The 255,637-nt window shown below is 38.3% G+C and overlaps 3 protein-coding genes across 14 annotated transcripts; 1 reads left to right on the top strand and 2 right to left on the bottom strand.

The window, feature by feature from the left end:
* Positions 1-20,068: 20,068 nt before the first annotated feature.
* LOC131678958 (ejaculatory bulb-specific protein 3-like) lies at positions 20,069-71,712 on the bottom strand. Its single transcript, XM_058959416.1, has 3 exons — positions 71,560-71,712; positions 28,648-28,930; positions 20,069-20,499 (listed from the first exon to the last, which is right to left on the bottom strand). The coding sequence occupies exons 2-3, from the start codon at positions 28,844-28,846 to the stop codon at positions 20,315-20,317; spliced, it is 384 nt and encodes a 127-aa protein (XP_058815399.1). The 5' UTR covers positions 28,847-28,930; positions 71,560-71,712; the 3' UTR covers positions 20,069-20,314.
* A 26,494-nt stretch (positions 71,713-98,206) lies between these two features.
* On the bottom strand, positions 98,207-245,363 carry LOC131683395 (uncharacterized protein DDB_G0290587-like). Of its 11 annotated transcripts, none has more exons than XM_058965334.1 (9): positions 244,975-245,117; positions 244,395-244,556; positions 181,793-182,004; positions 181,570-181,726; positions 164,398-164,510; positions 134,503-135,188; positions 123,664-123,975; positions 123,277-123,474; positions 98,207-99,074 (listed from the first exon to the last, which is right to left on the bottom strand). In XM_058965334.1, the coding sequence occupies exons 4-9, from the start codon at positions 181,662-181,664 to the stop codon at positions 98,670-98,672; spliced, it is 1,809 nt and encodes a 602-aa protein (XP_058821317.1). In that variant the 5' UTR covers positions 181,665-181,726; positions 181,793-182,004; positions 244,395-244,556; positions 244,975-245,117; the 3' UTR covers positions 98,207-98,669. The 11 variants fall into 11 exon arrangements, with proteins under 11 accessions (XP_058821317.1, XP_058821318.1, XP_058821312.1 ...); XM_058965335.1 differs by having other exon boundaries at positions 181,570-181,723; XM_058965329.1 differs by lacking the exon at positions 244,975-245,117 and adding an exon at positions 245,241-245,363 and having other exon boundaries at positions 181,570-182,004.
* LOC131683397 (angiopoietin-related protein 1-like) lies at positions 166,284-167,499 on the top strand. 2 transcript variants are annotated; one of them, XM_058965341.1, is made up of 3 exons: positions 166,284-166,467; positions 166,525-167,047; positions 167,109-167,499. In XM_058965341.1, the coding sequence occupies exons 1-3, from the start codon at positions 166,293-166,295 to the stop codon at positions 167,221-167,223; spliced, it is 813 nt and encodes a 270-aa protein (XP_058821324.1). In that variant the 5' UTR covers positions 166,284-166,292; the 3' UTR covers positions 167,224-167,499. The 2 variants fall into 2 exon arrangements, with proteins under 2 accessions (XP_058821324.1, XP_058821325.1); XM_058965342.1 differs by having other exon boundaries at positions 166,285-166,377.
* Positions 245,364-255,637: the final 10,274 nt, after the last annotated feature.

Genomic DNA, 255,637 nt, shown 5'->3' with positions numbered 1-255,637 from the left:
GTATTGAACACTCTGTTTTGGGTTGGTTTGCCGTAGATGAGTTGGCAATCGGCTGAGATGCGTCTTCCTCTGCATCTTCCGCGCAAGGTTGTCCATGATGAGCTGTCTGATTACAAGACTTGCACGTAGGATTTTGCCCCTCATGGGTGCATAGCGTAGTTTGCATAATTGTAGTTCCGTGAGTTTTGAGTTTTATTGTCAAGTAGGAGGGTATAGGCCTTTCAACCCGCATCCTTACTACAAAAACGCCGTTAGGAGTACCCGGGAAGAAGTTTCTCCAAGTATCAGGTGTAACGGATTCTACTTCTTCGTATTGCGACATGCATTTTGCAATTGGCTCAGGAGGGGTACGAGGCGATAGGTCATATAACCTTACATCTATATAATCATTCTCAATATATACGGGATTCTTAATTCCAACGTTGTCACTTTCAACCACGTGTTTTAAGTTGTTCTTCAAAACGAAACGCTCGGCTTGTGCTAACGTGTTGAATGATATTAACACTGCACTGCGAAGATGATGATACTGAAGGTACAACACTTCCGTAAGTCTAAGTTGCATTTTTATCTTCAGAAGGTATTCCACTTCACTAAAACTCTGTCGTTTTAAACAAAAAAGTCAACGACCGCCGCGTTGGGTCGGAGTAGAGCTTTTTCTTCAACTTTACTCATGATGACAAGAATAGTCCGATGTTTCCTTTGTTCTCGAGACAATGCACACTAGATCGAGAGGCCTATTGTTCACTTGGCTCGATTGTACGTCTGACTGCGGCAGAAGTAGAAAGTAGACTGAATTTGATTTATATTAATCACTGTACTCATTTTATGAATTTGAAAACCTTTTGTTTTTCATTTTTTGCTTTATTTTTTTATTTTGTTCGTTATATTGATTTTCTATATTTTATTCAGTTTATTCGAGGTTTTATTCGTACAGGACTAGAAACTGCAAACTAATGAACGAGTTCTGCAAACCAATGGATGATCCAACAGTGATATGTGTAAGAAACGTCTCATCTCACTGCTAGGTGGATTAAGTTGGTTTTTTTTTTTAAATTTGGAGTTGAGCAGACTTTGACATTTCATACTTAAAATCATATTGGGCACAACTGCATGAACCATACCCCTACAGAATTCGGAAGACACATATATGTTCACATTGATGCGTGCCTCTGGGTTTCTGAGACAATTTCACTAGAATTTCTAAATGCGGTGCAATCAGTACAGTACGTGGTTACCGGAGTGATAAGCATCCTCTTCGTCTGTCAGCAGCTACTAAAGCAATTAAACTATTACTGTTGGAACCCTTGGATGTAGTAATTGAAGTCTCTTACAGTAAACACGTTCCGTTTTTGTAGGTATTTTGCTTCCTACAGCGGGAAAGAGTAGGCACTGTGAGTGTCATATATTTTTTCGTTTGTACATGACGTTACATCGGTAAAGTGCAAAAAAGAAACTAACTTACCACATCTCAGTCTGAATGAGTGTAGTTGGTGTTAAGTACAAAACGAAAATGCCATAGTCGTGTCTTCCTTTCGCTATTGAAAATAGTTCCAACCGGAGCTCATCTCTACCGGAAATCGAACCCGCTACTTATCAGTGTATAGCAATTCCATTTACCGCTACCCAAGTACCAAGAACCACCAGCAGAAGCCAGTACTCTGAGGCACATTGAAAATGTAATAATTCCCGCAACTAAATTCATTCGGTTTGTCTATAAGTTGTATTACATGGCAAACATTTTTTCCCTTGCACATGAAGATTCTAGTCTTGTTCATAGGCAAGATATAGGTTGCCGTACAGCACCGGCTTGAAGTTGAAGTGAAGATGCACTTGAACCTGGTACTGGAGAGAGGGCAATTTATGCTTCTACAAGCACGAGGAAGACTCTTGCCGGCGGGCGGCTGCTGCAACAGGAGATGATCCCAATCATGGGTAGATGCGAGAGATGGGATGGGGTTCAACCTTAGTCATGAAAGGATGAAAACGAAATTTTTGTTACACTTTGAATTGGTTGTAACTTTTTCAAGTTTTAAATAGCTTCACTTTAAAGTGTACTGTTTACATCCGGGTAATTTCGTGATCAGGTGTTTAATTTAATAATGGATGTGAGTTAATTAGAAACATACACCGGAAAAGGTAAGTTCAAAGTGGATGATCATTTCAATACGAAGACTGCCGAATTTAAATCGAAATACTCTATTTAGCAGGCGATCTGCACTAGTGGACAACGAAATGAAATTTTCATCACACCAGACACCATCAATACTGTGGACTTTGGGAAACTGGATGGCTTCAAATACATCGTTCGCCATTTTTAAAGTAACATTATGTGATGTGATGTGATGTGATATGGAGCCACCATTAGTTTAAGGGTTTCCTAGTGTATGCGGGTAGATTTATCGTAGCTCCTAAATAGTTTATCGCGTAACCTTCACATAGATGTTGTTTTTCTGAAGAAAGTTAAAAAAGGGTTGAGCGGACCCGTAAGCAAACACACTCACGCGCATTCTACGGGTATAAAAGAGTAAAGAAATGGTTCACAACCTGATGGTTTGTTTTGAGAAGGGAGCGCCATTCTCTTATCAGACCTTCTGAAGTTTCCTTCGAGTGACTCAAGCTGGCTACGTACGTTCACTCGTCCAACCATCAATGCTTGTGATACCCTGATGCCCCAGCCCCCTCTCAGATGTCATTAGTGATACAATGTTTGAAATGTCTGATAAGTACATAGTATATGTATAGGGTGTAATGCACAGTATTATAATTCTGATTTTAAGAAATTAAGGTTAAATTTTTTGGGTTTCGAATTCATCTCGTCAGTAACAAGTACCATCTTGGTGTCTAGTTAGACGATATATCTAAACTAGTACCCAAATTAGCACTAGTTAGACTGATTTTAAGGTCTATAACTATAATGCAAAACTACAATTTTCGTTGGGTATAACTTCATTCCACTATTCTAAGAGCGTGCTGAAAGAGTGTGATGCTAATTCAATGTATTTTATCTTCAAGAAACTTCTTCGAACGTCGCGAGAACGTAGAATGACCAAGATGCAATTAATAGGTCCAAATGACACGTTCAGAAGACGAAATTCTGTATAAAATTGCCGTACAAAATGGGATTTATTACGTTGTAATAATTTCCAACTCACCCTTTATCTTCAGAGAGCAACAAGCACACCGGAAATGGTACACCATCCTCTTTGCTAACCCTGACAGTATTAGCTTTGTCTACGAAGCGTAATGCGTGAAATTGCTTGGTGCATTCAAGCTTTTCAAACGAACTTTAAACTTGCGGCGAATAACTCAGTTCAAGCTCATCAAATTGCACAAAGTTTCAAATGAATACATTCCCTTTTAAATCATGTTACCGAAAACGAATAATTAATTGAAGTAATTGTATAAAAAACTAAGGTAATTTTTGTTAGTGTTACAAAACGATGACTTCTAGTTTTTAACGTCTACATGCTTTTCATCCATGCATGTTAAACTCTTTCGTTTCATCTGGATCGCACGAATGCCTCTCAATATTTAGACGAATAATGAATTTTGTTTTTTAGTCGAAACTCACTGATTTATAGGAAAAAACGAGTTACGTTAACTAATGATTTCCAAGCAGTTATCTATCGGCAGTAAAATCGAGCCCATGTTCCAATTTTTTTTTATTGCATGCTAGTAATACCCTACGTAGATACCGAAACCCTATAATGTTCCAAACGCTCCTCTGGGCACTGCTATCTAGTGCTACGTCGAAAACAATCAACAACAGAATTGTAGCAGAAATAGGCCACCACGCACGAACTTCAACTGCATGGCGCAATCATTGCATTCAGTCAGTATTAAAGAGACTAGAACAGTAAAGAGTCGTCGTGTTTCATTTGTAATTCAGAATCAGTTGGGAATGTTTACCACTGCACTTTAATTACAACTGAAACATGTCTTCTTACCAGGGATGAAATATGCATATGCACATCCACATTAGAACAGGCAAACGACCGATTCCCCATTTCACAATAATACGCGCTGGAGCGCTCCACCACAATTGCCTACATAGGAGCAGTGCATCATTTCCCTGCCATATTTTTGCCTGCGGCTTGTTGTCTGGGTGGGCCACTTAACAACAGGAAAGAGATGAAATAGGAAATGTCGATGCAAATGAACAGGGGCGCTTCAAGGATTGTACGTATGTTTCTCTACTTTGATAGTATGTAATAACATCTTTTTATTTTTAAAAGGAATAACTGTGCTGATCAGATTTAGATATATTTCGAAAACTGTCGTTCTTAAACATGACATAAAATGTAATGTCTACACTGCACGGAAAGATCTGTTCATGGGTTCATGAAACCAATCACGATACCGTGAAAATAACCGAATAATCGATTATGAAAATCGTGACTAAGCTCTTGCATTAATTAATAATGAACCTCGAATTTCCACGAATCTAGTTAACGCCAAAAAGACACATGGCGTTCCATTCGAATGCTTTGATGTAATCATGGCTATCTAGTTATTGTTTGTTTTGTTTGTTGATTTAATTAATGACTTCAACCAGAATAGTCATTTACCATTCATAGTTCAATATAAAATGAACAGAGAATTTGACTAATACTGAGTACGTTCTGTCGCGTAGGTGTTATTCGGTTTTAGCTGAATTATTGCAATCACTCCAAAAATCGATTTTTCAACCGAGGGAGCCGTGTGTCATATACCATTCCATTCAGTTCATCGAGATCACAAAATGTCTGTGTGTGTGCGTATGTATGTGTGTGTCAAATAATGTCTTTCAATTTTCTCAGAGATGGCTGGACCGATTTGAACAAACTTAGTTTCAAATGAACGGTGTAACGCTCCTATAAGATGCTATTGAATTTTTAGTTGATCAGACTTCCGGCTCCGGAGTTACGGGTTGAAGAGTGCGGTCACACAGCAAGTTCCCTTGTAAACTTTCGGATAAACTAAAACCCGCTACAAACGGTATAAATTGGCAAATACGCAAGTAATATCCATAGATTCAAATTAAAAATTCTAACGCATAAGGGATACATAACGGTTCACCATTTATATTTTCTAAAGCAGCAGCCCAGTATGACGATAATACCTGTAAACAAAGGTGTCCTTGACGATAACGCGGTAACAAACTTGGTAAGTGTTGAAGCAAATAAGTGTATCTTGTATCGTTAATGTGACTAAGTGTTATTGTTTGTAGATTCTTTGAAAAAGGCGCAATATATGTCGCCGAAACGTCGGATATAAAGTACATAAACCGTGTTTGACATTTTCTTCAGACTGAAAGCCGATATATAACCTTAAACTGGTAACCCTATCATGTCCGAATGATGTAATACATTTTCAAATACGTTGAAAATTACTTGCATTTGCGGGGCTAGATCACTAATGACCAATCAAAGTAGCTTTGACCACATTGGCCACCTATGGCGGATCTTGATGCCCTCGGGGAACTCGCTAAGCTCACGAGCTAATGTCACACCTATTTCCCAGCAAACTCTTAACCGATTTTCACAAATTTGATATCAAACGAAAGATCATATACTGCCATGGACCACTAATAAATTTTATTCAGTTCAGACTTTTGGTTCCGGAGTCACAGGTTAGTTATTACGGTCACATAGAAATTTCTCATATAAGCCGGTACAATCGTAATACCTCATAGGTTAAAAATCTATTGAAAAGAACTTTAAATTATTTCGATTCTCAGGCTTAGATCACTGATGGCAATTCCAGACAGTACCGTCTTTACGCATGGGCACACTGGGCCAGGGCCAGGGCCCCCCAACTGAGAATGAATATAGAATCATTTTAAAGGCTATATTCCAAAAAATAGTAGCACTCAATTGTTAATAACTCTTTAGCATGTGAGTAACAATGGATCAGTCGCTCGGATTCGTACATTGCACTTTATCTCATGTGACCAGTGATGTACCAAATCGGGTTTTTATAATTTTAGGGAAAAACCCCAAGGTTTTTTTTCTCGGTTAAAATGGTTTTTTATGGGAAGTTTGAGATTTTTAAAAGTTTTTGATGTTTTAATAATTAAACATTAATGTACTGCCATCTAAACATTTTTTTTTATTTATGGGCATTATTGTCATTAAGATTGGCTTGAATCTGAAAATTCTGATCAGTCTTTCTCGATTTAATCATTGTCTGATCGCTGATTCCAGACTTCTTCACCAATTTTGTATTTAAATAGCTTTCCAACACGAGCTAAGCTAAGTCTATTGCGTTTCCACCACCAGCCGAAAGAATTCGGATTGGAATTTGTGTGAGTTCTGACTGCGGTGCGGTCTCTTTCTGCATATTACTCTTTTTACTTTTTACCTAATGAAATAGGTATTTACTAAATTTTGAGTGTAAAATTATCTTACTTCGTTAAAAGTGAAACAACTTCTAAAATGAGTAACAAGCAGGACAAAAGTGGCTTGGGCATCACATGATTATTCTGATTTTGATTAGTCAGGGTAACTATGACTATTGTTCGATGTATTATATACAACGAGCTGAAATTGTTGACTGCGGACTAAAGGAGTGACAGGAAATAAATGCCGCAAGAACAGAACATGCTTCATAAAACCCGTTTTAAATATATTAGAATACACAGGACAGGAGCTCTTCCATGTAATAGTCGATTAACCGCATAAAACCGTAAAAATATATTCGGTTCTTACAACGGACTCTTCTTTATCCGACTTTCAATCTTGAATGAAATGTTATAAGGATTTTCCTGCCATCCAATTATGCTGGAGATTCCTTGCCGAATTTTTCGAGAACTTTCTAAGCGATTCTCATGCTGAAGGATCTCTGTCTGATTTTTGCGTTTACATTCGATTTTCACATTTTAAGATATTTAAAATGGGTTTTGCAAAGCATATTCTATCAAGAATGCATGCAAGATGTAAGATTCTTTAAAAACGCTAAACAAACATTCTAAATCCGATAAAACGAAAAAACCCAGGTTTCGAAGGTTTAAATGATTTGGGAAAATACCCGGTTAAAACCCACTTCATGTGACGTTTAAAGAGCATCAGACAATCAAGCGGAATGATGGTAGCGGTAAGAAACGAGGCACTGCACGACCAGAATGGTATTGGACCAATTCTAACGTCAATCCAACATTTCGATTAGGGATGTTCGTTTACTTTTCGATTAATCGATGAATGGGTATGGAAATCGAATAATGTTACTTAAAATGTTTACTTTCAAAATACCTTAGGAGAATATAGCTCAATGCGTTAGCTCAACGGAGTCGCGGGTCTTCTCCATATTTCCAGGTATAGACAATAAAAATAACGAAAAACGAATCTTAGTGGCTGGTCGTCTGATTTAAGTTGTTGTGCTATATGAACCATTGGCAGACCGTATTTGGCTGGAGCTCCACTTCTTGCTTCTGCGACTCGCTCATTTCGATAGTCCACCAGTAATCAGTAATTGTAAACCATTTAGTTTATGAAGAGCTCTATATCTAACATTGGTAAGTTTACGTTTCAATTTCCTCTCATCAGTATTTGACACTGATTTAACTTCAGATTGTTTAGACCCTGCTTAGGCTAAGCTTTTTATTTAAATTGGTGAAAGTTCGTGATAAACTTATACCACTATTCGTATTCGTTTCGAAAGGCACCAAGCAAGAACGGCAACCAACAAGGGGGTAAAATTTGCGCAAGGAAGCTGTGCAGAAAGTGGAAGAGAAAGATTTCGAAATTCGGTACACAATCCTTGTTTGGCAAGCGATCCGCGCTTGGGGCAATTTTCATTCCTTCGTCACATCAAAAATTGTGAATGCAAAAATCTACATGAAAACCTCTAAAATGACTCCTGGACTTCTTGAGGTTTCACGATACTTTTGCAGCCAGAATAGGCATTTTTCACTATGACTTCGTATTCTGGTACAGAACCAATTATTTTATTTTTGTTTGATACTCCGCCTTATCAAAAATATTTAAGGCCGCCAGAATCAGGAATCAGAATATACTGCCTCAAATGGAACGTATCCCGTTGGTAGTCGAGGGTTTGTGCCTCACGGCAGCGTGCATTAGATGTGTTTCCTATTTCGACTGTTTTACATGACTGGCATTAAAATTATTTTTTTAAACTTAAATTTTTATTCATTTATATTTGGGTTTACATTTAGTATAATATTGCACTCTAAGTGATATAGCATTTGCTTTTCGTCTTTGATGAGCTTCGTTGGATGGTTGCAGATCTGTTTGCGGCTGATTATGAATGAACTGTTAACAGTTGTGGTAATGAATTATTGAAATGAATTGTGTTGCTCATATAAATAGCATCGAGTAATGTTGATGTTTCGCTATGTTTATTTGTTTACGTAACAATGAAGGTATTGAACATATGTACTTTCGAAAGGTGAAAAGACTAATTATTGTTATTATTTAATTTTTTTTCTTCGGTCTCTTGCTGAACTGAGTGCCTATCACCAACATCAGATAGGCGGCTCTACCATCAAAATCCTAGACATGCCACTCCACCGGCGCCGTCGTTGAGATACTAATTCGTTGAATATGAAACTATTAATATTACTTATAAAGTACTTGTTTGCTATCTACACCTCTCCGAATCATTCACTACAAAAGAAAGCACGAAACTTCTGTCAGATTATATAACAAAAATTTACCTCACCAATAATATGTGCATGAAGAGACACTATTTCAAAGAATTGTTCTATTCCTGCAGCGAAAAATGCGAATATCTAAAATGAATGAACCTCGAATCGCTCACTTAGATTCGACATAATAACGATTGTTTTCAATGGCTGCAATATTTAATATTATTATCTCTAAATGTAGTTGAATTTTGATTGAAAAAATGTGGCTTTTTTAAAAGCTGGTGCATCCAGGTTTTTTACGCAGGGGATACGTACCGCGTAAAAAAACCTCGTTAATTGGAAAATCCGCGTAAAAAACCGCGCTAATTGGAAAATCCGCGCAAAAAAAACCGCGTTAATTGAAAAATCAGCGTAAAAAAACAGCCGTAATTGGAAAATCCGCGTACAAAAACCTCGTAAAAACCGCGTAAAAAACCTGGGTGTAATTGACTTTTTCCAGCTGCATGTTATCAAGAACAGTAAGAAATTGAGAACAACATTGAATGAAGTTACTTTCGTAACTTTTGTGAATCACTTAGTCGTCATCTATAAACAAGTTGAATTTTATTAGCATATAGCTAAATATTTTTCCTTGATTGTTATAGTGTAAGGAAAATTATTGAATGAATACTCCATCATTCCTCCTTCCGCCTTACTCCATCATTCCTCATTATTAAAGGAGGCACTCTTCAGTCTCAAACAACGTCTTACAACTATGAAGATCAGATTATATCATATGGGGAGGGAATAGCGCAGCTGATAAGTCCGTGACACTGTACGAAGCTCATCTGAGATCGGGAGTTAAACCGCATAATCATTTAAAAAATAAATCTCAAGGTGGCATCATTTTTTAACCACCATATTCTACAGCAGTGTATACCTGTTCAATTTTAGGGCCCCCTCAGCTCAGTTGTGCCCAGGGGCCCCGAGTAGTCTTAAGGCGGCCCTGATTCCAGAACAAAAGCCACTTCGGTGATGACTGAATCCATTTTCACTAATCTAGTCTCAAATGGAAGGTATAATATGCAATTCGGTGTTGGGCCCCTATTTACTCCACCCCCTCTCAACCTTCCCCACCACGCACTTTCTCACCCCCTCCATCTCACTCAAGCCAACCTCACATTTGCATATCCACCCGGATACCAAAATAAGTTAGGTGGTTCCCGACGCATCGTCCCCCTCCCACTAATTATAAACCTTCCCTTCCCCCCGTCCCGCATTTCAAAATATGACAACATTGAACTCACGCTGATTAAGCTAAATAAATATTATGTTTTTGTTTGTATCAAGTGGGTCAGTGTCGACATGTATTTTATCAGGTTCGTGACAGTCGAGAAGTTATGTATGCTTTAGTGTAATAAGAATGTTATAGACATTTCCACAATGTTATATTGAACGTAGTCAGGTATTAAATCATAGTTAGGATAAATGAGAAAGGCACAATTTTACCACTAGGTGGATTAAAACAGGTTTTTTTTACAATGGAGAATGCATTTACGCACTGACCAAGTACACGTGCTTAGTAGTTGCCAAGCTACCACACGGAAGTGTACTGGAGTGTCGGGCTCGACCAGGACTAAACTAACTAACGGGTAATACCGACTAAACTCCATTGGGCTCCGCTAACTTCCGGCATTACTTTTGGGGATATGGCAGTACTTTATGTACTCACTGACTCTCGCTCACGCACGCACACATCCAGTATGAGGCTTACTTGTGTGCTCACCTCTAGCATACCATGTGAGACTGACTTGGACGCTCACCCTACACTACTCTGCCACGCCACGAGGTATCAATAGCGATAGGTACCAACATTCTACGCTACGACCCCCCCATCTTGGCATGAGGCAGTCCATACATACGTCTATTCACTCACTCTTCTGCCATGCTTCGGTGTGACTACCGCGATTGCCACCCGCTGCGCCACACTTGCCACAACATGATCAGACCATTCGCTCATTTCTCCGCGATCGGCCCTTTCCACTATAACTAACTCATCACAAGTTAGTCATGCTTGTCGTCTGCTGCTCGGCGCGGCAGATTCTCGGCAATCTGAGTGGTGGCAGTCGAGACTCCGTTCCACTTCTCCACCGCTTGATACATCCTCTGGAAAGAGTATCAGGGGTTGTGTCCCGGCCGAAGACGTTTAGCATTGCTCTTCTTTCGACATCAAAACGAGAACATACGAACAGTATGTGCTCTGTAGTTTCCTCAACACCTGGGCATACAGGGCAGGAGTTATCCCACTCGCGCTGCCATCGGGTGACCGAAGCCACCCTGGTACCCTCACGGACTCCTCTAGTGCCACGCAGTTCAAAACACTCCTCGTCTTTCCGGATGACCAGCCCGCCTGGCATCATGCTCGCTATCACGCAGGATGCATCGTGTGATACCGTGCGGTAGGATATCACTCTGAGATAACTGGTTACTCCCAGTGCTCTCGCCCAGGACGGGCCACCGTACCTAAGGATAGATACGGCAACGCCTGCCAGTAACCTACGTCTACTGGCTCACAGCTGTTGGACATCATCCTCGCTAATGCCGCAACAGCCGTCGAAGCCCTCTTGCATGCATAGTCGACATGGCTGCCGAAGGTCAGCTTGTCATCTGATTGACTCCCCGTAGACCATCAAGGCAGACTAAGCCGGCGTAACGAGAGCGCGATGGCATCCCACTTGCGCTGTTGAATGCGTTTTTCACTTCAAAAATCACTAACGCACAGTATCGAATACCTCGCCTTTTCCGTTGGATCGCTATCTCGGCGAGCTTTACCACTCAGTTGATAGCGTTCACCGTGGACTTACCCTTTCGAAAACCAAACTGATTTCTTAACAGACCGTCCGTGCCTTCTGGGTACGGGGTTAGGATGTTGAGGATGATCCTCTCAAGCAGTTTGCCCGTCGTGTCGATCAGGCAGATTGGTCTGTACGTCAATGGGTCGCCCGGCGGCTTCCCGGTCTCCGGCAACAATACCAACTTCTGCCGTTTCCATCTATCGGGAAAACGGCACTCGTCAAGACATCTATGCATAGCTAGCCTGAACATGTTTGGGTTCGCTATGATTGCTGCGAATAACTCTTCATTTGTCACCGGGGCGACCATTTCGGTCGCACCCACAATGCCTTGCGGCGCAGGAGGCCAGGGTCTTGTGGCTCGAGACCGGAAAAGTACTTCGATAATCCTCGCCAACCGATCTGGTGACCGTTCGGGTGGTGAAGAGCCCCCTTTGGTCTTAGCCATCACGATCCTGTAGACGTCACTCTACAGATTCGCGCTGGCACCCTCGCACAGGTTGTCGAAACACGCTCTTTTGCTGCTCTTAATGGCCTTATTAAAGGCCAATTTCATAGCTCGAAACACTTCACGGCGGTCCGAATTGCTAGGTGGTCACTATGGGTGTAGCCTTCGTCTTCCCTCAAGTCCCTGTCTGTAACCAGACCCGGGCTGGCAAACGTTAAGTCAATCCATGACTCAACCCCATTTCTACGGAATGTGCTAGTGGAATCATCATTGACTAGCACTGCGTCGTGGTTCGCAAGCGCCTTCAGTAGCGCTTGGCCCCTGCTATTTGTACAGCGGCTGCCCCACTCCACTGCCCAAGCGTTGAAATCTCCCGCTATGACGATCGGCTTTCGACCCACTAGGTCGGACGAGAGGTGGTGGGGCATAGCAGCTACAATTGAACACACCATTGATCTTGGCAATTGCGACACCCTCTGCAGAGAAATGTACTACCTTTTGGACCGGGAACCGTCCCATTGTACAAATTGCAACTATTCTAGACCTGTACGCCACCCAATTGCCGTTATCGGCAGGGACGTTGTACGGGTCGGATAGAAGGGTGACATCTGTCTTCGACTCCGAGACCAACTGCCACAGTAGCTGCTGGGCAAATGCACAGTGGTTAAGATTCAGCTGTGTTACTTGCACGGCTTCTTCTTACTGGCCTCACCGAAGGAACACGAAGGTCCACCCATAACGTGGTTACGGTCTTGCTTCTTACTGGCGTAGATTAAACATTTTGGTACCCTATCGCATTTCCGCGCCTTGTGCCCCTCCTCACACACAGCGACGAAACAACTTACTTCTGTCTGGACCCTTGCAGTCGCAGGACTTATGGCCGGACTCTAGGCACCGATAGTAGGGTTCGCAGTACCGACCCTTTCTGGCGAGACCCGGTACTACGGTACTGAAGCCCTCAGTACCGGTAGTGCCGGTAAAGTACCAGTACTCGAATATTTTTTTAAAAAAATTGGAAAAAAGCTTCAAAGTGAAATTGAATGCTCAAACTTATTCTCAGATGATTGATTTGTGCTGATCTAAAACATGTTTATTGTTTTAATTGATTCGGAATGGCGTGACTCATTTCAGCAGAAAATATTTTTCTCATGCGGCACCTTCTTTTATTCCGAAATCTAGGCCACTTTGATATCAATAACTGCTAAGCGGTGCGACTTTTGTCGACTTCAACAGATGGTAAATGTAAGAAACACTATTAACAACAGTAAATCAAAGCGAGAATGGCAGTAAATCCGAGCAGGTTCCTGGCATTTCCTCTCTTGATTTTCTGTAAATTGGTTTCGACCTGCATACCAAGGCTCCTTGCTTTCCTGTAAACTATAGAGTTTTGCTGAATTCCGATCACCAATAATTACAAACCGCCCCATTTGGAGTAGTTCACCAAGTCTAAAATTGATAGCTACTAAATTGCTTCCAGGGCTGCCAGTTTTTTCTTCTTGAACACCCGACACACGCGCATCTCCGTCGTACCGTATCCAATCGATTTCTACCTCGGAACCAACTCCGTTCATCTAGTGTGGATTGATACATTGCTAGGCCGCTCAAAAGCCACTCCTGTACAAGCCGTCAACAGATTCTGGTACTGGTCGCGAAATGGTGACCGGAACCAGGCCCGTGCGCAAGGAGAGGGGGGTTTTGGGGGGTTCAACCCCCCCCCCCCATGAAGGTTTTGAATTACTTCTAAAAATTTATTAACTTCCTATTCAGGAAAAAATATAGTGCTAACCGTTTTGACAAATAAAATGTCATTCGAGTTCGGTCACACTAGAAACAAATCAATGAAAGCGATGTATGTCAAGTTGGACGGCTGCGTACGTTTCGACAAGCTTCGATATTAGCAAAAGTAGTGAGTAGACAGCAGATGTCGGTCAGCGGGCTAACAACGGCAGCTAAGAAGGAAAAAACACGAAGTTGGAGAAAATCGGGATATCGTTGTCTAGAGAAATTTTACCGCCGATGATTATTCCGTTGGAATGGCAGCGAAATGGAACGCGAAAATAGGCATCGGTATAGGGTGAAATACCGCCGCCGAGAAGTTCTCAGCACCAGCTAGCAGATAAATAGGAACGACTAGCACCAAGAAGGGTGAGAAGCCCGGCGAAGGTGGCTGTAAACAGATCTAAATCCTTTTGGTCGACACCTATGGATCGGTTCGTGTCTCAAAAAGTGACGATATTTACAGCAGACCTGAGCAGGTCAGATGTATCGCCAAGGTTGGACAGCAAGTAAGGAAAAGTAGCTATGGATAAAAACATGACGATTAACACAAAACAAATTAAGTAAGAACACAAAACAGTACTTAACGGTTGCCCCGGATGGATGAGGTTTGCGAGATACAAGAGGTTTAAGTTTAGTCGGTTGGCTTAACAACTACTACAAACCAATCCAAAGCCACCACAAGTCAGCAGGCAGCGCACAGTGGTCGGAAATACCAAAAACGTTCACTGGAGGCCAAACCATCTAATATATTCACAGGGTGTCTTTGGAGGAATTGTTCGTATGAATATTCTCCTTATTCTGATAAAAATTGAATTGAGCCATGGCATACTATGATTTTACGCATAAAAAAAAAATACTTTTTACACTGACGAGGTAGAAAGTTGGTGTCTTCGACAAAGTTGTCGAAATGCTCGTAATGAAGAATTTTATTGAACAACTTGAGCTTATAGGTTTTAATGTTACCGATTTATAAAGCGTTTTCTAAGGCCCTCCACATTTGTTTGGAACATGGCTTGACCGAAAAGTCACAGTGGAAAAAGTTATATTAAAAAAATAAATTTAAGGGTGTTATAGAAAACGCTTTATAAATCGATAACTTTAAGTACTAGAAGTTCAAGTTGATCAACAAAATTTTTCATTACGAGCTTGTCGAAGACACCAACTTTCTACCCCGTCAGTATAAAAAGTTTTTTTTTTAGTTTGATCGTAGTAAGCCAGGCCTAATTTTGATTTTTATCAGTTTGTGGGGAATATTCTGACAAACAATTCGTCCAAAGATACCCTACACTCAGGCAAAAAATACAGCGAATTTCATAAGAATATCGTATAATTTTTAGCCACAAGTAGCACGTAGGGGAACTGTGGGAAAGACGGACACATGGTTATTTTTGGGATATAACATAAAAATGCAATTGTATTATATCTGTATCCTCTCATTATGAATATCCTTGAATTATGAAACATTCAGTAGGCCTTGGATTCTGTTAAACGTGTACAATTTAAGCAAACACTGATAATCAGTAGTGCGGATGTAATTTTCAAGCCTCTGATTTTAAGGTTTATCGAGGAAAAAATATTTTTTTTCGCTGATTTTTTCTCTTATTTCGATTATGTAACTCTTAAATGACATCCTCGTGGAATATAAATAGTACATTGATGTTTAAATGGAAAAGAGCAAACGTTTAAAAAATATGTGTACTGGTGGGGAAAGACGGACAATCTTGATTTGTTCGATTGATGTATCCTTATAGGCGTATCTCATATATAAAAACGAAAATCTAATCCCTCAAACGTGTAGAACCGTCTAACTAGCTGAAGTTTGACATGTAGTAGACTGTAGGATGTATGTTGATACGACCGAGGTTAAATACGTAATTCCTAGAACCTGAAAAGGTTGACGACTGCGTGCAGGTCCCATATTCTGGCTGTGTGCAATCGAGGAACTGATTTTTCTCGCACATTTAATACATAGCTTCTTAGTTTTGAATAAGTGATCATTGTAAGCGATTGTACAGCTCTCTTTATGACAACGATAAAAACGATATTAGAAAATACATCATATACTTTCACTCTAGATTGAATCCCAAAGCGTAATTTTCGCCTCTAATTGAACATAGTTATTAAGGAGAACCACAATCTATTCAAAAAAATCAATTAGAAACAGTAAATTGTGATACTTTGTTTTGTGATAATCGTATTCCCAACATGTCCGTCTTACCCCCACCATATGTCCGTTTCACCCGCACTCTGAAAAAAGTGCAAATATTTGTTCGTTTTCTATTTCTTTGAAAAAAAAAGATACTTTTTGATTTTTGTAACCCAATCCCTCTGTACACTCGAAAACCAACATATGGAACTACAAAATAGAGTATTACATGTTGACAAAAACATGCTTTTTCTATGTTATATTTGAGTATATCCTTAACATGTCCGTCTTACCCCCAGTTCCCCTATGTAAATCATAAGATTATCTTATGAAACAGCATTTATTTGGTCAAATCGGTTTGCTATGATTTCATGTTTCATAAGGCATCTTTGAATTATCATGAGACATTATTATACATTTCTCTTATGTTTATGAGAAACATAAGATGCTCGTATGAAACTTGAACGACTGGCATATGCAATAACTTATAAAATGTTAAGGTAATTATACAAGTCGTGTGTTTTTCATATTAATCTTATGAAAACATAGTTTTGTTACTTTTCTTGTCATCATAAGATGAATCTTATGAAATTCGCTATGCATTTTGCCTTAGTGTATGAATATATTTGATGGTTTGACCTTGTAAGTAGCGGTTTGCCCTCTACTCGGGTTCTGATTGCCCGGCGAATCCTTCTTTTCAGGGCGGCCTAGGTGCCTCTACAGAATTTCGGAGTTTCGTAACAACAAAAAAAAGTGAACAAATAAATAAATTACTTTTACCGTGTATTCTTCCTCAACACTTCACTGGTCGTTTCTTATGATCCACTGCTGCTGACAATGGCGGGAAGGCGGGCGGTTACTTCTGATCGGCCGGGACTACAACGGCTGCGTTCTCCTTTGGTCGTTGGCTGCTCTGGTAGCGGTCCTTAACAATTAGCCAGGTGGGCTTTGCTCCTTTGTCGGAACCTCCCTAGCGACGGTGGTGACGAATCACCGGATTTTTTGCTCCCCACAAAGAATCCTGGAAGACACCGCAGTGTTCTTCCCAGGGGGAGCCGCTGTCCACCCTGCTTCGCCCTCCTTGGCTATTAGCTGGGAAGGATAGCAAGGATCGTTCAGCTTATGATGCGTCCGGATCCTTTGCGGTTAGCCGGGGAAGCGAAAACTCCTTTATAATTAGGTTCCCCCGCCGGCGATCCAGCACCACAGACAATATGCGTGCCCAAACCACGGGCCGGCACTTTCCGACGGATATCTTCCGACACACACGCGCACTTCACACAATTGCTGTTGTGCCTGGTAACTGTCCTGGAACGGTTTATCGAGGACGTCTTGCATATACCGTGGTCTGTGACTAACTAAACTATCACCGCGATGGCCGCCTTCCACCCGACCAAAACAAAACCGACAAACCGCTTCGGTGCATAACTGTCATCGCCCTTGCAGTATATCCAGCAACCAATTGAACAGCAAAGGGAGAACGGTGATCTAACTAACGAACAAAACCGTTCGAAATGAACAAAATTTACATGAAAAAGTGAACGGTATCGAACAGCGGTGAGCATAATTTTACATGTCAACAAATACACTCTACGGAATGTATACCCACAAATAGGTATATTTGCACCCAGTGCTAAATTGTTACCCTGACGGATTACAACCTCTAGTGAATTAAGTTCACGTTTTTGGGGCTTCCGACTATGCAGCGGTGTCTTTTGATGACTCCTTCTCGATAACAAACATTAACCCAATTTGTTGAGCTGAGTCGTTTGGTTCACAAGACTAGGTCCAGGCCTCTGGAAAAATCTTCAAAATTTGAGGGTTTCTGTACGTTTATTTTAAAATAAACGTTAAAAAAATCAAAACCCCCCCTTGAGAATTTTCTGTGCCCTACCGGAAGCATCTCGCCTTCACTGGTCTTGTTGTTTCTCAATTCATAAAACTGTCCTGCGTTGTTCCTGACAAAGCTTCCCACTACCTCAACAAGCATCTTTTCGTCGTGCCCACTTACAAGTAGCTTACGATTTCCGAGCTAACCACAACGGATACAGAGTCTCCAGTCCCGTTCTCGCTGCTGATGATAAGCCGAACGAACCTTACTCTCCTCCTTAATTAACAACCAAAAAGAGTTAAACGGGGTAGATAGCGGGTCCCACTGGAAGGAAAGTGCAGAGTTTTCCGAAGTCCGAGGAGCAAATAAGTCAGTGACTCGTCACCATCGTCGCTAGGGAGATTCCTGTCAAAGAGCAAAGCTTAGGTAAAATCCAAGAATGAGCAAGCGAACGCGACCGTTGGCGTCTCGGCCGGTTAAAAGGATAACCAGAGGCCATCCGCATTGACGCCAGTTGCAGTAAAGCGCCAAGTAGTAGCAGCATTAGGATAGAATGAATGTAATAAAACACGGTTCCATTTTTTCGGTAAAGTTTCCAATGGAAAATGTACAGAGAAAGAATGACCGGAACAGTGAGAATAAAGATACGGTGGAAATATGCCTTTTATTGGACACACTGAGAAGAGATATGTTCTCAAGCAGGAATCGAACCTGCGATCTCCCAGCCTCTAGTTGGGTGCGTTAACCACTTCGCCAACGAGGAACTGTGATGACGTCATCACAAGTTCGCAACAGTTTCGTGATCACCGCTACAGCCCCAATACCTACTAATGGATCCATCGACCCTCAATATCTCCTATTAGCAAATCGGCCAAATCTCTTTTGTTATCTTCTTTTAGCTCCAGTAGCTGCGTTCAGGCCTGAGAAATTATTATCACTGTTTGCGTTCCATTAGCTAGTTCAGACATCGGCAGACTTTGGTGGTAAATAGAGCTCTGGAGAAGCACATTGAAGTCTTCCCTCTAAAGCACCCTGGAAGATCGCAGGTTCGATTACTGCTTGAGGGAATATCTTTTCACAGTGTGCCCAATAAAAGGTGAATTGTCACCGTATTTTCATTCTCACTGTTCCAGTCATTCTTTCTCTGTTTATTTTCCATTGGACACGTTCCTAAAACATTGAAAAAAGGATAAATACATGACTGAAGTCAAAACAAGGAATATATGAAAATTATTGCTTTAATTTATTAATTTACGACGATCCAAAATTCTGGTAGACCGCCCTGTCATTAAGCGTCTGCTGGGCTTACACCGTCGCTTACACCGCTGTTATTGGGATTATTCTTCTGATTATCGGAATGCTCATTAAGTCTAGTTTTGCCATAGTACTCAAGGGAGAGCAAGGAGTTGAAGGGAGAAAGTTTAGAAAAGCATGGAAGGATCATATATGCAAACTTAGAGCTCACCGGCGACTTAACTTTTTGTCTTCTACCGTAGGAGTCAAGATCTTTCTACCGTAGGAGTCAAGAAGTTTACCGTGTCTTAACTTTTTGTCGGTTCCGACAGCATAAAGTAACAAGTCACTTTACGCTTGTCCGGACATCCGTAGACTCAGGTGATTCGCATTTCTAATGCCAAAAGATCTTGACACCTACGGTAGAAGACAAAAAGTGAAGTCGCCGGTGAGCTCTAAGTTTGCATATATGATCCTTTCACGCTTTTCTAAACTTTCTCCCTTCAACTCCTTGCTCTTCCTTGAGTGCTATGGCTCTTAATATTGAAAAATATACTTCACCTTCCAGTCCCTTGCTAATTAAATGCCGTTAGAACTGTTGACAGTTGTGATATAAATTATAAATAATTTATATCATCATGAATTTAGAAAAAAAAAAAGAAACAACTTCTGAATAGAACAAATTGGTTTGAATTTGAGAAAATAAAAACCTTTCAAAAAAGCCGAGGTTTGTAGATCAACTTCTACTAAAAGTGCTCCACCATATCCCCAAAGTCCAACTCTGCAAATATGGAAACATCACCATTTCAACCCACAGCGACATGCACAAAGTGTGGTTGCAACGAGAACAAAATATGAAACAAGCCTCCAATTCAAGTGTCTGCATTCATTCGCCAGAAACCCGCAATGTGCTTGTGGAATATGCTCTCCATCAGAATGTGTCGTACGGCTGGGATTCGCTTATCCTAGAAATATAGATTCACCCAGAAGAGTATATATGTGAATATCAGAATGTGCCGCTGTTTTCCACTGTTGCATCTCGCTCTCGTCGTGTGTTTCTCTTGTCTGGGAAAATGAAAACCTCCGAGGAATGCTTTTGAGTGCAGCAAAAATAGTATTGTGTCATATATCTCCTCTGCGGCTGTCGCTTTAGAGAAAGAATGTGTCGTGAGGTTTCATTATTTAGCCAGAATTTCACAGCAAAATGACAAATGCATTGTTTGTTTCACTTTAATTGTTTTTTAAATAGATTCCTGTCTGTTACATGAATGATCTTTATGGCTTCACAAATATAAATTCGCATTTTTCACCGACACTTGGTCAAACTTGTACAATAATTTAACTCGTCATTTAAAAAAAAAAAAAGATTTGTTGCGTTCAAAATACTGTTACGACGTGTTTTCTGCTCCAACTTAAAGCTGAAATCATATTGAATCACAAATTTTCACAGAGGCTCCGTTCTTCAGGCACCTCGGCCCAGCTTCTCGACCTTGCTCTTGTAGATACCCTCCGGGTCGTATTTGTCCAAAAGTTTCTTCCATTCGGCCGGTTTCTTCGTCTCCAGGTGGTTGATGACCTTGCGGGAGCTGGTCCGCTGCTTCTCGCTGCACTTCTCGCAGCTGGTTTTCAGCGCGTCCGGGAGCAGTCCTGCGGGGGAGAAAAAAGAAATAATATATTAAAATATTCCTGCTTGATGGATGTAGTATGCTTTGGACTACATTATGAATGGGAATTGGGGTGGAAATGGACTGTAGATATTTTGATTGAATGAAGCGCGCACTTTAATTTTACGTGATCCAACATTTCCCGTACTTTTCAATATAAGCACAAAACATGGACCGATAGTAGTTGTAGTGGTCCAACAGTTTAACCTTTAAATGTGCAAAGTTGATTTAAAGCGACGCCATTTAAAACGATAGACCTTATTTCTCTTGAAAAAGAAACCAAAGGCCGGTACGTCGCAACAAGGAACAAAATTTCGTTTTGCTTGAACAAAACTGAGACAGCCGTTCAATAACCTCCATGGAACAGATATAACATTATTATTATAAAACTTTTTGCAGGATCATAGATCAATTTGCAATCAATTGACAATAGGTATTTGACATGAAATTGTAAACCTAGAATGCCCAACATCACGGAAAACAGGAAAAAGCTTCCATGAAAGATCCTGAAAGTGAATGTTTACTCTTCCACTGTAGGACACGTTCACCACATACAAAAAATATACAAAAAAGAGAATGCAATCGAACAAATGTATATTACAAAATAATTTCCCCAAAGAACTGCCCCTATTGAATGGAAACTTTTTCTCGCATAAATCAACCCTTCCTCGTTAGTGTAGTATTTTCACTCCCGAATACAGGAGCGGGAGTAAGTGGTAAAAATAAACTTCTATACACCCGGTACACAAAAATTCCACTTCATTCAAGCTTTGGCGAGGATTTGCGGTGGTGCAGGATAATATAATGGAATTCAGCGAACGTCGCGAGTTTGTGGCTGAAAAGAATTTCTACGGCATACAATAAACATAAAGAGTCTGTGCGAAGAACAGCAATTTTAGTATGTTATAACTAGGTACAAATACGGACGGCGGGGTGCCCTGACGCGGCTCATGGGTGGCACGTATTTTAAAGAAATGTGTTTCAGTCTTTCACCTTTTGTGCTTGTTAAACGCTATCATTACTGATAAACATCGACAGATGGCATGCCGGGCTTAAAGGGTGCAAGGAATCAAATTGCATCACTTTCAAATTGCTGAACATTTTTTTTTCTATTGGATATTTTCTATCGAAGTTTAGAATGAAACTAGTTCAATATGTATTGTATACGTTGTGTAAGTATTCACCAGCAATTGTGCAATAGTTGCGAAAATTGAGTCGGGAGAAGATCAACGGCGTAACCAAATTGTGCGCACGTACCTAGAAAATCCGGATCTTTTTCACCGTGCCACTAGCAAGAAGCGGGAAACGGTCCAAGCTACGGTGTGTCGTGTTTAGTGAATGTTTAACCGTAGATAAGGTGGAAAAAGTAACCCAAAGGATCTCCTTATAGTGAGAAGCGGATAGTCGAAGTTGTTAAGGTTAAGTTGTTAGTTCGGTGAGAGATGTGGCGAAAAAATTGAGTTGAAGCTAAGATTTAGTGCAAAATGCACAAATGTTAAAGGCTACAAACACACAAGGGGAGCAGCAGGGACAGGGAAGACAGGAGTCTAGCGGCATAACGAAGACCCCCCGCATTTCATTGAGTATCATTCGATTTGAATTACAAGTCAAACGAGTAGTCACGACACTCCGATTATGTCCTAGACATTACCCACCCATCTTTTTCTATTATATATTCATCCTAAGGACGGTTTGCATACAACTATGACACAAATTTATCTACAATTAACAGCGCTAACGGAAAATAAGCACCACTAATTCTTTACAAGTATTTTGTTAGTCCTGAAAAGGACTGTTGGCAACATTAGAGACACGTGAATTTACTTATCTTCTTCGGGCAGCTTTCTTGGCAGGTTTGGCGGCCTTCTTTGGCTTGTTCGCTGCAGCCTTCGATGTTTTGGTGGCATTTTAGTGGCAGTTACTACCGCCTTTTCAGTGACTGCGTTTCTTAGCTTTTGGCTTTTTGGCCTTCTCACCGCCACCACCTCCACCAACATTTTTCTTCTCTCCGGCGGTAGCCGGTTTGATTGGTCGTCCGATGCAGCTTCTCACGTCCACGCACGTCTGTTATGCACTGCGTCTTACACACGTCTGGCTTTGAGAAAAGCTGCGACACCCCTATTTATAGGTTTTATCATTAATGTTGACTCTCATTTAAAGTAGGTTTTGAACCATTTAAACAAATTTTATATAGCAAACAACGTATCGGTAGCAAGCGTTGAACGTTTTCCTTCCGATTTATGAAACAAGATTAGCAATCCGTTTAGTAGAAGAAAAGTTATTAAGGTTCAAAATGTACGTAACGCTTTCGCTAATATGCAGTACTATCGCTTTCTCGCTCGTTCTCGTGGCGTGCATGAGTCTTTCCTTTCCGTTCGGCTTCTAATGGCATGACCAAAACTAATATGCCGGCTTTCCCCCACCAACTGCTCTCGTCAAGCAACCCAATACGAATAATCATAGGAACAAACATGTAGTGGACCTATGTATAAACTTTTCATTATTTTATTGTTCGGTTGCTGCACCATATTGACGGCTCTGTTACTACAAAAGAAATTGCTGAAGCCATCATATATCTAGCTTTGATAGTTTGCAATTTATTGAACATATTATATGTAAAGTATCTTCGATAAAATTCGATAAAACCCCTTAAAATTAGTTTTTTATGTTCACTTTTTAGACATTCTCCTATCTTCTTGGAATCTTCCACAAATTATTTGTGGTATCGAAACACATATTTTTGCCGAACATAGTTACCTCCAATCTATTTATTTATTACATCTTCGATATATATATATATATATATATATATATATATATATATATATATATATATATATATATATATATATATATATATATATATATATATATATATATATATATATATATATATATATATATATATATATATATATATATATATATATATATATATATATATATATATATATATATATATATATATATATATATATATATATATATATATATATATATATATATATATATATACATCGTACAGATTACACTTAATGCTATTGCTAGTGTCAATGTTAAAAATTTCTAATTGCTAACTTATAATTAGATTTAGTGGTATGGAAGTCATAAACTAAAACAGTTTCGTTGAATCTGCTACAACATCTGTCTAACGGATTGTTCTGGCCATATGCTGTGCGGTGCCTGGGAATCCACAGAAGCGGACGATTCCTTATATCACGAGGGGGGGAACAAACAAATGAATCCTTCAGAGAATGTTGGGACAGTCAATATTGTTCGACAACATATCGAAAATGAACATTCTTTGCAAGAACGTGCGGTGAGACTCCAGCGTTGGCAAATCTATTATTATACGGCGGAAGACGGATAGGGTCGTTCCAAGGCAATTTTCTGAGAGCAAATCGTACAAAACTTCTCTGAACGCGCTCCAGTCGGCTACTTTGAACGGCGTTGTATGGCGCCCATACTTGTACAGCATACTCCAAAGTGCTCCGGACCAGTGCGCAGTATAAAGATTTCAGTGCGTAGAAATCCACAAAATCGACAGCGTTCCGTTTTAGAAAACCCAATGTTGCAAAAGCCTTCGCCGTTGTTGCAGTGATGTGGTCGGCGAAACGAAGTTTTCTGTCGAATAACACTCCCAGGTCACGGATAGAATCCACCCGCTCGATGACACAGGTTTGAAGAGTATATTAGCAAAGCCTTATATTTGCCGAGCGTCCGAAACTTATCATCTTACATTTATTGGCTATATCGCCTTGGAGCACAGCAGAATCGAGTGCTGAAGCAATTGAACGAAAGATTTTCAGATCATCAGCATAGAGCAGTTTTTCAGAGTTGATGCGGGTGCAGAAGTCGTTGATGAATAAGAGAACGATCAGTGGCTCTAGGTGACTTCCTTGAGGCACACCGGTTGGCGTTACGAATGCGCTTGAGCATGTATTGCCAATTCTAACGAAGGCAGATCGTTGTGAGAGGTAAGAATGCAGCCATCTGGTAACCCACTTAGGAAAGCCTAGTCGCTCCAGCTTCAAAACAGCAATGTTGTGGGGCACCTTGTCGAATGCCTTTGCGAAATCAAAATATATAGCGTCCACTTGTTGACGCTTCTCTACAGCTGGAACTAGAAAGCTCGTGTACGTCATCAAGTTCGAAGTGGCGGAGCGTTTTTTCATAAATCCGTGTTTTCGTTCGTCGATTATGTTGGAAGAAGCAGCGTACATCGCATTGTACACAAACTTTTCCAGAACGTTAGCTAGACAGTTCAGCAGCGAGATTCCTCTGTAGTTTTCAACATTGTGCCTATCTCCAGCCTTATGAATAGGAACTATAGCAGCTTCTTTTCATGCCATTGGGAAAATATTTTCCGAGATTGAACGCTGAAAAATAACACTTATTGGTGCAGAAAGTGCTCGGGCACAATGCTTTATAAACACAGGAGGCAAGCAATCCGGACCAGGCCCTTTCAAAGGATCAACGCTGGACAGAGCGCTCGCTACATCAGACTCATTTACGTTAGGAAGAGGAAGGTTGATATCATGCGTTGGCAATGTTTCAAGGTACTGTTGCGATGGATAGACAGGAGGGCTGGAAAATACATCTCGGAAGTGATCTGCAAAAAGGTTCGCCGACACGGCAGCGAACTGTGAATTTTTGTCTCGAAGATAGACATTTTCTGGTACACCTACGGAACGTTTTCTGCTGTTTATAAATCTCCAGAATGTCGAAGGATTATTTCGAAGGCTGCGCTGAACTTGGTTCAGATATTCACCGAATGCACTGTTCCCGGCTGTTTCATATTGCAGTTCAGTTCGACGAAGAATAGTTTTATTGTCGTCGGTCCTATGATGTAAATATCGCTTTCGGTGTTTCCGGTGTACGGTGCGTAGGCGACCAAGCTTAGCGTTCCACCACGGAAATTTATATTCTGCTTTTCTGCTGACACGTTTTTTAGGAACATTACAGCGAACAATCTCCTATATGGCATTATAAAATGCCACAACTGCCTGATCTAAGTCATTTCCAACCAGCATCTCACGTCAATTGAGTGCACCAATGGCCATTGAGACTTCATCGAAGTTGCATCGAGTAAAGTCAAAGTTAAAGTCGTCGTTAATTGTATCAAAAGCTTTACCGTCATCAGAACGCATATCAAGTCTTAAAACGAAGGGTTTATGGTGAGGGTCAACCTTCAGTATAGATGTGGGAGGCTCAATCAGTTCGAACACGTCCGTGTCATTGACGAAAGCTAAATCGAGGGTCCGTCCATTCACGTTGCTAACGGAGCAGATTTGATACAAGCCACCAGCGACCAAAGTTTCTGTGATGGCCGTCTCTTGTTCCGTGGTTGCATTTTCAGGGAGGTAGCACTTATAATCGTCATCAAAAATCCACCGAAGATTAGGAAGATTATAATCACCTACAACAAGTACATTGTCGCGCCTATTACATTTGTCCAGGATGCTTTGGACTGCAGAAGAGTGAACGTTGTACAAGTCAGGATCACTGTTCGGCCTTAGATAAATGCAACAAATATATAACGATCGACCTGGCAGTGAAACGCGTACGACAACTTGCTCCAAACATTCACATCCAGGCATTTTTAGTATAGTCCCAGTTAGATGTTTCTTTATCGCTATGAGAACACCACCTCCGCGACGTAGATGACTGGTAGAAGAGTTGCGATCGCATCGGTAGATTGCGTAGTTCGTTGTTAGCTCGGTGTTTAATATATCATCACGTAACCAGGTTTCGGTGAAAACGATAATGTCATAGTCGCAGGAAGTGAGCGCAAGCAAGAAAGCCTGCGTTTTTGTTCTCATGCCACGAACGTTCTGGTAGTAGACGGACAGGAAATCTGGGGTTGTACGCAACGGCATGCTATGAATCTAGAAGTTTTCAGAAAGCGAACTGTCATGTAAAGCAAAATACTCGCCTGAGAAGGGAGTTCGGAAGACCCCCTCACGACCTCCGACCGCAGGACCGGGACGACTAAGCGGGTCGCTGGCTGATAGCGCGACTGCGTCGGAGCGCTCGGGGGCTTCCGTAGTGCTGTATAACGGGCGTCCCGGCGATGGCAGGGACAAATAAAGTGCACCTTCATTTAGTTGGTTCAAATCGTTAGAGAGCACGACCGAGTCAGAAGGGTGAAATTCCAGTCGACTTCTGTGCAGATAATCTTCGGTGACAGCGTCTAAACTGTTGTGTTCAGCAGCAGTCTGTAGTGGGAGGGGTTCTGAGCAAGCAGAAGCGATGCGATCTAACTTTCCACTTAGACATTGAAGTTGTTTGCCAGGGAGGTTTGCAATGATGGTAGAATCAAACGAATTGTTTGTCGACAGACTGCAATTGAGATTTGTTTTGAGGGTGTGCAGAATCTATAATTGCTTCGGAAGGCCATTTACCCTCCTTGACTTTACCTGACACAGAAGGAGTCTCCGATTCGTCAGGTATGTTGATTGCCGAGGAAAATAAAGTTAGAAAGAGATTTTCCGGTATAGCGTTGAATTAAAAAAAATATTCCAAATTTTACTATATTTTTGGGGTAACTTCCAACAAGAGTGTCTGCTGAGTTGTCAAACAAGTCAGCTATCGGACCAACCAACCGAACCATTTCTACCGCTAAACAAATTGTGGATAATTTTTCTGAAGAATTCAAAAACGATAGAATTTTGAATGCAACTGAAATTTATTATCATGTTCCTTTTTTGTTGGCATCTGATCGCACTGAGTGCCTATTACCGACGTCAAAGAGATGACTCCACCACCTGGACCCTAGAGGCCAGCTCATCAACGGATGGACCGGGACCAACGGTTTTACTTGTTTTACTTTCCTACCGAGGGAAGATGGAACATATTCACCTCAGAAAATCTGAACGACCTCGGATTGAATTGAACCCAGATCTACTGAAGCCCATAGCTTAACATAAGACTCTTCTATATGAAACTATTCACAATTCTGTTGTTGCTAAGAACTATAACACTCTTACCATATTTTCATTGTAGCATTCGAGTTTTCCTCAGTGTGTTGATTTTAAATCGAATTAGTATACATTATTTGGAATCCCTCCCACTGTCTTCTCAGAAAAATTGAGCGAAATCGAATTTCATCACGTATGCTCAGAATTAGTTTAAAATTCTATTTTTTTAAATGTCGACCAATTTCATCAGGTAACAAAGCCCATCTTACGTATGTACAAATATACCACCGCAAACGCTGATATTCATCGAAATCGATGAACATCAATACAAGCGCTGTAATTTTTGGGCATGATGCCAACATCGAACGGGAAATGAAAAAGAAATAATCATGACTCTATCTTTTCATTGCAGTAAGCAGCTTACTACATATTCCAGAAGGAATCATGGGTATAAAGAAAAATCCGGGATCACGTAGTAGTAAATATGGTACTGTATTATTCACGCCACTGCTCAACGTGATTCTCAGCACTCCGTTGAAATTGATTTTCCAATTTTCGGAAGCTACACGACATTTATTTTTCACAAAATCACTTTTCAATGTTCAAATCAGACACCACACAAAGGACACGCCAATCCCACCCTTCACCAGAGGAGTCAACGAGTAAAATGTAAAACCCATCCCCATAGTCTCGCGTCCGCTAAAATGTGCTTTCCAATTTTATCATCACGCCAGTGGCAGTTTTCCCCCAATTTTCGCATCCCTGCTGGGACACAGCACTCGCTCAACGATGCACAGCAATTTTCTCTGCACGACGATAAATTGTTCAAGTAGCTTCTCCACTCCATACACCACGTGTCCCTGTTTGTCCCAATGTTTGTCGTGACGACATGTCAGTACAGCAAAAGCTTCAGTTAATGGAATTTACGCTAGTGGGATGCGACGTGGTAAGAAGCTTTTCCCTTCCACGGTTTGATATTCGCATAGCATCATGGAACCAGAAGTTAATTGCGATAATATGTTTCTCGGTCGTACCGACCCCTTAATCAGACAACTAATGATGACAACTAATTGCACCAACGCCGTTACCAGCGCACACAAAACAAGAAGTCGAAAATTAATCATAACCATAATCTCTGCCCAAGCAGATGCCGCTGGCAGTGTTCCAAACTAATGAAAAGGCTCTACCCCTCGCCCCAGTCCGGTACTTACTCTTCAGCTCGCGTCCTTCCTGGGTGCAAGGACCCTTATCCAGCAGGCACTTGAGATAGTTGCTCAGGATGCGATCATTACCGAGAACTTGGTCCACGTTGATGTTGTCAAATTTGTCGGTGTATTTTTGCTGCTGGCCGGTTACGACTACGGCCAACACGAGAACCAGCAGGGTCACGGCTAGAGACAGAGACTGCATCGTATGTCCAGGTGCGGTTTTTGTGGCGGTGTTTTTTGTGCTCTAGGCTGCGGTGACTTTTCCAGAAAATTCAAGCGATTGTGGCTGTAAATGAAAAGCAAAGGAGCACCTTTATTACACTATGAATAGACACATTCTGAAAACATGTTTTAATTATGCCTCTTAGTTACGTCTAAATCGATTATTTCAGGCAGGCACCTAACCTGTATCCTTTACTATACTTTACTATCAATCATCTAGCAGACAAGCGCTGCTAGAGCAATTTTCAATTAGGTACGTATCTATTCTAGAATCTAACGTGACTTTCCGGTACTATGCAAATATAGTCTATTTCCAAGCTTTCCAGAAGGAGTGCTTTTACTGATGATAAAACTCGTTTGCCTTAAGAACACCTAGACACTCTTCTCAAGCAATTTTCACGTGATGTGTGCATGCATGTGTGGCAAGAAAATGGATCCATTTCAACATGCAAAGAGAAAACGTTGTAACGCCAATTGCCATTATCGCTTTCCTCGGTGAATAAGGAAGAACCATGGTGCGCCGAAAACAATCACACTAATGGTAGCCAATAGATTGGCCTCGAAGCATATTCCGTTACACAACCGTGTGTTTTCAGCGCAGATTATCTACTTTTTTCTAACCTGATTAGCGGTCATAAAAATATACGAACATTTGGAACCTACTGGCACTTTTCTAGATTTTTTTGCTTAGGAAAATGATATTGGAGCAATGAAGCGAACAGGTGAAAATACAATCGACTGGACGCCCTCCATAGTGATCATAACCTTTTTTCGCTGTACAGTATTCGTAAGGGATAACATGCAGCTTAATAAAAGTTTAATGATTAGTTATGGAATTTGCGTTTCGACTTCATCTCATCAGAATTCGACACTAACTTAGTGGCAGGACTAAGCTAGCGCCGGATGTTTTTCATATCTTCGAACTTCTACTGACAATATCTCAAAAACTACACGGCCGATCGTAGTAGTTTTGAGATTTTTGGAAAGAAAAATGATTGTTTTGAACTATAGATTTAAACTCCTTGTGCAGAAGTCATTTACGTTAGTTCTGCATCAAGAAACAGCACTTGAAGAATTGAATTTTATTTCAGTCATTGATCTTTATACGCCTTATAATTTTTGGGATGCATAGGAATTTGTATGGGAAAACCTTTTGCATTTCTAGAGACCACACTTTTTCCGGCAGTATGCAACAAATTGAACAGAAGTATAGTCCATGATTTACCCAACAACTTTCTAGAAGGAAGCAGGGTGATAGAATGTTTCTTAACCCTCCGGAAGTGGCGCAAATGGCCCACTGAACGACCAGCCGCTGGTGTGCTTAGACGATTTCGCTAGATCTTCAGAGCAGCGTGCACTCAGTGCACTAGCGCGACTTCCGGAAGGTAAACAAAGTTATAGCTGTTCAAATTTCGATGGTTCGATTTAAGTGACAGAACTCAGACAATTTAACAACACTGCCAGTGCACCACTGGTAGTCAGACTTCAAGCTGAAATATCCTCGTAGTTTTTTTACGTTATTGAATTAGTATGTTCGGATAAATGATTCGAAAGCATTACCTTTTTTTATTACACGTATTTAGATAATAAAAGGGGCGGAGGGAGTGGGAGGTGAAAAATAACTTAAATATTGAGTTGGTTTATTCAGAATTATGTATATCTTCTGGTCTCACGTAGATCAATGGCAGTAAAGTCAAGAATGATGTCGATGTCTAGGATGCTCTTTTCAATGCAGTTGGATCACCTTGATGTGGCTGAACGATGCGAGAAGCTAAGTTTCGATTCCAATAAAGAAAACCCAATTTAACAGCAATATCTGCTTCGGTTGATCGAACAGCATCGAACAGATTTCATCATTTCATCTCAAATCATAATAGCAAACGTTTTTGAATAATCCACCTAAACATACCCACTCGATCATATTTCATACGAAGGTCTACTAAGGTTTATGTGTATATACCTCCCACCGCACCTCTCCCTCCGATCCTTCCGTTATCTAACTACGTCTATATGAAATTGGGCAAATTATTTTGAAGAATTCATCTGAACGCAGGGCCGTCGAGAGGCGCGTCGGGCTCCAAGACTTGTATTACTGCCGGGCCCTTTTAAACCTAAGCCCTCTAGTTCAGTATGTAAGTCCGTGGTTCCTATTAGTCTCCAGTTGACTCATATTGCCACGTCTACAGATAGCGTACCAGACATGTGAAATTCGATAGATTCTTATTCCGTGGTATCCAAATCGGGCAAAATTACCATAGCTACGAGTGAATTTGTGGGTACTCAGGAATCTAGAATCAGTAACATCTAGATCAAATGGTACGTTCCCCATGTTGATCGGAGATTAGGGAAGTGGTAAGGTTAGGGGTAAGGAATATACCCAAGAGACCACGAAGCATTATTTAATGGTAAAGCCATAAAACATGTTCTATATTCATATACTAAACATTCTTTACGGCTTCATAGTTCTATAGAGATCATTAAATCACACTTAGTGATGAAAAAGGCGAATCAGTGTGCCAGAATAGAGCTAGTTCAGAAGCACCTGGCTGTCAGCAATGTTAACATAGAGCCGTGTTTAAAAAAAACTCTTCCCTTCTTTATCGATACAGCCAAAGAAAAAATTAACTTTAATTGATGATTTAGTGCCTTAGAAATGGGATTCGATCCGCAGTTGAAAACCTCGTCTCAATTTGGTATACGCGTTTGATCACTGATCTGTGAGAAGATTTACATGTATACTTGGTTTAATCCAAACTCTACCTAAATCATTAGTTGAAATTACGCAAACGTCTATTGTGGATTATATTCGCGATCGCCTTATTTTCGAAAAATCGTGCAGAATTTGCATTTTAATTTTAAGTTTATTACATCATCATTTATTACATGAAGGCATACGAGTTTAGGAAACTATTGGAATGCATACGTATATTTGGACGGCGCCGGTGGTTGAGTGGTAAGCGTGACCGCCACTCATTCTAGTTGGACTGGGTTCAAGCTCAGCCGAGGTCATTGAGATTTTTTTGAGGGGAAAAATCTGTGGTCACGTCTTCCTTCAGCAGGGAAGTAAAGCTGCTGGTCTCCGGTCCATGAATTGATGGATCGATATCTAATCCAGATAAAGTAGTCACCTCTCTGGCGTCGATAACGAAGAGGTAGAATACAACTTTTATACTTACTAACAAATATCATCTCCCGTGCTACTTGTGGAGTGCGCAGTAGTATATACGGCCTCTAGCAAAAGCAAGTATCGGACTAACAATTTCTTACCTTTCCTTTCGCAATCTACGTTCGGGCCTGGCCAGCGCCGGTATTGATCAATAAACACTTTTGAATTTCCAGGAGTTGCACATTGAAAGATGTTTCGCTACTCCCAGGCATTATTTATCTACTGATTCCCTGTGCAACTTCAGCTAGTCCAGATCGATAACGGAGTAGCAGCCAGGGGTGGTCGCACAAGCTCAAGCTCAAGTTATTGGAACGCATACGTATATTTGTTATTGTTCGTTGTCTCAAAGCACTATAAAAAGATTCTATATTAGCACTTAGAGTTTTCTATAAAAGCTTCATAGTATATATTTTCAAAAGCTTTGTCTGTTTTCTATATGTCGGTATAGTGCTAGATTTAATGCTTTACATTTTAGATGCATTGCTGCTTTCCAAATACTTCTATACGGCTAGTAACCAATGGAAATGCTAACTTATAGCTTATCTAGTTTTAATTTTAGAGCTTATGGTTAGTTGGGTAACGACACAAAACAATTAAAACAGAGCGTTCTGCACCCTCGGAAGGAAGCTGAACGATCTGCAGGTGATACAATAGCTGGAATAATAGCTCCAACCCCAGGAGTGATTTAGAATTTTTATTTTAACAGTGAGCGGATATATTCCGTTTTCTGCTTGATTGATGGTCTGGAACATAATCAGCACGCTAAGTCTAACATGGTGAAATTGTAGGGTTAAACATTGGCCATCTTTAGCTACTTTTCCCAATAGATCTTCAGGAACGTCTCGAATAGTAAACAGGAATACAGTTTGACTACAATAGGCCACTTTCTGCGTGTAATCGCCACTCATTTTTTTGGACATGAAACACGATACGATGCTTCTACTGTGCAGACAAAACGACACACGGATTGATTTATTTGCTGGTAGCAATGGAGTAGTTTTAAGCTTTTGTTGTAAGCAAATGAGAAGGTAGAAGATGATTCTCGTTTAAAATTATGAAATCAAAAATATTGAGTTTATCTCATATTGAATCCAAAAAATTCGTTTCTATTCGTAGATTTGATGTAGGTTTAATTAATAAACAATGTGATATGTCTACCATAGGAGCCGGATTTGCTATGCTGTGAGAATATGTATGTAGGACCCGACAGCAATATAGACACAGAACGCAATAATAAGACGCAACAACTTAAACAACTGCGAGTGCAGTGGGCAACCGAGTACTGCTGCTGTTGGATGAACTGACCTGATTTGATTTCTTTATTTCGCACATTGTAATTAGGTTCTTATAGACACGCATCTTTGGCGAGGCCCAAAATCACCGTTCTATCTCAACACAATGCACTTTTAGAAGAAAAATTCCTTGAACGTGATATAAAAATTAAAAAAAATACAAAAAATACCCATTTTAATCGCCGGTTAATTAAGGTCAGTCTACTTTCTCATCTCGCTCGGAGTAGAAACTAAAAATCGTTCCGCTATAGATTCACGGCAAAAACGACTGCAGGCGACTTGTGTTGCTATTGATTTTTGGAAATGTGCTGTAGCTGGTCAGCTCGGGAAGTGAATCAATTACGAAATGTGCAGACTGTGCTCAATCTGGGAAAAGTTAACGCCCTGCAAATGCACCATATCAAACATTAAGAAGCACAGTCGTTTGTTTCGCGGAACAACGTGTAGAACACCAACGAAAGCTGCCACGTTAACAACATCATCTCCGCAGGGCTCTGGAGAGATGTGCTTACATGAATTATCTACCCACGCCCCTGACGTCGTGATCAACAAATTTATGTTTATAGAATCTTATTTCTAGTCTTAAGATAGCTGTAAAATTTTTCTCTTTCATAAAAAAAATATTTTAACATTGTAACCTCCTAGTTTTAAAATATCCAAAATGTAAAAACAAAAGAATTTGGCACCGCCAAGCTAACGCATTTGTGCCTATCAAATAAACAAAATGAATAAAAAAAAACAAATTTATGTCAAGATACGGAGATGTGGCCTCCATAAGAGCTATAAATCCGTATTTTCCCGGGTGTCCCTAACGTTGTTATTGTGGTGAGAATACTTCCGTACAAACCAACTTTTTCATACGCAACCATTTTATGCGGATCGACCGAAAATGGGATGTTTCATCAGACAATACCATGGTTATGCAACCATGGTAGATTCCTATTCTACAAAAAGACACTGCATAACGGAAAACTTTATGCAAAAGCAGCTTAGAAAAGCCCACCTACTATAACAGTAAATAGCACACCGTTCTCTTATGGCAAACCACAAACGGCTACAAAATCAATATCTACGGATCTAATTGGAACAAATATTCACTAAGCAACAATCACGCCCAATATCTCCAAGCCAACAACCGGCACCATCAGCAAAAAAGCGAACGTAGAAGAGGACGGATGCTTCGAAAATACTTTGAATTGGCTTCTCAATATTTTGTGATATATTCCGTCGATTCAAGCAATAAAAGTCGTTTTATAAACTTGTACACCCAAAACAATTTCCCAATGCAAAAAGGCATTACATCCTTTCGTGCATATTCCGAATTGGAATCATGCCTTCTTCGCATTGTAGACCAAGCATAGTTACTGCATTATACCAACACAGCTTGATTCATGATGAAATAAATCGATTGAGAATACACGCTACCATATTGACCTTTCTATTCCCGTTGAAAAAGAAAAGGCGCTGAATTATTTCGTGATGAAAACAAAATATTTTGCCGTGCAAAAATCGATTGAGGTTAGGTATTTCCTGATGAAAACAAACCAATTTCCTTTGACTTAGGTTTGCATCTGTGGTTGTAAATGAGCTGTCAGAAATCTTAATTATCTGCCCGCATGTAAAAGTATTAGTTGGTTTTGCTTTCTGAGTCTCCAAAAAAGGTGGTGTATTCTATACATGAATACCTCTGTGGTGTTTCTAAGACGTTCTTCATACACAGTTACGCTTTTTTGTCTGCAAACAGCTCAATTCCAATCACACTAAACGCGTGAACAGTTTGCGTTTATGAGAGTGTGTGATATACGCGTTATTTTCCCATAGCGAATGGCTTTTGCCATAAAATCATCGCTCTCTCATTCTATGCTTCAGAGAAGAGTGGAAGAAAATGATTTGTGCTCAGATTGATTTGCGATGATCGTTGACCAGGGCGATGGTGTACGCTCGATGGATGACATGGCGTCATATTGGCGTAGTCAACATAAAAAACTTTGTTTATAACAAAATTAACGAAATTTGTCTAAATATAAACGAGAAGCACGAGTTTCGATCAAATTAGAGAAAGTGTGCATTGTTTTCTATTGCCTACTGCTACTGCTATTTGTTGATGACATTTCAAGCGATTTTGACGTTGTCAAACTGACCCTCATTGATCGGTTGAAAAACGATGTTACCTATTGAGTTCTACAATGAACTTATGATGAATGAAGTTCATGTTTGACAATTCTCAGTGGTTTGTTTACTTTGTCAATTGCGCGAGTGCGAGTGCAACGGGTGCTCATCTGTTACATTCGAACTCATGTAACTCCCATGTAAACAAACCACCGAGAATTGTCAAACAAAGTTCATCCGGCTCATTTTGTGGGGTTATGTCGGTTGATGTAAAATCTAATTGTCAAACTCTGTATGTAGAGATAGGGATGCCAGTTACCTGTGTGCGCTGGATTCGCATGTTCGGGAAATAATACAAACTGAAATGAGTAACTGCCACTGCTGCTCAAAAGTGCAAAACCATGTCATCACTGCCCTTATAGTTTATGATACTTTAAACTTAAATACTTTTACTGCGAAATACTGATATGATATCACCTGAAAGTACTATTGATATGAGGAATGCAAGAAATGATTGGCGGACGGCTTCTATCAGACAAAAATTTGTTAGCCCAATGTTCCCGTATAGGTAACTTTCTCCTGCGTATAGTGCGCTTAAATAATCATTAATCATTATTAACATTTATGAACCTATCTAGTGGCTAGAACTCGCATATCGCTGGTAAATTTAGGGTTGAGAGAACGCCGAAAGCTCAATATAAAATCAACACATAATCATCACCCACACCCCTTCAATTTGATGATGCTATAAACTGTTCTCTCCAATATGCAGCATGTGATCAGTAGAAAGACGAAATGGAAACTGGTCCTTGAGCGTGTATTAGTATTTTCAGAGCGCACATGTATCCGAGTGGAGATGTCCTTTACATGTGTATTAGTGAGGAGTCATTTCAATACCAATACTCCGATATCGTTAAATTCACTAATACATTCCCAACTGTGGGTTTGTGTAAGTTTCAGTGGTGTAATCGCCATTTATTGCGTTTTTGTCCCGGACCAATATCGCTTTCTATGCATTTTACCAGTTACAATGCAAAATTCTCATTAGAATCATGCTTATTGGCATGTAATTCATACGGCTCGCGTTTTGGGTGTACACAAAATAGACAACTCCCTTGAGAAAGTTTTGTTTTAACAAATGTCAACTATTAAATAAAGTTTTCATTTTTTACGCTTTCATCATATAACAATTTAATAAGATAATTATAAAGAAATCGGGCCTGTCTGAACGTACAAATATGATTGAACAAAAAACTAGTATGTTATTTCAATATGAAATCTATCTACTATTGGCAGTATTGTCAAAAACACTGATATTTTGCATTCCATTGGACTTTGAACAGCTATAACATTTTTCAGGAACATTTTAGCATCATTCTTTCTTTCGCAAAGTTGCTGGGCTTAGGCTGGACTATGTATACACATAAATCTGGAGACCCTAGATATGAAAATGCTGAAGAGTAAATTTCCCACGCGAATTCCCATACATATTTCAAATGTAATGAGCTACGCCGGGTCATAACCAATCGATCCCAAATCTTGCACAGCTGTTTGAGACCCTAAATGGAACGAAAAATATATTGGTGCTGGCTTGATGCGGTCAGGTTTACATTTTACCGTACAACTGGGCGCCAACCTAGTATACATATGGACAATGAGGAAATCAATGATCGGTTACAAGACCCCTTTTAAATACATGGATTCATGTCACATTTGGAAAAAAATGGAATCCATTACGAAGAACACATACAGGGATTTGGACAGTTGTTTCATGGTGAGAATCAGGGTGAATCGATCCCATTCCTCCTACCTGACCCTACAGTACAAAACATGAGACAATTGTCCGATTCCATAGAGAGTTCTTTACACATACATTTTTGGCAACACTGCTGTAGTTGTTTATATTGCGCTTTTGCTATGACCTTTTAATTTTTGATATTATCGCTGTTTTATTCGTTCTCACTGAAATTTTATTTGAGTTTGTGCTTCCGTAAAGTCGTTGTTATTACATGCAACTGAAGGTTTTAGTGTTTATTTGCTGTGTCTTGTGTATCAAGTGAAAATTATCCCTACGTGCTTTGTTATTGTCTGCAGATAGTTGCTTCATAGGAGTGTCATACGATCGCCACTGATCAGTTGTTGTTTTTTGCCAATCCTTTTTTGACGAGCCGGTCCCGCAAATGCGAGCGAACATGAAATGTGACCGCTGCCAGAAAAAGGTGATCGAAGCTGAGCGCATTACGTGCGGAGGTTTTTGCGGCGCTTCGTTCCATACGATTTGCGTCGAAGTGGATCAACTCAGGCAGCATAATAAAAACGCCTTTTGGATGTGCGATAAGTGCGCTCAATTATTTTCAAACAGTCATTTCCGAGGCATGGCTAATCGTTGATACACGCTCTGCGTGTAACAATTAATGACATGAAGGCCGATATCGCAAAACTTAATTCTGCTATTGGCATGCTGACGGCTAAAGTCGATGAAAATCCTGCTACATCGCTACTTTCCCCTGCTAATTCATGGAAATTTGGTAACATTCAGGTAACATTAGCAGCAGTATATGTCCTGCTGAAGCTTCGATTGGAACTGCTTGTCTCTCAAAGAATGACAACTTTCAGGCGTATGGGTTATCTTTGGAATGGTGTGCAGGAATTTCAGGAATCGACTCTTGACGCAGACTTAAATGGTAAACTGACAATTTATTACCAGAACGTCCAAAGCATACGCACAAAAATCGATAAAGTTTTACTAGCAATATCTTCTTCTCATTACGACGTAATTGTTCTCACCGAGACTTGGCTAGATGTTAGGATTCATTCTCGTCAGCTTTTTGGCGATACATATGTTGTTTATCGAAACGATAGCAGTTTTGAGAACAGTCGTAAATCACGCGGAGGGGCGTACTCATCGCCGTGTCTACTGCATTGAATAGTTTCGTCGATCCAACACCTGTTGACGTTTTACTTGAACAGATATTCGTTAAACTGAAGCTACCTGATCGTTTTGTCAGCATCGGTGTAATTTACTTAGCACCAGATCATAAGAGTGATCTAATCAGTGCAAAAAACCATGTCCGATAGATTGATGCTGTTTATTCTTGCCTTGGAAGTAATGATTGCGCATTATTGTTTGGAGGCTACAATCAGTCTGGCCTCATTTGTGATACACATGACAATGTCGCACCTGCAGTCAACGTTCTTCGCTCTTATATCTCTACCGCTTGCGCTGCGCTATTGGATGGATTCAGCATCAACTGTATCACATAAATTAATAGCATTGAAAATCGTTACGGTCGTATCCTGGACTTTGTCTTATTGAATGAGACAGCACTAGCCGACTGTCAGATCCACGAACCTGCTGAATCTATTTCTGTGATTGATGCAAATCATCCTCCCGTAGAAGTTATTATCAGTCTGCCTAAACCTGTTATTTGTGAGGATATCCCTGATGATCTTGGCCTTGACTTTCACCGAGCTGATTTTTTGGGACTTGCATCAGAACTACTTCATATCGATTGGCATTCACTTGAGGATACGGAAGACATTGACTCTGCCGTTGAACATTTCACTGCTGTGATTAATGCCGTCATGGCTGATTATGTTCCTCTGCGTAGGCCAGCTCGTAAGCCACCGTGTGGTAATGTACATCTACGACATCTCAAACGACTCAAATCTAAAGCACTACAATTGTATTGCCGTACACGCTGTCGTTTCGCCAAATATCGTTTTGCGCTAGCGAGTAATAATTATCGATCCTATAACCTTTTATTGTACAGTTTTTGAAATTCGTGGACTCCAAGCGGAAAGAAAACGGATTACCTACTGATATGTTTTTGAAGGAGCAGAGTGCTAGTCTGGCTTCGGAGAGGTGTCGGGCCATTAGGCCGAAAGCCGTTAGGTCGAATGCTGCAAGGCCGAACGCCATTAGGCCGAATGGGTCATAAAGCCGAATGTCATTAGGCCGAATGGGTCATTAGGCCGAATGGGTCATTAGGCCGAATGGGTCATTAGGCCGAATGGGTCATTAGGCCGAATGGGTCATTAGGCCGAATGGGTCATTAGGCCGAATGGGTCATTAGGCCGAATGGATCATTAGGCCGAATGGGTCATTAGGCCGAATGGGTCATTAGGCCGAATGGGTCATTAGGCCGAATGGGTCATTAGGCCGAATGAATCAGTAGGGCCGAATGGCTCATTAGACCTATGTACCATTGCGCTGAATGTCATTTGATTAAAGGCATCGTTTCAGAGACTAATTGAGACGACGGGTTCACGAGTTTCGCATGGCTAAAAAGTCATGCTGTACTAGAGGGTCCCACGAAATGTCAAACAGAAAACGCGTTGATAATCGAAGGTGCTTGGCTTTTCTTTGGAGAATGCTGTATATTCCTTAACATCGGTTGTGATGGGTTTATTTATATGTATTTTATTTAAAGACATTTTTTTTAAATTTGCTGATTGCGGATACCAATAGGTATTCATTAGCATTGCATGTATCATCCGGAACATTAAGATGCACAAGCCGTATGTCATAAGATCAAAAATTGAGAGTGTGTCATAACATCCGAAAAATTAAAGTTTCAACCCAAATTGTTTCCGATTTTTGCAACGTACCCCTAGTGCGTCATAAGGTCTCTCTGGCACAATGACGCATATTCGCTGTCAGTTTTAATGTTAGCATGCGCCTCAAAACATCTCGTCATAAAATTTCTTTACGAGTACAAGTGGAACCTCCCTTTGAGTACTTAATTTCCACACGCTTCACCAATCTTTTGACGATTTTCCTAGTCCATTTAACGAGCTTCCCAATCTCGGTGGAGTTGCATGATTTAAATTTTTTTACGCATTTTTCCTCGTAAAAAATAACAGATGCATGCAGCAACGATCCTAGAAACGAACTTAGCAGCGAACAATAAACAATTGCTACCAGCTTTACGAGCCTGATGGAAAATTCGATCATCAAATTTGTTTGTCAATGTCGCAAAAACTGAAGGGACCATTCTTTCTTCTTTACTTCAAAAGATCTAGTATACGATGTGCCATGGAATTTGGAGTACTTCTTTGTGAATTGGTAGTCTCGATTAACGATCGTTAGCTAGTTAGTATCCGTAGCGCTGTCTTCCTATATACCCTCTGTCTTTTTGATCTGTATATTCCAATGTATTACCAAGAACAACAAACCAGGTCGAAACGTGGCATAACCAGTCGAAACTTGTTGAAGCACCTCTCGTGGGAACATGGAAGACAATTGACGAACTTCGTTTGGACAGAAATCTGATAGTGTGTCGGCGAATGTGTTGATTCCTTTTTGGAGGAAGAACCGCACAGAGGAATGAATACGCTCAGACGAATGAACGACTCCGCAAAGTCGTTTAAAATTTTAATACCTAATTGCATAGGAATATATTATTGCTTTTGTAGCGATAATTTCCGAAATAAAATATGCGATGTTAACTGCAATCAGATGGAGTCCAACGTGGTTGTATAAGTTTTAGCTAAACATTCCCTAGAAAATATAACGTCGAAGAGTTTTCCCTAGAAAATGCAATTACCAAGCAAAACCATTCTGATTATAATATCAATATCCGGAAATAATTTCTCAGAATGTACCGTTAACCAGAAAAGCAACCCCAAAGTATATTGCCAATGATTGATATTTCAAAATAAAATCCCATTTATAAAAAGCATAGGTAATAAAAGAAAATTAAAATAAAAAAGTCAGCTTGACTTAATATAACCACTAGCCACAACTATTTTTCGGTTGTTACACTGCTCTAGCGCATGCGGCCTAGCCGCATAACCGAGGCCAAGGATCCGAAGCGGCGCAAAGCCACTAAGGATCCGCCGGACGAGGTGGCCGCCGACCCGCCGTCGGAAGCGGCGGCCTCTCGCAAGCAAACCTGTGATCCACTCGTTTGCCCGGATTACTCAAACATAGGGGCTTTTTTTAGTTTAAGTCCGACGGAGCGGAGCGATGTCGGATAGCACTTGACATAAAGCGATGTGGCGTAGCCACATTATGCGTCGCTTTCATTTATTTGTTCCATTACAGCAACGAGAAAGGTGTTGTAAATATTCTAAACATTATTATTGTAAGTTTTAAAAAATCGTAAAAAGTCACCCTTCATTGAAAGTTTTCAGCTACAACCGCAATGCATATTTATCATTCTCTTTGGTCCATTCGGCCTAATGACCCATTCAGCCTAATGACTCATTCGTCCCAATGACTCATTCGGCCTAATGACCCATTCGGCCTACTGACCCATTCGGCCTTATGACCCATTCGGCCTTATGACCCATTCGGCCTAATGACCCGTTCGGCAAAATGGCCTTCGGCCTAATGACCCTTTCGGCCTAATGGCAGTCGGCCTAACGGCATTCGGTCGAACGACATTCGGCCTACCGGCTTTCGGCCTAATGACCCAGCACCCTTCGGAGGATTGTGACCTATTCGCCACCCACTTTAAAAGCGCAATAAAACTATTTTATCTGCTGATCAAATTGCGCGTGCTTGTAGAGACACTCCATTGAATATTTGTCCTTTGTTACAGCTAAAATATTCAGTCACTCCTGGTCTTGATGACATACCTTCATGTGTTCTCAAGAAATGCACGGATGCATTAATTTTGCCGTTGACAACTCTATTCAACAATTCCTTTGGGCAGTGTTGTTATCCTTTCAGCTGGAAAAGGTCAGTTATGTTTCCTGTATTCAAAAAAGGAGATCGGCGAAATGTTGAAAATTGCAGAGGAATTACATCGTTGTATACCTGCTCCAAAGCTTTTGAGATCATAATGAACGATGTGCTCTCTGCATCCAGTCAAAGCTACATTTCTTCTGATCAACATGGATTCATCCCAAAAAGATCAACCTCCACGAATCTCGCTCAGTTTGCTTCATTCTGCTGGCGTAACTTGACTTGAAATCAGCCTTTGACAGAGTTGATCACACAATACTTCTGGAACGGTTGAAATTAATAGGAGTGTCTTTTGATCTGATTCGTTGGCTCGAATCATATCTGAGAGATCGAACACTTGTAGTAAAAATTGGATGTGTGTTCTCTGCCCCATTTTCGAACAACTCGGGTGTTCCTCAAGGAAGTAATTTGGGCCCAGTGTTATGATGTTAAATTGTACATGATCGTCAAGTGCATCAAGGATTGTTTAGCTTTACAACAGCTCTTGGACACTTTCAATGACTGGTGCTCCTTAAACTTGCTTACAATTAGTATTCATAAGTGCAGTTTAATATCGTATCATCGCAAGCACAAACCAATTTCATACGACTACTGTATTGGAGAACAGCATCTTGAGCGTGTACTACAAGTGTGTTACCTTGAAATCACTTTAGATTCTGCACTCACTTTCCGACCTCATTTCAACTATATTATTAACAAGGCAAACCGCCAGATGGGATTCATGTTTAAAATTTCTAATGAATTTAATGGCCCTCTCTGTCTCCGTTCACTTTACTGCGCATTGGTACGGTCAATATTGGAATTTAACTCCGTAATATGGTGTCCGTATCAAGCAACACGGATAGCAAGAATTGAAGCAATTCAAAGAAAATTCGTTCGTTATGCACTAAGACGCCGTCCGTGGCAGGACCCTATTAATCTTCCACCATACGAAGACCGCTGTAGATTATTAGGTCTACATACGCTTGAAGCGAGAATGAGAGTAGCCCAGGCTGTTTTCGTCGCTAAGATTCTTCTAGGAGAGTTAGATACGCCGGAATTGTTGGGTCAACTCCACATCTATGCATCGGAACGTGTACTCCGTCAACGAAGCTTTTTGCTGTTGGAACACAGGAACTCCCTGTATGGTAGCCATGATCCAATTCGCTTCATGTCTGCCACATTCAACGAAGTGTTTGCGGATTTCGATTTCAACGTGTCATCTACTACCTTCAAAAACCGGCTATTATGTAGTTTCTGACTTACCAGATATTTCCTAACGACATTTTAATCTGCATTTTTATTTGCTGCTTTTGTTTATATATTTTTTACATTGTTTATTTTATTGTATTAGTTTGTTTTTGTTATATTTATTTCTGTATTTATTGTTAAGTTCTGTATTGTGTATTCATTTGAAAAGATATGGGGTTTTTATGCCAATTTGAGTATAGTTAATGTTTCACTCAAGTTGGTTTTTCCCCATCCCTTCATATTCATTAATACCAACTGGGTCAGATGAAAAAATAAATAAATAAATAGATATGCAGTCCCTAATACATAGTATGAATCACAAACCATGTCCAAATTTGTGGCTTGCTAAGCTAAATCAAAGTTTCAATTCCATTATAAGCTCTCAGAATCAAAACAGCCGTTAGCAGTCGTTTTATGCGATCATAAGTAATGTTTGCTTAACTTAACGTCTGTATGGTGGTCACGACGGCGGTCATGTGCTGAAGAGCGGAACGCGAAACGTCAAAAACAATTGACACATTCTTTCGTGACGTTACAACGATTTGACGATTCTATAAATCATTCTATAAATATGATATAATTTTATCAAATGAACGCCTACATCAAAACTTATTACAGATACGGAAAGCAGACAAATTTCACTAAAGATTTAATAAACATAAACTGAATATGCTGGAAGAGAATAGTTTTATGATCGATAATGTAACGTGACGTTACAACACGTCACAAATTAGAACTTGCAATGTATTTATAAAAAAGTCAAAATATCTGCTCTATAAGATTTTTTATCAAGAACAAATCTTCTATGACGTATTTCTAAATAGCATACGAATAACTAGGTGTTATTAAATATATTGTTTATTGTTTTGTTTCTTATAAAGCATCTTTTAACTTTCGTGACGTTACAACGCTCCTTTCTCGGAAAAGCGATATCTCATTGCGTTGTAACGTCACGAAAATCTTCAACTTTTCTAAAACTCTGTAAGTTACGCTGGTGCTATTGTTTTGAGTAAAATTTCAAATATTTATCACATTTAGCCATGATTTAAATATAATTAACTCGAATAACAATATGGGGTTGTTGAAAAATCACGATACAGTTTATTTTTTTATTGTAGCTGAAATAATTAATCAAACCAAGAAAATTTGTGGATAGATTTGAGCCATTTGACACATTTATTTATTTGACACGGCTCAATATGGTAGTTTAACGGAGCCAAAGTAACAGCTTTTATCACATATTTCACAAACAAAAATAAATTGGCAGTACTGTTTTCTTCAATTTGGTAAGGAATCAGGTTCCCGGTTCGAGTTTATAGCATGATATTTGTATTGTTGGGCTTAAGCAAGTGGATTTAAATGCCAGCGAGCACAATTTAAGCGCCAGACAATCGACAATGCTAAATACTCTTAAATATTGTATATATTATAGTTACAAAGATTCAGAGAAAAAGAACACGTCACATCGCCGTGATGTTACTAAAGAATGTGTTACATCCAATCGTCAATTCGACGGAATTTTAAATGTCTGCAAACACCAATAAACACTCCCTCATGTATCTTTTTTGTGCTCATTTGAGACGAGCCAAAGCCTTTGATCCGACTCTAAGCAATTGAGACGATTTAGTGCGGTCACCCAGATAGGTCTCTGTAGACGCAATTATGTTATTACAACCTCCCGTAAATTCGAATAGATACCCGTCTATATTGGGTTTAATATGTCAGGTATTTCGATTATGTAGCTGCTTCGACGATGTATTTCGGCTTGTAACGGAAGAATTGGTCAGTTACTAACTGACGGCACGTGCGACTACAACAGAGGTTGCGGACAACCTTATAACGGGCTGATGTTTGATTACTGTGAGGAAAGATATATTCAGGTAACGCATTATTATTCATGGCTAAATACTAACTCGAGAACAAAGTTCAAAAATTCCATCCCATGTCCTGGACTACGTTGCTGTTAGCGTAATTGCATCGGAACGTGCCATATGACCGGCGCCGAGGAGAGTACAGCGTAGGTGGACTTTTAAATGAAATATAATGTGACGTTGCTCAATCGTTTATTAAAAATACCTTCTCTAGTGCATTCAAGTGTTGTAGATCAAATATTACATAAAATTTCGTTTATTTGCTGAATCTATAATTAGGTTTGATGAAGGAGTTCATTTGAAAAAGTTATAAGAGATTTATAGAATGAAGGTTGGTCAAATCGTTGTAACGTCAAGAAAGAATGTGTCCATGGTGTATAACCCCTTAAGCGCTTAAGGATATACATTATGAAGTTATGAATATCCCGCTAGTATAATTTCCTGTTTACGAAACAACTTGAAAGCGTTTCAATAAACCATACGAAGTAAAATTTGACACTATATCTGATAAATCATTCAAGCGGCTGATAAAAGTTGAATTACGTTACAACGCAAAGTGTATTCTGTTGTAACTTTAGTACCGCACATCCAATAAAAGAAATTGTAGGCTTTTTAGAAAAGTATTTTTGAATACAAAGAAAATCCAGAATAAAAATTTGAACAGAATTTTAGTTTTTCAATAAAATTAAAACAGGCATTTTTCGTGACGTTACAACGCAGAAACAATCAAAACTTCTACTAGTTCAAAAAGTATTAGTGGTCAAATCAAGGAAAAAATCTTTCTAGTTTTATTGTTCTACACTTAATAACGAACAAATTCCTTTAAACAGATAAAAATTTCAATAATAGTTTCATGAAATAGAGCTTTTTTTAGAAGTCAATAATTCAGGAACCATTTTCCGTGAAATTCAACTTCATTCTCTATATATTTTTCAACTATTTGTCGAAATGCTAATAGTTGGATTACATAACATTTCAATGGTTTAAACACTACCGAATCGAGGAAAAATATTGTGATACCAAAATAAGACAAAACAAAAACGTCCTTCTGGTGTACAATCTCGCGGAATGTGTCAATTTCATTTGTGGCAGCTGTTCTCGTAATATTCAAAACGGAAAAAGCTGCACCAGGTACCTCAAAATGAAAAGCCAGCACCATTATTGCGGAAGCTCACACCTGTTATCCGTAAGAGCAAGAAACAATAAAAAAAATCATATGTTCGCGAACATGAAGGTAGCAACCTGGAATATGGCACGGAAGAGTACGAGATAGGCATGAATAACCCTCAAGGCACAGTTACTGAGAAAATTCATTCGTCAAATCACTAAGCGACGAAGTCGATCACCTGTCGGTATGCTTTGTTGACCAGACGAATGTTATACCAGTTCGTTCTACCGATCAAACGGATACGCCTGTAAGGCCTAGACTGGGAGTGAAGCGCGGCCGTGCGAATCAAGGATAACCTATTCGTGCAACTGTTAACAGTGATGCAAACGATATTGTACTCAATGACCTACTTCAATTGTCCCTGTAGGCCCTCCAACCAAGCTCTGGCAATACTTGTACGGCTTCCTTGCACCGTTTGAACGTTAAAGTGTCAACAGACATCATTTGATTGGTTAGGGGAAGGACACTATAAATCTATTCTGCTTCGACAAATTCACGCTGCACCGTCATCACCCATACCCCCGTACAATTACGAATTATCAACTTCACTATCCGTTTTTGGAGATAGCATCGATCCGGTGCTAGCTTAGTCAGTTAACTAAGTTAGTGTCGGATTCTCATGAAATGAAGTCGAAACGCAAATTCCATAACTAATTTCACTATGCCTGTCTCTTCTTGGAAGAATTTGAAATACTGAATTTGAACCACGTTTCGATGGCTTTTCCAACGCGGCCCAATTTGAGCCAACACCACAGAAATTATTGTAATGTGATTAAATACACTTGAATGTATCAAATACACCCATATTAAGTGATACAACTCCCTTATGCAATGATTTTTCTATGTGGCCCAAAGCCGGTTCCAAAAAGTGGCCACCAACCGGAAATGATGACACTTTTCCAATGACATCGCATGTTTCTTTCACTCAATGATTTCACGAAAAAATTGTTTGTGTGACAAACTACACATCTAACATTTAGTTTACGCACTTCCTACTCGCGGTGTTTCAATGCTTTTACGGAAGAAAATCAATAACTTTAATTTTTAAAATTACTTTTCGGCTGATCTCTCGACATTGTTCTCAGCACAGAAAATGCTAGAAAAATACCTAATGATTCCCGACATGATCACGTAACACACAATTGCTTTGGGTATTGTTGGGATGAGAAAGTTGGCATTCCTAGCATATGGTGGAGTATTTTTATTTGTGGAACACTAATAAACCCAGTATTGTCCGCAAGGGACGATCAATGATGGTCTCCAAAGAAGGGGTCTTATTCCAATATCTACGAAGCAAAGAAATATTGCGGCACCAAATTGAATATCGAAGCTAGTCTTCGGTTTTATCCGCTGCTCTGGAGCTTTCCTTCATTAGTCAGTCAGTTAATGTTTGAAGATACACCCTCAATAAATCTATTCTTATAGCAGAAAGGACCGTCACTGTCAGACTGGGCGACGTTCGAAAGAAGATTACAGATTTTCTTTACGTCAGTGTACAGGATATACAGGGTGGCGTATTATTGCTATTGGGAAAGAATCTTCTTTGTGTCGTTGTTGGAATGCATTCCTGGAACCGGACCGGACGGATCGAAATAAACAAGCGGAATTTTATTATTGAAGCTATAGACAAACAATAACATCGGCGCGTTGCTTCTACGAAATCAGTGTTGTTTTTAAAGAAGGCGAACACCGTGCATGCGGTGAACGGTTTTGATCCCTTTTCCCTTGATTGATGGCATCAATATATTTTTCTTTAGCTAAATGGTGTGCTCGGTCACTCGGAACGAGATTCTTAATGAAGGTCTAGGGTTAGTTTAGTGAAAAGTCATTTTTTAAAGATTTTTTTAAGATTCGATGAATCTCCATATACTAAGTAATTATACGGACCAGATTTCCCCCAATGAACAATACAACAACAACAAATTGAACAAATAGGAGTGAATCCCTGGAGGCGTCTCGTTTTGAGGTATACATCATAACTCGTAACAGACTCATTTGAAACAAAATCAATTCAAAATGCAATCGGATAATCACAGTAATTGAAAGACATGGAAATACTATAAACAAACTTCTGCGGGTGTGATTGTCCTTCCGATACTGTCCACGATAAGGTTCAATGAGAAACGGGTTAATAATAGGTTCGATAAAAGCGAATGGGCAGGTATCTATTTCCGAAGGCGAAATAATTTGCATAATGAATACAGGTCAACATTGATTGACAGCGTTCCTAAATTGCATGTACATAGAGAGGGCGTGCGGGGTCAGACGCATCCCCCAAATAAATATCATATCTTAGCACAAAAATGTTATTCGCGAGACTTGTGTAAATTGGCGCCAAACTTTCAAATGGCATCATATACTAGAACAGTGCATATCTCGCTGTACCTAGCTTAAAATTTCCTGTAATCTTGGATGGCAACCTTCCAGACTTATCTGGATGCTTCCAAATTATTATACGTTGTCTAGACGTGCAGATAAATATTTATCTAATCCAAATTTTAGAGCATTTGTCCAGTTTTGACCAGACAATTTAAAAATAACTTGCCACGAATAATCGTTTCGACTTCTTTGCATCAATATCTCGCAGTGACTTGGTCACACAGATAGGCTACAAAATCAACAAGAAACATTACTTAGGTTTACAAGCAAACGACTTGTCATGGATAATGTTACGAAGGTCTTTTTTATATTTTAACAACATTCGATTAGCTAGAAATTACTTAGTACACGGAAAAAAAATTGTTCCCAAAATCGTGAATGAATTGAGTGCCATGAATTCTGGAACAATCACGTTTTTACGTTACGAAAACCATGAACAAAAGTCATGGCTTTTATAATTATGTTCAATTTCCCTTCAGTAACGCCCGCATAACGCTTTCGTTAGTGAAAATATAGGTTTTTGCCTTTCTCATATAAAGAAAGGCTATGCAATCACTGTAAAAATCGACTTTTTAACCGAGGCCCGGAGGGCCGAGTGTCATACACCATTCGATTTAGTTCGTCGAAATCGGCAAATGTCTGTGTGTGTATGTATGTGGGTATGTGTGTGTGTATGTGTGTGTCATTTAAACTCACACAATTTTCTCAGAGATGGCTGAACCGATTTTCGCAAGCTTAGTTTCATCTGAAAGGTATAACGCTCCCATAAGCTGCTATTGAATTTTTAGTTGATCCGACTTCCGGTTCCGGAGTTACGGGTTGAAGAGTGCGGTCACACAGCAAATTCCCATATAAACTGGTACCACCATGATGTTCAAATGATGTAAAACATATTAAAATTTATGTAACATTACTCTAGTTTGCGGGTCTGGATCACTAATGATCAATCAAAGCAGTTTTGACCACATTGGCCACCTATGACGGATCATGACACCCCCGGGGAACCCGCCAAGTTCCTAAGCTAATATCACACCCATTCCCCAACGAATTATCTACCGATTTTCACAAACTTGATTTCAAATGAAAGATACAGTAATACCATTAACTTCTGCTGAATTTCATTCGGTTCTGACTCTTGCTTCCGGAGTTACAGGGGTGTTAGTAAGGATACACTGGAATTTCCCATATAAATCGGTACAATCATAATACCTCAGAGGCTAAAAACTATTGAAATGGTCACCAAATTACTTCTAATCGCAGATCTAGATCACTGATTGCCAATCAAACATTCTTTGAATATATTGTCCACTATCGACGATTCCGGAAGTCCGGAATTCCGGGCATATTGTACAATTAAAGTCACATCGGTTCTTCGGTGATGACTGAACCGATTTTCTCAAACCAAGTCTCAAATGGAAGGCAAAATATGCAGTTGAGTATTACGTCGCCGCCCCTCCTCTCCCCGCCTTGCCCTTACACCTCCCTCCTTCATCACTCCCCTCCCCTTGGACCACCCTCATGCCCGCATTTCCTTCATCCACCCCGTATACCGAAATAAGATGAAGGATTTCTGACGCATCCTCCACTCTCACTCTACTAACCCCTCATTCCCTCCACTTTCAAACCCATTCCACCAACATTTCAAAATATAATCACATGAAGATAACATTGAACTCATGCTGATTAAGCTAATTAAATATTATTCTTTTGCCTTTCTCATATAGAAAGGTTATGCAATTGCTCCAAAAACCGACTTTCTAACCGAGGCTTGGAGGACCGAGTCTCATATAAAATTCGACTCAGTTCGCCAATATATCTGTGTGTATGTGTGTAATCTGTGTGTATGTATGTATGTGTGTATGTATGTATGTATGTATGTATGTATGTATGTATGTATGTATGTATGTATGTATGTATGTATGTATGTATGTATGTATGTATGTATGTATGTATGTATGTATGTATGTATATGTGTGTGTATGTGCGGATTTTTTAACAAAAGGTCCACATCGGTTTCTCGGAGATGGCTGAACCGATTTTACAAACTAAGATTCAAATGAAAGGTATAATATTCCTATAGGTTGCTATTGAGTTTCATTTTCAACCGACATCTTGTTCCGGAGTTTAGCAAATGTTTGTGTGTATGTATGTATATGCGTGTATGTGACCAAAAATGTCACTCATTTTTCTCAGAGATGGCTGAACCGATTTTGACAAACTTAGTCTCAAATGAAAGGTGCAACGTTCCCATGGGCTGCTATTGAATTTCTAATGGATACGACTTCCGGTTCCGGAATTACAGGGTGATGAGTACGAACACGCAGAAAATGTCGATTTTAATAAATTCTGCAATGAATGCATAAAGGTGAAATTTTTTCCCAAATATGACCACAACTGCTTCGATTTGTAGTACTAGGTCACTAACATCCCTTCAAAGTCTATTTGGCCACATTGGCCACCATCATCGGTTCCGGAAGCCCCGGCGGAAGTATCTAAATTCAGAATAACAGTCACATCGGTTTCTCGGAGATGGCTAGACCGATTCAACTAAACTTGATCTCAAATGAAAGGTATTGCGTCCCCGTAAATGGCTATTTAATTTCATCCCGATCCGAATTCCGGTTCCGGAGTTACAGGTTGTGGCGTGCGATCACATAGCAAATTGTGATTCAAACCGATACTCCGATGAAAGCAAAAAAGGTAAACATTTCGCTAAAATGTCTCTCAAACAACTTAAATTTGCTGTTCTAGGTCACCGACGGTCAACCAAACTTTCGTTGACTACATTGACCACCATAGACGGTTCCGGAAGTGCCCGGGAAAAGCGGCCATCTTTCAAAATTGATGAACTCACATCAGTTTCCCGGAAATGGTTGGGCCGATTTTCACAATGATAGCTATAATATCCCCACAGATGTCTACAAAATTTTGCACGGATCGCTTATATGGTTCCGGAAATATAGACTGAACCGTCCGGTCACATATGAAATTCCCATATAAGCCGGAGCTCAAAATTTTTTTCAAAGGGGGGACCCCATGAAATTTCAAAAATCAAATTCGTATTTTTGATGTCAAACATCTTTAAAATGTATGAAACGTCGAGATTTTATGTTATCACGAAAAAAAAATTTTTTGTGAATATTTTTTGGACTTTGCCGATTTCGCACCTTTTTTCAGTTCAATATTACCGTGGCTCTTTCTTTCTTTTACAAAATTTTAGAACTCGAATAATGATTTCTTTTCTTGTATATTTTGTCATGTCATGTATAATAATAAAATGTAATATTTGCATTTGAAAGTTTTTAATGAATATAAACAACGCACACATTCTCGTGATTCATGATTGAGAAAGGCACAATTGCACAGCTAGGTGGATTAAAATAGGTTTTTTTTAACTTCAGTCACAGTTTCAGCCAAGTTATTTCTAATTCGATTCTCAGTACGCGAACTAGTTCATAACTTTATGAACATTATTCATAAAACCAAAGGTTGACTCATAATTTTTTCATAGATATAGGAGCATTAATTCACAAAATCAAAATATTCTAGCTATTTTTTTGTGAACTATTTCGCGAAATTCGAAATTTTATTCATGAATCAATTCAATACTCGTGAACTAATTCATGATCCCTGATGTATTAGATCCAATATCCGTGCTCGTGAAATAGTTCAAGAAATCATGAAATAGTATTCATGTATTCGTGAACCGGTTCATGATACCTAGTAAAATACTCACAACTTATCATTCGTTTTCGTGAAAAAGTTCACGAAATCATGAAATATTATTCATGTTTTCGTGAACGGGTTCATTTACATTTACAATTTCTACAACATGGTAATGTATTTACGTGACCTCGTTTACAAAATTTGGAGTATTATTCGTGGAATCATTTTTGTTCCATGCACTATTTCATGAAATACCAAGTTGCTAGTGACCAGTAATAGGTACGAGCAGTAGATATAAAAAACTATTAGGACCTCGAACACCGTTATTCATTTGATAAGGTTCGGCAGCCCTTAGTTTGTGCCGTTAAAACAACAAAAATGATCCATAAAAAATTGTTAAACGATCCATAAAAAAGTGCTCCATGTTCCATAAAATAGATTTGAAAATCCCTAAAACAGTCTAAATGATCCATACAAAAGGGTGATTTGATCCATAGATTATGCAAAATTGAACAATAAAATGATCGCTTATGTCCACTAAAAGAATAGTATAAGAGCATTAAAAATCAATCAATTTTCCATAAAACTATTCGAAATGATCCATAAAATGTTACATTATGTGACATAAATTAGCTGACATTGATCCATAGAAAATTAACAATGTATATTAAAACGCGTTTATATGTTCCATAATATCGACAAAAATGTTCCATTATATTACAAAAAATGAGCAATAAAATTATAGAAAAAGATCCACGAATTTGATGAAAATGTCTGCTAATTAATTTTCTTTGCTACATAGAAAATATAAAAATAGCCACTAGAAATGCAATTTATTGATCCATTAAATATATGCTAATGTACCAACAAAATTAAACTTAATCAGTTTATAAGAAAATGTAGATATTTTTTAGAGTTAGTGAATTGGTGTATGCTTGAAAAATATGATAAATTGTCACCATTCCATACAAATATTATTGTCATTGTTACCATGGCAGACATGCATTTACCCAACCAGAACTTGTGCAGATAAGAAGCCACTATACCCCAACTGTCAATATGTTTCAGACAAACATTGGGCTCCCACTCAAGCAGTCAACAGTAGGGCATTGCAAAAAAAAATTTCTGGATTCTCGAAGGCCCCTCCTCTCATATTGTGACAAATGTCACAGTAAGCTCAGATGCCAAATATCACATCATTTGGACAATTTTAGACCCCCGCCTACTTCGCTTGAATTTTTTGAAATTGGTACTATGGGAAAATATGGAGAAAAAATACATTAAATGCTATAACTTTTGAAATAGCAATCAGAAAATTACAATTTATACCTTTTTTGAAAGGAAATAATCTTAGTATTTGAATGGAAATATTTTTGTTTTTGGGAAAACACGAGAAAGTGGGGTACTGGGTCATTTTGGCCCCAAAATCCCATATATTTGATGATTTTTCTGCTCCGTGATGCAAATCATACATATATTGTAGTTTTTCTAATGTGAAAAAATCTCAGAAATCGAACGGAATCCTTTTGACCTTAGTCCGAATACGAGAAGTTGGGGTTATAGGGCTTTTTGTCATTCATATTAAATTTTATCATTTCCTCATGCATATATCTCTATTATTCTTCAATCAATTTTCATAAAATGTAACTTGTTGAACGTGGAAAATTCTGAGCAACAAAACATCACGGAGCAGAAAAATCATTAAAAATAGGGGATTTTGGGGCCAAAATGACCCAGTACCCAACTTTCCCGTATTTTCCTAGAAACAAATATATCTACATTCAAATACTAAGATTATTTTCTTTCAAAAAAGGTATAAATTGTAATTTTCTGATTGCTATTTCAAAAGTTATAGCATTTAATGTATTTTTCCTCCATATTTTCCCATAGTACCAATTTCAAAAAAATTCAAGCGAAGTGGGCGGGGGTCTAAAATTGTCCAAATGATGTGAAATTTGGCATCTGAGCTTACTTTGACATTTGTCACAATATGAGAGGGGGGCCTTCGAGAATTCAAAAAAAAAATTTTTGCAGTGCCCTAGTCAACAGCTATCAGCGTACAAAGGGGGGCAGACTACGTACAAAATAGAAGGTTGAAAGTGATGTAGCGTCCCCTCGCTATCGTTGAACGTTTCCCACACGGGAGCCGCTAGTATTGTGAAATCATTTGCTGGTTCTCCAAAAAGAATTTGTCCAAAAAAGCAGTAAAAACACCAACCACCAAATCCAAAAACGACAAGTATTCCGAACGAACACCATCCACTAGACTCACACATCCATTTAGGTGAACAAGACACACAACTGGAACAAACGACACCGACCCGGGGAAGCAACCCATCATTTAAGGTGATTGTTCCAAATCGAGGCTTTTTCGAAAAATCGTTGAATTTTTGTAATGATTATAAATAACCCATTTGACAACTAAAGAAACATCGGAGGTAAAGTTTTAAAGCAGTTTACACTGAAAAAAGTTTAGTCTACTGACCTTATCAACAATATTCTTGCGCATGAAAAAGTGACATTTAAATCGAAGGTCAAGTTCATGGACTCGAAGCGCCCAAAGCAAACCTGTGAGCCACTCGTTTCCCTGGTATGTTCAAACATAAGATCTATGTCTAGGTGAAGTTCACTGCCGCTCAGTCGAACAATACACGAAAAGCGACATTTGGCATTGACAATGTTTCATTTAGTAACAATAGAATAGTATTTAAGAACAAAAATAAAATATTGTCGTTGCCTAATGTGCAAACTAGTCATACTTTCTATGTTTGAGCACACCGGGCAAACGAGAGAAACAGGTGTGTTTGCACTTTCGTAGGTGAGTTAAAAACCACTTCGTCCTACGGATCCTTAGACACGACTATGCGGCCAAATCGCATCACAAAACTAACCTCGTTTAAGAAAAACGCGCTTTCGAACATTGTGAACTCCGCACTTCACCTCTGAACGGGTATTTGGACTCGGAGCGGGCATAGTCGCTGAGGATCCGCCGGACGAGGTGGTCTTCATCTCGCCGTCAAAAGTGCAAACAAACCCACAGAATTCACATGTACTCCAGTCAAATGAATCGATCTAATTACCTGCACACTGCAACAGCACACTTCCACCAACCAACCACAAAGACATTCGAACCGACGAGAACGGAGCATGCCAGTCAAAGGCTACAGATCCAGCACCGAACTGCACTACCAACTTAGCGATGTACCCCAGCTGATCCGGTCATCGGGAGCAAACCAAAGCAAATCGCATATAGGTCCCTCAGGTGCTACTTTCTGCAATCTATGTAGAATGTACAGCATATCGATCGAGCGGGCGATAGCGTCATGCAAGGTCTTCCGTGAAATATTTCTGGACATTCGCCTGCCTTTCCTAAAAAAAAGTTACGGACACAAGTTTGGTCTCGACAGCTCCGGTCACGACAAATATGACAGTACACGACTAAAATGACCGCGTTTACCTGTGAATTTGACTCCTTCGCCAGTAATTCATTGGGTGGTCCATTTTCTTTGTCCTGATTTAAGGTGTATACTGACAAAAAAGATTATAACTACTAGAGAGAGCAAAGCGCTACTGTCTCCATGCATTCATGGACTGAAACATTACAATAATAGTTATAATCTCTTTTATACTGACAGAATTAGGTATTCAATCAATTAAATTACAATCACTTTCAAATTGCAAATAAACATACAAAAGACAAACCTTAACAAAACGAATCGCACAAGAAACGACGCATTTGGTTTGTAGACAAAAGTTTACTTGACGTTTCGCCGGGCACTGTCAATCTAACTTCGGTAATGCAGATGTGCCTTCGCTCAAAGACGATGCTTGCGGAGAGACAAACCGTAAATGTGGCTGCAGTAGATACAGAACACTAGATAACGATTGTCGCTGATGTTCCCATTGTTTTCGCCTCGGAACATGTTTGTTTTGCTTTCGGTATATATCTGTCAAGTTATCGAGTCTCTCTAGCAAAAGTCTTTGGTCCGCACTTTTGGTACACGCAGAAAAATATGGCCTGCTTGTAACCACAAACCGTTTAGTTGAACTTCGAATTAGTAAAATGCAGAGTTTGCCTTTCTTCAATTCAGTCTCGTTTATTCTGCTTTATTCTGCGAGAGCAAACAGAAAAATTACGTGATATCTGCTATGAAACAAATTTCTATGTGGCATACTATTATAATTTCATTAGTTTTCACATGATATCTATGAGTGACAGATAATTTTTATGTGCTACTACAAGTTGCAAAAAAATATGTGTGATATCAATATATACAATATAACGCAGTTTCTCGGTGTACATTTTCGACTGTTATTGTTATGAAATGGAAGAGTGTGTATATACCGCACAAGGAAATGAAAATTCATTAAAATTCAGTACAGATTTAGACAATTTGTACATTCTAATTAGTGAAAATACATCAACCAAGAATGGCCATTGTTTTGCTGGCTAAAAGAAACAAAAATGATTAGTCGCTATGAAACAACGACAGAGGATTATTTTTTTTTTTGCTTTTTTTATTTGGCCCATTTGACAGGTATATCCCGGAATCAAAACAATGATGTTCGAACCACTGCAGTGCACTGATGCCAGCGACAATCCTAATCTAGTGTTTTGTATCTACTGTGGCTGCACGGTTTACCCAAAGACAATGCTTTAATAATAAAGACACGCGGAGATAAAAATCGTAGATGTGGCTGCACGGTCGGATCAGACCGTCGGCAGTTTTCAAGCGCGAAATAGTTTCTACTGTTTATCGACCCACAAACATACATGGGCCTTGTTCTGGGCCACAAATGCTGTACATAATTTCACCTAATGTAAGGTTTGTTTTCAATTGAAACTGTACAGGTAAATGGACTAAAATGAGCAAAAGTTATGATCCAATTTACAGTGAAATCTGAGCAGTTCAAAAGAAAACGGACGCAGAAGTCAAATGATTCATTGGAGGCATTTTTAGGGCGAATGGATCGCTTTCCCGCACTACAATTGACAACATCTTTTCAAACTAGTGCTATGTAATTCGAAATGTTGTCTTGGCAGCCTTGCCTCATTCTATTCCACGAATTCAATGCATATATAACCACAGCTCGAGACTATTCTCTACCGACTTGTCATACGAAAGTCGGACTTGGTGAAAATAACTTTAAACCCATTGACATCAATAGCTACTCCGTAAAAAAAAAACAATTTTCCATTTATGTATCTCATAGCGCTTCCTCCCCCATCAGAACGACGGGAAAGAGTCCAACATTTACAGCCATTCTCACACGGTCGAACTACGGGGAATACGTACACGTACTATAATGGCTACATAGGGGGATGGGTCTATGTTAGTTCCATTAGGGAAGGACCCGCAAAGTTTCATAAATTACTCCACCTGCCATCGAAATAATGTTTATAAAAAGCTTTTCTTCATTCCAAAATTGGCTAGTAAACTTTATGTATTTTTTCGCATCCAGAGAAGTCTGCTGATTTCGCTTCAAACATCAACATATGTCTCAGAAACTCGCTGGACATTTCACAAATATCTATTAAAATTTACTTTACCATTACTAAAGACTTTAGAAATAGTCTAATAATAAAAGTAGCCTGAAAAGCGTGAAATATTCGTGTCTAGTGAATTCAATTCGAGTCAAGGCAAGACGTTCAACAAAAATGACAGACGGTACTCCAACGAACGTTTTCAAATGAGTTGCGTCATAATAGGAGTAGTACGAAAATAGGCTCCACACCTCAGGTTTGTATAGTTGCTGCAAGATTCTCCTGCTAAGCGCGCTTCGTACCAGAGGGACTTCAGAATCGATTCGGAATGCTGATGAAGCTTATTCCCTGGTTCGTTATTGTGCTGTCGCTTCCAATGAACGTCAGGATAAACTCCTTCCTGGCTTTGGCATCAGCACCGTTCGCTGGAGGCTGGGGAATTCGTAGTATATTGCTTTTATAGTTGTAGTCAAATGTAATAATCGGAACACTTTTTCTACCGTTTACTGGTGCACTGTTGAACTCCGATTGAAACCATAATTTCGAGGAATAATAGTAAATCGATGAACTTTTATATTGGATCAAGTTGTTTTTTTAATTTTTTTAGAAATTTTAACCTTTACATTGACCTCCTATTGCACCACCAAATGATATTTATTGATATTGTACCGAGCGTAAACTTCATTTATGAGGTTGATGGGCAATTTGCCCAAATGTACCCGAATCGATCAAACGTTTCGTTAGCTTGCTTATCAGATAGATTTTATTGTGATTTGGAATTCCAATTACTCGTAAATATTTACATGATAACAAACCACAACACCATAATCGAATAATCAGCTGCACATCAAAACTATTTCAATTTGCTTCGAGGTAAAATCCAGCGAAATGCAATTACTTCGTTACAGCCACCCCAGCACTACTCTCCACGGTGTTAAATATTACACAGAGTTAAACCAACGCAACCTGACCGGGCATGGGAACTGGAAAAACCACCATCCATGTACGGAAACAATTGCAAACAATCAGTCAGTTAGTCAGCCGGTCAGTTAGTCGGCAGTGGAGCGAGGTTCCCAATTGCAATCCAAACGCGAAGGCCGCGACGCCGCCGTCACTGTCAAAACCAGGTGATTGCGCAAAGTGACACAAGTCGGTAGGTACCATACCGCACCTGGCACCTGCCGCTGGACCGGGTACTGACTGGCCGCGATAATGAACCAACTATCTTGGGTCTGTATCGTCTTCTTTCTGCTTCGATTACCTAGGGCAATGAATGTCGATGGATTGATGGTGCTACAACACGCGCCGGGGCGGGGTTTACAGGAAGTGGCGAACTATTGCGTGTCGCGTGCCTATCAACGCTCTGGTGGTAGACTATATGAATTGCTGTGCATATATTTTGATGATAACTATCTCAATGCTGAAAACCAGTAAGTGTCGTAATGAGGCAACTTTAGTCTCGAACTTGATTGCGATATCAGATCGACACTCGTGTCTGATCAATTCATCCCAGACAAGTACGGCCGGTCGCCGGGAGGGTAACTAAACTGGGTGAACTTGAAAATTAAAGCTCGGCACATGTGCGTAAACAGATAATAATTGGTTGTTTGTACCTTGTTGTTGTATCGTTTTACATTCAAATTGCGTGTTGATGAGATTGTTTTGATAAGTAGGATATTGGATTTATTTCGAGAAAATAGCTAATACTCACGTTTCAGGGGGAAACCCCAAATCGTAGGCAATGTTTAAAAAGGTAGTAACTAATAGGTTAAGCCGCTAGAGATTTCGGCATTCACTATAGTTTGCTATTAATCATCACATGTAAACTTTACACTCAATCTATTGGCATACCATCCAAAAAGTTCAGAGCTATTTGAACTACTTAATCAGACCAAAATTTACCTCGATTAGCTATACATAGTACGAACTCCATCCAAAAAGAAAGGCTTCCTTCCTCATTTACTGGTGTGTTTAATAATTAGAGGTGTTTAACCCTTAAAAATATTATAGGGATCAGGGCCGGTGGAACACCTTTTACTCGAGTGGGAAACAAGATTCGGAGTGATTTCTACCCGTACTGACGAAAGTTCAGCTATGGCGTGTGTAAGTGAAAATTAAAATTCCCTGATAATATCTGGTGGCTATTTGGAAACACCTGACGGCTCACCGAAAATGTGTTTGTTGAATACAGATACTACAAATGTTCCACAGCTAAGTACCAACTACTCCATTCTTTTATATTTCGCTGCATTAACTTTCCGTTCTCAGCTATAAAACCTTCCTTTCGCGGGTACTGAAGCCCGCATGTTAGTGTTGACTAATGGGAAGGTAGTGGAGGTCGTTTTGAATATTTCTCCGATGGCAAAAATAATGCCGGTAAGTCTCATTTTCGATGCTAATTATATCTAATATAACCGGCCCCTAGATGGTTTACTTCCGGTCAAAGCCAAGCCATTTAACATCATCGATATATCGCGTGATCTAACTAAACAACACTCGACCGTGCACGAAAAAGTATTTTATCTACGTATCCGCCCGGGAAGTAGAGATTGATGGTGTAGTCTCCGTGAAGGGCCCTAATCGCGAAATAGGGAGTGCTCGTTCCAGATCCCTGTGCTTCTGGTATGCAAGCAATTGCGTTCAGCAAAAATTTCGAGGAATAATAGAAAACTTATTTTTCATCAGCCCCATTTTGAGCCTTTCGCCAGATTTGTTCTTCCAAAATTTGTTCTTTTGAATGGGGCTCGTCTATTTGTTCGCCGGTGCATGGACTGCAACCAACGGGCCCATTGTAGAAATAAAGCACGGTGTGGAAAATGTCGCTTATTAAATCCGAATCATAGACAAAGATTTATTGATATTGTTTTTATATACATCGCACTGCTTCTAGAAGACTTCAACTCCCACGCTATGTCATGGGGCTGTCTTCATTCTTATTACTGATCTATCTTACTGCGTGATATTCGCGACAATTTCGATATGACCATCTTGAAAACAGTGGAAATGAAACGAATGCCTACCAACGCGGCCAAGCGTTAGATTTATCGTTGTAGTCTACCTCATTAGTGTGCTCATTTAGCGAAAGAGCAACGCGTCCACTATATCCGAAACAATCGAATCAAAAGAAGAAATTCCTCTGGTGTAAGTGTCCAACGTTTTGACTGGCTGGTTTCTCTACACTGCGATTAAAGGTCAGATGAAACGAATATCCGGCGCTAACAACCGTGGACAGTTTCCCACTCCGTTATTGTCAGAGATTGCTCAGAATTGTAAGCGAAAAAGTCCTATTAGGACTTTTTGAACGTCAAATCGCCCAAATTTTTTCGAATACTCGCGACGTTAAAAACGCAAATAAAAAACTTGATGAAAACTGAAAAACGTGGTTATTGGCACCGGTTCGTCAACGGATTAACGAGAGAAACAATTTTTCATCTTGCAGCTGGGCCCTACGCTGTGTACTCGATTCGGCCTTTGATCGGAATACATGGAACTAAGAATCCTTTATCGGCGACAACAGCATTCCACGTAGAGTTCACATTCAAATGATAGACGTTTCACGATCAAAATATAATAATGTAAAAATATGTGTTCTCCAAATACACAAATTTATCAGACAGCGCAAAACTTATGGTTTTATACGACCATGTCCACATCGTTATAGTTTCCAGTAGGCGCTTCGATTGATAGAGCATGAAAAGAACTCCTTATTCTCCTGGAGAAAATATGGGCGTTCCTAGTTCCTATTAGTTTGAGTGCTTTCGCATTGTTCTATTCCGGGTAATGAGAAAAGTGGCCCTTAGATTAGAATGGTAAAGAGAAGGTGGACATTTTGACATTAGAAGGTAATATTTGTGGAAGGTTTAACGATTATTTTAGTATTTTTGTCAGAGGACGCTCGAAAATTGGCAACTTTCGTGGGATAACGGAAGTTTAGGAATCACGAAGGCATCAACCAACCTTGGTTTAAAAGGAAGGATGAAGATCGTGACTTCCTGCGGGTGGCAATCATTATACGTTGAATACGCATCTCCGGAGTATTGGGGTGGTGGAGAGTGTTATCTGCGCTTGCGATGACGGCAATCGCGACATTAAACATGTTGTCGGGTCGTGCGCCTACTGTTCTACACACCAAAAAAATCTGAATTTTCCGTTGAGGCAATTCACACTTGCCACAATCTAACAAACCGTAATTGACAAAATGACGAAATATAACCGTGTTCTGGTTAATTTTACATAAAATATGTACGTTCCATGCGCAGTGCCATAAAATTACACTCCTCCACATTTTAAACAAACGTCATATGTGGAGTAAAATAACGTGACTCGCAAAATTCAACATGTAAAATTAAAATCAAACGTAAAGCTATGTAATTTTTGATGCTCGTATATGTCATGGTCAGGAGATGTAAATTTACACGATTTTTTCTAAATGTGTGGCGCCAGATCTCCGGTAAACGAATCCCTTCGACCGGGTTCTAGTCCGAGATGTGCTGGATATCCTCCAAATTTATTTATATCACAGATAACAGACGCTTCGGCTAGAACAAAATTTCTTGAAAATCCTGTGTAAACTTTCAAATTGATAAACGTTGGCAATTCGTGTTTCACTATTGCCATCTGCGCAACTGTTTGCTATACGTGTTTGACAGCTGCACTCTAACTGCATTGTATTGATCACTGCGCCATCTACAAACGTTTGCCAAACGTATTTCAGACGTCTGATTTATTCGGAATCTCAGTAGCGGGTATTTACACACGATTTAAATCGAGCCTAAACGTCTGTTATCTATGTTTATATCTTCTCTTTTAGTTGACTTGCTAAACAGCTACCTGCAAATGTGATCCCAAGAGTTCCCAGCGGATGCAAGGAGGCCAGCCGGCGATCCAGTTCATATCCTGAGAGTGGTCTTCCGTTTGCTACAAAGCTACAAGTTTAATTTCTTTTTATCTTTTGCTTGCCTTATAAAAAGTCTACTGATTTTCTAGGTACGGTTACTCCTTGTTCCAATTTTTAATATAATGATTCTTGATATTGAAAAATTACAAATTGTATATATTGTCTTTAAAAATATTTCTATCTGCATCCTATAGTCTGAATAAAATTGCATTAGTATTATTTGTCTGTCGATCTGAACTCCTTGTTTTAAGATGTAGATGTGTCAAAATGTATTCCCATGAGTAAAAATATAAAAAAATAATTCCAAATTTCAAACAAATTCTAAATATTATCCATATTCTAAAAAAAATGTAAATCAATGAAATTTGTATCTGAACAAAAATATGCAATTGTTTTACATCGAAGATTTCCAACGTAAGAATTTTTGTGCGCAAGACACATACGTGGTTAATAGACTGCCCAGAAAAATAATGAATTTTTGAAAACTCAATCGGCCCACCCCTGAGTCGATTCTTAATGAGTAATGAACAGAAGAGAAAGATTCCAAAGAGAATCTCTCATTGTTACTTACGTCCTATTGAAAATTTTCTCTAGAATTCTTCGTTCAATACTTGAGGACACAGCAGAAAGTGGAGAATGACCCAAACGCATGTACCAAGTGAATAAACATACTGCTATCGAAGGCATGAGAAAACACGGCAGACGGCAGCAGGCTGGGCATGTAACGCGAATGCCAAAATTATGCTCAGAGAACCTGAGAGAAGTCGTCAATTTTGAGGCTGAACCCTCACTCGATGTAGCGTGCAGTGGGCGCTAAAGATTTCAAGAGAATGGTGACCCAAGATCGATTACCCGTCACTCTAAAATACATTGTTATTGTTCGTCGGCCACGTTGATTATGGTAAAGAAAGATTGCAAAAGTTATGAACCTATCGATGTTTTTAAGAAAAAATGATTATAACTTCAAATTGATTATAACAAGATAACTATAAAATACACAAATTAAGTTTATCCTGCAAAATAATTTGTAATACAGTGAAGACCCGATTTTATTAGCCCCCGATTTGATCAGATGATTATATCAGCTTCATATGAAAATTGATAGTTGGTAGTTTGATAAGCTCTAGCAGACGATCCAAATTGATTTTGAGTAAATCCTCTCTTGAGCATATTTTTCTTATCTTAGAGAATCGTTTGAGGCAAAAAAAAATTTTTTTTGCTCTTTTTTTGATAAGATCTAATTGTCAGAATCCCTTAAGGGAAGCGTAAGCTAAATAATCAGGAAAGGTTATAAAGCTATGTCTAAGTACTAAAGAAGAATATTTTAAGAGCTTCGGTTTCTTAGAAACAAAGAAAAATATATGTCACGATTCTATCAGCCTAAAATTCACCAAGGGGCTGATAAAAACGGGTCTTCACTGTAGTAATAGCTAAACCACCACCACTAATGCCGGCCATCTCAGATATTTTGCATCGTATCAACATAGGCGGGTCAAGCCCGCTGACAAGGGGGGCACACCATTCTGACGAAAAATATCATGTTCATTTTTTAGAAATCTAAATTTGGTATTTCGTTGAATTGCTTCCCTAGCAAGGTTTATTGAGCTATTCTAGCTAAAGAAGAGTATCTTCTAATTTTAAGTAAGTCGATTCCGCCAATGATTCTTTCTGTCACCAATACTGCGTGGTGAAATATTTTGTTTTGATCGACTTCAGGGGGCATCTGGTGTAGAGGGCATAAATAATCGACCTTTTTTATCCGCTTAATTGTTCGTATTGAACCTCTAGAAAGGTCTCCCGGAATCTCGGTGGCCACGCTGAACTTCTTTTGTTTTAACAGCCGCGCGTATTTGCTATAACACACACAGATTTCAATTTGTCGGCAACAATTTTCGAAAAACTGACAGCGATAAAAATACAATGTAAACAATACATACACTCTAAACTGCTTCTACCCAAATTTTCAAGAGAAAATACCCAATGCGTCATTACAAATCGCCGCGGCGCTCCTCGACGTGGAAAAGACGTGGACGTTTACTCTTGGAACGCTCGTATGAATGACATTGCGTGACAGAAAATTTTTTTTGTTCATGCACAATGAATGTATAAATGGATCTTAACATAGCACAAAATATCTATTGTTGTCTTGCCATCAAAATCGTAAAACAAAATAACTTTCGGTTTGAGCACTTTACACCAAACGTCCCCCTTGAACTTAGAAAAGGCCCCACGTGAACAAAAAAAACCATCGTTTTGACCTCCTCATCCCCCTTCGTGGGCAAGTGTGGACAATTCCTGTACCCTTACCCCCTCCCGACGGTGTCCACATGGACTTTCGAAGATATTTTCGGGTAGTTTAATAAAAATGGGTTTTTAGAAAATTTGCCTACTACTATGATGCCGAAGGACTTGATGAAAATCATTCAAACTTCAACCACAGTATGTCATACATTTCTTTGGTCTTTCGTGAAATTTCCATGGAAATTCAACATTTCATTATTTAACATTATGATATTGTATATATACGTTTTAAAGATTAACCATAATAGGGTTGACGCTCCCTAATTCATCTCAGCCCCTCTATTCATCTCATTTCCTGATTGCTCAATTTTAAACAAAAAATACAGCAATACGACTTTATAAAATCAACCATTTCAAATCAATAAAAATTCTTTGAAGCTTAACTCACACTTAAGCATTTATATCTTTCTTAAAATAGGCGCAATAAACTTGCAATAATTTGAAAATAAAACACTCGTTTTTTTTGATTTTTTATCTTGAAATTAGCGATGGGACAAATTTCTTCATCGCTATTAATTTCAATCTTCTGCTATTATGTTTTAATTGCCGCAAGGTTCCACTGTATCAATTTTGTTGGCTATTTTCGGCAAATTGAAGACTGAAAGAAATGAAAGCAATTGAAATACGGATAGGTATTCTAGAGCGAATCAGGTATAAACTAAGAACGGAAAACTAGGACTAGGCAGGCTCATATGGACATGATCATTGCTTTCGTTTCTCTCAGTCTTAAATTTGCCGAAAATAGCCAACAAAATCGATACAGTAGAACCCTGCGGCAATTAACCCATTATAACCCAGGGGTTTCGAAAAGTGAGCCAAATGCAGTGATATCTTCAATTCCACCAAAAAAAGTATCAAAGATTATGGGAAAAACAAAATCACCGCTTAAGATGGTTTTGATAATGAAAATATCTCGCGCAAAAAATTTCGTACGCTTAAATAAAAACAACAAATTTTAAGTTGTTTGACATATTTCTTCGGATTTTCTGATAGACAACACTTCTTTTACACATAATGGAATTATTAGCATGAATTCCAACAATAAAATTCAATTAAATGTATTGCTTACTTTTCAGCCGCCATTTGCCCCAACTAAACACGGTTGTAAACAAATTATAAATGTAAACAAATTATAAAAAATGGCAGTTGTCTTGTTTCACAATGAAATATGAGGTGTAATGATCCCATTAGTGCAATAATAAAGCAGTAAGATGCCAAAATTCTGCAGTAAATACGCGTTAAACGATGGATAGTTCTGCGTATGAAATTTCATAAGCTAGGATATAATGGGTTAAAACATAGTAGCATAAAAAAGTAGCTAAACATTCAATTAGCTCAGCAATAGCATCCTAGCATGATGCTAGCAGAAGCAGAAAAGGATGATCGCTTGGTCGATCTAGGCGAGGATATGTAAAGTTTCTTAGTTTCTTCTTCTTTTAGATCAGTCGAAAATGGGCCGTTTATGCAGACAACACTGATCACGCACCCATACCAGTTTCCAATGTGCAAATTCTGCAAAAAGACACAGCACCATGGAAAACCTTGTGTAAAGGCAGCGCCTACTACTATAATTACACACGCTATCTTATGCCAAATCACAAACGGCTACAAAACCAATATCTACGGATCTGACAGGAACAAATATTCACTCAATAACAACGCCCAGTGTCTCCAAGCCAACAACCGGTATCATCAGCAAAGAATCAATCGCAGAAGCGGATAGATACGTTAATACATGCATTCGCTTTCCTGTTTGATCTCTGTTGCTTTCTTCAGCAATGCTTTGGGTTGGCTTCGTAATATTTTGTAGTGTATTCCGTCAAGCAATAAAAATTCTGCAAAAAAAAAAGTTTTTTTAAATGCAGGAGGGCACAATACCTAACTTAAAATTAGTTTTTAGCGGTTCAGATTCTCCTCATCAGTAACTATCACCAGTCTTTGAGCTAGTAAGACGATAAATCTAAACTAGCACCAAAGCTGGCACTAGTTAGACGCTCAATCCTGAATCCAAAAAGTCATACGTCTTGCATGAACTAAGCAACTGGCATGTTCCGAGTGATGTCTCGGAAGACAAGCACAGAAGCTGTGGTTTGCTGATGAGAATGCGGAATCCAGAAGTTTTTTTTTGATTTGCGAACCAAAACGCCAGGCACTATACAAAAAATATAGTTGTTTTTTCGTGCAGGGGGCGTTTTTATCGTTTAAGAATTTAACAAGGTTAGTGAAAACACAAAAATAAAAATTACTATTTTGCATTGCTATTCTATGAGTACCACAATTTTTCTGTCCATCCAATTTTACTTTCAGGTAAAAATGCGGGCCCCCATATAGGACCCGGGCCCCAGGGCAATTGCCCTGGCTGACCCCCCTTTCATCGGACCTCCACGCATCAATCGGTGAGTATGCCCCACAACAATGCACAGTGGTCCAGAATGTGAATTTAGTAGGAATTTTAACTTTTTGCGAAAATTAAATGACTTAGCCTTACAATATGTTTGGTAAAGTTGTTGTACTTTGCAAGACCCTTCATTTGTTTAAACAGATGCTAGGGTGATTTTAATTTTAGCAACATTTAATGTTGAACTTTCTAACGGTTCGAGATAGAGCTTTACTGTCTTCGACGAAGTTCTAGAGCAACACATTTTAGACAAATTTGCTGAAGACATGCAAGCTTTCATACTTTTCATTGCACGAGAAATCCAAATGTAAGCTTTGGGCTGTTTTATTTCTTTAAGTTTCATTTTACACTAAAGTACCCTTTGGATAACTTGAAGATTATTTTATGGTACATAGTTTGTTTAAAATCACCAACTACTTCATTTTTTTCGTTTCAAAGTTATGAGAGCTTTTATATAAAAATTTAACTTTTCCAAATAGCATTATCTTCGATTAGAGCACTTAACATTAAATACCGTTTCTGCCATATGAAATGGCATGCTTTGTAGTATAAATCACCATAAAACGGCAAATACGATATTTTTTATATCTTGCAATATTCACTAAAAATAGATTATTTTTAGTAAGAAGTATATAAAACTTCCTAACGAGAGAAGCTAGAGGTCCGGTATGTTAAGACAAATGCTTCTTCTTCAAAATATCTGAAAGTATTCTTAAAGAAAAATCAAAACTGTAAAAGTTATACAAAGAATCCTTTTTTTAAGAAATTTGTTTTTAGTAAATTTCTTGTGAAATGAAAAATACACGACAAAGAGTTTCAGTGTCTTCAACAAAGTTTTTTAAATTTTTATTTCCTTCAATTTTCTAGGAGTCAGTGCAACTCTATCTCGAACCATTCAAAAGTTAATTTTTTTATTTAAAAAAAATATAGAACCACACTACCCACTATTTAAAATGATAGAAAAGTATTGTAAAGTACAATATTTTATCTTGAAACCAAACTATATTTTTTTATATTCTTCACCGTGGAAGTAATTTAAACATATTACAAAAGTTCAATTCATAAAAAAACACATATTTTTGATATAACTTTTTCAGTTTTTGAAGGCGAATATTTTCTTCTAACACATCAAAACACTAGCTTCTATTATTCTAAAGAAATAAACACTTAATATATTAAAAATAGCTTTTTGTATCAATTTTATGAAATTTTACAAAATATAGTATTCGCCATGTTCTGCGCAGTTATAACTCTAATCATGACCTTATTTATAGTTGAAAAAGAATTATCTTTTGTTTTCCCCAATGAGTGATATTTTTATTTTAAAAACCTATTTTTTACGAAAAAGTGCTCATAACCATTCAACGAAAATAGTTAGATATGGTACCATGAAACAAATAATTCGCTTTAAAACAGTCTTAGTTGTCTGAAGACTACTTCGGTTTTAAATCAATGCCGCAAAAGTAATTTGAATAGAACAGTTTCTCTAAGAATCAAGAAGAAACCCTAACCTTTTATTTTAAATTTGTTGTAAAATGAAAAGTATGACAGATAGAGCTTACATGTTTTCAGCAAACTTTTCCAAAATTTGACGTTCTACAACTTAACTGAAGGTCGTTTGGTTCTAGATAGAACGATTAAAAAGTTAATTTTCTGATCTTGGTAAAATTAAAACCACCCTAACTATTGTTTTAACAAAAAAGGGGCTCATAAACTACGAAAACTTCTCCAAGGACTTAATAAGGCTATGTTGTTTGGTTTTAGTAAAATCTCAAAATTCCTGCTAAATTTGCAACCTGGACCACTATGCAATGGTGTTAAATGCCTCACTTGAATTATTGAAATTTGTATCCAGTCAAAACAAGTTTAAACAATGTAGCTAACCTCGTTTTTCCTAAAACAAATCAATTTTAGCATTATTTAAAACTTATAAATCGACTAAAAAGTAACCTTGCAGTTGTGCTTATACTAGGGCATACTATTCAGAACTTAGTGGGGCGTGTTGTCCGGTAATGAGCTGTTGTGAAAATATGAATCATTCTTCATGCACACATAATTTTCAGCCTTTTCATAAACTGATATAGGAACTTTAATCTTATAATTAGTAGCTCAAAGTATTTCTACTAAAACCGAGTCTTTCTAATTAGTTCGAAAACTTATAGTGAAAAGGTAGGAAATTGCATCGAAATGTCTATGCAAAAATTTGTGCATATTGTTGTTTTGCAGCATACGAGGAATGCCAAACTAAGTTAGTACGTTGATTTCTTGAAATGATACTGTTATCAGTTATTTTTATGCTTCAGATAATTTTGTGATCCTTGGAATGGAAGAGGGGCATTTCGCCCCGGTGGGGCATACCCTTTTACTCTAGCTAGAGGAGAAACAGCCGGAAAGGTGTTGGTTCCGATGCGGGAATCGAGGGGAGGTAGTGGAAGAATTCATATATCTTGGAACACTTGTGACATGTGATAACGGTCCGGAAATTGCCGAGCTGAATTGATCGTTTCAAATTACTGAATCCAGTTATTTGAAGTTATACTAATAGTTTAATTAAACTCGTTAGTAATGCAGGTTGTCTTAGTATCATGTGTGACAATGCCAATTGTTAACAATGATGAGATTCAATGTTCGATCACCCTCAATATGCACAATCCGAAGAAGCAAACAGATTTTGATTGTTCATCGACTAACATAATTCTACAGCAACGATATTTATTTTCACTTTCGGTTTCGTCCACAAAAGGTAAACCCTAAATTATTTATTGGAAACTGCAGAGTTTTCAACATGACCTGATTGAGTTTGTTACTTTACAGATGTATACTTAAGCTTATACCGATAAATGCCGATACCGGTTGGTTTTGACATAGGCTGCCACCACCCACCAAAAAATTACCTTTCGCAACCAATGCAAATCAAACGATCGGTACCCAGAACGTTTTAGGATTCCCACGGAAATTACTGCGATAGCATGCAGAGCAATATTGCTCTCATTGTTTTCTGTTCAACAATACCCAAAAAAATTATCCGCGCTCATGCGGATCCACAAAGACTGAGCGATTCGTTTAATTCATGAAATTCGTTCTATCCGTTACACCTCTGTACACCTTGCACAATATTTGCATTTACAAATACATTCAACACTATTTGCCTTCCAACGGATCCATGTTCGGGGCATTGCACGAATGTGTTTCGAACAAATCCGATACCAACTACAGCTGTAAATGAAACGGACTGTACGTAGCCACCTGTTTCGCATTGGAAGCAATAGAACCGACGTCTGTTTCACCATTGTAGCATTTCATCGCTTCAAACAACATTTCAATCTTGTGTGGTCCGTTTCTAACCCAGCAACCCGGTTGAGTTCTAGTTAGTGACACACTGAAATCGACTCGACTGTCGCGTCAATGCAAATCCGTTTTAATGCTAGTGAGCAATACTTCGCCATCCACGTGCATGTAATCCGACTAAATGTTCGCAAGAAGTGGGTCTTAATTGCATAAGGCAACAAATGCTGCGCAATTTAGTTCAATGAAAACTTAGTAAACGCACAACCCCGCCGTCGTTTTCTGATTCAGTTCGGCTGTCATTGCTGCCGGCGGGGTAGTATTTAAATTTTGAAATTGCATTAAACTACATTATATCATCGGGCCCAAATCCACTGAACCAACCGACTAACCAACTAATAAACACTTCTGGATTCCGAGTCGGTCCGGGTCCCGTCCCGCCACGCTGGCAGACCGCAACCGTCAAGCGGCCACATGGTGAAAAGTGTCACCATGCGACGTCTCAAAGAGCGCCGCCAAACTCAAATTGCACGTTTCACTTAGCCGCGGCGTGTTTCTCTGCTCCATTTCAGGCAGGTAGGTAGGTAGGTTAACATGAACTACAACAAACCGAGCCGCAATCCGGTAAATCAACTGCCAATGAATTTGTCAATGTTCGTCCGATTCCGACGCAATTTAGCACCGGTTTCAAAAGCAGGCGAAAAAAATAATCAAGCGCACTTTTTTTTGTGTTTGCCATCAAACTCACTCACCTTCGCTGAGTTTTCTTCTTCGATCGCCGTCTGCGTTTCTTTCTTTTTGGTCTCAGAACTAGAGAACCGCACCGGCACCGCACAAATCACTCACTTCACTTTCTGCGCTAGAAAAGCTCTAAACTACTACTAATCGAGCGACGCGGCGAGCTTATTCGTTTTATAGCTTCCACCACTCCGAGAGGGTCCGGGTCGGTCGGTCGGTTGGTCGGACGGGCCTGAGCGAGACCAGTCAGTGTGGACACTGCTACCGCCGCCGTTGGTCAGGTCAGTTACTAGCGTAATTTTTGTTACCCTACTACGGCTGTGGATGTTTGCTGTTTTTTTGTCTTTAAAAGGCTACAGATTTTGGTTTTCAGGGCATGCTGTGCTGTGCGACATGTCGTTAAACACGAGACAATTTTATTTCAGCTGATGTGTTTAGAGTAATTAAATTGTTTACCTACCCTTTCCGAGAGGAAACTGTTCAATGCTTTTAAGATGGGTTTCTAGATTTCGTGATCAACCGAAACGATAAGAAGGTGGCTCAACGACAGCTGGTTTGAGACGTCGTCGGGGGTAATTCTTACGAAATTCGATCCAAGCCTATGGTTGCCGCAGCTTTTGAACTGTTTGCGGTTCTAGCGAGTTGAACTCTCTTTATCGAGAATTGATGTTCTTATCTTGACGTTGGCTAATGGTAAGGACGATTAAATTAATCGTTAGGCTGACAACAAAAGTTAATTTTCATTTGATTAGAGTAATCGTGAGTGTGTTTGTCAATAAATTCGGTTCACGTTGACATGTACTTTTACAATCAATTTAAAATATGCACTATGTTTAAGAGTTATAAATAATAAATTAGGCAAAAATCACATCAATCCAGAGATTCTCCGTTGGTTGGTATTTTCTAATTACAGGTAGCATGTACTAATAACCTTATCTATTTTTCCAAGTTGACATAATGCTTTGTCAGCTTGTAAAATATTACTCTGTTATAGGGAAGAATGTTTAAATAACGCTCACTTGATTCGCGGAAAAAAAATTATTAAGAAAATTTATTCTAGTTTTTGATTTCATTGTATAGCATGAGGAACGCGTCTTTCTGACAAAATATAACAAATATGCGATGTTTTATGGGTTAGTTCCAGTTAAAAAGGCATGATTTGAACATGCAAGGCTGTACCGTCCACTGTCACTGTTACTGTTAAGTACTCAAACGGAAAAACCGTTAACTTCGTCCATACAAAGAACTATTTGAATCCCCTAGGTGCGCAGTGAATAATGCTTAATCATCCGTCAAGCTAAAGTGTCTATCGGATCTCTTCAGGATCTAGAAATCGTTTATCAAAAGTCATTGAGCTGATTCTAGTACGGACAAGAGCCAGTCTTATAGTATGTGTTTAGATGTTCCCTCCACTTCATAGCATTTCCTGCAGGTAGTATTTTCTAAATTGACCAAATTATCTCTGGAAGTGCCTTTAGTTCGGGTTTACATAAAGTGAGCTAGCTCCCAATCCCCGAGCTTTTCCTTAAGGTGGCGCACGGTGTGTCTAAAACCATTATTAACAAAAAATGACCACAATTTTGGAATACGGCATTCGAAAGATAGAGTATCGAAGCATCTTCTCAGTGAATTTTAAAATAATCCATCGAGAGATTTGAGATAAATGGCGATTTGAAGTTTTATGACACATTTCATAAGACTACCAGCAAACACCCACGGGTTTGGTCCTAACTTTATAATCAAAAAAATATTTGTCTACTTATTTGGTGCTTAGCATTCGAAAGATAAAATAATTAAGTAAGTTTGAAAATATTTCATTGACGGAATCGAAAGTTAAAACTATTTGAATGCGGTATGCGGTCATAGATGGGTTTTCTACCAGAATTCAAGCATGAAGCCATGTTTTAAAGAAAAACCTTACCATTTAATTACTCAAATATATTGTCCAAAAGGTGTTATTTATATGCTGCCCTGAAAAACTATGAAAATAGTGTTGTCTACCTAACGTTAACTATAACGCATAAATTAAAAAAATGAATAAAAGTTGGAATGTTGACTTAAAAAGCCATATATCAGTGATTTGTTGACTGACTCTAATTGTTTTTTCATAACTTAGACGGTACACTCAATTTATCAACAATTTTCCAGCAGAAAAATGTAAAATAGAGTTGTCTACCTCAAATAATAAACATATAAATGATCTCAACATTATTATTTAGTCAATATATTTATATTCAAAACGATTACCTATCGATTTCTACATATACAGGGTGTTTGGTTCATGAGTAATAATCTCTCGAGGGGTGATTTGCTGTCATATTTGGAGCAAATAATCGTTCTACACATACCATCAAATCTCAACCGTTACAGAGTTATTGAACTTTTTGTGTAAAGAACTTGTTTATCTTAAAACACCTCTAACTCAAAAAGTATATCTCGTATTCTAAATCTTTTAGTGCCATTGGAAAGGTGAGAAAATTTTCTATTGAATAATGTTCTCATACCTTTCAGGTAATTAGTTTAAATTGCCTTTTAGTTGTAAAGTAGTTAAAAGTTAGTGTTTTTGATGAGGTTTTTTTTAATTTTCTCAAAATAATGAATTATGACTATAGCAATATCTATTATACAAAAGTTGGGTTTGAGGATGATTCATAATTTGTTCTTCAACATAATATTCCTATCTCTTCTCGTTTCCTTGTAATTTAATTTCTAAATTTTTCCTGTAATTGACTTGAAAGTTCTTAAAAGACTCTAATTTAAAAAATATGCTTTATATCGCTATTATCAGGGTTTCATTGGAAAGCTGAGAAAATTTCCATTCGATGTATGTATAGATATCTTTTAGTAAAGTGTACTACATGACTTTTTACTAGTAAAATAACTCAAAATTTGCGTATTTTGGTGATTTTTGTAATTATCGTCACTATTGTTCATTTGGTGCCCCTTGATATTCTCTACAACTTGTTATTTGACACTTTATCCCTATCGCTTTTCATTTCGCTGCAATTTAATAGTTAACACAGCATGGCCTCATCACAAATACAGTGTGTTCGAAATTGTTGTTTTGTATATGAAACGAGAAGATAAAAATGATTTTGCTTCGAAACTAAAAGAGATAATTGAATGGAGTCAAAGGAAGAATTGTAGAACTTTCTGAGATGCATTAATTCCATGATAGTAATGGTGATGTTCATTATTTACTATTTTAAGAAAATAACGAAAATGCAAATAATAACACTGACTTTAAACTAATTAACTTCTAAAAGAATACTAAATTTACTTAACTGTAAGGTATTAAAACATTTTTCTCTGCAAAATTTTCCTGGCTTTCTAATAAAAATAAGAAAAGGTACAATAAGTGCCATATTTTTTCAATAAGAGCTAGTATTAGTGACTATGAGATAAAAATATCCAAGCTCAATAACCCAAACACATGAAAACAAGACAAGATAAGTGTATCATGTCAAAGAACAAATTATACAACTGTTCAAGACTAACAATTTGAATTATTAAAATAGTAATGTTAACTATTAAGATTTTCGCGAAATGAACGAAAAATCGATCAAAATTGTTAAATTTTAAATAAATTACTGTGAAAAGTTTACTTAACCTCATTAGCTGAAACATTTGAGAACATTTTTCAGTGGAATATTTTCTCACCTATCCAATGGATCTAGAAGATTTAAAATACAAAGTATACTTTTAAAGTTAGAGGTATTTTAAGACAAATAAGTTTTTAACACAAAAAGTTCAATAACTTAGTAACGGTTGAGATTTAATGGTATGTGTTGAACGATTTTTTTCTCCAAATATGACAGTCAATCATGCCTCGAGAGGTTCTTAACCATGAACCAAACACCCTGTATATATATATATATATATATATATATATATATATATATATATATATATATATATATATATATATATATATATATATATATATATATATATATATATATATATATATATATATATATATATATATATATATATATATATATATATATATATATATATATATATATATATATATATATATATATATATATATATATATATATATATACAGGGTGTTTGGTTCATGGTTAAGAATCTCTCGGGGGGTGATAGACTGCCATATTTGGAGAAAAAAATTGTTCTACACATACCATCAAATCTCAACCGTTACAGAGTTATTGAACTTTTTGTGTAAAAAACTTATTTGTCTTAAAATACCTCTAACTTTAAAAGTATACTTTGTATTTTAAATGTTTTAGTTCCATTCGAAAGGTGAGAAAATTTTCTATTGAATGGTGTTCTCATATCTTTTAAGTAATTAGTTTTAATTACCTTTTAACTGTAAAGTAGTTAAAAGTTAGTGTTTTTGAGGAGGTTTTTGCAAATTTTCTCGAAATAATGGAGTATGATTATAGCAATATCCAGTATCCAAAAGTTGAGCTTTACGACGATTCATAATTTGTTCTTGGACATCATATTTCTATCTCTTCTCATTTCTTAGTAATTTAATTACTATGCTTTTCTCGTAACCGACTTGCAAGTGCTTAAAAGACTCTAATCTAAAAAATATGCTTTATATCATTATTTACAAGATTTCATTGGAAAGCTGAGAAAATTTCCTATCAATGTATGTACAAATGTCTTTTAGTTAAGTGTACTAAATGATTTTTTACTAACGAAATATCTCAAAATTTGTGTTTTTTGGAGAGTTTTTTAATTATTCTAATTATTAATCAACAAAATTTATCGTTACTATTGTTCATTTGATGCCCCTTAATGTTCTCTATAACTTTTAATTTGACACTTTATCTACATCTCTTTTCATTTTGCTGCTATTTAATAGTTAACACAGCATGAGCTCGCCACAAATGTAGTGGGTTCGAAATCGTTATTTTTGCATATGAAACGATGTGATCAAAACGATTTTGCGTCGAAACCAAAAGAGATAATTGAATGGAGTCAAAGAAAGAACTGTAGAGCTTGCTGAGATGCATTATTTCCATGATAATAATGGTGATGTTTATAATTTACTATTTTAAGAAAATTAACGAAAATGCTAATAATAGCACTAACTTTAAACTAATTTACTTTTAAAAGAATACTAAATTCACTTAACTGAAAGGTATTAATACATTTTTCACTGTAAAATTTTCCTGGCTTTCGAATAAAAAGAAAAAAAGTACAATAAGTGCCGTAATTTTTCAATTAGAGCTGGTACTAGTGAAAATAACATAAAAATATCCAAGTTGAATAACCCAAAATCATGAAAATAAGAAAAGGTAAGTGTATCATGTCAAAGAACAAATTAAGCAGCTCATCAAGACTAATAATCTGAATTATTAAAAAGATGAGGTTAACTTTTATGATTTTCAAGAAATGAACGAAAAATCGTCTGAAATTGTTTAATTTTCAATAAATTACTTTGAAAAGGCTATTTAAACTCATTAGCTAAAACATGTGAGGGCATCACTCAATGCGAAATTTTCTCACCTTTCGAATGGAACTAAAACATTTGAAATACAAAGTATACTTTTAAAGTTAGAGTTATTTTAAGACAAATAAGTTTTTTACACTAAATGTTCAATAACTCTGTAACGGTTGAGATTTGATGGTATGTGTAGAACAATTTTTTTCTCCAAATATGGCAGTCTATCACCCCCCGAGAGATTCTTAACCATGAACCAAACACCCTGTATATAGGATGTTTGGTTCATGGTTAAGAATCTTTTGGTGGGTGATAGACTGCCATATTTGGAGAAAAAAATTGTTTTACACATACCATCAAATCTCAACCGTTACAGAGTTATTGAACTTATAGTGTAAAAAACTTATTTGTCTTAAAATACCTCTAACTTTAAAAGTATACTTTGTATTTTAAATGTTTTAGTTCCATTCGAAAGGTGAGAAAATTTCGCATTGAGTGATGCCCTCACATGTTTCAGCTAATGAGTTTAAGTAGCCTTTTCAAAGTAATTTATTGAAAATTAAACAATTTTGATCGATTTTTCGTTCATTTCGCGAAAATCTTAATAGTTAACCTCATCATTTTAATAATTCAGATTGTTAGTCTTGATGAGCTGCTTAATTTGTTCTTCGACATGATACACTTATCTTTTCTTATTTTCATGATTTTGGGTTATTCAACTTGGATATTTTTATCTCATTTTCACTACTACCAGCTCTAATTGAAAAATTACAGCACTTATTGTACTTTTTTCTGTTTTTTTCGAAAGCCAGGAAAATTTTACAGTGAAAAATGCATTAATACCTTTCAGTTAAGTGAATTTAGTATTCTTTTAAAAGTAAATTACTTCAAAGTTAGTGCTATTATTAGCATTTTCGTTAATTTTCTTAAAATAGTAAATAATAAACATCACCATTATTATCATGGAAATAATGCATCTCAGCAAGTTCTACAGTTCTTTTTTGACTCCATTCAATTATCTCTTTTAGTTTCGACGCAAAATCGTTTTTATCACATAGTTTTATATGCAAAAATAACGATTTCGAACCCACTACATTTGTGGCGAGATCATGCTGTGTTAACTATTAAATAGCAGCAAAATGAAAAGAGATATAGACAAAGTGCCTAATAAAAAGTTATAGAGAACATTAAGGGGCATCAAATGAACAATAGTAACGATAAATTTTGTTGAATAATAATTAGAATAATTAGAAAACTCTCCAAAAAATACAAATTTTGAGTTATTTCGTTAGTAAAAAATCATTAAGTACACTTAACTAAAAGATATTTGTACATACACTGATAGGATATTTTCTCAGCTTTCCAATGAAATCTTGTAAATAACGATATAAAGCATATTTTTTTAGATTAGAGTCTTTTAAGCACTTGCAAGTCGGTTACAGGGAAAGTATAGTAATGAAATTACAAAGAAATGAGAAGACATAGAAATATGACGTCCAAGAACAAATTATGAATCGTCCTAAAACCCAACTTTTGGATAATGGATATTGCTATAATCATACTTCATTATTTCAAGAAAATTAGCAAAAACCTCCTCAAAAACATTAACTTTTAACTACTTTACAGCTAAAAGGTAATTACAACTAATTAGTTAAAAGATATGAGAACACCAATCAATAGGAAATTTTCTCACCTTTCGAATGGAACTGAAATATTTAAAATACAAAGTATACTTTTAAAGTTAGAGGTATTTTAAGACAAATAAGTTTTTTACACTAAAAGTTCAATAACTCTGTAACGGTTAAGATTTGATGGTATGTGTAGAACAATTTTTTTCTCCGAATATGGCAGTCTTACACCCCCCGAGAGATTCTTAACCATGAACCAAACACCCTGTATATACAGGGTGTTTGGTTCATGAGTAAGAATCTCTCGAGGGGTGATTTACTGTCATATTTGGAGCAAAAAATCGTTCTACACATACCATCAAATCTCAACCGTTACAGAGTTATTGAACTTTTTATGTAAAAAACTTATTTATCTTAAAACACCTCTAACTCAAAAAGTATATCTCGTATTTTAATTCTTTTAGTGCTACTGGAAAGGTGAGAAAATTTTCTATTGAATAATGTCCCCATATCTTTCAGATAATAGTTTTAATTACCTTTTAGTTGTAAAGTAGTTAAAAGTTAGTGTTTTGCTGAGGTTTTTGTTAATTTTCTCAAAATAATGAATTATGATTATAGCAATATCTACTATCCAAAAGTTGGGATTGAGGACGATTCATAATTTGTTCTTCAACAAAATATTCCTATCTCTTCTCGTTTCCTTGTAATTTGACTTCTAAACATTTCCTGTAATTGACTTGCAAGTTCTTAAAAGATTCTTATCTAAAAAATATGCTTTATATCGCTATTATCAGGGCTTCATTGGAAAGCTGAGAAAATTTCCTTTCGATTTATGTACAGATATCTTTTAATTAAGTGTACTACATGACTTTTTACTAGTAAAATAACTCAAAATATGCGTTTTTTGGTGATTTTTGTAATTATTCTAATTATTAATCAACTAAATTTATCGTCACTATTTATCATTTGGTGCCCCTGAATATTCTCTACAACTTGTCATTTGACACTTTAGCCCTATCGCTTTTTATTTCGCTGCAATTTAATAGTTAACACAGCATGACCTCATCACAAATGTAGTGGGTTTGAAATCGTTGTTTTTGCATATGAAACAAGAAGATAAAAATGATTTTGCTTCGAAACTAAAAGAGATAATTGAATGGAGTCGAAGGAAGAATTGTAGAACTTGCTGAGATGCATTAATTCCATGATAATAATGGTGAAGTTTATTATTTACTATTTTAAGAAAATAACGAAAATGCTAATAATAACACTAATTTTAAACTAATTAACTTCTAAAAGAATACTAAATTCACTTAACTGAAAGGTACTGATACATTTTTCTCTGCAAAATTTTCGAATAAAAATAAGAAAAGGTACAATAAGTGCCATACTGTTTCAATAAGAGCTAGTATTAGTGAATATGAGATAAAATATCCAAGTTCAATAACCCAATGTCAAAGAACAAATTATACAACTTTTCAAGACTAACAATTTGAATTATTAAAATAGTTATGTTAACTATTAAGATTTTCGCGAAGTGAACGAAAAATTGATCAAAATTGTTAAATTTTAAATAAATTACTGTAAAAAGATCATTTAACCTTATTAACTGTAACATTTGAGGACATTTTTCAGTTAAAAATTTTCTCACCTATCCAATGGATCTAAAAGATTTGAAATATAAAATATATTTTTTGAGTTAGAGCTATTTCAAGACAAATAAGTTTTAACACAAAAAGTCCAATAACTTGTAACGTTTGAGATTTCATGGTATGTGTAGAATGATTTTTTCTCCAAATATGACAGTCAATCATCCCTCGAGAGGTTCTTAACCATGAACCAAACACCCTGTATATATATATATATATATATATATATATATATATATATATATATATATATATATATATATATATATATATATATATATATATATATATATATATATATATATATATATATATATATATATATATATATATATATATATATATATATATATATATATATATATATACGTTAGACATACATACGTTAGGCATAAGTACGTTAGGCATAATGGACGATTGGCATAATTCACAAAAATATAAAAATAATCGCAAAGCTTTCGTTTTTATAGAGATTTCGGTTGTTTTTTCAGATTAAAAAAGGACGCTTTGCTATACCATACATTCGCATAACTTTAGCGAGAGACTCCAAAATGCAAAAATACCATGCGAGATATTTAACCCTTGCAAGTGTAGTTTTTTTTCTATTTTTTCTGTTGACGAGATGAAGAAAATATCCCTTCATTTAAGTTAACAGTTTTGGTATAAGCCTCTTAGATTCATTACTAATACAAATGCATCCAAATATTAAAAAATAAACAAAATAATGAACAGACATTTAATTTTGGATCCTATGGGAACTGGCAGTGTCATGTACAGGATCAACGTTAGGCGACGGATTCTACGTTTGTGGTGATACCTTTTTCGTTTCGGTAACTCGTCACAGTACAAGATTCAACTTTCTCCCATATCAAAGAGATTCCGCAGTTCTATTCGTGATGACCTCAAGAATACAATCATTGTGCTTAAAAATATGGGAGACAATCAATATAGAACCAGCAATACTCGTATATTCGTTGAATGAATAATAAAATGCATCATTCTTTCTTTCATGAGCTGTTTTTCAAAGATATATATTTTCTTCTTGGGCAATTTCATCGTGCATGCATGAAAAACTAATCTGAGTTAACCCTTACATGCCCAACTTTTTGTAGCGTTCATATAGTTCAAGAAACACGAAAAACCCGCTTTGAAAGATACTTCTTTCGCAGTGCTGGAAGCTGCTCAATATTTACCTTCCGGTGCTCAACACAATTCTCCTAGAAAATTTTCAATATTCTATATGCTAGGAAAAGATAGTCGAAGACGGTCCAAATTGATGCGTTTTATCAGTTTTCAACAATAATGGAAAATAATGAAGATACATCAACATTTTATTTATCAACGCTACCTGTAAATATCTCTGGTAGTACTGCTTCAGCAGAGTTATATCAGACTAATAGAAATAACTTCAGTTCTAAGTTCTAATAGTACCAGTTACTGGTCTTATTTGTTTTCCTTAGTAAATTCTGAATAAATCAAAAGTTTTAGCAGTTTAAAAATGTTGTTTACAAAAATTATGGGCATGAAGGGGCTGATGTGCGTTGATCGAGTTCTAACAGCTTCCAGAGTAATTCTACAACATCAAAAAATTACAAACATTTGCGATCTTACCACCCGATGCTGTCACCATTATAGGTAAAGGATAATTCAACATGATAATTTATGCCTAACGTCCATTATGCCAATCGTCCATTATACCAAACATCCATTATGCCTAACGTATATTATGCCTAACGTCCATTATGCCAAACGTTTTTATGTCTAACGTCCATTATGCCAAACGTTCGTATGCCAAACGTTCGTATGCCAAACGTCCGTATGCCTTACCTATTTATGCCTAATGGGGTACACCCATTTGCTGGTTGGGTAGACAGATGTCAAAAACTGGTCAAATGGGATGTTATCAATAGAAATGCATCTATTCACATCTCTAACTATTGTCAGTTTTATTGTCTAAATGAATTCAACAAGAGAATTTGACATTCAGTTGTTTTTTTGTTCGACAATGGACCAATTAGCGCAGATCCAACTAAAAAGTATTAAAAATTGTTCAACCAGCGAATCACGGCTGTGTTAGTTTCAACATTTTATATATCCACAATTTGTAGTATACAGCAATTGCAATCAACTAGTGAATAAAAATGGACAGGCCGTCATTTTTAATACAAAAATATTCACTAAATAATGATAATACAATTATATTGTCTATTATTTCAGGTGGACCAGTTAAGTAATGAAAAAACAATTAGAGATAGTCTACAAACTACTGAGATATGGCCTTTTTAAGTAAACATTCCAACTTTTATTCCAATTTTTTAATTTACACGTTATAGTTAACGTTAGGTAGACAGCCCTATTTTCATATTTTTTTCAGCGCAGCATATAAGTAACATCTTTTAGGCATTATATTTGTGTAATTAAATGGTAAGGTTTTTCTTTAAAACATCGACACGTATAAACAATCTAAATAGTCAATGGACAAACATGGCTTGATGCTTGAAATCTGGTAGAAAACCCATCTATGACCCATATCGCATTCGATAACTTTCGATTCCGCCAATGAAATATTTTCAAACTTGCAGCGAATATACTTGATTACTTTATCTTTCGAATAGCAACTACCAAATAAGTAGACAATTTTTTTTTTTTGTTTATAAAGATAGGACCAAACCCGTGGGTTTTTGCTGGTAACCTTATGGAACGTGTCATAAAACTTCAAATCACCATTTCTCTCAAATCTCTCGATGGATCATGTTAAAATTCACCGAGAAGATGCTTCGATACTCTATCTTTCGAATACCGTATGCCAAATTTATGGTTATTTTTTTGTTAATAATGGTTTTAGACACACCGTGGTTGCAAATTCAAAGGTAGATGGCTCAGGCCCGAAGAAATAAAAGGCAGCTCCCCTATTAGCCAGATCATCGATTCCCGTGTGCCCTGGTACCCAGAAAGTGAGCTTGCATTTGTTTGCCAATACGTTTAGAGTTACTTGAGTAGCCTCTCACTTCAAATCACAGATATTCTAGTTCATTCAGGTGCCCGTCTATCACCAGTAGACCTCTCCACATTTTGAAAAAGTTTTGAAATATGCATCGGTCAGCCCAAATTTTTGTTCTAGGTGTGAATTTAAGAACTTTCGCCAAAAATGGCTTAAATTGGACATGATTTAGAGGTGTCTCTAATCAAAAATCGTGTTTTTGCTATGTTTCCATAGGAAGATCACTTACACTCTGATTCAATAGGTCCTACATAGGTGATTCACCAGGGACCACAAAAGGGGTGACAGCAATCCTTCTTGAGGACAGCCTCTACTGGTTCTTATGATCTCGTAGCCTCGCCTCCCAGCGATGCTGTCACAGTCCAGCAACACAACATTCTGTATTTTGCAGCGCATTATGTGTTCTGAACAAACTTCACAGAAACTTTACCTGTCAACTATTTAAAGATTATTTAAACCATTTCTTAAAAACCAGTCGAATATGAAATAAACCCAAAACCGGAATTCATGTGTGTCGCTTTGACCAAATATAACAAAATCATTGGGATTTCTAAGAGCAAATACTGGAGATGTTTTCGCGGGGAGGTAGATGATCTATCTATCGCATCACGTATACTGGTGATTCTCAGCAAAAATCATTTATTTTAAGGTGATTCATTCAAATAACCAAAAAGTTAGAAAAAATTGGTCTTTTTTGGGCCATTAAAAATATAGAAGGAACAATTTTGGGATATATTTTCGTCTTCATTTTCAATTTTTTTTCATGACGAAAAAAACAAAATGGCGGCCTTGGTGACGTTCTGTCTAAGGATAGGGGTCATTCATAAACTACGTAGGCACAAATCTCCGATCAACATGGGGAACGTGCTATTTGAGCCAGACGCTACTGATTCCTGGGGGTCTAGCAAGAGACTACGTTTGAGAACAGACATATAAGCTAGAACAAACTTTCCCGAAAAACCTGCGTTAACATTTAAAAGAAAATACGTTGAAAATCACCATCGCATACAGGTTCGCATGCGTGAGTCACCATTGTATCCAAGTTTGCAAACAAGTCCCGTATAAAGATTACTGGCCGATCGAAGCGCCGACCAGTGGCAAATTGCTACTTGCTGTTGTCATTTCAAAGCGACAGTTTAATTTCTTACACAAGTTGAAAACTTTATTTGTATGTCAGTTCTCAGTGGTATAGATGGTTTGTTGATACGAGTAGTGGCGAATTTTTAATGGATTGCGAGATTATCGGGCATTAAAGTTATAGGAGTTGTGGAGATTGTTAGATTAATAAATAAATTGAAGTAATAAAACAATGAAATGTAACGGTGAAATCCATCTCTCCAGACTAATAGATGTAGTATTAGGGTTTGGCGAACTAGAACCAAGAATTTTCGTGTACCTGGATGACATTGTGGTAATCTTAAACACCTTCGAAGAACATTTATCACATTGCTGGTATTCTAGAGCTGTAATTGTAGTAATCGGATAAATAACTTTAAGCGCATTGTACTAACTGCTGATAAAGTTCAATTAACCTTCCGGAAGTCGCGCTTATGGCCCACTGCACGAGCAGCCGCTGGTACCCTAAGACGATTTCGCTAGATTTTCAGAGCAACTGCCAGAAGGTTAATATTAAAATAAAAAATAATTGTTTTTATGACGCATTTGTTTGATGAAATACATCAAAATGTGAAGATTACAAATTAAGCCACTTGCCAGAAAGTTAATATTCCTAAATAATTGCATGAATATAGGTTACACAGCTAATGCGTTTTGTGTTAACATTACACACCCAACGGCCTATCGCGTTTGGCTCATAACCAAGTCTTCTCACGCGTTTCTCCGCTTTGTCAAGGTCGGCATCGGCGTTCATACTCTATGTAGTGTAAATAGTAAACCAGAAGAAGGTGGTAAACAATCAACAACATCGGCAGTCAGAGGTGGTGCGAAGTGACCTGAATTGATCCGCCTCAGCCGCGACTCGTAGATTCCGGTTAGGAAAGACTCATCACGAAAGGAAGTTGAGCTGGACCTATTGCTTGTGTTGATTCATTCGAATTGTATATACGCCGTTTGTTATTTGGAAACTTGGGTCGAATTACTACTAAAATTAAATGCATTTTTTCAAAAGGGTGCAGCGGAAACAATTAATATTAAATATGGTCAAATAAACGATATTACAAGTAATGCTATAACATAAACGTCGCCTACCTTTCCTAATCATTCCAAAGAATGCAGTATATGTCTTTGCTAAAACTATGTTGTCAACAAGGCACTAATAAAAATAATTCACAGTTTGCTTTGATCGCCCAACTTGTCGAGTTAGGCTGCGATTGACGTAGTTTGGAATCGGTGCAATCCATTCATCACGTAAAACACAGTACTGGTGTCAGATTTCGGTTCGGACTTTCTTGGGCATACCTACGTTATATCTGTGGGTTTACCGGTATTCGTTCCATTCGATGACACCGATTTACGTCATATTCCCAGTATACATTATGTGTCCCTTTCGTTCGACACCGAGATTTGCACCGAAATTGACTTACTAAAGGATTTTTTCAATCTACAGTCTCACAGTTACTTTTCGGTTACTACTGGATAAATTTCGTAACTAGCGCTTTCAATGTTGACCTTAAAAAGCTTACTTTTTAGGTGCCATTTGGGTCCTAGAACAACTGTGCAAATTCTTAGCTCGATCGGTGAAACTATATTTTTGCGCCAACTGTTTAACCCTTTCATACCCAACTTTTTTCTAGTGCATGAAGAGTTTCAAAACTATTTTTCCTTGAAAACGGTGGGGTCAAGAAACACGAAAAGCCTTTTTTCATAAAGATAGGTGCTTCCATGGCAGTGCTAGAAGATGCTCAATTTTTACCTTCTAATGCTCAATACAATTCTCCTAGAATAATTACAATAGTCCAATTACGTGGAAAACGTAGCCGACTACAGTCTAAATTGGTAAGTTTTATCAGTTTTCAATAATATTGCACCATAACGAAGATATATGAAAAAATCATTTTCCGTCGTCAACGCAAACTGTCCCTGGCAGCACTGCTCCATCGGAATCCAATCAGACTAATTGCAAAAACTTCAGTTCTAAAGCTGATCCTTGTAACTGTTAATACTCAAATTAAATGCAATAATCACATTAATGAGCCTTACTTGTATTTTGAGCAAAACTCGCCTCAATCAAAAGTTATATTCGTTTAAAAACGTTGTTGTCCACAAACAACATGGGCATGAATGGGTTAAAGTTTACATGGGATTTTGTATGGGAAAGTTAACTTTTACAAAATAATTCCTCCAGGAGTCGCCCATTACTTCCAAAAAATAAATCGTTATGTGGCTTGTATAGGAAATTTAACAAAGAAAAAAAGTCTCGAAAACTACGAAACGATCTGAACGATTGATAAAATATTCATTTTTTCTAGCACCACTGCTGTTGGTTGTCCTATTATACGCAATTTTGTTTTAATCCTCTCTTCGTATCTAAATCGTTTATCTATACTATTTGGCCACTTCGCAAGGTTTTGAGGGATAAATTGAAGCTTCTTTTGAACATAATAAAAGAAAGTTAAAAATTTGGTATATAATAAAACCGTCAGAGGCAGTGATGCTATGAAAAGTGAAATTTTCATCAATCTTCAGGGCATCAATCGGTTTTTGTTTAATAACTTTTTCTACAAGCATCAGATTGTTTTACAATCTTCTAGACTTTGTTTCCTTGACAAATTTCCTATAAAAATCAGATATCTGTTTATTTTTAGGAGATAACGGGCGACTCTTGGAAGAATTAATTTGCAAAAGACAATTTTCCCATACAAAATCCCATGTAAACTTTAAACCGTGGGCGCAAAAATATAGTTTCACCGATCGAGCTAAAAATTTGCAAAGTTGTTGTGGGAGCTAAATGGGACCCGAAAAGTTACTCGAAGCCATTTTTTTTTATATTTTTTATATTTTTTTATATATAACACTCTAATAAACATGTTTGGCCCTGTAGATAGAAGGCGATAGCTCTACTGCAAATCCAATGTAGAAGAAAATTGATAATCTTGACAGTGCTGATTATTCGCTAGATTGCGCGGCGATCCTCCAAAATTCAACTTATTTTCATTGATTATTCTACACTAAACGGCAGCCTGAGCACTATTTGCACCCTTCGGGACCGTTCACGTGACAAGCGTTCTATTTGGCCAGCTCTGACTTTACACTTCACAACAGCTAGCCTTCAAATGAGCATTTCTTCACTGTTAAACAAATTCACATTCATGGATTGAATTCCTTTAGTACAAATCAGAAATGTGTTAAATTTGTTCGTATTTATCGTCAGCCACCGTTTAATATAACGAAGATGCATCCGAATTGCATCAGGAAAATTATTTTCGACTTCCTAACTTCAAGATGTGGTCACAAGGCCGTCAATATTTCATCCTGGCCGAAACATCCAGACAGGACCAGCGGAATACGTGGGTACGGGTAGTACTACCCACTCGAAAACTACCGCGGGGGAAATTACCCACTTCAAAGTTTTGATTTTCGATTTTCGTTTTTTTATTTTTTGATTTTCGATTTTCGATTTTAGATTTTTGATTTTCGATTTTCGATTTTCGATTTTCGATTTTCGATTTTCGATTTTCGATTTTCGATTTTCGATTTTCGATTTTCGATTTTCGATTTTCGATTTTCGATTTTCGATTTTCGATTTTCGATTTTCGATTTTCGATTTTCGATTTTCGATTTTCGATTTTCGATTTTCGATTTTCGATTTTCGATTTTCGATTTTCGATTTTCGATTTTCGATTTTCGATTTTCGATTTTCGATTTTCGATTTTCGATTTTCGATTTTCGATTTTCGATTTTCGATTTTCGATTTTCGATTTTCGATTTTCGATTTTCGATTTTCGATTTTCGATTTTCGATTTTCGATTTTCGATTTTCGATTTTCGATTTTCGATTTTCGATTTTCGATTTTCGATTTTCGATTTTCGATTTTCGATTTTCGATTTTCGATTTTCGATTTTCGATTTTCGATTTTCGATTTTCGATTTTCGATTTTCGATTTTCGATTTTCGATTTTCGATTTTCGATTTTCGATTTTCGATTTTCGATTTTCGATTTTCGATTTTCGATTTTCGATTTTCGATTTTCGATTTTCGATTTTCGATTTTCGATTTTCGATTTTCGATTTTCGATTTTCGATTTTCGATTTTCGATTTTCGATTTTCGATTTTCGATTTTCGATTTTCGATTTTCGATTTTCGATTTTCGATTTTCGATTTTCGATTTTCGATTTTCGATTTTCGATTTTCGATTTTCGATTTTCGATTTTCGATTTTCGATTTTCGATTTTCGATTTTCGATTTTCGATTTTCGATTTTCGATTTTCGATTTTCGATTTTCGATTTTCGATTTTCGATTTTCGATTTTCGATTTTCGATTTTCGATTTTCGATTTTCGATTTTCGATTTTCGATTTTCGATTTTCGATTTTCGATTTTCGATTTTCGATTTTCGATTTTCGATTTTCGATTTTCGATTTTCGATTTTCGATTTTCGATTTTCGATTTTCGATTTTCGATTTTCGATTTTCGATTTTCGATTTTCGATTTTCGATTTTCGATTTTCGATTTTCGATTTTCGATTTTCGATTTTCGATTTTCGATTTTCGATTTTCGATTTTCGATTTTCGATTTTCGATTTTCGATTTTCGATTTTCGATTTTCGATTTTCGATTTTCGATTTTCGATTTTCGATTTTCGATTTTCGATTTTCGATTTTCGATTTTCGATTTTCGATTTTCGATTTTCGATTTTCGATTTTCGATTTTCGATTTTCGATTTTCGATTTTCGATTTTCGATTTTCGATTTTCGATTTTCGATTTTCGATTTTCGATTTTCGATTTTCGATTTTCGATTTTCGATTTTCGATTTTCGATTTTCGATTTTCGATTTTCGATTTTCGATTTTCGATTTTCGATTTTCGATTTTCGATTTTCGATTTTCGATTTTCGATTTTCGATTTTCGATTTTCGATTTTCGATTTTCGATTTTCGATTTTCGATTTTCGATTTTCGATTTTCGATTTTCGATTTTCGATTTTCGATTTTCGATTTTCGATTTTCGATTTTCGATTTTCGATTTTCGATTTTCGATTTTCGATTTTCGATTTTCGATTTTCGATTTTCGATTTTCGATTTTCGATTTTCGATTTTCGATTTTCGATTTTCAATTTTCAATTTTCAATTTTCAATTTTCAATTTTCAATTTTCAATTTTCAATTTTCAATTTTCAATTTTCAATTTTCAATTTTCAATTTTCAATTTTCAATTTTCAATTTTCAATTTTCAATTTTCAATTTTCAATTTTCAATTTTCAATTTTCAATTTTCAATTTTCAATTTTCAATTTTCAATTTTCAATTTTCAATTTTCAATTTTCAATTTTCGATTTTCGATTTTCGATTTTCGATTTTCGATTTTCGATTTTCGATTTTCGATTTTCGATTTTCGATTTTCGATTTTCGATTTTCGATTTTCGATTTTCGATTTTCGATTTTCGATTTTCGATTTTCGATTTTCGATTTTCGATTTTCGATTTTCGATTTTCGATTTTCGATTTTCGATTTTCGATTTTCAATTTTCGATTTTCGATTTTCGATTTTCGATTTTCGATTTTCGATTTTCGATTTTCGATTTTCGATTTTCAATTTTCAATTTTCAATTTTCAATTTTCAATTTTCAAGTTTCAAGTTTCAAGTTTCAATTTTCAATTAGAGGTGTGCGCCGATGAAAAATGTTGTTATCGGCGGCGTTGGTGTGATTTGGGCCGGCGGCGGCGGCGTGTCGGCGTGACGCCGTTCGCTAAAATCATCGGCGGCGGCGGCGGCGCAAGGCGGCGTGGGATATTTTTTGATTTGGATAGGAAGTAGTAATTTGCTCAATCATCTTACTATGATGACATTGTGTTTTCAACCGGAAATTAATTTTGTTTGAGAAAATGGAATAAAATAAAAGTAAATATTTTTAGCAGTACCAAAAATTGCGATTACTAAAGATAAATTTAAATCACCGCTTCTAATGCTTGGAATGCCAACCGTTACGAATATCGATTCTAACACAGTTTCAGAAAGCATGAACAGTTTTATGCCATTCATTTTAATAAATATTCCTCTGAGATAAAATAACAATAGCTGGTCTTCAGTCTCATTTGTACTTCTGCCTAAGCCAGACCTACAACAGAGTGAAGTGAACGACAACTACCGTTATCTCGAGACCAAAGGAAACGTATTTATTACTGCCATAATGAGTAAAGTTGGTTTAGGATCGTTCATCCGACCCTACGCTGCGATCGTTGACTTTGAATATTGTTCTACACGACTGAGCTTTCGTGAAGCGGAACATTTTCTAAATGTGAAAATTTGGTAGTTTACCATCTACCTGTGCAGTGCCATACTGATCTCATTCAACATGTCAGACCGAACAGACATATTCGTTTTGCCTTTCGTGACAGCATAGGGATTAAGATTCTCGCGTATATGAAAAATGACAATACATAGGTAAGGTGACATGACCACATACCCCTTCTAAGCTAATTGAAAAAGGCATGTGGCAATACGGAGAAATAGAATTTATTACACCTGATGCTTGGAGAAATTTCTTTATGCTGAGAATGCGGATCGACTATTCTAGTCTAGTCTAGTCTAGTCTACACATACACAGCCAATACATGTAGGGATCCTGGAAAATTGAAGACGTTCGTCTACAATTTTTCTTGTCAATATCAATGTTTGTGGTACATATGGAATGTGACACTATCATTAAAGCGGCCAGGCCAACTGTGCAGCGTACAAAATAAAGATGATTCAAAATTATACGGCAATCAAATTATTCATTTAATGGAGAATTCAATCAACGGAGCATTTCGAACCTTAAATAAGGAAGAAACGTGGACAACCGTTTCAATTTAGTGGGGGTTTGATAAATCGTTGGGAGCGACTTTGCTAAGAGGGTTAATGTCACTCCTTTGGTTTGGGATGCGACAGAGGTATTTAGCCCTGCCTTGGCTAGTGAGCCTAGATTATAGCGCCTTTATTCGCTCGGTTTTGGATTCAAGTCGCCCTAATGTCTACAAAACGCATATAAAATTAATGGTTTCGAGTGAACCTAGAGCGGCTCTTATTCAAAAACTTAATCAGCTTCTGCTACTCGCTTTCATAGAATTTAAAGAAGAAGCCGGCTTTGTTTTTTTGTTTTGTATATATTTAGTAAGGTGAGTTTCCATCGTGAGCATTACAGGTCATTCTAATCAGCATCCGTCTTCTACGGTCAAGTTACATACCATATCTCGATTAACATCTTTCTTAAATATTTTTGTAATCCAGGGAAAATTGACGGAAGACACAAATTTTCACCCAAATCATATATTCCTAACCAATACAGCAATAAATTAGAATAGATTATTGTGTACAAAGTCGGGGCATAGTCATCCACCCCCAAACCGCTTTACCCTATTCACACCTCCGCTTTACCACAAGAAACTGTTCAACAAACATTAGCATGCATTATGTGAGCCTCGGTCTGTTCATGAATATATTTCCGTCTTCGTCCCCGTGAAGCGGTGCGGTGATCGACAACGTGGATTTAGATTAACACAAAGTAATCAATGGAGACAGACGAAGGCACATTACATGTGTGATTTTCGATTGACTGACACCGGTGTAGTGGAGTGCACTGAAACTGCACCATTTTTGCACATTCTAGTAGAAGTGCTGAAAACTGGGTATGTTCCATTGACACTTCTGCTAGAAAGTGCAAAACCAGTGCACTCCACTACACCGGTGCACATCAATCGAAAACCCCAATGGAGATATCCAGAACAGCAATATTAGTAGTCCATTCCGAGTCGAAAGCATAGTCAAATCTGCTGCCTCTAGCCGATCCGAATGGGGTTGTTTTCCTTCTACCATTAACAGGACAATCGAATCTCTGCAGTAATTCTACCAGGTCTTTTGAAGTATTTCTTCCAGGCGGTGTGAAATCCATTTCTTCGTCCATAAAGCATGAACAGCAAGTAATCAATCTCCATGATGAACTTGAGTACTCAATTTTTCGCTAAAAATTCAACTTCGGTAAAAAAACGAGAATTGTGACAGCAACAAGTTTTTCCACGACCGCTCGATGCAAGGCCTACTCATTTTTTTCGAGCTGTGGGTCTTTCAATTTTTTTTACAATAATCTGAGAATGCGGATCGACTATTCAACTAAAAATCACGGAACTATTAAATAAACCACGCTATGTCCCCATAACATACAAATTCCTACGCGCATGTATTAACATCAGACGCCACACCATGAACAATTCTTGCGCAATACAAAGATACAGATACAAACGAGAATGCATCTCAGCGAATTACCGACTCATCTACGATATACCGATCTAAACAGTGTTCTCCATACAAATACCTACAAAGGGTTCCCAAATCTGTGACAGTTGTTCAGGACATAATGACAACTGCTAAACAGCATCCAGCACCCCAAAACTAACTGTTAGCACTATCGGCGAGGACGTTAATAAAAAGGCGACGTTGCTCACGCGCAAATGCAAGAAGCAAAATACAACATCCGACCGTCGGCACCAATACAGCTTTAACTATGAAGACTAGTAGTCAACTGTATCCCCACCACGAAAGAAGGTCTCCACTCTCAATAGAAAGTCACGTGCACGAGATCCTACGGATAATCAATAATGTTTCTTGCTGAAATATTGAAATAGAAATTAACGGAACATTTTTTGGGCTACTCTCATCGTTTGACACACCGCACTCAATATTTTGCCCCGTATCTCGTTGAAAAAAGATCCTTAGCGTGAAAAAATTACAAAATGGTGCGGCTTCTAATACAGGTTAAACATCGAATCACTTTCGAACAATAGGCCAATATGGTACTAAGTTTCGATTACGGCAAAGTTCTACTGTATCGATTTTGTAGGCCTTTTCGGTAATTTAAAGGAAAAGAGAAACAAAAGATAAGAAAATTGAAAGGCGGATGAATTTTCTAGAGAGAACCAGTTGTAAACTTACAGAAATCCTTCCATTATGCTGACAGAAGTATGTCTAGCACTAGTTTTCCGTTCCAAGTTTCATTTCGGCAGGCTTTGCAGCCAGGTTTTAGGAATGTGCAGGGCTATTGCATGGCTAGTTTTACGAGGCTACTGACTTCTAAGAATCCTTCCTGGCGGAAGCTCGAACACACGACGGGTGGCTTATACGACACCAACGCCTTACCCTCTGGACTGCCAGACCAAAGTTAAAAATCGTACGGCTTGAAATACTATATCGAAGGCATGACGTGACGTGCCCATGGCCTGTTTTCAACATCGCCAGTAGATGTTCAGCAATCGCTATACGAGCCTTGCTTGCGTGCAAATTTGAGTAGAATGGTGATTCTACTGTGTCTTTAACTACTGAGAATTCGACAGTAGGAACTATTATGGTTTCCACTGACTGACTATTGATTGCTGCGTTCCGGATGACTATGCGAGTAGGAAGTCAGAAAAAATACTGTCCAGGCTATTCCATTATCATATCGGTTGATTGATTGGTAAAACAAGAAATGATCAGTACAAGTATATTGCTTAACCTCTGAATATCTTAATACCTCTTACCGACCTATTCGGCTGATATTCGCATGTCCAGTCGTTTAACCGCGGAACACTATATAAATTCACAGTTCATAAGCAAACCGCAGACAGTTGAATTGCCGTGCGGTTCGAAAGCACCTTGGTTTCCATATGGACTACAATATCCTGCCTTAAGATTGGTAATGGTAAGAATCACACAAAAGTATTACATCCAATAAGATTATCGTTTTACAAAGAGTATACCAAAATTCTTTCACTCATCACATTCAGGTCAAATATGGACTCGGCGCGAGCTTAAATATGATCGGCGGCGCAGCACAAAAAAGGCAATCGGCGCGCTGACCATTTTTTCCTGAAATCGGCGGCGTGTAAAAATCATCGGCGGCGGCGGCGTGGCGCGGCGGCGCACACCTCTATTTTCAATTTTCAATTTTCAATTTTCAAGTTTCAATTTTCAATTTTCAATTTTCAATTTTCAATTTTCAATTTTCAATTTTCAATTTTCAATTTTCAATTTTCAATTTTCAATTTTCAATTTTCAATTTTCAATTTTCAATTTTCAATTTTCAATTTTCAATTTTCAATTTTCAATTTTCAATTTTCAATTTTCAATTTTCAATTTTCAATTTTCAATTTTCAATTTTCAATTTTCAATTTTCAATTTTCAATTTTCAATTTTCAATTTTCAATTTTCAATTTTCAATTTTCAATTTTCAATTTTCAATTTTCAATTTTCAATTTTCAATTTTCAATTTTCAATTTTCAATTTTCAATTTTCAATTTTCAATTTTCAATTTTCAATTTTCAATTTTCAATTTTCAATTTTCAATTTTCAATTTTCAATTTTCAATTTTCAATTTTCAATTTTCAATTTTCAATTTTCAATTTTCAATTTTCAATTTTCAATTTTCAATTTTCAATTTTCAATTTTCAATTTTCAATTTTCAATTTTCAATTTTCAATTTTCAATTTTCAATTTTCAATTTTCAATTTTCAATTTTCAATTTTCAATTTTCAATTTTCAATTTTCAATTTTCAATTTTCAATTTTCAATTTTCAATTTTCAATTTTCAATTTTCAATTTTCAATTTTCAATTTTCAATTTTCAATTTTCAATTTTCAATTTTCAATTTTCAATTTTCAATTTTCAATTTTCAATTTTCAATTTTCAATTTTCAATTTTCAATTTTCAATTTTCAATTTTCAATTTTCAATTTTCAATTTTCAATTTTCAATTTTCAATTTTCAATTTTCAATTTTCAATTTTCAATTTTCGATTTTCGATTTTCGATTTTCGATTTTCAATTTTCGAGAAAATAAAAAAATCGAAGGATCGAGAAAACATAAAATCGAAAAGCAAATAATCGATTATTCGAACACTCTAAAATTTTAAATTGAAAGCAAAAGCATTGCAAATCAATATATCGAGAAATCGAAACATCGAAAATCAAAAATCAACGATCGAAATATCAAAAGGTCAAAAAGGCATTAAAAATTCAGAAATCAACAAATCAAAAACAAAGATCCGAGAAAATCGAAAATTCCAAAACTGGAAGACTCGAAAATCTAAACATTGCAAATCGAAACAAAAAATCGGCAAATCAAAAAATTCAGAAAATTTCAAAACTTAGAAATTGGAAACTCGAAAATCAAAAATCGAAACATCTAAAATCAAAAAGTCTTAAAATCAAAACACCGAGAAAACGAAACATCGAAACATAAAAAATCAACTAATCCATGAATCGAAAATATGACGGAAAAATATACTTTTGCATATAAAATATTTAAAATAATCCATAAAGAAAAAAAAAAAATAAAAGATTCGAGAAAACAAAAATTCGAAAATCAAATAATCGTTGCATCGAAAACTCGAAAGATCTAAGAGTCGAAAGTCAAAAATCGAAAATCAAAAACCGAAAATCAAAACATCGCAAATAGAAAAACTGAAACATCGAACCACAGAAAAATCAAAAAAGCAAGAAAATTAAAAGTTGAGAAATCGAAATATCGAAAAACGAAGCATCGAAAATCAAACAATCGAAAAATCGAAGATTCGAGCAAACGAAAAATCAAAAATCAAAAAAAACTTCGCAAATCAAAATATCTAAACATCAAAAAACAAAAATGAGAAAATCGAAAAATCAAAACAACGAACGATGGAAAAATCAAAAATGCAAGATAACGAAAAATTGAGAAATCGAATTCTCGAAAATCGAATTATAGCAAACTAAACAAGCAAAAAATCGTAGATTGGAGAAAACGAAAAATCGAAACATTGAAACATCTAAGGTCAAATAATCGAAGAATCGAAAAATCAAAAAAAAAACTAAGCATCATAATATTAAAATATCAAAAAAGCAAGAAAACGAAAAATGAAGAAATCGAAACATCGCCATTCAAGAATTCGAAAAATCGAAGATTCGAGAGAAAACCAAAAATCGAAAATCAAACCGAAAACTAGAAAGCCTTAAGACTCGAAAATCAAAAATCGTAAATCTACACATCGCAAATCGAAAAATCGAAGCATCTAAAAACATCGAGAAGCCGGAAAATTGAAAAATCAAACTGTGGAAAAATTAAAAAAGCAAGATTCAGCAATCAAAAACTCGAAAATCGAAACATCGCAAATCAAATCGATGAATCGAAAACTCAAAAATCGAAATTCAAAACATCGCAAAATCGAGAGAACGAAATCCAAAAATCGAAACATTGAAACATCGAAGGTCAAAAATAAAATAATTAAGGAATTAAAATATCGAGAAATCATAAAATCAAAAAAAGCAAGAAAACGAAAAATTGAGAAATTGAAAACACGGTTATCAAAAATCAAAAATCGATAGTCGAAAGTTAAAGGTAAAAGTCAAAAGTTCAAAGACTAAAATTCAGTCCAGACTTAAAATGTGAACTAAAGACGAAATCCAAAGTTGGGAATGTTCAACGGAAAACAGATGGGTAACCGAAAAAAGTAAACAAGAATCCAATAGCAAATTTCTATTAACTAAAATTAAGTTTTATTTTTTGTGTTTCGAATTCATCTCGTCAGTAACTAGCAGTAACAAATTTCTATTAACTAAGTCAAATGCAAAAATGTAAATTTTTTAATTCTCGAAATGAAAAGTCAAAAGCTAAAAACAATAAAAGAAAATAGGAACCACCAAATTCCAAAACCAACACCATTCACGTAAGGTCAATATGAGTGAGGAACCTTAGTCACGCTTAGTTCCAATCAAATAATTTAAACGCCTTTGGTTATGCATGTAGCTCAGCAAAACCTATAGTAACGTCACGGCATCTTTCACAAAATATGGCAATATTTTGTGCGAGTGGAATTGTGAATGAAAATGTTGTTATTTCAAGAATATACTGTTAAGACATACATAATTCACTCTACCACAACAAGCTTAACCAAATGAATTAAGGGCCATTGTCTTGGAAATAATGGAAAAGTTCTCAGTTATCTTATTTTGCACTCCTTTATCTACCCTCGTCGTTTCAAGAAATAAGATAATGCTACCCTTTGATCTTATTACTCCTATTCAGCATCTCTATTATTCAGAAAAGTTTCCTGAGTGAAATAGAATTACAGGAAAATTTACTCCCATCGTCTTTTTAGCTTGGGGCTGAACAAAACAGAAACCTAACTGTAATAATTGTGTTCCTTGCTTTCACAGAGGAAGCTGACTATGGCAGATTTTTCACGATCTCAGATTAAGGAATGTCATCATTAAAAAAAACCTTAAACTTACCGTACATCAAATTTTCTGATTGTAACTGAAAATGTGAACCGAGCAGCCCACACCTAGCATGTGTCAGGTCAAAACACACACGCACCTCTCGACACGTATTCGTATCACCTCCGAACTCATCGCCATCTATTCGATTCAGGATAGTGAAAGCCAAGACTATAATTCCAACACCTTATCACCGCTCTCGGGTGGAAGCCAAGCAGTCAATCCTAATTCCGGCTAATAGCACCCATTGAAATTGGAAGCCTGACACCGAGATAATGCGCTGATGGTCCATCGTCATATGCTTAATTCCTTGTTGGGAAGGATTTCTGGTGTCGGTAGCTGCAAGATTCTAGCAATGCTATCGTCCTATACGCTTGAGAACGGCTGCAAAGGCAGTCTGGATAGATAGTCAAGTTCCATGACAGAATGTAGTACATAAACTTTGCCTTGGTTTGGAAGATGATAAATTCTTCCACTCCTTCGTCAGGAACTGATATTAGATTAGTTGAGCTGAAAGGATGATAGTTTGCTTGCTTTCTTTTTATTTGTAAGGAATGACGGGAACTCGTTCGGATAGACAGAAATCATAACTCGAATCATAATATTGTGTTTATTGGAATAATATTGTAACATTTATTCATGCTGCTTTCCTTCACGTCATACATTCACAATCATCGACCTGTTTTTTTTTTCGAACCTGAAGTAGTTCAATTGCCGTCCTTCAACGTTTTCTTAAATTTTTCTAAAATCACCTTTCTGACACCTAATTTCCCCGGAAGAAATTTAAGTTCAAATTCCCATAAAATCTTTTCGGCAATTGTCTAAACTTGCTATCTGTTTGCCCCGACTTCTTCATACGCTGCTGAGGAGTTTTCTTTGCAATAAAAGCCTTATCAAATACGGTAAAATCTTAACGTCCTAATCAGAATATGTATATAAGTTACTAACACTTGCTGCTGCCATCCGTCGAACAACACGGAATTCCATACGCATTCCCCGAAAATGCCTAAAACGGCAAGACCAAGGCACCACCCTGCTTCCTTCCTTCCTTCCTTCAGTTATAACTTCTCAGTGCCCGCTGGTGGGCCTGCAGATGCGATGACACAATCACGTCCACCGTCTTCCGCAGCATCCCGGCGATTGCGTCCGCCGTCGTAGCCAACTTGGTTCCGAGCTGATTGAACAGTCCCACGAAGGGACTTCCGTTTGGGTTTGCCGGTCCTCCGCCCTGGCCGGGTGGAATAAAAAAGTTATCGATAACATTATTCGGGGTTGTCATGCCGCTGCTGCTGGCAACAACGGCAACGGATGGCTGAGTTTGGGGTTGCTGTGGTCGGGGTTGTGCTTGTGCTTGCGGTGGCACCAACGGCGATGGGGGACGCTGTGCTAGTACCTGAACCTGAACCTGACCCTGAACCGGTATCGGACGGAGCGGAACTACTGCTGGTGCCGGTTGGATCTGTGGAGGAAACACAAAACGCCGACACGGAAAGGCGATATCGGTGTGCGGGGGTGGAAAGAAAGAGAAGAAGGAAAAGAGAAACGTGTTGGTGCTGGTTGTGATGTGCGCAATGTAAGGTGGAGATGGCGTGCTTGTGCGTTTTGATAATTTGATAATCCCTTCGGTACCCCAAGTTCAGCATTTGAATGGCGTCTACCCGAAGATAGGGAAAACTAAAATTTTTCCCTTGAATTGGAAGCAACCTTCGTATTCATTTCAATAACTTTAATTTTCAGTACAGACAGATAGGATTCTTCACAATTTTGATGCGGGAAATGGGAAGTTGCCACGTGCTATTTCCGTAACCGCCCTTTTCTGTGCGATGTAAGTGTACGTGCTTGAAATGTTTGTATATAGTATTCAATGCTTAACAATTTATGATTTTGATTTTTAGATCATCAGATAAGAATAAGCAGAATTGTGTTTCCAATAGAACAGCATAACTAAAATCCTCCTCGACAACATCATGATATCGTACAGCAAAGCTTTATTCATTAGCACCACTTGGGATGTAGTTTAAACAAAAAGTTCTCTTTGAAATTTCCACAATTTCGCTTAAATTTAATTGCTGAACCATATGACGACACATCGCCGTTGTTATGACAAACTCCATTTTGGGATTAACAGAGTTTGATATGCAATGTTACTGATTTCGGAAATCACTTCATAATGGTGTTTTCAGAATTTCGGAAAATTGTTTAGTTTCTGAGCAGGGCTGTAGAGAGAAATTAAGGGCCCGAGTGGTATAGCATAAGGGCACCCACAATCATCATAGATTTTTCGAACACTGAAACGGTTAAGCTGGCAATCTATTGGAAAAAAAGTTCTCTGCCATTATGTAAAGTGCATAAACACTTTTGTGGATAACTATAATAGCATACACTTATGGCCGTAAGCACAAAGCCGTACTAACTGTTTTTAAGCCGGACTAACTTTTAAACCGGCCTAAAATATTTGGTAAGCTTTAATCAAACGATGCTGTCATTTATATGGCTGCGTTCTAATCTGCGTTACACGTCAATGTTAAAAAACAACAAATTCAAGTTAAAGAAAATGAATAAATGCATTCCGATATTTTCTTGCAGTAAAATAGCTTTTCTTCGTCAAATATCTCGTTCCATAGGGTTTGAGAACAATTTTGTCAACTTGTTGCCGATATGTTTCTGAACATAGAACTTTAACGTGTTGGATAGTTGAAAGTTGGCCGATGATGTACAGTACTTTGTAGTGACATAATATGCACAAAAGAAAATAAATTGATATACATATGCATGTTTTTATTTAGTTTGAATAGGCGCTCGTCGAGTTAGAGGTGGCTAAACCATCGGTTGTAATTGGTGCCATGATAGTTATTTCTCGACAAAAATATGATTACTGGTTAAAACCCAACTGTCAAAATTCTCTTTGAAAGGAAATTCCAGACAAACCGTCACTGGATAAACACAGTTCATAGCAGTTGATGGAAGAGACAAATTTTCTCTTTTGTTTACTGCCAACATCTGTGATTGGCGAGAAACGGTTTGTCCGGAATTCCCTTTCAAAGAGAATTTTAACAGTTGGCTTTTAAGCCGGAATTATATGTTTGTCGAGATTTCATACTTTGATTAAAAAAAATGGTTAAAATATTCCAATTTGAATTCAAAATTAACTGTGAGTGTCATTCTAATTGAACATGATACCTATCGACGTGGGGGAGAACATTTATTTTCGTTTCAAGTGAATTTTCACAAGTTTGGAATAAAGATAAATTATCAATGAAGGTCCGCGAATTAAAATTATATACGTTTTTCAGCGAGGTTTAAATAAAAAGTAAACAAAGATCAAACAGAAAATTACACTTTGACAGAATGATCATTTATATTCACGAGCGTTATATTTAATTTTTTTTTTGCGCTGTGGCAGACAGAATATAGTTATATTTCTATAATGCATCAATGCAAATTGGAACGATTTATGCCAAAAATCGAAATAAATATATTAATCACCGTTGTGTTCACAATAAATTTCAAAACATTTTGTATTCAGAAGTTTTATGTGATTTTATTCTTATTGGAACATTGCACATATTTAAAATCAATTATTTACTCTTAGTTTAGGGTATTTGTGGAGCTAATTTCTAAGCTGTTAACATTCTGATTCAATTTGCTAACGACCAGTGTAAGTAAATTCATAAAATATTGCATTTTTCGATCTATATCCAAATGTCATTTGTTTGGATCTATCCCCTAAAAACAATAATTTTCTTCCGTTATTTACTTTCTTTGATGTGTGATACAATAGATATATGGGCAATCATGCGTGAAAATATGTTATCGATTTATATTAACGAATTAAATGGTCCCGCTTATTCTCTTAGCGATAAACAAAAAGAAAAGAATCAAAACAATTCTTATTGTAGTTCTGTTTCTAATTCACAAAAACAACTTTGATCTGAATTGATTGAATAGATCTCAATTTATCCAAACGTGCTCTACTGTAACCCTTTGATGTGCAATTGGAATCAAGCGTGTAGAGAGAAGGAAAGAACGAGGAATTAAAAAAATGCGGGTAGATAAACACGGTAAAAAAAACTTAACCCATTTTATGAGATGTCAAAAATGGGTATTTTATTGCTTATAACAATTGGTGCTTTTTATTCATTTCACAACTACTCGATGAGATAATGGATATACTGATATTAATAATGAGTGAAAAGTCATTAAAAATTATTTTAAGCGAGTTAACCTGCAAACTAAGGTTCGTAGCGGAAGCTGCAAATTACCGACCTGCATCTGAGTACGTGGCGGAAACGGAACATTTCGGCAATGCTCATAAAAAACGGCTGTTTAAACGACTGAGGATGTTGCAAATATGCGTTTGGCATTTTTAGAGCAGCCAAAAGATCCAGCCATTAAAAATATATCCAGTTGGCGGTTTTATTTTGTTAAGTAGCTAAGGAGACAATAATGTGAAATGAATGTTATTTTGCGTTTTTTTAATTCAGAAATAATTCTATTGACAGTATTTTTCATTCTGGCGCGATTTTCATGAATGGATATTTTTCACGCGTTTTGTTGTAACAGTTCTGCGAAAAATAAAGTGTAAAACATACCAAGGTTGACGTACAAGAGCTGTATTCATTTATGGATACGAACTCTTTACCCACTTAATGGGTTATTCCACTTTTATTGAAAATGCGTAGTTTTCTACGCATTAATTGGCATTTTATTTTATTAGTGTAGTTCGACAGTGCTTGTCTTTCCTACCTGATAAACTGGCTTATTTATTGCCATCTTTATTGCGAGAAAAGAGAGCCATATTTATCCAGAAGAAAGCCGAAGAGAGGATTGAAAATAACGAAATATATGCAAGAGAAGCATGACAAATTTTTGCATATTTTGTCTTCTTCCGGTAACATGATGCTGCCATTTGCGTTGCTGCGTTCTGATCAGCAATACACGGCTATGTTAAAAAACTGTACAATAAAGTTAATTTAAAATTAACTGTTTATGCCATTTAATAGTCTGATTATTTCGAGAATTTTTTTATTGTTCAATAAAATGGTGAATCGACATCTTGTTGAATGGGATTTATAACATAAGTATTGTATCAAATAAAATAATTTTTTCGAGTAATTTCATCACAAGATGGCGGCTCTGCAGCATTTTCACCTCATGCGCGTTTTTTGGAAGGGGTTCACGGTCGGAAATCTATCTCCCGTGATTTTTGACCTAGCGCCAAAAACTAAGTTTTTCTGATTCCTTATGTCAATAGCGATGTACGCAGGATTTTTTCGATATTTTGATTTTAAGCGAAATGGCGCAGTTTTGAGAAAAAAAAACGTAGAGAATGTCATAAAAATCTACACAAAATCGTTATTCAATAAAAAGGTAAGCAATAAAAAATTTAATCCTGCTTACGTGACTAGAAATATCAATTTTGAATATACTGTGAAAATTTCAAAGCGACTAAAATCATTTGCTCGAGTTACATTTCCGGCCAGTGGTTTCGAGAAAAACGCAGTTAAAGTTTGCAGTACACATGGGTTATACATAAGAAGCGTTGCGGCAAAATTGAAAATAATATTTTTGAATTGTTTTCGTTCTCCATGTTTTGGGATATCATTTTTTACATCCTATAGCACATTTTAGACTAATAAATAAAAAATCGATTGTTTTAAAATTCTACAGTGGAGTAACCGCTTAAACAATTTATTATTTAAGATCCATAATTGACTAAAACGTTATTTTGCTAATGATGGTGCATACTATCGAGAACGTTATAGAGTTGTATTGTTAGGCGCTAGCCACTCCAAGGGCTTGAAGAGCTTCTCTAACATTACACTTAGTAGTTTGTCAGTTCAGCCAAATCTGACTGTTCCAAATTAAATCATGCTTATAGAAAAAGAGTGGCAGCTTACATCTTTTGAAAAGTTTGTATCAGTTGCTGTTCTGCAACACATGCAAAATGCCATAAAATTTATTTATTTGCTTCAGATAATTATGTCGTCCATGGAATGGAAATCTGAAATTTTAGCCTGGTGGGGTTTATTATACCATCCTACCCAACTAGTCTACTAACCATGCATATAGAATTTGGCAGACCTACTTTGCTGAAAATGAAGTAATTCAAATTATCAGCACGATTATCCAATAATGCCTGATATACCAAAAGTCCAGTAATTTTAATTAATAAAAATTATAATTAGTTACTTCCTATAGTCTGCCATCTGTCTGATAATGAATTGACAATTATAAATTTACAAATTGAACCTGATACTGGATGCAGACAAAATTTCTTGGACCAATCGTTCTGAATTTTGCACAATTTTTGTTCTTCACATCATTGCCCAGGCTACAAGAGCTTTTTGCAAACTGCTAAATATTATTATTTTACAATAACATGTTAATCGTTGTTTTAGCAATAATCGGACTTTGGCTTCAAAGTACTACGAAAAAATCGAAAATCGACCAAAAAATAAAAGCTCCCTTAATTACTTGTGAAGTGCTGTGAAAAACAACTGTGCGAATGTTTGAGACGTTTGTCCAGTAGATTTTAAGTTATGGTGTACACCGCAAAACAAGATTTCGATGTGGCTCTTGACTGAAAAGACAAAGAATCTTTGCATCGAAAAAAAATTAAAGTATCCAATTTTTTGCCGATAATACCTTACACAACCCCCTGAAGTTCCGACACGATTTAAGCGATTTTTCCATATTTAACTTTGTGCGTCATTTTGCCAAGTCATCTGTCTAGTCTCAGCTTTCACTGCTCTTTCATACCCTGTGCATATCTGTTCTATCATAAAGAATTAAACGAAAATTTGTACTACAGCGGAAATACAAATCGTTCAAGATATGCTAGAAAATTATAAATTACGAAACAATACAAGCAAGCTCCGATAACATTTAACTAACGATCAAAATGAGAATATTTGTAACAGTTTGTTTGCCGTCATATTTAAAAGTGTTACTTAGGCTATATGGCATGGCTTCATTTGCAATTTTTTATTCAATCTTAGTTTTGAACTCTTTCAAAAGCAGTAAAAATATAAATAAACTTCCACTTGCTTATGGTGTTCTTTGTGAGAAGATACAACTAGAAAAGGGAACAAATTGTGATTATATATTCTTTTCCTCATGTAAAAATAACTAAAAAATTGTGAGCAAATTAAACTTCACTCAACGAACGAAAACAATTTTCATTTCTGAATCCAATTATAAAATTTAGTTCGACAGTTTATTTCAATATGATTCGACTTCTGCTAACCTGCAATATAACTCTTCGATGTGGCGTTTTGAAATGAGCGTGTAGCACCTTCTAGATATAGGACGATAAGAAATATTTAAAAAAATGCATTTAAAATTCGATTACACCTGTTTTTCGTACGGGATAAAACTTGCTTACTTGCCCTCATATGGTTTGTGTGCAACATGGGCCATAATATTGCACATAAAGTTCGAAAAGTTGATTCAAATTATTGAGATGTATGCAAGAGGAACATGGCGGCCTTTTACACTGTTTTCATTTGGCTTCAGGATGCAGCCATTTCTGCAATGACAGGTACTAACGTCTTAGGCCGGACTAAACTCAGGCCTAAAATCAAAGATAGTACCGTGTGGCGGTGCCAACTAGCTTCAAGCTTACCGTTATTAGTGCTGTTAATTCAAATGATCTATCCATTTCAAATGGTGCTACGGTCAATTCTTTTTTTTCGCTTATTTTCCGTTGGTATCTGTCCGAACTGAGTGACTATCAACGACGCCCGAGAGGTGAATTCACAACCAGCTATCGATTCATCGATTCATGTCCTTTTTTCCATAATGGGTTTTTCATGCATTCTTTCATGTAAATTTCCTAGTTGACGGTCTTGGTTGCAATGAAAATGTCGCTTTTCAAACCACAGGTACAGAAAGTATGCCAAACCAGATATTTCTGTGTGAACTTTGACAGCTTCATATGCTTGAAAATATTGACCACCTTACCCTTCCCGTTGCCTTCACGCTAGTGTACAGGGCCGCCGAGAGGGGGGCGGGGTGTTTCCCCTCGGGCCCGGAGTTCTGAAGGGGGCCCGGATTTTTACCAGAATTTTACTAAAATTTTGACAAATACTTTTTCGACAAAAATTTATTTGAGCATGCAATTAAAAATTCAATATCTTGTGTATGAGGGAACTAGAATAGCGAAAATTCTAAACTACTGCATATTTGGTATCAACTATGTTTATACCAACCTAATTCTCGCATCGAAACAAGATCAGACTCTAGCGGGCATAGCGGAATTTGTACATTGAATGTCGTGTACGCAGCTCACCTGGGTTCGAATCTCAACCCCGCACACAGGAATAGATTTTTTATAGAAAAATTCCTAACCTGAATGAAGAAGCGAATGACCTTAAGGTTAAAATATCTAATATCTAAACAAAAATATGGTCAGACTTGTAAGGGTTAAACAATTAAATGGTTTAATTAGAAGTCATGAGGTTGTCTTCAAATTTTGTCAATATGAAATCGATTTTTTTGATCAATTGAATTTCCAATCTTCGAAAGCGAATTATTGAAAGAAAAAACCCTGCTTAGGGTTGCCACATCGGTTTTTGGAGGCGAATTTCGTGTCTTCGTTCAGGTAAATACGAATTCACCCGGAAGAATTCATTATATTATTTTGTAATTTTGCGTTGCCCTTTTCTTTACCAGGAATCGTCCAGCACTCAGTCCTCATCATCCTCGGGTTCCAGGCCCTAATTGTTAAGGAGGGCCCCTCTTGGCGTTGACAAATATTATTTTAAAAGTGCCATTTGGGTTTACTTTATCCCATTGAACCTTCGCTTCAATGGATTAATGTTCCTCACAAAGATTCTCGAAAGAAACTGAAGTGTGATTTCACACCCCGTGTTTGTTTGCTGTGGAGCAGAGCAAAGCTCGCTCGGGTTATCCTTCACAGCGAGAATGGCTGGTGCTTTTCGATTCTTTATGAATATCCGAGGAAGCGAAGTACTACACCCAACTAAACCAACAAAACTGTTAGCCAATGCAAAAACATACAACTAAATGTGAACGACACAGAAAGGTGGAGTGCTTTACCAAAACATTACACTCTACGGTGAATGCGAAGAAAAAAAGATATTTTTCCTCCTAGTGCTGTGAGTTACTTAGGAATTAAATAGTGCATATTTATTTGTTTTAAGCGTTATATACAATAAAAAAATGGAAGTGCTCCAAAATTCTGTCGAGTGATCACTTTAATCCGAAATTCTAATATATTTCAACGCATAACCATGTGTCTTTTGAAGTCTATCCCCTGCTCAGTAAAACTGTGCTGGTCAAAGTACCACTAGAGGCGGTAACCCTACCTCTATTTGAGAGCTCAATTGGTCAAATGAGCCATCAAAAACTCTTGATATACCAAAAGAATTCGAAATTAATCCAAAAATTTAAATTTAAAATTTAATATATTTGATTTGCCGTTCATTGTTACAAAATCCACAAAAAATAATATTCAGATTCGAGATGATACCGAAACATTTTTGTCAAGTGATCGTACTCAAATGACGTAGCTTTTTTCGGCGATTTTCGACTACCAATTCCCCCTTGCAAAGAGACCAGGGATAGAAAAAAATAAATACGTTTTACAATTCTTTCAAATACGGCCTTTTATCAACATTTTCATTATAACAGCAAATTGCGTACACAACAAGCCCCTTTCATGACGAGTATAGTGGTAAAAGTTTTGTTTTGAATTTTATATGTCATGGAGCATGAAGAGAAGATTCACAATCCTGCAGCTGCCAATGATTCTAAAAAGCATGCGTTCATTAAATTACTAAATTGTGTTTGATTGATTTCGAAGAGAAAATTCAACTCTGCTACCGAACCAAATCAACTAATTAGCAAGATTAGCTAACTAATGTAGCAGGTTAATTCCGCATACAAAATCTTTTCGTTGTTGTTTTCGATGTTGAACGTTGCTTCCTGGACGTAACGATTTTATTTTTATTTTTGAACTATTTACTAGAAATCAGTTACAACATTCTTGTAAAATATTTTAAAGTGTGCTAACACACCAACACAAATATAAGAATCATTCATGTTTTTATCGGATTATGAATGTTTTCGAAGCCAGCATAGCGTAAAATCTAACCACAACCCTTATATGCAATTTGATCCATGTTTCTCATTTTTTTCATTTTTTATTCCAACATGGATTTTTTTTTATTTTGTTAAAATTTAATTGATCTATTTTTTCAAGTTGTGGATTGTATTTGTATTTCAACAATTTTAAGATTCTGCTTTTTTATCTATTTCCATACTTTTAATTTATCCATCTTTTTACGATCCTTACTTTATTTTCTATTGCTATCACTTTAATTAAGAGTTTTTTCTCTGTTATTTCATTTTATTCGCAATTTTTCGAGAAAATTCTGCTTTCTTTATTTTATTTTTCTTATTGTTTCATATTTTAATACCCTGCTTTTTTATTTGTTTCTTTTACCATTCCATCTACTTTTTAGAATTTGTCTATTTACTACATTAATTCCTATCAAAGCCATTTTCTATTTCCTTTTTTTATTTTTTTTTTTGGCATTTCCAAAAGCAATTTCACTTATTCAAATTAATTCCAATTTGTCTTATTATTTAATTTTTTGCCGTTCTCCTATTTTCTTCCTTATTTTCTAGTTTTTCGTTTCTCGTAGTTTTGTTCATTTAATATAATTTTATTTTTTTTATACCTTTTTCTCAAGATTTATTTCGTTATTGTTTTTTATTCATTTTTTGTAACCCCTCAGGGAAACTATTTAGCACTGGGTGGAAATATACCTTTTTTCGTATACACTCCGTAAAGTGTATTGTTTACGTAAAGTTATACTCACCGCCGTTCGATATCGTTCACATTTAGTTTGTAAGTTTTTGTATAGTTTCGCGTTTGTGAACGGTTTTGTGCGTACAGATAGGTGTACAACATTTTGTTTTATGTTTGTGTATTAATAACATAGGGCTTAGGTAGGCTACCGCTCTCCTCTTGCGAAAATACGAGTGCACTGGTTATGCTGCTCATCGTTGACAGCTATGCGACAAGGCGGTTTGTTATGGTCCGCCACTTATTTTGAAAGTACTTTTTTTGTTGACCATTTTCCTATACGTTTACATTGAATTTTATTTTTAATTTCCTAAAAAACATTTGATTTATCTTTTTTTTACACTATGCGCACTTTTTCTTCATTTTACATTTAGTTCGTTGTTTGAATTCATTTCAATTTGCATTTCTAGTGATTTTTCTGTTCTTTAAATAATTTAATCCATTTTATTCATTTTCTTCGTGTTAATTTCTCCATTTTTGTGTTTCTATAGTCAACATGGTGGCTTTTTTCTACTATTTTTTGTTTTTCATTTTGTCTGTTTGCTCTGTTTTGTTCAATACTTCCAATATTCTTTACTTTTTCATCTTTTCATCATTCCAATTTTCCAGTTTTTCAAAATTTTCCGGATTTTTTTAATTTCTCTATGGTTATTTTATTCTTTTCTTTTTTATATACTCCTCTAATTTTATGCATTCTTAGCGTTTTATTTACTTTTTCTATTGCTTTAAACATTACTTGTTTTTAATGTTAAATAAATTTTATTATTCTTGATTTATCTAGTTTTTCAGTTTTATGTACTTTTTATATTAATGTTTGTATTCTTTTTAGTAGTTTTTTTTCATTTTCATTGATTCTTGAAATTTTTCCTACTTTCCACTCGATTTTTCATTATTTTCACCATTTGTTCAACAATGTTCGACTTCTCTAATCTTCCAAATATGATTTTCTACTTTCCTGATTTCTTTTATCAATTTTTTATAGGTTTTGTTTTGACTTTTCTCGATTTAACGTTTTTGACAATTGACATAAATTTGTTTATTTGATTGATTTTGTTGTTTTTAGCTCTTTTGTACATTTTTTTAATATTTAGTTTTCCTATTGTTTTTTATCTTTTGCCGTTGATCGCCGTTTAGATGTTTTTAATTTTTGTAATTACTGCATTTTTAATCTTCCCCTTTCCTTACTTTTATAAATACTATTGACAAAAATAATGCTTTTCAAAGTCACCAAAACTGTCGAAGAGGTATCAAAAAACACCCAAAGTACAAAAAACTCTACATTTTTCTTTCTTCATTGGCACTACAAACAACTAGAGCTAAAAACTGGTACATAAATATAAAACTTCAGTGTACTATACATAATGTCAGGATTTCAAACAATAACTTTTTTATACTCAGGCAATACATAGTGGTGGGGGCCCGTACGTTGGACCCCCAGGCCCGTATTTTCTCTCTCGGCTTTGAAGGAAGCCGATTTATCAATAACACTAGATTACAAAATAAATAATAAAAATGTGAAGTTCAACAAATGACCTGCATTTTCGATGTAAAATTGTGTGCTGAATCCAAAAATGAAGTCCAAAAAATTTACAGTAAAACAGTTTTCGAGTTAGAGGGAAATATTTTTGAGTTTTTCTGGCTTAGGTTATTGAACTATGCCAAACCTATTTTTTCTACTGCTTATTTCATAAAATATTAGAGATTCTCTGTTAGAACTTGTTGAACAAATAAAATGAAAAATTAGAGAAAATTTTATCTGGAGTCTTATACAACCTAGTTTATCCAAATGATTCCAGCCTTCTAATAATAATAATTTCAGACGCAGTGAAGCAATATACCATCGAATGATTAGTATGCAATACTGCGTGTAATATTTACATGTGTCAACTAACCTCTCTTCAAATATAAAATTCTTTATAAACTAAACCCTCACGAGTCATAAAGTTCATATATAGAAACTTTATCAGTGCTCAACTATGTTTTGTACAATTTTAATACTAACTTTACGAATCCCTACATATATGTGCTACCACATGCATGCGTCAAATATTGTAAAACTAATAAATTATTTGCTCTACTGGAACTTTTATTTGAGATAGTATCATGATATTATGTAGGATATCGAACACGATTTATTTTGCGTTTAAAACCTCGAAGTCTGAACCTCAGAATGATTTGAAGACGTGGATTATTTTGCAATTACACTAAGATGGTTTACGCAATGTATTCTAGTATATTGAAGTTTGGTGCATCCAATATAATTTCGAAATGCAAACTTCTAGACGTTTAAATGAATTGTTAGTAGAACAAAATGTGACGAAAAAGGAGAATAAGTGACCATTTGTGAAACTAATGAAAGCATTTAACATGTTGCGTCGTTATAAGTTTACGATATGTATATCAGGGCATGGTGGAGAGTGCAGATTACACCGAATTTTGAGCATATACGATTCTATACGACACGTGTAAATATTATGCGTATCATTTAATACCAATTTTATGTTGACTTGTCACCTTACTGAGCCTGAAATTATTATTATCAGAAGACTTGAATCATTTGGATAAACGAGGTCGAGTATTTCCGTTATTACCGTTGGGGTAGTTTACCCTATTAACCCAGTCCGCACCCAAAGAGAGCAGAAGAGAAGAGTACTCCATACTACTGTTCGTTGTAGCCTGGTGTGATCGTCTCGCTGCTATAAAATCGGAGTTACTATTTGTGGTAATGTACCTTAGCAGGCACAAGATCTAGTTTAACTAAATTAGAATAAATGTTTAAGTAAAGAATATAATAATTAGTTAAGACTTAAAAGAATATGTATAAATACATAGCCGATTTAGATAAACACTCCACTACGATAAGCAGGATTAACGGTCAATTTGAAAATTATAGAACACAATTTGTAAACACACATTATATCTACTATACAAAACACCTACTGGAAAAATGGGAAAATGGGAGAAGGATACAGAAACAAGAAAAAGGAATGGAAATTGATAGGGAGAGGTTGCGTTTGAGACTAGAACAATGTAAGACTCATTTCCACTTGAATCGTCGCTTCGTCAGCTTGTAAATTTGGAATTAGAATCGTCGTATACAAGTTGGTTTGAATTGAAGTAGTAATAAATTCCATTTTACCGAATAGTTCCGATAAGAAGATTATTTTTGGAATACTAGAATCAGGTAGGACGAATTATCCAATAGTATTCTAGTTCAACCGAGTAGCACCTCTCCTATACTGACTGACCCACGCCGTTTCATCCGATCAGGACCCAGTTGCTATTCCCTGCGAAATCACGGCACTTTAGCAAGGACTAGTTCCAAGGCAAAGGAATAGCAGAAACCAGAAATCAGACTGACCACGTGTCACCCTTTTCAAGAGTCCAGACGGCCAACACCAACGAGCGCAAATCTACACACACTCAATCCGTTGAGCCACCCAAACCAAACCGCCCTTTTGTCGAGTATTGGCGAGCATCCAAGAAACTAGCCTTCCATCACAGATTGCGTGGAAATCGATCATCCCCACCCCACCGCCATCCTAGAAACCCCACCTGCAGTAGATCCCGTCACCGCCGGCCGGCCACTCGTACACACACACGCACACACACATACACACACACACATCTACTGCGAGTTGAGCAGTTTTTCACGGATATGGTGAGGTTTGGATTGGGCTCCTCTAAACCTCTAAAAAAGCCATAACTCCGAAAGCAGCTCCGACGAAGCGAGCCTGTGCCGCTTCTGCTAAGATCTTAGCAATAAAAGCACTCTAGCCCAACCAGAGTGCCAACCGGCACACCAGAATCGACGCCGGTAACATCCTGATTATGGCATACTGGCCATGGCGAACGACAACGCACAGGACACGGATCACAAATTAGACGGTGACTTTAGGCTGACAGATGTGCTGTTCTACTGCCTGAGTAAGGAAGGATGACACCGACTTGAAATGTCGAGTGGGCTAACAGTACGGCTACCTCCGTCTATTCTATCGGATGAACTCGTCACCATTTAGCTGGTAGTACTAGGTTTGGTTGGAGCATTCCCGATTTACGCCGGTCTGAGTCTGAACACTACTCCCCACGAAGGATAGAGACAACCCTTGCATGACCTCCCTGCTCCTAAGATTTTAGTACCATAGATAATCATGGGATCACGAGAGGCGATTATGTACAGCGAGTGGAGATAGCGGCCCGGAGTTGGGATCCAATACAATGGAGAATATACAAGTAACTAACATATACGGAACAGGCACAGCGAATCCAGAGGTGGGTGGGTGAGGTCACCTCCACCAGCAGCAGCTGAACTCATTCAGCAAGAGCAGGAGAAGGAGAAGCAGCAACAACAGCCAGAGCAGAGCGGGACGAATTACACCCCACAGAAGTCAAAAGTAGTGGCATCGAAGCACTTGCTGGAGGAGATCCACAAGTTTGTGGATGTCCATAAGGGACGACGTAGCATTTTTTAAGTGATTTTTAACACCCCCCTCCCCCATCGTAGCATTTCGTCACAAACTTCTATATACCCCCTGGCAATTACGTAGCTTGACGGTAACCCTCACCCCCTCCTTGTCCCCGTAAAAAATTAAAAAAAATCAAAAACGATATGAGTTAGATGAAACGGGTAAAATTGTCGTCACATCAGGTCAACCCTTGGTCCCCTTTAAAAAAGCTACTTAGCATGACATGATCCCCTACCCCCCTGTCGTCACACATCATCACAAAATACAAAACACCCCCTTCCCCCATATAATGCTACGTCATTTATGGATGGTCCCTAAGGACATTAAAGAAATGGTCATCAGAATACGATAGGCGCTACTGTCTGCCATGAATGAGTACGACACGGCAACGCGTAGGTCTGACGTAGCTGAGCGGGCATTGGCGTCTGCTAAGGCTACTATCTTCCTAGCCCCCCGAAGCAGAGTAAGGAGAAGCAGATTGGTGTGGAGAACACGCCAGTTTCGGTGACGACAAAGAGGACAAGATCCTCGCCAGGAGATGGAAGACCAGGCGGAGCCAAAAAGCAGACGCTCGAGGATGTTGTGTCTGATGCCGAAGAAAAGTACGACACCCAACTGGGAGAAAACTGTAGTACCGTTGTAGGTCGCAGGGAGAAACACGGGAAATATCAGAAAAAGAAGAAAGAGCGACAAAAGGAGCAGAAAAAGGAAGGAAAAACTTCGGCTCGTCAGAAGGCGCCAAAAGGAGATGCACTGATCGTCGAAGCGAACGATACGACGTCCTTCGTCGCTCTTCTCAAGAAAGTGAGAGAGGACCCAGAGCTAAAGAAGTTAGGAGAGAACGTTGTTAGAACGAGGCGCACTCAGAAGGGTGAGATGATCTTCGAGCTGAAGAAGAATCCTTCCGTCAAGAGCTCGACCTACCGCGAGCTCATTGCTAAATCGTTGGGATGCAAAGCGAATATGAGAGCCCTGTCGCAGGAAGTCTTAGTCGAGCGCAAGGGTCGAGATGAGATATAGACCGCTGAGGAACTGAAGAGTGCACTGATCGAGCAGTGCTAAGGGGCCATACACTAATTACGTAAGGGCATATGGGGGAGAAGGAGTCTCAAACTATCTTACAAATTCTTATCTGAGGGGGAGGGAGGGTTTGTTCTTTCTTACGTAATATCATAAAAAAGTATGAAAATGAAATCAAGGTATTCGGAAAATGTTCTGTCATGCGATTGTGACAGATCTTGTGGGCCGAATATTTCCAGAGTGTGAACTGTATTTTACTTCAAGAAAATTCGAAGATGTCGGAGCTATGCGTACGATAATCGTCACAGTTGGAGCTCAGAATAAATTCATGCCAGAACAGGTTATAAATTCTTTTGAGCTCTACATCACAAAAAAAGGAATTCAAAGGAAGTGGAATATTGCGAAGCAGATTATATGGACCATATTGGCTTTTCTAAAGTTTTTCTACTAGGATGCAAATAAAATTACTACAGATGAATGCAGTTAAATTTTGTCATGAATTTTCTTGAAATAATTCTATAAGTATCGTTTTCGCTATTTTATTTAATGAATTAACAATATGATTTTTTAATTACGAAAATCATGATAAGATCTTATGTTGGGGGGAGGGGGAGTTCGTCAAAATCTTACGAATTCTTATCTGGGGGAGGGGGAGGTTGGAATATTCTAAAAATGCCTTACGTAATTAGTGTACGGTCCCTAACTGGATGTACCGGTTGCTATCCGGATTTGGAAATCTTATGGAGGAACTCAAACGGCGACGATTCGACTACCGGTGGCCGCTGCCAAGAAGCTGGCGGAGACCGGAAAGATAAAAGTCGGATGGTCGGTGTGCTCGATGAGAGTCACTCGGCGAGTTTCCAAACCGTCTGGAGCGATGCTTCAGATGCTTTCACCTTGGACACCTGGCGAGAAACTGCAAGGTCCCAGACAGGTATGCACTGTGTAGAAAAGGCGGAGAAAAGAGGCACGTTGCTAGAGACTGCACGAAGCAACCAAGGTGCATGATCTGCAAACCGGAGGATAGAAACGACCATATGACGGATGGCTTCAAATGCCCTGCGTACATAAAGGCGAAGGCAGGCCAATAATGATGGAGATAAACCAGATCGATCTCAATCATTGCGACAATGCACAGCTACTGTTGGGGCAGTCGACAACAGAAACGAAGTGCGACGTTGCAATTATTGCAGAGCCGTATCGTGTTCCTCCTGATAACGGTAACTGGGATAGTGTAGGGATGGCTGCAATACAAGTAATGGGCGGTTTCCCTGTCCAAGAGGTGGTTGATAACACACACGAAGGCTTCCGGATCGCTGGGATCTACAGCGTAGTTTTTTTGTAGCTGCTATGCTACCCCGAGATGGACACCAGAGCAGTACAATAGGATGCTGCACGCACTAACGGACTCGTTAGTCGGACGAACGCCGGTTGTAATAGTAGGAGACTTTAACGCTTGGGCCGTGGAGTGGGGTAGCAGGCTGACCAACGCAAGAGGTTACTGCTTGTTGGAAGCCTTGGCGAAGCTGGATGTGAGATTGTGCAACGAAGGTTCTGCTATAACATTCTGTAAAGATTTTCGAGATTCCATCATCGACATAACATTCTGCAGTCCTTCGTTGATGAATAACAAGAATTGACGAGTTAGCGACCAGTACACACATAGTGAACACCGAGCGTTCCACTATACCATCATTGGTTGGTGAAGTTGTACGGTAACACCGAGAGTGAGGACTGGAGAGCAGAAGTGGAAAATAAAGGACTTCGATAAGGACCTCTTTGTGGAAGCACTTCGAGCTGACAGCGTCATTCCGAGTGCCGATGAGCTTTTGGAAACAGTAGCGAGGGCATGTGATGTAACAATGCCGAGGAAAATGGAGCCGAGAAACTACCGGCGTCCAGCGTACTGGTGGAGCGAAAGGCTCAGCATCCTTCGGGCTGGTTGCCTAGAAACCAGAAAACGCGTTCAAAGAGCAAGATCTGAGGCAGTCAGAAAAGAGCATAAGGTAACATTCCGGGCGGCCAGGGCCGCTTTTAAACGTGAGATAGTGTTAAGCAAGTCCATCTGCTACAAGGAGCTGTGCAGAGAAGTAGACGCCAGCCCCGGGGGCAATGCTTCCCGTGTCGTTATGCCCAAGATGAAAGATCCAATGACGCCAGTCGAAATGTGCGCAGACAAACTGAAAATTATCGTGGAGGGTCTTTTCCCGAAGCACGATCCAACCGCATGGCCGCCTACACCGTACGTTGATACAAATGGTGGAAATGCAGGTGACAATCGAGTTTCCAACGACGAGCTCCTTATTGTGGCAAAAGGGCTGAAAGCGAAGAAAGCTCCCGGATCGGATGGTATCCCCAACGTGTCATTGAAGACTGCGATCCTGGCGTTTCCGGACATGTTCAGGATGGTCCTACAGAAATGCCTGGACGATGGCTACTTCCCGGATAGATGGAAGATCCAGAAGCTGGTGTTGCTGTCAAAACCAGGGAAACCACCAGGAGATCTAGCATCGTATCGGCCTATATGCCTGCTGGATCCGCATAGTCACCGCGAACGCGGAGAAAGCATTCAAGCAAAAGAGAAGGGGTAATCGCTACTGCGCCGTGGTAACGATAGACGTGTAGAACGCGTTAGATTCGCCGCCGTGGACTACCCGACAGAATCGTGACGAAAAGGGGAGCTAATTGGCTCACTAAACAAACACCGGTACCAAGAGAAATCCCGTTGCCGGAGAACTCTCAGTCGGAGTAGGATAATATCCGAGTTGATCTCGATAAAGCTGGGAGCTAAATGGCTTAAGGAAGCGGGCATCGGCGTCGGGGGAAATTTCTTCGTCGTGAAGGGAGTCGGAGTAGGATGAGTTAACCGTAATCCAAGTAGATCGTGATAAGGCTGGGAGCAGAATGACTCACGGAAACATGAGCTAAATGGCTCAAGGAATCAGCACCTAAACGGCTCACGGGGACGAAAGTTAAACGGCGACGTAATGGATGGAGAAAAGAAGCCAAAGAATAGTTAAGAGTTAAATCAAAGCTCATAGGTCGATCTCCTCCATGAACCAAGTGAGGCTCCGAGATAGTGTAGAAGAAAGTGGTGCGACGAAAACACAACGTTCCCCCCCACGAAGTAATACCTTGTCGTAGCTCCGTGGGGAAGAAGGGCGTAAAAAGTATGGATTGTTTTAGTAGTTAGCAAGAACGTGAGTCGTGAGTCCCACACAGTGCCAATACACTATATGCCAGACTTTTGAAACTTTTTAAACAATACTATATAAAAAAAAGAAAAATCAGAATTTTTCCGATCTTGACGAACTGAGTCGAATGGTATAAGAGATTCGGCTCTATGAGCCTCAGTTAATTAGTCGGAATTTCGACCGATTGCATAACAAAAAAAAACCGTTTAAATCCACCTGATTGCACCACCAATTGTGCTTTTCTCATTTATCCAAACTATGATTCCATGGCTGGGTATGTTTAATATAATGGTGGAAATGTCTATTACATATTCAATGCGATTTACACATACGTGCAATGAATCGAGAGCTTCGAACTTGAGTTGCTATGTGTCGACACTGAAACACTTGAAATCAGGGGCGGATTCAGGAGGAGAGTTCAGGAGTTTGGACCCCACCAAAAATATTCAACTTGTTAAAAAAAATCAAATTAGTTTCTCAACTCAAAATCATTTCAAACCAATTTTTTCACTGGTTTTTCAGACCCACTAGGGTAATTTATTCTGGAGGAACTAGAAGATTGTATACGGGTAGGGAGGTTCATGATGAGGGAAGGGCGGTTTAGGAAAAGGTGCTGAGTGTTGTGGAGGAGAGGGGGTACCCCTCACCGTATTCCCCTAGTTACGCCCCTGTTAAAATACAGAAAACCTATACAAGTGAAAAAAGCCGGAATTAAGTTGACGATGTTCAGAGTGATTGCATAACCTTTATATAGGAGAAATGCAAAAATGTGAATTTGCTGTGTGTCCGCACTCTTCAACCCGTAACTCCGGAATTTAATGAAATTCAATAGCAGCCTATGGGAACGTTGTACCTTTCATTTGAGACTGAGTTTGTAAAAATCGGCTCAGCCATTCCTGAGTAACCGATGTGCTTATTTTTGGTCACATACATACATACACACGCACACACACATACGCACAGACATTTGCCGAATTCGGCGAACTGAGTCGAATGGTATATGACAGACGGCCCTCCGGGCCGGGATTAATTTAACGATGTTCAGAGTGATTGCATAACCTTTCTATAGGAGAAAGGCAATATTCAATCAAAAAATAAAATCCTATGTTCGTTGCAATATTCCGAGAAATTTGCAGAACGATCAAAAATGATTTGTTAAAGTTACCTTTCCGGCCACTCAAAAAAGTTGTTTCGAGAAGAACGGAGTTAAAGTTTTCAGTGTGGGGTATCCATAAAAGGTGCTGCGACAGAATTTGAAATTTTAGCATTTACATATTATAATAGCCTTCCATGTTTTGGCATATCATTTTAGACACATTTTAGACCAATAAAAACGTTGGTAAAAATACCTTAGTGGTGTAAATCATTAAGACTAAAAAATATTAAATGTGCCATGGTTAAAATTTGATCTATCTATAAACCTAACAATTTGATGGGGTTTTATTCAAGGACATGACGACATACTAAATGGACCACAGTAAAATGAAAAAATAACGACCCGTTCAAATCATTTCATAAATAAATGCTTGTGCGTGAATGTGCATGACCTTTTTGTGAACTTAAAAAGCCATAAAGTGGTTGAAAAAATCTTTAGCAATGAGTGCTCCCTGAACTTGTATATGTCTGAATCATCTTGCTTCCACATTGTTTTAATTAACACTCAAAACAACAAATAACTTTTTATACAGGAGAAAAACAACAAAAATTATTTAACTTCCACCTTCAAATTAAATCACGCGTACTTGCTACAGTAATGTGCGTTACATAAAAACACGAAACATGTCCTAAAAATTCGTTACTTCGAAGAATTTTCCATAATTTTTCGAGTAACTCATTTTCCAAGATTTGTGCCAAAAGATCCACACTTCATAGATTGAGTTACCTTGCAAGATTTGTATTTTACAATCATGAATTATTTTTGCAACTTTTTCCCACATTGTATGTTGCAATAACGAAATCCCAAGAGAGACTTTACGTGGAACCTGAAATGATAAACCGTTAGTCATTTTAGTGTTCTTTCCATTTTTAATCTAAATTTAAATAAAATAAAGGCACCCGTGCGATATAAACATATTGCATACACAGACATAAAAACTACGTAAAAACATGTGAACGTGATTAAGAAATGTCTACCACCAACGTTCCGTTTCAAAATCTGAAAAAAACTACCTGCCTAATCTCACATTAAGTTATTATAAACTTAAGTAAAATTTACAGGCACAACACCATACTTTGATCCAGTACGAAATTTGATTTCCGAATTCATATCATCAGTAACTGGCACCCACTGACAGCCAGTTAAGCGAACGCGTGAATAATCGAAGCAACTGAGGGACTTAGATCCCGAAGCTCTGGGGCCATATAAAATTATTGCAAAATTATTTAAGTTTTTTCCTGGTAGCTAGCATTTGTATTGAAAAAGCATATTATCCCTGAATAACGAAAGATTAGTTATACAGAAAGCATCAGTATGAGGATTTACTTTGGCTTTCTTTTTCAGTCCAGCTGTTAAACAACAGTTTAGTGTGTTAACCGGTAGAGGTATTGCTGCTATGCTCCCTCATCTATAGATAATCGCATAATAATTTTTACTTCTTACATATGAATGTTTTTGACTCCTTTAGCAAAATCTTCTTGGAAATCAATCAGAACTTTTCTAACAATGAGACAAATGAATTGACTGATTTTCTAAAGGTACAGGGTAGCAGCAAAAATAAACGCTAATTTGTTTTATTTGTTTTTAAAGATGACCAACTTTCTCAGTTGAATCTTAAAAAGCACACAATGTGCACAGTTCCTACTCACACGCACTGAAAGCGAATGGAAAATTGAGTAGAATTAACACATCTGACGGAAAAAAGTCAATCGTTATTCAATTTAGAAGTACGTAGGACTTTTATAAAAAAAATCCGAAACTTTTTTTGCCTATCTCGGGCAGAGCCATCAATATGGAGCAACAATAGAAGTTTTGTAAAGTTTCATATATAAATTCACCGCCGAGTATTTTCTCGAGAGACTTTGAGAAATCAGTTGACGCTAGGTGTTTGAAGGGGGTGTACCCATTAGGCATAATATAGATTTGGCATAATGGACGTTGACCATACATTATCATATCGATGTATAACTAAAATAACTCATTTGTCGACGGGGATGGCGTCGGGTGGTAAGAGCATGAATATTTTGATCATGTTGAAATAAGCTGTTAACTGACCAATCCCGAAGAATATTTTATTCTACTGTATAAACTTGATTTTTTTTTTTTGCTTAAACAACAAGCGAATACTTAGCATAGAGTATTGTATTTAGGTATAGTAAATACACACATACTTTGATTAATGGTTACGTGCATCCTTGTATGAAAGATTATCAATTTTATTATTATTCATTTAACGAATATCCAATTTTGGCTGCTTCTACAATGATTTCTCCCCATATAATTCAATTTAATAATTGTATTATTTTTTGCCATAAAAAACTTCGCAAACAATCTGATATGAGAAGGAGAGAGAGAGAGAGAGAGAGAGAGAGAATTTTCCATGTGCAACAATCAGTGGTTGCTTAAAGCTGAGGTCTCTAAGCTAAATACATGTAATACATGAACTTTTGGTATTTCATTATTGTGAATTATCCATCTACATTTAGTTACAATTATAACAGTAATATTTAAAATGTGTTTTAACTTAATGGATGATTCCTCCAACCTTAATTTTTGCACTACCTACCGTCCAAGTCCAACTATCTTATAGCCTTCACTCCTCGTAACCTCTTAGCCAACTCTACCTCCCGCTCACTATCTCTCTAACGCTCTCTATTTTCGTTTTATTTTCCGTGTCAATCGTTGTTTCTATACTAACTAATTTCAATTTATTCCAACGGTTCACACATCTTTAACACAACTAAGTTACCGCAATAGTTGGTTGGAAACAGAAATTCAGCCGTGACAGATATATCGAAAATACGCCCAGATAAGCTCAGAATTTTGATAATCTGTCTAAAGTAAGCAAATTACATTATGGGCGAAAAGTTTTTCATCAAAGACAACCGCGTCTACATACCCACTCATAATGTTGCGATCGACGGTGTGCTCACCGATTCGACTTTTTCATGCGTGGATCTACTACAGCACGTGGTTGGTTACTTCAAGCACCCCTTTGCTGCAGTGAGCGAAGTCCACGAGGAAAAAAAATATGTTTCTTCTAAATTAGTATCATAGGTGACCTTTGGTGGGACTGCATTGTTTAATTATTTCTTTTTCGACATGGTTCATCTGACTAAATAAGTATAGACAAACTGGGCATTGTAGCAATAAGGCCCGGTGTGACAAATGCACAGAGAATTATTAGGATCACTTTTATATTGGGAATTCCACATTATCTATTATCATACCTTCTGCACAAACAGTACCCGAAGAACCTGAAGCATTCCTTAAAAAGGCGCTCTAAGCACTTTTTGAAGAAATTCAAAAGAAACCTATGCCATTCACCACAACAAATAGTTGTAATCTCTTGGTTTAAGAAGATCTGTTACTGTTACTGCTCCTAAAAATTATAACTGCAAAGGCAAAAAATTTTCTCGAGGCCCCGCCAAATATAACAGCTTCCAGCCTTAGAAATTTGAGATCAAACAAGAAGTTTCCAGCGGTTTCAGAAATCTCAAAAATCTCCACTTTCAACCAATGATTCAACTTCGTGCGGACTGGTTGAACATTGGTAACTTTGTGTTATTACGGAACTCATCCTAACCTCGAGAAGGCTTCAATTCTCACGGTTCGCTATGGGGATATGTTCTCGATGACAATCGAGAACTTAAAGCTTCAGAATGATTTTTAATTGATTTTCTACGAAAATGTAAACCAGTCATTGTTTTACACAACCGCTCTTACTTGATGCTTTTAGCCACAGTTAACAGTTAACCTAGCAAAAGATAGGAGGGCTAAAGGTCAGTGCGGTAAAATGCCAATTTCAAACGAAAATATATGTTTAAAGTGAAACTGCGAGCCATTCACTGCAAGCATACCGCCTGTATACCAGTTGACTTCTGCCACCCTCTTCATTTGAGGTATTCTAAGTTCACTGTCAATTGAATAACACCTTCTGGTCATTTGACTTTCTACTTGTTTAGTTTCAATTGAAAACCAACCTCTCATCAGCACTGTCTCAGCTTACGAAAGTAAACCATTCCAATGAACCACATTCAAATGAAAACAGCTCCGGTCAAGACAATAAATACGTGGGTAGAGGTAATTTTTAATGCTATCTATCATGTCGTGAAAAAAACATCCATCGATATGGATGGTATAAAGGGTGGTAGTCAGTAGGTGATGGAAATTAAAGATTGACGCCGTTTTAAAAACCACAAATAGTCTGCTGATCAGTCCCTTTCAAATATCACCCGTGTTGATGGTGGTTTTTACTGTTTTGTGGAACCGGAAAACCACCATCTTTAATCACGAATTTCCGTCATCTACTGATACGCATATTCATCATTCTACTGTTCTGTAGTTACTGGAAGCCGCCATTTCGAAGGACAATCAATCATGGATTCCCGTCATCTGCTGACCACCTCCCCGAAATTACACCCAATTGAAAGCCGTATCTTTTCATTTGGAAGGAGATTGAATTTGAACTACGACTCCTTTGAAAGCGACGATGAATGAAGAGCCGTGAACTGATCATCAATCCGAAAGCAACTGAAGTGTTAAATGAATATTGCAATAGCTACTGATTGGCTGCGTTCATTCGGATTCGCCTGAATGAACTTAAATTGTATTGCACTGAGCCAAGGTAGTTGAATGGAATTCTCCTATGAATTCAATTTAATAAAATACTTTAGTTTATCATTTTACGAACAAAAAACGGCGATCTGATTGTGCCAATATTCAAAACATGATAATCGGGATAACTTTCAGTGTTCAGTAATTAGATATCGGAATCGATCAAATAAATTTGATTTATGCTAAATGGTATGACGCCATTGCTATTGAACCGATTGGGTGCCGATCAGTGCTGCCATCTGGTTAATGCATGAGATGATATCAATGAAGTAGTTTATCACAAAACCGAAATAGGAATCCTACACTTCCCTACCACATTTTAGTTCCATTGAACCTATTGTCCTAACCGGGGAACCAAACCCAATACTCACAAATCTTGTTGTGGTCCGCTGAGTCACCATCCGAGATGTAGTTTGTCTGACCACTGGCTTCGTAGTCGATTGTGGCTGTGGTCTCGCCGTGATTGGATTTGGAGCTGTGGGTCTCACCGACGACATCGGCACACTGTTACCGTCGCCATTATCATCATCGTCACCAAACCGGTTGGAAACGGTTCCCGCCGTCGGAAGCTAAAATGGGAGCAAAATCAGGATTAGTCTTATTTTCGCATGGCCACTGACTATTTGCTAGAAGAAGGCGAATAAGAAATCGAAGCAAAAGATGTCAGAGGATTTGGACCAGCATCAGGAGCCTCAAAGCAACTGTTATTCGAGGGGTAAGTGCGAGATAATTTTGAAAATGTACAGGTGCAAATCTACCGTGTCGGTGTTGAAGTTCAAACCGGCGGCAACCGGTCTGAGGATGAGTCGTGGATTCGTGGTTGTCCGGGCCGTCGTTGCTGGCGTATCTGGCCTGCTTGCCAGTGCTGCTGTTGTTGTTGTTGGGCCCGATTGAAGGAACAAATTTTGATTCATGCTCGGATCAGAACTGATTATAGATTGGAAATTTTGACTACCGCTCGCCGCAACGGCCTGGCTTGGAAGTGCTTGCGTGAGTGTGTTGATGTTGGACGCGATTTGCTGTTGCTGTGACGACTGGAGTGCTTGAGGATTGAATACCGTTGATGGGAGCTACAAGAACAGGTGGTTCAGTTTAGAAGTGATTACTACGCTATTACTAATGATGATAGATCAGTGCAGTTTTGCAAATGGAAAGAAGCTAAAACAAAATACTAAAAATTTCAAACCACCGGCGATTTTGCCTCATTGATATCTACCAAATACCACTTTAACAATTGAAACACAAAATATTAACACCAGCAATGTTTATGTTGTGAAAATAGGACCGCGCACCACTCTATCACCAAATGAGTAATAAACCTTCACCATTACGTTCCACATTTAGCAAAACTGCCCATGCATTGATATGAGTTGAAAACACTTCAATTGAAACAGGCGCAAACGCCGCAAAAATCGAAATCGAACTGATTGGCTAGTCTTGGATTATTGCAGTGAATTTAGAATGAGTAGCGGTACCAGAAAACCACGATCGTTCGTGTGCTTACTTTTTCCAAACATTTAAATTCTATTTGCCATCGTTTACTGCTGATAGCACTATAAAAGCGTGCTTGGTACAAGATAATACACTACTGACGATATGTTCAATTAGTACACCTCCCTCTATTAGTCATGCTTTCGAATCGCACGCCATGAACAAACAGTTGGTGGAATGGTAGAAATTTAGAGCAGTTGGTAGAATGCTCACCGGCACTGGGCAGCAATTAGATTTGAAGCATTACCCAAATGTTGTGGCCGGAATATATTATCCCCGCAGACAGGGGCCGTAAATTTTGAATGAAATGACTATGTTTCCCCGCGAAATTTAATCAAAATTTAAATAACAGCAGCAGAATGAAATTTATTTTTACTGTAATAACACAACCTGCCAACGAAGCTTACCCGAAAGCTCTCGAACAGAAGCGCAAGCTGCACTGGTATCATAGCAGGCCAACGCTTACGGTGAAATCAATAATTAAACACTGAAAATTATTTAATTTATGCTTCTGTGCGATAGCGAGAGAGACATATTGCATCTAAATTCGAGCTAGTGTTACAGTTCTGATACAAAAAAATATATAACTACGTGTACCGGCATGTACACAGATTTTTTTTTAAATTTAACATATTTTGAGGTATATATTTGGAGAATGAAAATAAATGTAAAAGTTTTCTTTATTCTTTCCAAAAATTAACGCGATTTGACGTGCTGTCTTCAGCGAATTTGGTTATAAAGTAGCATAGCTCATTGAAGATTACAGTTTCATTGATTGAAACACCAATCCTTTTTATATATGTTTATTCCACTATGGCTTTTTCTCACTTTGAATAAAATTATCTCTAAATTTTACGATAATCGGATGAAAAATGAATTTTTAACTAGTGATGTGGAGGATTTCTGTTCAATTCAATGCATTTGAAATGTTCGTACCTTCGAAATTCAAATGGCGATATCTCGAGAAGTACATGGCCGATTGGAGTAGTTTTGAGTTCTTTGGAAAGAAAAATGAATGTACTGACCTACACAGAAAAAAATGTTTTGTAATTTTAAGTTTATTTTCATGCTCATATTTGGAGCATGAATATAAATGTAAATTTAAGTTCCACCACAAATACACACGACTTGTCGTGCTTTCTTCAACAAATTTTATTATAATTTGACACGTGGATTGAAAATTACAGTTTCATTAAACGGAAAACCAATTACTACAATGTATTTATATTCGAATACTGCTGTAAAATGAATGACATGGAATATTACACGAATGAAAGTGTAAAATTGTATGCTGTTTGATGCTCCAATTGATTTTAACGTAATTTTCAATCAAAATTTTGATTCAATCGTAGTATGTTTACATTCGTATTGATTTACAGGTCGTTTAAATTTCATTATTTTTTTTTGTGTGTATACCTTTGTTCTGCATCAAGAAAAGGCAATTGAGAAATTGTAAGTCATATCAATAATCTATCTTTATAAGTCTTACAATTTTTGAGATGGTCTCCCAAGGGACACTTATCATGAATCTGATTCAAAATTTAGTGTAGTTTCAAGATATGTACTGCCCATGATCGCAAACCTGTCCCATGAAGATAGGAAATTCCATAGAAAACGGGACAAATATGCGATCACGGGCAGTGTAGGCCTCATCTTGCGCAGTGTTTGTGGATACGTTTCGCTGTGAGAATCATTGTGTGTCGATTTATCGGTCGACTTAGTCATCATTCACAAACTAATTAAAGGAATGTAAAAGTACAAGTCTATTAGTTGTAATAATTGTAGTTTTTAGTGCTAGTGTGCCATTGTTATGTGCAAGTCGTATGTCTATCTGTGTATGTGATCTTCTGACTACTTATGACAGCTGGGTTAGGGCATGCATGGAGAACTGGTGTATATGATAGAACAGTGGGCAACCCTTCCAGTGTTCGATTTGTGCATTCGATTCTATTCATACGCGAAGATAGAACTGGATAAATTAAGATGCGATTTATTTACCGACACACGTGAATCATCCATTCCCGGTCACCATGGCAAGATAAAATTCTAACAGAACCCACTAAAAAAATCTGAATATTAATGTTGACTCAATTAGAAATCTGACGCAATCGCATATGACGCAACTTTAAATGTGATCTATTTTTATGTCATAATCGACGCATTCATAATATTTTTTTAATAAATTCAATACTCCGTCATTATGAACAAAAACAATTGTCACACGCACTATTTTTAAGTGTAGGAAATAAAATTTGAACTCAATGACTAAGTTTTCAATGTAAGATGCCACAAAATTACACGTCCCGAATCAAAAACGCATCAAACGAACTGAAGCGCGTATTTATCTCAGTCGGCTGTGCGAAAATAGTTAAGATAACAATACAATTATATTGCAAGATCTGCTGATTATCCAATGAAAATATCGAGTTTTTTATCAAACATGTTCGGTTACCCAAAAAAGAAAAGAAGTTCGAGTGCCCTTTCGACCACTGTGGGGTCATTTTTAAATCGATCAACTCGTTTTTGCAGCATATTCTTAACTTATAATTCCACGAAGCTTCGACCCAGTAAATGGTGGATCCATTCTGAATTTTGTTGAAAATATGCTTAATGGCGCCATTGAATTTTATTTGTGTCTTCCGTTTTCACGATAATAGATAATGGGTCGATTATTTGTTGGTAAGAAGCGCGTGACGAACTGCAGTAAGGTTAATTTTATTTTAAGATTGAAAATGAATTTTACTTTAATTTTACTAGACAACTGTAATTTTACAGCGTTCTTGTAAATTTACAAATCGCACGTAATTTTACTGTTGGCATAATGTAAAATTACGTTTTTTAATACTTTGGTGTCCTGTAAAAATAAGAATGAACGCAATAATCGGTCATTTTGTTCGCTGGCATATGTCGGCGCAAAATGACGTAAAATTACAAGAGTTTTTCGAAGTGTGAATGCAATGGGCGTTAATGGAAAATAATATCATTTGCTGGTATTTAGACAAGTTCAAATGGTTTAATTGCATGTTACATGCATTCTTATCTTCTACTTGATTAGTCTGTTTTTGTTGTACTTCTATTAGTTTGCTTTTCCACTCCCCATGTGTACAAAAAATAATATTGGTCAATTTATATACTTCTTATTAAACTATTTGCAACTTTTTTTTCTTTCTTCGGTATGTTATGTTTCGACAGCGGTTGGCACCGTAGGGCCAGCCGTCCTACAGGCCAGCCCAATTACACTTTATCTCCGAGCGAATTGTGTTGCAACTCCTACACACCTAGAAAAAATCGTGTAAATTTACGTCTCCTGACCCTGACATATACGAGCATCAAAATTGACTTACTTTTACGTTTCATTTTAATTTTACTTGACGTTGAATCGCTAATCATGTAATTTTACGCCACAAATGGCGATTGTTCTGAATGGCAGTACGTGTAATTTTATGTCATTGCGCATGTAAAGTATATGTTTCATGTAAAATTAAACGGAGTGCTATTATATTTCGCATTTCGTGAATTACGGTTTACTAAATTATGTCTTACTTGCAATTACGTCAACGATAAAATTCATATTTTTTTGGTGTGTACCGTTACAGATGTGACCAACACGCATCGAATCAGTTACTGGTTTGGGAAGAGAGGAGAAGAAAGTAGCTTCCCCACTTCATCATGAAGGGATCGACCGGGGGGAAGGTTGTCCCTACATTCCGAATATACAGCCCTATATACAATTTTCCTCCGCCAGTGAAGCACATCCCAACAACAGCGGATGTGCCAGAGCACCGATCTCCCGGTTCAAAACAACCCAACCACATCATGTAACCAACGGCACGCGCCGGCGAGAATTCGTGGGCAATAACTTCCGCCATCAATATCGTCTTCGTCAATGACTTTCGTAAGTCGAGACCAAAGTTTTTATATAGGAAGGTTCTAGTATGCGTCAAAACGAAAACTGCCTATGTGACAGTTTCTAAGGCAAATGGTAGCGTCTACGTCATAAATACCACGTTTATAGGCTGTCTCTGTTCACTAACACTAATATTTTTGACGCATGCTAGGACCTTGTTTAGAGGGACTTTGCAGTGGCGTAGTAAGAAAATTTTTCGGAAGGGGATATGAATATGAGCAGGAAAAAATGTACAAAAACCAACAACTTAGGGAACGGGTTTGGGTAGTCACCCGACCCGCTAATAGAGCTAACCTTGCACGGAACCTGATTCCTCCGCGGCATTACCTTACGGCATTAATTCGGGAAGAGATTTTTTATGTGCACAGCACACACTCCTACCCCCAGTTCTTTCAGTAGAGTTACAGCACCCATCCTCGTCGCACTACCAGTTTTCGACCATGCACACGACGTGGCAATTTATGTATGGTAGTAGCAAAGCTAACTGTGGGTCTAGAATTAGTGCTCTTCCCCTATGAGGACAATCCGGGCGGCAAACTTCAGACTGTTTCATTTACTGAGCCCTTCAGTTCCCTTGTGCCATTTAGTACCACTTCCTCGTTGAGCTTCCGACTTGTTCGCGAACTACTTGGTCTAGTCCCCGACGATGGATCTAGCCTACTGCGACGAAGAGCATCCCGGTTCGATTTGTTGGAGCCCCGGCACGACTGGTGGTGTCTCGTCGCGGTCTACGCAGTTTAGTTCCCGGCGGTGAATCTGAACGTACGCTGACGGAGAGTTCCCCGGCGAAAGAAGTCCTCCCGATACCGATTCTTCTTTGGTTTCAGTACAACAACTTCTTGAGCTTCTTTGGTTTCGTGACCGGTGCCATTTAGCGCCGCAACTCCTTTAAACCCTTTAGTTCTCCTCTTGTGTCATTTAGCACTACTTCCTTGATGAGCCATTCTGCTCCTCGATTTGTTCGCGAACTAGTCCCCGACGATGGACCTGACCTACTCCGACAAAGAGTTCCCCGGCAAGAGAATTTCTCCCGAAACCGAGCCAATCAGCTAGGTGCTGAGGTCAGTTCGGCGATTCCAGTGAAGCAGAACGTCCGGTTCACTGGTGCCCCGATGAACCGCGACTGGTGGTGTCTCGCCGCGCTCTACTCAGTCTAGACCCCAGCGATGAATCTAGGTTACGCTGACGGAGAATTCCCTGGCAAAAAAGTTCTCCCAATAACGATTATTTTTTTTTTGGTTTTCGCTATATTTCTATCGGTACAACCGGTGGATGCCGTGGTCGGTCTGGTGATTCCGGATGGAGCGTGGCGGTTCACTAACGTTGCGATGACTCATACTCGGTGCTCTGTTGCAGTCTACTCGACTAGTCCTCGGCGGTGGATCTAGCTTATTCCTGCGGAGAGTGCCCTGGCGGTGATTGCTCTCCCAAGACCGTTGGTTTTCAGCACCGCACCCCAGGTAGGACCCCCATATCGCAGTATCGATGACGAAACACTAGATAATAGACCGACTTTTCGCAGGTGTAATCAACGTCGTTGTTAAAGCTCAAACAGTCGTCGATTGTCACTCCCAATTGCCTAAGTGCATGCTTCGATGCATTCACATTTCGTTCGACGGTGATCTGTATCCGCTGAACCGCTTTGCAGTTGCTGACCAACAGCACATCCATCTTATGGTGAGCTATTTGCAGCTTGACCACGTTCATCCAGCTCTCGAGCACATCTATTGTGTCCGTCACCGACACCTCCATTTCTTCAAGTGTCTTACTCATCACCGTTAGTAACACGTCGTCCAAGAAACCCACGATGTTCACTTTCCAGGGCAGTTGCAGTGTTAAGAGACCATCGTAACTCCCATTCTAAAGAGTTGGACAGAGAATGGAGCCCTGAGGAGCGCCCGCTGCGACTCGCATTGCCTTCTGCCCTTTGTTCGTCTGGTACAGCAGTACTCTACTCTGGAAGTAGCTCTTCAAGATTTGGCTCATTCTTCTGTGTCGCGCTGCGGCATTGGTCTATACGCGGCTGGATGGCCCGGTGGCTTCTCTAACTTTGGTAGCAACATCAGCTTCTGTACCTTGCTCATTTCGGGGAAATTGCCATCATCTAAAGACTTCAGCAGTTGCACCCTGAACATGTCCAGGAACGCAGCTTTCAGCACCACGGTTGGTATACCATCAGGACCGCGGATTTCCTTTGATTTTAGTCACATCAACGCTTCTTTGAGCTCGTCGTTAGTTGCTTGCCACTCAGCTGTGTTACCTCCTTCTTCTTCATCCTATGGTGTCAGTAACCAGGCAGTTGAATCGTGCTTCCAGAAGAGACCCTCAACAATTATCTTTAGCTTACCCGGACATAATTCAGCTGGTTTCGACGGACCCTCATCTTCGTCATGACGACCCAGTACGCGTCCCCCAGGGATTGGCGTCTATTTCTCAGCACAGCTACTTATGGCAATTGGCTTGCTAAGCTTGATCTTCCGTTTTAAAAAGTCCCTACCTTCTCGAAACGTCACTTGCGCTCCTCTCTCACTTTCCGATCTTGCGCTCTGAGCCCGCCTTCTGGCTCTTAGACAAGCAGCGTGTAGCGTACTGAGCTACTCATTTAACCAGTAAGCTGCACGCCGTCTACTGCATGGCTCCAGTTTTCATGGCAATGTAACGTCACATTTCGTCTTGTTAGATCAGCTGCATCAACGTACTTGATTCCGCTGTTCGCCGAAGTGACTGAACGCAGAGGTTTTTGTTAATGACTTTCGTCTTCCACTTTAGCTTGCCGGTCATCCTTCTCCGTGCTGTAGCAGGGTTCCATTGGCCGATGCTGTAGCGAATCGCCTGGTGGTCGCTATGGGGATACTTCTCGCACTCTCCAGTCCATTTTCGCCGTCAGTCAAGGACTACAGAAGGTGGCGAAATTTCTCTCGGTACCGATATCCGATTCGTGAACCAATAAGCTCCCAGTTTTGTCACGATACCAGGAACCATTTAGCTCCTCACTTCGCCGCGATCTACTTGTTCTCGTCCTCGGCGGTTGAGCCAGCCTCCACAGGTAGGTGTCGAGGTCTGCCGCCAATTTTCACTGCAAGGGAATATTCTCACAAGATAAATTTTGCAAATGAAACTTTGAGCATTCAATTTATAATAGGGTTACTGCTCCCTAATTCATCTTAGCTCCTCTATTCATCCCACCTATTTGAACACATTAGTTAGAGCAGTATCTGCTGTCTCTATTCAACGCATTAGCTCAAACGATAGGATGAATAGGGGTACGCTGTACTCGACTTTTCGTTTCGCTCAAACGCGAGCATTTTACATTTTCCAGGCAAAAAAATTAACTGTACTGCTTCTTATGAACGAAGCAACGATGTTGATACCTATTTAAGCGCAATCCAGTCACCCTAAGTCGAGTCATCAACGAATTAGTGTGACATCATGACTAATGAGATGAATAAGGGCTCGTCTACCCTATTAGGCATATTTTTGTTGAACATGTTCATTTTTTTTTTCAAATCTCTTCAAAATATTTCGGGGATTGGCGGGAAAGGGTTGTCCCCAACACCCCCCCCCCCCCCGCTGCTGTTCAACTGTCTTGAAAAAATTATGCAATAATTTATACAAAAAAAAATTATCTAACCCTATGTGCGGAGCAACCACTGCTTCTTTATTTTATTGCTGCTTTGTTTGTAGCGCTGGATGTTAATTAGGAGACACTATAGAAACATTTGTTTTTGGTACTGTCGCACAGTGTGACAGTGACAAAATCCCAAAAATCAATGTGTTGTAATTCTTTTGCATTTATTTTAATTTTCCCTCAATTTGAAAAAAAATATCTCAAAATTTTACGATAATTGGATAAAAAATTAATTTTTAACTGTTTAATTTATTTTATGAGAAATCTTCGTACCGTCAAACTTCAAATGGCGATATCTCAAGAACTACAAGGCCGATTGGAATAGTTTTAAGAATTAATATGCTAAGCTATAAATGTGAGCTTTTTGTGCAAATAATATTTGAGTTTGCTCTACATCAAGAAAAAGCAATTGAGAAAGTTAATGTCATATCAGTAATTTATCTTTCTACGTCTTACAATTTTCGAGATGGTCTCCCATGGGTCACTTATCATAAGTCTGACTCAAAATTTAGTGTATTATATATATATATATATATATATATATATATATATATATATATATATATATATATATATATATATATATATATATATATATATATATATATATATATATATATATATATATATATATATATATATATATATATATATATATATATATATATATATATATATATATATATGTATGTATGTATATCACCTCATCTTGCGCATTTTTACGCCGAAGTTGCTATACCTCGATAGTACGTACACGTACTATCAAAAATTTTTTGTTTGATTTTGTAAGCTTCAACAAAATGGGACAAATTTTGTGGAACTTCTATGGGTTTCTGTATACTTTAGAGAAGTTGTGTGCTACTCAGAATAGTTCTGTAAATCCAGAAAAGAATTTAAAACTTTAAGTAATTCATAAATTCATCGTGGAAATCTAACAAGTATAAAACAATTATGCAAGGTTTAGGGATACCCTACCAGTTTCAGGAAAGTCTTTTATATTTCGGGAGATTGCCAACTTACAAGGAGATCCACAATACTTTAGATAATACGACACACAGATTAGTTATAATTTGGTTTTGTCAAACTTCAAAGTATCTCAATGAACTTTAAAGACGATCTTCGAAGGTCGTATGGAATTTAGGAAATACTTTAGAGACGTTCTATACTAACAATTTCTACAGAACGCATAGTGTTCACGATTTTCCCACATATTTTACCAACCTCGGGAAATTCTGCGAACTGAACATTTAGAAATATCATTACAGTTTCAGTAGATTTTGTTAACGGCTATGGGTGCACCGCGATGATTTAGTCAAGGTGTACTGAACTTCAAGTTCCCACTTTTTCTAAAAGCATCAACCAATTAGAAACAGTTGGATATGATAGAACTATTTCAAGTAGCTTTCTAGAATATTATAGTTACTATCTTAGTTTTTAGCTTGGCTTAAAACTATGTGTGCGTGTAGAATTATTCATGCATCCAGCTCATCACCGGCTAAAACGCCTCACCCATTGTGGGTCTTGCGCACCGATTGCTGTTGGGCATACCATCCTCTTGTTGTGGGGCATATTTCACTGTAACCGGGGCCATTTTGCCCTGGGTGAAAGAAAAAACTAGAATTTGTGCATCATTGACAAATGTTTAATAATACTTGTATAAGGATGTTTTTAATAAAAAATGAAACAATGTTTCCTATAAGTAAATCTCTCTCATTATCTATTTTTATCTCCAGTGGCGGCGTTCAGGCTGTAGATAAAATTATTACTGGTTGCGTCCCATTATTGGTACTGGGACTGTTACGGTGATCACGATACTGTTGGAAATTTTTGATCACAATTCTGAGACTGGGAGATCGCAGGTTTGATTCCTGCTTGACGACATATCCTTTTCCGTGTATCAAGGTTCACCGTATCTCACTGTTCCGGTCATTCTTTCTCTGTCCCTTTTCCATTAGAAACGTTCCTAAAAACCTTAATAAAAGGGACAAAACATGATTTATCTCGAAACAAGGAATATATGAATGGTCATAGTACTTCTACGAATCAGTTTCTGGTAAATTAAGCCACAAAATCTCTGTAATTTATGCAGATATAAAGTCGAAAATTAGCCCCAAGCTTCTCTAAAGCCAATAAATGTCCGATATTGTAAATGAAATTTTGAAATTTCAAGAGATGGTTATGGACAATGTGAGTTGAACAAAAACAAAACAATTGAAATGTCAACATTCAGCTATTAATGTTCTTAGTAATGGGACTAATCGCTTACAATCCTATCTATTCCGGTCTGAGCATTCGAAAAATGTTAGCCTTCTATAACGATAATAACAACTACATACAGCAATACGTTTTTAAATGCACCATTCTAGTACTGTTTTATAAACTATAACTAAATGTCATCTAAGCAAATAATATTTCTACAAACGCAAGCACAATTATTAGTACAGCACCTAATTCCTTCCAAATCCATCACTCGCAAATCCATGCAATTTTAGTAGCAAGCAGTTAGTTTCTTAACACTATCATAACAATACTCATCGGTCCATTATTAATACGCAGCGCCATATTATGTACCGTATCCACTGCGGGGGAATCCACTAGCGTCGAGCTAGTAGCGGTTGTCGCAGCAGCAGTACTAGATTCCACTGGATTACCATCGTTATTGCTACTATTACTACTACTACTATTGCTATTACTACTGCTGCTAGTGGTACCAGAACCAGTGGTGGTAGTGGGCAAGGTAGTAGTAGTTGAAGTTGTAGTAGTGGTGGTGGGAGTAAGTATAGTAGTAGGAGGAGGAGTAGCTGCAGTACTAGTTGTACTGGTGGTTGTGGTAGTAGTAGAAGTAATTGAAACAAGTGCTACCGGTTGTGTTATCTGTGTCTGTGCCAATTGGGGTCGTTGCTCGGGTCCACTGGGGATCGCATTCGGACTCGGAACCGTCGGAGCTACCGTCGTTGACGACAGGAGCAGTGTCTGCAGCAGAATCTGCGACTGATCCCGGTCGAAATCGTTTCTTACCGGACGATCGGGGGGACTGACACCATTTCCACCATTACTACCGATCTGATTGAACTGGAGTCCTCGGATATATTCCTCCAGGCGCCGGTGATACTCGCCCGACGGATCCCAGCGTTCGCGGAGGGCCTGATACTGCACCGGGTAGTTGTTGTACAGAGTGGTGATGATTTTGATTGCATTCTCCTTCTGTGTCGCTGAACAACGGCCACATTTCGTGCGGAGGGCTTCCGGGAGGATTCCTGGGGAAGGAGAGAAAAAAAACAGCAGAATCGAATTAGTCAACACATTTGACATGAAACGATGGAAAAGTAAGACAGAATGTTAAAATTCAATTTATTTTTTTTTGCAGCTTTAAACCAGTGACTTGCTTGTTATATTGATTATTTTGGAATATTATAACTGCCGAAGGGATCGTGATAGGTGAATAGTGCAAGTCACTGAGACGCTATTAAAAACCACGAACATTGGTACAGCGACACCGGAATTATTCCTGCTGAAGATAAACTAAACTATAGATTGCGTGATATTGTGAAAATTGGACGAGCAAGAGCTTTTCTGCCCACAGTCTTTACTCATTTTTTGCGAATCCTTAAATCTTCTATACCTCTCATCACTCTCTTTCATCTACGATTTTGTATGAATCACTCTTGAAAAAACCACAAGAAAGAAGCTGAAATTGTCGAGTGACGAGATTAATTTTTTCAGAATCTCAAGAACCTGTCATGTCCCAAAAGCATGACTGGCCTTGAGCTTGCCCCTGTACAATAGATAGAAGACGCGTCAAATAGTTAACGCCTAGACTATGTTCTTCCTATGACAAATTACATCATTTGTCTGATTGATGCATTTCGACGCAAATTCAAACTGGAGATCAGAATTAATCGTTTCAGTTTCAGAGAGGAAACCTACCAACGACAATGAAAAATTTTACAATTCAATTAAACTTCATCGGAGAATGATGAAAAGAATTTTCTCTGCTTCTCAGGTATTCAATTAATTAACTCTATACATCACGTTATCGTTGTTCGCAGAACATCTATGACTGACTGACACCAGAATAAACGTTTTCATCAATTCGAAGAACTTTTCATAGGTTACTGGACTGAGGCAGGGACGAAGATGCGTTGAATGCATCCCCGACACCGTTGTCGCATCGTTTCTCGGATAATTAAATATTCTGGTCTCGATGTCCCCGATGGAATCAGAATCCCACCCAACGGTATGAGGAGACTGGGTGTGGGTTCTTTTTAATGTCGTTTTAGTTTTTTATGACTATCTTCCTGAGCACAATGTTTGGCTATCAGTTTGAGTCTTGATTAACTACTCGCGAATAAAATCCAATCAGAGACAATCAGCGATCGGAATGCTTATGGTTCCTGTACATTGTTTTGTAATTTATTTTCAACGAGCATTATCACATCACTTAGATTTTTAATTGCAGCTTGCCTGACATAAATCACATATACTATCAACTGGAGAAATAACAAAACATTTAAAACTAAAAAAAGTATCATTGCGTCGCGTTTTACTACACTCCTTCCGATATCCGTAGTTATAAATGCATTGGCAGGTTTGACATAAGGTATTCTGATCTTCATGGTTCAACAATGATGATGAAAGAGAAAATTGGATTAAACCCATTTGTCCCTTACAGGTACAATACCTAACTTGAATTAAGTTTGATTTTTGTGTTTCGAATTCATCTCCTCAGTAACTAGCAGCAACTTGAAACCAAGCTAGACAAAGTATCTAAACTAATACCCAAATTAGCACTAGCTAAACACAATATTCCAAACAGTCACGCGACACATGTGAACTTAATTTAAGTTACGTGTTATGCCTTTTATGCACAAATGTATTTAGTCCAATAAAAAATTCCCCAGCGGGAAAATTTTTGGATAAGACCAAATTTTGTGAATAAGGACACAAGACCGAATATAATGTATGGTTTTTTACTGTTTCGGATTCTCCCAGTCAGTAACTAACCAACTTAATGCTAGTTATATACTTTAAAACCTGCCAGTTATTTTGCGTTCACGCAAGACGTGTGACTTTATGGATTTTAGTGTCTAACTAACGCCAATTTGGTGATGGTTTAGGTTTATCTAACTAGCATCAAGCAAGTTAAAGATCGGCGAACACGTGCGGACTCTAGCATCTGAATATTTGCCTATTTAATTTTTCTGGAATAGAATATTATTTTTGCAGCCTTCATTGCTGTATATTGCGTTGAATTAGGTAGCGTTTAGTACGCTGCAGGTACAGGTAAAATAAGCCACCGAATTGAATTAGGCAGCAGAAAATATATACCATTTTCATTGCCCCCAGGTTATAAGCCATTAAATAGGGAGATTATTGAATTAACTGAAGTGTGGATTGCTCAGAAGACTAACGTAAGTCGACAATAATATGTATTCTAATTCCTATAATCACAGTAATAAAACTCTTATAGCTTTGAGCTTCTCAAACACAAACGGTTGCTGCAAAGGGCTTCTTTCATTTTAACACCTGATTCAGTCGATTTTCAACTTCGGTAAAAATCTTATTTTTTCTTTAAAACAATATTAAGCACTTTGCTTATAGATGATAGAATCTTGCTATTTTTGTCGTTCATTTCATACGGCTTAATGCGTGAACTCTATATATTTATATTTACGGAAAATTAATATTTCTTGAGTGTTACCATACTGGAGCTGAAGAACTAGGATCTCGGAAGAACTTCCCATCAGAATCACTCACTACAATTGCAGACGAGACCGGAAATATAACCCACTAACACTCTGCTTAAGGCCAATTGCAGCGGGCCGTGATTCTGAATGTAATATTCATTGTACGGTTTAGGTACGTGAGGGCATAGAGAATTCACGATCGTGTGTATCATCGCGAAGGGCGTGAGCATTTGTACCTAAACGTGTTCAATCGCATGGGGGTTTGTATGTCGCGTATGCTAGCGTGTATGTAACCGTGTGTCCATTCGCATAATTGTGTTTGTTCTTGAATGATCGCCCGGACCGTGACTCTGATACTTAATTATCAGAGTACGGTTCAGATACTAGAAGAATCACTCCATATCATTAGAGTTCCCGGTTATATCACCATGGAATGTGTGATCTAGTGAATATGATCATCATTTTTTATTGGCCCAACTGAAGGCATGAGTGTGCTCTACGCATTCCTCACATTCATCATCTCGGCTTTTCTTAACAGTAACATGCTGTTTGCATGTGTAGCACAGATGATAAGATTACGTCTTTAGCTATTTGCATATCTGCGACCCTCTGGGTATACTGGGTATGCACGCTCAATGTAAGAGGCCGTCCGTAAAATAATAAACTCCGCAAGACCTTTCTTTTGCCTGCCTTGCTATTTAGTATTTGGAAAATCCAGTGCTGCCTGCTATAGTTGGGTTTCGCTTCACGCGACCGTCCATTAGGGCATTGCAAAAAAATTTTTTTTTGAATTCTGAAAGTCCCCCCATCTCATATTGTGACAAATGTCAAAGTAAGCTCAGATGCCAAATTTCACATCATTTGAACAATTTTATACCCCCGCCCACTTCGCTTGAATTTTTTTGAAAATTAAAAGAAAAGATGGGTGGGTAATGTCAGATACATAACGGGAGTGAAGTAGAATGGGATTATTTACATAAATATTTAGGTTATCAACGGGATTTTTCGGAAAAGGGAAAGACTTCTAATTAATTCTTCATTAAAATAATGGTGTCCCTGAAAAGGACCGTTTATGTTCGCTTTGGCAAATTATGCATTGGATGCTTCTGACTTCTGCTCTCTATTTCCGGATTGAACTGTTGTCCATGGGTGCGATACTGACATGATTGGTGTAGCTTTAGCGTTATAAACCGTTTATGGTTTCTTTCTGCATCGTATAACGAAAATATTAAATTGCTGGATCAATTAAAGAAAGATGGCGTTTGGTCACGGGTTTCTTACAACAATATTGTATTGCGTTTACCACCTGCGTTTCGAAGGTCTTTATTTCCAGGGCGAAAAAACACTAACAATATTATCTTTGTCAAGTTTTGTTTGAACATTTGAACGGAAGACGCAACGCACTGATCTACCTCAGACGGTCCCCGCACACATCACTAATTGCTCAGTCTGCTAGTGACGTGTAGAGTAGTGAAATTCGAAATTATTTTTCGAGTTAGTTAAAAAATATGGGTGGGTAATGTCTGCGACATAACCAGAGCGTCGCGACTACATTTCGGGGCGTTAATTCAAATCTAATGGTATTGAACGTAATCACCTTTGAATGGGAAATTTTCAAATGATTCGTTATGATAATTATGGTCAAGAAATTAAAAATTAATATTTCCATCGTCAACTATTTTTCTTCTTTTCCAATCTGCAACATTCTTTGAAAATATTGTTGAAATTTTATTGATGAAAAGCTGAAAATGCGTTTGACAACACTGCCCACTAAATGGATGGAGGGGGAAAGACGCGTATTCGTTTAGGTTATGCTAGTATTAGTAACAGAAAGGAATACAAAGGAACGAAAACGAGCGAACAAGAGAGTGATAGTAGTGCGGATTCACGCTACTGTACTAAATATTGGTCGGTCCATCCGCAAGCAGTCAGCAACGAAAACCATCCGCGAAAGTACCTCAACCCGTGGTGACGTTGAGGAGCCAAATTCTACGGCATAGGAATTGTCACCCTGTGAGAAATTTGCCGCTATCGGAAGTGAACGGAATTTTCCTCCCACAATAAAACAGACCAATGGTCCAATGGTTTCAGGCCCAAATTAATTATATTGCAATAATTTGTAATTGAAACTTCATAACACTTCGGTTGTTAGACATTACATGCTCGTCTTTTGACATTAAAATGTCTTACTTCACTATCTGGGGCTGGGTGTCATTCTAAATTTTGAAAATCTCCTATGTAACGAAACTATGTAATGTTTGTACGGTTATTACTTCGCAATTAGTTGAGTGATTTCAATAATTTATACATGAATCGATTCAGAAACACCGACTTGAATATAGTTGCAAATAAGGTTGATGTACTATATAAGTATTCTATTGAAAATCGATTGAATTGAAATTGAAAAATTTCACGAAAAAGGGGGAAATGTGCATACACGAGGCGGCCATTCCGAGCAGAGCCGTCAATAAAGAGCATTTAAGATTTCAATCAAACAAAGAAAAATTATAAATATATGTACTGAATTTCCTTTTTGCCATATCATTCGGTACTTGATGGTTGACGAGTAGTGTACGGACGTTTCTCATAAACAAACGGCCAATAATTGCCACTGTACTGTACGGAACAAACAGATTCTTGCGTGGTTTGGGAAATAATCAAAACAATTGTGTAGCAGATTCCCTAGAGGATACGATTTGTTACCTTTTGTGTGTAGACCTAAATAAGTCGATGGCATTACAGGATGTATCCACGAATAATATGGCTGGCTCACAAAAATGGTCGCATTTTTAATGTCATCGTGGTCCTTTCTTGTACACAACCCTTTAATTTTTTCTTTATTCGTGCAAGTTATACATACGTACAAATATTATACAAGATTCCTGATTAGTTTTCTGACTGATTGGTTTAAACATTGTGTATTTTGGATAAGTACAATGAAAGTTACAAACTTTCAAAATGCGATCGTCGGTTTTTTTTCCGAAATTTTGAAATGGGGCTTCTATTTTGAAACGTTAGTCGTAGTCACATTAATAGTTGTCGAAAGAAAAGATTTTCAAATTTAATTCTTTCTAATGGAATGATAGTGCTGATAAGGGCTAATTTGTTTGCCGAAGAAAATATTCTCCGGGTGGGAGATTTTTGTTCCAATTGTTCCTGCTTTCTAACACGGAGCTGCACAAATTAATCCACGGAGATGAATCCTAATAATCACCTTCTCTCCCGGTGTTGACATCTGACAAGTGGACCTGCTGAAACCGACTGAAATGACAATTCTTTCTGACCAGATTTGCGACTTGGTTCATGAAATTAGCGGGAACCAATCAGGAACGAGCTTCAGTCAGATGATTTGAAATCGGTTTTTTTTCGTGTGTGTGTGTGTGTGTGTGTGTGTGTGTGTGTTTGTGTGTGTGTGTGTGTGTCTTACATCCATCAGAAATGAAAATGATGGCTTCTGCTAGTAGCACGTTTCAACACAAACTAATTCATCCACCAGTCGTGTACAGCTGACAAATATTTCTCGGTATTGTACAGCCATCCGTTCGCGCCAAGCAACCAAATACGAATGTTGATAGAAACAGGGCCATCGAGAGCCGCGTCGGGCCCCAAGGTTTGTATTACTGCCGGGCCCTTTTAAACCTAAGCCCTCTAGTTCAGTATGAGTTCAGCCATAGGAAACTCGCGAGTCCATGGTTTCTACTAGTCTTCTGTTGACTCATATTGCCACATCCACAGATAGCGTGACAGACAGGTTAATTTCGACACCTTCTTAGTCCGTGGTATCCAAATCGGGTAAAATTGCCATAGCTACGAGTTTTTCAATTTGCGGGTACTCACTACTTAGGAATCAGGAATCAGTAGTGTCTAGCTCAAATGACACGTTCCCCATGTTGATCGGAGATTTGTGCGAAATCGTCTTTTCATGATTTCCCTGATGGGAAGGATTGGGGAAGTGGTTAGGTTAGGGGTAAGGAATAGGGTTGGTTGTGGTACCGGTTATACCGGTACCGATAATCTTGGGAATACCGACCCATTATTGGTACCATAGTACCGCTACTGAACAAAAGCCAGTACCGGTATTTTCGATACCAACAAAATATGTAGACTCTCTAGCGGGACCCGTTTCCAAATATAGGTCTGCAAGGTGGCTTTTAATTATCTTTTAAATAAATCATTCAGCTTACGCCTTTGTGGGGAAATGACGTGGGGCCATCATCACAATAATTCTAGAAGATAACTATTTCTAACTCCCATTGTTCTGAACGATAAGTTCAAATTCCTGCACTATTCATAAAAACAACTAACCTCTACTAAATTTCAAAGTATTCACATCTAGCATAAGAGTAATAATTTGTTTTGATTCTTTTACTAGTGATTTTATTCTGATTGGTTCCAATTATTAACTGGGTGGCGCGTAATAAGACTGTGGCTTAAATCATGTCTGTATTTGGTTTGCCCTTAAATCTTTATCTATAAAAGAACGAAAAGCGATTTAGTAGCTTACAATTTTAGAATTGGTGAACTGCTTCATATGAGCGATTCGTAATTTTTGGTGATCGAAAAATTCAGCAAAACTCCATAGTTTACAGGATGCATAAAAGTCGAAACCTATTCACAGCAAAGCGAAAATGCCGAAAGGAAATGCGACCAACGTACACGTATTTCCATTCTCGCTTCGATTAACTGTTGATAATAGGGTTTCTTAGATTTACCATATGTTGAAGGCGACGAAAGTCGCACCGCTTACCAATTACTGAATTCAAAGTCGCCTAGATCCGAAATAAAAAGAGTTCTATATAGTTCTATAGAGATCATTAAAGCACACTTAGTGTCGGAAAAGGCGAAATAGTGTGCCAGAAAAAAGCTAGTTCAGAAGCACCTTAATGGCTGTCAGCAATACGCATACGAGCTTAGGTTGGAACGCATACGTATATTTGTTATTGTTCGGTGTCTCAAAGCACTATAAGAAGATTCCATATTTGCACTTGAGTTTTCTATAAAAGCTTTTTAGCATGAATTCTATGTTCTGTATGTCGATATAGTGCTAAATTTAATGCTTTACATTTTGAGTGCATTGAAGCATTGAAAATACTTGTATATGGCTAGTTAGCAATGGAATTGCTAACTTACAGCTTATCTAGAGTTTTAAATTAGTGCTTATTTTTACTTAGGTAACGACACAAACAAATTAAAACAGAGCATTCTACACCCCCGGAAGCATGCTGAACGATCTGCAGGTGCTACAATAGCAGGAATAATATTTTCAACCCCCGGAAGGATTCAAAATTTTTATTTTAACAGTGAGTTTAATATTTCGTTTTGCGAAACAAGAACTTCTGCTTGATTGATCGTCTGGAACATAATCAGCACGCTATGAATAACATGGTGAAATTGTAGGGTGTAAACATTGGCCATCTTTAGCTCCATTTGTAACTTTAGCAATAGATCTCGAAAAGTAAACAGGAATACAGCTTGACCACAATAGGCCACTTTCTGCTTGCAATCATCACTCATATTTTCCGACATAGTGGGATGGAACACGATATTTAGCTTCTACTGTGCAGACAAAGCGACACACGGATTGATTTATTTGCTGGTAGCAATGGAGCAGTTTTTAGCTTTTGTTGTAAGCAATATGAGAAGATTTTCAATTTGCATAATTTTATCTCATATTGAATCCTAGAAAACCGTTTCTAATCGTAGATTTTATGCAGGTTTAATTAATAAACAATGTGACATGTCGAACGTAGGAGCCTTGTTTTGATATGCTGTTAGAATAAGTAGAACCCGACAACAAGACACAGAACGCAATAATAAGACACAAATTAAACAACTGCGAGTAGAGTGAGCAACCGAGTACTGCTGCTGCTGAATTAACTGAACCGATTTGATTTCTTTATTTCGCACATTATAATTAGGTTCTTATAGACGTCACACGCATCTTTGGTGAGGCCCAAAAGCACCGTTCTATCTCAACACAATGCACTTTTAGAAGAAAAATTCCTTGAGCGTGCTATGAAAATACAAAAATTAATTAGGGTCAGTCTACCTTCTTATCTTACCCAGAGTAGAAACTAAAAATCGTTCCGCTATTGATACACGGAAAAAACGACTGCAGACGAATTGCGTTGCTATAGATTTTTGGAAATGCCCCGTAAGACCAGCTACTCGGGAACTGAAACAATTACTAAATGTGCAAATTGTGCTCAATCCGGGAGAAGTTATCGCCCTGCAAATGCACCATATCCAACATTAAGAAGTACGGTCGTTTGTTTCGTGGAACAACATGCAGCATACCAACGAAAGCTGCTACGTTAACAACATCATCCCCGTATATATAGGCAAGGGATCTAGAGAGATGTGCTTACACGATTTATCTACACACGACCATTTTTTATTTATTTATTAACAGATTAAGGCCGAAGTGGCCTGTGCCGTATACAAAAGATTCCTCCATTCCACTCGGTCCATGGCCGCGCGTCACCAGCCACGCAATCTGCGAAGGGTCCGCAAATCGTCTTCCACCTGGTCGATCCATCGTGCTCGCTGCGCGCCACGTCTTCTTGTACCGGTCGGATTGCAATTGAGAACCGTTTTTACCGGGCTATTGTCCGACATTCTGACTACGTGCCCGGCCCACCGTAGTCGTCCGATTTTCGCGGTATGATAGATGGGCGGCTCCCCCAACAGCTGATGCAACTCATGGTTCATTCGCCGTCTCCATGTGCCGTCTTCCATCTGCACTCCACCGTAGATGGTACGCAGCACTTTCCGTTCGAAAACACCAAGTGCGCGTTGGTCCTCCACGAGCATGGTCCAGGTCTCGTGCCCGTAGAGAACTACCGGTCTAATCAGCGTCTTGTAGATGGTCAACTTCGTTACGACGGCGAACTCTGTTCGACCGAAGTGTCTTGCGGAGGCCAAAGTAAGCACGATTTCCTGTCACGATGCGTCTACGAATCTCTCTGCTGGTATCATTGTCGGCAGTCACCAGTGAGCCCAAGTACACGAACTCTTCAACCACCTCGATTTCGTCGCCACCGATGTAAACTCGAAGCGGGCGGTTCTCATTTTCTTCTCGTGAACCTCTTCCTATCATGTACTTTGTCTTCGACGTGTTGATGGCAAGTCCGACGCGCTTGGCTTCTCTTTTTAGTCTGATGTAGGCTTCCTCCATCTTCTCAAAGTTTCGTGCAATAATATCAACGTCATCGGCGAAGCCAAGTAGCTGAACGGACTTTGTGAAAATCGTACCACTCGTGTCGATCCCTGCTCTTCTTATAACACCTTCCAGCGCGATGTTGAATAACAGACACGAGAGACCATCACCTTGCCGTAACCCTCTGCGTGATTCGAAGGGACTCGAGAGCGTCCCTGAGACACGTACTACGCACATCACCCGATCCATCGTCGCCTTCACTAAACGCGTCAGTTTGTCCTGGAATCCGTACTCGTGCATAATCTGCCATAGCTGATCTCGATCGATAGTGTCGTATGCGGCTTTGAAGTCGATGAACAAATGATGTGTGGGCACATTGTACTCGCGGCATTTCTGCAGTACTTGACGAAGAGCGAACACCTAGTCCGTGGTAGATCGTTCGCTCATGAAACCCGCCTGGTACTGCCCCACGAACTCTCTTGCAATTGGTGTTAGTCGACGACATAGTATTTGGGAGAGTACCTTGTAGGCGGCGTTCAGCAGGGTGATTGCTCGGTAATTACAGCAATCCAGCTTGTCGCCCTTTTTGTAGATAGGACACACGACACCTTCCATCCACTCCTCCGGTAAAATCTCCTCCTCCCAAATCTTGGTAATCACCCAGTGCAGCGCTTTAGCCAGTGGCTCGCCACCGTGTTTTAGTAGCTCGCTTGGTATTTGGTCAACCCCAGCGGCTTTATTATTTTTAAGCCGGCTAATCTCCTCCTGGATTTCTTGGAGATCCGGAGCCGGTATTGTAATGTCTTCCGCGCGTGCTCCCAGGTGCGTTACCGTGCCATCCTCGTCGTCTGCTGCATCGCCGTTCAGGTGTTCTTCGTAGTGCTGCCGCCACCTCTGGATCACCTCACACTGGTCCGTGAGAAGATTCCCGTTTGTATCTCTGCACATGTCGGCCTGTGGTACGTGGCCCCTGCGCGAGCGGTTCACGACCATGCCATCGTGATTAATAAATTTATGTCAAAATACGGAGAAGTGGCTTCCATAAGAACTGTAACTTTGCATTTTCCCGGGTGTTCCTAATGTTGTTCTTGTGGTGAGAATGCTTCCGTACAAACCAACTTTTTCATATGTAACCATTTTATGCGAATCAACCGAAAATGAGACGTTTCATCAGACAATACTGGTTATGCAAACATGGTGATTCCTATGCGCAAAATTCTACAAAAAAAACACTACACCACGGAAAACTTTGCGCAAAAGCAGCTAAGAAAGTTAACCTATTATAACCGTAAACAGCACACCATTATCCTATGCCAAACCAAAAACGGCTACAAAACCAATATCTACGGATCTGACAGGAACAAATATTCACTCAACAACAATCACGCCCAGTGTCTCCAAGCCAACAACCGGTACCACAAGCAAAGAAGCGAACGTAGAAGAGGACGGATGCGTTCGTCTGTGTGCTCGCATTTCTATTTGATGCGCTATTACTTTATTCAAAAATACTTTGAATTGGCTTCTCAACATTTTGTAGTGTATTCCGTCGGTTCAAGCATTAAAACACATTTTTTTTAAACTTGTACACAAAGTAGACAACTCCTTTAAGAAAGTTTGTTTTAACAAATGTCAACTATCAAATAAAGTTTTCATTTTTTTACGCTTTCATCATATAACAATTTAATAAGACGAATGATTACAAAGAAATTACTATTGCTATTTTTTTTTGCTCTTCTATGAATACCGGATGTGTACGCCCATCTGCCGGGTAAAAACGCGGGCCCCCAAATACGACGTATATGTAAAACTTTTCATCATTTAATTGTTCGATTGGTGCACCATATTGACGGCTCTGGCAGAGATGAGCTGAAAATTTTCACCATTTTCGGTAGTTTTTTTAAAACACAGTATTTTCGGTATTAATGCATGTTATACATGCTCCAAATTTTAATACTACATTGCGGAACATATTTTCGATAAAATTGCCTTAAACCTCAAATCATTCTATTAAGTATGATGGAAGTTATTAACGTTCAAAATCTGACGCGACTGCCACAGCCGATATTCTGAAACGGGCCCCCATATTAAAACGTTAGAAGTATTCTACTTCAAAAATACTGGTGATAATATTTCTTATTTTAAATGTTATTTACCGAGAAATTGTTTATCAAATCTTGAAATATTCCAAACGTACTCCAGAACTCATTTAGCTACTTCTATAGTAATCAGGCCCAGCGGATATCGTGAGTAGTATGTGTAATACTACTCACTCGAAAATAGTATTACGAAAGGGTAGTATTACCCATCCGAAATTTTGAATCAAACCTAAATTTTGAAATCTGCCTAGCAGGTATGATTGTAATGCAAGCATGTGTATTTCTCTAGGCTGATAATATTCATTTCAAAAATCCAATGGGTTTGGGAAACCGAGAAGAGTTGAAACAGAGGTGAGTTCAAAAAATATCCATTTCCAGCAAAAGCATACCGTTAGGAATTTTGCAAAAATACTTTTGTTAAACATATAGGAAAGATGTACAACAAAAGTATTTTGGCCAGATATCTAACGGCATGATTTCGCTAGCAATGGATGTTTTTTTAACTCTCCTCTGTTTCAACTCTCCTCGGTTTCCCCTAACTATTTACCATTACATTTAATGTTTAATGCTAAAATTATATTGAAAATGATTAAATATTTGATTGACATCTTCAGTAGATATTAGAGACAGGCACAATTAGTTCATTTATAGAGTTATTTTATCATTTTCGAACCGTTCGAAAAATTCAGATTATTCTGATATTGTTTATATCTATTGTATTCAGACAACACCAAATTTCAAGATAACTTTTATAATAAAATAGAAAAATAATGACACTCCTGCCAAACTAAAGCTTTTCATTGCTACGACGACAAAAGACACACCCTATTCATCAATGCAGTGCAATGTACAATGATCTAACCATTACAAATGAAAAGTTCCGTCGAACATTGTCACTGTGTCGGCGGCAATGGTTTTCAGCCGGCGGCGTGTATTGTTCACCGTGTAAAGCATGTGACTTGAAGATTATCGGTGACATGACGCAGTTATGAATCGTTTAACGGAACAATGAGACGAATGCCGAAAGCTAAACGATCTGCTATTTCACACGACACCTGACCCACTGTCTGAGGGGCCGGGTTTGTGCGACTTTCATTTCAGAAATGCAAAATTTATTTTACTGCAACGTGATGGTGATCTTCGAAGTCATGAATCTGGTCAATCAATGGTTTGTAATCTACCAACTTGACTCACCTTGGGTTTCTTTGTAGTAGCTTTTATGTTGAATTTTTCCCGGGCATTTTTTTCTATTCGTCAGATTTTTTATTACACAGTATGATGATGCTTGACAATGAATTTATACATATATACATACACAAAAGTCGCAGACAATGCATGTGCCCAGGTACTTGAGATAGAAACGGGTGCGATTCTTAAAAAAACCTAGTATCAATGAAGCCCTTATGATACACCTGAAATGTGTTTCAAAACTTGGGTTGCATATGTAACGTGCTATAAATTTTAATTAATTATCTTAATAATTCAAGATCAATGAAACATTGAAACCCTGCAAACCTTCCAATTACAATGGCTCATCATGTTTTGAATCATTGGAGTACCTTGTTTAGAATAATACCACTAACAGATAAACTGCGGCATAATCGGAATCTCAACTATGATTAACCTAAAACTATGATGATGAGGGACACGGTGCTTCACAGCTATACACACCGAGTATCACTTGTGCGATGGCTACAAGAACATTCTCAACGTTAAGAATTAATTTCAAGTATAAAAGCCCACCGACCAAACACACTTCATTGTTCACGAATTAACTCAATTAGATTCCTTCGTCGCTACTTCACCACCCCGCACGGCAACCGCAGAATGCTTAAGCACATGTTTATACCAACGCACCAAGTTACCTGTACCAGATACATAATGATAGTGAAGGTTGAGTTTAAATGTTTTCCTATGTTCCACAAATCGGTAAAGAGCATGCAGTAACACTACCGGCAAAGTGCGTGTATGATGCGATGTTCGTAGCATGTGGGAATAAGTGAATAGACGTCAGGGTAGTGCGAGAGGTCGGCGGTACTCTGGCACACATAATCTCCACGTTCCAAGAGGCGATAGTGGTTCGGTGGATGCCAAGAGAAACCGACCTGGGCTAATGCTTCCATTTCGCTGGATGTGGGTGGTAGAATCACCAAAATCAGCAAACGTAATTAGCGAGATTCAGGCAAGCGTGGAAAATTATGTGAATAATTATTATACCGTGAAGCGGGGTGGCTTTGATTGCTCCAAGATGCACTCTTAATTTAGTCTACCGAATATCAGCTTTTTTGACATCTTTTACCGAGTTCTATACAGACGAGAACTCAGCAAAGCTTTTACCGAGATCTTAGTAGTGACGTTTGTTTTGCTAAAACTCCGAGATTATATCGCAGAAAACCAAAAAAATATTGTCACTATGCTGAGATATCATTTGAAAACTTTTTCTGACTGTTTGGTTGTACAGAAATTACTGAAACGAATTGAGTGTGTGAAAGTGAATGAATTAGATTGATTCTCACGCCTTCCGTCGGAGATACTCAAGTCAACTTGATTTATTATTTAGCGGAAATGAAGCCAAGGTCGACAGATTATTGCATAAGCAACGACGTCACGCTAATCAGAATTGTGCAAAATTATGACTCAAATTGGTTATAGTTTATCAAAATTTTCAGTAAAAAATAAGGAATGACTAATTTGCGTTTTTTTTTCAACAATGTCGTTCTTGTACAAGACTCTAGCTGACCCAGCTACGAACCGAACTGTTGTCGAACTGTTTTTTTCGTAGCCAGTTCAAAAACTGCCAGTTAAACGCACCAGGGCCGGCGAATCACATGGGTAGTATGGGTAGTACTATCCACTCGAAAATAACCGAGAGGAGTTTACCCTCTCGAAAGTTTGGAACAAACCAAACCCTAAGATTAACCACGTTTGTGTCTCAATTTTTGTCCCAATTTTAGATGCTCAATAATTTAATTTTTTTATTCGGATGAAATGCTTTACAATAAACATTTTTGGAAATATGGGATAATAATTAAATTTGTTTGAAATTTGAAATTATTTTTTTTTAAACTAAGGGGAATACATTTTTACACACGTACATATTAAAACCAGGAATTCCGATCGATATACAAAAAATATTAATGCAATTTTACAATTCTATTCGAACTAAAGGATACAGTTAGAAATATTTTTATAGACTAGACATACGATTAGTATTTTTGTCGTGACTAACGACTTACCTTTCAATATAGAGGCCTCTTTTCAAAATTTCGGAAGAAAAATGATGTAAGATTTTGAACGCTTATATCTTTTGTTGTACTGAATGGATTTAATCAATTTCTTCGGCATTTTGTCGAAAATATTTGTACCAATGTTGTATTAAATTTTGGAATATGTAGGATATTCATTATCAACGGAAAAATAGTGTTTTGAAAAATCTTTCGAAAACGACTCGGAAAAGTGAAAATTTTCAGCCCATCCCGCACAGAGCCGTCAATATGGTGCAGCAACCGAACAATAAAATAATGAAAAGTTTATATATAAGTCCCCTACATGTTTGTTCCTATGATTATTCGTATTGGGTTGCTTGACGAGAGCAGTTGGTGGGGGAAAGCCGGCATATTAGTTTTGGTTATGCCATTAGAAGCCAGACGGAAAGGAAAGGCTCATGCACGCCACGAGAACGAGCGAGAAAGCGATAGTAGTGCATATTACCGAAAGCGTTACGTACATTTTGAACATTAATAACTTTTCTTCTACTAAACGGATTGCCAATCTTGTTTCATAAATCGGAAGGAAAACGTTCAATGCTTGCTACCGATACAAACAACTATATAAAATTTGTTTAAATAGTTCAAAAACTACTTTAAATGAGAACCAACATTAATGATAAAATCTATAAATAGTGGTGTTGCAGCTTTTCTCAAAGCCAGACGTGTGTAAGACGCAGTGCATAACAGACGTGCGTGGTCGTGAGAAGCTGCATCGGACGACCAATCAAATCGGCTACCACCGGAGGGAAGAAAAACGTTGGTGGAGGTGGTGGCGGTGAGAAAGCCAAAAAGCCAAAAGCTAAGAAACGCAATCACTGAAAAGGCGGTAGTAACTGCCACTAAAAATGCCACAAAAACATCGAAGGCTGCAAAGCGTACTCATTCGGTGTGAGCTGCGAAAGGGGAAAGATCGTATGTATGTACGCAGTAACAATCGTCGGCAATTGAATTGTTTCAAAAGATTCTCGTCTTGTATCAACATAGTTATCTACAAACCGTCCTTATTAGGACGAATGCAAAATGGAAAAAGAATTTAATTAGAAAGTTTCTTTTATTAACTAGTATTAAGTTTGCGCTTGTTAATTCTGTACTTTTATCAGTGAATCATAAGAAAATGTTTTTCTATTCTACAAACCCGAAGGTTTTTGCAAATCCTTCTAAGAAAATAAGTAAATGTGGCAACTCTGCCAATAAGAGAAAGCTACACCAAAACGAATGATGAAAATATTTTCATTTATCGAACAAAAGAATGGCCTTCCATCTGCATTGTGAAGTCAATAAATACGAACGCCTTGATGCGAAGCGTGCCCATTCGGTGTGAGCTGCGAAAGGGGAAAGATCGTATGTATGTACGCAGTAAAAACAATCGTCGGCAAGGTTTGAATCGTTTCAAAAGATTCTCGTCTTGTATCAACATAGTTATCTACAAACCGTCCTTATTAGGACGAATGCAAAATGGAAAAAGAATTTAATTAGAAAGTTTCTTTTATTAACTAGTATTAAGTTTGCGCTTGTTAATTCTGTACTTTTATCAGTGAATCATAAGAAAATGTTTTTCTATTCTACAAACCCGAAGGTTTTTGCAAATCCTTCTAAGAAAATAAGTAAATGTGGCAACTCTGCCACTAAGAGAAAGCTACACCAAAACGAATGATGAAAATATTTTCATTTATCGAACAAAAGAATGGCCTTCCATCTGCATTGTGAAGTCAATAAATACGAACGCCTTGATGCGAAGCGTGCCCATTCGGTGTGAGCTGCGAAAGGGGAAAGATCGTATGTATGTACGCAGTAAAAACAATCGTCGGCAAGGTTTGAATCGTTTCAAAAGATTCTCGTCTTGTATCAACATAGTTATCTACAAACCGTCCTTATTAGGACGAATGCAAAATGGAAAAAGAATTTAATTAGAAAGTTTCTTTTATTAACTAGTATTAAGCTTGCGCTTGTTAATTCTGTACTTAAGAAAATATTTTTCTAATCTGCAAACCTGAAGATTTATGCAAATCCTTCCAAGAAAATCAGTGAATGTGGCAACTGTACCACTAAGCGAAAGCTACAACAAAACGAATGTTGAAAATATTTTCATTTATCGCACAAAAGGAGGGCCTTTCATCTGCATCGAAAAGTTTATAAATAGGAAAGCCTTGAGCGTACTCATTCGGTGTGAGCTGCGAAAGGGGAATGATCATATGTGTGTACGCAGTAAAAACAATCGTCGGCAAGGTTTGAATTGTTTCAAAAGATTCTCGTCTTGTATCAACATAGTTATCTACAAACCGTCCTTATTAGGACGAATGAAAAATGGAAAAGGATGGGTTGGTAATGTATATAACATAACGGGGGTGTCGTGACCACACTTCGAAGTTATTCCAAATCTTGCAAAGCATAAATTGACATAATTTCAATAATTGTTCCTATATGAACGAAATGACAAATTTTCAGGTCAACGCGGCAATTACTTTGCAATTTACAGAACAATTTTATATTTTTAGTTATATATTAACTGTCATCTCTTCCAAACAACTTATCCCTCTGCTGCCTACCCCGTGGTCCACGTCCAATACACGATTTTATGTTGTCACCTCCACTAAAACACTTCAGAACACTCCCACCTGTCATACATGTACATTATCTGCTTGTTGAAATCATTATATGAACTTATTGACCTGTATTCAATTCGGAGAACTAGGTAAAAAAATTGTTTTGCTGAATATACTAACGAACGGGATCCCCAGGAAAATTTCGCTGAGCCCGGTGAATTGAACTTAATACGTAAAATTTAGCCATTTGAAAGAGATACAAGCAGAATTTTTAAAATATGATCATCGTGGTTATGTCCCGGACATTACCCGCCCCAAGTTTTTCGCTAAGCGTGTTCATTTCTGTACGCTAGGAAAAAGATTCCGATGGTCCTTTCGAGAGAATTTTCATTGATATTTCAAAGCAAGAAAATATAAAATTTGTTCATTTCATGAATGAATGTCTCAACAAGCTTAGAATCCAGCGCATGCCCTATCAACGCAGACGCCAACAACAAAGGTTTTTTTCAGAACCACCATAATTATTATGAAAAATAACTTGAAACATTCCCACATATTTCATTGAGTATCATTCGATTTGAATTACAAGTCAAACGAGTAGTCACGACACTCCGGTCATATCCTAGACATTACCCACCCATCTTTTTTTTAACAAGAACTATTATTTGATTATCAATTGAAGCAAGGAGAAACACTAATAGGCTTTTTACAAGAAAGGCAAAAGACACAAGAGGGACTGATTCCAGAGTGGCAGTGACCCTGTCACGGAAAGACAACAAAGGCAGGGAAAAGAAGAAATGAAACTTGCAGCTTTTTGGCAAACGTAAGATCACTGTCAGAACATCATGAACCGAATCGCTGACTGACGCTTTTAATACCCGATTTCCAATTAGCTGTTAATATACCAACCAAAAGAAAAGGGATAAAAAATTTGAATATTTATCGGGTTTAAAAATATAATTATGAGATCGATGATTGTCTGCACATCTCGAATGGATTCGTTTGATGTAGATCTGGCGCTAGAACACTAGGCGCACGACCAGACAACATGATTAATGTTGCGATGTCGCCATAAACACAGATAACACAACCCCAATACACCGGACCCGAAGTATCACCCGAATGAAGTCACGACCTTTATCCATTCCTTAAAGGAAGGTTAGTTGATACCTTTGGGATTCCCACCATCCATAGTTTCATGAAATTTACTAACTTTCGAGCGTTCTCTGACCTCAAAAAAACGAAAAACTCGTTGGAGCTACGCGATCTTTCATAAATATCACCTTCTAATGCTTAGGTATCCGCCATCTCATTACCATTCTAATCTAAGTGTCCGCCATCTCATTACCAGGAATGGAACAATGCCAAAGAACTTAAACTAAGGTAATTTGAAATGATTTTTCAGATAAAGCACTCAGATAGTCCCATGTTTTCCACAGGAAATAAAGGAGTGTTTACCATGCCCCATCGAACGGAGAGCCTCCTTGGCACTGTAACGATGTGGGCATGGTTGTTGATAGATAAATACAAAACCATCAGTTTTGTGGGAGAATGTTTGCAGCACAACCTCTTTTATGATTACCCTCGCCTACTGTCCTAACAATTGGTCGGTATTATGTCAGACCGGGCGAAGTCGCAAAACCTTAAAAAAGAGATAATCATACCGCTGGATAAAGAATTTCTTCAGCTTAATTCGATTTTTAGCTGATTTGAAATATGTTACAATAAGCAAGAATTATAGCAGCAATTAATTTCAAATTATAATATAAAACTTACTTATACTTTAAACTCTTTTTTCTCGAAATCAATATAATGTCACTTAGTACGGTCTGACTTTACATCGACCAATTAGCATAGAAGCAATGCAAAGCTGTCATCCTCTGACAAACGTTATGATGATATGCGCACTACAATGCTCCGCGTGAGCATCTTTTCTGTTAGAGAAATTGTGTGTTTAAAGAACGATCATTACGTTTATATACAGTATGATCATTTAATCGCGAAACGACTTTTGTTGGAATGTGAATCTACATGGAATGCCGCTGTCGCCGAAAAAGAACTCTTGGTTCCGTATATTCCAAAGAAAGATTGAATCGAATACGTAACGTAAGGCCTAGCCACTGGACGAAACATTGTTTTTCTCGTTAATTCGTCAACGAACCTGTGCCAATAACTGCGTTTTTCATTTGAATGCCTAACGTTGCGTAATTCGGGTGATACCTCATTGAAAAAGACCTTATAGGACCTTTTCGCATACAATTCTGAGTAATATCTGCACACCACGGAGTGGGAGACCGTCCACGGTTGTTCACGCTGGCCGCTTGTTTTGTCTGACCTATAATCGCAGTGTCTATAACCAAAACATTGTATTCATCCACCGGAGGAATTTCTTGTTTTGATTCGATTATTTCGAATATAGTGGACGTTTAACTCTATCAAACAATCGATATACTAATTGTAGCGAGGTTGAGTGTAATGATAAATCTAACGCGCTTGGGCGCGTTGGTGCCTAGTACCAGCGATTGATCCGATTGATAGAATGGCACATTTTGATGCCCAAAATATAGGATTGGGAAAATATAGGGACTGAAGTATAGGGACATTTGGGGTTTTTGAAGTCCCATGTGGAAATTCCTGCTAGTTACATAAGATTTCCGAGACCGGTTTTTTTCGGTTTGTAAAAGAATCCTTCAAGGGGCACTCTTGGGACTTTACGAGGAAGCTCAGGAGAGAAAATGATTTTCCTCTTTCGAAAATTTATAGGTACCAGATTAGAGATTAGGCAGTTTATACCCCAAGGCGTACAGGTAGACGAGCTCCGTCCAAAAAAACAAACAAAAAAAAACAAAAATTGGAAGAGTAGTTCCAGCGAAAGGCTTAAAATGATGCTGATGGAAAATAAGTTGTTTTCTTATACATATATTTTTGCTGAACGTAATTGCCTGCAAATCAGAATTTTCACTGACTGAAGTAAAGGGTCTTGAAGGAGCCATTTCCATACTTCACAATTAAGGTCCTTGTCGGAGATAATACGATCAATCTCTACTTTTCGGGTGAATACGCATACAAGTTACCTTTTCGTACACGGCCGAATGTTATTTAGTTAGATCACTCATATATCGTTAATGTTAAATGGTTTATCTATGATCTAGAATCTCACCAGAAATAGACCATCCAAAGGCCGGTTGTGTTAGATGGATATAATTTGCATCGAAAACGAGACTTTTCTGCATTATTTTTGACCGCGAAGAATTATTCAAATCGACCTCCATTGAGCCTGAGGTTATGTCGGTCGTCGAGATACCTTTTCATTATTTTTATTCATTTCGTTTATTTGATAGGCACAAATGCGTTAGCTTGGCGGTGCCAAATTCTTTTGTTTTTACATTTTGGATATTTTAAAACTAGGAGGTTACAATGGCGAAATATTTTTTTTTTTTAAAGAAAAATTTTACAGCTATCTTAAGACTAGAAATAAGATTCTATATACAAGAGAGGGAGCAAAAGATTTTTTTTTATGAAAAATTTTAAAACAAGGAATTCAATAGTAATAGTTTTTTAGGAAATATTTACAGTTATCTTAAAACTAACAATATAGTTTGGTACACAAAAGGGGGAACAAATGTTTATGAGAAAATTCACCGGTGTTTTAAAACTAGGGATACAATTCTATTTACAAGATGGGGGACAATAGTTTTAACAAAGAGGTAAAATTACAACTATCTTAAAACTAGGAATACAGAATACAAATTTGAACTTTTTTAGCGGAGACTTATGCTTGGTCAAGATATTCAGAGGGGGCTGTAGAAGCAGTTGTATCAAGGACAGGGGAGAGAAAGCGTAGATGGTGACCGGGAGAGAAGAGCAAAATTTGCAACTTTCGGGCAAACGGGAGATCAGCGAGACAAACTAGCGCCTCAGTCTAGTAGGTCGGATTGGCGGATGGTATTCTTCGGACCCGCGGGGAATCCTTCAAAAGTCATCGGACCTCGAGTCGCTCTCGCTTATACCTTCTCATTAGTCAAAACTATCATGCGGGCTTCAGTACCCGCGAAAAGAAGGTTGTATCGGAGGGAACGGAAAATTAATACGACGAAATTTGAGCTTAGCTGTGGAACATTTGTAGTATCAGTAATCAACAAACACATTTACGCTGAGCCGTCGGTCAACCAGCCCGTTAATAAAAGGTGTTCCCAGCTACTATCCAGAAATTTTCATTTTTTGTTATACACGCCATGTCTGAACTTTCTTCACTAGGGTAGAAATCATTCGGAATCTTACTACCCACTCGGGAAAAAAGTGTTCCGCCGGCTCCGAAACGCACTAGAAATGAATTTTAGGTTGAGCTCAAACTGAAAAAAAGATAAGGTTTGCTTACACCAGCAGTATTTTGAGTTGCCAACAAATCTTTGTTTGTGAACCCCCCCCCCCTTTCCCTTAGTTAACAATTCATGTACCCCTACCATCCTCCTTACAATGTCCACGTGAGCTTTCCCGATATTTTTTTATGCCGAGTAATATCATAAAGAGGGTTTATAATTTCTGGTAAAATACAGATATTCGCATTGTGTTGGCTCCGCTGGGCAGTAGTGATCAGCCCTTTTAGAAAAACAAGAGGAGGGTTTTGGGAGCTCAAACCCCTCCCATGAGAGTCTTAAAAATTTCTTAACTTCCTGATCAGGGAAAAATATACGAGCCGTTTTTACACGTATAATGTCATTTGTGTTCGGTCATTCTAGAAACAAGTCTGTGGAGAAATCCTGGCCCTTCTTGACTTTAAAAGGATGTAAGTCAAGTTGGTAGGCATCGATGGATCGGAATGTTTTGATATTGACAACAGTTGTGAGTAGATCGAGCTAGCAACAGCAATAAGAACTAAATGGCATCGATATCGGGAGAAATTCCGCCGCCGATAAACTCTCAGCACCAGCTACTTTATAAATAGGAACGAGTGTCGCTAAGAAGGATAAGAAAAACCCTGCGAAGATGGTTGTATAGAGATGAAAATCGTTACGTTCGGATCTCTGGATCGATTCGCGTCCTGGGTGGTGATAGTGTTTACAGCTGACCTGACCAGGTAAGTTAAACCACTAGGGTTGGGCAGCAAGCAAGAAACAACATCAATAGAAAAAACTCCAAAAATTGACACAAAATAAAAAGAGCCAGAGTACAATCCCTCCTAAAGTAATACCTCAAAGCGACCCGGAAAGATAAGAATTTCAAAGAACAATAGGTTTAGGTTTGATCGGTAGGCTTGCTACAAACCACAACAGTAAGAATCCGAAATTCCTCGATAACAGATATTGTCCCAATTTGTTGAGCCAAGACTCAGACGTCCGGTCCTCGTAAAAGAAAACTTCAACGTTTAAGGGTTTCTATAACTTCATTATATAAGGAACGAAAAAAAACCCTACCTTCTGAATTTTCTGTGCGCGGACCCGTGACAGAAAATACAATTGTGCAATCGAATGATACATTTTGACGGCAACTAATAAGATCGATGTGAAGTAATTGGTATCAAAATTATGTAAGCCTACAATTTAAACCTAAAATTAACAATATCTATATTTAGTGAGTATAATTGCTGCCTTAATAGAAATTAAAATTAGCTAAGGCTATTTCTGAATTATATACACTATATTTAAAGGATTTATGTGAGCTATTTAGTGGCTGGAAGTGCCCAGTACTAAATTTAAGCAAAAATCGGAAACATTCTATCATTAGCTGTGGGACCCTTAAAAAAGTGAGTTTAAACCATTAATTGAATTGAAAAATACTATTATAATCTACACTTACACGTATCTACGAACTAATAATACGACAAAAAAGTACGACCTATAGTTAGGATCTCGTGCAGGATAAACAAACTATTTTATGTAAGATCACCTAGATTTCTCTAATGATTTATTGTACTAAATTACACAAAATTTACAGTTTAAGTTGCGGATCAAGAACAGTGCTACAAAATGAATAGTTGTTTGTTGTGATTAAAGTGTTAAATCATTATGATAGAGGCCTGAAAACCTGAAAAATTGAATGAAAATCGTTCAAACTTTGTTCAGAAATCAACTATACTATACAACAGTTAGGGTGGTTATAATTTTTCCAAGAACTAAATTTAAATTTTTAATCATTTTAGATATAGCCATATTACCTTCATTGAAGTTGTAGAACTACTAAATTTAAAATCAAGTGTTGCTTAGAAACACGATTTTATTCATTTGAAGTTTTCAATACGATTTAAAACCAAAGTATTCTTCAAACAACTTTAAATTCGTTTCAAGGTGAATAATTTGCTTCGTGGCATTACATATCTAACTATCATCGTTAAAAAGCTATGAGCACTTTTTTACCAAAGATGTTTTTTTGGAATAGCAGAATCACTGATTGGGGCAAACGAAAGATAATTATTTTTCGACTACACATGAGGTCATTTCAAGAAATCAATTTTTTATGGTCAAAGTACTTAGAGGGACTCAGGACTATTAAGACCGTGGGGGTAATTTTGACTGCTGAATCTAGTTTTTTGGTTTTTCAGAAAGGAGATTCAACGTGTTTCGTTATTTTGCCATCTCCAAAACAAAATTCATTATAATAGTGAAACAGTTAATAAAGTAACAAATAAAAGTGAGAAAATTACAGGTAAGTGTTTTAGACGGCTTGAGACTCCTATTTTATGGAATGATTTTTGTTTGGGTAAAACACAGCTATTTTCAAGACGCTCAGCACTTTTGTGCGAAATGAGCGTTCGGACCCCCTATTCCATCAACCACCGTTCAGCGGCTTGCGGCTACGCACACGATTGCACACGCAACAGCAAAGAAAATGATGCGCCAATCGACAGCTGTGACTAACCAAATAAAATTTTTGTTGCGCAATTTTTTTGTTTATTAAGGAGTTTCTCCAATACATATTTCATAGGCAAACATTATTCCATTGTAAAAAAATTGGTGGTCTGAATTGCCCCGTAGGAAGGTCCAGAGGTAGGAGTACTAAATTGCAAAAGGATGGAAAAACGTAGAGTTTTGCAAATAGTCGCCTAGTGCTGCCACAGAGTGGTGCAAAAGAACTTTCGTGGCATCAAAATATAGCTGCGGCTTCCAACTAACAATTAGGAGCTTTGATTGATAAATTCTTTCACATCTATCCACCTAAAATAGCGATTTGCTTAGATAGGTCCGAAATGCGCATTATTTTTTTTGCTAATATCAGAAGTTTAGTGATAAAATACCCTAAATTATTTATAATTTATGTGGTAAATATGAAATATTTCCTCCCAAATAAAAGACTATTATCTCTGAAAGGTCCATGGACACTTTCTGGATTATTTTGAATTTCTGTGATATCAAAGATAACCGACTCCTATATTAAAAACTACGTTGCTGAATACACCCTAAGAAACCTGATTCATATAAATTGGCAATGCTCACAGAAAAAAAAAATATTTTGTGATTTTAAATTTATTTTCATGTACATATTTGGAGCATGAATATAAATGTAAAATTAAGTTCCACCACAACGTTTCTTCAACGAATTTTATTAAGTTTTACACGTTGATTGAAAATTACAGCTTTATTAAACAGGATACCAATGCACTTTAATGTAATTTTAATCCAATATGGCTGTAAAATAAATGACATGTAATATTACACGAACGAAAGTTTGAAATCATATGCTTTTTGATGCTCTCATTGAGTGCATCGAATTCAACTTAATTTTCAATCCAATTTTTGATTCAAGCTTTGTATGTTTACATTCGTATTGATTTACATGTCGTTTAAATTTCATTATTTTTTTTGTGTGCTTACAAACTTATGCTAACCATAAAAACAATCAGTGCGTTATTTTGATCAGATGGCGTAACCAACAGATAAGTTTCGCAACTGTTTGAAACAAACTGAAACTGTTCTAACAAAGCTCAATCTGCTCGCCCACCAAAATCTCCAACCAATAGCCGCCCTTCGGCAGGAGCAAATCCAGTTCAGTCCGCCTGTGCTTCTGAAACAACTACAGAAGCATGTTGTTAGAAGCCTCAGTGATAAAAAATTATCAGGCCTATTTGAAATATTAAACGTGTGTAATAATTTAGTTTATACCAAAAAAACACACAAGCAGCACAGACACGTCGCACCGTGCAGTGTTGAACTCTGTCCAAAACCAACCGTCCCACACCCAGTGATGTACCAAATCGGGTTTCTATAATTTTGGGGAAAAAACCCAAGGTTTTTTCCCGGTTAAAACGGTTTTTTCGCGGGAAGATTGGGTTTTTTGCAATTTTTTGATATTCTAGTAATTGAACATTAATGTATTGTTATCCAAACATTTTTATTTTATTTAGGAGTATTATTGTCATAAAGCATTGCATGTATATGAATTCTGAACGGTTTTCCTCGATTGAACCATTGTTATAGCGGTTATCCAACATTTCTTTACAAATATTGTAGTTAAATTAGTAGGGTAGCCACCCCTCCGGGTTTGACCCGGAGACTCCGCTTTTCGGGAACGATCTCCGGGCCTCCGGGTTTTATATCAATTTCTCCGGGTTTGGTGGGAGGACGCATAATTTCAATTTTTATTTATTACAAAATATTTAAAGAGTCTAAGTTAACTATTACTCTGGTTCAGATTTATTTTGCCTGACTAACCCTTCGTTTCAAGAAGGCGAAGATAAGTTTACCAAATATGTCTGATTTCTTTCACAAAGAAATGAAAATGAAAAAGAAATCAAATTTACTACAAATTAAGGAAAGTAATATTTCACTATATGCTACAATCCACTAAGTCGCTCAAAATGGTGTAAAAAAATTATTTTGCTGCAATTTTACCAAATCAATTCACTATTAGTGGAGCTGGAGCTGCACCAAGGTATTGTAAATTTGTTCTGATCGAACTGGCTAGGTCAACATCAAACGAGTTCTTCCGGTGTTGTTGTTCCAGCGATTCGTAACTGTTGGCTAGGGAGGTGAGTTTTGCCCCTTGTTGGGATCTCTGGTGATGAATAATCGACACCACATAGTGCTCCCTGTGTGATGCTGGTGCCCTGCCTCCGTTGCTCGCTTTTTCCTGTTAGTTGTGGAGGAGAGCAATGCTCGTTCGACTTGTCCTCCACAGCGAGAGTAGCAGATGCTTTTGTATCCGTGGCACTTAGTCGGGGAAGTTAAATACTACACCAGATTAAATTACAGCTTTACTTTAACTTAGTAATAAAAAACGAATAAAGTTCTCTAAAATGCCGAGCAATCGTTTTGATTTCAATTTCTGTCTAGTTCCACTGAAAATCCACCACCTCCCAGGTCAGTGAAAATCTCCGGATCAAAGCCTCTCACGAGGTGGAAACCCTATAAATAAGTGATAAAACTTTTCAACACGTTTTGGGCTAATTCGATTGCGTTTCTTACTGTAAATCCACCTAAACGTACTAAACATTTTTTCTACTGTTGCTGATGTAGTTGATTCCGAAAGAATTTGGATTGCGATTTGTGAGAGTTCTGATTACTGTTCATACTAAAGACAAATGTCAAGGCCACTCGCTTTCTGCATATTACTCACTTTTACTTTTCACCGAACTAAATAGTTATTTTCTAAACTTTGTATGAATACTTACCTTATTTCGCTAAAACTATAGCAACCCCTAAAATGAGTAACAAGCAGAATAAAAGTAGTTTTGGCATCACACGATTATTCTATTTTTCACTAGTCAGAGTAACAATGACTATTGTTCCCAGTATTATATGAAACAAGTTGGAATATGGAATGGACCGAAATTTAAGTCGCACGAACAGAAATTGCTTCGTAAAACTCGTTATAAAGATACTAGAATGTGAAAATTGGATTTGAACTTCAAGTTTCAAAATCGGAGCTTTTCTATTATGTCCTATAGAATAAAAACCGTAAAAAGTATATCCGGTTCTTACAAAGGACTTTTCTTTATCCAACTTTTAATCTTGAATGTAACGTTGTACGAAATTTCCTGTGCGCGAATTATGCTGGAGGTTCATACTTACCGACTTTTTCGGGTGAGAATATTCTAAGCGATTCTCATGCTCAAGGATCTCTGTCCGATTTTTACGCTTGATGTTTATATTCGATTTTTACATGCTAAGAATATCCTGGCCCACTGAACGGGCAGCCGCTGGTGCCCTAAGACGATTTCGCTAGATTTTCAGAGCAGCGTGCACTCAGTGCACTAGCGCGACTACCGAAATGTTATAAAACATTAAATGAACATCATACATTCGATACAACGAAAAAACCCATTTTTCTTCCGGGTTAAAATGATTTGGGAAAAAACCCGGTTAAAACCCAAAAATAAAAACCCGGGAAGATGGAATTTTTCCCATCGGTACATCACTGCCCACACCACATTGCAAATCACGCGTGTAGACGACCGGAACCTATCGCTCCCCCTCATTCGTTCGTGTACATAGAGTTGCCATTATTGTTCAAAGAAAACCTGGTGGTACAACTAAAAATATCTGGCAAATGCTGTCACTTGACAGTGACCTCAGAATCATCGAAGTTTGACATATATTTTAGTCTTCACAGAACGCGCATCAATAGATTTTTCTTAAATTTGGGAAAATGTATCCATAATTTCCAAAATATATAGGTACTATCGTGTTAGTATTAGTTACATGACGATTTAACTTCTATAATTTAAAATTTTGGCAAAATGAGAGGTTTGTCTTTTTGTCTTGAAGCTGCAAAAAATTGTCTATGCTAGATACCGCCACACGATACAACTGTATTAATGCCACCAATATGCCGAAATCTCACAGTAGACACTATGGATGTTCGGCAGTGACGGCATCAACTCGCCCACAGCTAAACCGTGTAAAGCGCACTCGTTTCCCTGCTGTGTGCAAAGTGTGTCATGCACTCCCCACCCCGCTGTGGGACCCGAAACCCTGCATGTACACGAACGATTGTTCCGTCCGGACGATATAGTCAACATGTTGCTCGTTTCGCATGTGAGCGACGACTGATATAAAAAGAACATGCGGGACCTGTATGAATAACCTTCCCGTATGTGATGAAATGCCTAGATGCTCCCTTTTGACGGCTGTGCCTGAAATAGGCTTGCAAATTACGTATTCTCCTAGTCTTATGCAGACTGTCCTACTTACCCGATCAGAAACACATAACAGAAATATTTCAAAACTATATCTCTCATTGATACTTGTTATAAATTTCTGTTATTTTAACTACTAACGAGACCTAATTTATAACACAGTAGGTTACAAAAATTGTGTTCTGTTATAATCCTGTTATTTCATTCTGATCGGGTAGCGGTACAAATGCGAACTCCATGTAAATTACCGAAAAATCCCACGCAACTTCCAGCTCGTTGATCTGGTAGCTAGACTTGTCCCATTTAGTTCAAATTCGGAACCGGGAGCAGGAATCGACTCAGAGTTGGCTCGAGAGAGTAAGGTTGGTGTTGCTTGGTAACTACAATACTAATACCCCGCTCTTGCAATTTTAGCACTTGGTTTTCGTGAGAGACCCAAAACGTTACACGTTCTTTTGCGAAGACCGATTTGAAAGATATTGTAATTTGTCTAACACTTCGCCATTCTTTACGTATGAACCATATTAAAAAAGAATTCCGTTTCCGTTTTCTGAATCGTTCGTCGGGAGAGCCCTTTACCAGTGGACTGGTTCCACCTATCTATGGTTTCAAGTCAAAATAACACAAGTGACAATACTCACGCTTCAAATCCTTTCCCTCCGGTGGACAAGGTTTCCTACTAAGCAAACAGTCGACGTAGTTATTCACCAGCCGATTACTGGATAGAATTGTATCGATGTCCAGGTTGTCGTATCTGCAAAAATATTGAACGGAAATGAAACAATCAACATCGGGAAAAAATTAAATCTGGGATACTAATTATTTGCTATTTGGGATGGACAAGAATATAGATTATGATTAAAGTTTCACCATAGCATTAGAAAACTTTTAAACAAAATAACTGGCACTAACACCGGCTTAAATAAAGTATATTTGGTAAGACTTTTTGGTGGTTATTCAAACGGGAAAACTGATCGAAAATGTGAGTGAAGCGAAAACAATTATGTGCAAAAATTCCTTGAAAAATATATCATATTCAGCCAAAACGAAAAATACATTTCGATTATTTTTAGCTAAAGAATGGAAAACATTTTTGAAGGGAATTAAAATTTTGGTTGCAAATCTGATGTGAAATGACCCGCAACTTTGCAGTCACGTTGTTATGTATCGCTTCAACTCTGTTAGTAAGGGGGTGTCTTTGGTGAGTCAACGGTTGCCGGTTCAAGTTTTGGTTTTCTTTAAAGGCAATTTTTGTTGATGCCGGTATGATCACCAACACATACGTAAGTTGTTTATATTACGATTTGAGGCCAATGTAAAATTAATCTGACGCATAATTTTACACCATTTGTCGCATTCCCTTTATGTGCAGTATAGTTAGCATAATTTTTTATCTGAGTGCTGATGCAAATTTATACGTATTCCGTCGATTGTAGGCCGAGTAATTAATGAATTTTCGAGGTACCCTCCTTAATAGAGTGAAAATAGGCACTTTACCCTAGTTAATTTCCCCGCTAGATACTAAGGCCCGGTTTTTTGATACCGGCTAGTGTCCAATTTTTTAGTTCATTACCCATCGTACTTCGGTGGGTGACAGAGCTAATTAAGACTGTCGATTTCTGGGTCCTTGCCCAGTTAACAGAGATATGACGGAAGCGAATCCGCCGCGCCGTTCGAATTAAACTAATAACTCATTTATTTGGACTTTGACATAAGTGCCAATACCTTATTTAAGTCTTTTATGATATCCAAAGGGGAAAACTGATCGAAATGGTGAGTGAAGCGAAAGCAATTATGTGGCAGGAGTCTCAAAGGTTGCGGGTTCGAATCTCGCCTCTGGAGGAATTTTTTCACATAATTATTTTCGCTTCACTCACCATTTCGATCAATTTTGCCCGTTGGATATCACCAAAAAAGTTTTAAATAGGGTATTGGCAATTACGTAAAAAACCAAATATATGAATTATTATTAGTTTATATTTCGTAAGTAAGTAAGATTCTAAACCAATTTTCATATCGATAGTGATTGATCCAAAGGTCTACATTTTGGTTCTAAAAATACAAAAGATTTGCAAAAATTATCAATCATTCAATACAAGAGTTTTCTATTTTTGTGTACAATCAAACTACAGAAAAACTTATACTTTCTCTTACCTTCTCCAAAATTTCCCAATGCGTTGTTTAATTGGTTCCCACTTGTCTACGTAGCTGTAAAATGTTTACTGAGGTTTTATCAGCTGGACATCCCAGCGAATGAGATTCTCTTATCATCTTCCTAGTGTGGACCGTTCGAGGTATATTGTGTGAAATACTGCCACCGATAGGCAAAGAAATGGGTTCGTCCCACCGAATGTCTATACAAAGTAAAATTGATCAATCATTATACTGTAGATTTCAGTTAACCAGAACCTCTTAAATGTGGTGAACGATTCCTGAGGTGTAAATTCATTGCCCATCCGCATTCCTTCGGACTCATTCTCATTTAACATTATAAATACTAATAGTGGCATTCAACCGTTCCACAAGATCAGTCAAGATGAAGAAGCTCCTGCTGACGCTCGCAGCTGTAAGCCTAGTCTCGGCGCAAACCTCCAACGGATTTGGATACGAATTACTTCTTGGTGCGTTCGACCAACTAGAACAAGATCTTCAGAATACCAACGAAAAACTATTGCAAGCTTTCTCGGGAAGGTCCGGTCCGAGATTCAATGGTTACATATTCGATAAAAACTCCCATACGAATTCAACAGCAAGCTTTGCTTCCACAGCTATCAACGAAGTACCCTCGTGCAAGGACACCAGCACCAACGTCAGTGGTGTGTACCGAATCAATCCGGAACTGGCAACGCTAGCTCCCTTTCTAGTGTACTGTGACCATACCGTGGAGGACGGTGGATGGACAGTGATCCACCGGCGGTTCGACGGGACGTTAAATTTTAACCGAAACTGGGCCGAATACAGACAAGGCTTCGGAAACCTACAGAGCGAGTATTGGCTAGGATTGGAAAAGATGCATCAGATAAGTCGCAGTGGAAACTACGAACTGTTGGTAGTTCTTAAGAGTTTCAACGGAACAACGAAAACTGCTCGCTACGATCGATTCTCGGTGGCAAGTGAGTTCGAACAGTACAGGCTCAACCTGGGTCGATTTGTGAACGGCGAAGCCAGGGACAGTTTGAGTGCAATCAACGGGATGAAGTTTTCCGCTGTGAATCGGGATAATGACGTTGGTGATGGGAATTGTGCGATCACCCATTCCAGCGGATGGTGGCATAAGGAGTGCTTCGAGGCGTGAGTTTAAAGGGTGTGGAAATTATGGAAAAGTGAATTTAACTATAATTGTTTTCCGTAGGAATTTGAACGGCATGTACCAGAAAGGAAAAGTTTTTAAAACCATGTCTTGGTACTATTTCAACAATACCCACGATTGTTTGCAGGAGGCACGAATGCTCATTCGACCATCGTAAAGTGTGTTTGGATAATTGTACAGTGAAATGTTTATAAGTGTATTAAATGCAGTACAAACTGCAGCTCGACGAGAAGTGTTTCTTGTTATAACACTAATAGACAGTTTCGACATTCAAATGGAATTCCCATTTCACAGCAAGCAAATCTAAGGGAATAGATTATAGACACACCCATGATCTGAGAATTGCATGTGCCAATTGAAAAATCAAAACACGTAGCTGATGGGAGATGTAAATGAAGAATTCGAATTGATAAAGAGGTTTTCCCCATGGCAATTATCGGTTCGGTCAGCACTCATTGCGAATCATTTAACAAAAGTTGTTTCGAAGGCCTTTCGATTTTAATTTCATCTATATTATAGATTTTTAAATTAGGTGAACACTACCAATTTTTTCTGTTGCAACAATTGCTACAAAGTTTGCATACACATATTGTGAACAAAATATTAGGCTTTAATATTAAGCACCATGACGGAATAATATTTCGCAGCCAATTCTCATCATATATCATATTTTTAGAAATAAGACATGAAATTTTTAGTTCAAAACAAAAGCATGTAGATAGCTTTTTGTTGAAAAATATATTTAAACAGCATTTATTACAGTTATTAGTCCTACCAGCACGAAACAAGTATGATACAATTAGAGCTAAACATAGGTCTCACTGTATCACATGTTGTATCTGTATCCAAGCGATTTCTCCCTATAATCTAAACTGATTACTTGTTAATGCCAACTTCACCGACAGATGTGCGAACATTTCCGCTCAAACGTGCCTGGCAGGATTCGAGATTGTATTTATTTATCAATTTAGAACTTTTCACTTTGTGCCAGCAGAGCGGAATATGGCGCTTCATGTCGTGATGTATTATTTTCCAAGTTTTATGTTGGAAGTGAAAGCTGGATGCCATGATATATAGATATGTATTATGTTTCTCTGCCTTAGCTAAATTTAAAATAATTATAAACAGTTAGAAAGAGCTGTTATTCGGATGGTATTTAAATGTGTCGGTATAACTTTGAATAGTACAGACGACAGAAGCTGAAAATTAATAACGAACCAGGATATATGTAGGAGTAAGTAGGGAGTTGCGAGACAGCGGGGTTGTGGAACACGCTAACAGCACTAGATCGAAAAGTGTCACATTTTTCAATGATTATCGCTACTTTTCACAAGTCTAGTGTCGTCATTTTAATTCGAATATTAGATGATATGAAAAACGTTTAAACAAATTCTTAATGTAGGGGACAGTGGGGAGTTGTAAACATAGTTTTGCTTTCGTGGCATAACATAAACATTGGTCGATTTGCAATAAGAACTCCTTAATACATCGACAGGCTGAAGCAATTTAAAATAATCGATACCTTGTTTGAGATATGCACTGATAATATAAATTCGTAAATATAATGAAATCGATCATACAATACACGAATTCATTCGTCGTTTTCTGCAACGAAGTATTTTCGTGCATTCTAAATAGTAGGTTTCGTTCATTTCATGAACAAGAATGGCCGCTTGGTGAACGAAATCTTTCGTAAATTTTACACGTTTAATGTATACTGCACGAATGTTATCGTTGATAACGACATTATTTTTCGTGAATGAAACGAAATGTATTGTTTATTTTAATAAACGTGTGTGTATATTACGAACGATTTCATTGGTCGCATGAATTAATTTCGTTTATCTTAGAAAAGTGTTCGTATTTATTATCCTCTTATTGTTTTCAGTCGATCTTTTGGAATCGATGTTTGACAACATAGATTTTTTTTATTTAGAAAAATCTATGTGGCCAAATCGATTTTATTGTGGTATCTAGAAATGGCCGCTTGATGAACGAAAGTTTTCGTAAATTTTACTTATATAGTTTACATTGCACGAATGTAATTTACATTGCACGAATGTAATCGTTGATAACGACATTATTTTTCGTGAACGAAACGAAATGTTTCGTGTATTTTATTAACTGTTTATGTGTATGATGAACGATTTTGTTGGTCGCACGATTTCGTTTCGTTCATCTTAGGAAAGTTTTCATTAGCACATTATTTTTTCAATCGATATTTTAGGATCGATGCTTGACAACAACGATTTTTTCAACTAACTAAAAGGATCGTTCTGGCAAAATCGATTTTAATTCAACCTGCTCCCTTCTATTGAGGACTAAAAAGATTGTGGTGTGAAGTAACGGCCGCTTGATGAACAAAAGTTTTCATAAATTTTACATATTTAGTGTACATTACATGAATGTTTTTGTTGAAAGCGGCATTATTTTTCGGGAATGAAACGAAATGTTTCGTTTATTTTAATAAACAGTTATGCGAATTACAAACGATTTCGTTGGTCGCACGAATTCATTTAGTACACCTTAGAAAAGTTTTCGTATTATTAGCCTCTTATTGTTTTCAGTCAATCATTTGGGATCGATGTTTGACAACATCGAATTTTTTTTATTTAAAGAAATCGATGTGGCCAAATCGATTTTACTGTGGTACGAAGAAATGACCGCTTGATGAACGAAAATTTTCGTGAATTTTACTTATTTAGGTTACATTTCACGAATGTAATCGTTGATAACGACATTATTTTTCGTGAACGAAACAAAATGTTTCGTGTATTTTAATAAACGTTTATGTATACTACAAACGATTTCGTTTGTCGCATTCGATGTTTTAGGATCAATGTTTGACAGCACCGATTTTTTATTAATTAAAAAGATCGATCTGGCAAATTCGATTCTATTTCAACCTGCTCATCATTATTGAGTACTAGAAAGATTGTGGTGTAAAGAAATGGACGCTTGATGAACAAAAGTTTTAGTAACTTATACTTATCTAGTGTACATGGCACGAATGTTATCGTTGATAACGACATTATTTTTCGTGAATGCAATAAAATCATCCGTTTATTTCAATAAATGTTAGTGTATATTACGAACGACTTAGTTGGTCGCACGAATTCATTTCGTTTATCTTAGAAAAGTTTTCGAATTTGTTGTCTTCTTATTTTTTCATTCGATCTTTTGGGATCGATGTTTGACAACACCGATTTTTTTAGTTAAAAAACAGATCTGGCAAAATCGATTTTATAGTGATATGAAGAAATGGTCGCTTGATGAACGAAAGTTTTCGTGAATTTTACTTATTTAGTGTACACGAATGTTGTCGTTGAAAACGACATTAATTTTCGTGAATGAAACGAAATGTTTTGTTTATTTTAATAAACGTCTATGTATATTACGAACAATCCCGTTGGTCGCACGAATTCATTTCGTTCATCTAAGAGAAGTTTTCGTATTTAATAACATATTCTTTTGACATTGCTCCGGCAGAGAAAAACTCAAAATTATTCATACAAAACCATCGAGCAGCACAGTTTGCGATGGCTCAACTGAATCCATACTGCTCCAGATTCTGGATCAACTAGAAGCGGAAGAGGTTTAGAAAATCTTCCTGAACCCGGCGGACACGGATACGGCTACTAAATAGTCACACCGAGACCGTCGTGATCATCAACAATTATATGACGTATAGCAACAATGACTCCATATTGAAGCTCTGTTGACGTTGACGGTTCGACGAATGGTGCTCGTAAATATTATAAAGATATTCGTATATAGCAGCGAACAATTCGTTTGCCGAACGAAGCTGTTTCGTAATAAGCCAACGAAAGTCGTTTCGTGGTTTTCACGAAAAAAACGTAACTAACAGCCATTCAAAGTCTCTTTGGCCACCTTGGCCACCATCATCGGTTCCGGAAGCCCCGGCGGAAGTATCTAAATTCAGAATAATAGTCACATCGGTTTCTCGGAGATGGCTAGACCGATTCAACCAAACTTAGTTTCAAATGAAAGGTGTTGCGCCTCCGTAAATGTCCATTTAATTTCATCCCGATCCGACTTCCGCTTCCGGAGTTACAGGTTGTGGAGTGCGATCACATAGCAAATAGCGATTCAAACCGATACTCCGATGAAAGCAAAAAAGGTAAAAATTTCACGACTCTCACACAGATAAATTTGCAGTTCTAGGTCACCGACGGCCAACCAAACTTTCGTTGACTACATTGACCACCATAGACGGTTCCGGAAGTGACGGGAAAAGCGGCCATCATTCAAAATTAACGAACTCACATCAGTTTCCCGGAAATGGTTGGGCCGATTTTCACAAACTTAGCCCCAAATGATAACTTGAATATCCCCACAGATGTCTATAAAATTTCGTATGGATCGCATATATGGTTCCGGAAGTATAGACTAAACCGTCCGGTCACATATGAAATTCCCATATAAGCCGGAGTTCAAAATTTTTTTTAAGTTTTTGAGCCTGTTTCTAATGACTAATCTAATGGTTTTCCGATCGGTATATTTCCTTTCCTTGCTTGCTCTCACTGGAATACTATGGCTCTAAAATAATCTCTAGCTAATTGAATGTCGTTAAAAAAGTAAAAACGTGTTTTAATCCACCTAGAGATGCAATTGTGCCTTTCTCATTTCTCCAAACTATGATTTAATAGCTGGTTCGTACAATATAACATTATGGCAATGTCTATCATTCTTATTACACTTGGTAAGTATATATAAGAGCACCTTTTTGCATTCATCGAGGTATCGGTTTGAATCGGAGTTTTCTATGTGATCGCACTCCACAACCCGTAACTCCGGAGCCGGAAGTCGGATGGAGATGGAATTTAAGATCAGTTTCCGGGGACGCAACACCTTTCATTTGAGACTAAGTTGATCAAATCGGTCTAGCCATTTTCGAGAAACCAATATAACCGTTATTCTGAATTTGGATGCTTCCGGATCCGTCGATGGTGGCCAGTGTGGCCAAAGAGACTTTGCATGACTATTGGGGACCTAGATCTACAAATTCAACAGTTGTGTTTACATTTTGGAAAAAATTTCACCTTTTTACATTCATCGCAGAATTCGTTAGAATCGGGATTTGCTGCGTGATCGTACGTATCACCCTGTAATTCAGGAACCAGAACTCGGATCGACACAAAATTCAACAGCAGCTGATGGACCTTTCTTTTAAAAACAAGTTTGTCAAAATCGGTTCAGAAAATTCCGAGAAACCGATGTGGGCAAATCAACAAATTTTGTTTTGTAACCATACTCTTCAACTCGTAATCCGGAACAAGATGTCGGTTGAAAATGAAATTCAATAGCAACCTATGGGAATATTATACTTTTCATTTGAATCTTAGTTTGTAAAAATCGGTTCCACCATCTCCGAGTAACCGATGTGGACATTTTGTTAACAAATCCGCACATACACACACATACATACATACATACATACATACATACATACATACATACATACATACATACATACATACATACATACATACATACATACATACATACATACATACATACATACATACATACATACATACATACATACATACATACATACATACATACATACATACATACATACATACATACATACATACATACATACATACATACATACATACATACATACATACATACATACATACATACATACATACATACATACATACATACATACATACATACATACATACATACATACATACATACATACATACATACATACATACATACATACATACATACATACATACATACATACATACATACATACATACATACATACATACATACATACACACAGATATTTTGCGATCTCGGCGAACTGAGTCGAATGTTATATGAGACTCGGCCCTCCAAGCCTCGGTTAGAAAGTCGGTTTTTGGAGCAATTGCATAACCTTTCTATATGAGAAAGGCAAAAGAATAATATTTAATTAGCTTAATCAGCATGAGTTCAATGTTATCTTCATGTGATTATATTTTGAAATGTTGGTGGAATGGGTTTGAAAGTGGAGGGAATGAGGGGTTAGTAGAGTGGGAGTGGAGGATGCGTCAGAAATCCTTCATCTTATTTCGGTATACGGGATGGATGAAGGAAATGCGGGCGTGAGGGTGGTCCAAGGGGAGGGGAGTGATGAAGGAGGGAGGTGTAAGGGCAAGACGGGGGTGGGGGTTTTGGGGGAGGGGCGGCGACGCAATACTCAACTGCATATTTTGCCTTCCATTTGAGACTTGGTTTGAGAAAATCGGTTCAGTCATCACCGAAGAACCGATTTGACTTTAATTGTGGAATATGCCCGGAATTCCGGACTTCCGGAATCGTCGATAGTGGACAATGTTTTTACATACGATAAACTGAACTCTTCAGAAATATCTACTGCTGTTCTAAGAGTTCCATGTGGGCTCCCCATCGGTCAACATCCTCGTATCACTTCTGATGCAGTTATTACTGCATGTAGAAAGCTAAAAAAATCATGTAACGTCGGTCCTGATGGGATCCCAGCGATTGTTCTAAAACAATGTTCTACAAGTCTCGCTACACCCTTATCATGCCTTTTCAACGACTCTCTGCGATCAGGGATTTTTCCTGACTGTTGGAAGCGATCCTTCGTTTTCCCGGTTTTTAAAAAGGGATGTAAACGCGACGTGCGCAATTATCGCGGAATTGCAGCCTTGTGCGCTACATCCAAACTATTCGAGTCAATCGTCCTGGATTTTGTTACTCACAACTGCCGTAACATAATAGCTGAAGAACAACATGGATTTATTCCTAAGCGATCTACCAGTACCAACTTAGTTTCCTACACATCATACATAACTCATGCGCTCCAACAAAGACATCAAGTTGATGCGATTTATACAGACCTTACTGCAGCTTTCGACAAGATCAACCACCGTATAGCTGTTGGCAAACTCGAACAGCTGGGTTTTAATGGACCTTTTCTTAATTGGTTGCGTTCATACCTATTTGGCCGTCAAATGAGCGTTAAAATTGGAGATACTCTTTCCCTACCATTTGCTGCTACCTCCGGAGTTCCACAGGGCAGCCATCTGGGACCCATAATCTTCCTGTTATACATGAACGATGTCCACCTTTTACTAAAATGTGTCAAGCTTTCCTATGCCGATGACTTCAAGCTATTCACCATCGTAAAATGTCTTGATGATGCAAGACTTCTTCAATGCGATCTAGAAATCTTCGCTAATTGGTGCAGCAACAATCAGATGGTCTTGAATGCATCTAAGTGCTCCGTAATATCCTTTACTCGTAAGCATTCATTAATTATTTTCAATTATGAACTTTATGGCAATAATCTTCGGAGAGATACTTCTGTTAAAGATCTAGGTGTAATTCTTGACTCAAAGTTAACATTTAGAGACCATGTTTCATACGTAACATCAAAGGCTTCCAGAACACTTGGATTTATCTTTCGTGCAGCCAAAAATTTCAGAAATGTGCACTGTTTAAAGTCACTCTATTGCTCTCTAGTACGCTCGATATTAGAATATGCATCAGTGGTCTGGGCACCATTCTATCAAAACAGCATCAGCCGAATCGAGTCCGTTCAACGCAAGTTCTTACGATTTGCCTTGCGCCATCTTCCCTGGAATGACCCGATAAATTTGCCCGCATACGAAGACAGATGTAAATTGATCGGTCTAGACCTGCTCAGTTGTCGTCGCAATGTCGCAAAGGCTTTGTTTGTCTCCGATATTATTCAAGGTAATATCGACTGCTACGCATTACTTCACCAGCTGAACTTCAACATCCATCGTCGTGTTTTGCGATCCCATACTTTTTTTCTGCCTTTCTGTTGCTAGAACTAATTATGGTCATAACGAACCAGTATGAGTCGTATGTTTAATCAACTCTCTGATGCCTTTAATTTGTCCCGAGCCACCATAAAAAAGTTTTTATTAAAGTCATATCCACTGTTTAGTTGCTTTCGTTTATAATTTTTTTGTATTATGTTGTAAGTAGTACTTAAGCAAGTTTCACTTTTCGAGTTTGTGTTAGACATAGTTAATAAGTACTGAACTTACTTGTATGTTCTATCATTGTATATTATTTATATTCTGTGTATTATATAGTAATTAGCTTTTTTGTCATTAGGGTTAGCATATTGCCTGTTGACAATGAAAAGATGAGAAGGTTTTATGCCTACTGGAGAAGAGGCAAAAATGAGCTTCACTCCAGCGGGCTTTTCCCTGCTCCACAAATAAACAAATAAACAAATAAACAATATATTCAAAGAATGTTTGATTGGCAATCAGTGATCTAGATCTGCGATTAGAAGTAATTTGGTGACCATTTCAATAGTTTTTAGCCTCTGAGGTATTACGATTGTACCGATTTATATGGGAAATTCCAGTGTATCCTTACTAACACCCCTGTAACTCCGGAAGCAAGAGTCAGAACCGAATGAAATTCAGCAGCAGTCAATGGTATTACTGTATCTTTCATTTGAAATCAAGTTTGTAAAAATCGGTAGAGAATTCGTTGGAGAATGGGTGTGATATTAGCTTAGGAACTTGGCGGGTTCCCCGGGGGCGTCATGAACCGTCATAGGTGGCCAATGTGGTTAAAGCTGCTTTGATTGATCATTAGTGATCTAGACCCGCAAACTAGACTAATGTTACATCAATTTTAATATGTTTTACATCATTTGAACATCATGGTGGTACCAGTTTATATGGGAATTTGCTGTATGACCGGACTCTTCAACCCGTAACTCCGGAACCGGAAGTCGGATCAACTAAAAATTCAATAGCAGCTTATGGGAGCGTTATACCTTTCAGATGAAACTAAGTTTGAGAAAATCGGTTCAGCCATCTCTGAGAAAATTGTGTGAGTTTAAATGACACACACACACATACACACACACATACACACACACATACACACACACATACACACACATACATACACACACAGACATTTGCCGATCTCGACGAACTGAATCGAATGGTGTATGACACTCGGCCCTCCGGGCCTCGGTTAAGAAGTCGATTTTTACAGTGATTGCATAGCCTTTCTTTATATGAGAAAGGCAAAAAGTCCATATCTTCCTCGGAAACTTTACAAAATCATCATTTCCCTAAATTATTAAACGTTTGAGATAGAACATCACCTAACATGAAATGAAGGCTGTATTCTCCCAAGCGTCGCCTAGTGGGCGAATTCGGAAATTATCTATTTGCCTTCGGGCAGCTCTCGACTTGCTGATGAACATTGCCGGAGTCATCACACTTTTAAATCATCATGATCTCGAGCCGTAGAATTTCAAAAATAACACTAGCGCCGCCTGGCGAATCTATTTTAATTTGATTAAGACATAATCGCGTAGCCCTTGACAACCTCTATCTAAGTAAGCACAACAACTATGCCAAACAAAGTATGGCGCCAAATGTTACCGCACACAACATATTCGGCCACATCCCCCATTAGTCGAAACCCCATAAGCTATGGAATTCCTAGAGCGCGGATTCATTTTTCACACCCGCAATTATTCTCATAATAGGAGACACGAATACTTGCAATTTTTTAAAATAATGAGATATGTGCTAGGGCGACAATTCTTTTTGTTTTGTCTGCCTATTTTTTACAGATTTGCAGAAATTGTTTTCACACATTTTTACAATGTTTCAACAATAATACGGATTTTTGAATAGTGTATGGTTAAAATACCAAAATAAAGCTGCGAACTATTTTAAGTCGTAGTTTTTAAAATCGATTGGTGGTTAAATGTCAATAATGCGTCAACAATTCAAATAAGGTATTTTCGGCTAGAAAAAATATCGCTCCTAAAAAAAATTGAACAATATTTTACTGAATTTACACCTCAGTCTTGCTTCAAACAATTCAAAAAGATGGGCGAGTGACTGTGAATTTTGAGGAGACAAAAATGCGGTTTACACCATAATTTATAATCTACCGAACCAATCGTTTTGAAACTTTACACAGTTCTTCTTAACATCATTGTCCAGGTAGCTACGTTTTACAAATATATTTTTTTGCCTTTCTCATATAAAGAAAGGCTATGCAATCACTGTAAAAATGGACTTTCTAACCGAGGCCCGGAGGGCCGAGTGTCATACACCATTCGATTCAGTTCGTCGAGATCGGCAAATGTCTGTGTGTATGTATGTGTGTGTGTATGTGTGTGTATGTGTTTGTGTGTGTCATTTAAACTCACACAATTTTCTCAGAGATGGCTGAACCAATTTTCGCAAACTTAGTTTCATCTGAAAGGTATAACGCTTCCATAAGCTGCTATTGAATTTTTAGTTGATCCGACTTCCGGTTCCGGAGTTACGGGTTGAAGAGTGCGGTCACACAGCAAATTCCCATATAAACTGGTACCACCATGATGTTTAAATGATGTAAAACATATTAAAATTGATGTAACATTACTCTAGTTTGTGGGTCTAGATCACTAATGATCAATCAAAGCAGCTTTGACCACATTGGCCTATGACGGTTCATGACGCCCACGGGGAACCCGCCAAGTTCCTAAGCTAATATCACACCCATTCTCCAACGAATTCTCTACCGATTTTTACAAACTTGATTTCAAATGAAAGATACAGTAATACCATTGACTGCTGCTGAATTTCATTCGGTTCTGACTCTTGCTTCCGGAGTTACAGGGGTGTTAGTAAGGATACACTGGAATTTCCCATATAAATCGGTACAATCGTAATACCTCAGAGGCTAAAAACTATTGAAATGGTCACCAAATTACTTCTAATCGCAGATCTAGATCACTGATTGCCAATCAAACATTCTTTGAATATATTGTCCACTATCGACGATTCCGGAAGTCCGGAATTCCGGGCATATTCTACAATTAAAGTCACATCGGTTCTTCGGTGGCGACTGAACCGATTTTCTCAAACCAAGTCTCAAATGGAAGGCAAAATATGCAGTTGAGTATTGCGTCGCCGCCCCTCCCCCAAACCCCCCCCCCGCCTTGCCCTTACACCTCCCTCCATCATCACTCCCCTCCCCTTGGACCACCCTCACGCCCGCATTTCCTTCATCCACCCCGTATACCGAAATAAGATGAAGGATTTCTGACGCATCCTCCACTCCCACTCTACTAACCCCCCATTCCCTACACGTTCAAACCCATTCCACCAACGTTTCCAAATTATAATCACATGAAGATAACATTGAACTCATGCTTATTAAGCTAATTAAATATTATTCTTTTACCTTTCTCATATAGAAAGGTTATGCAATTGCTCCAAAAACCGACTTCCTAACCGAAGCCCGGAGGGCCGAGTCTCATATAACATTCGACTCAGTTCGCCGAGATCGCAAAATATCTGTGTGTATGTATGTGTGTATGTATGTATGTATGTATGTATGTATGTATATATGTATGTGTGTGTATGTGCGGATTTGTTAACAAAATGTACACATCGCACTATGGTCCCAAAGCTGTATTTAGGCAGACAAAACTGTTTGCGCCTAAACCGTTGGTTTTAGATATATAGTATCTTCGGCAAACTTTCTTAGAACTTTATTACCGATTTTTTATATTAGTTGAATTAGGGTGGTCCTTGTGGTTAGGGTGTTCAAAGTATCAAATTCTTAGATATGTAAAATTCACCTACATAATGTTCTTCAAAGTTATAAATCAATCAAATTGAAGCAACTTTTCTGAAGAAACTATGTGGCTATCTCTAATGGTTCATGTGCTATGATTTTTGCATTTTTTTTAAGGTAGGGTGGCTCTTTAAAAATTGGTTTTCTATTAATATCTTTTTATGTGTTAATTTCTCGCTAATACTTTGTTCTATAGGTTTTTAGAACTTTTGTAAATACACATTTTTGCCGAAGCAATAAAGTTTCTATCTATTTTGTTTGCATAGTTACAGGCGATTTTCAAAACAAAAATGGTTTTTTCAAAGCTATATATCTTCCAACATTGCAAATATATTTTCAATCTTTTAATTTCATTTGTAAGATCGAAGCTTTTGTAGTTTTTGGTGAAAAAACTGCGAGAGCGTTATTTCTGTAAAATAAATTATTAATTTTTGAAAATGGTGTATTTTTCAACAAAAATCGTTCATAACTTTTCAAATAGACGAGATAATAACTTTGTTACTTCAGCAAAAATCTTCGCCATGTAAAGTTCTAAAAGTGCTACAAACAAAGTATTTACGATAAATCAATGTATGAAGTGACAAATGAAAAATAGTGATTTTAAGCGGTCACGTTTTCATCGCTCAATCTCTTATGGTAAAATCAACTGAGAAATAGTCATTGAGTGTGATAATACCGAATGGCATGGCAATTCTATTGGATTTGTAAACGTTTTTGAAAGAACAATCTACCGTACATCTAAATAGTACAGTGGATTTACAGTAGAGCTGCAAACTATCGTTAATTCTAAATCGGCCAACAAAAGTTATCTATGCTCACTTAAGTAAATCCATTTTGGTTTGGACTAGTGCTCAAAACGAGTGTTAGAAAGAAAATGTTTTAGTTCACGTCTTGTTATCTTAAAATAAAATCTTGAAACGAGTTTGTTATTCATAGCAGCGGAAATTATTGCATGCTTTTCCAACATTTATGCAATGTTTGAAAGTATAAATTAATTATCGACTATAATGACGGCTGTGGGTAAGTTAAGGAAAGATTCTCAATTTTTTGTTACTTCAAAATAAATAAAAGTAAGAGGTCTAAAAATCGCTAACCGTGAACTGGTAAAATAACTCATAAAGCATAATTCCGTAGCATCTATATAATGCATGATGACGGTACTTGCTTTATTGGCGCCGTAATAGATAACTTTTATTTAGAGTTTACTATAGTACGCTATAAACACTATTATGAATTCACGCTAACATGTAGTTGTACGGTAAATTGTTGTGTTTTCAAACAGTGTCACATATTCAATAGATTTTCATTATAACACACATTGACTATTTCTTAGTTGATTTTACCATAAGAGATTAAGCGATGAAAACGTGACCGCTTAAAATCACTATTTTTCATTTGTCACTTCATACATTGATTTATCGTAAATACTTTGTTTGCAGCACTTTTAGAACTTTACATGGCGAAGATTTTTGCTGAAGTAACAAAGTTATTATATCGTCTATTTGAAAAGTTATGAACGATTTTTGTTGAACAATACACCAATTTCAAAAATTTATTATTTATTTTACAGAAATAACGCTCTCGCAGTTTTTTCACCAAAAACTACAAAAGTTTCAATCATTCAAATGAAACTAAAAGATTGAAAATCCATTTGCAATGTTGGAAGATATATAGCTTTGAAAAAAATCATTTTTGCTTTGAAAATCGCCTGTAACTATGCAAACAAAAGAGATAGAAACTTTATTGCTTCGGGAAAAATGTGTATTTACAAAAGTTCTAAAAACCTCTAGAACAAAGTATTAGCGAGAAATTAACACATAAAAAGATATTAATAGAAAACCAATTTTTAAATAGCCACCCCACCTTAAATATTGCAAAAATCATAGCACATGAACCATTAGAGGTAGCCACATAGTTAATTCAGAAAAGTTGCTTCAATTTGATTGATTTATAACTTTGTAGAACATTATGTAGCTGAATTTTACATATTTAAGAAGTTGATACTTTTAACACCCTAACCACAAGGACCACCCTAATTCAACTAATATAAAAAGATCGGCAAGAAAGTATTCTGCGATGAATGTAAAAAGGTGAAGTTTTTTCCAAAATGTAAACACAACTGTTGAATTTGTAGATCTAGGTCACCAACAGTCATTCAAAGTCTCTTTGGCCACACTGGCCACCATCGACGGATCCGGAAGCATCCAAATTCAGAATAACGGTTATATTGGTTTCTCGAAAATGGCTGGACCGATTTGATCAACTTAGTCTCAAATGAAAAGTGTTGCGTCCCCGGAAACTGATATTAAATTCCATCTTCATCCGACTTCCGGCTCCGGAGTTACGGGTTGTGGATGATACCGCGATGAATGCAAAAAGGTGCTTTTATATATACTTACCAAGTGTAATAAGAATGAAAGACATTTCCATAATGTTATATTGTACGAACCAGCTATTAAATAATAGTTTGGATAAATGAGAAAGGCACAATTGCACCACTAGGTGGATTAAAACAGGTTTTTATTATTAAATTTTAAATAACTCGCAAACCGATTTGTTAAGCGAAAATCCTGATTTTTGGGTTCATATTGCTACGAACAATTCAAAAATCGCGAAACAAATAAGAACTCTCATCATTACCCGGGAAATGATGCGAAGAAGGAGTGTGCAATGTTTGAAAATAATTGGTCCAGCAGATTTTGATTTGTAATGCATACCGAAAACAAATTTCTTTTTTAATCAAAATTATTCAGAAGCAAATGGTGAATTTGACAGGTAGCCCGAGTATGCAATTTTTTTGAAAAGCATGTATTGAAAATAAGGACAACGAAACACATGAATGAAAAGCAGTGCAAACACTCACCTAGAGCTGTACAGGTTCCGAGACGTCTCCTGCGATTTGACAAAGTTGGCGAACGCCAGCAAAGCGCTCGCCACCACGATCCAGACGTTCCGCATTTTTTTTGTTGTTGACCTCCTACGATCGGCTTACCACCAACCGTTCACACTACACTTCACTGCTGCAATGAATGAACTTTCAGCTAGCTGCCTGCAACTACACTCCACTTCGCCGGTATTGCACTCACATTAAACGCACTTTGTTTCGTTTTTTATGGTTATTTTGTTTCCTCGCCCGCGCCGGCCAGGTGTGAATTCCAATTCTCACCCCGACAACAATTGCCTTCGGAGCATGGGAATCGAGATCTAGATCGAAGGGGTTTTCCCAATTCCGTACACTTGTTGCCAGCCAGGATCAGTTGGCACACGGGCATACAATTACACGCCGAGATCTATGTAGCTAATTCAATTACAAACATGTTACAATCAATCTGATAACGAGTCCAAGTGGTTCGCCAAGGGTGGTTGGAATTGTTTTTGTTGATCAATGTTCTTATCCGGGATCTATGAGTCTGCCATGGGATTGATTTAACTGGTGCAATTGTACACGCGCTGCTAAATGTTGTGTGCAAATCTGACGAGGGACTTATTTGACAGTGACAATGACTTTTCCAAAAACCGGTCACGAAACTAACGGCACGATCACCTCTCACATTTGTCAGCTCACAAAAAAAAATGATGCTAACTAGATGTGCATACAAACGCATTTCACAACACGCTATCCGCCGCTGTTAGCATTTACCGAAATTCGGAAATTACACTCCGGTACCTTCACGTATACATAGCCTAGCCAACCAAACTGCTGAATGCAGAGAGCCTATACAACCAATTCACCCCGTAGGTGATAATTACGCATGAGTTGATCGGTAAGGTCGTTTCGAACTGATCTGACATCGCCGGTTCTCGTTTGCCGAATGATTGACTTTGAGATTTATTTTAGTTTAGAGTTTGCGGTTTGTGGCAGTGCGCTGCCTACACTGCGGGGTAAAAGTATTTTTTTGGTTGGGAAAACTGTTCCCCAACTGCGACCAAAACACGGATTATTATTAATCCTCGGGTAACTGTTCATTTCCTTAACATAGTTGCTTTACTCAACCTACGTGATTTCACACAATAGTAAGCCCAGGAGCCTTCACCTGTCTTCGCACTTTACGGCCTGTGATAACGGACATCTTCTGTATTGTTATTGAATTGCCGTTCCCAAGTACCAGACCCAAAAAATATAAGTTAATTGTTAAATTATTGGGAAAAATAGATACTAAATATCGGATGAGGATAGTTTTGTTGTATTCGTGTTGTATTTTCAGCATTATATACACTCACAATATGTTCAGAATTCTTACACAAACTGCCGAACGTAAACGTAAACGTAAACATAGAGTAGTACAAGACCCTAACATCACTCCCTAACAACGAAATAAAAACAACTGTAACACAGAGTAGATTCTTGTTTTTTTTTTTCACAACATAGCAAGGCGTTCCTTCAATGCGGCATATAAATATTTTAGGGATGGAACATTTCATTGGGTACCCGAAAGCTCGGTAAGTTGAACGGACAAACGGATCGTGTAAACGCATATGGAAACATTCGAACGATAGTGTACTAAAGCATAAGTGTGCCGTTGCCCATTGGTAGCCGGTGTATAGTAGTACATGGTAAACGAATTGAACATATATCGGGCAAAAAAACGCAGCAACACAGCAGAAACTCTCATGAAGGTGATTGATAGTTCGACATGCAAGCCTATGTGGGTGTACATTGTACATACTCACAGAAATGCAAGTGGTTAATAAACAGGTACTCGTGTGAGCTGCAGCAACGTTTGTTGCGCGGGTGTTTGATGGACGCAATAATGATTTTAATTAATTCTACTAACATCTGAAATATTGAAAATACGTCAAAATGCCAAATCGTCAGTTTATCATCGATCGTTTAGGATGATGTGTCTATTTTCTTTTTTAGCCAATGCAGGAGTATGCCGCAATATTTCCGGCTCTTTATTGGTATCGATAATTAGTACCATCTTCAGGCCCGATTAGAGGGGGAGGCAGCCAGGGCAATTGCCCTGGGGCCCGGGTCATATTTGGGGGCCCGCGTTTTTACCCGGAAGATGGGCGAACACGTTCATAGAAATAGAAATAGAAATAGTAATTTCTTTGTAATCAATCGCCTTATTAAATTGTTATATGAGGAAAGCGTAAAAAAATGAAAACTTTATTTGATGGTTGAAATTTGTTGAAACAAACGTTCTTTAGGGAGTTGTCTACTTTGTGTAGTTTAAAAAACGAGTTTAATTGCTTGAATCGACGGAATACACTACAAAATTTTGAGAAGCCTATTCAATGTATTTTCGAAGAAAGCAATAGAGCGCACGGACAAACGCATCCGTCCTCTTCTACGTTCGCTTCTTTTCTGGTGGTGCCGGTTGTTGGCTTGAAGACACTGGGCGTGATTGTGAATTACAATCGTACATTTAACTTGACAGAAACATGAATTAAAATGATAATTAAATTTAAATTCAGCATGATTTTTATATTCTTAGCATAGTTGCGATCCATTGACTGCAAACGCCGCTGCAGCCCGGGGACAATCTGATAATTCCCATATATTGAACTCACAAATTTGAAGGTACTTAGATGGCATCAAATTGAGTAACTTTTGAAAAAAGCAATACGAAAACTGCTAATGCCTTGAGCTGAACACACAATATTTTTTCGATCAATTCCTTAAGATCCTGAACAACGATGGCACTCATATGGTAATGGTATACTAGCGCTACTATCAAATCAGTGGTACATATATGAAACAAGCACTTTCTGCTAGAGTATCCCCGGGCTGAGCCATTGCATGATCCGGATTTCTTCTTGAAAATACATGAATTTCCACGATCTTAAGGAACTGATCGTAAAAATATTGTGTGTTCTGTTCAAGCCAATAGCGGATTTGTGGAAGTTTAGATTCGTTCCTAGAACTCCATTGGAGATGTCGAAGCATCTCTACTAGCGCGCATACCGTACTAACTAATGTGACACCAAGAACGCGCCGGAGAATCTTGATGGACACCCTTCGACACACGTTTGATCGTACCAACCAGTACGTCGTGACGTCGTGTAAACTGTCGAATACGAATTGCCAATTGATATAACTTAATTTAATACATACAAGTAATAAATTGTACAAAACTACTAGTGCAAGAATAGTTTTCGATAAAAAATAGAAACTTTGGTTAAGGGATTAATCCGTAAAAGGGTATATTATTATTTTTATTAAAAAAAAAACGAAATTATTTTTATTACTTTATCAGAAAGTACAACTCCTTGAGAATATTTTCCCAATTTTTTATAGAGATCCGATCAATAGATCGAAAGTTACAGCGATTCCAAGCGTGCTTCGTCTATGAAGAACAGTGGAAACTTGAAATTTTAAACTCGATTATCTCAAAATGTCGTTTACCCGAAAATGTATTTAGCCTGATCACGATTGTCGAAAAACCACTCAACCGATTTTCTTTTTTTCCAATTGATCGTAATTAATTTTTTATGCATAAATTTTTGTTTTGTGGATGAGAATTTTTTTAAACAATTAGAGCTTAAAACAGTGATTCTTTAGGAAACACGTTCTCGAATACAGGAAAAAATTATTATTTATTCAACTAATCGTTAAGATACGAGGAATACTCATATATTACCAATTACCAAACCGATTTTTTTCAGTTTTTGGGATTGGTCTTCAATCGTGATCACTGTAAACCTCTCAAATAAAAAAGGTTTCGGGGAAAAAGCCCTAACTTCGCCAATTATCAATATATTTTCATAAACTTATGCTTTTTTATTTCGTTGAAAAATGTACTTTACTACAGCGAAAACCCGTTTTGGTCAATTTTAGGTTGATAAAAGATGGACATTGATAAAATCGGGACATATATTATTCTTTCTTTTTAAAAAACCAAAGCTCATAAAGTATTCTTCTTTAGTCCTTGGATATAGCCTCAAAAACCATTCTGATTATTATGTTTGAATTTCCCTTAAGGGGGTCTAACAGTGCAAAATCCATAAAAAAATTAAAAAATTTATTTTTGCATGTTTCGAATCTCTAAGATAAGAAAAATATGCTCAAGAAAGGATTTACTCGAATTCAAGTTGGTTCGTCTGCTAGAGCCCATCATACTACCAATTATCAATTTTTTCACGAAGCTGATAAAATCGGGTCGAAAACCAGATAAAATCGGGGATAGATAAAATCGGAGGCTGATAAAATCGGGTCTTCACTGTATATGTTTGGTCTAATGAAATCATGTCTTTACGTAAATTTAAAGTTGCCTGACATTTTTCGCACAAAAAGGTATCTAATCCCTTAAGTACGACTTCCTAATAATATAAATATAAATGCAAATCCCTCTCGCCAGTCATTCGTTTTGCCACAGGCAGATATAACTGGACGCGAATGGTGCTACTTCAGATTCGAGTGATTCTGTAATTCTTAGATGATCCAGCTCGGATGCATAAAATTTAAATTCTCCGGTTGATTCTCCATGTCAACAAGTCCGATTCAGATCGGGTTTATCAAATTATATGTTTCCGGGTTCGGGTCGGGTTCGGGTTTTTAAATTTTGAAATTGTCGGGCTCGAGTTTTATAAAAATTTCATTCTCGGGCTCGGGTCGGGTTCGGAAATTTCAATTTTATAATGTTCGGGCTCGGGCCGGGTTCGAGTTTTTAAATTTTAAAACTAGGGTTCGAAAAAATTGAAACCCGAGCATCTCTAGTATACGCGTTTGATTACTGATCTGTGAGAAGATTTCAAACTCTACCTAGACGTTTAGTTTAAATTACGCAAACGTGGATTATATTTGCAATAGGGTTTTTTTTTCGAAAAATCGTACAGAATTTGCATTTTGATTTAACGTTTATTGCATCATCATTTATTACAGGAAGGCATACGAGTTTAGGTGATTATTGGAATGCATAGGTATATTTGTTATTTTTTTTTGCCTTTCTCAATAGAAAGGTATTGCAATTGCTCTGAAAACCGACTTTTTAACGGAAGCCCGGAGGGCCGAGTGACATATACCATTCGATTCAGTTCGTCGAGTTCGGCAAATGTCTGTGTGTGTATGTATGTGTGTATGTATGTATGTGTGTGTGTATGTGTGTGTGTATGTGACCAAAAATGTCACTCATTTTTCTCAGAGATGGCTGAACCGATTTTGACAAACTTAGTCTCAAATGAAAGGTGCAACGTTCCCATAGGCTGCTATTGAATTTCTAATGGATCCGACTTCCGGTTCCGGAATTACAGGGTGATAAGTACGAACACGCAGAAAATGTCGATTTTAATAAATTCTGCAATGAATGTATAAAGGTGAAAATTTTTCCAAAATATGACCACAACTGCTTCCATTTGTAGTATTAGGTCACTAACATCCATTCAAAGTCTATTTGGCCACATTGGCCACCATCCTCGGTTCCGGAAGCCCCGGCGGAAGTATCTAAATTCAGAATAACAGTCACATCGGTTTCTCGGAGATGGCTAGACCGATTCGACTAAACTTGGCCTCAAATGAAAGGTATTGCGTCCCCGTAAATGGCTATTTAATTTCATTCCGATCCGACTTCCGGTTCCGGAGTTACAGGTTGTGGCGTGCGATCACATAGCAAATTGTGATTCAAACCGATACTCCGATGAAAGCAAAAAAGGTAAAAATTTCGCTAAAATGTCTCTCAAACAACTTAAATTTGCTGTTCTAGGTCACCGACGGCCAACCAAACCTTCGTTGACTACATTGACCACCATAAACGGTTCCGGAAGTGCCCGGGAAAAGCGGCCATCTTTCAAAATTTACGAACTCACATCAGTTTCCCGGAAATGGTTGGGCCGATTTTCACAAACTTAGTCCCAAATGATAACTTGAATATCCCCACAGATGTCTATAAAATTTCGTACGGATCGCTTATATGGTTCCGGAAATATAGACTAAACCGTCCGGTCACATATGAAATTCCCATATAAGCCGGAACTCAAATTTTTTTTTTCAAAGGGGGGACCTCATGAAATTTCAGAAATCGAATTCGTATTTTTGATGCCAAACATCTTTAAAATGCATGAAACGTCGAGATTTTATGTTATCTCGAAAATTTTTTTTATAAAAATCGACTTTTTGGGACTTTGCCGATTTTGTACCTTTGATTTATTTGATAAGGCACGTTGCGTTAGCTTAAAGGTGCCAATTTTGTTTTGTTTTACATTTTAAATTGCTTAAAACTAGGGGATTACATATTGAATTTTTTAAAATGAAACTAATGCGATTTTATAGCTATCTTATATATCTACACAAGGGGATAATATTATTTTCGTAAGATTAGGGGGGTCATATGGTTTGACATTTTTATCAGTGAGATTATTGGAGCAAATAATGTTTAATTAAGGGGGACAATTTTTTACGACTAACTTAAAACTAGGAATAACTAGAGGGCATGATTGAATTTTGTAAAGATTCGTAATTATAGTTATTTTTGTGGGTAGTAGAGTTGGGCAATTTCAACGAGATTATATAATATAATAGTTAAAACTAGAAGAGACAAGAAGAGCTAAATGCTTCGTGATGATATTGGGGGGGGGGGGGGGTAGGGGTGTTACTTCTGGGTATAAGAGTCAGGGGAGGGAGGGTAGACAAAGATGGCAGGGAGAGAAAATTATTTCAGTTTCAGGCATCGTGAGATCAACGGATGGATTACAAACTCGGGTGGCCTTCATCAGGGGAATCATGTACTGGGACGCCGGGTGGTCCTCCTCAAGATGGCAGGGGTTTTCCAGACGATTTCGTAGTACGGCTCAGATGTTGATCGGCTACATTTCGAGTTAAGCGTGTTATGTTCGTGCCGTAGGTCCCGTGTTTGTTGGCTCATTCGATACAGATGCTTTGATACAGGTGGAAGAGCGTTCTGAGAATGATAAGGAAAATAACAAGGGGCAGTTAGACTTGTATATTGATGGTTTTCACAAAGGTGTATATAAGGGACATATAGAGAACATCGCGGCTTGCCAGCACATCTCGAACCGGGACGTTGGTTGGTCTTCCTCGGGCCCGCAGGGTATTCATTAGCCGAGACCTAGCGGAACTGTACTCGGTGCACGCCCAGACAATGTGCTCGATGTCGTGATAGCCGTCGCCACAAGCGCAGATACCACTATCCACGAGCCCAATACGCCGGAGATGTGCATCCAGCGTGTAATGGTTTGCCATGAGTCGGGACATCACACGAATGAAGTCACGACCCACATCCATCCCCTTGAACCAAGGTTTCGTCGATACCTTAGGGATTATCGAATGTAGCCACCTTCCCAGCTCTCCGCTGCTCCACGAAGTTTGCCAACTTTCGAGGGTTCTCTGATGAGTAATACTGAAAAATTCGCTGAAGCAAATTGGTCTTTCGTAAACGTCTCCTTCTAAGGCACCCACCTTAGCTAAGGAGTCTGCCTTCTCATTGCCCGGAATGGAGCAATGAGAAGGGACCCATACCAAGGTAATCTGGAAAGAGTTGTCAGATAAAGCACTCAGTTGCTCCCGTATTTTCCCCAAAAAATACGAGGAGTGCTTTCCATGTTTCATCGAGCGAATAGCGTCAATGGAACTGAGGCTATCCGAAACGATGAAGTAATGGCCTGCGGGTAATGTTTCAATGACTCCAAGGGTATACTGAATGGCAGCTAGTTCTGCGGCGTAAACTGAAGCAGGGTCACTGAGTTTGTAGGAGGCGGTGAACTTTTGATTGAAAATACCGAAGCCAGTGGATCCTTCGAGGTTTGATCCGTCAGTATAAAACATCTTAGAACAGTCGACTTCTCGGAATTTATTATAAAAGATGTTTGGAACCACTTGTGGGCGTATGTGGTCCGGAATTCCACTAATCTCGTTTTTCATGGATGTGTCGAAGAAAACAGTAGATTCAAAAGTATTTATGAAATGCACACGGTTGGGATTGTAAAAAGAAGGGTTAATATTCTGCGCCATGTAGTCAAAGTACAGGGACATGAAACGGGTCTGAGAATTGAGCTCAACAAGCCTTTCGAAATTTTCAATCACGATCGGGTTCAAGATATCGCATCGAATGAGCAATCGATATGAGAGTTCCCAAAATCGATTTTTCAACGGGAGAACGCCCGACAGCACTTCGAGACTCATCGTATGGGTCGACTGCATGCACCCTAAGGCGATACGCAAACAACGATACTGAATTCTTTCGAGTTTGATGAAATGTATGTTCGCGGCGGAGCGAAAGCAGAAGCATCCGTATTCCATTACCGACAGTATCGTTGTTTGATACAACCTAATTAGGTCTCCTGGGTGGGCACCCCACCATGTTCCGGTTATTGTACGAAGAAAGTTGATCCTTTGCTGGCATTTCTGTTTCAGATACCGAATATGGCATCCCCAAGTACCTTTCGAGTCGAACCAGACCCCTAGATATTTTACTGTGAAGACCTGAGCGATAGTTTGACCCATTAATAGAAGCTGTAGTTGTGCTGGTTCACGCTTCCTTGAAAATACAACTAGCTCAGTTTTCTCCGTGGAGAATTCGATACCCAGCTTAATAGCCCAAGCAGACAAATTGTCCAAGGTATTCTGTAATGGTCCTTGTAGATCGACAGCTTTGGGTCCCGTAACAGACACCACGCCATCGTCTGCAAGTTGCCTTAACGTGCAGGAATTGTCAAGACATTCATCAATGTCGTTGACATAGAAATTGTATAAAAGGGGGCTTAGACATGAGCCCTGGGGAAGGCCCATGTAGCTAAATCGTGATGTCGATAAGTCACCATGCGAAAAATGCATGTGCTTTTCCGACAACAAGTTTAGTAAAAAGTTGTTTAAAGTCGCTGAAAGACCATGCTGGTGCAGCTTCTCTGAAAGAATGTTGATCGAAACTGAATCAAAAGCCCCCTTCATATCTAGGAACACTGATGCCATCTGCTCTTTGCTAGCATAGGCCATTTGAATTTCAGTTGAGAGCAACGCAAGACAATCGTTCGTCCCTTTGCCTTTGCGAAAGCCAAATTGTGTATCTGACAGTAAGCCATTTGCTTCAACCCAATTGTCGAGGCGAAACAAGATCATTTTCTCGAACAACTTCCGGATACAGGATAGCATTGCGATCGGACGGTACGAATTGTGGTCGGAGGCTGGTTTTCCTGGTTTTTGGATGGCGATGACCTTCACTTGTCTCCAATCGAGTGGGACAATGTTAGCCTCGAGAAACTTATTAAATAAGTTCAACAAGCGTCTCTTGGCAGAGTCAGGCAGATTCTTCAACAAGTTGAATTTGATTCTGTCTGGCCCCGGAGCTTTATTGTTACACGACAAGAGAGCAAGTGAGAACTCCACCATCGAAAAAGGTGTTTCGTTCGCGCTATCGTGAGGAGACGCGGCGCGGTAAATCTTCTGTGCCGGGGCGGAATCCGGACAAACCTTCTTGGCGAAATCGAATATCCAACGGTTTGAATATTCCACGCTCTCATTAGTAATGTTTCGGTTTCGCAAACGCCGGGCCGTGCCCCAAAGAGTGCTCATCGATGTTTCTCTCGTTAATCCGTCAAAGAACCGGCGCCAGTAACTACGTTTCTTGGCTTTCATCAAACTCTTCATTCACGTTTCTAACGTCGCATATTGTCGATAGCTAGCAGGTAACCCGTCGTCCCGGAAGGTCTTATACGCGGCGGCCTTCTCCGCGTACACGTCTGAGCACTCTTTGTCCCACCACGGATTAGGAGAGCGTTTCTGTATGTTCGCGTCGGGTACTGGCTTAGTCTGAGCTTGATTCGCGCTGTCGAGAATCAAGCCAGCCAAAAAGCTGTACTCTTCCTCCGGAGGAAGTTCTTGGGTAGATTCGATGTTGTCGGATATCGCGGCAGCATAGCTCTTCCAATCGATATTTCGTGTGAGGTCATAAGAAATATTGATTGATTTCAATGGCCTTGAACCGTTATTGATTGAGACTACAATCGGCAGATGGTCGCTGCCGTGGGGATCAGGAATTACCTTCCACGTGCAATTTAACCGCAGCGATGTTGAGCAAAGGGACAAGTCTAAGGCGCTCGGGCGCGCTGGAGGAGCAGGAATCCGTGTCATTTCACCCGTGTTTAAAATTGTCAAATTGAAGTTATCGCAAAGATCCTGAATTAAGGAAGACCGGTTATCATCATAGAGGCAACCCCATGCTGTACCGTGAGAGTTAAAGTCTCCTAAAACTAGTCGCGGTGCTGGCAGGGATTCTAAGATGTCTTGTAGCCGTCGGTGCCCAACCGCGGTGTTGGGGGGAATATATATGGAAGCTATGCAAAGGCTTTTGCCTTTGGTTGTTACTTGACAAGCGACAACTTCAATACCTGTTATCGAAGGAAGGTTAATTCTGTAGAAGGAATAGCACTTTTTGATCCCCAAAAGCACTCCTCCATAGGGGGTGTCTCGATCCAGGCGAATAATATTAAAGTCGTGGAAGTTGAGATCTATGTCGGAAGTTAACCAAGTTTCACATAATGCAAATGCATCGCAGCTCAAATTATATATTAAAATTTTGAAGGAATCGATTTTCGGGATGATACTTCTGCAATTCCACTGTAGAACAGTGATCAAATCCGTGACCTCGTTCGATGAGTTAGCCATCGAAGGATACAATCGCTGAGAGGAGGGGCCATTTAGCAGTCAACTGCTTCAAAAATGTTCTCACTGTAGGGAGAAAAGCTAACATAAGACTTTTAATAGGATCAGTAATATTGAAAGTTTTTATTATCCAGTCCACTATGTCCGAGAGTTTTATAATTCCAGTGCTGTGATTACTCTCGAACTGAAACAAAGGAACACTTGGGATTTTTGATGTTCCTGGAAGTGCTGGGAACTCCTTCTCTGAGCTTAATCCTCCGAGACCAGGAGCTAATTGCTTCGGTTTGGTTGCAACACTTCCAATAGATGTGACTTTCGGAGCCCCCTCAAGGGACACCTTCTGGCCTTTACAAGGAACTTTACGAGAGGAAATGTTCCTCCTCTTCCTATAAATTCTAGGCACCCTAGTAGATGTTCCCTCTTGTGGGTTACCAGCCTCGCCCTCGTCAGGAGGCAAGTGAGTATAGATGTTTGCTGAGGATGGTGGCGTAGCATTCTTTAACATTTCTGCGAAAGAATGTTTGGATCGTCCCGCAAGGGAACGTTTCAGTTTATCCCCGCGTAGTTTGTACGCGGGACATGCCGAGATATCATGCAGACTCTCCGCACAGTATGGACACTTTTCGGCTTGCTTACTGCACGAATCATCTAGATGATTCTCCCCGCATTTTCCACAGCGGGCCTTGTTGCTACAATGGGTGGCTGTGTGACCCAGTTGTTTACACTTTGTGCAATTCATGACCCGCGGCACAAACAGACGCACAGGCAGACGAACCCTGTGCAAGAGGACGAAATTTGGCAAAGCGGTACCAGCGAAGGTCACCCGATAAGAGTTTGATTGGGGGTACGTTTTTGAACCATCCCCCGCAACTACTACTGAGTGCAAACGTTTGCACTCAAGTATTTTAACTGGCTGAAGTAAGCGGTCTCTGAATCGGCCAACCCCGTACTTCAGCAGATCCTCGCACGTCAAACTCTCATCGGTTACGACGCCTTCGGATTGTACTCTTACAGCCGGAATATACACGTTATAATCCCGCGTAAAGTGCTCACAGCAAGCAATATCGTTTGCCTGCTTTGAGTTGGCTAGCAACACCCTTATCTTGTCCGAGCGGACCTTTGAAATTTCGGTCACAGCCGAGAACCGTTCCGTCAGGTCTCTAGAAATCTGAAGTAGATTCAGTGATTTAGTCTTGGGCCGAAAGAAGACCACAAATGGACCAGTTGAGAGTTCTGGATAGCATTTGGGCCGGGGGGGAGCCTTAGAAGTTGAACCCGATTCAACTTCCATTTGACCATCCGGAGAGGGAACCATAGGAAACGTCAACGCACGGGGTCAGCGCCCGCGCAGACGGAAGAAAGCAATAAATGTGTTACAAAAGACAAAAACCACTTAGCTTTAAACTGGTGTCCAACGACGAACCGATCCAGCTTATACAGCTGGCTATTGTTTAATCCTCACACGCGAACAAAAGACTGAGGACCGAACCGAACTGGCAAAATAACCTTGAATGCGGATTAAAACTATTCTTTATCGCCTCACACAGCACTACGGACTAGAAAAAACAACCTCTGTCTCGATGGAGAGCTCGAAAACGAATGTATATTTGTTATTGTTCGGTGTCTCAAAGCACTATAAGAAGATTCTATATTTGCATTTAGGGTTTTTCTATAAAAACTTCATAGTATTTAACTTCAAAAGTTTTTGAGCACGATGTCTATGTTCTGTATGTCGATATAGTGCTAGATTTAATGTTTCAAATTTTAGGTGCGTTGAAGCATTGAAAATACTTGTATACGGCTAGTTAGTAATAGGAATGCTAACTTATAGTCAATATAGAGTTTCATATTAGTGCTTATGGTTATTTGGGTGATCAAACGCGTATACCAAATTGAGACGATGTTTTCGACTGCGGATCGAATTCCATTTCTATATACACCAAATCGTCAATTTAAACAGTCGGCATGTCAAACAAAAGAAGAGAGGAAGGGTGGGTACGTTATCAAAAGGTTATTTTTTCAATAGCAGCCTATGGGAACGTTGCACCTTTCATTTGGACTAAGTTTGTGAAAATAGGTTCAGCCATCTCTGAGAAAAGTGAATTAGATTGTGTTCGCGTACACACACAGACGCACATACACACATACATACACACACAGACATTTGCCGGACTCGACGAGGTGATTCGAATGGTATACGTCACTCGGCCCTCCGGGCCTCCATTAAAAAGTCAGTTTTCATGGCAATTGCAATACCTTGCTATTGAGAAAGGCAAAACACAGCTCTGTGTTAACATTGCTGACAGCCATTAAGGTGCTTCTGAACTTGCTCTATTTCAGCACATTCTTTCGTCTTTTCCGATACTAAGTGTGCTTTAATGATCTCTTTAGCACTATGAAGCCATAAAGAATATGTTTTGAAAAGACGATTCATTCGTACCATTTGAGCTAGACGATACCGATTTCTGAGTACTCGCTAATTCAAAAACCCGTAGCTACGGCAATTTTCCCCGATTTGGATACCATAGAATAAGAAGCTGGCAAAATTCACCTGTCTGGCACGCTATCTGTGGATGTGGCAATATGAGTCAACCGGAGACTAATAGAAACCACGGACTCACGAGTTTCTCATGGTTGAAGAGGTACTAACTCATACTAAGCTAGAGAGTTTAGGTTTAAAAGGGCCCGGCAGTAATACAAGCCTTGCGGCCCGACGCGGCTCTCGACGGCCCTGACTGTCTTTACGCATGGGTACACTGGGTCTGAGCCAGGGGCCCCAGGATTTTGAGGACCCCGCATTGAAGATGGATATAAATCTACACCTGTATTCGAAAAAGGGTACACACGCCTATTTGCAATTCTTCAGTGCATTGCAAAAAATGACACAAATTTGAATTGAAGTTCGGTTGTAGCTTAAAGTTTATACTAACAGTTGATCAATAAAAAATGAGAATGATTTCAATACCTTTCTGTAATTAAAGTAAAGAGCGTAAATGTCTTTCTCTCCAGACTCCCTAGAAATGGGTGGCATGTTTCGTTTCGCTCAGGTGCTGTCAGTTCAATCGAAGATGGCGTCGAAACAGCAAGCACTCCACGAGCATTTTGTACAGTTTTACGAAACGCGGTCATCGTTGAAAAAAAAGGTTTACGGTAGACCACATTCGAGACGAAAACGTGCCCGTGAGTACAGTTTACCGGATCCTGGCATCCCAGAATGTGGGGCGAACGCCCGGCGAAGATAATGACGAAGAAGAAGAAGAAGGAAGCGTTGAAAAAGCTGTTCGACGACAACAAGGACGGAACGAGTTTGCGTGACGACGGCTGAAAATATCGCTGCTCCCATACCTTGATTAATCGAACCCTCAAGATGGAGGACAACATCTGTCGGAAGAGGACTCGGTCCCCCGAGTACACGGCGGACGAGCAGATAGCGATCGTGAAATCGCAGTGCCGGTGAAACTACCGCTTTCCGTTACTTTCCGCTCTCGAAGAGCCACATTCCAGGAAATGACAGCTACTATTCCAACGACAAGTCAACCACACCCCCTGAAGTACAATGTAAAAATAATTGGCGGGCCAAGGATACGAAGCAGTTGACCACCAGGATCTGGAATTGTATCCAGTCAGTGCCGTCCAGTGCTCTTTTGAGAGCATCGCGACTAAGTTGCGTCGTACGGCAGACCAGGGCCCCTACTTCAACATTCATTGACGTTTTTTGAAGAACAAACATTGTGGTTTTTTATAAAAAATATTTCATTTTTGATTGAACACGCGTTAGTATTGTTTTATCAATATCCCAATACCTCATATCGATGATTCGGTAGCAGAGCAGTTCGGAATCTCACATTGATTCGTATCCCATGTGATCAAATCTTCAAGGAGCATCAGACAACTGAGCTGAATGATACTAGCGCTAGGAAATGCATCACAGTGAGGTCGAAATGTCATTGAAGCAATTCAAACGCCGCACAAACATTTATTTTGAGCAAAAACAATCATGATTTTTGGACTACATATACACAAAGTTCGGGAGAGACCGAACCATAGCGACACACAGAATACGATGGTCAACAAATCTTTGTTTGGCAAGCGTTCTGCAAATGTTGCAAAATGATTCAGGTTTTTATTACATTAGGGACTGTCAACGGAACAATCAACAAAAGTAAACCTCTCTGTCTTTTTATTAACGACTATAAGAAAGTATTTTTTTTTCTTTTTATTATACAACGACGTTCAATTAGCAAGGGTTAGAAAGACTTGAAGTATTTTAATATTAAGAGCCACAGTACTCAACGAAAAGTTGGTTCGGTTCCTACAGCGTAAAGTGTTAAATCACTTTACGCTTGTCCGGGCATGTCGCAAACTCAGGTGATTCGTATACGATAAAATTAAAAAAAAAGAACATCCTGACTCCTGCAGTAGAAGACAAAGGGTTAAGACATCGGAGAACTCAAAGCTTGCTCAAACGACCTATTCCACGCTTTTCTAAACTCTCTACCTTCACATTCTTGCTCTTCATTGAGTACTATGGAGCACAATATTAAAATAATGTCGTTAAAACATAAAAAGTTAACTCTCTAAATCCCGTCTCTTTCTAAATTCTGCACTTCTACAATGCCTATACAATTGGTAAGGAACCAATACTGTTGTTTTTGACCTAAAAGAGGTCAATGGCCTTCAAACATTCCAGAACTTCCCCTTAACGCGCTTAAAAGGAACGACCCCATTCTTTTGTCATTAATAATATTTTTTTCATGACTATAGAGAGACCTTATGATCTTGTATTAATATGATTTAAGGGGTTTAAAGTGCTCAAACCGAAAGTTATTTTGTTTTACGGTTTTGAAGGCAAGGCAACAATGCATATTTTGCGTAATGTTAAGACCTATTTATACCTGCATAATGCAGGAAAAAAATGTTTCCAGTCTTGCAGAGCCACACATGCGGGCGGTCTAAGAGTAGACGTCCAACCGTTTCCACGCCGAGGACCGCTGCGGCGAACGCGATAACTCTCCATAAAATTGTCTGACACAGGAAATTCAATAAAATTTGTAAAGCTTAAACTTGTAGTTACTCGATAGACCAAAAAATTAAAAAAAAAGTTTGAGTTTCGGAAAATGACTTCATGAAAACCGAAAAATCTCATATTTTACTGTATAATTCACTCATTTTTCTCTAAAATGAGAAATTTTTTTTATTCAGTTTTCTGTGCTTCATCGACAGCTTACACATATTATGCATTCTCATAAAAAAATCAAGTCAATTCCTTTAGTTTTTGAGTTATCGTGTTCGCCAATTTGAGAAAGCCGTGTGGTATCCGGCCGGCTAATTTTTTTTTTGGCTGTTTCAGCCAAGAATGGAACCACTGGGAACCTGCTCCCATGTCGTAAGAGGCGACTAACAACATGCTAGGAACTGCTAGGTCAAGATATTGATCCGTACCGGAGACTTAACCTGGACAGACCTTAAGGTTCTGCATCATAGCTTTTATCCATTCCATATTGAGTGAATGACTTTCAAGTAGAATTTTTTTTTTTAATTGGCTTAAGATGAAGCTGTCGATTCTGAGTTGACATAGGTCCTCTTCCCGTCAGCTGCTACTGCAATTGCACTATAGATTCTTCACTCAGGCCCGTGCGCACGGGGGGGGGGGGGGGGTTCAAACCCCCCCATGATCGTTTTAAATAACTTTTAAAAATTTATTATCTTCCTTTTCAGGAAAATAAATATACTGCAAACCGTTTGGACGCATAAAATGTCATTTGAGTTCGGTCACTTTAGAAACAAGTCAATGAGGAAACCAAGGACGAAACTTTGCGAGGATGGCTTGAAAGGGATGTATGTCAAGTTGGAAGGCTTCTCTGAAGGATCGGTTAACGTATCGACAAGCTTCGATATTAGTAAAAGTAGTGAGTAGACAGCAGATGTCGGTCAGAGGGCTAGCAACGGCAGTTAAGGAGGAAAAACACGAACTTGGAGAAAATCGGGATATCGTTGTCTAGAATTTTTTTTCCGCCGATGATTATTCCGTTCCGTTCGTGGCTGCGAAATGGATCGCGAAAATTGGCATCGGTATAGGGTGAAATACTACCGCCAAGAAGTTCTCAGCACCAGCTAGAAGATAAACAGGAACGACTAGCACCAAGAAGGATAAGAAACCCGGCGAAGGTGGTTGTAAACAGGTGTAAATCCTTATGCTCGACACCCCCGGACCGGTTCATGTCTCAACAGGGTACGATATTTGCAGCAGACCTGAGCAGGTGAGATATATCGAAGGTTTGACAATAAGTAAAGAAATGTAGCTATGGATAAAAACATGACGATTCACACAAAACAAAATAAGCAAGAACACAATCCTTACTAAAGCTGTACTTAACGGTTGCCCCGGATGGATGAGGATTACGAGATACAAGAGGTTTAAGTTTAGTCGGTTGGCTTAACAACTACTACAAACCAATCCGAATCCACCACGAGCCAACATTTAACGCACAGTGGTCGGAAATGCCAAAAACGTCACTAGAGGCCAAATTATTGAATATATTCATAGGGTATCTTTGGAGGAATTGTTCGTAAGAATATTCCCCACAACCTGATAAAAATTAAATTGAGGCATGGTTTATTATGATTGAAATAGAAAAAATAACTTTTTTTTACTGACGATGTAGAAAGTTGATGTCTTCGACAAAGTTTTAGGAATGCTCGTAATGAAGAATTTTGTTGAACAACTTGAGCTTGTAGGATTTAATGTTATCGATTGTTAAAGCGTTTTCTAAGGTAAATCCCTTAAATTTAGCTATTTAATATAGCTTTTTTCGCTGTTGCTTTTCGTGCAAACGATGTTTCAGAAAAATGTTGAGGTCTTAACACCGCATAATATTGTTGAAGACTGCATGTAAAAATTAAATTATTGTTGAAGATTGCATGTAAAAATATTGTTGAACACTGCATATAAAAATTTTATCTGAAATCGACGGCGCCGCGCACTCCTCTTGTAAAAATACTCATTTGTTTTAGAGTTATTGAAGAATTTGAATTTTTTTTACACCAACTTCAAATGCGTATAAGAGAGAAAAGTGCAAACCAAAATGGACGAGCAGGCACTATTTTCAATGTCCGGACTACGCATAATAAAGGTAAGAAGGTTTTAAGCTCATTTTGTAATGTTTTTACTTGGGTATTTTTACTTAAGTCTTCAACAATATTATGTGGTTTTAATACCTCCATATTTGTCTAGAGCACGGTTTGCACGAAAAGTCACAGTGGAAAAAGTTATTAAAAAAACTAAATTTGAGGGTGTTGCCATAGAAAACGCTTTACAAATCGATAACATTAAATCCTACAAGTTCAACTAGTTCAACAAAATTCTTTATTATGAGCATTTCTAAAACTTTGTCGATGACACCAACTTTCCACCTCGTCAGAACAAAAAGTTCATTTTTTTAATTTGATCGTAGTAAGCCATGCCTAATTTTAATTTTTATCAGGTTGTGTGGAATATTCTTACGTACAATTCACAGGTATCCCTGTGAATATATTCGATGGTTTGGCCTCTAGTGAATCAAGTTCGCGTTTTTGGGGTTTCCGACCACTATGCAGCGGTGTCTTTTGATGACTTTTTCTCGATAACAAACATTTACCCAATTTGTTGAGAAGAGTCGTTTGGTTCACAAGACTAGGTCCAGGCCTCTGAAAAAATCTTCAAAGTTTGAGGGTTTCTTTACGTTTCTTTTAAAATAAACGTTAAAAAATCACCCCCCCCCCCCTTCCTTGAGAATTTTCTGCGCACGGGCCTGTCTTCACTAGTTGAAGCATGTAATTTAACAGCCAACTCCATGTTGCAATCCCCACAATTCAATCGGAATCGAAAACGACGCCATCTATTTCGACCTGGTTTGCTAGTATGTAGACTCTGTACTCCTTCGTAAAAAGTTTGGAGCTAGCAATATCACTTGCCTGGTTTAGACCATTTACTAGGACCCTAAGGTTATCATGGCAAGTGTTCGATGGTTCTGTAACGGCCGGAGGACGGACTTTCTAAACCTCTAATGGATTTAATAAAATGAAAAATGATCACAAAGGGCCCGGCTGAGGAGCATGGGTATAGCTTCAGTCGGGGATTTGGTTTTATTTCGACCTTCCATCTCACCTTGTAGCTAATCTTATTTTTTGGAAAATCGCTGGAAAACGGAAGCTCTAAGCCCAGCTGAACTGCGTACAAGACAATCGATTTATCTTATACGTTTTGCCCGTCCCTGGCCATCTTCGTTATTTTCGTGCTGATCTAGAACCCAGTGCAAGATGGTAGGAAGACAACAACGATGAAGATAATATAATATCGATTCTTCACTTTGTTCTACAGTATACAGATGCCTCACATAGAAATGAAGCACTGCTGCTATCTTTCTTGAATAAATCTTACTCACACACACAAAAGAAAAGAAAAAAAACAAATCCTCGAAACGACTGAAATTACAAAAAACCATAAAGGCGGATTAACAAACTTTGCGCTATACGGTACAGCACTAGGCGGCACGGAATGGAAAGAGCATCGAAGTGGTTCGAGAGTCGCCGTACGAATGAATTGGATTATTACATGAACCTGACGTTTTATGCACAATTCAGTCGTATTTGAAAACATTTGGATACATGTAAGCACCGGTTCCCAAAACTGCAGTAGACAAAGTAGATAACGACAGATATTAATTGTATTGTATTGTCTTCGATTTAAAAAAGTTCCATCGCACAGACTTAGATTAAACACTAACTTAATCCTATTTTTAATTTAAACGATTCTCTACTGATATTCAAATCAAACCAATGATAGACACTATTGAACAGTTGACAGCAAACATCCAAAGGATTATTCTGGCCGTACTGCGTGCGATGTGTTGAGCGTCGGAAAAAATCAATTCTCCGGAAAGATCTTCCCGGAACGTTGAGGTCGAGTTTTGCTAGAAGCGCAGGAGAGTCTATGTTGTCCGTCAGAAGGTCGAAAATGAAAAGTCGTTGCAGAAAGATCCGTCTGTTTCGCAGTGTAGGGAGATTGATGAGGATACAGCGATCTTCATATGGAGGAATCTGGAAACGGTTTTACCAGGGTAACCGACGAAGTGCAAAACTGATAAAGTTCTTCTGTACCCGTTCGATACGATCAATGTGTATGGTGTGATACGGAGCCCAAATAGTAACGCCATATTCTAGAATACTGCGTACCAGTGTAATGTATAGTGTTTTTAGACAATACACATCATTGAAATCACGAGTGTTGCGTTTGATGAGTCCAAGTACAGCGTAGGCTTTAGCTATAACGGAAGAGTAATGTGCGGCAAAGCGTAGCTTACAGTCGAGAATGACACCAAGGTCCTTGAAGGATACAACTCGTTCTACGGGAGCTGAACACATTGAGTATTCAAACTTAATTGGAGTATGTACTCGTGTAGAAGTGATTGCACTGCATTTTTCAATTTTCACACTCATTCCGTTTCTGTTGCTCCAGTCAATGATCCTATCGACGTCCATTTGTAATGCACAACAATCTACCATAGTTGTTATGACACGGTAAATTTTCAGATCATCACCATACATGACTTTAGAAGACGATAATTCACTACAGAGGTCGTTCACAAAGAGTACAAATAGAAGAGGTCCGAGATGACTCCTTTGAGGAACACCCGATGAAATGTGGAAAGGATCCGAGATTGTAGTTCCAAGTCGCACCGAAGCGCTACGGTTCGCAAGATACGAGGAAATCCAATTAGTCAGCCAGTCCGGCAGTCCAGTCCGTCTTAGCTTTTCCACAGCAAGCTGATGAGGAACACGGTCGAAAGCTTTCGAGAAGTCGATGTACACCGCATCGATCTGCTGTCGTTTTTCCAATTTACCAATTAGCGACGACACGTAGCTCATCAGGTCTTTCCAACCATTTGGGGTGTTTGATAGATTAAAGAAAAACAGTACACGTTCTAATTCTCAAAGGTGCTATGCAAAGATCCTTCGGACGAAGAACTGGAACTATTATCACGAAATCTCACTTGCTGCATAACTACGTTGACATCGATCGCAGAGCAGTGAAAGTGGTTCTTTATATAAGATTTATCTGGTTTAAAATTCGGAGTTTAAATTCTTAGATCAACGATTTTTATGAGATAAAAAAAATCAATTTACATTGAAGACTGGGTTCTCAGCCTTGCAATATAACTAAAAAAATTAGAACCCGGGTTTCGATTACGAATTTCTAGGTCGCGCTTCCTTAAAAGACTCCCCAGCAAAAAAAATAAACTTCGTAAGCAACGAAACGGTCGTATTTCTTCTTACCTTTCTTACCGCATGCCAGAATCTGTTTAGAGTTTGTTTCTCGAAAGCACCGGTTTACTGACTAGATCCAACATTTTTACTTAGCAGAGAAAATGCAATATCTAGTTTTGTAGCCATCAGAGCTGATTTTATAAAACAAAAATAAATAGGTATCATTTGAAAGTAGTAAAGACAGTACTAGAGCTTCCATCCCGGGAATTTATTTCCCGGGAATCCCGGGATTTTTGGATTTCCCGGGATTTCCGATTCCCGGGAAATTCCGTTTTCTCATTCCCGGGATTCGGGAATCCCGGGAAAAAAATATTTTTAATATATTTCAAAAGGCTTAGGTTCTTCTTAGAAAGAAATTCTTTAGGAAATATCTTCATTGGCAAACATTTGGAGTAAGCAGTGAATGCAGATGCTTTTCCAACTGATTTGCAGATCTTTGAACCATATATCTTTAGGCTCGCTGATATGTTCTCATGATTTTTAAGGTATATAGTCCAAGCCTTGCTCAAAATACTACTAAAAATGTTGATATTTTCATGCAAAAATGGATTAATTTGCCGGCCGTTGTACCAAAGCATTTCCTTACAGTAGCGTTAGTGATGCGCACGATATCTCTGCAACCTATGAACCGATTGCTCAGATTTTTTAACAGTTCTTTTAATACTTAGATCTTGAATGAATGCAATCAAATTAGTAATTGAAATGGCGGTAATTTCTTAAAAAAATCGATTAGAGTTTGTTTCAAAACTTGGATGGTTTGTAGTGATATCATGCTTAACGCAAACGCTATTTCAAATAAAGAATGTTTCTAGAACGTCTGCAGAAATATTTGATCGGTTCATCGAATGCATATTTCGTCTAATTTGTTATACCGTAACTGTAATATCTGTAAATTTTTGGATGTATGAACAGAAAGACATAACGCTGTAGCTGTCCAATATCATGCGCATCCAACCTATTTGCATGTCGCTTTCAAGAATGCAGGCAGGATTTTTGAAGGGATAAGATCAAGCAATCCAGATACTCGCCCGTAACAGGAAATCGATGGTAGGCTTCATCCATCGCTGCACAGTTCGTCCATTATCTGTTTGATTTTGATTCACACTTAATTCGGAATGATGCTGATCCTACTGCGACAGATATGGATTCCATATATCACATTTTCTCATTTGATCGGAAATAACTGCACAATACCCTGAAGCAGCTTAATATTTTCATTCAAGATTACCAAAGTAGGTGCTATGCATTAAATTGATCCATCGTATCAGAACAACGAATTCCCATTTTGGACAGTAACTCCAGCAGCTGCGTTTAGTATATCGTCCCAATCGTATCCGTGATTACCAAAATTAAGGCTATACATACAGCCAAGAAAAATCAAAAGAAGTTGATGTTGCGTAAACTTATTGACGAGTTATCAAATGATTGAATGATGTGTAGGACACCAAATCGCCTTTTTCTGACAACTGCTTTTAGGGCAGATATACATGCAATCAAATGGGTTTGAAAACTTTTCAATTTATTAATTTATTTAAGAAAATCATTCACCTTTTTTATTTTTCTTCTGTATTCCCGGGATCCCGGGATTTCCCGGGAAATTTATTATTTATTTCCCGAATCCCGGGAAACTGAAAACCGTCGGGAAATGGAAGCTCTAGACAGTACACACTTATTTTTTCTATACAATCTAAACTTTTTTACATCTTTTGTCAAGAAAACAAATGTTTCGCTGATAACTTCAAAAACTGACGATACATTACATGACGAAAATTGTCGAGTTGAATTTACTGTGAAAAAATTTCAAAACATTTAAAAAAAACTTCGTTTCATAAAAATTCAATTTTAGGTTTATATCCATAGAGTCGTAATCGAATCAAAAATCATCATTCTCACAAAGAAATAACTAAATCCGACAGGAACGGTAATTTTCTGCTGGTCGGTTCGACCTACGAGGATTATCGAGAATTTCCATTCCCTCTCTTGTTGAATCTTTGCCGCTTGTTGTGTGCTCTGATGAGCTCAGTCTAGTTTTCTTTAAAACTGTTTTCATTCAGAAACCGTAATTTAAATACAATCAGAATTTATGGACTGGCCAATCCAGTTTAAATGATAATAGCTTTAATAGTACTTAATACAACCAGTTTTCAACGCCAGCGAACCCCTACGACAATGTAACATTCATCAAATCCAACAATCAAATTTTCTGCTCTAAGAATCTTTTCTATTTAGGTCAATCGAACAAACGCTCAGTGTAAATTAAGTATAAGCTTCTTACCGAGCATGGCCTCTCTGGTTGTACGATCTTCATTCTGATTAGCTCCATCGCTGCATGGAAAGCAACCGCTAACCCAACATATATGGAAATGATCTATCTTGCCGGTTTAGATATGCATATGTGAACAAATATGAAGACGTGCTTGCGCGAGAAAGACATAGAACACGTTCCCCATATAACTCTCGAACAACAAAAAGGGAATCGAACCCGTCACTTCCTGCCCCCTTAGCTACTCTCGTTCCGCAACACCTCCAGTGGCAAACAAGTTACCATCAGGAAGACTATTTGTGTTAATTGCAATTAAGACCCGTTTCTTCCCTATCGGTTACAAGCGGCTCAGCACAATCGCCAGCCTTCATAGGCGACTCCGTCTATACGATTGTATGTTACGAACTGTGTTAGGGACTTGGCACCTTCCGTTGTTCGGCGGGTGTTTTGCCAAGTTTGTCCGCAAACCGGTTCGATCAGCATAACAGACCAAGCAACTGGAAAGGCGTATGTCGTCGCATTCTTTCGACGATTGATTCGGTGTAGAGTCTGGGCCAGATCGTCGAAGCACAGAGCATTAGATAGTACACTTTCGAATGACGCGATCTTACAGATGCCAACCGAGTCTGTGTCGTTATCTGTTAGGCTCTGGCGATGGATTCGAATGGGTGTACGTCCGCTTGTCGCCCGCCGTGCAACGATCGGCTTCCACAGCCGGAGTAAATATCACTGGATAATGGATTGATCAACAAAGGAACTTCGCAAACGAGTTAATCTTGATGTATGGGACACCGAAATCGGCAGTTTCTAGACGGGCGGTGGAGCAAAAACTGGCGGTCACGCTTGATAATCGATTCAGCTCCCGATGATTGTTCCAGAAGAACTACTTCTTGATTTGTTTTTTTTTTTTGCAGCAGGCTGTAAAACATATTTATTTTTTGGAGATGTTCGTTTTTTGCATGTGCTCAACAGTAATTTGCACTACAAAATAACTAGTATAAATCAATTGGATGGACGCAGTTTTTAATCCGGTTTTGATATTCTAGAAACGATGACCGCATAACAAACAACAAGATATGGTGATATCATACTGAATCACCGATTCTAACACTAATACAAAAAGCATCATCAACGATAAATTCAACATCAGTTGGATTTCACAATGATTAGATCGTCATTGATTACACATTCTGACGAATTCAACTTTAAAATTATAGCAACTTTTTGCGTTCTAGTTTCGATGTATAAAATGCTCTTTCCGACATTGACATTGTAGTTTTTTTCTAAAATGGAAATAGCAACATATAAATTATATTTTGAGATAGCGCATTCAAAGATTTAAAGAAAGTAAAAATAATTCAATATAAACAAGGAATGCATGCTGGGCAGGATTAACATATGCATTCTCTTCTGCAATATAATATTATGGTGGAGGCCCAGAAAAGTTTTTGATCTTCCACGACAATTATTCTATGCTGTGACAAAACGATTCACACTGGGATAAAATAGTTGAAATGTATTAAAATTCAATAAATCCATAATTTTCACTGGAGAAAATGAGCCAATAAAAACGATTTCTATTAAAAAAAAGTCTACCCGAGCAAACGGAAAGCCCATAATACACCCATGCTCATGGGGCTTGACATGGGTGTTTGAAATGGGTTCAATCCATCAAAACACCATTACCATGGTCCGGTAGATCCCATATAAAATACCATATGTTGGTGTATTTATGGGTTATTGAGACCAATTTATGGTGTCTTGATGGTTGGGAATTTTGGCACGGACCATCTTTAAGGTCTTTTCAAGGGGCTGTGTGGTGTTTGAACCCATGAGTATTTGCTCGGGTAAGGAATCTAATAGCGATGGTTTCATCTTCTGCAGAAGGAGTATAAGCTGTAGTTTTAAGGTATTTGGCCCTAAAACACATACATAACTTTGAATTAGGATGGGAACATTTAAACCTGCCATAGTTATAAAAAGAAGTATTAATCCACCTAGTGATGCATTTTTGCTTTTCGCATTCCTAAACATTAGAATTCTAGACTTGGAAATATTATTATTGGAGTTTTGGAAATGTCGTTAAAAGACATACAGAGTGCCTCAGAATAGGTCTAACAAAAACAAGCAAATCGACCGATTTAACTTATTCATTTTCTATTCAAAGATACAAGTAATTCAAACATACAGAATTAATTCAGTTCACATCTTTCGCCTTTTTCTAACATAATTATGTGCAGTTTATTTTTGCCTTTCTCGTATGGAAAGGATATGCAATCACTCTGAAATTTTCAACTGAGGCCCGGAGAGCCGAGTCTCTTGCACCATTCGACTCAATTCGTCGAGCTGTATGTGGAAGGTCATGACATGAGTCTATGTGTCATGTGTATTTTTTTTTTTTTCATACGTTTATTTGACACGGCATTTGCAATAGCTTTTTACGCCAGTTTCTTTTTTTACATAGCACGTTACAAAAATCCTTAAGACTAATTTTAACTATACTAGTACTTTGTCTAAAACTAACACTGAAATCACTTTATTGTTTGCTTGTTTCCTTACATTGTTGTATTTCATACTGATCTAGTATTTTCGGGTGTATTTATTTACTTTTTTTTCTGTTATTGTCTAAATTTAAAAACTAAATATTCTAGGACACTTTAATTGGTGAATGATTAGCCTTGGATGAGAGTATGAGGAGATGAATTTAATTAAATTTTGACAGACGCTGTTTTTAGAAAATGATAGATAAGTTCCATGTATAGAAGATCGCGATACGCCAGGATGTCTCTAACAGGAACATGGATTGGTCTTCCTCGGACTTGTAAAGAATCTACTAATTGTGATCTGGCTTCACGATATTCAGTGCAGGACCAAACAACATGCTCAATGTCATGGTAACCTTCTCCACAAGCACAATGATTACCCTCAGCGAGCCCAATACGACGGAGATGCGCATCTAAAGTATAATGATTGGACATGAGCCTAGACATCACACGGATGAAGTCCCGACTTACATCCAATCCTTTGAACCATGCCTTCGTTGATACTTTAGGGATAATTGAGTGTAGCCATCGTCCCATATCTCCATTGTCCCAAGATGTTTGCCAACTAGTAAGTGTCCTCTGTCGAGAAGCGCTATAAAATTCATTGTAAGCGATGGGTCTTTCATATATTTCACCATCTAGTGCACCAATCTTGGCTAAATTATCAGCTTTCTCATTGCCCGCAATAGAGCAATGGGCGGGGAGCCACACTAGGGTAAATTTATAACATTTTCTTGTCAGGTTACTCAGAGATTCTCGTATCTTTCCCAAAAAGAATGGATCGTGATTATCAATCCTCTTTGAGCGTAGAGCTGCAATTGTGCTGAGACTATCAGTGAGGATAAAGTAATGGTTCGGGGGTAAAGTATTAATTATTTGCAAACTATAGTGAACTGCTGCTAGTTCCGCTATATAAACAGAGGCGGGTTCTGCAAGTTTGAGAGAAATTGAAAAATTATTGTTGAAAATACCGAAACCAGTGGCCTCACTGATTCGTGACCCATCAGTGTAAAACATTTTAAGGCAGTCTATGTGTTGATATTTACTTGTGAATATTTTAGGGATCTCCCGCGAGCGTAGATGATCCGGAATTCCACGAATCTCTGCTTGCATGGACGTGTCGAAAGTGGAATTCAGGAATATCTAGTATATTGACGTATATTGACGTATGTGGGAACATACCTAGCAGGCGTTATTTCTTGTGACATGTGATTGAAATACACTGTCATGAATCTGGTTTGGGGTTGAAGCTCGACAAGTCTTTCAAAATTTTCAATTACCAGTGGGTTCATAACCTCACATCGAATAAGTAAACGAGAAGAAAGATCCCAGAATCGGTCTTTTAAAGGAAGAACTCCCGCTAGTACTTCAAGACTCATCGTATGGGTCGACTGCATGCAACCTAAGGCAATTCGTAAACAGCGATACTGTATCCGTTCCAGTTTAATAATGTGAGTGTTCGCAGCTGAACGGAAACAGATGCACCCATATTCCATTACTGAAAGTATTGTTGTTTGATACAATCTTATCATGTCACTTGGATGAGAACCCCACCATGATCCAGTTATTGTTCGCAGAAAATTTATCCTTTGTTGGCATTTCGTTATTAGATACCTAATGTGGCCTCCCCATGTGCCTTTAGAATCGAACCAAATTCCAAGGTATTTAAAAGTCAGGACTTGGGCTATCGTTCTACCAACCAACTGAAGCTGAAGCTGAGCTGGATCACGCTTCCTTGAAAAAACAACCAACTCTGTTTTCTCCGTAGAGAAATCGATGCCTAACTTCAAAGCCCAACTTGATAAATTATCCAAACTATCTTGCAGTGGTTGTTGTAAATTTAAGGCTTTTGGTCCTGTAACAGAAACCACGCCATCATCTGCAAGTTGTCTTAGAGTGCATGGGCTGACAATACAATTATCAATATCATTCACGTAAAAATTGTAGAGAAGGGGGCTTAAACAAGAACCTTGTGGGAGGCCCATGTAACTTATTCTGAATGTTGCCAAATCGCCATATGAAAAATGCATGTGCTTTTCTGACAATAAGTTGTATAAATAATTATTTAATATTGGTGAAAGACCACATTGATGTAGTTTCTCTGAGAGAACATCAATGGAAACAGAGTCGAATGCTCCTTTTATGTCTAAGAACACAGACGCCATTTGTTCTTTTTTTGCATAAGCTAGTTGGATTTCTGACGAAAGTAGCGCCAGACAATCATTCGTTCCCTTTCCCCTCCGAAAACCAAACTGGGTATCTGATAGCAAGCCGTTCGCCTCAACCCAATTGTCGAGACGTCGTAGGATAATTTTTTCCAACAATTTCCTGATGCAGGATAACATTGCAATCGGTCGATACGAGTTATGATCGGAGGCTGGTTTTCCCGGTTTTGGAATAGCGATAACTCTCACTTGTCTCCAGTCGTGCGGGACAATGTTCTGCTCAAGAAGCTTATTGAATAAATTCAACAAGCGTCTTTTTGCTAGGTCAGGCAGATTCTTCACCAAGTTGAATTTAATTCTGTCTAGTCCCGGAGCATTATTGTTGCATGAGAGGAGTGCAATTGAGAATTCCATCATTGTCAAGGGCGAATCTATGAAATCGTTACTTGTGGGAGCATCGCGAGTGATTTTCTGCGCAGGAGCAGAATCGGGACAAATTTTCTTGGCAAAATTAAATATCCAACGATTCGAAAAATCTTCGCTTTCATTAGTCACGTTTCGATTCCTCATTCTTCTGGCTGTGTTCCAAAGAGTACTCATTGATGTTTCTCTTGACAAGCCATTAACGAAGTGTCTCCAATAACTAGATTTTTTGGCACGACGCATACTGTCAAATTTGTTTTGCAAAATGAAATAATTTTCAAAGTTCTCACGTATACCCCCTTTCTGTTTCATAATTTCTTTGTAGGCAACTTGTTTAGCTTCATATGCATCAGAGCACTCTTTGTCCCACCAAGGATTAGGGGGCCGTCTATTTATTGTCATTCCAGGATTGCATTTCGTTTGGGCTTGTTCTGCTGCTTCAATAATTAAACCCGCTAGGAATTCATATTCTTCGGTAGGGGGTAGCTCTTCTGTCGAAGCAAGAGAAGTGGAAATTAATGTTTCGTATGTTTTCCAATCAATATTTCGTGTTAAGTCATAAGGAACATTGATTGAATTCGTAAGGCCTAATTCACTGTTAATTGAAACAACGATTGGCAAATGATCGCTACCGTGAGGATCAGGTACAACCTTCCACGTGCAGTCTAACCGAAGTGATGTCGAGCACAGAGATAGATCTAATGCACTTGGACGTGCAGGAGGTCTGGGGATGCGTGTTGTTTCGCCAGTATTTAAAACTGTCATATTAAATTCGTCACAAACATTGTAAATCAAAGAGGATCGATTATCATTGTAGAGGGAACCCCACAATACTCCGTGCGAGTTGAAGTCTCCCAGTATCAGACGCGGAGCAGCCATGGATTCCACTACCTCAAAAATTTGACGTTGTCCAATTTGAACTTTGGGAGGTATATATATAGAAGCGATAGACATGTCTTTGCCTTTAATGTTCGTTTGGACAGCTACAGCCTCAATGCCCGCAAACAAGGGGATGTTAATTCTATAGAAAGAATAGCACTTTTTAATTCCTAGAAGCACTCCTCCATACGGGGTGTCTCGGTCTAGGCGAATAATGTTGAAATCATTTAAGTTGAAATTAATGTTTGAGGTAAGCCATGTTTCACATAGAGCAAAAGCATCGCATTTTAAATTATGCAGTAAAATTTTTAAGGAATCAATTTTAGGTATGATACTTCTGCAATTCCACTGTAAAACAGTGTTGGAATCTTTCATTGGAGGAGGTGAATTACCCATTGAAAGATACAATCGCTGCAAGGATGGGCCATTGAGCAATCAGCTGCTCTAAAAATGTTCTAATTGTTGGGAGGAAAGCTGAAAGTATACTCTTTAGTGGTTCAGAAATATTGAATGCTTTAAAAATCCAATCAACAATTTCAGAAAATTTCAATAATCCTACCCCCGGCTGAGGCTCAGAGGAAGTCGAAATTTTATTATTTCCAGTAATGGTGTTCTGTTTGGATTGTACGTTCCCAAAACCGGGCGGAATTGATTTCGGTTTTGAATCGGAATTTTTCGGTTTTGGGCGCAGTTTATCTATTGGTGGAGAAATTTTAAGGCCCTTGCTTGGCAGCTTGGGAAAAGAAGACTGTTTTCTTTTTCTGGAATTTCCGGGTAAAACAAATGATGTACCTTCGCACGCTCCGTCAGAGTCAGACTGTTCCGAAAATAGAGATGTGTAAGTGTTTTCTAAGAAGATGGGTTTAGGGGTAGCATTTTTCAACATTTCTGCATAGGAGCGCTTAGACCTCTCCTTCAAGGATCGTTTAATTTTATCCTCACGCAATTTATAAATGGGGCATGCAGGGACCTCATGTGAGTTTTCTCCGCACATTAAACATTTTTCTGAATTTTCATTACATGTATCCTCTTGATGAGAACCCCCACATTTGCCACACCGTGCCTTATTGGAACAGTAAGTGGCTGTGTGGCCAAGCTGTTTGCAATTAAGGCAATTCATTACACGAGGGATAAAAAGGCGAACAGGGAGACGAATCTTATCGATAATGACATAGTTGGGCAGCGCAGACCCAGCGAAAGTCACTCGAAATGAGTCAGACAGTCGATAAACTTTTTTATCTCCTTCGTGTGATACTGAATGCAATTGCTTGCATTCAAGTATTTTTACGTCTTTAAGTATGGTGTCTTTGAAACGACCAACCCCATGCTCAACTAAGTCATCAACAGTCAAACTCGATTCTGTGATGACCCCATCAATTTCAATTTCCTTTGAAGGAATATACGCTCTATACTCACGCGTAAAAAGCTCGCAAGAAGCAATTGCATTGGCTTGTTTGAAACTACCAACGACAATGCGTATTTTATCTTTATTGACTTTGACGATCTCTTTTACATCCGAGAATCGCGAAGTCAAATCTTTAGAAATTTGAATAATATTTAGCGCCTTTACTTTACGCCTAATAAATACAATCCATGGTCCCGTTGACGACTCTGGGTAAATTTTAATTCTAGTCGGATTTACATTTTCAGCATAAGGCTTAGGGGGAGGGTCTGTTACTCGTTCTCCCATCTCTTCATCCATTTTACCTAGCAAGAAAAACTATCACAAAAAGGAATGAAAAATATACCTGTTATACCTGTAGAACACACCTCATGTGTTACGTTGTAAACTCGGTGCCCGTTGTTTGACAATGTGACACCTGCTGTTCTTCTTCGTCGCGTTGCTTCTTCAGTAGAGAAATAGTCCTACCTGCAACACGTCAAAACTCTCTCCGATTAAGCTGCTCGTCGGTATCACCACCACAAGCGCGCTCTCTCCGTTTCCACCACCTCGGTAGACAAATGTGGCTACCTGTGGCTTGCTGCGAAAATCCCACTGTCGATGCGGCACTTTTCAGTGCCACTTGTTTTCCTTATTCGTCGTACCACTTCTGCGGTAGACAAATAGAGCAAATGGGTCTACCTGTGACGCTTCCCTCTCGTCGATTAGAATTGCCCGACGACACCAATACACTATATTTTTTTCTGTGTGTACAGGCACGATCACTGTCGATCTCTGCCACCGCGGTAGGCAAATTCGTCTACCCGCGGTTTGCTGTCAAAACACCACTTGTCGAGGATGCCGTTGACCACGCCTCCGACGTATCAACTGTCGACTCACACTTAACAAACTGGTCTCTCTCTCTCCCACAATAACGCATACAGCGTCTCGCACTCCGTCACTCTCTCGAGAACAAATCCTTCCACCTGGAGGCACAACCGTCTCGGTCGGTTGCAAAAACTGTTATGATGTGTCATGTGTAGGTTCTTAATGTGCATTATCCAGTCATAGAAATCAGATAATCGGAAGTACCTTTGCCAAAGATACTGTTTATCTATATATTTAAACGAGCGTTTTATATTTAGGTAGGGGAGACCGGGACTAGTTGGTGGAGTTTTCAGTTTTAATTTTTTACTGCTTTGATGTAGGAGACCTTGCAAAATAGTACAAGTGGCACGAATGGGCAGACTGTTGGCAACATCTCTGAATTTTATTAAAATTTTTGGCGCATTGCCTCCATTTTTAGGGACAAAAATATGTGACGCGGAAAACCCGCCAACTTACCCCGACCCCGGGGTAAGTTGGCGCTATGCATGGGTGTGCCAAAAATAAGCAATCAAATGGAGATTCAATCACTTCAAAAGTTCTTTTGGAACGTGCTGAATGTCTTTTCAACAAAACTGTATATAAACTGACATTTGATATTATATTTCAGTCTGAATCGGCATTTTGACTTTGACGCGTATTCCATATTCAAAAGAAAATTTTCAAAATCCTTTAGGTGATTGGCCGAAATAAATGTTTCCCTGCATTGACGAGACAGACAAGAAAAAGATTTTCTTACTTTAAAGTGAATTCCAGAAATAAAATTTTTGATGACTATTTTTGCAATATAAATAGTACCGCCAACTTACCCCAACCGCATATTTTATAAAAAAAGTGGAAAATAGATTTTGTTTGTGAAGAGATGTAATATCCATACAGATACTGAAATTCATTTTTAAGCACTATCAAAAAATATAACCTTTCGGAAAATCGCCATAAATAACATAAAGTTTTTAATATTTAGAAAATTTACTTGGTATGCTCGAAAACACAGTATCTCCCACAAACTTGAGGTACACACCGAGAGGCAGCGTTATATTTCTAATAGAAACGGAGGAAAAAGGATTCAGCCAACTTACCCCACCCGTCAATTAGCGCCGGGCTCTCCTGTTGTTTATTTCGGTTTATTCCTTAAAGTTTAATTTGAGTTGATGTCAATTTGGGGATAAAAACTAAAAAAATTTAGGACTAAACCGAAGTGATAAAAATTCATTTTCAACTAATAGTCATGAATTGCGAATTTATCTTTATTTAGATAAATAGTGCCCTTGACAAAAATACTCCAAATTAACCATTACACAAGGCTATGAAAGAAATTTGTTTACATTGTTGAATAAAAAAATGTTTCTAAAATAAAAGTACCCCCTTAAGAAAAGTGAATGATGAATTATTTGGATTTGCCAGTCTAGATCAATAATGCCAAACCAAAGTTGCTGTGGCTATATTGGCCACCTACAGCGGTTCTTGATTCTATGCTAAGAGGAACTGGAAAATGGAAAATTAAAAATCTAATTTGTAATTTGGGCTCAAATGTCTGTAAAATGCATAAAACGTCGAGATTTGATGCGAAACTTGACGAAAATTTATGTTTTTGGGCTTCATTGACTTGACACATTTTTGCCTCCCAACCTATCTAGTTTTACTATCATTCTGACAATCGTCAACCGAATCCAGGCCAGGTATTCTGAACTTTAACAGGGGTGTGCGCCTTCACCCACCAGCCATACATTGCACGAATATTATCGTTGATAATCTTTCGTAAATGAAACGTTCGTTTATTTAAATAAATGTTTGTGTATATTACGAACATTTTTGTTGACCGCTCGAATTCATTTCGTTCATCTTCGAGAAATTTTCGTATTTATTAGCATATTATTTTGACATTGCTCCGGCACAATATATAACGAGCTCGTTTTTTTGTGAATTATCCCGGAAGAGAGAAAAACTCAAATTTATTCATGGACTTGGCGATGGCTCAACTGAATTTAACCGCATCTGTATTGCTCCGGATTCCAGATCAACTGGAGGCGAAAGAGGTTCAAGAAGCCTTCCTGAAACCGGTGGACACGGATAGCAACAAGGACACTATATTCTACTTATATTGAAGCTCTTTTGACGTTGACGGTTTGACGAATGGTGTTTGTAAATATTATAAAAACTTTCGTATATAACAGCGAACAATTCGTTTGCCTAATGAAGTTTCGCTGTTTTTTCCGAAAAATTCGTAATAAAAAATGAAGTGTTTCAATAGCACTACGAATGATTCATCATATGTACCAAAATACGTATATTTTATGAAACATGTCTGTACGAAACTGATTCGTAACGATTTACGAATATATTCTATCAGTGTTTGATCAAAATCATGTCGAACAATTCGGCGATAAGCATTAGCAAGAGGAGGCTCCTGATGAGCGAACTAACGTCAATACTCTGATGCAGTAGTGCGTCCTGATTCTCAGCAAAAAAATAATAAGAAACAAGTCGTGTTTGGGCATTCCGGTTTTTGATAATTAAGGTAGCTAGTTCCTAACTGACCATATCATTGCAAGCGGTTTGCGTCATTGCCGGAATGTTCGGAAGAGGATCCGGATGCAATGCTCGTCTCTTGATATTGTTAATTTGTTTGCTCGAGTTGCGGACTACGGTCGAGAAACGATCGTTCTCGTTTGCTACCTTTGCCGCTTGTTGTTGCAAACGCATTGAATGTAGTTATAGATACTTTTGCATTCATTGATAGTGTTACAGGTGTTGCTAACTGGATTACAGTTTGTGACTCATTTGAAGTTGATGAGGCCTCCGTTTTTTTGTTGTTGTGGTAGGTACCTACTTTCTTTATAAGTAACTCCCGCAGGGTTTTCCGTAATTTGCGGATAGTGTATAGTACGGACACGTTGGAGACTGGTTGTCATATGTATACACCGTGGTCTGAGCACGAGAAGAGCCATGTTGCAGAGTAACGAAGGAAACAGTAGGGTGCTTGCCGAACGCTGTGATAAACAATTTCGTGTGTCACAAGTTGGCGTTGAAAGTCTTTATTTGACAATCTATAAAGTGTTCAAAGGAACATTATGATAAGAGAAGATGAACCGATAGAAACGTGCCATGATAGCCGTTATTTACCCATCGAATCTCGCGTCCCCCAAGTTGCGTTAATATTTCACATATTCATATGGTGGCATAAGCCTCCAACCGGGCCTAGACACCAGAAAGCTGATGAAGATGTCGATAGTAAATTACATGGCAAATCATCGTCGAAAAGGAACGATCGTAATTATCGGCCAGAACTAGTTCTCAGATGGTTGTAACACCAAAACAATAGTGTCTGCGATTCCGGCGAAAGTGAACAAACCAAAAATGATCTGACAGCGTTCATGGAGTAAACTGATTAGAGATTTGAATTGATTACCGGTACCGAATAGATGGAAAGGAAACGTGAAAATAACGTAGACGTATGCTAAGCAGTAATGGAGGCGGGAAAATAAGATATTGTAATGTAAATAACTAGATTTTATGATTGTGTATATAGCTTTAGAATATTGAAAATAAAGCAGTCGTTCAGTCTATCTTCAAGTAGTAAGTGTGGCCTATGTGTTTCATGTTTCGAAAGCCAGTTTCCCGGTTCCAGAGAAGTATCGTGTATACCATACACACCTAGAAAAAATCGTGTAAATTTACATCTCCTGACCCTGACATATACGAGCATCAAAATTGACTTAGTTTTACGTTTGGTTTTAATTTTACATCACGTTGATTTTTGTATATCGTGTAATTTTACTCAACATATGGCCTTTGTTTTCAATGGCAGTAAGTGTAATTTTATGTCATTGCGCATGTATGGTATATGTTTCATGTAATATTAAACGGAACACGGTAATATTTCGTCATATCGAGAATTACGGGTTGTTAAATTGTGTCATGTTTGCAATTACGTCAATGATAAAATTCATAATTTTTTGGTGTGTATGATATCAATATTCTTTCTTTCACCTTAAGTACAATTCTAAGAACCTATGTCACATAACAGCGTACCTCCGCTATCATGTGATTCTTGCTTTCCAGAAAAAAAGTAAATTTGAAAAACAATAAGTAAAAGCCAATAAGGAATTTCGCGTAAATTTCCCAAAAAAATCATTGACATAGTTTTTGCAGTGACCATTATTCATTCTCACCAATCGTACACCGCTACTAATACCAAAGAAGAGATTCCTTCGTTTATCCTCTCAAATGGATAACACTTTTCCACATTGAGAGATGAATTCGGAAAGAGTACAATCGAGTTTATTTGGAGGCTCATGTAAGCGTTCTTCATAATAAACGGATATCTTATATTCGCGTCACCAATGAAATCTCTTTAAAGCCACATTAATTAAAAAATAAGTAAGAGGATATTAACCATAGCATTCTCACATTCAATAAAGGGTTTCATATAGTCTCGGAAAATAAATTCTTGTGCTAGACTGACATACTTGAATCCTATTAACACGTAGTTACATATATAGTGACATATGTGTAAGGATAAGCCACCCTTCGGTATCAGGCTCAATAAACGTTAAATTAAAAAATTATATCTGCTGAAAAAAAAGAATTTCGAATCTAAAAAACTCTCAGAATACAGGCGATTTAACCATTTAATACTATTTTGCAGAGGCTTAAAATATGAAAAGCGCTTTTAAAAATAGCGTCGAAAGAAGTGCGCATTAAAAAAGTTATTAAACACTTTAACCGTTGCACAGTGGGAAAAATGGACCCAATGGACCCCTTTTTTTGAAAAGGCTGGATGTCGTTTACCAGGTAAGGTTTTTCTTATGTAAAAAGGGCTGAAAAATTGATTGCTAGTATTTACAACGACCGCACGGTACGCTTTCATACCCGTTTTGCCCCAATTCTCCTTTTCGTTTGAGTTTATTTTCAAAACTGAATATATAACTCGAAAGAAAGTTGGAAAAGGCTGACACAAATTGATATTTCTTATATAAAAAAGTCCAGAAAATCGATTGAAGACATTTAGAATCATCTCACGAAACGTATACACCCATTTTACCCCAATTCTCCGCAAAACTAAAGATTGAAGTTAATCCTGGCTTTATATTTCGGTAAAAGGCTAAAAGTAGTATTTATAATGCAAAAAATTCTGGGAAATCGATTGAAGATAGTTAGAATGGCCGCACGAAACATGTGTACCCGTTTTACCCCAAATCTTCCCATATCTCAAGTGGAAAGTTAAACCTGACTGTGCTTCTCGAAAAGAGGCTGAAGGTGGCTGATGAAAAGTAGTAATTCTTACATAGAAAAATCCGGGGAATCGATTGAAGATAGTTGGAATGGCCGCACGAAACGTTTGTATCCGTTTTACCCCAATTATTTACATAATACAAGCTTGGTGATACACCTTACTCAATATTTCAGAAAGAAGCAGAAAGCGGTTAATTAAAACTAAGTTTTTTATGCCTAATAATCCAGGAAATCGATTGAAGGTAGTTCGAATGGCCAGACAAAACACGTGTATCCGTTTTACCCCAACTTCTTCCCATAGCTCAAGTGTGAGGTTAAACCTGGCTGTACTTCTCGGAAAAAGGCTGAATGCGGCTGATGAAAAATAGTAATTCTTGTGTACAAAACTCCGGGCAATCGATTCGAGATAGTTAGAATAACCGCACGAAACGTGTATATCCGTTTTACCCCAATTCTTCCCATAGCTCAAGTGTGAGGTTAAACCTAGCTCTGCTTCTCCGAATGAAGCTGAATGCGGCTGATGAAACGTACATGTAATTCCTATGCAAAAATTTCCGGGAAATCGAATGAAAATAGAATGACCGTACGAAACGTGTATACCTGTTTTACCCCAATTCTTCACATAATGTATGTGTGAAGTTATACCTTACTCATTATTTCAGCAAGAGGCTGTAAGCGGCTCACCAAAGTAGTTTCTCTTGTGTAAATCAGCTCAGCGATTGAAGATACTTGGAATGACCGCACGAAACGTGTTGACCCGTTTTACCCCAATTCTGTCCCTTACACTTGTGTGTGATTATACTTACCCAACATTTCAGAAACAGGCTGAAATCGGCTGATAAAAAGTAATTTTTTATGTTAAATACTTCAGGGAATCAATTGAAGGTAGCTAGTATATCCGCACGAAACATGTGTACCCGTTTTACCCTAAGTTCCTCTGATAACTCAAATATGAAGTCAAACCTGGCTGTACTTCTCCGAAATCGATTCCCCGGAATTTTGTACCTAAGAATAACTACTTTTCATCAGCCGCATTCAGTCTCTTCCCGAGAGGTACAGCCAGGTTTAACTTCACATGTGAGCTATAGGAAAAATTTGGGGTAAAACGGGTACACATATTTCGTCCAGTCATTCGAACTATCTTCAATCAATTCCCTGGACTATTTAACATAAAAAAGTTACTTTTAATCAGCCGGTTTCAGCCTGTTTCGGAAATAACGAGAAAGACATTACTTCACACATACATTATGTGAATAATTGGGGTAAAACGGATACAAACGTTTCGTGCGGCCATTCCAACTATCTTCAACCGATTACCCGGATTTTTCTATATAAGAATTACTACTTTTCATCAGCCACCTTCAGCCTCTTTTCGAGAAGCACAGTCAGGTTTAACTTTCCACTTGAGATATGGGAAGATTTGGGGTAAAACGGGTACACATGTTTCGTGCGGCCATTCTAACTATCTTCAATCGATTTCCCAGAATTTTTTGCATTAGAAATACTACTTTTGATCAACCGCATTCAGCCTCTTTCTGAAATGTAGAGCCTGGTTTAACTTTATACTTGAGTTATGGGAAGAATAGGGGTAAAACGGGTACATACGTTTCGGGCGACCAGTCTAACTATATTCAAACAATAACCTGGATTTTTATACATAAGAATCATCACTTTTGATCAGCCGCATATAGCCTTTTACCGAAATATAAAGCCAGGATTAACTTCAATCTTTAGTTTTGCGGAGAATTGGGGTTAAATCGGTGTATACGTTTCGTGAGATGATTCTAAATGTCTTCAATCGATTTTCTGGACTTTTTTACATAAGAAATATCAATTTTTGTCAGCCGTTTCCAACTTTCTTCCTAGTTATATATTCAGTTTTGAAAATAAACTCAAACGAAAAGGAGAATTGGGGTAAAACGGACATGATAGCGTATTTTACGGTCATTTTAAATACCTGAAATCGACTCCCCAGACATTTTTACATAAGAAGTATTCATTATTGATTACAACACTTAGCCTTCTATCAAGCTATTGAGTAAAGTCGCGTTTTTGATACTTTTTTTCCCACTGTGCGTTGTCTTCCGTTTTAAAGTGTTAAAAAAGTTATTTTGCGCAGTGCAAACGAAAATCAGGAATATCTAATTAGAACACTTCTAAAAAACTTGGCTATTTTGCAAGTTCTTTTCACAGTATTTAAAAATCGTCTAATACTCCGATGTCAACAACTACAAATAAAAGAAATGGATAAAATAAGATTTTGTCGCGAACAAGCCTTATTCTATTCCAACCTTTAGAAGCAATCAGCTTGCGAAAATTGGTCGACTATACTGAACTGAAAACCAATCATCAGCAACGATCGATTTAGGCGAAAAAGGAAGAAACCGATATCATCGGTTGAGGGGGTCTCTTGATCAGTCTGCTTCAAAAAATCAATTTTTCTTTGCTTCAATTGTTGGATTTTTAATCTAAGAATATTTATTTAATATTTCAGGGTTTAACTGATGAGCATGACATGCCTGTTTTCTTTAATTTGATTTTTTAACTTCTAAAAACTTAAAAACCCATTTTATGAAAACTATTTTTTTAAATTCAGTGCATGATTACAAATAAACCTATAGAAGCTATGTATAAAATAATAAAATAAAAATAAAATGTATTAAAAAATTATTAAAAATTATTAATATTATTATTAAAAAATCTCATTTTACAATATTATGGACTCACTTAAGCACACCAAAAAATCGAGTACTTTGTTTGAAAATGTTTTAAATACCTCAAATTTCAACCAACAATCACCATAATAATCCATCCTGTATAAAAACCCAGGTAACCAAGAAGCACGAAAAACAGCCCGTTATCAGATGTATATGTTCCTTCACTGCAGGCTTTGTAATGCTATTCAGCATTTAAGTCACCCTTAATGCTATTTAAAAACCGCTTTTGGCAAAATATACGGCTGCTTTACTGCTTGGCCCTACAATTTGACGCCGCCAATGTCCTGAGATTTGACACATATGGGTAGCCCTAAATGGTAACGATATAGCATTTAGGTGGCATTTTCAAAGTTAATTAAATGCAATAATATCCTGCATTCCAAATGCTATATTACGGCTTCGAAACAAAAATAATAAAAAAACACTTCTACGATTTGTTTTTAATTCTGTACCCTTGACTACGACTTCGTTTGTACCATTTGTATTGTGTATTTCAATGTTTACTTTATTATGTGAGTTTTATTTTTGGCTGTTAGCATACCCCCACTCTTTATTGAGGAATTCCGAATACCTACTGTTATATTTTTAAGTCTTAAACGAGATTCAAACATGTGCTGCATCTGATAGCGTTAGAAACTGGCACTGCCTTTACTCGATGGGATACGGATGACATGAGGAAACGAAAATATTCTGCCCAATATAAACCACACATCTTCCTCGCCAGTATCTATTTAAATCCGCCTGGTCACCTTTTCGTTTACTGGGATGTAGAATACACTTCACTGGTCCTATCCGTCAGACCGATACCGTACGGTTTCAGATTCTTCACGGATTATTTTGTCAGCTCGTTCGATATAATTAGTTTTTCGTGCATTTCGAGCCAAGTGCAGTTTCAGTGTTGTTTTTTTTTGAAGAATTAACAGTGATAAATAGCTTTTTAACTTGTAAGTAGCTATACTCATATTCATGATTGCTATAAATTAAAAATATTCGTCTCTTATTTAGGAATCATGACAAAACAGATTCCAGCCAGAAAGCGCTCGATCTGCTGCTGCGCTGTTAAAGATTCTACAGCAAGAGAAAGATAAAACAGAGAAAACTTTTTGCGGCGCAACTGCGCAGACTGCACTGATGGAAGAGCCCTCCCACTAAAACTGATGCAACGGAATCAAAAATCAACAAATATTTGGTTCTACTGGCTCACGCAAATGCAAATTTAGATGCTTTGTGTGCCATAGGATCTTCCCAGTGTAAACACGAACTTCAAACTGTCGCACTCAATAAAATCAACATGAAGCCAGTGAACGATCTTTACGAAATGGAAGTATTCGAAGAAAATTGTAGGAAAGAAGAATTTGTGGAATCAATCGTTGCATCGATTGGCCAACTTCACGGTTGCCAACGGTATACAGGGAGAGGTGGTACCGTTTGTCTTCAAATCGTAGATTTCTTCTTTGATCGTCAATTTCTGCTTAATTGGTCGTGGACTAGAACAGGACGCAAATCAGCTGATCAGGAACAAGTGGTTCGGAAGATTTCGTTTTGTACGTTCGAGGGAGTGATCGATTTATTTTGTCAGCCCGTTCTTTATTCTGATCCCGAGTTTCCAATGACTGAGTACTAGGCGTTTTTGCACCGATGCTTGCAAAATGCAAAGCAACGATTTACTGAGATTGGTGGTACACGGAAGGCGACTGCGCGTAAGCGCAAACATCTTCAGGAATTTAATTATAGCGATAGAGAGTGTGAGGACGATGAACAGCAAGATGTAAATGAAATTGAACCATTTGAAGAAACTTGGAATACGGAGTACGTAGAGTAAATTCCAGCATCACTCATTTAAAAAGAAATGAATTCGTTGAATAGATCCTGAAATGCTTTTTGTACTGAAATTAACAGTAGACCTGATTTTAATGTATTTTTTTTCTTTTATTCTTACATATCTCACATTGGAATGGTGTGTATGAGCCGCTTTTTACAATGTTGCCCCATTTTGTTGATCGATTCATTTTAATATTTTTTTTATTAGAAACACTCTTTTATTTTCAAAACAAACTTCTAGCATTAATTTGGCGTTATCCGAGCATTTTGAGTGCCCCAATCAAAAATAGTTCGAAGCATTGAGCATGCTTATTTGCGGCTATTGTGCATTGATAATGCTGATTACTGACAAGAGGTATTTAAATGGCTTTTCATATGCTAATTTACAGTCATCATGCATTTCATATGCTAATATACCGCAAGAAGCATCTGAAATGCAAATTAAAAGTTACTTTACTGCAAACACTAATGCTTGGTGGTTACCTGGGAAGCCTTCCAGGTAAAAATTACGTTTATAAATCCACCATTTTTAATTATTTTGATATTCAAAAACCGTATTCTTGTTAAGTAAACATATCTTCAAAAACACGCAAAAGATAATTTGTTTCCTTTGTTGTTTTCATGTTCAATAAAACAATACTAAACAACCACCTTTTTATCAGCCAATGATGAGGAGGTCCCCTTAATGGTGCAGCTGTCAACTGTAATATTTTGTATACGGTTATTTTTAGTACATTTTCCATATAAAATAATGCATTGCGTAGTTGTTGTATTACTAGAGTAAAGTGTAGTTTGAAATTGTTTCCTACTGGCCATTAGGGTGGGACAAAAATTACATTCCAGCTCCGAGCAACTTTTTAGGTACCATTTTGGTCCTAGAACAACTGTGCAAATTCTTAGCTCGATCTCTGAAACTATATTTTTGCGCCCGCTTTTTAAAGTTTACATGGGATTTTGTATGGGAAACTGAACTTTCACAAAACAATTCCTCCAGGAGTCGCCCATTGCTTCCTAAAAATAAACCGTTATGTGGGTTTTATAGGAAATTTAACATAGAAACAAAGTCTCGAAAACCACGAAACGATCTGACGCTTGAGAAAAAAGTTATTAATCTGAAACCGATTGATGCTCTGACGATTGATAAAATATTCATTTTTTCTAGCACCACTGTTGTTGGTTGTCCAATTATTTGAAATTTTGTTTTTATGTTTTCCAAATGTGTCTAAATCAATTATCTGTACTGTTTGGCCACTTCACAAGAGGTTTGAGGGATAAATTGAGGCTTCTTTTGTATTAATTATAGAAAGTTAAAAATTTTGCATATAATTTTATCGTCAGCAGCAGTGATGCTATGCAAAGTGAAACTTTCATCGATCTTCAGGGCATCAATCGGTTTTTTCTTAATAACTTTTTCCACAAGCATCAGATCGTTTCGCAGTCTTCTAGACTTTATTTCCTTAACAAATTTCCTATAAAAATTAGACATCTATTTATTTTTAGGAGGTAACGGGCGACTCTTGGAAGAATTAATTGGCAAAAGACGATTTTTGTTCTGGGAGCTAAATAGGACCCAAAAAGTTACTCGGAGCAAAATTTTATTTTTTTCATATAACCGTGTCCCACTCTACTGGCCATATCATACATAAAATATTCAGGTGGGAGCAGTGATGACCTTAACTCCCCCGATACTACACTTCCCAGAAAAATAATGAATTTTTGAAAACTCAATCGGTCCACGCCTGAATCGATTAATAGTCCCACCAGAAGTACTTGCACCAAATTTGAAGCAAACCGGACAAGTCTAGCTACCGGACCAGGTGACACTGTATGTATCGAATTATCACTGTAAGTGATAATTTTACGACTGCTAGTCAATCCGGCTTTGTTAAAAGAAGTTATTAAACTTTTAACGAAATGGAGTCTGAATCAGTTTCGCATGGGGCCTAGCAGTGCTTGGTGTCTTTGATAAAGTTGATTACAAAAATAAGTATTACAACTTTGTTAAAGACATAATTCTACTACATTTGCTGAGAAGAAAATTGAAAATAATATCTCACTTCTGAAGGGAATTATTGATGAAAACATAGCACCAAAAGAAAAGACTTGAAACGTTAATTAACTTCCCCGAATATACACACCTAGAAAAAATCGTGTAAATTTACATCTCCTGACCCCGACATATACGAGCACTGACTGAGTTTCACGTTTGATTTTAATTTTATATGACGTTGAATTTCATAAATCATGTAATTTTACTTCACATATAGCGTTTGTTCTGAATGGAAGTAAGTGTAATCATTGAGCATGTAAAGTATATGTTTCATGTAAAATTGAACGGAACACAGTAATGTTCCGTCATTTCATGAATTACCGTTTGTTGAATTGTGTCATGTTTGCAATTACGTCAACGATAAAATTCGTATGTATTAAATATTTTTGGTATGTACCATTGACCTTAACGTCGCCCTTTTACCGATAATAAAACCACACTCCGCTGTAGAGTGAATTGCGTTGAATTGTACTCGATCGGTGTTAGAAGTGCGAATTCAATTTATAGCACAGCGAGAATATCGACAGTTAATGCAAGCAATCCGTCCCATATTAAGTGGTATTTTTTGGAATTGGTTCCGAAAGCGCACAACATCTCTAAATCGAAGCAACTACATATAAAACATACTTAATTTCGATTTTAAGTGCTTCTTGCCTTTTTTTACTTCGGTGGTACTTTATCAGTCTAAATGATGGTAAAGTTATTTTTCTTTGCAACAAATTTTGAAATTCGTACTTCTTTGATTATGCGATAGGGTTATTTAAGAAAGCGATTCTATAAAAGTAAAAGTTAGATGATGGCTCCCTAGTTGGTAGAACAAATCACAATTGAATGAAACACTCTCATGAGCAAAACAACATGTAATCGCACATAAAAACACACTGAAACGTCTTCCTCCTTGTCTTAGCTGTCAAGTGTCAGGTAACTTGATAGCTCCTCGCTTTTTTCATGTTAATCATGGCCTTCCCCGATCGCTTCGAATCATTCTCCATTTGATCATCAGAGTGTTTTTCTAGCTCATCTCGTCCCCTTCAGCTATTCTGCTGAAATGATCGAAAGTAATAATGACCATAAATTGACGAGTATCAAAATTACACAACTGATGGAGTTTACGAAAAAAAAATTGTTCGCCAAAGGCACGCGTGCTTAAACAGTCCGACATACAAAAAACACAGAATCTTCAATTCGCCAAATCACTCCACAGTCACCGTGGCGCGGAACAATAATTCTGCGCTCTTCGTCGAGTGCATACTGGAAGGGAAACCACGCGGTAGTGCTGTGTGTTAAGGCCATGGCCACTCACCGGTTTGGTTTAGCAGTGCTCTATTGCCGCACTGCAGTATGCTATAATTTTCACTGATCGCAATTTTCGCTAGATTTTAGGTAACGTAAATAGAACCTTCAAAGCCGCCGAAGGTGTCCAATCAACATTGGATATTTTGCGACAAACGTTAATTATTTTTTAGTCAAAGGTGAGTTCCACCAAGGAAGAACCGTTAGGTGACATAACACAATATTTAATAATAAATTTCAGAAGCCGGTCGTATTATTTTTACAACTTCTGCGTGCTCCATCTTGGACACGCATGCTGCTTCTAATGACATCGAAATGTCTAATTTCAGCACTTTTTTTGTTGATCCGAGTCAACCGATTTGTCAAATATTCGTGCAAAAAAAACCTAATGAGCTACCTACCAGCTACTGACCAAGCAACCATCAAACCATGATTACTTCTTAATGATCTTTTACGCCTTTCTGCTGCGACTCGAACCGCTTTTAGCAACATACGAAAGAGACACAACATTTTTTGACACGAAAGCATCATTTGTCATAAAAAAAAATGTCCAAGGAGAAATATTGTTCCTCTCCGCTCGACTGCAACTCGATCGCGCCTAGATCAACTACGAGTGTGATATTCGCTTGCATTGAACTTGAATTTGAGATAGCTGAGCCGAAAACGCACTTCAAGCTTGAATGGAATTGCACACCGGGGGCCCACTGACGGTAGGGTGACCAGCTGACCAGCCAATCGACCGTGACTACATTAGTGGCGGTGGTCATTTGTAATGCAAAATATTGTACGTACGTTCAGAGTTTGAACGAAGCCACACAAATCATAACCAGGTGAGCGGGAGACAAAATAGCAACTCCAACGCCCACCCATCCACCGAATCAGCTGAAGGCTGAACTATACTCGGGCTTAGTGAATGACAATGGATGTGGACTTCTACTCCGAAATTTGGTCCAAGTGAGTCACATGAGATCTTCTGAAGATATATGGTATCTAAAGTAGGAACAAACGACGGGTACAACTTCAAACGACTAAATTCAACAATCGGCAACTTTTGTGGTTTTTCGAAAGAGTAATTTCCTCATTATTCATATTAGTGACCGCAACCACGAGAAGTTCTCAGCGAGTCAATTGGCGTGAAATGTGATTTATTCGTTCAAGATTTAACTATGAACTATTATATAAAACGGTTCTTTTCATCTGCGGAATTCCAGCAATTCGTTAACAGATAATATTTTATAGCACTTGAAACGCTTCCTCCTTGCTAACCATTCAAGCGCCTTTTCCGGTGCGTGCATATTTTGACATGGTTTGCGGAAGAAGGATGTGTTTTAGTTCACCCTGTTCAACGGTTCATCGAATATGGAATGATTCGGTTCATATAGTGAACCCGGTTATAAATTGAGATGTAATGGTACAATTTTTGACACTTCCGAAATGGCTTAAACTATTTCAAGTGAAATCAAAAAACAATTCGCCCAAACGACATCTTCAGATTGCGTTTCATGTTTTTGCTTTTCTCACTAAAGAAATGTTTCTATGCCGGGTCGCTTTAAATTTGAAGATGCTTTCCGAAACTCGAAGGGTTGAGGCATCATAAATATAAATCGGCTCAGCCCAACGAATTGAGTCAACGATATGACTGACAGGTAATGTTACTTGTTCATAAAACTTTAATGTAATATTTTTTCGCTTTTAAATACTTTTTATTCGTTCAATGTCAAACATTGTGTAGAAATAATTCAATTATACCTTGATTATGGCCACAACAGGCCAAAAAACGCATATCAAAAGGCCAAATGTAATTTGACCGGATTTTGGTGCAATAGACGATTTATATTTGTTTAGCATTTCAATAGTAGCGTCTTTTATACTTAGAACCTTAGGACGTCTGTAAAATGGAACAAAAAGATAAGTCCATATGATTTGCGTCTAGGTAATCTGAAAGCCATTGTGTCAGCCATTTGCGATATTCACAGTAATTACAGAGGATCATTAATAGAAGAAGGAACTCTAATTCATCAGCTTATAATATTCACATCCACGTTAAATATATCTTCAGTGTGTCACCATGCATAATAATGATGCTGAATTGCTCCCCAAGGGTGAAAATTGGTTTGAATCCACATTATGCTTGAAACGCACAAAATATAATTATTTTATGATTCAATTTCGTTTTTTCAGAACCATAACATGACTGATCAGTAACCTGGTTGGAACCCCCCCCCCCCCCCTCATTACGGAATTGTTCTGGCGAACCTGTAACGCAAAATTCTTGACTTATAGTTAGGTTTTATGCCCTTCAAGCTTGAAGTGATTTTAAACGAATTGAAATATTTCTTATAAAAAAAATATTGTTTGTGGCCGCAAGTATTTACTTATTTTACTACTATAAAACTATTTATACTTTTTTATATTTCACCCTAAGAAGGGAAATTTGGTAAAAACCAAAATTTCGCACTAGGGTGATAATTTGTTGGTAAAACCAGTCTTTGCACTTGAGGGCACAAATCCTTATTTTATCCTCAGTTGCGTTTCGGCTTCGCCTCATCAGAAACCGACACTAACTTATTGTCGGAATAGATTTGCGCCGGCTTGACGCAAATCCCTTAAAACTAAAACACACAAAGTGAAATAAGGATTTGTGCCCTAAAGTGCAAAGACTGGTTTTTCCAAAAAAATTTCATCCCAGTGAGAAATTTTGGTTTTTACCAAATTTTCCTCCTTAGGGTGAAATATAGCATAGTGCTTTCGCATAGGCCTGCTAAGCCAAGACAAGTTTCGGCTTCACTGTGTCTCATCGGCATAAACAGAACTTCTGCTCGAACGGGACATCACGTTTGATCAGTCGTTCGATTGAAACACAAAGCGTGTTTTAGTTTTAAGGGACTTGCGTCAAGCCGGCGCTAATCTATTCCGACAATAAGTTAGTGTCGGTTTCTGATGAGGCGAAGCCGAAACGCAACTGAGTATGAATTTATACTTTCTTCCACTGCCGCGACTGAGGCAAACTATCAGACAAAGGATTCGTTTTGCGAAATAAACTGTCATATACAGCGTTGCCAATGTTCCAGATTTATCTGGTATCTTCCAGATTTTTCCCAACTGACTTTCTTCAAACCAGACATTTTGCCAGATTTTTTAAATTTTGCCAGATTTTTTCAGATATTTTGAATTCTACGTTACATCCCACCAGGGATGCCATTAAGCCAGATTTATCTGGCACAGCCAGAGTTTTTTGTAGCTTCCAGACAAAAAGACAAACCTCTCATTCTACCAGTTTTGTAAATTGTAGAAGTGTTTGCACACACATTTTGGAAATTTGTGGCATATTTTCCCAAATTTAACAAAAATCGATTGATAAATATCGATGACTTTGAGGTCGCTGCTAAGTGACAGATTTTGCCAGACATTTTTAATTGAGCTGCCAGATATTCTTTGAAAAATGGTGGCATCCCTGCACCCCACCGAGGTTACCATTATGCTAGATTTATCTGGAGCAAGTTTTTTTGAGCTCCCAGAAAAAGATCAAATCTTGTATTCTATCAAATTTTTAAATTATAGAAGTTGTTACATATAATGTTAGGAAATCTGGGCCGCATTCGATTAATACACATTCTATGAACACCAAAATGTTTGCCAAACTTCGTTGACTGTCAAGTGACAGATTTTGCCAGACGTTATTAGATGAAGTGCCAGATTTTCTTCGAAAAGTAGTGGCAGCTCTGGTCATATATTGAAGCCTGCTTCCAATTTCGCCTAGATTTTCTCCAGACCTGTACTCAGTACTGTTTGTTGTAGATTTCGTAGAGTTTATCGCTAGCACATCGTCTGATTAGTGACGAATTTACATGCATTAATACCTGTGCGCCGCCGCGCCACGCCGCCGCCGCCGGTAAATTTCAACAAACGCCGACGCCGAAAGGTAGACCGGCAGCGCGCCCCCGACGCTTTTTTCTCACGCCGACAATTCGCGAACTCGAAAATCATTAGCTCATAATTTTGTGGATCTATGAACATTGCCTATGGTCCGAATATACGACGTTAACTGATTCATGATTTATCACATATTGATCTTTATTTGGTATTAGTGTTTGTGAATTAGATCACTAAGTTAACAAAGTCTTGATATTTTCTCGAAAATCATTACACGACACTCGGAATATAATTCATGTATCCATTCTTGCTTCGTCAACTGGTTATGATTGCGAGCATATAAGTTACAATTCACCATTCGTGGAATGGTCCACAAATTCAAAACAAAACACATCCACTTTCAAGATATAGTTGATTCCTTATATGTTAGACACGATTCACCAGTCGAGCTCGTGAAACTGTTCATGATATAGTTCGTAAAGTAATAAATCTTTCACATAATCTTAATATACTTACGTAAACAATTACAAAGAATTCAGACTATTATTCATGGATTATTCGCTCTACTTTTTGGTTTTGAAATTTCTATGTGAGCTATTGTGTACAACTGCTAGCAACCAGTCTCATAGGCGCGAGTATTAGATACAAGGAAACTACTAGGACCTGCAACCAGGGTTGCCACTATTTTTAAAAGAAAATCTGGCAGTTCAATTAAAAATATCTGGCAAAATCTGGCACTTGACAGCGACCTCATAGTCATCGAAATTTGGCATATATTTTAGTTTTCGTAGAATGTGCATCAATCGATTTTTGTAAAATTTTGGACATTTTTACCCAAATTTCCAAAATGTGTATGTAGCCGCTTCCAAAACTTAAAAATCTGGCAGAATGAGAGATTTGTCTTTTTGTCTGGAAGCTGCCAAAACCTATGGCTGTGCCAGATAAATCCGGCATAATGGCATCCCTGCCTGTAACCCTGTTATTCTTTTGTTAAGATTCAGTGTAATTTTCGAAATTAAATGAAACTGCGCTGAGCACCAAAAATACATTACCTAGCCACAATTCATGTCCGTGAAATAATTAAGAAAGCTATAAGACACGTGAAATCCGACGGTAAGCTCAAGACTAACATATCACGATAACACGACGAGAATTTACGAAAATTGTTGTACAATCGTTCAATTCTTGACTTTTTTAGTCAATAAAGTTAATATAAATCAATGTATCATCAAGTTATGAACTAGAATCATAAAAATATTCAACATATTCAGATACAACCACCTACTAAACATTTGAGTATAATGGAATCTTTTTTTTGCGTGAACTAGTTTTGTAAAAACACAAAAAATATTTTCAATACGAGGTTTATTTATCATTGATTGAATCGTGACCTATTTTGATTTTTTTTTTCTTGAAGAATAGTTGGGCAGAGTGATCTTGACTTTTAGCGACGTTGGTGCACTGATGTGGCGATGCAGAGGGTAAGATTTCTGGTCTCATAAATTATTAATCGTGTCATCTAGCCCCACTCAGGAAAGATTTTCAGTGGCAGTTGCATTAGCCCGGTATCACAGACAAAGAGGACGTAACACGAGATGAATTTTCATCACTCGTAGGAAAAACGGCCGATTTCAATTACAAAAATGCGCCATATCAGCGAGCGTGGCGTTAGTGAAAAGATTTTGACACAGAGCTAAATGCGTTACTTAGTTTCTGCACCCATCCGAAAACGTTACCGTCTTTTAATCTCATGCAAACCAAAACAAAATGGGTTGAAAATGTGAAACTCATTCTTGCCGAAGTGATCAAGGCGGGAGTTGTTCAAAACCATTTCTTAAGTTACAACACGATGCCGATCTATGAGTAAGCACATAATAGGATGTTAGTAAATTAATTGATTCGGTATATCGAATCTGAATAGATGTATGCAATGGATTAGAATTTGAAGATCCCCGGAATTGCTGGAGAAATTGGCGGTGTGCAGGTGCAACGAAAACTAGAGATACTCTCAGACCATTTTCAATCAGACTTGTTTAGTGATCAGCTTCACCCAACAGGAGCTAAAACATCAAGTCGTGGAATTATTATGAATGATAGTAACTTTATATTTAGGTTTCGTCAGAGTGCAGATCTGTATGATTCCAGCACATCGAGCATACTTTGCATTCAAGATATAAACAAATCTTACGTTGAAAGAAAATGTAGTGCCATGGAATCGAATATGCCTTATCGTCGCGGACATTTGGTACTTACAAGAAGTGAAAGTAAACGCCAGCCTGTAAAATGAAGTAATCCCAGCAAAGTTCAGCCGGAATTGAACTGGATATCTGGCTTGTTCCAGTTCGTACACGGGATCCTGTAGCAGGAATACGAACTGGAACCAGCCAGGATTCCGGTTCATTTCCGGCTGAGCTTAACTGGGATGTGTCTACCTTGAAAGGTGTCCTTACACGATAATTAAAAGTGATATTTCTGCGCAGTAATGCCATTAATAACGCCTCCTGTTAGGGTACCTGGTATCTGCGGGAGCGACGGTAAAGAAGACTAAATTGAAACAAAAAACAATGAAACGACAACAAGAATTAATTTCCTCAAACAAAACAAAAACTGTTTTACCGTTGCTTAATTTCCCAAATATAGAACAATAAATAATTATTATGGGTCATTGAAAAACAGTCGTTACTCTGCATTCTTCAAATTTGACAATTGCAATCATTATTTCATGCGAAGTCGTAGTATGCAACATCGACAATTTTTCTATTTCGTTCTTCAAACTGTAAAAATAGTTCCACCTTTCATTTATTATCTTGCATTTCGCAAGCAAGGTGGGCACTATTAGAGCATCAGTTAAAAAAAAATGATGTGGTTGCGAGAATTACATTTTGTGCAATGTGTTCAACAGATGTCGCTAGTCCATTGTGGGCGATGATTTTTTTAGAATTTTCTTCAAGCTGTAACGTCTGTTTGTATGTGCCTCATACAATACAACCCGAAAATTTGGGAAAGGAATTGTACTGCCAAGATTTTTTTTTAGTTACATAGGTGTCAATATTTGTTACGCCGACACACACCGCATAGTGGTTTAAAACGCGAAAAACGTGATCGTTTTGAATAACTCCAAAATGGTTTGTTATAGCGATATACTATCTTCGGAAGCATTTATGATATTGAGACGCCCCATCTTTTCAAGTCAAAAGTTTGATGATTAATCCTACTATAAGTGAGATTCTAAATTTATTTCTCGTATAATTAGAGATAGCGAGTTGGTGTATTCTGCAAAGTTGTAGTAAATTCTTGTGCAAGAAACTTTACTGAAGATAGTAATAGTCTATCTTTAATAATTTTTGAGATATAGAACATTATTGGAGAAAATATTGAAAAAATCAATTTTTTCATTATAACTTCTTTCCAAGATTTTTTGGATGGTTAAAATGTTCTACAAAACTGTCACAATAAATGAAATACAAAATTTCGATGAAGGAAGCAACCTAGTATGTTGAACAGTTTCTGATATATTTACGATTTTTGTTCGAACAAGGGCCTACTTTGCACTCAAATAACTCATGACCGGGCAAAAACGGGCAGACCACTCAGTATGCATTTGAAAGTACAAGAAAGATGCTACAAGGTTCTGTATGAATCACTTGTATCCGGTTGTATCCATGGCTCCGGTAGCAAGATTTAAAGAATATCATTTAACAGTCCAAAATATTTATACGAAACATATTCGGTGAACTGAAAAGTTAATGCGGAACTATCTTCGGCAAAGTTTTGGGAAATATTCTCACAAGAAACATTGTCGAAGACAGCAACCTTCTATCCTGACTGGTTTTATAGATACACTGCATTGTTCGGTGGTACAGAGAGTAATGCGCTGTCTTATGCGCCATATAGTCGAATATTAACCAGGAACAATTTTAAGTATAAGCAGGCGGTGCAATAGCCCTGCAATTGGCTGCCAAGTTTGTCAACACAGAATGTCAAGTTCCCCAATAAAATGTAGTACCAGGGCTTGGATCATCAGTATTAGCAAACCGTTTACGTTTGCTATGAACGACTTGACGGTTGAATTTGCATTGTTATATGAAAGAAAAAGCAAAAGCCTTAAAAAATTTGTTTATTGGCCACCACCGCGATTACTGCAAATACAAATCTTTTGAACTTACAAACTAGTTTTGTTGCTTAATAAGTCTGACGTAACACTATACAGTGACAATGTTAAACAAGTAATCAAAGCATGCACGATTACTAAATGAATCGCTTTCGTAGGGTTTCCATAAATAATGCACAGTATCTTAGAAACTAGTAAAGATAGAAAACGGGTGTCTTCAGCAATGTTTCTAAGAACATTTCCCAGCACTTTGCCAAAGGTACCACCACTTTATCTCAACAGCTTTACCGGATATGTTTCTTATACATATTTTAGACTGCTAAATTCATACAGAACCTTGTAGCATCTTTCTTGTACTTTCAAATGAATACTGAGTGGTCTGCCCGTTTTTGTCCGGTCATGAGTTATTTGAGTGCAAAGTAGGCCCTTGTTCGAACAAAAATCGTAAATATATCAGAAACTGCTCAACATATTAGGTTGCTTCCTTCACCGAAATTTTGTATTTCATTTATTGTGACAGTTTTGTAGAACATTTTAACCTTCCAAAAAATCTTGGAAAGAAGTTATAATGAAAAAATTGATTTTTTCAATATTTTCTCCAATAATGTTCTATATCTCAAAAATTATTAAAGATAGACTATTACTATCTTCAGTAAAGTTTCTTGCACAAGAATTTACTACAACTTTGCAGAATACACCAACTCGCTATCTCTGATTATACGAGAAATAAATTTAGAATCTCACTTATAGTAGGATTAATCATCAAACTTTTGACTTGAAAAGATGGGGCGTCTCAATATCATAAATGCTTCCGAAGGTAGTATATCGCTATAACAAACCATTTTGGAGTTATTCAAAACGATCACGTTTTTCGCGTTTTAAACCACTGTGCACCGGCGCGCCTCCGCCGATAGGGTCCAACGGCGTGACGCCGCCAACGTCGCCGCCGCCAGGCGTAAGCGACATACGCCGCCGCCGATTAAAAATGCATCGGCGCACACCTCTAGCATTAATGAATACTTTCATGTTATCTCCCGTAGAATTTTCATTCCTACCTCTTTTGTCTTACTTCATGTGTCATCGAAGTCCAATTCAAACAATGTAAGCGGAATAGTAGCAAGGATTAGACATTTCCTCAACCATTTGACCAAATCGGGCGGGCATAGCGTAGTTGGTAAATCGATTACCTTGTGAACAGCTCACCTGAGTTCGATTCGCAACCCACACATAGGGTTAGAGATTTTTCCAAAGAGGTTTCTCTAATCCGAAAAGAGACGAATGAGCCTAAGGTTTAAACCTCTATAATAAAAAAAATTTCCCGAAATATATTATCCGAAATTTAATTCATCATTCGTTGAAGGACATCTTCCTTCAGCTAGGGAATGCAGAACCTTTGCCGAAAAGAAAAATAACTTTAAAAAAATTGAATACGGATATTATATATTTCAATGCGCATCGAACTTTGGAGGGCATAAATGCGTAGACTATAATAAATAACACTGTTTCGACTTCGAATGTTCCCAACAAACACTGACACTTTTTTAAATTATTAATCCTAATTTTAAGAAATAGAGGAGGATCAAATAGTTTGTTTATTGAACGTCCCAGAATGGATGGACGCACTCAGAAACCGCAGCCATTTCTCAATAATGTCAGTTTGGTAATTTTTATGGCTGCGTCCTGCAGTTTACCCAAAACATTCAATATTTTTGTGGAGTGCAGTTTAATCAACAGTTTGTTTCAAAATGCGTGGACATTCAGCAGGACAAAGTCGTCTGGATTAATGTGCACAGAAAGCGTTTGGGTAAAACAACGAAGTTCCTGGGCGAGTATGGTAGCAGATATAGAGTGACCATACCAGGCGAGTTAAAACTCAGGACAGTTGAAAGGGGCCCCCTTCCGTTCCCTCTCGAACGTTCATGGCAAAATACTCCCCAGGTTTTCGGCAGTCATTAAAAAAATTCTATCTTTCGAAAGATTTAAATGATAGAGCACTTCTTCGGATTTTTATTTATTTATTAACAGATTAAGGCCGAAGTGGCCTGTGCCGTATACAAAAGATTCCTCCATTCCACTCGGTCCATGGCCGCACGTCGCCAGCCACGCAGTCTGCGAAGGGTCCGCAAATCGTCTTCCACCTGGTCGATCCATCGTGCTCGCTGCGCGCCACGTCTTCTTGTACCGGTCGGATTGCAATTGAGAACCGTTTTCACCGGGCTATTGTCCGACATTCTGGCTACGTGCCCGGCCCACCGTAGTCGTCCGATTTTCGCGGTATGACAGATGGGCGGCTCCCCCAACAGCTGATTCAACTCATGGTTCATTCGCCGTCTCCATGTGCCGTCTTCCATCTGCACTCCACCGTAGATGGTACGCAGCACTTTCCGTTCGAAGACACCAAGTGCGCGTTGGTCCTCCACGAGCATGGTCCAGGTCTCGTGCCCGTAGAGAACTACCGGTCTAATCAGCGTCTTGTAGATGGTCAACTTCGTTACGACGGCGAACTCTGTTCGACCGAAGTGTCTTGCGGAGGCCAAAGTAAGCACGATTTCCTGCCACGATGCGTCTACGAATCTCTCTGCTGGTATCATTGTCGGCGGTCACCAGTGAGCCCAAGTACACGAACTCTTCAACCACCTCGATTTCGTCGCCACCGATGCAAACTCGAAGCGGGCGGTTCTCATTCTTTTCTCGTGAACCTCTTCCTATCATGTACTTTGTCTTCGACGTGTTGATGGCAAGTCCGACGCACTTGGCTTCTCTTTTCAGTCTGTTGTAGGCTTCCTCCATCTTCTCAAAGTTTCGTGCAATAATATCAACGTCATCGGCGAAGCCAAGTAGCTGAACGGACTTTGTGAAAATCGTACCACTCGTGTCGATCCCTGCTCTTCTTATTACACCTTCCAGCGCGATGTTGAATAACAGACACGAGAGACCATCACCTTGCCGTAACCCTCTACGTGATTCGAAGGGACTCGAGAGCGTCCCTGAGACACGTACTACGCACATCACCCGATCCATCGTCGCCTTCACTAATCGCGTCAGTTTGTCCGGGAATGGATTGCTAAACCACAATCAGCGAAGGCGAAGCGAAGAAATCTGCAATGCCTCAATTGAGTGTATCAGACCAAATATTTTGAGATCTTCTGCGAAGAAGTGAGGAGGCTTCAGCGCTAAATACACGTCATTGATGTAAAGCAAAAACATCAACGATCCCAAGCAGCTTCCCTGGGTTATTCCTGACGTAGAAGTAAATGTGGAAATCTCCGATGACAACCAGTTACAGCGGTATTTTTAACATTTTAGCAGGTACTAAATTTTCACAGATATGTGCCGGCAGGCAGATTTTGTTGAGGTCGACCAAAAATCGATTTTTTTTATTCTTCTATCTTAAAGTTTAGGTTCTTAAGAATGTTACCTCAAATTTTAATAGAGATCGGAGTAGTAGACGCAAAGTTATAGCGATTTTCATCTTGCTCCCTTATGGAGATGTGGCTTATACTTGAAACTTTAAATTATCGATTATCTCGAAATCATGTTTTCCAAAAACGTCTTTGCGGTGACTACGATTGCCGAAAAAGTTATCAACCGATCTCAAAACTTTTTTTTGGCTTGTTCGTAGTTCAACTGCCGTGTCCTTGAACGGTTCCATTTTTTCGTCAAAATTTTCATATTAATGTTATGAATTCTTAATAATTTTTTTCAGGTGAAAATATTGATTTTTTTGGAAAAAAAAAAGTCCCCGTACATATACTATACAGGTACATATACTTACGATTTTTTTTAGCTGGTTGGTTTCAGTTGAGCTGTTGGACTGGAATCGTAATCACGGCAAACCTCTTTGAAAAAAACACGTTTTGTGAAAATTACCATAACTTCGACAATTATTAATATTTTATCATGTTCTCAAGGGGCTTTTGCAAATTGGATATTGTTCTATGTTAGACGTATAACAAGTATTTCATTAAAATATGGCTACATACCTTTATACAAATTCAAACATTTTCCTTTTTTCCGACATCTCAACATATATAACGCCTCAACGAAAAATATTTTTTTATACTTTGAGGAGAAAAACCAGGACAAGAGTTTCTCTCGACATCCCGGGACACCAGGACAGTCAGTTAAAAACCAGGACATATCATCCTACATGTATCATTACATTCTACAAAACCGAAGAATGAGTATTGAATAGCTTTCAAACCTCCATAACCTCAATATGTTGAAGTTGAAGATATTTCTCTCAGTTAATAAATCCCAACAAAAATTCTGGACTCAACAGTCATTCAACAGCTAACTTAAAATCCCAAACATTTATCTTGAAATCCAATCAAATTCGCTGGAAAACATATTCAGTACTAACATATTACAGAAATTTTAGATTGATAATTTAGCATTCATCAAAATAATTTTTTTCACAGTAAAATAAAATAAATCAAATCTAATATTATTTAGTGTCTGTCAGATCTCGTATACCCAGCATGCTATTGCGCGTGGAGCCTTTCTTTTGTAACAGGAAACCATTTGTTTGCTTCTGCATCTTGGGGGATCAAAAATTTCTCTTTTTTATCGTTCGCGTCAATATCATCATCGTTTAATTTCTTGTTCTTCCTCGTCTCCTGCACTTATCCCGCTGTCATTTGTATTAACATCCTCGCTGATGGGGTTGTTTATTTGGGGGTGCTGGATGCAGTTTTTACAGTTGTTATTATGATCTGACCAGCAGCCATAAATAAGCCAACCGTTTGTATATAAGATGATGACATTCAAGGCTGTGTCGTGGATATGATAGCAGTAGATGAATGAACAACCGGTTGTGATGCATTCTCTTTAGTATCTTCCGTGCAAGGTATGTATACAATATTGGCAGAAAGTAATCTGTCCTTAATGGGTGTTTAGCGTGGTTTGTGTAGTTTTGTGTTTATAATGGTACAGTCAGGTAAGAAGAAATAAGTGTTTCGATCCGCATCCCCACTACATTAGCGCCGTTAGGAATTTTCGAGAAGAAGCATCTCCAAACTGTAGCGGAGTTGAGTCTAAATAGGTAAAATTGTAATGTCAATGGAAGGTCTATTTTTCGATAATATGTGTCATAGCAAAATCAAATCCAGAAATTGACGAAGATAATACCGTTTAAAGTTTTTAGCTAGTTTGGTGCCAAAAATTTATTGCGGGTGTCGTTTGGTTTTAATGATTAAATCGGCAATGAAATCGTTAAGAGATACATATTCATTGTGGTTTTTTCCGATCCAAAAAGTCTCATTTTCGTTTATTTTTTATGAAACTAATCTAACAACATAGGTCTTCTGACCCTCTTTTCATTCGCAAAAAACATACTACTTTTAGTACTTAACAGAATGTCGCCGAGCATGACAGTGGTCCGCCATATGCAGCTAAGTTATTCCATGGCGAACGTCACCGCGCCACAGCACAGTGGTCGGAAACACCAAAAACGAATATATTGACTGGGTGTTTTTGGAGGAATTTTTCGTATAAATATTTCCCACAACCTGATAAAAATTAAAATTAGGCATGGCTTACTATTATCGAGCTAAAAAAATTACTTTTTTTACTGAAGAGGCAGAAAGTTGGTATCTTCGACCAATTTTTAGCTATGCTCGTAATGAATAATTTTGTTGAAGAACATGAATTTGTAGGACTAAAGGTTATCGACTTATAAAGCGTTTTCTATGGCAACCCCCTTAATTTTTTTCTGAATATAACTTTTTCCACTTTTCGTGCTTTATAAATCGATAACCTTTAATCCTACAAGTTTGTGTTCTTCAACAAAATTCATCATTGCGAGTATTTCTAAAACTTTGTCGAAGGTACCAACTTTCTAACTCGTCAGTATAAAAAGTTAATTAATGTGGGGAATATACATACGACCAATTCCTCCAAAGACACCCTATGAATATATTCGATAGTTTGGCCTCTAGTGAATTAAGTTCAGGTTTTTGGCGTTTCCGACCACTGTGCACAGTGGCATCTCTCCACACAAAGTTGTAACAAAATCATAAAAAGTAGATTATATGGCTAAAAACTAGCTTTTCAATTAATTTTGGGTCACTGAATCTATTTCAACTATCAGTTTAGAAATTCCATAATTGTTTTTTTTTCGGTTATTTTTATGTAAACCCATTTGAAGGCGTTGATCGTTAATGGGTTAATATACACCGCAAATGGTCGACAAAACTAGTAAAAATTAAAAATAATCAACAATAAGAAGTTCTTTTAAAAGATTTGTGAGCCTGAGGGCGTCTCCATAAGGACATTTCCAAAAACATACTTATAAAAACTTGTGCGCCAAATTAGGCATGTATATTTTGATTCTACATAAAATCTTGAGTCAGAATCATGTTAAATGACCCATGGGAGATCATCTCAAAAATTGTAAGGTGCATATAGATAAATTATTGATATTTCATTCAATATCTACATATATTTTCCTTAGTAGACAATACACGTTAATGATTTCTGCATAAGGGTTTAGGTTTATAGTTTAAAACAATCAATTTTCTTTCCTAAAACTATGAATGAATTAAATTAGACAGAAATTCTCATAAAATTATCATAAAATTATAAGATAATTTTATTAAAACTTAGAGAAAAATGAAATAAATATTTGCAAAAGAATTTCAAGACATTGACTTTCGGCGTTTTGTCACACGCTGTACCACTGTAGGGTATAACCGCAAAGAAGATCTGTTCGGACCCTGACACATATTGCGTCGGGTCACGAGAGAGTCTCACTTTCTCTCTTGCCGTGCAAAAATAAAACCTCAAAGTAAAAAGAATCAGATTCAATTTGTTGAAGAATCTGCCTGACTCTGCGAAAAGGCATTTGTTGAATTCAACAATCACCTACAGGGTAATATTGTTCCTCAGCATAAGAGATAGGTGAGCCCTCCGACCACACCTCGTATCGACCGATTGCAATGCAATCCTGTATCCGGCAGTTGTTCGAGAAAATATTCCTATTCCGCCTCGACAATTGGGTCGAAGCAAATGGTTGTCAGATACCCAATTTGGCTTCCGCAAAGGCAAAGGAACAAACGATTGCTTTGCATGGTTCTCTGCAGAAATTCAAATGGTGTGTTAGCAAAGAGTAGATGACATCCGTTTTCTTGGTTATTAGGTACTTTATATTCAGTTTCTATCAATATTCTTTCAGAGAAGCTGCATTAACTTTTTTCACTGATTTTAAATAACATTTTGCTAAACTTGTTGCATGAAGAGTACATGAATTTTTAGGTATGGCGACTTATCAACATCACTATTTAGCTCGATGGATCTTCCCCAAGGATCATGTCTAAGTCCCTTCTCTACAATTTTTACAGGAATGATTTGTCAATTCCTGCACGCTAAGGCAGCTTGCAGATGATAGTGTGGTTTCTATTACAAGTCTCAAAGCTGTCGATTTGCGACAATTAGTCTACTTAGGCCCTCCAACTGGGTATCAAATTGTCCACGGAGAAAGACGAGCTAGTCGTATTTGCAAGGAAGCGTGAACCTGGTTCTACTCCAAAGGTACCTGGGGATGTCACGATTAGGTATCTGAAACAAAAGTGTCAATGAAGCATCCACCTTCTCCGATCAACTAACCGAAACAGGGTCGGAGTCCACCCAGGAGACCTGATCAGATATTGACCTGATCAGATACGATATTGTCGGTAATAGAGTACGCTCCGATACAAACATTGCGTGGCACAAAAGTGCGAACAAGTAGAAGAGACCCGGCAAAGGTCAGCCGATAAGAGTTTAAGTTGGCATAGGAACAACGGGAACAGCTGTGAGTAATGCTGAATGCAATCGTGTGCAGTCCAGTATCGTCACTGGCTGAAGCATGAAGTGCGTAAAATTGTCAACCCCGTAGCTTAACAGATCCGCGTAATTCAAACTCGAATCGTAAATCACGCCATCGATTTCGACTTGGTTTGTTGGTCCGTAGAAAAGACCCACAGCTAGCTTCCAGTTGCCTACTTTAAACTGGTTACCACAAGCTAATCCGGGCGGTTTTGTTTATTAAATTTCGGTCACAAACGAATATCGTTGGTTTTAGGTTCATGACATCTCCGATAGGTTTGATTTTTGCCTTTGGCTCGAATAATCATAATGAGCCCGAAGCAGTCGATTTTATTTCGGCACCCATTTGACCTTCATTTTACAAGACGAGCGAAGTGATTCGAGTTATTTCAAAATTATTAATATTTAGCGGTCAATGGATTGGGGAACATTGTTTTCAAGATATTACGAGGAATAGGAAGAATGTTGGCCGCAATCCAGAAATTTATTATCAGATAGCCGATAAGCAGATATACCATCTGTATGCCCCTAAAAACCTATGAATTCAGTAATTCAACTTTCATCATTTTTAAACGAATTATGGGATAAATAAGCAAATAATTAAAATTTACATACCATAATTAAATATGTTCAACAAATAGTAATAGAGAAATACAGGTATAAAAAAGTAAATAAATAAATTAATTAATGAATATTGAAGGTTGATTTTTCATAACAAAATTCACAAGCCTTTGTACTACAATCGCAGCGCAATAAAAAAAATTCAGCCTCAATGGAAGTTTAGTATTTCACTGTAACTGTTGAACTAAGTAGGATAAGATATTAAATAAACCAGGTTAAGTGTGCCATTTCCATGTACACATTAAACTGTACGAAAGTCAAACTGAAAAAGCAAGCTCCTCTAAACGCCAGAGGGGCGTAAAACTGGGACTCCACAAAGAGCATCAACAGACCACGCTACGGCCCTGCACACATGAGGCTTTATAGGTATTGGGGATGTTGTCATAAAATAAAATATTGAAAAAAATGTTTTCAATTTTCCCGCTGCTGTTAGAAATAAACATGGACTAAGGCATTCACTTTATCCATATCCAATAACATGCATACCCCGAAAGTAGCAAAGATGCAATCAATTATTACCTGCATTACATTTTTCACGTCAAATCAATCACAGGTGGTAAATCGGCTCTTCGTGCGTCCAGAACAACTGCTTACAACGTGTTACACGAACGTATTGGCCTACTATTTGAACCAGACGAAAAACAACACTAACAACAACAACAACAACAATGACGTCGCCCTGTTCAACTTTCAGGAACATAAAGCATGCGTTCGGCGTTACTTTTCAACAGAACTCCAACTAAGCGTGAACGACTGCTAGAGCCAAATAGAAGGAGTGAAAACATCAATAAAATTCAAAACATACCACAGTTACTGTGTTGGCGTGGCTCAACCACTCAATGCACGCAACCCGTAAATGTGTTTCATAATAACTGCAATTGGCTATGCTTTTCGTGAAACGGGGTGCATTTTAGTGTTGTTTCAAGAAACTGGAATTTTCAAATATTGTGATTTATCTCTAAAGCAATTCGAACAGGTTTATGGCATTTCTACCACGTTCTAATTGTCTATATAACCGAAACGTATCTGTTTTCATGATTAAAAAGTTTAATGTAGCGATACATGAAGTGCATTCTAGAAATCAAAATAATAATGATAATAAGAAAAATGTATATAGCATAAATGTGGTAATTATTTACCAGAATGTCAACAATTTCTTTTCAAAACGAACCAAGAAATAGATAGATGGGTTTTTATTGTTTTGTTACCTTTTGTATTCCAATAAATTTAACCAATAAAATGCACTCTATTTTTATTTTCTGCGGTCAAAAAACCGATAATCACGCTCAGCATTATAAATGTAATGTACCAAGCGAAACGTGGCTGCCATGTTTATTTAAAACACCAAAGAACACATCATTCGCAATTCAAATGATCACCCGATCATCAACTAGGAATGATTGCCCGCCGCTCACGTAAATGGCAATCGGACGACCTTCCCGGCTTCTGCCGGGTTTTCGCCAAAAAATACCGAAAATCATTCGAGCAAACACAAGCGACTCGGCAAACAACAGAGCACACTGTTTACCGTTCCGCACATATGTAGCCTTTAACATCAACCTCGCTATACTCGCCCGGCTGTTACTTCTTCAGCAGATCCGCTGATCAACATTTTTGGGGGAGAATTCATACCTAGGTGCTAACATTGAGCAATGCATGTACAATCACACACAATCACCTGCGAAACGGTCCAGTTCAAGTAATGGCGACCACTTGGCGACCGACTTTCTTCTACACTAATTCGCAAACTATTGCGACTAACCTCGTTTCGTAAATTCCACTTTCGAGATAAAACTATGCTCGAGTTTGCTGCATTCACCACCGTTCAGCCTGTGCGTAATTACTTGACTCCTGCGTGTTTATAGCTTTATAACTGTCACCACGCCTTAATCACAGTTAATGTACCTTTCACGTACCACCAAACCTGTAATGCAAAAAAAAAATCACTCGCGCTTCAATCTACTAAACCGTATTCAAATCAAGCCCCCATCGACACACCCGACGGCGATATCACGTATTTCGACGAACCGAAGTGAATGGAGTTCGATTATATCAAAAGCAAACAATCGATTAAATTTAAGCCCCAAATAATACGGCAGGGTAGCTTCCGATAGACGGACGATACGCGCGAAGCTCGAAAGTGCAACTGAAGGCTAGGCCAGCACCGATCACCAACTTCACTTCAGTGACCATGCGCCTAACCACTAGCTGCCGAAGACAAAGCACGTGTTCGAGTTCGAAGGTAACGTTGCTGGCCTGAGGTTGAACTTGACGGAGAGGTGCACCACGATCGCTAAAGTGAAGCAAGCGTTCGTTCGATTAGACAATACTTGGTTACTAACGTAAAGAGGCTTGTGTTACGATACTGGTAACTGTCTGGCGCCCCGATACCAACCGACTGAATCGCGCAAAATGCACTGTTTCACTTTACCACTTCCGAAGAGCTGCTTCATTCAATGAATTCTCACACCGGCAGCGGTGAGCTCAGGTTCAAGCAATCTCACTGTACTACAAAGTACGCAGCCAAAATGTCACAGCGCGTGAGCGAACGGAGAGACAACAACGAGCGAGCGGGAATACGATCGCGATGCACCACCCCAACACCTACTTGGATGATCCACGAAAGAGTTGATCTGAACTTGACGACCTTCTTCCAGCAACTTCGCACGATGTACTGAGTTGTTGTGCACGATCTGCACAATATTTTATCACTTTTGGCGTTTGTTTGCTTGTTTGTTTGTGTCTTCTCCTGCGGAAGAAACCGCCGCCGTCTCGCGACGCGCTTCGTTTCGTTGGGGTTGTCACGCGTGTTACTTTCGAGGCTCGTAGATACCGGTGCGGTGGCGTCGAAGTGGCGGATTATCATTTTGTGGTTTTTGTTTTGTTCGCTCTCTTCTGCCACCTTGAACGATTCATATCGATGCGAGAAATTGCAATAAAAATAAGTTAAGTGTGGTGTCCGTTTACAAATTAGGTTAGGTGACATTTCTTTTCGGCCGATGTTTGTTTTTCACTTGTTTTGTTTTGATATCACTATTTGAAGAAGCAATAACTTTGGCTTTAATCGTGAAAAAGAAATCGGAAGTCTTGAGCGTGACAAAAATGGTCAAGTGTGACCTGAATACCGTCGAGGTGAGTCGGTGACCGAAAACTTCCGAGTGGGCCGAAAGCGTACTTGGTTTACAAATAAACAACTGCGGTGAGCGGATTTAGCTAAATCTGGCGGATTTAGTTTCGCTTGGAAATAGCCGAAATAACATGTGTAGGGTAAAAGGGGGTGAAGTAGGACGATTTTCGTTTGAGTTTTCAAGCTGTCGTACGAGAAAATCATTTACAATCAATAAATAATAATCGATCTGGATACGTTTAATTGCTTTTAAGAGATACTGCTGTTATCATAAACGCAAAATATGTGATACGAAAACAAGACAAATTGTTTTTCTCAAAAGTATGCCACTGTTCTAATTTTTCTAAAATTAATTTAAAAAAAATCGATTTTGAAGCTCTTTTTCAGAACCAAGGCAAATAAAAATAAAAGCTCAAGCTTGCAAGAAGCTCTTATTGTGTTTATATATATATATATATATATATATATATATATATATATATATATATATATATATATATATATATATATATATATATATATATATATATATATATATATATATATATATATATATATATATATATATATATATATATATATATATATATATATATATATATATATATATATATATATATATATATATATATATATATATATATATATATATATATATATATATATATATATATATATATATATATATATATATATATATATATATATATATATATATATATATATATATATATATATATATATATATATATATATATATAGAAAAATAATTAATCACAAATATTTTTCCACACCGATAATATGTATTTGAAGAATATATTAGATTTTTTTATTTATCGTGCAATTCGGAAGGTACAGTATATTGCAGAATCCCACCATTAAAGTTCCAAGTACCGACCCTCTTTGGCGAAAACCGGTACTGCGCTACTGAAGTCCTCAGTACCGGTAGGACTGGTAAAGTACCGATACTCGAATATTTTGTTCAAATAAAACGAAAAACGCATCAAAGTGAAATTGAATGCTCAAACTGATGATCTTATTCCTATAAACTATGGAGTTTTGCTGAGTTTTCCGATCAGCAAAAATTACAAATCGCTCCATTCGAAGCAGTTCACCAATTCTAAAATTGTTAGCTACTAAATCGTTGTCCGTTATTTTATAGATAACGATTTAAGAACAAACCAAATGCAGACATGCCTTAGGCCACAGTCTTATTTCGCGCCACCCAGTGAATAATGGGAACCAATCAGAGAGTCGCTAATAACAAAAATCAAAACAAAATTTTTGTCCTTGATATGAATACTTCGAAATTTAGTACAAGGTCGTTGAAATTTTATTTCTACCAAATAGTGCAGGAATTTAAACATACCGTTGAGTACAACAGGAGTTAGTAATGTTTAACTTCTACAATTATTATGATGGCCCCACGTCATTCCCCAGCAAAGGTGTAACCTGAACGATTTATCTAGAAGATAAGTAATATAACTAAAAGCAACCTTGCAGGCCGATATTTTGAAATTTTGTTTCATCAAATTGTTTCATCGATTCAATTTAACTTGAAATTAGTTTTTAGTTTTTTGGATTCTCATCATCAGAAACATGCACCATGTTGATACCAGTAAGACGATTTTAACGTCTAACTAGTGCCAGATTTGGTGCTAGTTTAGATTTACCATCCAACTGGCACCAGAATACTGTTAGTTAGGGATGGGAAGAATCCGACACACTAAAAACAAACTAATTATTGCTAATGTTCGATTTATTTTCCATTGGTCATTTTCCGCGCTGGGTTTTTTATCATCGACACCATATAAGCGATTCCACCATGTGAATCTTAGATATCGCATGGGTCGGCTTAACTTGGGTCACGTAGGGAGATGTAACCAGAGATGTTTCCAATCAAAAGATCTCAACGACTTCTACTGCGAATAAACCCAGACCCACTGAGCACATTAAAGCTGTATTCGAAACACCAATTTGTTTAATAGAGATACTGTTTTCATTATTTAAAATGCACCGCTTCCCCAAATCGGTCAACATAAACGAACGCATAAAACGTCTGTCGGAATATATCACAAAATCTACCTCACCAACATTCGTGCAAAAAGAGACAATATTTCAAAGAACTGTTAATTCTATTCCAGCAGAAAAGAATGCAAACAAAATAAACGAATCTCAAGAAGATTCGCGCGCTTGAACTCAAAATATTATCGTCGTATTAGGAACATCAAGAAGCTATCATATCAGGAACAACATCAAACAAAACAATGTAACTGAACATGTGCAAACTATCAAGTATTTCAGAACTTATAAACAGCGGTGCGCTTCGTTAATGGTTACACCAAAGGGTGAGTCGCTTAACACAAATCGGATTGTGCCCACAAACAAACAGAGTGGTAGCTTGTGCCGCAAAGTGCCACGATGTGCCATGGTGTTCAGTAAAACAAAAGCAATGGTTACTATGATTATTTAACTACACTTTGTTGACTATTTTTGAGTTCTCAGAAGTGTGCCTCAGTGTGCCACACATTGTGGTACCGAGTGAAATTATCGTGTATTACTGTGAATCGTAATCTTATATCGTGTTAGCGTAAGTAATACTGTGTGAATGACACATTGTTCTAAGCGACTCACCCCTTGGGTTACACTTTATGGATTATGTATGATGAAATTTTACTCCAACATTCCTCTTCTTGGTGGCACTCTCAATGTTCAAACAACGTCTTACAACTAGGAAGGTCAGCTTACGCTATTTGGGAAGACTATAGCGTAGTTGGTAAGTGCAATACACTGTACGCAGCTCACGAACTCGAACTACCACCACCGCCTATAGTGTATTAGGCCATTTGCCCTCATCGGTCAGAAAAACAAATAACTTTTTAAAATGTACTCATATCATTTTGCGTTTTTCGACAGTACTTGGACATTAAACATGTGTAAATCTGAGATCGTCTTTGTTCTCCATATATTTTAAATCCCCCTTAATTTTTTATAAATAATTTTAGAACGGTTGACTGATTTGGTCCAAATTCGGAAAAGAATCACAGGGTGGCATGGAGTAGAAATGATTACATAATGGTGAGAATCAACCTTTTTAACTTGTTCAATTAAAGCGGGTCCCATATTTAAGCTCCATTGCATACTGTACAACAAATTAAACAGCATATGAAATGCTATCATATTTGATGATCAGATATAATCTCTTCCTTGTATTGACGTGAGAATCTTTGTTTTTTTCTTTTTTCAGGGATTTTTAAGAAACGTGTCCACTGGAAAACAGACAGAGAAAGAATGACCGGAACGGTGAGAATGAAGAAACGGCGAAAATTCACCTTTTATTGGAAACACTGAGAAAAGATATGTCCTCAATCAAGAATCGAACCTGCGATCTCCAGTCTCTAGTTTGGTGCGTTAACCACTTCGCCATCGAGGAACTGTGATGATGTCATCACATATTCCCAACAGTATCGTGATCACCACCGCAGCCTCCAATTCCTCCTAATTGACCTATCGACCCCCAATGTCTCCTATATACAGATCATCACCTCTCCATCTCATCGATCGGGCCAAATCTCTCTCGTTATCTAGCGCTCAAGGCTTGAGATATTTATTATCACTGTTTACCCCCGTACCTAACTCCCGCCGCCAGTCTTTGGCAGGGGGTAGAAGCTATGGAGAGGGCATGTTGATGTCTACCTCAAAGCCTATCGGCAGCTGCTAACGGCAAATCCAGTGTTATACTTGACCGTAAGCTACGTTTTATCGAACACTTCAATGCAGTAACTGCTAAAGCCTATGCAGTACTAGGGCTCATCAAACGAAACACCCAAGATTTCAACGACGTCTACTGCCTGAAGGTACTGTTCATCAGGCTGGTAGGCAGCATTCTAGAGTATGGAGCTATCGTTTGGGCTCCGTATCACACCGTACACATTAATCGCATAGAACGGGTACAAAAGAGCTTCGTCCGGTATGCCCTTCGACGGCTTCCCTTTTTTTTACAATGGAGAAGACCTTTACGTCCTAGCCCAGTACACGTGCTATTGGTAGGGTCCAATCTACCACACGGGGTGCACTGGGGGCGTGTCGGGCTCGAATGGTGAGGCTGCCATTAATACCGACTAAACTCCATTGGGCTCCGCCATCATTCCTCCCAGGAACTACCTCTCGGTATTACTTCTGGGGGGATGGCTGTACTAAATGTACTCATTCACTCTCACTCGCGCGTTCACACGTCCTGTATGAGGCTTACTTGGGTACTCTCTCAATCGCACTTTGATTCACTCTCAAACACTCCCACATGAGGCTGACTTTTGTGCTCACCTTTTTCGTTCCTTGCTAGGCTGACTTTTGTGCTAGCCTCTACCATACCATGTGAGGCTGACTTTTGTGCTCACACTTAACATGCCGTGTGAGACTGACTTGGATGCTCACCCTTTCACTCCTCTGCCACGCCATGAGGCATCGATAGCTAAGTCCCAACATACTACGCTACGACCCTCCCGTCTTGGCATGAGGCAGTCCACTTATACGCCTATACACTCACTCTTCTGTCTTGCTTCGGGGTGGCTGGGTTTACCCCTTACGCGGTTGCCATTCGCTGCGCCAAACCTGCCTCGGCATGAACAGACCATTCACTCCCTTTTTTGCGCTTGGCCTTTTTCGCTCCAGCTAACCAATCACTAGTTAGCCGTGCCCGTCGTCTGTTGCTCGGTTCGCCAGATTACCTGTAGCCTACTGGCAATCTGGATGGTAGCAGCCGAGACTGCGTTCCACTTCTCCACCGATTGACACATCCGCTGAATAAGGGTATCAGGGGTTGTGTCCCAGCCACAGACGTCAAGCATTGCTCTTCTTTCGACGTCGAACCGATGACATACGAACAGTATGTGTTCGGTAGTTTCGTCTACACCTGGGCAGTCCGGGCAGACTGGGACCTCCGCGTGCCCGAACCTGTGGAGGTACTGTCGGAAACAGCCACGGCCTGACAGGAATTGTGTCAGGTGGAAGTGAACTTCCCCATGGAGTCTTCCCACCCAGCTCGATATGCTAGGTATCAGCCGGTGGGTCCACCTACCTTTCGAGGAGTTGTCCCACTCACGCTGCCATCTGGCGACCGAGGTCACCCTGGTGCGCTCGCGGGCTCCCCTATTTCCACGTAGCTCAAAGCACTCCTCATCTTCCCGGAAGACCAGCCCGACTGGCATCATGCTCGCTATCACGCAGGATGCATCGTGTGATACCGTGCGGTAGGCAGATATCACTCTGAGGCACATCACGCGGTAGGTGCTCTCCAGTTTCTGTAGGTAACTGGTTACCCTCAGTGCTCTTGACCATGACGGGCCGCCGTACCTGAGGATAGATACGGCAACGCCTGCCAGTAACCTACGTCTACTGGCGCACACCTTTGAGCTGTTGGACATCATTCTCGATAGAGCCGCAACAGCAGTCGACGCTCTCTTGCATGTATAGTCGACATGGCTGCCGAAGATCAGCTTGTCGTCTATAATGACTCCGAGAGACTTCAGACTTCGCTGTGAAGTGATCGCGACTTCTCCCACATGGATAACTGCATGTTGTGCAGACTTGCGGTTGTTGACAATAACTTCCTCCGTCTTATGATGTGCGAGATCCAGGCCTCTCGCGCTCATCCATTCCTCCACCGTGCTGATCGCGTGTTCTGCGGTTAGTTCTACCTCAGGAATTGACTCCCCGTAAACCTCCAAGGTTACGTCGTCAGCAAAGCCGACGATCTTGACTCCAGGAGGGAACTTCAGTCTCAGAACCCCGTCATACATGAGGTTTCATAGCACCGGGCCTACGATCGAGCGCTGCGGGACTCCGGCGGTAATCGGAACCCTTTTCTGACCGGCATCGGTCTCGTATAGCAGTACGCGGTTCTGGAAGTAACTTTCCAAGATCCGGTACAGACCCACCGGTAGGCTAAGCCGGTGTAACGAGAGCGCGATGGCATCCCAGCTTGCGCTGTTAAATGCGTTCTTCACGTCAAGTGTCACTAACGCACAGTATCGAATACCTCGCCTTTTTCGTTGGATCGCTATCTCGGCAGTATTTATCACTGAGTTGAGAGCGTCCACTGTGGACTTACCCTTCCGAAAGCCAAACTGGTTGCTTGACAGACCGTCCGTACCTTCCGCGTACGGGGTTAGCCTGTTGAGGATGATCCTCTCAAGCAGTTTGCCTGTCGTGTCGATCAGACAGATTGGTCTGTACGCCGATGGGTCGCCTGGCGGCTTCCCGGGCTTCGGCAACAGCACCTTCGGCAACACCAACTGCCTTTTTCCATCTATCGGGGAAACGGCACTCGTCAAGGCATCTCTGCATAGCTAGCCTGAACATGTTCGGGTTCGCTATGATCGCTGCCTTGAGAGCGTTGTTTGGAACTCCATCCGGCCCTGGAGCTTTGTTCATTGCTAGGGATTTCGCCACTGCGAGTAGTTCTCCATTCGTCACTGGAGCCACCATTTCGGCCGTGCCCGCACTGTCTCGTAGTGCAGGTGGCCAGGGGCTTGTGGCTCGAGACGGGAAAAGTACTTCGATAATCGTTGCCAACCGGTCCGGAGACCGTTCTGGGGGTGAGGAGCCCCCTTTGGTCTTGGCCATCACAATCCGGTAGGCGTCACCCCACGGATTCGCGTTGGCACTCTCACATAGGTTGTCGAAACACGCTTTCTTGCTGCTTTTAATGGCCTTGTTGAGGGCCAATTTCGCAGCTCGAAACACTTCACGGCGGTTCTCTCTTGCATCCTCGGTGCGAGCTCTTTGCATCCTACGTCTAGCTCTGAGGCAGGCTGACCGTAGAGCTGCAATCTCGGCACTCCACCAGTATACTGGGCATCTACCGTTTCTTGGCAGTGTTTTTCTCGGCATAGTGACGTCACACGCGCGTGATAGAACAGCTACCAGCGCATCCCCGCTTAGACTGTCGGTGTCCCAGTCCGCGGTGAAAGCTTCGCTGTCGAAGTGATTGGACTTCCACCCGCGTACCTGACAGGGATCTCCCGCCCTCGGATGCTGCACACCATAGTTGATCTTAAAGCGGATTGCTAAATGATCGCTATGGGTGTAGCCTTCGTCTACCCTCCATTCCATGCCTGGAGCCAGACTCGGGCTGGCAAATGTTACGTCAATCCACGCCTCCACTCCGTTTCTACGGAATGTACTAGCTGCCCCACTCCACTGCCCAAGCGTTAAAGTCTCCCGCTATGACTACCGGTTTCCGGCCCACTAGATCCGACGAGAGCCTGTCGATCATCTGATTGAACTGTTCTATTGGCCACCTTGGTGGGGCGTAGCAGCTGCAATAGAATTGAACACCATTGATCTTGGCAATCGCCACACCCTCGGCGGAGGAGTGTATTACCTCTTGAACCGGGAACCGTCCCGTTGTACAGATTGCCACCATTCCAGACCCGTCCGAAACCCAATTGCCGTTGCCGGCAGGGATGCGGTACGGGTCTGATAAGAGGGCGACATCTGTCCTCGACTCCGAGACCGACTGCCACAGCAGCTGTTGGGCTGCTGCACAATGGTTAAGATTTAGCTGTGTGACGTTCACTGCTTCTTCTTATTTGCCTCACCGAAGGGACACGAAGGTCCGCCCATAGCATGTTTATGGGCTTGCTTCTTAGCGGTGCAGATAAGGCACTTGTACGCCTTAGTGCAACCCCGCTCCTTATGTCCCTCCTCGCCGCAGCGACGACATAGTTTGCTCCTGTCTGTGTTTTTGCACTCGTAGGCTTTGTGGCCGGACTCAAGGCACCGATAGCACCTATCCACTGAAGGCGGCTGGGGTATGCTAATAGGGCATACCGACCAGCCGATCTTCAGCTTCCCTTTCTCGGTTACCTTTTTGGCATCCGCCTTCAGTAGCCTGAGGTAGGCTACTTGGGTGCCAGAGGGTCCATCTCTAAGTCGCACAGAGGCCCGCTCGATTGTGACGTCGCATTGTTCCTTAACGGCTGCGACGACATCTTCTGCGGTCGTGAACTCGTCCAGATGCTTGCATTGGAGAGTCATTTCCGTCCCTAGCGACCTGACTTGGGCGCCTTCTCCAAGGACCTCTTGGGCCAAGGCCTTGTATACCGCACTAGATTGTGCGCCTCGCTTCAGCACCAGAAGCATTTCTCCCGTGTTGGTGCGTCTCACGCTACGCACATCTTGCCAAAGGGCCGAAAGGCTTTCGGCCGCCTTCATCGACTTTAGGACATCGGCGTATTTGTCCTTGTCGGTTTTTAACCACAAGGCCTCGCCTCTATCCTTGGCCTTCTTCGCGGGCCGCGGTACCTCCGGTGTCGGTGCCGGCTTCTTCTTGGTGACCAGTGTCCAGGGGTTTGGGTCCCCCTGCCCCTGTCGCGCCGGGTTGCTGGTACCAACGCTCTGCTCAGCGAGGTCACTCTCGCCCTCGCTTACCTCAGCCAGACGGCGTTTGGCCTTAACGGTTGCACGCCGTGTGGTGATTATGTAGGCTTCCCTGGCGAAATTGATTTGAACTACCACCTTATGAGCATCGTTGTGCCCTTATCAACCTGCCTACACTACGAAACAGGAGAGTTTTTCTGCAGCGACTTTTTGTGTTCGATCTTCTCGCTGACAACATTGACTGCCCTCGCTTCTCACTAAGCTGGACTTCAACGTTCCTGGTAGGCAAGGAGTTTTTATTCTCAGGTTATACGATCCTCAAAAACGCCGATCAGCCATGCTGATTTTAGAAACGACAGCTAATAAGTAGTAAACAAAGTTTTTCGCTGTCATTTTTCTTCCCCGCAGTCTGCTGCACGCTTACCTCACTCCTCACCTAGTTGCTTGCAAAGACGAATCACCTTAGAACTCTAAGCAACTTGCTGGTAGGTCTGTGCGGAGAATAGACTTCTTTCGGCGTTCTACTCATCGCGCGCAGTACGGCCAGAATAACCCGGTAGATGTTTTCTGTTAGCTCTTTAATAGCGCTTTTCACCATTTTGACTTTAGTTTAAGTAGGGAAATGTTCAAATTGAAAATAGGTTTATGTTAGTACAGTATTTTAGTCTGTACGAAAATTATTAATTCGAAGACAATATATATCAAATCTTTTAAGACCGGTTTGAGATATTTAGGAATCCGATTAGCGGATTGAACAATATTTTTGAGAAAACACTGAAAGCTTCATAATCTAGTGTAAGGATTAAAGTTTATAAGCCATTGCTTACATATTATCGAGTTGATCGTAAATAAAGTGCTACATTGCAAAAAAATTAATAAAAAGTTTTTAGTCCTGGGAATCGAATTCCGGAAAAACCAACTCAAAAATATCGGTGTGCGTCTGTATATCACCATGTCTGATTTTATTCCTCATAAAAGTGTTGTTTTTAATGTGCGCTTGACATAACTTGTCTTTCTTGGTTGCTTGTCACTCTATTATACATGCTTCGATCTAACGTACATTTTTTTAGATGTTCGTTATATCGAAGTTTCTCTGTATATGTAATCACTAAATCGCGACAATAAAGTTGTCTCCGATTTTCCAAACCACGCTAGGCACAGAAAGATAACGACCTCACGCACGGTAAATGTAATGATTGCTTCGTCTGTGAGAAACTATGATTTTGAGCGGAGAGAGAATTGTTTTCCCAGTTGTGTGTGTGCGATCACACTCTCTATGGGTGCCCTTGTTGTGTGTAGTTGAAAACTAGCACGTTGGTAACTAAAGCATAGTTTTACTCTTTGATAGGATCATATTTCATCCCGGATCAAACCTTTTGATATGGGACGCCATTTCAAAATAGCAAGGCCGTAGTGAACGGAAAATTTCCATAATTTGATCGAAAACAATTAAAATGGTTTTGTGTTAAATTCGGAGAAAACATACTGCATTAGAA

The sequence above is a fragment of the Topomyia yanbarensis genome, chromosome 2 (genome assembly GCF_030247195.1).
Source record: "Topomyia yanbarensis strain Yona2022 chromosome 2, ASM3024719v1, whole genome shotgun sequence".
In the NCBI taxonomy this organism is placed as follows: Eukaryota; Metazoa; Arthropoda; class Insecta; order Diptera; family Culicidae; genus Topomyia; species Topomyia yanbarensis.
This window is presented reverse-complemented; position numbering and strand designations above follow the sequence as displayed.

What these genes read in the sequence shown, in the direction of transcription:
- LOC131678958 (XM_058959416.1), bottom strand. Translation starts at nt 28,846, where the DNA reads ATGCAGTCTCTGTCTCTAGCCGTGACCCTGCTGGTTCTCGTGTTGGCC. An exon ending in GGAAGGACGCGAGCTGAAGA is followed by an intron (nt 20,500 to 28,647) that starts GTAAGTACCGGA and finishes TCTCCCCCGCAG; the next exon opens with GACTGCTCCCGGACGCGCTG.
- LOC131683397 (XM_058965341.1), top strand. Translation starts at nt 166,293, where the DNA reads ATGAAGAAGCTCCTGCTGACGCTCGCAGCTGTAAGCCTAGTCTCGGCG. An exon ending in GTCCGGTCCGAGATTCAATG is followed by an intron (nt 166,468 to 166,524) that starts GTTACATATTCG and finishes TTGCTTCCACAG; the next exon opens with CTATCAACGAAGTACCCTCG. An exon ending in CATAAGGAGTGCTTCGAGGC is followed by an intron (nt 167,048 to 167,108) that starts GTGAGTTTAAAG and finishes TGTTTTCCGTAG; the next exon opens with GAATTTGAACGGCATGTACC.
- LOC131683395 (XM_058965329.1), bottom strand. Translation starts at nt 181,664, where the DNA reads ATGCGGAACGTCTGGATCGTGGTGGCGAGCGCTTTGCTGGCGTTCGCC. An exon ending in TGAACTTCAACACCGACACG is followed by an intron (nt 123,475 to 123,663) that starts GTAGATTTGCAC and finishes CTCCCATTTTAG; the next exon opens with CTTCCGACGGCGGGAACCGT. An exon ending in AGCGGACCACAACAAGATTT is followed by an intron (nt 99,075 to 123,276) that starts GTGAGTATTGGG and finishes TTTCCTCCACAG; the next exon opens with ATCCAACCGGCACCAGCAGT.